At 38.0% G+C, this 247448-nt stretch overlaps 21 protein-coding genes, 6 long non-coding RNA genes and 4 pseudogenes across 34 annotated transcripts in view; 18 read left to right on the top strand and 13 right to left on the bottom strand.

Annotated features, from left to right (window-relative positions):
- The first annotated feature begins 3468 nt into the window (after positions 1-3468).
- On the top strand, positions 3469-17215 carry LOC113676068 (uncharacterized). The gene is made up of 17 exons (XM_089193421.1): positions 3469-3637; positions 5272-5461; positions 6082-6223; positions 6905-6981; positions 7598-8243; positions 9007-9238; positions 9791-10117; positions 10640-10828; positions 11523-11590; positions 12171-12314; positions 12737-12894; positions 13692-13880; positions 14467-14527; positions 14627-14684; positions 15489-15584; positions 16036-16171; positions 16789-17215. Exons 1-17 carry the CDS (start codon positions 3545-3547, stop codon positions 16848-16850), a joined length of 2868 nt encoding a protein of 955 aa, XP_089049547.1. The 5' UTR covers positions 3469-3544; the 3' UTR covers positions 16851-17215.
- Positions 17216-17968: 753 nt separating this feature from the next.
- LOC113676067 (E3 ubiquitin-protein ligase TRIM45) lies at positions 17969-20534 on the top strand. The gene has a single exon (XM_089193422.1). It carries the CDS (start codon positions 18111-18113, stop codon positions 20334-20336), a length of 2226 nt encoding a protein of 741 aa, XP_089049548.1. The 5' UTR covers positions 17969-18110; the 3' UTR covers positions 20337-20534.
- A 4601-nt stretch (positions 20535-25135) lies between these two features.
- Positions 25136-30483, top strand: LOC149034085 (E3 ubiquitin-protein ligase TRIM45-like). 2 transcript variants are annotated; one of them, XM_089193420.1, is made up of 2 exons: positions 25136-27543; positions 29563-30483. In XM_089193420.1, the coding sequence occupies exons 1-2, from the start codon at positions 25458-25460 to the stop codon at positions 29565-29567; spliced, it is 2091 nt and encodes a 696-aa protein (XP_089049546.1). In that variant the 5' UTR covers positions 25136-25457; the 3' UTR covers positions 29568-30483. The 2 variants fall into 2 exon arrangements, with proteins under 2 accessions (XP_089049546.1, XP_089049545.1); XM_089193419.1 differs by having other exon boundaries at positions 25136-28915.
- A 12394-nt stretch (positions 30484-42877) lies between these two features.
- Positions 42878-45982, top strand: LOC113685260 (extracellular calcium-sensing receptor-like). Its single transcript, XM_089192972.1, has one exon. The coding sequence runs from the start codon at positions 43085-43087 to the stop codon at positions 45686-45688; it is 2604 nt and encodes an 867-aa protein (XP_089049098.1). The 5' UTR covers positions 42878-43084; the 3' UTR covers positions 45689-45982.
- Positions 45983-49868: 3886 nt separating this feature from the next.
- On the top strand, positions 49869-52452 carry LOC149034084 (extracellular calcium-sensing receptor-like; annotated as a pseudogene).
- A 6987-nt stretch (positions 52453-59439) lies between these two features.
- Positions 59440-60083, bottom strand: LOC149034083 (uncharacterized). Its single transcript, XR_016182854.1, has 2 exons — positions 59964-60083; positions 59440-59795 (listed from the first exon to the last, which is right to left on the bottom strand). It is a non-coding gene; the product is annotated as an uncharacterized LOC149034083 (long non-coding RNA).
- Positions 60084-60755: 672 nt separating this feature from the next.
- LOC149034082 (E3 ubiquitin-protein ligase TRIM45-like) lies at positions 60756-64531 on the top strand. Its single transcript, XM_089193418.1, has one exon. It carries the CDS (start codon positions 61410-61412, stop codon positions 63657-63659), a length of 2250 nt encoding a protein of 749 aa, XP_089049544.1. The 5' UTR covers positions 60756-61409; the 3' UTR covers positions 63660-64531.
- Positions 64532-70239: 5708 nt separating this feature from the next.
- On the top strand, positions 70240-70525 carry LOC149034081 (uncharacterized). The gene is made up of 2 exons (XR_016182824.1): positions 70240-70372; positions 70476-70525. It is a non-coding gene; the product is annotated as an uncharacterized LOC149034081 (long non-coding RNA).
- Positions 70526-75991: 5466 nt separating this feature from the next.
- Positions 75992-77445, top strand: LOC149034080 (sterol 26-hydroxylase, mitochondrial-like; annotated as a pseudogene).
- Positions 77446-77965: 520 nt separating this feature from the next.
- LOC149034079 (uncharacterized) lies at positions 77966-85553 on the bottom strand. Its single transcript, XM_089193417.1, has 3 exons — positions 85469-85553; positions 82394-84364; positions 77966-82153 (listed from the first exon to the last, which is right to left on the bottom strand). Exons 2-3 carry the CDS (start codon positions 84349-84351, stop codon positions 78100-78102), a joined length of 6012 nt encoding a protein of 2003 aa, XP_089049543.1. The 5' UTR covers positions 84352-84364; positions 85469-85553; the 3' UTR covers positions 77966-78099.
- A 7465-nt stretch (positions 85554-93018) lies between these two features.
- Positions 93019-119658, bottom strand: LOC149034077 (uncharacterized). 3 transcript variants are annotated; one of them, XM_089194660.1, is made up of 7 exons: positions 115211-115369; positions 114873-114929; positions 99112-99203; positions 96320-96593; positions 96016-96134; positions 94510-94574; positions 93019-94274 (listed from the first exon to the last, which is right to left on the bottom strand). In XM_089194660.1, exons 1-7 carry the CDS (start codon positions 115275-115277, stop codon positions 94136-94138), a joined length of 813 nt encoding a protein of 270 aa, XP_089050786.1. In that variant the 5' UTR covers positions 115278-115369; the 3' UTR covers positions 93019-94135. The 3 variants fall into 3 exon arrangements, with proteins under 3 accessions (XP_089050786.1, XP_089050785.1, XP_089050787.1); XM_089194659.1 differs by lacking the exons at positions 114873-114929; positions 115211-115369 and adding an exon at positions 118453-119658; XM_089194661.1 differs by lacking the exons at positions 114873-114929; positions 115211-115369 and adding an exon at positions 109483-109731.
- Positions 102329-108919, top strand: LOC149034078 (uncharacterized). Its single transcript, XR_016183172.1, has 3 exons — positions 102329-105051; positions 105214-108356; positions 108644-108919. It is a non-coding gene; the product is annotated as an uncharacterized LOC149034078 (long non-coding RNA).
- LOC149034074 (uncharacterized) lies at positions 115396-139692 on the top strand. The gene is made up of 7 exons (XM_089194663.1): positions 115396-115975; positions 116257-116313; positions 132571-132665; positions 135174-135444; positions 135625-135743; positions 138137-138201; positions 138437-139692. The coding sequence occupies exons 1-7, from the start codon at positions 115909-115911 to the stop codon at positions 138573-138575; spliced, it is 813 nt and encodes a 270-aa protein (XP_089050789.1). The 5' UTR covers positions 115396-115908; the 3' UTR covers positions 138576-139692.
- On the bottom strand, positions 121956-128303 carry LOC149034076 (uncharacterized). The gene is made up of 3 exons (XR_016183171.1): positions 127480-128303; positions 127281-127306; positions 121956-122976 (listed from the first exon to the last, which is right to left on the bottom strand). It is a non-coding gene; the product is annotated as an uncharacterized LOC149034076 (long non-coding RNA).
- LOC149034075 (uncharacterized) lies at positions 135761-136967 on the bottom strand. The gene is made up of 2 exons (XM_089194664.1): positions 136177-136967; positions 135761-135996 (listed from the first exon to the last, which is right to left on the bottom strand). The coding sequence occupies exons 1-2, from the start codon at positions 136448-136450 to the stop codon at positions 135872-135874; spliced, it is 399 nt and encodes a 132-aa protein (XP_089050790.1). The 5' UTR covers positions 136451-136967; the 3' UTR covers positions 135761-135871.
- A 2667-nt stretch (positions 139693-142359) lies between the features above and the next one.
- On the top strand, positions 142360-143987 carry LOC149034073 (uncharacterized; annotated as a pseudogene).
- Positions 143988-146499: 2512 nt separating this feature from the next.
- LOC149034072 (uncharacterized) lies at positions 146500-149236 on the bottom strand (annotated as a pseudogene). Its single transcript, XR_016182820.1, has 2 exons — positions 149153-149236; positions 146500-147590 (listed from the first exon to the last, which is right to left on the bottom strand). The product of XR_016182820.1 is annotated as an uncharacterized LOC149034072 (transcript).
- LOC113666745 (uncharacterized) lies at positions 147750-149904 on the bottom strand. Its single transcript, XM_089193406.1, has 2 exons — positions 149787-149904; positions 147750-149430 (listed from the first exon to the last, which is right to left on the bottom strand). Exon 2 carries the CDS (start codon positions 149382-149384, stop codon positions 147843-147845), a length of 1542 nt encoding a protein of 513 aa, XP_089049532.1. The 5' UTR covers positions 149385-149430; positions 149787-149904; the 3' UTR covers positions 147750-147842.
- Positions 149905-154359: 4455 nt separating this feature from the next.
- On the bottom strand, positions 154360-160352 carry LOC113683444 (tubulin polyglutamylase complex subunit 1). Its single transcript, XM_027200685.2, has 10 exons — positions 160225-160352; positions 160007-160097; positions 159779-159909; positions 158765-158828; positions 157916-158031; positions 157598-157651; positions 157167-157248; positions 156658-156715; positions 155990-156073; positions 154360-155382 (listed from the first exon to the last, which is right to left on the bottom strand). Exons 1-10 carry the CDS (start codon positions 160310-160312, stop codon positions 155365-155367), a joined length of 786 nt encoding a protein of 261 aa, XP_027056486.2. The 5' UTR covers positions 160313-160352; the 3' UTR covers positions 154360-155364.
- A 26-nt stretch (positions 160353-160378) lies between these two features.
- Positions 160379-168417, top strand: LOC113683422 (angio-associated migratory cell protein). The gene is made up of 11 exons (XM_027200668.2): positions 160379-160563; positions 161645-161764; positions 162068-162187; positions 162833-162972; positions 163547-163691; positions 164147-164230; positions 165293-165408; positions 166291-166376; positions 166870-166960; positions 167143-167297; positions 168273-168417. Exons 1-11 carry the CDS (start codon positions 160458-160460, stop codon positions 168346-168348), a joined length of 1239 nt encoding a protein of 412 aa, XP_027056469.2. The 5' UTR covers positions 160379-160457; the 3' UTR covers positions 168349-168417.
- LOC149034071 (uncharacterized) lies at positions 168265-169852 on the bottom strand. The gene is made up of 2 exons (XR_016182821.1): positions 169443-169852; positions 168265-168946 (listed from the first exon to the last, which is right to left on the bottom strand). It is a non-coding gene; the product is annotated as an uncharacterized LOC149034071 (long non-coding RNA).
- An 81-nt stretch (positions 169853-169933) lies between these two features.
- LOC113683433 (uncharacterized) lies at positions 169934-175207 on the bottom strand. Its single transcript, XM_027200676.2, has 2 exons — positions 174217-175207; positions 169934-172101 (listed from the first exon to the last, which is right to left on the bottom strand). The coding sequence occupies exons 1-2, from the start codon at positions 175072-175074 to the stop codon at positions 171637-171639; spliced, it is 1323 nt and encodes a 440-aa protein (XP_027056477.2). The 5' UTR covers positions 175075-175207; the 3' UTR covers positions 169934-171636.
- Positions 175208-176489: 1282 nt separating this feature from the next.
- LOC113683485 (methylmalonate-semialdehyde/malonate-semialdehyde dehydrogenase [acylating], mitochondrial) lies at positions 176490-196057 on the bottom strand. The gene is made up of 18 exons (XM_027200734.2): positions 195918-196057; positions 194652-194696; positions 185561-185635; positions 184773-184934; positions 183585-183663; positions 183089-183212; positions 182638-182668; positions 181919-182066; positions 181296-181360; positions 180948-181004; positions 180282-180341; positions 179758-179887; positions 179320-179417; positions 178689-178772; positions 178155-178229; positions 177713-177817; positions 177350-177448; positions 176490-177009 (listed from the first exon to the last, which is right to left on the bottom strand). The coding sequence occupies exons 1-18, from the start codon at positions 195966-195968 to the stop codon at positions 176908-176910; spliced, it is 1590 nt and encodes a 529-aa protein (XP_027056535.2). The 5' UTR covers positions 195969-196057; the 3' UTR covers positions 176490-176907.
- Positions 189279-192155, top strand: LOC149034070 (uncharacterized). Its single transcript, XR_016182822.1, has 5 exons — positions 189279-189498; positions 189621-189805; positions 190847-190974; positions 191178-191233; positions 191517-192155. It is a non-coding gene; the product is annotated as an uncharacterized LOC149034070 (long non-coding RNA).
- On the top strand, positions 196050-200318 carry LOC113683538 (protein lin-52 homolog). The gene is made up of 6 exons (XM_027200791.2): positions 196050-196276; positions 196372-196449; positions 197457-197494; positions 198082-198154; positions 198480-198563; positions 198875-200318. Exons 1-6 carry the CDS (start codon positions 196258-196260, stop codon positions 198937-198939), a joined length of 357 nt encoding a protein of 118 aa, XP_027056592.1. The 5' UTR covers positions 196050-196257; the 3' UTR covers positions 198940-200318.
- Positions 200319-201633: 1315 nt separating this feature from the next.
- LOC113683548 (ciliary microtubule associated protein 1A) lies at positions 201634-205607 on the top strand. The gene is made up of 4 exons (XM_027200804.2): positions 201634-202148; positions 202891-203114; positions 203617-203757; positions 204323-205607. Exons 1-4 carry the CDS (start codon positions 201860-201862, stop codon positions 204413-204415), a joined length of 747 nt encoding a protein of 248 aa, XP_027056605.1. The 5' UTR covers positions 201634-201859; the 3' UTR covers positions 204416-205607.
- Positions 205608-206908: 1301 nt separating this feature from the next.
- On the top strand, positions 206909-230337 carry LOC113683494 (equilibrative nucleoside transporter 1). Of its 2 annotated transcripts, none has more exons than XM_089193407.1 (15): positions 206909-207264; positions 218886-218967; positions 219299-219420; positions 219787-219881; positions 220895-220945; positions 221357-221442; positions 221756-221804; positions 222602-222699; positions 223300-223348; positions 224022-224117; positions 224483-224580; positions 225359-225473; positions 226892-226977; positions 227624-227826; positions 228630-230337. In XM_089193407.1, the coding sequence occupies exons 1-15, from the start codon at positions 207182-207184 to the stop codon at positions 228739-228741; spliced, it is 1425 nt and encodes a 474-aa protein (XP_089049533.1). In that variant the 5' UTR covers positions 206909-207181; the 3' UTR covers positions 228742-230337. The 2 variants fall into 2 exon arrangements, with proteins under 2 accessions (XP_089049533.1, XP_027056545.2); XM_027200744.2 differs by lacking the exon at positions 206909-207264 and adding an exon at positions 213471-215613.
- Positions 230268-232000, bottom strand: LOC113683405 (uncharacterized). Its single transcript, XM_027200645.2, has one exon. The coding sequence runs from the start codon at positions 231973-231975 to the stop codon at positions 230740-230742; it is 1236 nt and encodes a 411-aa protein (XP_027056446.2). The 5' UTR covers positions 231976-232000; the 3' UTR covers positions 230268-230739.
- Positions 232001-232033: 33 nt separating this feature from the next.
- On the top strand, positions 232034-239974 carry LOC113683503 (mirror-image polydactyly gene 1 protein). Its single transcript, XM_027200757.2, has 10 exons — positions 232034-232311; positions 233628-233835; positions 234385-234490; positions 235288-235417; positions 236197-236245; positions 236887-237057; positions 237652-237753; positions 238140-238234; positions 238766-238996; positions 239560-239974. The coding sequence occupies exons 1-10, from the start codon at positions 232109-232111 to the stop codon at positions 239633-239635; spliced, it is 1371 nt and encodes a 456-aa protein (XP_027056558.2). The 5' UTR covers positions 232034-232108; the 3' UTR covers positions 239636-239974.
- LOC113683512 (uncharacterized) lies at positions 239827-244349 on the bottom strand. Of its 3 annotated transcripts, XM_089193411.1 has the most exons (5): positions 243756-243899; positions 242607-242683; positions 242307-242497; positions 241060-241382; positions 239827-240244 (listed from the first exon to the last, which is right to left on the bottom strand). In XM_089193411.1, exons 3-5 carry the CDS (start codon positions 242491-242493, stop codon positions 240035-240037), a joined length of 720 nt encoding a protein of 239 aa, XP_089049537.1. In that variant the 5' UTR covers positions 242494-242497; positions 242607-242683; positions 243756-243899; the 3' UTR covers positions 239827-240034. The 3 variants fall into 3 exon arrangements, with proteins under 3 accessions (XP_089049537.1, XP_089049536.1, XP_027056574.2); XM_089193410.1 differs by lacking the exons at positions 242607-242683; positions 243756-243899 and adding an exon at positions 244268-244349; XM_027200773.2 differs by lacking the exon at positions 242607-242683 and having other exon boundaries at positions 243756-243908.
- Positions 244350-247275: 2926 nt separating this feature from the next.
- LOC113683411 (uncharacterized) overlaps positions 247276-247448 on the top strand; it is a 5014-nt gene continuing 4841 nt past the window's right edge. Inside the window, 1 exon segment of the mRNA XM_027200658.2 lies at positions 247276-247448. This exon segment is cut by the window's right edge and continues 1359 nt beyond it. Within this exon segment, the coding sequence (XP_027056459.2) occupies positions 247276-247448 (173 nt within the window).

Here is a 247448-nt window from a genome sequence, read left to right as displayed (position 1 = left end):
GAAAAGATTTCTGATTTCTCAGTGTGAACAAACAAATTAGGATAAGCCTTTTGATTCCCAAATTTGCCTTTTTCTCCGCTGAGTAAAAACCTGCGTTCGACGACTGCAGCATAAAATGAAATATGGCTTGCACGCAAGGCGTATTTCATCATATGGGAAGGATTTTGTACATGGAACGAACACAATTTAGCTATCAAATTCTTAAAAATATAGAAGTAAATACAGTAGTCCTGTTTTCCTGGCGAGCTGAAACACTGTGAGAGTTGATTGCTTTATCTTATGAGTGTCAGAAAATCTCAATGACAAGTGCTTTCAACTGTTATTGTTGACTTAATTTTTCTATCTTTTACTTACAATTCGTTCACAACCATGTTTCTACCTACCATTACTTCCTATTACTTACGAGACACTCGGTAAAGTGAAATGCTGTCAAATGTTATTATTAGTACGATAGTTTTAATGCCGTTATTGCCAGTCGCGCCAAATCGTAGTAGATAGGCATCACACAATTGTGCAATTGTCGGGTATGGAACCAAACTAAATGCATTTTTAATCAGTGTGACGAGTCGAAACGCTAATCATAATTTTCCTTGACTCAAATGGTCAGGTTCTAATAACACAGCCCTATCGTCTCTGTTATTTGCATTAAATTAAGACTGTCATTTTTATAACTTAAGTTTAGCAGTTAGGTCTCTCCTAACAGCTGTTAAAACTAAATGAAAAAGCAACACGTTTTCTTAACGATACACATGTACACAACCCACATGGGCGGGGCGAGGTTTTCTGAGGGCCGGACGAAGTTGCTTAATAACATGCTAGGTTTTGCATACTGTCTAGACTTCATTAAAGCAATGGAAAAAAACAATTTCTCGTTGATTGTGATATAATTCTTCAAGTATAGGAATTATGGTAATATGCAATTTCTACAAAAGGTAAGGCCGTGACCTATAATTTTGCCTTGTTGCTACTAAACTTTCTAGGAAGATATTAGTTCGTTATCACAATGAAAGTAATTGCTGATGTTGATGATGGAGGCTATAATACGTTGATTTACACAGCCTGTTTGGAACTACTTACGAGATGAATTCATTTAGTTTCGCACCTGTCCAGATCATAATCCGCAAGTGACACTTGTGTAATTTACCCACAAAAAATAAATTGTTTTTCTATGGAATAAAGATAGCTTAAACTTTGAAATATCCCGACTTAAATGCTGATAATGTAATATCATCTTTATGTCATCCCATCTTTTACACCGACATATTTGTTTGAAATCAGGTCGTCCATCATTATTCACCGCTTCACGAGGTTTTCTATAAATAAACCAAAGAACATGATTGTATCACATCGCCCCCAACAATTTTATTATGTTAAAATTCCTCTGTTAGTGCGGCTTCTATTTTTTCTTTTATTGTTGTCATCAGCTGGCAAAGGCACATTGTTGTTTTTTCAATTAATCCTTCTTTAAAACTTTGTTTTTTTATTCCAGATCCCGTCGTGTTCAATATGGAATACGATCCGCCGGCGCGCGCCCCGTAAATCACTATCTGGTTTTACCAGTAACCTCGTTTTGTACTTGGTCAAAAATAGTCGCACCACCTTTAAGCAAATCACAAGCAAAACATTGACTTCTTTCTTGTTTTCCAAGTCAAATATATTCCCATACTTCGGGTTCTGATTGGCTCCTTGTGATATGTCCTTCCTTCTGATTGGCTCCTTGTGATACTACCTTCCTTCTGATTGGCCGTTGTGACTGCGTAGGTTTGGTATGACGACACTCAAACGAAAAGCGTGTTTTTGTCACTGTGACAGACCACAAAAATAGAAAATTTCAGTTTCTTAAGAAATTCACCCAAAAAGCTATCCTATGACCTCAGTAAAAGAGTTGACGATATGGCCTTTTTAAACATTTCTTTGTAAAGGAAAATACACATGAGATGGGAAATTAGTGTGGTTTTTAGTTACGGTTAAAAAGTAGTTACTTATTTGTGCTTAACCAATTCAAAACATCCAGGGATTTCGATGGCTTTTTCTAAAAGCGGCTGCCGATGATTCATAGGTAGTTGTGCCCTAAAGGGAGCCGAAGGCGAAACCAAACATGAGAGACTGCTCGCTGGCGAAACAGACGGCGGTAAGAGGTTCTTTAGGCGGCGGTGTAGTGGTAGACCTCTAATAATCGATTTTTACTGGCCCCCACGACATAGTTGTTTTAAAAGTTTGATTTATTTATTAAAAAAGAAATGAAATTCTAGACTTGTTCATTTCATCACTCGGTAACAAACACACAGTTCAAACAAAACCGAACGCTTTCGGGAAAGACGATATCTTCAGTTCGTTTCCTATGAAAAAGCTTGAAACAATTGTGTGGTAAGTACAATCGCTTCATTAAAGAACTGAAAGAAAGTAACTCATTAATTTGCGTGTCAGTGAAAAGGACGACACTTAGGGGCGTGCGGTGGCTGTTTTCAAGACGTCGTTGAAGTGACGCTGAAGTCAAAATCATTTTGATATAGGCAGTGAACTTTATAAATAACAGTGACACATTTTAAAGAGATCGTGCGGTCCAGTTCAGAAATCGGTTTCAATAAAGGAAAAAATATGAATTTTTTATGTCTTGTGGCATTGCTGGAACAATCAAGTTCTTGAAGGAAAATATGCAATATTATATCTGCCCTTATAATTAAGACTCTGGAACGAAATAAAAAAAATATTGTGAAGGGGATTTAGAAGAGGAGGTGTGCACGTAATTTTTTTAACTTGCTTCCTTTTAACCCGACCAATTATTTTCCATATATTTCAACAAATGACAAAATACATTTTGTCAAAAGTATAATCAGGCAGGATGCCTGTACCAACAAAATTGTGATAATGACTGGAAATCTCAGTTGTAATGGTTTTTTTACGAACAGGCGAGCCAGTTGAGCAAATATTTATAGTAGTTTTATTATCATAAAGACTGATAAACTGATCAAGAAAATTTTGGTCACCCATTTTGTTTGAATTTTTTCATATTTTAAGCTTTTGTGAGTTAGGCCAGTACCTTTGTCTTTTGGAGTAATGAAAATAATATTTTACTATCTAATTTGTCTATTGGTGATTTAATCGAAAAGAGTTATAGAGCATGTAGAAAAATGAAGTTTCCTTAAAATTTGCTCTTAATTTTTTTCTTTTTTTCATCCATTCCTTTAGTAAATTGATGGAACCACTGAGGCTGTTCACTGAACTAACTCTTGACAAATGCGATATTTTTTGTTTATTTGCGTTAATCTATTCAAACAAGCTCCTCATATCCTCTTTATCCGTCAGAAATTCTAATGGTAACCTTAACCTCATGTTTTCACCCGTGCAATGAATGTAAGAGTGAAAAATTAAAAAGTGATAACTTAATATCCCAGATTTTTTCCAAGTATCTTAAACACGAAATGGCTGATGTGACTGGAGGTAGACTGAAACTAGTGAAAGCGGTCTAAACTGCAGGCGCAGGTTAAATGTTCAATATGGCGGCTCAACCTGAAAATGAAATTGTTTTATTTTAAAGTCAAATATGTCGTTCTTTTCACGATCTAGAAAGGCGAAATCCTCACCTTCTCACAATAAAAAGTCTCAAGGTCCTAGAGATGTTTCTCAGGAAACTTCGGTGGGTAGTTTTGATTTTGCATGGTGTAAGTTATGAATTTACTTCCGTGTGAGATGCTGCAAGATGTTGTCCAATGCCTTTTATAGGGTGGTGTTTTTTATAAACATTGTGTCACTTAATAAGGTTTTCTGGTCCTCATAGCAATAAAATTCCTTCTTAATTCCTTTTTTCGTAATTTGAAACCAGGATGTTTATTTTTCATACACGAACAACATCGATTATCTATCGGATCTCCCACAGTTTGTAGTTCCCCAAGTAGATTTGAAGAGTTGATAAAGATGTATAGAGGTGGAACTGTCCAACACAAATTCAATTTGTAGAGTTGGCAAAGATGCATTACGATGAAGCTGTCCAACACAAATTCAATTTGTAGAGTTGATAAAGATGCATAACGGTGAAGCTGTCCAACATAAATTTAATTTGTAGAGGTGATAAAGATGCATTACGATGAAGCTGTCTAACACAAATTCAATTTGTAGAGTTAATAAAGATGCATAACGGTTAAGCTGTCCAACACAGATTCAGTTTTTAGAGGTGATAAAGATGCATTATGATGAAGCTGTGCAACATAAATTCAATGTCGCTTGTGATACACTTGTTCTTTTGCAACCTGCCACTGTTAGTTTGCTTAACTGATCATGAAGGTTTTTTGATTCAAGATTTAGTTTTAAAAACTGTTAAATTGGAGCCCATGGTAAATATTTAGTGCTGCAGTATGGTTATTAAACCCATACTTTGTGTAAGCTAATTATTAGTTGATCCAAAACCAAATTCTCTGTAGTTGTGTAGGTAGACAGTAAGCAAAATTTCAAATGAGATCTTAGGAATTATGAAGCAGTCACGGTCACCCTTCTCTGAGTCCCAACAGCCTGTTTATATTGTCTTTTGCCTGTATTCAACACTCACCTTAAGTGGAACCACTAAAATAGAACTACAAAAATCCATGTTTTTCTATGAAATCATTGTTAGTTGTATTTTTGAGAGAGTTTTTGTACATTAACCCTTTAACTCCCAGAAGTGATTAACATGAAACTTCTCCATACAATATCCATACATTCTTCAGCAAACAGGTAATGAGAACATTCAAACTTATCAGGTAGAAGCTGCTATCTTGATCTAGAGCCAAGTTCTCATAACTATTTCGCAAGGAAATGTGTAGCAGCTAAAGGGGAGAATATTATTAACAATCAGAACCAGTGTTGAGTGGTCAACCTGCTTTAACCCTTTAAACCCTAATAGTGACCATCCATTCCTTTAGTAGTGACCAGCATCCAAATTCTCCTTACAGTAATACTGCAGAATCACTCATATCATGAGAATAAAGAAAATGATCGCCAGCCTAAGATGCTTTGATTATAAAACAAATTCTCTTTGTCCAGATAAAAGGAATTGTTTAAAGAAGAGTGTGGAGAATATAGATAGTGATGTTAGGGTTAAGCGGTCACCCTGCCATTCCCTGTGGGTGACTGCTTATAAGTTTAACTGCAGTTAAAAACATTTTAGGAGAGCTTTGCCCATTGATTCCATAAGAGCTTGTTTCTTAGTCTATGTTTTTTAGCTGTCCTGCTCCTTGCCACCCCTACTCCCTGATTATTTCATTCATGAAACCATTTTATGTTAAATTTTAATCTTAGAGAGAAAAGAATGATGGTGACAGTGCTATTAGTGGGTCGTTGTTCAGTGGCATGACCCTAACAGCAGCTCCTGCTGAAAGGACAACCTCCTCTGATGAAGTCAATCTGATGGGTCATGGTGATGTTTCAATGCGAGATGAATTACCCAAAACAGATATTGAAAATCCACAAGATTTTGGTGCAGTTCTTGGTAAGAAAGAAAATTTGTGTTGCTCTGATTTTTCTTTGAGATGCAGAAATGGTCCACAAGGTGAGTGGACTAGTCCTGGCACACTTGGAAATCAAAACCATAAATTAGAAAGGTGTTCTTTTTTAAGTGATCAACATGCATGTAACTTCTTCCCATGATATCTTTACATTATCCAGCAAACAGGAAAGTAGAATACTCAAACTTATCAGGTAGAAGTTGTTATCTTGATTTAACACAAAATTCTTGTTACCAATATACAAGGAAATGTCTCGTAGCTTGAGGGGAGGATTAAAAATCAGATTGTGGGTCAAGATCTCATTAGTAATTCTCCTTACTGTCTCCCATACAGTTCTTGGGATGTTAGTTTGGAGAATTTGGTATTGGATCAACTTATAATCTCCTAACCGATATTTTGCTTAATTCTCATCACTTAATGTCTGCTTGATATTGTATTGATATTGCATTGATATTGTATTGATATTGTATTGATATTGTAAGGAGAATTTCTGTCTTGGTCACTCATGGGAGTAATAAAGGGTTCAGTGATGATCGCATAATCATTGAGAATTCAGATTACATCAACAAAAAAATTAATTGTGATTTCCTTCATTTTGCTACAGCAAGACCCATCGAAGCTGTGTTATTACCCAAGCCAATGCAGCCAAAAGTTGTTCCACAGCAGATGAGCCAATCAGCTACAAAGAAGAAAAGAGCTCGGCATGCTGTGAGACCTGGATATGCCAGACAACCTGACAGTAAAGGGTAAATTCAAGTTTAATTTTATGTTTTAATGTGCTGTTAGAAGTAGTAGTAGGAGGACTAGTATTAGAATGTTAGTGGTAATGGAAGTAGCAGTAGCACTGCCAGTGGTTTAGCAGTAGCAGTGTCACTGGCAGCAACAGTACCTAGTGCAGTAGTAATGTCAGTGGCAGCAACAGTACCTAGTGCAGTAGTAATGTCAGTAGCAGTAGCACCACCAACAGCAGAAGTAACAGCCACAGTAGCAGCAGAAGTAAAAGCAGAAGTAGCAGCAGATTGAAGTAGAAGCAGAAGTAGCAGCTTGAGTAGCAGCACTCATAGGAGCAGAGATAGCAGCTGATCAGAAGTAGTGGCAGAAGTAGCAGCAGAAGTTGCAGCTGAAGTTGAAGCAGAGGTAGCAGCAGAAGTAGCAGCAGAAGTAGCAGCAGAAGTAGAAGCAGAAGTAGCAGCAGAAAATGAAGCAAACGTAGCAGCAGATATAGCAGCAGAAGTAGTAGCCGAAGTAGCAGCCGAAGTAGCAGCAAAAGTTGCAGCAAGAGGTAGCAGCAAAAGTTGAAGTAGAAGTTTCAGCAGAAGTAGCAGCAGAAGTTGAGGCAGAAATAGTAGTAGTAGCAGTTATAGCTGTTGTGATAGATATAAGTATTAATTTTCACCTTAAAGTTATTGTTTATCCTATATTTTAAGGGAACCCAGTGAGCCAAGTGATATGATTGCTGAGGGGACAGTTGGTAAAACTGAACAAGAATCCAAGGTGGAAGAAGGTATTTTGTTTTAGCTCAGCTACAATGTTTGTTGAGTACTAGTTAATGAAATACATATCAAGGTGTTTGCAGATATTGTTAATGTTAAAATGTAGGCCTGGCGGTCTTGACATGATTTACACACTTATTTTACATTTGAATTTCATGTATTTTTTTTTGGGCAGTAAATTTACAACTTGAAAGATTATTTTGAATGTAAGGACAACTCATTCCACCAGTTGAAGTTTCTCTTACCCTCTCACTCCTATGAGCGACCAAGACAGAATTTCTCCTTACAATATCAATACAATATCAAGCAGACAAGGGATGAGAATAGAGAAAAATATCAATAGGGGAATTATTAGTTGATCCAATGCCAAATTCTCCAAACCAGTATCATGAAGATTGTATGGTAGACAGTAAGGAGAATTTCGAATGAGATCTAAGGAGTGAAAGTATTCAGTGTCCTTAACAGTTTTTTGAAATCATTGCAAAGTCTTAGGTAGAGAAAGGCACTTTGAGTATTCAGAATCAAAGTAAGTCAGCTCGCCCTTGAACACTTACTTATTGTACCACAGCCCAGCATTCAGGTTACCTTGCCTCCCCTTCCTTGATGGATATGCTTGTTGCTTATTAGATCAGACAAGGGCAACAGGAGGAGTCACAAAACTTGAAGAGGAGAGTGGTGAGCCTTCCATGCCCTTGTACTCCATTGGAACCCCATCATCTTCGGATGAAAATTTGTTTGAAGAGATGAAGATCAATACCACTGAAGGAAATGTTACAGAAACTCCCAGCAGAGAATCCTTAAAAGACTTAGACTTGAATAGATCAACTTCACCCCAGGGTGACAAAATTATTGTTGATGAATTTAATCCAATTGATGCTGTAAGTGACCACTCGGAAACTGTGTCTAAATCTTCTTGTATGGAGATACAAGACAAAACCTTAGAGGTGTCAAACAACACAAAGAGTTTAGAAGAAGATGAAAGTATTTTTGAAAGTGGGAAATATTTGGATTCAGATGAAGATCTTTCTAAGGCATCTGGCAGAAGAATAGATGAAGGCTTTGCTGGGGAAACCTCTCTTAACAGTGCTGTGGAAAGTGAAATACTAACTTCACATTTTACTCCTGGGTCAAATGAACAAGTTAAACAAAATGTGGAGGTAGAATTTAAAGAAGAAAGACTTGTTATGGATCAGAAAAAGAGTGATCTTGAAGAACCTTCGAAGAAGCTAAACAATGTGTTGATTCACTTGAAACTTCAACTTACAAGTCTAAGGTATTATGTGAAGTTCTGGGTTATAATGTATGGGTGGTATCTAGGTAGGATATGTGGAAACAGCTTAGTGTGAACCTGTGCAAGCAATGATGTTTGACCTGATCCTAGATGCACTGCTACCATTTGTATTATTAGCAAACTCAGAAAAAAATATGGGGTACTTTACTTTTGTCACTTATTCCAGAGTTATGAAAGAGCCACTGTATAGTTTTTAACCCGTTTCACCCCAACAGTAGTATGAATATTCTCCCTACTGTTCTCTATACATTTCCTAAGGTGCTGACAAGGAGAATTTGTTTAACAATCACAAGTTTTATTTTTTGGTTGTCAATTCCTTTATTCTCCAGACCTTAATGTGTGATTCAGGGCTGATATTGTGAGGAGAAATTAGAAACTGATCACTCTTTGTGGTCAAAGGGGTAATTACTTCTCATGAGTGACCAAGAAGTAATTTCTCCAAACAATATCAATACAATATCAAGCAGACTGGTGATGAGAATAGAGAAAAACATCAACTAGGAAATTATTAATTGATGTAAAACCAAATTCTCTGAACTAAAAACTGCAAGAAATTTGTAGAGAACAGCAAGGAGAATATAACTACAGAAAACTTGAAGATGAAAAGGTTTCATGGTACCATGAAAAATTGGATTAAATATTTATGAGGAGTTTTATCTTATGGAAAGATATACTCAGTGCAAGCTTTTGAGTAGGAGATTAGCGAGTCTAAAAAACCTCTCATATCCTTTTTTTTCGTGTTTAGTAAAGACAAACGGTGCCTAAAAAGCCTTGAGGAAGAGTTGTTACAGGTTTACACAGAGTTGTGCAATGTGGAGAATGAAAAAGAAGAAGAATTCAAAGGACTTCAGATGGAAGAAAGCCAGGCCTTAGCCTGTGACAATTATGACCTGGCAGAAGAGATCAGTAACAGAATGGAACAACTCAAGCAAGATTTGGAATTTGCAAGGTATAGGCTACCAGCTCAAGATGATAAGGTAGGGAAAAAAGGTTACTTCAAATACTTTGGCTTTTTCAATCCCTCCTCATTCAAACTTCCAGTAATTATGATATGGCAGACTTTGCTGTTTGCCAGAACCAGAAATCAGTTTCTGTAGCAGATTTGAAAGTGTTGTGTGAACCTTCCACTCTTCATTGTTCTCTGTCCCTCCTCTCTCTCCCTTCCCATCCTTTCCCTTACCCTCCCCTCCCTCCTTTTCATTGCTTCCTCCCTACCCCCTTCACTTGCTGTTCACTCCCCCTCCTGTCTTTTCCCCCACTCTCTCTTCCCTCCTTTTCATCACTTCCTCCCCACCCCTTCACCTTCCCTTCACTCCCCCATCCCATCTTTTTTCTCACCCTCCCATCCCTCCCTCTCATGACTTCTTCCCCACCCCCTCACCCAGCCTTCACTCCTCCTTCCATCTTTTCCCTTACCCTCCCTTCCTTCCTTTTTATTACCTCCTCCCCACCCCCTCCCCTTACATGTCCTTCCCCCACCACACTTGGCCTTCCTTCCATCTTTTTCAAATCTGCTTTTATTTTGAGAGGTTGAAAAAGCATTGAAGCTGAGAGCTGAAATAACAGAGAGAGAAGTTAAGATTTACAGACAAAATCAGACAACACTAGAAGAGGTGCGAGAAGAACAAAAGGAGTGTCTGGTCAGACACACAGATACTCAGGCTACCTGGAGTGCAAAGGAAAAACAGCATCTGAATTCTGATCGGCAGAGACTGGAAAGAACAATGGACCATCTGAGGCTTGACAAGGAGCATATGGAGGCAGAGGGTGTGGAACTAAGTAAAGAAATTCTACGAAAAACTGAGGAGTTCCAAGTAAAAAAGGAAGGTTTGCTTTTAGAGAGGGGAGCCTTGCAGGTCAGTTAAAAAAAAAGAAAAAGTATAGAAAAAAATTGTTTGTTATCTTGGGTTCCAAAACTTGTCAAATTTGAGCTTTTGAAGTTAATTTTGTAATAGAACATTCAGCATATTGTTTTGACCCACCATGCTCCATACATTAGATGAACATTTCTCCTGTTCTTCACTGTGAACAAGCTTCAATTTTTGTTTGTTTTCATTTGCACTATGAAAAAAAATTGACTACTCTAAGCTTCCCATAAATTCATTTTTGAAATGAGCTCAAGGGAGCAAAATTATTGGCAAACTATATATATATATATATATATATATATATATGAGTATGATCACAGAAATATTTGATATCGGTTACTGTCTAATTATCATTATGAACTTTGGTCCACAATTTTATAGCAAATATTTTTATAGCTCATAGGAACAATCAATCTTTGTTGTCTTCACCTGAGGATGATAAGATGATAGTTCTAACGTTAGCAAGTGAAAAAAGTTCATTGAAGCAAAGAATATCTCAATTTGTAATAGGCAGAAATCTCATCTCTGGAGGCTAAGCTGGCTAAGTTGAGAACCAAAGAATCAGAGTTAACAGCTTTCATTAAAGAGCAAGACAATGAAATAGACTCTGTCAAGTTGGAATTCAGTCCACAGCAACAAGCCCTTGATAAACAGCAACAGGAAATAGAAAGAAGAGAGAGGTCACTTCAGGAAGAATTTGTGAGTGAATCCTTTACACCCTAACATCAGTATCCACATTCTCCATACAGTTCTCTGTGCATTTCCTAAGGCGCTGACAAGGAGAATTTGTTTAGCTGTTGATCATTTCCTTTGTTCTCCTGACCCTAATGTTTGATTCAGGGGTGATATTGTAAGGAGAAATTAGAAGCATGTCACTCTTTGGGGTTAAACGGTTAAAACACATGGTGGGGGGGCAGAATACTCCCAAACATCTCATGCTTCAGTAAAAAGGATACGCTCTAGATGGATTACCACATTACCATTTTGGCTGTTGAGCAGACCTCCCTTTAATGTTCAATAAGAATAGTACGACCCTGTCTGTACACATGGCCATGCTGCACCATTCACGCTGTGTTTGATTAAATCAAAAAATAACCTTCCATTCCATTTTATGTCCATGCTGAAAAAAATCATGGAAGGTAGAAAAGCCGGCAGGGCAAGTGACAAAAAACCAGGGGGCCCCCCCACATGCTCAATGTCTGGATCCGTCACTGTCAAATTTCCTCTAAAAAATGAAAAAAGCAGTGACAGTAGGATTTTTCTTTAAGTTCCATTTTTGGATTTACATTGGTGCAGACAATAGATCTTTCTATAGAAGTGAAGTTACTGGTATGCTGCATATTTCTTTTTGCAACTGAAATCACTCTAAAACTCTCACACTGGAAATTCACAGAGGCTTTTGTCATCTAGTCAAGAAATATTTGATGCCAAAGTAGAGGAAAGTCAAAGAAAAGAACAAGAGTAAGTCCAAAGAATAGTTCAGTTTATATATAAATATATAAGTGAAAGAATCATAGAGGACGCATCAATTCTCTATTACTCTGAGTTTCACGCCTAAGTGCTCGTCAGACAGAACTTTCTGTTTCCGTCTGATGAGCGCTTAGGCGCAAAACTCAGAGTAACAGAGAATTGATGCGTCCTCTTTGATTCTTTCACTTATATATAGTCAGCTCTGCTACCACAGCATTGAGCACTTTATGCCAAGGTAGACTCAACCCCCACATTTATATATATATATATATATATATATATATATATATATATATATATATATATATATATATATACATATTTAGTGAGATCACTTGGAGTGGCTGTATGGCCTTACCTCCATCCTAGCATCAGCACTGCACTGATGAGACCCAGAAGGCTGAAACAGTACTGTCTGCAGTTAGTTATATACATATTTATATATACATATACATATTATATATACATTTGTTTTGGGGGTAGTGGAGGGGTGCGGGAGGAGGAATGTCATGCAATACTTCCTTCCTCTTCCACTAAACTAAGTTTTTATTTTCTAATATTTATTTCACAGGTTGACTGATGGTATAACTGAGGCTTCAGAAGAGCTGGAAAAATACGAAAAGTTAATCAAACAGCTGGAAGGGCAACAGGAGTCTGCTCGAGTATTTCTAAACATGAAACATTTTACTTTTTACACAGATCCCAAAGTAACAAGGTATGCAAGATATATATTTTTTTTGTATGACTTTTCCCCCTCCCCCTTTCTTTTTGGTACTTCGGGTCTGCGCATGTGCAGACGTTTTAATTGTGAGATGGTGTGCCTTGAGGCTGTCACAAGAGTTTTAAAGGACTTCGCAAAATAGCAAATCAACAGGATGTGGGGGAAGGAGGGGGTGTGGGAGGGGGGAGAAAGGTAACCCTGGAATTCCATCTCCCGGATTAGCTTCGAGTCACAGTAACCCAGGTGGGCTCCTGTGGTCTGGGGCTTTGGTGTGGTATTCCTGTGCAGTCTTCACCCATATTCACCAAGCATAATCAAGACGTTTTTGTCAACATTATGCTTAGTCTATTTGTCATAGGCATTTTTCAAGTTATTCTTTTATTATTGAGGTTGTTAATTCTTGTTATACATTTTAGTCTGGAAGCCAAACACAAAGAAGTGTCCCAGGAGGTAAAAACTTTTACCAACAAGATTCACATGGGGCAAAGACGCGTGGTTACCCTGAGGAAGACTGTGAATGAAATCGAGTCCCAGATCTCTGATCTGGACGCAGTCAAAAAAATAGCGATTGAAGGTAAAGGATATGAACGTGGGCGTAACGTTCTGTGTGCGTAACAGAACAGGAACCAAAGGAATCGCTATGGCCAATTAACCTTTTAACCCCTAAGAGTGACTGACATCTAAATTCTCCTGACAATATCACCCCTGAATCAAACATTCAGGTAATGAAAATAAAGGAAATAGTCATCAACTAGAGAAGCTCTGGATTATAAAAACAAATTCTCCTCATCAGCACCTAAGGGAATGTATAGGGAACAGTATGGAGAATATGCATACTGATGTTAGGGTGGAAAGTGTTAAGACCATAGGAAATATATCAAAGCACGATAAACTCAACGATAAATCAGGCCTTCTTGTTGATAGCGCGCGAAACGCCAGTAGCCAGGTCGCGTTTGGTAATACTTGCAGCTGATTGGTTGCAGGGAATCGGTGGTAAGAGTGAAATGAAATGTTGTTGGATGTGCTATATGTCTAACTCTTAAAGACACCAAAACGACCCAGCTAAGGTCACTTCTCGACTGAGTACCGCAATCTCAACAACATAGGAAGCCAATGAAAATTCAAATTAAAAACAAGAAAACTGTGTCAAGCGCAGGAAAACGCGGTTGCCCAAGACGTGATTGAGTTTCTGTCAACATCCGATTGGTCGAGAGGGTGGTGTGAGTTTTCTGAACCAATCACAAAGCGGAGTGACGCAATACCAATGCACCTCTGGATTTCTCAGTTTTGGCCGTGTTTAATACTTGCAGTGTAAAAGTTGCCACACAAGAACAACTTAAATTCCGTATTTGAATTACTTTCTTCGTTTAGAGAGAAATTTTAAGGAGGCTAAACGGCTGAAAGAAGAAAGTGAAACTTTGACGCAACAGGGAGTTGAAAGCCAAGAAAAACTCGAATCTTTGTTGAAGGAATTTGCAGAAGATGGAAAGTTGTTAGAGGAGGCGCAAAAACAGAACGCGGACCTGGAACTAGAGATCAATGAAAAAGAGCGTCTTAATGGTACAATTTTTGTTGTCTCTCGTTTTCTCTTCGTTTAACTCTTTCGAGCTTTGTTCAATTATCAGCCAATTAGGTGGGAGGGATTTTTCTCTCTTGTTTCTTATCCTCAACCAAACATTGAACCCACATTCGTCATTTAGTGTTGACTGGATTAGAGGGGATTGGATTCTAGTGTAACGAGGCGTGGAAGGGGAGGGGAGGGTGTCTTTTCAGTCACTTTTTCCTCCTTCCATTCTTCCAACCTTCTCCCGCCCAAAAACTCGGCTCGTTGTGGATCTCCACCATATCCGTTCTCCTCAATCTATAAGATTCTACTCTTCTCTCGCCCAAAAACTCATACCCTGGTACCTACTCGTTATGGATCTCCGAATATAACCGATCTCCGACTATAGCCGATCTCCGACTATAGCTGATCTCCGACTATAGCCGATCTCCGACTATAGCCGATACAAGGAAACAAAAAACTAATTTGTGACTACTTTTAACGGTTAGCCTAAAAATGACTCTGGCTTACAAAAAACGTCTTTTATATACTATTGATCTAAACCTTTTTTGTTTGGTTTTTTGTTTGTTTGTTTGTTTTTAGCTGTGGTTATTGTACAGGAAGCATCCGATATGATTCAAGTCCTTCAGGAACAAATTAAGAGGTAAACGCGTAGTTGGACTCAATGTTAAATGTCTCTAGTGATAATTTCATTTTGATAAAGCTGTTGATTTGACATCTTGGAAACGTCACTTCGTTACAGAGTCGGTGATGACAGTCTGATCAAGGCTTTGCTAGAGACCGAAGCTAAAACATGCGAAGTAAGTCTGCATAATGCACAGTTAAAATATAGTATTAAGCGACTAGCAATTTTGCTTATTCTTCTGTAAAAGGCTGGCAGAAACTTAGTCATCAAAGACTAGTAGCCGCCTCTGTTTTGATGCACAAAACTTTATATGGATTGACCCCTAAATATCTGCAATCTCTATTTGTATCTCGAAATGATATGACATCGTACAGACTGAGGAATTCTGAGAATAAATTGGCTCTTCCACAACCCCGCACCAACTACTTTACAGGAAGTTTTTCCTACAGAGGTGCTACGTTGTGGAATAGCCTTTCTCATGAACTCCAATCAACAGTTTCTTTAAGCGAATTTAGACAAAAACTGCGTCATTATGGCTTTGAATGAGATACGGCATCCTGTAAAAGTAACCTTATGTGATATGATAGGTTTTTATTCTTTAAATACTGTATTAGTTTATTAGTTAGCTTAGCTGGGCAGAATTAGACATTTTATTCTCTTAGAACGTGCTGAAAGATTTTACCGTGTATAAATAAAGTTATCTGTCTATTTGTCCACCCCATGGCAGGTTACCTCCCCGCTTTTCCCCCCCGTGTCACCACCTCCCCCATCCAAGCCACTGTGTCCGATACAGTGTACACTAAAGACGACTCGGAGTGGAGTCCAGGCCGCCGCGATTTATATTAATATGCACCAACAACGATGCCGACTAAGACTGCACGATGTAACCATAAAAACGAAGAGTCGAGACTTGCATGAGCAGCCAGTTTTCATTTGCGATCAAAACTGGAGGCTTGACCATAACCGTTGTCTTTTTTAGAATCTCATATCAGACTTGTGTGAAAAGCATGGCATTTCAATACCAGATGTGAATGACTCTGAGGACAAAGATCGACGGGAGGACACAACAGTGAAGGTATACTGCGCGGTATTTGACTCTTAGAGGGGCTTACTTTAGAAACACGCGGTCAATGTCCCAAATTATCACTCGATGGTAGCTGTATCCACGCTCTTCGTAGAAGAATGGCAATAAAAACAAACAAACTGCCTAAAGCGCGGGAAAACGCGGGCGACGAAGTCGTGATTGGTTTTAGTTCTGCATCTGATTGGTTGCGAGCGTCGTGCGAGTCTTTTGGACCAATCACAGAGCGAAGTAAAGCAAAACGAAAGCAATCTCTATTCACTTTCGACCGACTCAATCGCAAATTGCTCTGTAACAACAACTGAACTCGTTCAACACAAAATACTGCGATTAATTTTTTTTGTCTCACATATCCCGATATTGTGCGAAACTTCGTTCAGTGGTTGCTAATTGTTGTGAAAAGCTGTCCTGAAACTTGACTAGTACTTCACTTCCACGTTTTAAGGGGTCTGTTTCTGAGCCTACCAAGCCCTCAGAAGGAGAACACATCCAACGGCAGGATGACAACGATCTAGTGGACAAATTGAGTGAACTGGAGGGAAGACTGGAGGCTGTGGTAGAAATTGAAGATTTTGACGAGGCTGATATCCTTTTATAACCAAACTAATTTTACTTATCCAATAGCTTAATAGCTATGCCACGTACTCATCAGAACTTGAGGCTTAAATTTTGCAGCCGGCTACAAGTGCAGGAAATATATGCCGCACGCGGTAAAACTCGACAGCTACTTTTATGATGGCTAAGTATAAAATGTCGTGAAGCGTAGCTCTCACCAACCAGAGCAGAGTCTACAAGCTCGCTGTTAATGGTGGGGTACTTTTTTCTAAAAGTTTTGAATTGTTTGTGCTGAACATTTATTAGGTCCTTGTCATTCTTAAAGGCTCATTTATGTGACAAACTAACTTTCTCCAAAGTGTTGACGAATGTGACAGTTTGTTATTCAGTCCCAGTTCCCGACATGTTTCTGAGGTAATTAGACCGAGCGTAAGGGTGACTGGGACATACTTCTTGTCTCTGCGGTCTAGAAAGACAACTGCAAGAACACCAGAAAAAGAACTTGGCATTACTTAGCCAGGCATTAAATAGTTCCAGTCTAAATGCATTATGATATGAAATTTTCACAGAGAGAGGCGACTATGTCTTTTTCACACCTACCAATCTTGAAAGTAGACTTTTGTACGTTTCCTTAACATTTTACCAGACAGACTCCAGCAGGAAATAACAAAAATTAAAGACAAAATGGCGCGGGAAAATCCATAATCTAGAGAACGATGCGTAGGAAAAGCGCATCCCAACATCAGCATGATGGAGTCCAGGCGAAATTGAACTTAGAAAAGAAATGAGCTTTTAGCTTCTATGGTCCGTGCGACGACGCGCAATAAAGCAGCGGTTTCCTATGCAACAAGAAGGTTGCACATGCTTTGTGTTACCGTCTTTTTATAAGAACAGGGTAATTTGAACTCTTTACAGTGGCCAGTTTACGTTATCAACTCAGTTGATAATACTAAATTACCCTATTATACTCTCCCACCGACGCAGCACCACAGTTTCTTCAGAAACTTGTCCCCTTTATTTTTTATAAGAACAGCCATGATGGCAGATTAAAAAACTGTTTTTTTGGAAAATTGTTTTGGGGATAGTTACTCCTCGGTAATGTATTCTGTGAAACGTTATAAATAGTTTCGTGACGAAATTTTGTGTTGATGGCTTCCTGATGCTCAGAGTTCATGATCTTTTTTTTTTTTCCAGCGGGAGGTCCGTGTAAATATTTATGTAGCCCAGATCACCTGTTCATTATAGGAATCAAGAGTTGAAGCTATCATATTGAATAGGAGAGATCGCGGAAAGCCTGGAGCGAAGAAACCAATATCACCCCACTCTCCCACTCACACCTTTTTACTATCTCCAGGCTTCCCTCGATCTTACCAATAGAATATGGCGGCTTCGACGCCCGATCAGAATATGGAGCTCTTGCTTGTCAGCAAGAAAATAAGACTCCTATGCCGCCTTGCTAAAACTGTACGCGTTGCATTTAGTTTCGCTTCAAGGAATTTATCAATAGGTTCATTACTGGTAAATTTCCCGAACAGAAGCAAGTATTGATTCCTTCCTCCAGAAAAACCCCTGTATGCTCGTTATCTATTTCCAAAAATCCCAAATGACGCGGTCTCTCATGCTTATCTTTCGGTGCCTGTCTTTTCTCCCTTTGTGGGTGTGTTTGTGTCATGGACATGGTTCATTGTACGCAAAGAAACACAATTCTACTTTCATGAATAAATTACTCTAAATTTATTTTTCATCATAAATTACGCAAATTATTCTTGAGACTATGAATATATACTGGCCCTTGAAGACAAACAAATCAGAATGTTTTTCTTCGTTGTGATTGGTTTAACATTGTCATGACACGCTTTAGATTCCAAAAATAGCTAAAAGAGAGAGTCACAAGGCCTGATTGTTTCAAGTTGATTTCTTAGAAATCGTCTACCTTTGCTCGCTCGCTTTTGCCGGACGGATAACATGGACATTAAAACGTTGTTCCATAATCTTCGAGAAGAAGTGTCTTGTCCAGTGTGCACTAACATATACACGGATCCAAAACAACTCCCATGTCTCCACAGCTTTTGTCTGCATTGCTTGAATCAATGGCACAGAACTAGCCATGGCCGAGACACAATCAGATGCCCGAAGTGCCAAGCTCTTAGCAGAGTGCCTGAAAGTGGCGATTTGAAAGATCTTCCCACCAGTTTTTATCTGAACGGCTTGATTGATGTGCTGACAATTAGAGAATGTAAAACCAGCCAAGTGAAATGTGGAAATTGCGACAAGAGCAGCTCGGAAAGTTCCTATTGTTTCCATTGCTGTGCATTTTATTGCCAAGACTGCCTAATTGGGCACAACATCATGAAAACCTACAAAGATCACCGTGTCCTGGCGCTTAAAGAATTTCAAGACAAGGACTATGAGGATGTAATGAAACGACCTGACTTTTGTTCTAAGGAAGATCACAGCAAAGAAGAGCTGAAGTACTTTTGCAAGACTTGCGAAATGCCAGTTTGCCAAATTTGTGTCACATTGGACCACGGAGGCCATAATATGAAATTAATCAAGGAAGAGGCAGAAATACAGAAGAGTGAGATAAAGTCGTTGGTTGAAAAGCAGAGACGCATTTTGCAAGCAAAGATGAAAACCGTCAATCAACTTGATGAAGAGTTCGCCAGACTAATGCAACAAGGCGAAGACGTAAATAGAGATGTTCAAAGACTTGTTGACAATCTCGTGGCTGTTATTGAGGCGAAAAAGCAAAATATACTATCATCGTTAGAGAAAGAAACGAGCAGATCGCTTGATCTTGTAACGGAGCGAAAAACCGAAATTCAACGACAAATAAGGGCCATAGAATCTGCGCTGGAAAACGCTGATAAGGCTTTTACTCTTAGAGGTAACGCTGAAATCGTTCGACTAAGGAAATCATTAGCCGCCGTTTTTGAAGGAGTTCCTCAAATCGAGCCAATTGACCGTGACACCAAAAGCCTTCCGGCTGGTTTCGTTTTCGAGGAAAATCTAAAACTGTCGGAGACTGTCAGAAGTCATGAAATTGGAACTTTAAAAATCTTGCAACTCACCGAGGCAAGTCATTTCATTTGTGAAGGCAAAGGAATTAAAGAAGGAATTGTAAACCGTATAGCACAATCAAATTTGACCCCAAGAAACATTCGTGGAAAACAGCGTTACAATGAACGTGACCATGTTACGGTGGAAATCAGAGATGAACGAGCACGAGAATGCGCGACGGAAGTAGGAATAAATGACTGTGAAGATGGACTCCAAAAAGATCAAGGAAGGTGTAAAGTGAGTGTAAAGTTTGACGGGGAACATGTTCGTAGAAGTCCTTTTACCGCAGTCGTAAAACCATTTCAATTCAAACCTGTTTTAACTTTCGGTGAAAAAGGTTCGGCTTTAGCAATGTTTAACCACCCTTTTGGGGTAGCAGTAAATGCTAGGGATGAGATTGCCGTAGCTGATTTATCCAATTACAGAATTCAAATCTTTAACTGTGAAGGAGGTTACTTAAGATCTTTTGGTCGTCACGGTAGCAAAGCGGGAGAATTTAAAAGCCCTAGAGGAATAGCATTTCATAATAATGGGAATATTTTCGTCTCGAATTTTTGGCATCAAATTCAGATTTTCGATGGGAGGGATAAGTACATAGGAACTTTTGGTGGGATTGGTAGCCTTGATAAACACCTGAATGATCCTTGGGGTTTATCTGTAGACAGTGACAGTAATGTGATCGTTGCTGATAGAGGAAACAGCTTAATCAAAATCTTTTCTCCCGATGGAAAGTTCCTCATGAAAATAGGTGAGCGGGGCTATTTGAAATCTCCTATGCACTGTATTCAGTATGATAGATATCTCATAGTGTCAGACAACGGTGAACATTGTATCAAAGTATTTGACAGGAATGGAAACCCTCAGTACAAGTTCGGAAAGAAAGGTAGTGGGGACGGGGAGTTTCACAGTCTTTCTGGTATGGCAGTGAACAAATCAGGACACCTGATGGTCTGTGATGACTTTAATCATAGAGTACAAGTATTTGAACTGAATGGTAAGTTTATTGGCAAGTTTGGAAGAGAGGGGAGCAATTTAGGAGAGTTAAAAAATCCTGCGTCCCTTGCAATTTTGAGTAACGGCCGAATTGCTGTTAGTGAATGGAATAACCATCGTATTCAGTTATTTGAATAAGAGAAACATCAATATCGGGTAAGGTGCAATAAGGTCAAAAGTCAGACATGCGCAAGTGGAATGATTTTTGCCAGCTGCGCGCTAATTCCCCATTAGAGTAAAACAAAAGAAATAATCGGTTTCATGTGAAATGAAAGAAAAGAAGTTTGACACGTTCATAGAAATCTGTGAATAGAAACTTGAGTAAGGAAAGGTAGACTTAGGAAATCTGTTCAAGGAAACAAAAAAAGGGAAAACTCGTTTTTTTTTCTTACTCAAAGAGCACTAAATTATTAGTATTTTGTCAATGTACCGAAATGTTACCCGGCTTTAAAACACGGTGCCTTTTTTGCATGTACAAAAGGAACAGAAAAATCGTATTACGCTGTGTTCCTAACTTAGTGACTCTACAATTATAACTGGACTTGATCCTGCTGACTTACCAAAACCCTCTCCGCTCTCTGCTGCCACAGTGGTCAGCAAGCGAACCTATTCGGTCTTTTGGCGCGAGCCTTTTCAATTTTTACACGGTCTTCGTTTCGCGAATAGGATACCAATAGATATAGAATGAGACAAACGGTCAATCTGCAAATTCAAGTCGCCTGAAAGCGAGATGTTGGGCCGCAGTTTTATCCACTTCTTTGCCGTTTCAACGTTCACACAACATAAACGCAAGTTGGCCGGTTTATATAGCAGACTTCTTCTTATTCCATAGCTAACCCTTGCCAATCCTCTTTATAGCGCAGGCGGCCAACGCAAGCGTCGTGCCTTTTACCCCACCAATTCCCTCGCTGCGCGCTTTCTGAAGAAGACTGGGCATAAGTTAAATTATCTCTCGAAGTAGAAATGTCATTTATGTTTAGATATCAACTATGACGTTAATTCTGTCAGAGATGACACTTGATAAATTTCATGCTCACTGACCACGGGTGTGAGGTGGGGGGGGGGGGGGGTAATAAGAGGGTCCAAGCTTTGATTTGAATAAAACAAATTTTTTTTAGCACTTGAGCCTAAATAAACTAAGAAGTATTTTAAGATTAATATTTTTCAGACATTCAAGCCGAATAGTTCTATCCTGTTGTTGGAATAATTTTGGCTTCAGACTAGAAGTGAAAATACCCATAGGTCTAATGAAGTAGGGGGTGGGGGTCCAGACCCCTTGGGCCCTCCCCCCGTGTTTGCCACTGCTTTCTTATGATCAGGGTAAGAGAAACAAAGTTTCAAAAGTTGGCTTGTGATGATGAAGTACAGTCTCCTGGGGGTTGCGTCGAATTTATTCCAAAAATATTTTGCATTTAATTAAACGAAGAGCATCAGAGAGCTAGCCTTGCTGCAAATAAGGAAACCTTAAGTTTTACGTTCAGTACTTATAATTTTCCGAGATTATTTTTTAAATTTTTGTAGCAAAACTGGTGGTTAATAATAGTTATTTAGGACCACACGTATTTACATTCTGTATGTAAACAAGAGAAAAAAAACTGTCATTATTTTCTCTTGATGTAAACCATTACAATTTGATAAGTTGACACTTCAGAAGGAAGCTACTGATATCACGCGACACAGAACTTACGCATAAGTGTTATCTTTGTTTGACGCTAATGGGCTGTTGTGAAAATCTTGGTAATTAATTTGATATATGTTTGTTATAGGTGCTTCAGCACAAACTTGTAATCAAGCTCATCTGTACAAAATAAGAGTAGTATAATAACTATATATGGTATCTTGTTCAGTACTAAGTTCGCTGTACATGAAAGTAACCATAGACTAGTGCATTCTAGTGGATATAAGACCAATTTTCAATTCAGTGTCAAAAGTAACACAAAATTGTGTTGGTTTTGCTTTTCTTTGCAGTTTGATTTGTCCAGGAAACTCGTGCCACTCAACCAATCAGGTACTAAACTAAAACCAATCACGACTTGGTGGCCTCTTCGTGCCTCAGGCAGTTTGGTTGTTTTTACTTTGAGTTCTCATTGGCTCTCAAAGGTATTTTCCTTCCTTCTGATTGGACGTTTTAATTGCTTTGGTTTTGGTTTCACGACACTCAATTGAAAAGTGCTTAGGAAGTTGAGTTGGGAGACTCACTTCTGAAAATGACGTCATACTTTCAAAGTATTGATACTATTATATTGTACTTTTATACTATTAATTTTGATGAAAATACCATTGAGACTGTTTGAGGTTATTGTAGCTTTTTTAGAAGTAAGTCTCTGACAATTTTTCCATAAGGTCATCGAGCGCAGAGCGACCTTAATTCACAATATGCAGGTGAACCAGAAATATTTCAGTGAGGTATTGCTTTAACCTGGAAAAAAAAGGGAGACATTGATTACTTTACATTTGAGTGTCAATTGTTCTTAATTAAAAAAGAAAGACCTGTGGAACAGATTACGATTGCAATGGACAACAGCAATGGTGATGAGAGCAGCTTTTTACTGCTGACCAGTTCGATCATTGCCTGCATGACCTTCTTGTGTGGAGAGGGGAGGGGTAGAGACCAGTCTTAAGTTTGTAGACCAACAGTGCTCTTGAAAGGATCTCTGGCTGCCTGAATGGTTTGTTCTCAAACATTGGTGGTAGTCTGCTCTTTAAATGTTGGCGGTCTGTGGCACCTAAACTCTTCCAGAGCACAGTCTTGATTGTACAGTTCTGAGTATGAAGTGTATTCCCACACTTCTTTTTTTTAATTATAGTATCTTTCAGCTTTTGAATAAAGTAGTTAAAATGATCAAATGTATAACGATATTGCTTGATGTTAGCCTAGATCGATCAGTGCGGAAAAGTCCTATGGTTTCGTTTTTCTTTCTCTCTCTCTCGCAGTCTTCTCCTCCCCTCAAGCCCTAAACTGATTGCAGATTTTGCTCAATAGACATGCGCGAGGAATGGGGAGGGCTGCCTTTGAAAATGACAGCTGTAGTCTTAAGGTTTAAATTTATTTAAACAATTAAAAAAACCCAAGGTTTTCTGATCTAAAATCAACATGTATAGTGAGTCTGTTTTGAGGCTACTGTGCTTTCGTTAGATTAAGTGTCTGTCTTTAGTGACTCCAAAAGAGTATATGGGATGTACCCTCTAAACCTGGGCAGCTGCATTCATACTTAGCGACCCTATTAAAAGAACCAAACCAAAACAAAAAGCTCGTAAAATCTGAATATTTGCGCACATGTTCACAAAGAGTTTGCTTTCGCTAGTGTGTACCGTTGTCTGAATAGTCTCTGTGTTCATCTCTTTCGGGTGCATTATTTGCATCGATAACTTAAATGCTAGTTCGGTGAATCAAACCGTTACAAATGTTAAGTTTGTAAATTTGAGAATTAAGGTTCAGTTTTTTTTTTAAGATATATATTTTTTTTTATCGTGAAATACGGTGTGGCTTGAGAAATATAATCATTTGTTTTACGTAAATGACGTAAATGAACATCAGTGACACTTCTCTTTTTGTTCTTCATACATCTGTGTGTCGAATACTCATGAAATCAACATGTTTAGTTTTCTGATATTTCCATCGTTAAGTTTCAAAATTGTTCTGTAATATTTTGATCTTGAATGTTAACACGGCGGAAAAGAAATAACTCTCCAAGGCCAGTTTCCTTCGCAGCGCTAGCTGTCCCTGAGTATGTCAAGCAACACTCCTTCCCCACCCCTCCCCCACCCCACCTGCTTTACACCCTAACATCGGTGTGGAAATTCTCCATACTCTTCTTTACACAATTCCTATGGTGGAGACAAGAAGAATCCTTTCAATAATCAGTGCGTCATAGGTTGGATATCATTTCCTTTCTTCTCATGATCTTAATAAATGATTCAACAGTATCACTGAAAGGAGAAATTAGATGCTGGTCACTCTTTGGAATTACTCTGGGTACAATGGAAAGTTAGGAGTGGGTTTTACATTTAACTAAACGAAAATTTGAAAATGTCAATTTATCATCGTGACAGTTTGTACTGTTGTATATTAACTATCAAAAGCAGAGAATTCTTTCCTTTTCTTTCCAAGAGAGTCTTGTTTCCTGCTCGAGTATTAAAATCCTGACGTGACAATTTCGGATGTTCAAAAACGCACATTGTAAAATGATGATTGGAAACGTCGCGATAAGGAAACCATTTTGGCAAATACTTTCTTGAAGCGAATGAACGGTTTACGAGCATGTAGCATTGGCGCGATGGCTTTAAACATGTTCACATGACCATGGCGTGTTGAGGGTCCGTTGTGTTACCTTCTCGACGAACTTCTCAAGCCAAGGTTCAGCCCGTGACAATGATTTATCACCTGGAAGTTCATGCCGCTGATGCAGAGTGGGTGTCCTGTGCAACTGGGCTTTATCAGTTATGATGTACCTCGCGTTGGAGTTCACTACAGTGACACCTGCGTCACCTTAGGTCCAAAAATACGCCTTCTATGTCGTCTTGTTAAAACTGTACGCGTTGTGTCTAGTGTCGCTTCAAGGAATTTATCGTAGGGTTCATTATTGGTAAATTTCCCGAAGAAAAGCAAGTATGATTGCTTCCTCCGAAAAAAAAAAATCCTTTATACTTCTTATCTATTTCCGAAAAAATCCCAAATGACGCGGACTCTCATGCTTATCTTTCGGTGCCTGTCTTTGCTCCCTTTGTGTGTGTGTCTGTCATGGACAGGGTTCATTGTAAGCAAAGAAACACATCTAATATCATGAATAAATTACTATAAATTATTTTTCAGCATAAAAGTACCCAGATTATTCTTGAGATTATAAATAGATGCTGGCCTGTGAATCGCCACCCTCATCCCCCACCCCCAAACGAATAGAAAAAGAAATAGATATCATGATTTGATTATGCTTAAGGGACGGTTAGACACAGGCTAAAAAAATACGTCAGCGACTTTAAGAAATATATACCTTCATGAATTCTTGTTTCTGTTTCATTAAGATGTAAGTGATGTGTCAACCAGCGTGTGTCAATTTCTCATTCCTGGGAATTAAGAACCCGAGACGAACAAATTAGAATGTTTTTCTTTACTGTGATAGGTTTACAACCAAAATGTCATCATAACAAGCTTTTGTTTCCAAAAATAGCTAAAAGATAAGATCACAAGACTTGATTGTTTTAAGTTGATTTCTTAGAAATCGTCTAGCTTTGCTCGCAAGCTTTTGCCGAACGAATAACATGGACATTAAAACGTTGTTCCGTAATCTTCGAGGAGAAGTATCTTGTCTAGTGTGTACTGACATATACACGGATCCAAAACAACTCCCATGTCTCCACAGCTTTTGTCTGCATTGCTTGAATCAGTGGCACAGAGAAAGCCGTGACCGAGACACAATCAGATGCCCGAAGTGCCAAGCTCTCAGCAGAGTGCCTGATAGTGGCGATTTCAAAGACCTTCCCACCAGTTTTTATCTGAACGGCTTGGTTGATGTGCTGACAATTAGAGAATGCAAAACCAGCCAAGTGAAATGTGGAAATTGCGACAAGAGCAGCTCGGAAAGTTCCTATTGTTTCCAGTGCTGTATGTTTTACTGTCAAGAGTGCGTAATCGGACACAACATCATGAAAATTTACAAAGATCATCGCGTCCTGGCGCTCAAAGACTTTCAAGTCAAGGACTATGAAGATGTAATGAAACGACCTGTCTTTTGTTCTAAGGAAGATCACAACAAAGAAGAGCTGAAGTACTTTTGTAAGACTTGCGAAATGCCAGTTTGCCAAGTTTGTGTCACATTGGACCACGGAGGCCATAATATGAAATTAATCAAGGAAGAGGCAGAAATACAGAAGAGTGCGATGAGGTCGTTGCTTGAAAAGCAGAGATGCAATTTGCAAGCGAAGATGAAAACCGTCAATCAACTTGATGAAGAGTTCGCCGAATTGATGCAACAAGGCGAAGACGTGAAGAGAGATGTTCAAAGACTTGTTGACAATCTCGTGGCTGCTATTGAGGCCAAAAAGCAAAATATACTATCATCGTTGGAGAAAGAAACGAGCAGATCGCTTGATCTTGTAACGGAGCGAAAAACCGAAATTCAACGGCAAATTACGGCCATAGAATCTTCGCTGGAAAATGCTGATAAGCTTTTAACTCGTAGCAGTAATGCTGAAATCGTTCAACTCAAGAAATCATTAGACGCCATTTTTGAAGGAGTTTCTCAAACCGAGCCAATTAACCGTAACACCAAAAGCCTTCCGGCTGGTTTCATTTTCGAGGAAAATCCAAAACTGTTGGAGACTGTGAAAACTGATGACATTGGAACTTTGCAAATCTTGCAACTCACTAAGGCAAATCATGTAATTTGCGAAGGCAAAGGAATTGAAGAAGGAATGGTAAACCGTGAGGCACAATTCACTTTGACCTCAAGGAACATTCGTGGAAAACAGTATTACAATGAACGTGACCATGTCACGGTGGAGATCAGAGATAAACGAGGACGGGAATGCGCGACCGAGGTTGGAATAAATGACTGTGGAGATGGACTCTACCAGATCAAGTATACTCCAAAAGATCAAGGAAGGTGTAAAGTGAGTGTAAAAATAAATGGGGAACGTATTAATAGAAGTCCTTTTACCGTATTCGTAAAACCATTTCAATTCAAACCTGTTTTATCTTTCGGTAAGAAAGGTTCGTCTTTAGCAATGTTTAACGATCCTATTGGATTAGCAGTAAATGCTAGGAATGAGATAGCTGTAGCTGATAATCTCAACCACAGAATTCAAATCTTTGACAGTGACGGAAATTACATAAGATCCTTTGGTCGTCAGGGTGGCAAAGCGGGAGAGTTTCAAGGTCCTAGCGGAATAGCATTTGATAACAATGGGAATATTTTCGTCGCGGATAGATCGAGTCGGATTCAGATTTTCGATGGGAGGGGTGAGTACGTACGAAGCTTTGGAGGGCTTAAGAATCCTTGGAGTTTATCTGTAGACAGTGACGGGAATGTGATCGTTGCTGATAAAGGAAACAGCTTAATTAAAATCTTTTCTCACGATGGAAAGTTCCTTATGAAAATAGGTGGACAGGGCTCTTTGAAATCTCCTATGCATTGTATTCAGTATGATAGATATCTCATAGTGTCAGACAGTGGTGAACATTGTATCAAAGTTTTTGACAGGAATGGAAACTTTCAGCACAAGTTCGGAAGGATAGGTTGTGGGGACGGGGAGTTTGATGGTCCTTCTTGTATGGCAGTGAACAAATCAGGGCACCTGATGGTCTGTGATGAATTTAATCACAGAGTACAAGTATTTGAACTGAATGGTAAGTTTATTGGCGAGTATGGAATGAAAGGCAGCAATTTAGGAGAGTTTGAAAATCCTGTGTCCCTTGCAGTTTTAGGTAATGGCCGAATTGCTGTAAGTGAATTCAAGAACAATCGTATTCAGTTATTTGAATGAAAGAAACATCAATATCAGGTCAGGAGCAATAAACATATGGTGACAGAAAACTGTTTGCATGCCGGTTTAAATCGTCGGTCAGAAGTCAGACATGCGCAAGTGGATTGATTTTTGCCAGCTGCGCGCTAATTCCCCGTCAGAATAAGACAATGAAAACAGAAGAAATATTCGATTTCATGTTAAATGCAAAAAAAAGAAGTTTGACACGTTTGAAACTTGAGTGAGGAAAAGTAGACTTAGGAAATCTGCTAAAGGAAACAGAAAGGAAAAACTTGGGTTTTTTTTTCTTACTCAAAGATTACTCAATTATTAGTATTTTGTCAATGTACCGAAATTTTACACGGCTTTAAAACACGGTGCCTTTTTTGCATGTACAAAAGAAACAGAAGAATCGTATCACGCTGTGTTCCTAACTTAACTGACTCTACTATTATAACTGGACTCAATTCTGCTGATTTACCAAAACCCTCTCCGCTCTCTGCTGCCACAGTGGTCAGCAAGCGAACTTATTCGGTCTTTTGGCGCGAGCCCTTTCAATTTTTACACGGTCTTCGTTTCGCAAATAGGATACCAATAGATGTAGATTAAGACAAACGGTCAATCTGAAAAATCAAGTCGCCTGAAAGCGAGATGTTGGGCCGCAATTTTATCCGTTTCTTTGCCGTTTCAACGTTCACAAACACATAGACGCGAGTTGGCCGGTTTACATAGCGGACTTCCTCTTATCCTATAGCTTAGCCCTCCCAATCCTCTTCATAACGCAGGCGGCCAACGTGGGCGTCGTGCCTTTTACCCCACTGATTCCCTCGCTGCACGCTTTATGAAGAAGACTGGGCACAAGTTAAATTATCTATAGTTAACTGGCGAAGCAGAAATGTCATTTATGTTTAGATATCAACTATGACGTTAATTCTGTCAGAGATGACACTTGATAAATTTCATGCTCACTGACCACGGGTGTGGGGCGGGGGGGGGGGATAATAAGAGGGTCCAAGCTTTGATTTGAATTAAACAAATTTTCTTTTAGCACTTGAGCCTAATTAAGCTAAGAAGTATTTCAAGATTAATATTTTTCAGACATTCAAGCCGAATAGTTCTATGCGATCCTGTTGTTGGAATAATTTTGGCTTCAGACTAGAAGTGAAAATACCCATAGGTCTAATGAAGTAGGGGGGTAGGGGTCCAGACCCCCTGGGCCCTCCCCCCGTGTTCGCCACTGCTTTCTTATGATCTGGGTAAGAGAAACAAAGTTTCAAAAGTTGGCTTGTGATGTTGAATTACAGTCTCTTGGGGGTTGCGTCGAATTTATTCCAAAAATATTTTGCATCTCATTAAACGAAGAGCATCAGAGAGCTAGCCTTGCTGCAAATAAGGAAACCTTAAGTTTTACGTTCAGTACTTATAATTTTCCGAGATTATTTTTTAAATTTTTGTAGCAAAACTGGTGGTCAATAATAGTTATTTAGGACCACACGTATTAACATTCTGTATGTAAACAAGAGAAAAAAACTGTCATTATTTTCTCTTGATGTAAACCATTACAATTTGATAAGTTGACACTTCAGAAGGAAGCTACTGATATCACGCGACACAGAACTTACGCATAAGTGTTATCTTTGTTTGACGCTAATGGGCTGTTGTGAAAATCTTGGTAATTAATTTGATATATGTTTGTTATAGGTGCTTCAGCACAAACTTGTAATCAAGCTCATCTGTACATAATAAGAGTAGTATAATAACTATATATGGTATCTTGTTCAGTACTAAGTTCACTGTACATGAAAGTAACCATAGACTGGTGCATTCTAGTGGATATAAGACCAATTTTCAATTCAGTGTCAAAAGTAACACAAAATTGTGTTGGTTTTGCTTTTCTTTGCAGTTTGATTTGTCCAGGAAACTCGTGCCACTCAACCAATCAGGTACTAAACTAAAACCAATCACGACTTGGTGGCCTCTTCGTGCCTCAGGCAGTTTGGTTGTTTTTACTTTGAGTTCTCATTGGCTCTCAAAGGTATTTTCCTTCCTTCTGATTGGACGTTTTAATTGCTTTGGTTTTGGTTTCACGACACTCAATTGAAAAGTGCTTAGGAAGTTGAGTTGGGAGACTCACTTCTGAAAATGACGTCATACTTTCAAAGTATTGATACTATTATATTGTACTTTTATACTATTAATTTTGATGAAAATACCATTGAGACTGTTTGAGGTTATTGTAGCTTTTTTAGAAGTAAGTCTCTGACAATTTTTCAATAACCCGTAAGTACCGGCCCCACCCCACCCTCACTACACAATGAGGTCATCGAGAGCAGAGCGACTTTAATTCACAATATGCAGGTGAACCAGAAATATTTCAGTGAGGTATTGCTTTAACCTGGAAAAAAAAGGGAGACATTTATTACTTCACATTTAAGTGTCAATTGTTCTTAATTAAAAAAGAAAGACCTGTGGAACAGATTACGATTGCAATGGACAACAGCAATGATAATGAGAGCAGCTTTTTACTGCTGACCAGTTCGATCATTGCCTGCATGACCTTCTTGTGTGGAGGGGGGAGGGGTGAGGATTAGTCTAAAGTTTGTAGACCAACAGTGCTCTTGTAAGGATCTCTGGTTGCCTGAATGCTTTGTTCTCAAACATTGGTGGTAGTCTGCTCCTTGAAATGTTGGTGGCCTGTGGCACTTAGACTCTTTCAGAGCACAGCCTTGATTGTACAGCTCTGTTATGAAGTGTATATTCCCACATTTCTTCTTTTAATTATAGTATCTTTCAGCTTTTGAATAAAGCAGTTAAAATGATCAAATGTTTAACGATATTGCTTGATGTTAGCCGAGATCGATCAGTGCGGAAAAGTCCTATGGTTTCGTTTTTCTTTCTCTCTCTCTCTCCCAGTCTTCTCTCCTCAAGCCCTAAACTGATTGAAGATTTTTCCTAAAAGACATGCGCGAGGAATGGGAAGGGCTGTCTTTGAAAATGACAGTTGTAGTCTTAAGGTTTAAATTTATTTAAACAATTAAAAAAAACCCCAAGGTTTACTGATCTAAAATCATCGTGTATAGTGAGTCTGTTTTGAGGCTATTGTGCTTTCGGTGGATTAAGTGTTTCTCTCTAGCGACTCCAAAGGAGTATATGGGATGTACCCTCTAAACCGGAACAGCTGCGTTCATATTTAGCGACCCTCTGTGTTCATCTCTTTCGGGTGCATTATTTGCATCGATAACTTTATGCTGTTTTTTAAGTTCGGTGAATCAAACCGTAGCGAATGTTAAGTTTGTAAATTTGAGAAGTAAGGTTCAGGTTTTTAATATATATATATTTGTTAAGGACACTAGCTAGAAGGCTCATTTTTATTTAGTTGATTATTGATTAGTTTAATAATTTCTATTATCCTAGGTACGAAGATACTTACAATGTTTATCTGTTTGTTTATATTTTTATTGTTTTTGTAATCGGACCTTTCAGCGTCACCACGCGCTTATAAAAGTGAGTTTAGCGTCCCTATAATCAGTTCTTCGCAAGTTTTTTATCAGTTTTAGTGAACTTTCGTCTTTTCGTTGTAAACCTTTGGCACAAGTAGGACCGATATCCAGATCGATCGTTCGTTCGATTGATTGATTGATTGCAAGATTTAAAATTCGTGTAAACCGTCAACTTTGGTCAATTTCAATATCGATTTTTAAAATAGCCCTCAAACACCTCGATAAGCGCGTCTTGGAGTGACACCGCTTGAAATCCTATGAATTAAATTTTTGGTCGCTGCAAGCGCTACGATATTTTTTATCGTCAAAAAGGGTGTGGCTTGTCATTGTGGTAAATAACACTTTCACAAGAGAAATATAATCATTTGTCTAACGTAAATGGCGTAAATGAACATCAGTGACACTTCTTTTTTGTTCTTAATACATCTGTGAGTCGCATACTCATGAAATCAATATGTTAAGTTTTCTAATATTTCCATCGTTAAGTTTCAAAATTGTTCTGTAATATTTTGATCTTGAATGTTAACACGGCGGAAAAGAAACAACTTTCCAAGACCAGTTTCCTTCGCAGCGTTAGCTGTCCCTGAGTATGTCAAGCAACACTCCTCCCCCACCCAACCCGCTTTACACCCTAACATCGGTGTGGAAATTCTCCATACTCTTCTTTACACATTTCCTATGGTAGAGACAAGAAGAATTCTTTCAACAATCAGAGCGTCGTAGGTTGAATATCATTTCCTTTTTTCTCATGATCTTAATAAATGATTCAACAGTATTATTGTAAGGAGAAATTAGATACTGGTCACTCTTTAGAATTGCTCGGGTACAATGAAAAGTTAGGGGTAGGTTTTACAGTTAGCTAAACGAACATTTTAAAATGTCAATCTCTCATCTTGACAGTTTGTACTGTTGTATATTAACAATCAAAGGCAGAGAATTCTTTCCTTTACTTTTCACAAGAGTCTTGTTTCCTGTTCGAGTATAAAAACCCTGATGTGACAATTGCGGATTGTAAAATGATGATTGGAAACCATTTTTGGCAAATACGTTCTTGAAGCGAATGAACAGTTTACGAGCATGTAGCATTGGCGCGATGGCTTTAAACATGGTCACATGACCATGGCGTGTTAAGAATCCGTTGCGTTACCTACCAATCTCTTCGACGAACGTCTTAAGCTAATGTTCAGCCCGTGACAATGATTTGTCACCTGAAAGTTCATTCCGCTTATGCAGAGTGGGTGTCCTGTGCCACTGTGCTTGAGTTACGGTGTACCTTGTGTTGGAGTTCACTACAGTGACACCAGCGTCATCCGTGGTTCGAAAATACGCCTCTTATGCCATCTTGTTAAAAGTGTAGGCGTTGTCTCTAGTGTCGCTTCAAGGAATTTATCGTAGGGTTCATTATTGGTCATTTTCCCGAAGAGAAGCAAGTACGATTGCTTCTTCTGAAAAAAAAGAACCCTGTATACTCCTTATCTATTCCCAAAAGTCCCAAATGACGCGGCCTCTCATACTTATCTTTCGGTGCCTGTCTTTGCTAATTGCTCCCTTTATGTGTGTGTGTGCATGTGTGTTTGTCAGAGAATTGTGAATAAACTAAAGTCAACCTATTATTGAGGAAGATTCATTCTTCAAACGGACACTACATTGCAAGTATATTTATAGCTAAACCGTTGAAATCCTTGAGTAGGAATAGAGGTCTTAAAACACTGTCGTGATAATCTTGTAAGCGTATCGAGTGACACTATTTTATAATTCAGTAATTAAGCTAAGGGTTTGATGTCAGTTGGATTACTGAAGAATCAGGTGTATAATTGAGCGTAGCACGGTAATGGCAGACTTGTAGAAAGAATGTTCGTGATAGAGAAAATCAATGATGGTCTGAAATAATTAGATAAGGAATTGCTTAGGGAAATTGTGCGTGCACGTTTGCGTTAAACATCCTGTGACATTGCGTGATGTGTCATTCGTGCAGCAAACAGTGCGTGCGTGCGGTTGTAAATTACAGAAGTTTTGATCGGCGTATGATGGGAAACAGCTGTTAAAATCAAGTTGACAGGAAATAGCTTGGGAGTTTAGTAAAACACGAATAAATAATGTCAGTAGCAGTCTTGTAGCAGAAAACTTGAGAATTGAGATCGTTTGAAAGTAGAAAGTTTGGATATTTCGGGGTTGGAAGCTAAATAATGGACCTCGATTATTCATCATTCTTCGGGTTTTTTTCTAATTATTCACTATTGTTGTTTAAATTTTGTTTGGTATTCATTCTTCCCTATTCCTTGAACGTTAGCAAGATTTTTCCTTGATAGACTCGATTTCAGGTTTAATTCATGATTATACATTTGATTATGAGTATCACACGGTCGCACCATACTACACACTACTGCTACACCGTGCTACACAAGGCGATCTTTTTGTCAAACTAAGCTGGTATTGTATTTTTCGGTGCTATGGTTATTATCATCACAATGTATTTTTCGCTTTAACGGCAACTAGTCTTTTCCGCAGGCAACTTCATCGTCGCACATACCTCTCTTACTTCAGCTATCGGTGACAAATCTATCAAACATAACCTGAATGTTAAAGGAAAACTGTTGATTGCAAGATGTCAACTAAATTTTCTCTTTCTGATACTCCTGATGAAACTGTGTAGCTCCAAATGCAATGTCGATGGCTGTTTTGCAAACTTAGGTTGAGCCCAAACTAGCAAGCACGTATATTGCAAAATCTATCAAAAAACGACAAAAAATAACTATGATGCCTATCTTGAAAGGTAAAATTGGCTAAGTCACGCAATTCGTAGTAATGTAACAATCACGAGCAGGTCACAAAATAAACTAAAACATTTCAACAACAGCTCAAAACGTCACAAGAACGTCAGAAAAAAGGTAAAAGCCGGAAAAAAAAGACACAGGTGTTAAAAATAGGAGGAGATCAAAGCGGACTATTATCGAAGATAAACTTAACAAACACTAAACCAATGTTAGTCACGTTGGTATCAATTGGTACAATCGTGAAAATTACAAAGCTTTAAATCTACTTGTTTATTAAGTTCCCGTGATTTCGGTAATGTCATTGCTACATTTTCAGTTGAATTTTAAGAGTTCATAATTACTGATAAAAAATACGCGACCCCAGCCCGTTTATCCGGTCTACCCATTTTGAGCTAGCAAAGAGTATCCTCAACATGTCTAGTAATAAATCAAAACAGTTGTAAGTGTATTGCTGAACGCCACGACCTGGTGCTGACAAACACACGTTTAAGAGGTTCATCAGACGAATCCTCATCGGACTATTTTTCATGTTCGACGAGTTCGTCGCCAGAGTCAATGTCACTGTTATCGCCACCTCTCAACAGTCGTTCGATTCTATCCACTTCCTCTTGAGGGAGCATGTAAGATCTCAATCCGGAAGCATCAGTAATGATCTCGTCAATACGCACACGGTCTATAATGGTGTACGGTGAGTTCGTATCGTCTCCGTAAGCCTCAGAGAAAACGAACTTGTCGTCAGTGTCACTGTTGTCATGTCGAGCCACAAAATGTGCATGACGTTGTCAGTAAACATTAGTTCATTTACCCTTCTCTCCTTGGCGAGGAGATCCTCTAAAAGCAGGGCGAGCAAAAACCCCTGCTGTTCTCTACCACGGTTGTGCTTTACAGCGATCACTTCCTCTGACTTCAAATAGACCTCACATTGCAGTAACGATGGATTAAAAGGCAGCTCTCGTTCTTGCTGTTGTGCGTCATTTTGGCCCTCCGTCAAAGCGGTTGTTTCAACATTGGAAGAACGCTCACGTTCTTGTAAGGAAAACGATATGGCATAAGGAAGATGGCCAGTGTCTTCTTTACCCTTGTCCCTGACAGAATGTTGTCTAACACTTCTCCCTGGAGATCTTGCAAAGTCCCCCCTCTCTTTTGTTTCTCCAAGGGTCATTCTCGCCATTCCTTCTTCAATCAAAGTTACAGGTGGCTCGGGAGGAGGAGAAGAATCCATGACTTTGTTCGGGTAATAGCTCTTAGGGCCGGTGAAGTAATGGAAATGACCTCAATACATTCTCTTCTCAAGTTCTCGGACACAAGATGCGCGTACGAGTGGAACATGGTGAACATATTTAACTGCTGCGTACCTTTTCTTATCACAAAACTTGATCATCAAAGCAAGTCATTTTTTGGAGACATAAAATGGTGATCGCGATCCTGATCGATGCCGAGAATCGTTATGAGACAAGAACACAGACAGTGGCTCTCAGAGTGGAGTGGTTGTATTATATTATCGTAATCCTCTCTTCATGAGGCGGACCCCACTTGAGATACAAAAACTTGATTTTGTCTTTGTTTTTTCAAGCTGATCTGACCTGTTAATAGCTTACAACATTTTCATTACCATTGCCGAGGTTAATCATTTCAGTGCAAAAATAACGACGGCAACTTTTGCGCGTACATTATTTTTTGTAAAAACGAGCATGCTATCTTTATCGCACTCAGCTCTGTTAAAACCTTAGCCTAAGTAACGGTCTTTTTTCCTTTTAGCAAAGCGTAAACGAGCCTAACATAGGAGCCTTTTTTCGCGCTTTCAGGCGGCTCACCTTTCGCTAGCACGCCAATCCTAAGAAAACAGAAAGAGTAAGTGACGTTCACAGCGTGAAGTAAATTTGGATTAAGTGATGTACGCTGCCGCACCGGCGGCTATCGACTTATTATTGACAGGAAAAAAAGCGATCTTGAAATCATGAAGCTTGGAAACTTAGTGCCACACTTTGACTCAACAAGTGGAGATTTAGTTGTTATTAAGAACAGGACATCTAATCGATATGATAAAGCACAGGCGAAAGGTTAAGTCGGTTGGCTGTTTATTACCAGCAGGGATGTGCGAGATTTTGGAAAGGACAACACAAAATTAAAGTCGTCTCCAAATAAGTTACTCTAAACTTTTGGTATTAATTTAAGAAACAACATCCTTCAAAATCAATTTCTCCAAATTTCTTTTACTAATACTCGATCATAATCGATCTACAGGCGAATTGCTTCGCAGCGTTTGTAATTGTTAACTTGATCTGGACGTAGTAGTTTCCCAATGGCGATGCGCGCCACTTTATGATCATGATGCGAGGAAATGTATTACTGGGATTCTCCGATTATTTCGTCGAAATACGCATATAGCATAGAAATCCGTACCTCGATTTATTCTACCGGCGTCTTTTCGGTGATCGCGACCTGGGATCAATATTTGTTTCTGGGCAACCAAGCTCGAAATAGGTGAGAAAGGATAGGAAGAAAGAAAAAAAGATGAAAAGTCAAAAAAATTTTGTACTCATGTCATGAAAAAGTTTATTTGAAGTTTGGAATTTAAAGAAAGCGACAACACTTTTGAGTTTGTAAGACATGTTTCGACAGCTCATTTAATTGAGAAGATTATAAACCGTTACATCACTGGGACCCAAAACAATCATCATCCCCGGGATTCCCTTCCTACCACTTCACCTACGTTCTACTTTAAGCTACCCTACATAGGCCACTTCTCTGCTATCCCTCAAAAAGAGAGCCGCCAATCTGATTGTCGCGCTTTGTGTTCTACAGATAACTTCCACGTTTTAGATCACGCCTCCACCAGCTTTCAGCTTAAGATAAAAGAGGCTATTTATACTCAAAGAGAACAACCATCTTTGAATCAGCAATTACACCATGTAAATCTAAAACCATCTTTTTAATTCTCACACTTTCATGCTTTACCTCTTTTCTTGTTTTCACTATTCATCTTAATTAGCATTGTTCTACTTACTATATAATTCAACTTTCAAGGCTTTGTACAGTAATTAACTGAAGATGAATGTAATTTGTGATAATCGGTATTGACATAAATTAATATTTTGCCGACACGGAACAGAGAACTGGGTGCGAGCGTAGTACGCGGAGGCTCATGGGTAGTATGTTTGTAAGAAGAGGTCGTTGAGAAACTTGTGGCATTCTACGGTCAGCCTTGCCACTAGCACTTTCCCATAAGGTTTATTTCTTGTCTTCATCACTTTTCCTTGCCTAGTTATGGACGAAGCAGGCGTCAGATGTCAGAGATTAAAAGGTTGAAACGCGATTCCGTTCCTCACTTCAACAAAAAGAGCAACGAGGAGCAGTACAAAGCTAACAAAGCTATTAAAGATGCTGTTGAAGACGCCCAGATTGCCCTCGAAAGGAACGACGTCGAGAAGATCAAACAAGCCTTGGATAAAGGTATGGAGCTGCTTCAAGAGCGTCAAAAATTAATTTTACTGGCTGATAAATCACAGTACGGGTGGAAGACGGTCCTCGAATACAAGCACCATGATCTCGCAGACGACGAAGAAGATGAGAAAAAGATATACAGGGCCGAATCCAGAGCAGCTAGGTCCACGAAGCGTTTCACATCTCGCTCGACCCGGCAATGAAGTAATGTTACATCGACTTCAACAACTCCGCAGTTTTCCGCCTCACAGCTACCCAATTTGTTTTCGCGTGTAAACCCGCAGCTTTCGTCCCAGAGTTCGTCTTCTGGTTTGTGCTTTGCTTGTGGCAAACCCGGGCATTGGAGGGTTTTCTGCCCTAATTTGCGGTTTGATGTTCTTTCTAATACCGGTCAGAATCCCAAATGACTCACTTCGGACGTCGATTTGGAACAAGGCCTTGTTCTTGAGGATAGCGATGAATTAATTTTTCTTCGTGTCAATGGAAATTCTTTCGAGGTTAAATCCGGCGATGATTACTCGTCCGTTAAAGGACGGCTACGTGGAGTCCTCGCATTCTGGAACGACATTCACGCCCCTCAATTTATCCTGGATGTTATTAATTATGGCTATAAATTACCGCTTCTCCAAATTCCTCCGCCCTTCACAGCTAAAAATAACAGTTCGGCTTTTGAGCAGGCACCTTTTGTCGAAAGTGCCATTCACGATCTCTTTATCAACGGTTGCGTCACTGAAGTGTTTGAAGCTCCTGTTATCATCAATCCTTTGTCCGTATCTGTTCAAAAATCAGGCCAAAAGCGTCTAATTTTAGACCTTCGCCACGTTAATCAGTTCCTTTACAAATGCCGATTCAGGTGTGAGGATTTGTCTATTGAAACCAAATGCGTTTGGGAGCCCACTCAGGTTATTACTTGGCTCGGAGCCGTTCTCAATACTTCCACTTCTGAAGTTTCTGCCACTGCTAAGCGAATTACCAGTTTACAAGAAGATTTAGCGACTCTTTTGGCCATTCCCTCGTCTTGTCATCCAGTTCGGAAGCTTGCCTCTGTTTGCGGAAAAATAATATCTCTTGGCCCCTGCGTTGGTAATGTCTCTAGGCTCATGTCTAGAAATTTGTTCGCAGTCATCAATACCGCGCAAACCTGGAACTCTTACGCTCGTCTTTCGTCTGAAGCTCTGGCTGAGCTGGTTTTCTGGAAGTCTAATGCGGCAAGTCTTAACGGCATACCTATTTGGCCTGTCAGGCACAAGCCTTCGAAGATCGTCTATTCCGATGCTTCTGGCTCAGCTTGCGGCAGTTTCATCGAGTTCGAGGGGAAGATGTTTCATCAAAACTGGGCAGATTTTGAGAAAGCTCAAAGTTCTACATTCAGAGAGTTGTTAGCCGTGTCTTTATCAGTGAAAGCCTTCGTGGAGTCATTGAGAGCCCAAACAGTCACGTGGTTTACGGATAATCAGAACGTTGTCCGGGTCGTTAATTCAGGGTCTAAGACTCCAGCATTACAAGAGCTTGCAATGGATATCCATCGTAGTTGTTTGCTTAGTGCTATTAACATCGATATGCAATGCATCCTAAGAGACCTAAATAGTGCGGCGGACGATATAAGCAATTTCATTGATTATGACGACTACACGATCAACGATACGGTCTTCAGTGTTCTTGACGACTTATGGGGTCCACATACCTGCGATAGGTTCGCTTGTTCCTACAATGCCAAAGTCCAATGCTTTAATTCAAGGTTTTACCAGCCTGGTTCGAGTGGCGTTAATGCGTTTTCTCAGGATTGGTCTCATCATAATAACTGGCTGTGTCCCCCTGTGTATTTAACGTGTAAAGTTATTAAGCATATGGAGCTGTGCTGTGCTCAAGGAACTCTGATCGCTCCCCTTTGGAAGTCAGCCCACTTCTGGCCCATCCTGTGTTCGGATGGTTTCCATTGGAGTACATTTATCCATGACTGGGTTATCCTGCCTAACTCTCCTAAGTTGTTCATTAGAGGAAAAGCTAAGAACTCTATTTTTGGTAGCAAGCCATTGGCTTTCGTTTCGTTAGCTCTACGTCTTGTCTTTAGCATCATTCCCTGATTAGCTTCCGAGTTATCTCGTAAAAGTTTTCTAGTTCCTTGTGCTTGATTCCCTTCGGGCTAGAGTTCGCTGCTGTCTCCACTATGTACCGATAAGGCGTATTATATTTGCGCGAAGTACTTATTATTTGTTGATAATCATTTTCTAAGTTAAACGTGTTAGGCCTTAGAGAGGCTTCCAGGAGAGGCCCTAGAGGGGCGATTTGTCATATGTATTTTCATTTTGTACCCTAGAGGGGTATTTTCTGTTGGCATTGTGCAAACGCCCTAGAGGGGTACGTTCACTAGAATAGCATGGTTTTTTCTCTTGTATCGTTTTACGCAGAAGTGTATTGCCTGATCGGCAAAGTGGTCTTCCTGAGTGATGACAATATCTTCACTTCCGTTTTCTGGTCTTCAGAGGCCCAAAATTCCCCGAGAGTGGATCAGCTAATGGAGAATCTCAAATCTACCGTGCTTGCTTCCAGAGCATCTGGGACATTCGCAAATTACTTGAGGGCGTTTAACAAGTGGAGACCCTTTGCTAGTGATGTCTTGGGTACCTCGGAGTTTCCAGTCAGTCCAATCGATTGTGCCCTCTACTTGCAACACCTCTTCGGGTCGTCCAAGTCCGTCGCTTCCATCAACTGCGCCTTTTACGCGTTCAAGTGGGTACATCTTCTTGCAGGCGTAGACTCTCCAACATTACACCCTACTGTTATTGCCGTAAAGGAAGGAGCTGTTCGCCTTGCCAGTCAGCCAATAGTCAATAGAAAGGAGCCCCTGGACGCCCACCACCTCAAGGTCCTTGCTGCAGAGACTAATCTAGAAGACCTTTTACAATTACGAAATTTAGTTATGTTCATTCTCGCATTTTCCGGTTTTCTTAGAAGTTCCGAGTTACGCTTTATGCGTAGCAGAGATGTTCAGTTTAACGAGGGTTACATTACAATCAGCATAGAGAAAAGCAAGACGGACCAACTGAGGGAGGGCAGGTCGGTCGTTATTGCTGAGTCCTCATCTATCACGTGTCCCTGTTCTTTACTTAAGCTGTATATGCATAAGGCCCAGATTCCTGAAAATTCAGACGAGTATCTTTTTAGGGCCATTTCAGCTTCGGGCAATCACAAGCGCCTTATCTCTGTAAACAAGCCGATTTGTTATTCTACCTATAGGCAGTCCTTTTAAGAAGTCTTTCGCGAATATTGTACCATATATCTCTAAGTATAGCACTCATTCAGCTAGGTCAGGTGTAGCTACTTTAGCTGTCAGCTCTGGCATTTCGGAGAGGAATCTTCAGCGCCATGGTCGCTGGGCCTCAGTCACAGCAAAGAACATTTATGTTAAGGATTCTCTTTCCAGTAGGCTAGAAGTTTCCAAGGCTCTGTTTCTCTGAGCTCAAGCCCTACCTTTAGCTTTCTATCTTGGGCCTGGCTGACCAACGCGCCCATGCCTCAACCTTTGAGTGTGTTCGGTTGTGTAGTGAAGGCAAAATATGTAATTTGTGATAATCGGTATTGACATAAATTAATATTTTGCCGACACGGAACAGAGAACTGGGTGCGAGCGTAGTACGCGGAGGCTCATGGGTAGTATGTTTGTAAGAAGAGGTCGTTGAGAAACTTGTGGCATTCTACGGTCAGCCTTGCCACTAGCACTTTCCCATAAGGTTTATTTTTATTGTGTAATTAGCCTGATATGATTTGTTTTCTTCATTCTCTTCATTGTTTATAGATCAACCTTAAAACCCCAAAGGTGGCGCCACTGCAGTTGGTCGGGGGTACACGGTCCCTATTTTCCTAACAAGAGGTTTTTAGGGTTTACGTGTCCGGCTTTGGCGCATGTAGGACGTTACTTGATGTATCTCTTGTCCACTTTGTTGTAAATTCATTGTCACAATTAAAATCTATCTTGGGCCTGGCTGACCAACGCGCCCATGCCTCAACCTTTGAGTGTGTTCGGTTGTGTAGTGAAGGCAAAATCAGAAGTTTCTGTCGAAACATGTCTTACAAACTCAAAAGTGTTGTCGCTTTTTTTAAATTCTTGGCTTGCCTGCTGATATCAAGACCATTTGAAGTTTCTGATTCACTATTCATTATCGTCATCATCGTATCACAAATCGATCTCAAAATCTGTTTGATACTGATCTGCTGGTTGACCGCCTTGAACGACACCGTCTTTTAGGTGATCAGGAACGTTTGCTGAGGGAAAGATGTATACCATATCCAAAGCATAAAAAAAGATAGTTTCGAATAGACTTGAAATCGGCGCATGTTTGAAACAAACAAAAATAGATATAAAAATTGCATTACTGTTGACTGTGACTTCCTTTTTTCTCGTTCTTGCTTTTACCCATTATTACCCTGGCGAAAACCGATCAGACACGACCTCGACAAAGATAATCACTAAGCAACTTCCACGCAAATCAAACAGAAAACCTGTCAGGCTGTCGAGCTGTGAAGTTGTCTTACAACTCGAAACACTTCCGGCCGGAAATTTCGCCGGGAGACTTTTTGCGTCTCTTGTAGTTTTACTTTGCACATTATAAATTTCACTTAAATAAGCTTCTGAAGATATATCAGAAAATACATAACCAAGGCAATTGAATAAGAAAGTGGTATTTATTTTTCCATTGGCGCGACTACGTTATTCATTATTCCGAGGTTTCCAAACCCAACAATTCATTATTTACTTTTAACTTAAACCCGTTATTCATTATTCATTATTCAGCTTCCACCCCCGAGGATATCGTATGGATCGTAAAATAAACGCAAGAAATAGGAAAGATATAATCCCATTGATTGTCGAACCAGCGCTCCACAGAGATGTTCCTTAACGCAGTTGAGAACTCTGCAACAAACACTAGATAGAGCTACGAATTGTTTTTTGTTATGTGTCTGGGAAGGTTTGATCAGCGGAGGGTCTAGCTAGCTTCTCCGATGGCAATATAAGAAAACAGAGCTTCGAAAAACATATGGTCACATCTGGGCAGAGTGATGTTCTATTTAACTTCCTGTCTTATAATTTAGTGAAATATTTAATTATTTTATTGGAAGTTATTTTTACACTGTTGGTAAGAAGGTACGTTTGAAGTAATATGCAAATTATTGACGAATTCAGAAAAATAAGTCCTACTTAGTTGGAGTGGTATTCGCGTTTGAAAATTTTTAATGCGTGTTAATATGTAAAAAATTGCTTTGTAATTGAAGAAGTAAGTTCTATACCGATATATTATTGTTTTTTCTCTTTATTGGCCACGCAACAGCTCCATTTAACAACTGCGTCAAACTGTTAGGTTAGTTTTCAATTATAAAAGCAAACAAAGGCATGGTTCTGTCTTTTTTCGCCATTTCCATTATATATGGTAGCTTGTTTAAAAAACTGAGAGGGAGAGAGAAAAAAAACAAGAGAAAATGAAAACTTAAGAGCGATGGTTTTAATTTGTTTTGAGCTAAAGTTAGCATTACAATGTCCAAGATCGTTTTAAATTCATACACGCCTAACATATGGTCACCATTAATTAATAATTTATAAATTAAACCAGCGAGCTAGATGTTCACAAGTCATAATAATTGGCTGTTTTTTGTGGAGTAAAATTTGGTTTCTGAATTGAAATTAACATAAAAAGTTACTAATCACTACCATATGTACACCCATGTACAAATAACTAATGTACAAATAACTAATGTCTATGCGCACCAACAAGTAAACGGAGAAAAGACGAGTATTGCTATGAGTTCGTTGCACTACCAATTGTTTCTTTTCTTCTGCTTCTATGTTGCTGTTCAGGCTCCATACAGAGAAGGCGATGTCATGTTGGGCGGACTCTTCAGCGTGCACAAGCCGCCAGACAACCCAGGGAGCCAATGTGGAGAGATAAATTTGCGAGAACTTAGTCGCATGCAGGCCATGATCTTCGCAATCGAACGAATAAACAACGACGCAAGTCTTCTTTCTAACATTTCCCTTGGATATGACGTAAGGGATTACTGTAGAAACCTTTCAAAAGCTGCAAGACTTGTTTACAAACTTTTAACTTTTGATACTTATGTAAATTTAAGCCAAAATGCCACAAGAAAGAAAGCCATCATTTCTTTAATAGGCCCAAGCGAATCGAGCACTGCGCTATTTATTGCTGGATTTCTCCGGATGCTCAATGTTTCGAGCATAAGTGGATCGACTACTAGTACTGAACTTAGCTCCCTTACCTATGACCATTTATTTCGAACACTGCCCTCGGATACTTTTCTTGCAAAGGCGATGGTTGACTTGGTTACACACTTCAATTGGAGTTATGTTGCTGTCGTTGGACTAGATGATTCGTATGGACGAAATGGAGTATGGGCATTCGTTAGCGAAAGTACGTCAAGAAAAAGCTCGTTCTGCATTGCTTTGACGGAGTTTGTGCGCCACGAAAGTTTGAATCTGAGTATTTCGAACACAGTTAGAAAGCTTAAACAGATGGACAATATCAAAGTGGTGATCTTATGGTTATACGAAAATTACCAATCGAAGTTTTTGGCAGAGGTTAAGAGGCAAAATCTAACTGGACGTGTGTGGATTTTGAGCGATGTTTATTTAACTTCCACACTGCCAATAGAAGGTATTCTTGAGAGCTCTCTAGGATTCGCACTCCATGCATTCAGCGATTCTGGCTTCAAGGAATATTTAAATGATATATTGGTCAAGGAGAGAGACAGTAGAAGTTATCCTGAATGGAACTACAGTAGAAGTGAAATAAGGAAGTTCTTTAACAGCAAGAAGTGTGTTCATCGCCAAATTGAGCGATGCTCTAACGACTTGATCTACAACGGCTATGTTCCGTACTTCATCGACGCCGTATATGCCGTGGCACATGCACTAGATATTTTCTATCGAAATTTTAGCAGTAACGAGACCAAAGATCGGAGGAAATTGCAGATAATCCATAGTTCTGACGTGCAGAAGATTCTTGGCAGAGTCAGTTTTGACGGACTAACTGGAAAAATCGAGTTCGATCGATTTGGTGACAGGGGTTCGGCGTATTATGACATTTTAAGCTTTGAAAAAGTACCTAATGGAGATGTCGAGAGCGTAAAAATGGTGCGAATAGGAGAATGGAACAATTCAAAGAGGAACGAAACTCCCCTGATATTTCATGAAGCCCCGCATTGGACAACTACATCTGGTCGCCCTCCGAAATCTGAATGCTCAGAACAGTGTCCTCCTGGAACAAGGAAATCTTTTACCTCTCCTTGTTGTTGGCAGTGCCTTCCGTGTCTTGGTGAAACCATCAGTCCATCTGCTGGTTCTGAAAGCTGCAGTGAATGCCCCATCGGAACAATGTCCAACCAGGCTAAAACAGAGTGTGACACTTTACCCTCCGCCAACATAAGTTATGGTAGTGCGAGTGGAATTTTAATTCTTACCTTTGCAACGATCGGTGTAGTTGTTGCATTGCTTTGTCTGGCTGCCCTCTATAAATTCTGGAATAGTCCCATTGTCAAGGCTTCCAATCGAGAACTAAACCTTGTTCTTTTACTTGCGACTCTGTCCTTATTGTCTTTAGCATTCATAAATGTCTTTATATCCACGAATGTAATTTGTAAGATCATTTACCCGTTACGTTATCTGACCTATAACTTCTGTCTCTCCATCTTATTGGTTAAGGTGTTGCTTATTTCCAGTGCTTTTCAGGTTCCCATTTTTACCAGTTTGGAATTCACATCTCTTACAAACAAAGCACAAGTTGGGATCGTTATAGCATCTCTAACTCCACTGTTGTCGGTGTTGCTGCCGTGGATGCTATTGGATCCACCTTTTAAAAAGGAATACATCCATCCTAAACTTTACATCTTTAACGAATGCAAGGCATACTCCGGTTCACTTGGAAAATCTCTCTTCTTAGCAACATGTTTTTATATTTTCTTCCAAATGCTTCTGTCGTCGTTCTGTGCCTTTAAGATTAGGAACGTTCCTGAAAATTTCAGCGAGGCCAAACGAATCGCTTTTTCCACCTACATATTTTTGTTCTCGTTGCTTTGTTATCACCCGGTAGAATTGTCCTTGGATGGATGGTATGTAACCGTTGTGGACTGTGTAACAACTCTGTTGAGCGCGTATGGCTTCCTTTGTTGTCTTTTTTTGCCCAAAATGTATATTCTGTTCTTCAGGCAGGAGATCAACGATGCGAATGGCATCAGAAAAGAAATCACTCAATTCTCGTTTGGTTGTGCACGCGCAAATCCTGCTTTTGATAGTTCTTCTTAGCGAGCTAAATCGTACAATAAGCTTTCTTAATATCAGTAATTTTGTTCCAGAGTGCCATAGACTTCTTAGTAAATGAAATGTGAATCCATTATTGAAGAAAATTTAAGCTTTTAATTAGCACTGCATTACAGATATAGGCTTAAAGTTGCCATGGATTTTTTCTTTTTATGTTTTCAGGATGGCTTAGTTATCGGGAATTTTAAATTTGCTTCCCTGATGGCAAGCAAGGAAACATTGTTTCAGAAAACAAATGGCTATGAAAGCGCGGAATAATAAACTGACATTTTGCATTTATCATTTGCATTTTTCATCTTCTCTTATGATTGAATATTTCATTAGCATCTGTGCTTGGATTCGACTTTTAGCCTATTCTTTATTATCCCTATTTATGGACGTCTTTCCTCATGTTAGCCCTGCCCTCACACAAGGTAAGAGTCCTTTTATATCCTCGTCCATCCATTTCCTTTCCTATTTCGGGACTGAAAGCAAAAAGCATTTATGACCCGAGCCAAAAGCCTTTTCATGTTTCTTAGCAGCAAAACTTATTTCAGCAACATATGCTTCTTGCATGACTAATTAGGAAACACTTTGCTTCCGCAATGATGTTTCCGAGTTCAGCCAGGCCTTTGGGCAGATGCTTAGATAATTAAACTGCTTGAGGATGAGAGTGATCTTCGCTGCTATGAACACTAGCCACTTAAACAGTAAGGAAAATAAAGTCTGAAAGAATGAAAAAAAAGGAAGAAGACTTTTTGCGCATGAATTGTGAAGAAGATGAACGATGTGAATAGCATCAGACAAGAAGTCACTCAGTTATCGTTTAGTTCATTCAAGTTGTGTACGCGTAAACCCTGCTTTTGATAGCTCTAGTTAGGAAGCTGAATCGTACAATTAGCTTTCTTAAAATCATTTTGTTATTTTGAGTCGTGTCAAAGACTTCTACATGTGCGTAAATAAAAAATGGAATCTATGACGGAGGAGAATTCATTTTATTAACTGATTCTGTATTGTAAATATATTTAGTACTTGACTTTTGATAAAACTCACCAGGAAATACTAGTATGGATCGTTCCTTGTTATGTTCGCAGGATGGCTTATTTGATTGGAGGTTTTGCTTCCCCGATGGCTAAAAAAGGAAGCATTGCGGTTGCGGAATACAAATGGCCACGTGCGCGCTGAGTAATGGAATGACTCTTTGCATTTTTAATCTTCCGTCATGACAACATACCAGGAAGTCTTCAGAAACTGCATTAGACAAACTTTCCTTCCTTCATACAAGCTAAGAAGTAACTATCTCCTCGTTCAATAAAGGTCAGCTAGCTTCTCTGATGGCAAAATTTGAAACATTGTTTCAAAAAACATAAGGTCACATCTGAGCAGAATGATGTTCTTATTAACTTCCTGTTTTACAATTATGTGAAATATTTATATATTTTATTGGAAGATATTTATACACTGTTGGTACAGGGTCTCAGTGGGGTGATGGCTTTTACGGCTAACGGTTAAAATTTTTGCCAATTTATGGTTAACGTTTAACACCTTTCCATTGTTTCCACCATACAAATTTTTTACGGTTAACTTTTTTTACGACTAACGGTTAAAATTTGCCAATTTTTACGGTTAATTTTTTTGGCCGTTTTACGGTTAATTGTTAACCCAATGGAGACCCTCTTGGTAAGAAGGTACGTTTGAATTAATATGCAAATTATTGTCAAGTTCAGAAAAATAATTTCTACTTAATTGGAGTGGTATTTACATTTGAAAATTTTTAATGCGTGATAATCTGTAAAAAGTTGCGTTGTAATGGTCTAGTTTCGAATTGTTTGTGCAAAATAGTCTGGTAACTAATTATCAGCACCAAGCCGAGGCTGAGGGGAATACGTACTTATTTTGAAAGCAAGATCGGAGTGACTCTAAGTCGAATATGAAGTTTTGTGCCATCTTTGTGTGCAAAAATAACACTAAAAAGGGCCGGCCCTCAACTTTTTCTAGTTTTCAGGCGAAGAGAGACTAAGAAAGAAATGGAGTGCCTTCGGTCGTCGCGCTGATACGGTGTTCACGTCTATAAAGAACTTGCATGTATGCTCCGAACACTACGAGATTGAACAAATCGTGAAGACACTTTCTGGAATTAAAAGGCTAGCATATGGCACGGTCCAACAATAATTCTGCATGCAGTTCGAAGAAGTCCAAATTAACGCGATGAAAGGTCGAATGAGGGGAGAGAACAAGACGCTAGCGATGACAGCATAGACGAACTTCCCGCCAAAATTTTCCGCGTTTCCACTGATATTTCTCTGAAAGACCACCACTACGTCCCTAAGGAAAAAAAAGTTCATAAAGAGGAAGCTTTCAAAGAAAAGGAGTAGGTCACTGTTTCTTGCCAAATAGACATCGACCTTCAACAAGTGGATGATATGAAAAAAAATTTTATCGACGTTGAGAGCTGATAACAAAACAATTCCGGCGATGAAAAAGTCATTCGCTGACAAGCTCTGCTGACAAAACTCATTTAGTCAGTTTAGGCGGAAGACCAGAGACTGGAGCCATTCGTGTATTTAACCTTCGGCAGGAATGGCTTCAACTCATGCGTATATTAATTTTTTTTCGTTCTGGTTAGATAATTTATACACTGAGATGAAAACTGAAAGAGCGATTTATTAAGTTCTTCTTATGTTGAAGTCCACAGTGCTTGCAAATGAAGCCTTCTTTTATCAGTACAGGGCCATGTAGGTTCTAAGTCTTAAAATAATGCAGCAACTGCATGTCACGTTTTGAAAATCACCTAATGTTGCGTGACGCTGCGATCGATGTTTTTAATTTACAGTATGCTCTGGAAGAGAAATATGGCCTGGCCGCAATCGAGGGAATTTTTTTCGTGGAAAACTGATTTTTTAGGTCATTGTTCACATGAAGGACAAATCCATTCATCGGGCTCTTCATCTGTTTTTGCACAACATATAAAGGAAGAAAGTCGCGGGTCGATTTTGCTTGGTAATTTCTAACAACTCCACTAGACCTAAAAAGGGAAAAAAACAAAACAAACCAAAAAAACGTCTGACCAATCAAGCCAGTGGCAGTAGCTCTCGCACTGAATCGTGTCGAAGTACCTTGACGGTTTTCAGTGATGACGAAACGTGTCAGAGAATAAAGAAGTTTTACAATTGCTGTTCGCACAGCGCTGCTCACCAGTTTAGTTTTAAATTTTTTTAAAAATTTTTTTTGAAAAAATTGTTTAAAAAATTATTAAAACGTTTGAGTCGGAGCTATTCCTGTCAGCGGTGAAATACACGAATGGCTCCAGTCTCTGGTCGTCCGCCTGAACTGACTAAATGAGTTTAGTCAGCAGAGCTAGTCAGCAGATGACTTTTTCATCGCCGGAATATCGCTGGACGACTTTGCTGAACAAGAAAGGCTGCCTTTCCTTCGCTAAGTAAGTAACCATTTCTTGTTTGACACATTGGTGTTTTCACTCGCATTGATCAGTTTCATTGTTCCGCTTTGATACACGCGGTTAACAATACTCACGAGCAAAGAGTTTAAATATAACTTATTAACTTTAATTATTTTTATCATCCAATCACAGGTCGGAGCCATTCCTGTATTTAGTCGCTTGTGAAGGCACCATTTGGTGCCATGTTGAGACGACTCCTATTCCCCTCAGCCTCGACTTGATGCTGAAACTAGTTACCAGACTTTCTCGCACAAACAGTTCGAAACTACCCTATTGAAGAAGTACGTACTATAGAGATATATTACTTTTTTTCCTCTTTCTTCGCCACACAACAGCTCCATTTAACAACTGCGTCAAACTGTTAAGCTAGTTTTTAATTAGAAAAGCAAACAAAGCCATGGTTCTGTTTTCCTTTCGTTCTTTTCTATATGTGACTTGTTAAAAAAAATTGAGGGGGAAAGGAAGAAAAGGACACAAGAAAATGGTTCTAATTTGTTTTGCATAAAGCTAGCATCACAGTGTCCGAGATCGTTTTAAATTCAAACACTCCCAACATATGGTCACCATTAATTTAAAGTTTATGATTTAAACCAGCAAGCCAGAGGCTCACAAATGATAATAATTGGCTATTGTTTTTAGAGTAAAATTTGATTTTGAATTGAAATTAACATGAAAAGTTACTGATCACTACCATATGTGCAAATTACACCCATGTACAAATAACTAATGTCTATCCGCTGGATTCACTAACAAGTAAACGGAGAAAAGACGTGTATTGCTATGAGTTCGTTGCACTATCAGTTGTTTCTTTTCTTCTGCTTCTGTGCTGCTGTTCAGGCTCTATACAGAAAAGGCGATATCATGTTGGGTGGACTTTTCAGCGTGCACCAGCCGCCAGACCAGCCCGGGAGCCGATGTGGAGAGATATATTTGAGAGGAATTGGTCGCATGCAGGCTATGATCTTCGCAATCGAACGAATAAACAACGGCACAAGTCTTCTTTCGTACATTTTCCTAGGATATGACATAAGGGATAAGTGTGAAAACCTCTCAAAAGCTGCAGGACTCGTTTAAAAAACTTCTGACCGTTGTTTCTTGTGTCAACTTAAGCCAAAATGCCCCAAGAAAAAAAGCCATCATTTATTTAATAGCCCCAGACGAATATAGCACAGCGCTATTCATCGGTGGATTCTTCGGATGCTCAATGTTTCGAGCATAAGTGGAAAAACAACCAGTACAGAGCTCAGCTCTTTTACCTATAAACATTTATGTCGAACGGTGCCATCGGACAAGTTTCTTGCAAAAGGCATGGTTGACTTGATTACACACTTCAATTGGGGCTATGTTGCTGTCGTTGGACTAGATGATTCGTATGGAAGAAGTGGAGCATGGGCAGTCGCTAGCGAAAGTACGTCAAAAAAAGGCACGTTCTGTATTGCTTTGACGGAGTTTATACGCCTCGAAAGTCCGCATCTGAGTATTCCAAACATAGTTAGAAAGCTTAAACAGATCGACAATGTCAAAGTTGTGATCTTATGGTTATACAAAAATTACCAAACGAAGTTTTTCGCAGAGGTTCAGAGGCAAAACCTAACTGGACGTATGTGGATTTTGAGCGAGGCTGATTTAATTTCCACACTGCCAGTGAAAGGCATTCTCGAGAGCTCTTTAAGATTTCAATTGTATGAATTCAGCGACCCTGACTTCAACGAATATCTAAAAGATATATCGGTCAGGGAGAGAAACAATGGTACTTTTCCTGAATGGAACTACAGTGCAAGCGAAATATGGAAGCTTTTGAAGAACAAGAAATGCGTTCATCACCGAATTGAGCAGTGCTCTAACGACTTTATTAAAGATATCTATAGTTCCTTTATTTCATACACTCTCGACGCCGTATATGCACTGGCACATGCAACAGATATGTCAACTGGAAATTTTACCTCAAGAAATACAAGTAATCGGGACAAATCGCCTTTCGCAAATAGATTGGGGATGCAGACGCACCCTTAGAGAGTCAGTTTTGACGGACTAACAGGAAAGATCAAGTTCGATCAATTTGGTGACAGAGGCTCGGCGCATTATGACATTTTCAGCTTTAAAGAAGGACCTGTGGGAGATATTAAGAGCGTTGAAAAGGTGCTGGTAGGAGAGTGGGTAATTTCAAATGAAAGTAAAATAAAGTTAGATTTTCATGGAGACCTTCATTGGACGACTCCATCTGGTCGCCCTCCGAAATCTGAATGCTCGGAATAGTGTCCTCCTGGAACAAGGAGATCTTCTACCTCACCTTGTTGTTGGCAGTGCCTTTCGTGTCTTGGTGGCCCATCAGCTCATCTGCTGGTTCTGAAAGGTGCAGTGAATCCCCATCGGAACAATGTCTAACCTAGCGAATACAGAGTGTGTCGTCTTACCCTCTGCCAACATAAGCTATGCGAATGTGACCGGAATTGTGATTCTAACGTTTTGCACGTTCGGAGTAGCTGTTACATTGCTTTGTCTGGCTACCCTTTGCAACTTCTGGAATGATCCCATCGTCAAGGCATCTAACAGGGTGCTTAGCTTTTCTCTTTTACTTACAATTCTTGCATCATTCTCTCTGGTATATATTGATGTCTTTAAAACCACAGATGTAATTTGCATGATCATATACCCGTTACGTTATCTGAATTATGAATTCTGTCTCTCCGTCTTATTGGTTAAGGTGTTGCTTATTTCCAGTGCTTTTCAGGTTCCAATTATGACCAGTTTGGAATTCACTTCTCTTCCAAACAAAGCACAAGTTATGATTTTTATAGCCTCTCTAGCTCCACTGTTGTCGGTGTTGATGCCATGGTTGCTTTTGGATCCACCCTTTAACATGCAATATATCTATCCAAAACATTTCACCTTTAACAAATGCAAGGTAAACTCCAGCTCGGTTGGAAAATCTCTCTTCTTAGCAACATGCTTTTATATTTTCTTGCAAATGCTTGTGTCCTCGGTCTGTGCTTTTAAGATTAGGAACATTCCTGAAAATTTCAGCGAGGCCAAACCAATCGCCTTTTCCACCTACATATTTTTGTTCTCGTTGCTTTGTTATCACCCGGTAGAATTATCCTTGGATGGATGGTATGTAACTATTGTGGACTGTGTAACAACTCTGTTGAGCGCGTATGGCTTCCTTTGTAGTCTTTTTTGTTCCAAAATGTATATTCTGTTCTTTAAGCAGGAGATAAACGATGTGAATGGCATCAGACATGAAGTCGCTAAGTTCTCGTTTAGTTCAAGGTGTGTACGCGTAAACCGTGCTTTTGATAGTTCTAATTAGGAAGCTGAATCGTACAATAAGTTTCTTAAGTTCAGTAATTTTGTTCAAGTGTGCCATAGACCTCTAAGTAAATGAAATGTGAATCCATTATTAAAGAAAATTTAGGCTTTTAATCAGCACTGCATTACAAATAAAGGCTTCAAGGCATAAAAACACAATAATGTCATCGATTGTTTCTTTTTATGTCTCCACGATGACTTAATTCTCTTCTACTGACTTCCCCATCAACCATTGTTGAGCCTTCGCCGTTGAAATACGACACATTATTGATTAATAACGCTGGAAACTAGCCTACATTACTTTCATTTTGGCTAAACCGGGTAAAATTTTATTCGAAAGCATTATTTGCGAAGGCAAAGGAATTGAATAAGGAATTGTAAACTGTGAGGCACAATTTAGTTTGATTACAGGAACGGTCGTGGAAAACAGCGTTACAATGAACGTGACCATGTCACGGTGGAGATCAGAGATGAACGAGGAAGAGAATGCGGGACGGAAGTAGGAATAAATGACTGTAGAGGTGGACACTACCAGATCAAGTATACTCCAAAAGATCAAGGAAGGTGGAAAGTGAGTGTTAAGGTAAATAGAGAACATGTTGATAAAAGTCCTTTTACCGTTGCCGTAAAACCATTTCCATTCCATCGTGTTTCATCTTTCAGAGGGTTCAAAGGACCAAGGGTCGTCTTTGGTAATGTTTAATCGTCCTTTTGGGCTGGCAGTAAATGCAGGTTATGTGACTGTCACTGGCAACTCTATCATCCTTTAAAATGCAGAACATCACTTTTTCAACGTAGTTATTTCCACAGAACGGTTAAATTGTGGGATTCCTTGTCTTCGTCATTAAGAACCTTACCTAGCGTTAATACTTTTAAAGCAGCTTTAGTTAAATATTATAAAAAAGCACTTATTGAAAAGTTTGATCAGAATAATGTTTATACCTGGAAATCATTGTGTCCTAAGTACTTTTCCATTAGGAATTTAAGCAGCTTTCGTAAGTGTTATTTTTAGTAGATATTAATAATTATTAATCTTTAAACAAGAATTGATATATATTTTTTACATGTAAATTCTTATATTATATACATATATTTTGATATTTTAGTGAATTATCTATTTTATTCGTATTTTGCTTAAATTCTCCTCTACCATTATTTTTATTGGGCTTTCACCTAGTTGGATCTTGCTCTGTCGTGACTGTCCCTCACCGAGTTTTTCTCTTCACTATTCATTCATTATTTTCGGTTTTTTTTTCTTCTTCTTCTTTTACCAATTTACATTAACTGTCATCTAACTGTTTTTTATCATATTTATATGTTATGTACTCAGTGAAAGTCGAATAAATAAATAAAGGAGTATATGGAATGTCCCTTCTAAAATTTAGCAGCCGCATTCATATTTAGCGACCCTATAAAAAACCCAACCAATACAAAATGCTCGTAAAATCTGAATATTTGCGCACATCTTCACAAGGAGTTTGCTTTCGCTAGTGAGTCCTATTGCCTGAATAGGCTCTGTGTTCATCTCTTTTGGGTGCATTACATGCATTTATGCTAGAGACGTTAAAGTTGTCTCGAGACGACTTTAACGCCAAGTATAAAAACGGTAAATTTTTATACTTGACGTTAAAGTCGTCTCGAGACGGCTTTAACGTCTTAGACAACTTTAACGTCTCTAGCATAAAAACGGCCATTATTTGCATCGATAACTTCATGCTGTTTTCAGCTCGGTGAATCAAACCGTTGCAAATGTCAAGTTTGTAAATTTGAGAATCAAGGTTCAGATTTTTTTTTTCAATCTAAATTTTTTTATCGTGAAATAGGTTGTGGCTTGTCATCGTGGTACAGAACACTTTCACAAGAGAAATGTAATAATTTTGCTCATGTAAATGGCGTAAATAAACATCAGTGACACTGTTTTTCTTGTCCTTACTACATCTGTGAATCAAATACTGAACGCACGACAAAATGAAATCAATGTGTTTAGTTTTCTAATATTTTCATCACTAAGTTTCAAAAGAGTTCTGTAATATTTTGATCTTGAATGTTAACACAGCGGAAAAGGAAAAACTTTCCAACACCAGTTTCCACCCAGTCTCCTTCGTAGCACTAGCTGTCCCTGAGTATGTCACGCAATCCTTTCCCCCTTCCCTCCTCCCCCCCCCCCCCCGCTTTACACCCTAACATCGGTATGGAAGTCCTCTATACTCTTCTCTACATATTTCCTAAGATAAAGACATTGGGAATTCTTTTAACAATCAGAGCGTCGTAGGTTGGATATCATTTCCTTTCTCCTCATGATCTTAATAGATGATTCAACAGTATTATTGTAAAGAGAAATTAGAAGCTGGTCACTCTCTGGAATTACTCTGGGTACAATGAAAAGTTAGAAGTGGGTTTTCTGTTTAACTAAACGAACATTTTAAAATGTCAACCTATCATCTCGACAGCTTGTACTGTTTTATAATAACTATCAAAGGCAGAGAATTCTTTCCTTTACTTTCCAAGAGTCTTGTTTCCTATTCGAGTATTGAAACCCTGACGCGACAATTCAGGATGTTAATAAACGCACATTGTAGAACGATGATTGGAATCGCCGTGATAGGGGATCCATTTTGGCAGCGTTTGCGCAATCGTTTTAAGCATGGTCACATGACTATAGCGTGTTGAGGATCCTTTGTGTTACCTAGCAACCTCCTTGAAGAACATTGATAGATAAGGTTTAGCCTGTGACAATAATCTTATCACCTGAAAGTTCATCCCCCTGATGTTGAGTGGGTGTCCTGTGTCACTGTGCTTGATTAAGGTGTAGTGTCATCTTACGTCCGCTATCTGAAAAAACGAACTCTTTTGCCGCCTTGTTAAAACTGTACGCGTTGTCTTTAGCGTCGCCTCAAGGAATTTACCGCACTCTTCATTACTAGTAAATTTCCCGGACAGAAGCCAATTTTTTAATTGCTTCCCTCAGAAAAAAAATAGGTCCGCAATGCGTACTTGTGTGGGATTTTATTGACAAAGTGTTTGGAAGGGGTTTTTGAGCGGAAGCAAACCTGTCGCTCACTGTGAGTCAACTGTACTACAGGGGTGATATTAGGCCTGGAATCAACAGTCTGAATAGTAATTTTTGTGTGGGAATTATTTGAACAAATACAGATTCACAGGAGGGATCTGGGGTATTAACTTTTCCTTTTATCAAGCAATATGCCTTTCCTTCCCTCCCTGGAAGCTTTTTGGCGTGTTTTTGAACGTTTGGTAATCGTCTTCAACAAATAAATTACCTCTTGGTGGCTTAGGCTATTTATTTGTTTATACGGCAATACTGGAAATACTTGGAGCAGTAAATATTTTCGTAACAGTCATTGAAAAAAAATTGAAAAATTTCTGCTACTACTTTTTAACTCGTGGATACACGATAGCGTAGAAACGAGTTCTTGTGGGCGCTCTGCGATATGCAAATTAGCGTGGACTCTTCGTAATTAGTCGGCTTCGAACTCGAGATCTATCCTTCCGTAGAAGTAAGTCCAAAGTCGTGGCGCTATTATGATTGCACTGATCGTTGCGATATTTATTGTCTTTACACGCCTGTTTCGACATTTACTATATTGAAATGGACTTCAAATGTTTCAGATTAGTGCTATGATCAACTTAAAAACCAAATTTGAAGCGTCTTCGAATCGTCCATGCGCTGAACATAACGAGGACCAGCGAGAATCACGAAGAATTTGTGAGTGACAGCAAGCTGTTGACACAGAAATTCCCACGGAAACATGTACACATGACATAAAAAAAATGGTTATTTGCAGCATTATTTCTTTCTACGCCAATTTGGGTCTTTCCGTTGTAATCGTTTCGTTTTGTTATTCTTCTATGCAAGCGTGACTGTTTTGATGGTAAGAATGAAAGATGATCGCTATCCACAAGTCGTTGCCGAGCACGTGACTATAATCTGGCCGGTGTTGTTTTGATCACTTGACAATCTTTTTCGCTGAAAATACAGGACGACTTCCTATTTCAAGGAATGTTTTTCCAATTAATTTCTATCGCATCGGTGTAAAAAAGTACAGGTATATGGGTGTTCTGAAAAACAAAAGGGAAATTCAAAACTACGAGAAATTGCGAGTAATCGGCCTCTTGTACTACACGCGGGTTTTTTTGGTGTAATATGCGTGTGTTTCCCGTAAGTTACAAGCACTTTACGCACGTGGGAATGCTGCAATCACGAATTTTATATTACGTGAAAGTCACGCATGTGGTTGTTTGCTCACTTCACTAATATGTTTGTTTGCTTGTTGTTGTTTTTTTGGTATCCTGGAGTATTTCAGGAGGGGTTGCAGACTTAACTGTGGAATAATTGTTTAATGCAGGGTTGTCAATAAAGGTTGCAGTTAGAAATTAGCCAAGATGCTAAAAGAGCTGCCTTGAAATTTCAGGACTGTGTGTTATGTAGTTTATTTTTGTCTTTTGTAAATGGTTGTTAAACTGGACAACTCTTAGAAAGATGACTTCAAACTTAATTTTAAAAGGCCTGTTCTGGTACCAAATGAATAAGCAGTATTTCCTTATTAATAGTTTTGCAAGTTTCTCATTACAAATTCCTCTGAAAAAAGAGAAACAACTCTTTTCATAACTATATACTGCTTTCTTTTGTTGCTCTCTTAACTTAAAAACAATGTACATCATGATAAAGTAATTTGTTATAGGACACCGTGAAATGAGGCCCAAACAGCTTTATGATCTGTGAAATGTGTTTCTAAAACATCTGCTTGTATATCAATGTTAGATATATTTGTATATATATGATCAATTACTGTGTTGTTGTCAGTTGTATAAGTTGATATGAACTGTTTGTAGTGGTTATCCCTCACTAGTAAATTATACAAAGGTCTTCTGTCTGTTTCAACAAGCCAATTTATATCAAAGTCTCTAGTAATGATATTGTTGTCTGGTGAAATGTTATTTAATACCTCAGTTATTGCTTCATAAAGTTGTCTTACAGGCACGTTTGGGGAGTGATATATCCCTATGATTGTCCAATCCTCAAACCTTGCTAACTTAATTACTGTTATTTCAACACCATGTATATTGTGACAATAGGGGTATCCAGGTAAGTATGGGATTTTACTGTACACAGCTGTACCACCATAAGACCTTGATCCATTGCTGGAATTAAGGTTATCATTACGGAAGAGAACATAACCAGCAATGTCATACATGTCATTATTATCTTGAGAATTAAATCTTGTTTCTGTGAAAATATTGATATCAGCACTTAAATAAATTAAGTCTTTACGTATATCTTCTATGTGTTTGTGAAGAGACCTTACATTAAGATAACACAGTTTAAGAAGGGAAAATGTTATGTCATGGAGAGGGAGATGCAAAGCTTAAGTTTTGCAGTTGTTCTTAATCTCTCCATCTGGATTAACAGCAATCTTGCTTTCACACAAATCAGAAATATATAGGCCTTCTATAGCAGTCACTCTACTGAGTCCCATATAATGTATTTCTGGTACTAAAATCCACAACAATTCTACTGTCAGTATCACCTTGTGACCTGTGAATTGTTTTTACTGCTGCGTGACGCAGTGGAAATTGTTTTCTAACAACTTGTGCTGTTCTGTTTCTACCTACCGCAAACTGTGTAGTCACAGGGGGGCCATGTGTGTTCAATTCATTGTACATACAAATGTCTTTTTTCATTCCTTGTTTTCTGACCTACATCTGAGTGGTCAAATTGTACCCATACAATACCAGATGGTTTGGTTTGTTGATGTAACTGAACTAGTTTAACAACATTTCCAGCACCATTTGTCATGCCATCTTCGGTTCGTACATTCATGACAAGGTGTGTTCTTTCACCCTCAGCAAGACAAAGGGTTGAGGCTAACTGTTTTGTTTTTCTTGGATCATTGGGTATTTGTCTTAGTATTTTGTTTTCTTAGCTCTGGAGAGATAGCTCCAATAACACTATCTTGAGCATTTATTGTGAATTTGTTTCCTGTGGCTGCATTATGGGCCCTTTGTTTAAATTCATCTACTTTAGCATTCTGTATAAATAGGTGAGCTGCATCTATTGGGTTGTTGATGTCTTCTTGTATAGCTCTCTTTAAGTTTTGCAATGTCAGCTACTGTGTGTTTACCTTTACACAACCTATTAAGTAATTCTACAAACAATTTGCTGTCTCTTTGACCCATGATTTCATTAAGTTCAAACATTTTAAAGTGTTTATGCCATAAACTGGGAGAAAGAACAGCATAAATCTAAATTTTTGAGGTCTTTGAAAATATAAGCATCCATAACAGATTCTAATTAGAATAAGTCACCAATAGCAATTATGCTCACACCTCCAAAATCCTCTCTACAGCCTTTTATATCTTTAAGCCTATTGTTTAGCTGTATTGCAAACATACCATTTCCTACCATTGAGATTTCATCAACAAAAATCAATTGACTTCTCAAAGTGTTTAGTCTACTTGAATCAAGCTGTTTGTAATTTCTCAGTGATTGATTGGCAGGAATGGCTAGAGTGCTATGAAGAGTGTCACCCTTAAGCTTTACCAGTTGGAGCTAATAGTATAACTATGATCTGATGAAAATCATCACCAGCTCTAGTGTTATAATACTTAAGCACTGCCTGATACAAAGCTTTTGTTAAATGCGATTTGCCAACACCAGCCCCTCCACTGAGGAAGCAGTAGAAAGGGGTTTCTGAGGTTTAAATCTGATGTAAAATGTGTTAAAAAAATTCTTTTTGCTCTTTATCGGGTGTCTGGACCATTTGACGAAAATCAAAATCAGGCAATTCATTCAATATCAGTGGTTCATTATTCAGCGATGTTGATAAAATGTTGAGATCATCAAAGAGGTCATAGTTTTCATTAAAATCAGGATGTAAATCTTCATGAGATCCAATCCTTGAACGGAATTGGTCAATGGAGATCCCCATATTTACTTGTGTGCTTGAGCGAGCAACAACAACAATCCAACTAACTAGAAACTCAGTTTATTAAAATAGATAACACTCTTGACAGTTCAAGGCAAACAATAGTTTCTTTCAGTTTGTGACACTTTGAGACACTCGTGAGACATTTTGAGACACTAGTGAGACACTTTGAGACACCCTGAGACTCTTTGAAGCGCAACCCGCACAAATACATTCAAGCCGACAAATGTTGGCTTGCGAGAGTACAATGACTCCTTTCAATCTGACACAACCCGCACCGAAGGTCCAAGCCGATAAATGTTGGCTTGTGAAAGCGTAAAAGCTCCTGTGCAACCTGCACTGAACACAAGCCGCGTTTCAGCGTGTTGACTTACATGAAAAAATCTTTTGTTATAGACACCTGAAGAAATAACGAAACAAACGCCTCAGATTATGAAAGAAAGAACACAAACCAGGTGTACAAACGTAATCGCCTTTCGTGAGAGCTTAATCGTGAAGCTCCCACAACAAAATTGAAAAGTTAAAGCACGCAAAGAACCCGTGAAAATATGAAATGACTTATCCTTACCTTGGAAACAAAAATCCACAAGAAACAAACATGAAATTCCGAATAAGTTCTCCAAAACCCAACGACTGAGAAGAGAAATGGCCGCCGTACAATACAGTGAAAAAACGCCGACTGGAATCCAGTCTTCACGGCTCACTGAACGCAAATAGAAACCACGTGACAAGCACTTCTCTCTCGTGGACAAATAAATAAAGAAATAAATTTCGCGGGCGTTGACTAAGTGTGGGAAATCCCGCACAAAAACCTTTATACTCCTCATTTATTTCCAAAAATCTCAAATGACGCGGCATCTCATGCTTATCTTTCGGTGCCTGTCTTTGCTCCCTTTGTGCGGTGTGTGTGTCATGGACATGGTTCATTGTAAGTAAAGAAACACACACCTACTATCATTAATTAATTACTCTAAATTCTTCTTCAGCATAAATTACGCAAATAATTATTGAACCATGAACATATATTGGCGTGTGCACACTCGTTCTCTATTCCAATTGCCATCCCAACCCCCCTTAAACAAAAATGAAAGAGAAATAGATTTGATAATTTGATTATAGGCTTAAACATATTTCAGCGACTGTTAAGAAATATATATCTTGGTGAACTGTCGTAACCGGCGTTTCTATTTCAATAAGATGTAAGTGATGTGTCAACCAGCGTGTGTCATTTTCACATTCCTGGGAATCAGGAATTCAAGACAGACGAATTAAAACGTTCTTCTTTACTGTGATTGGTTCACAACGAAAGCATTATCATAACAAGCTTTTGATTCCAAGAATTGCCGGTTTTCACGTGACGTCACTAAATTTCAGACTTCAGAACTATTGATCCTCCTGAGATTTTACTTTCATGATGTATTAGAGCAGCTAAAAACTAATATTCAGACAAATTTTCACTCCAAATGGGTTCTTGGTTTAGTGATAGACTACTCTTGAATTTCTAAGCTTTTGCGTGACGTGGCCTTTACATGACGAGCGAGAGAGCTGTTATGTTGGTTTAAAAGGTGACTTATTTAGGGAAATTCAGCTATCTGAACAGTTCTTGTATTAGAATAAAGTATTATTGTTACGTTTATGAGTTCTTAGAGAGATAAATTCACGCTTTTGTAGCAAAACTCAGTGACAGATGTTTCTGCTGGTTTCCGGCCGCCATGTTGGTGCCCATCTAGGTGGGCACCAGCATGGCGGCTCCATACAAATCTCTATAAATTTGGGAAAAACGTTTCTCCTCATATCTTCCGTAAGAAAAATTGCTGTGACCTGAATCTTGGCGAGAGTCTTTACATATCTAGCTTCTTTCTATTTCCAGATTCTAGACTAAATCGATTGAACGGTTTTTATTTTTTATTTTGATCTATTTTGAATGGCGTGACACTGAAAACCAGCAATAGAGAGAAGTCGATTTCTTAGAAATCGTCTAGCTTTGCTCGCTCGCCTTTGCCGGACGGCTAACATGGACATCAAAACGTTGTTCCATAATCTTCGAGAAGAAGTATCTTGTCCAGTGTGTACCAGCATATTCACGGATCCAAAACAACTCCCATGTCTCCACGGCTTTTGTCTACATTGCTTGAATCAGAGGCACAGAACAAGCCGTGGCCGAGACACAATCAGATGCCCGAAGTGCCAAGCACTTAGCAGAGTGCCTGAAAGTGGCGATTTAAAAGATCTTCCAACCGGTTTTTATCTTAACGGCCTCATTGATGTGTTGGCAATAAAAGAATGTAAAACCAACCAAGTAAAATGCGGAAATTGCGACAAGAACAGCTCGGAAAGTTCCTATTGTTTCCATTGTTGTGCATTTTATTGCCAAAAGTGCGTAATTGCGCACAACATCATGAAAAACTACAAAGATCACCGTGTCCTGGCGCTCCATGACTTTAAAGACAAGGATTATAAGGATGTAATGAAACGACCGGCCCATTGTCCTAAGGAAGATCACAACAGAGAAGAACTGAAGTACTTTTGCAAGACTTGCGAAATACCAGTTTGCCAAATTTGTGTCATATTGGACCACGGTGGCCATAATATGAAATTAATCAAGGAAGAGGCAGAAATACAGAAGAGTGCGATAAAGTCGTTGGTTGAAAAGCAGAGACGTAATTTGCAAGCAAAGATGAATACCGTCAATCAACTTGATGAAGAGTTCGCTAAACTGATGCAACAAGGCGAAGACGTGAAGAGAGATGTTCAAAGACTTGTTGACAATCTCGTGGCCGTTATTGAGGCGAAAAAGCAGAATATACTTTCATCGTTGGAGAAAGAAACGAGCAGATCGCTTGATCTTGTAACGGAGCGAAAAACCAAAATTCAGCGACAAATAAGGGCCATAGAATCTGCGCTGGAAAACGCTGATGAGCTTTTAACTCGTAGAAGTAACGCTGAAATCGTTCAACTTAAGAAATCATTAGACGGCATTTTTGATGGGGTTCCTCAAATCGAGCCAATTAACCGTGACACCAAAAGCTTCCCGGCTGGTTTCGTTTTCGAGGAAAATCCAAAACTGTCGGAGACTGTTGAAAGTGTTGAAATTGGAACTTTACAAACCTTGCAACTCACCAAGCTTAAGGCACGTCATTTTTTTTGCGAAGGCAAAGGAATTGAAGAAGGAATTGTAAACCGCGAAGCACAATTTATTTTGACCTCAAGGAACGGTAGTGGAAAACAGTGTTACAATGAACGTGATCATGTCACGGTGGAGATCAGAGATGAACGAGGACAAAAATGTGCGACGGAAGTAGGAATAAATAGCTGTGGAGATGGACTCTACCAGCTCAAGTATACTCCAAAAGATCAAGGAAGGTGTAAAGTGAGTGTTAAGGTTAATGGGAAACATATTGATAGAAGTCCTTTTACTGTACTCGTAAAACCATTTCAATTCAAACCTGTCTTAACATTCGGTGAAGAAGGTTCGGCTTTAGCAATGTTTGACCATCCTTTTGGGGTGGCAGCAAATGCTAGGGATGAGGTAGCCGTAGCTGATTTATCCAATCACAGAATTCAAATCTTTAACAGTGACGGAAATTACATAAGATCATTTGGTCGTCACGGTAGCAAAGCGGGAGAATTTCAAAGTCCGAAAGGAATAGCATTTAATAATGATGGAAATATTTTCGTCTCGGATTTTTGGCATCGAGTTCAGATTTTCGATGGGAGGGATAAGTACATGGGAAGCTTTGGTGGGATTGGTAGCCTTGATAAACACCTGAATGATCCTTGGGGTCTATCTGTAGACAGTGACGGTAATGTGATTGTTGCTGATAGGGGAAACAGCTTAATCAAAATCTTTTCTCCCGATGGAAATTTCCTTATGAAAATAGGTGGGCAGGGCTCTTTGAAATCTCCTAAGCACTGTATTCAGTATGATAGATATCTCATAGTGTCAGACAGTAGTGAACATTGTATCAAAGTGTTTGACAGGAATGGAAACTTTCAATACATGTTTGGAAAGAAGGGTGGAGGGGATGGGGAGTTTGATGCTCCATCTTGTATAGCAGTGAATAAATCAGGACACCTGATGGTCTGTGATGAATTTAATCATAGAGTACAAGTATTTGAACTAAATGGTAAGTTTATTGGCAAGTTTGGAACAAAGGGGAGCAATTTAGGAAAGTTAAAAAATCCTGCGTCCCTTGCAATTTTAAGGAATGGCCGAATTGCTGTATGTGAATGGAATAACCATGGTATTCAGTTATTTGAATGAGAGAAACATCAATATCAGGTCAGGAGCAATAAGCCTATAGTGACAGAAAACTGTTTGCATGCCAGTTTAAATTGCCGGTCAAAAGTCAGACATGTGCAAGTGGACTAATTTTTGCCAGCTGCACACTAATTCCCCGTTAGATGAAAACAGAAGAAATGATGGAATTCATGTTAAATGAAAAAAAGAAGTTTGATACAGTTAAAGAAATCTGCCAATAGAAACTTGAGTAAGGAAAAGTAGACTTAGGAAATGTGTTAAAGGAAACAAAATGGGAAAACTTGGGTTTTTCTTTCTTTCTCAAAGAGTATTCAATTATTAGTACTTTGTCAATGTACCAAAATGTTACAAAGCTTTAATATATGGTGGTTTTTTTTGTATGTACAAAATGAACAGAAAAATTGTATTATCCTGCATTCCTAACCTAATTGACTCTACAATTATAACTGGACTTGATCCTGTTGACTGACCAATAAGTCTTAATACATCCTATTGCATCTGTTGCAATCCTCTCCACTCTCTGCTGCCACAATGGTCAGCAAGCAAACCTATTGGGTCTTTTTGAGCGAGAATTTTCAATTTTTACACTGTCCTTATTTCACAAATAGGATAACAATAACTGTAGAATGAGACAAATGGTCAGTCTGCAAAATCAAGTCGCCTGAAAGCGAAATGTTGGGCCGCAATTTTATCTGCTTCTTTGCCGTTTCAATGTTCACAGACATGTAGACATTTGTTTACTGAGTTGGCCGGTTTACATTGCAGACTTTCTCTAATCATATAGCTTACCCCTCCAATCCTCTTCATAACACATGCAGCCAACATATGCGTCGTGCCTTTTCCCAACTGGTTCCCTTGCTACACACATTATGAAGAAGACTAGGCACAAGTAAAATTATCTATAGTTGACTGGCGACAGATATCAACTATGACACCAATTCTGTCAGAGATGACACTTAATAAATCTCATGCCCACTGACCACGGGTCTGAGGGAGGGGGAGTAATAAGGGGGTCTAAAAAATAGAGTCTAAATAAGCCAGGAAGTATTTCAAGATATACATTTTTCATACATTCAAGCCAAGTAGTTCTATGCGATCCCAATGTTGGAATAATTTTGGTTTCAGACAAGTATTGAAAATACTGATAGGTCTGATGAACTTGGAGGCGGGGGTTCAGACCTCTTGGGCCCTCCCCCAGTGTTTGTTACTGCTTTCTTATGATTGGGGTAAGAAAAACAAAGTTTCAAAAGATTTCTTGTGACATTGAAGAGCAGTCTTTTAAGGGTTGCGTCAAATTTACTCCAAAAATATTTTGCATTTAATTAGATGAAGGGCATCATAGAGCTAGACTTTGATGCAGATAAGGAAACCTTAAGTTCTATGTTCAGTACTTACAAAACTGGTGGTTGATAATAGTTATTTAGGGAAAAATTTGTCCTTATTTTCTCTTGAAGTTAACCAGTACAATTTGATAAGTTGCTAGTTCAGAAGAAAGCTACTGATGTCAAGTGAAACAGAACTTATGCAGAAGTGTTATCTTTGTTCTATGCTAATTATATGTAAATCTTGGTAATTGATATGGTATATTTGTTTGTTATAGGTGCTTCAGCACAAACTTGAAATCAAGCTCATCTGTACATGATTAGATTAGTCTAATAGCAACATATATCTTGTTTAACACTAAATTCACTGTACTTGAAATCAGCCATAGATTTCTATATTTTCATAGATATTAGAACAATTTAAATTCATTGTCAGAAGTAACACTAGATTGTGTTGTTTCTGCTTTACCTCTCATTGTGATTGTTCTAGGAAAATCATGCCACTCAACCAATCAGTTGCTAAACTAAAACAAGTCACAACTTGGTTGCCTGTGCTTTCCTGCACCTTAGGTAGTTTGGTTGTTTTTACTTTGAGTTCTCATTGGCTCTCAAAGGTATTTTCCTGTCTTCTGATTGGCTGTTTTAATTACTTTGGTTTTTGTTTCATGACACTCAACTAAAAAGTGCTTAGGTAGTTGAGTTGGGAGACTAACATTTGAAAATGACGTCATACTTAATAAGTAGTAATAATATTATATTGTACTTTCATACCATTAATTTTGATTACAATACCATTGAGGCTGTTCTCAGGTTATTGTAGCTTTTTTAAAGTCTCTGAAAATTGTTCCATAACCAGTGAGTGTCCACCCCAGCCTCACTGCACAATGAGGTCATTGAGCACAGAGCAACCTCAATTGGCAGGTGAACTAGAAATATTTCAGTGAGGTATTGCTTTAGCATGGAAAAAAAGGGAGAAATCCGTTAATCTACATTTAAGAGTTGGTTGTTCTTATTTAAAAAGGAAAGACCTGTGGAACAGATTACTGTTGCAATAGACAACAGAAATGGTGATGGGGTTAGCTTTTTACTGCTTACTAATTTTAGTCATTGCCTGTATAACCTTGTGCAGAGGGGGGAGGGGAAAGGACCAGTCTTAAGTTTGATTGACCAAAAGTGTTCTTGGAAGGTCACCTCTTGCTGCCTGAATGGTTTCATCTCAAAACTTGGTGGTAGCCTGCTCCCTAAAAAGTTGGTAGCCTGAGGCATCAATAATCTCCAGTGCACAGCCTTGTTTGTATAGCTCTATTGTTAAGTGTACTCCCATACAATATGCAGGTGAACTAGAGATATTTCAGTGAGGTATTGCTTTAGCACGAAAAAGAAGGGAGAAATTGATTTATTTACATTTAAGAGTCAACTGTTCTTAATTAAAAAGGATAGACCTGTGGAAGAGATTATGGTTGCAATGGGCAACAGCATTGGTGATAAGGGCAGCTTTTTACTGCTCACCAGTTTCAGTCATTGCCTGTATGACCTTCTTGTGTGGAGTGGGAAGGGGTAAGGACCAGTCTTAAGTTTTGTAGACCAAAAGTGCTCTTGGAAGGATCTCTGGTTGCCTAAATGGTTTGATCTCAAAACTTGGTGGTAGCTAGCCTACTCCTTAAAGGGTTGTTGGCCTGTGGCAGCTGAACTCTTCCAAAGCACAGCTTTGATTGTGCAGTACTATTGTAAAGTGTATCTCCATACATCTAATTTAATCAAAGTATCTTTCAGCTTTTGAATAAAGTAGTTGAAATGATCAAATGTGCATCATTTAGTTTATAACAATATTGCTTGATGTTAAGTTTTGATTGATCAGTGCAGAAAAGTCCTATTGTTTCCTTTTTCTTTCTTTCCCTCCCAGTCTTCTTATCCTCTCCTTGAACCCTAAACTAATCGCAGTTTTTCCCAAATGGATATGTGTGAGGAATGGGGAGGACTTGCCTTTGAAAATGACAGCTGTAGTCTTCATATTTATTTACTCAATTAAAAAAAACCTAAGGTTTTCTAATCTAAAATCAACTTCTGTGCAAATATTCAGATTTTACAAGCGTTTTGTTGCGTTGCTAAGTATGAATGCAGCTGTTCAGGTCCAGAGGGTACATCCCATATACTCCTTTTGGAGTCACTAGAAAAGCACAGTGTATATGGGATGTACCCTCTAGACCTGAACAGTTGCATTAAATGATGCAACCAAAATAAAACGCTCGTAAAATGTAAATATTTGCACACATATTCACCAGGAGTTTGCATTTGCTTGTGTGTACCATCTTCAGAATAGGCTCTGTGTTCATCTCTCTCAGGTGCATTGATAACTTTAATGCTGATTTAAGTTTGGTGAATTAAACCATTGCAAATGTTAAGTTTGTAAATCTGAGAAATAAGGTTCAGATTTGTTTACAATATACCCTTATTTTTATTCTGAAATAGGGTGTGGCTTGTCATCATGGTAAATAACACTTTCACAAGAGAAATAGTTATCTCGTGTAAATGAACATCAGTGAAATTTGTTCTTACTACATCTGAATCAAGCACTGAATGCATGACAACATAAAATCAATGTGTTAAGTTTTCTAATATTTTCATTGCCAAGTTTCAAAATTGTTCTGTAGTATTTTGATCTTGAATGTTAACACAGTGGAAAAGAAACAACTTTTCAAGACCAGTTTCCACCCAGTCTCCTTCACAGTGCAAACACCCCCCACCCAAACATATGCATGGTCACTTGACCATGGCATGTTGATGATCCATCGTGTTACCTAGTAATCTCTTTGATGAACGTCGTGAGCTAGGGTTCAGCCCGTGATAATAATCTTATTGCCTTGAAGTTCATCCCTCTGATGTAGAGTGGGTGTCCTGTGCCACTGTGCTTGATAAAGGGTGTCCCTTTTGTTGTAGTTGACCACAGTGACACCAGCATCATCTCAGGTCTGGTATTTGACAAAAAAATATGATACACACACAAAATAGGTTTAATCACAAAACTGAGAAAAAAGGCTGGACAAATAAGACTAGTTATTTACACAGTACTTGACTTAAAGGTATGAAACAATTGATGAGTCTCAAGGTTTCTTTGTGTGAGGGTTGTATGAACAAAGTAATTTTTTTCAGTGCTGAAATCATTTGACTATAAAGCAGAGATGTTTTTTGTCTCTCTACAAGCGTGATACAAAGAAAAAAGTCTCATTCCCCTTAAGGAATCAAACCTCTGACCCTCAGATTGGTTTAGAGGGCAGATTTGTTAACAGTTGCTCTAATAATGGTTGCTCCACTCTTCAGTAATGCCTGATAAAATGCAGAAAGTGATATCGGTCAAAAAGTAGCTTTCAATCCCAAGATCTGATTGTTTATTCTCCCCTCTAGCTGCCAGACATTTCCTTGTAAATTAGTTATGAGAACTTGGGACTAGAATCAAGATAGCAGCTCCTACCTGATAAGTTTGAATAATGAATAATGTATGGATATTATAGGGAGAAGTTTCATGCTAATCACCTCTAGGAGTTAAAGGGTTAAGTGTTTTCAAGTGTCTGTTCTGTTTTCATCTCGAACAAAACAAACCAAATTTTTGTACCCAATTAGTGTTATGTTATTATTTGTTATGCTCAAACAAAACTATCCACAATGGCCAGATAAAAATAGAATAACAGCATTATAAGCCAATGGGAATTCACAGGAAAAACAACTAAACTGCTGAAAGGGTAGGAAAAGTAAATGACCAAGTTTGGTTTACATCTGAGTGGCTAAGAGGGTGGAACAAATTTTCTAGATCAATCACAGGGCAAAATGCAACTTGGATAACTAAAATGATACTCAATTGAAAACTTGCTAACTAACCTCAGCCATTACTTTATTGAGTCGCTGAGAGCTCAACATGGAGCCTGTGTGAATGTTACTGCAAGTTGAGACAAACTCATTAACATGTATCAAGATTGATATATGAAAGGAGAACCTTCTTGATTAAAAAAAATAATAATAATGAAAGGTCAAGGCTTGTAGCAACCATGCACACAATTTTGTGAGAACACATATCCCACCTCCCTCACCCTCCAGTAGGTGGGTTGGGAAGTGTTTAACCACAAAGTGGTCGCACAAGGTATGTGTGGTGCCTGCAAACTGTAGGGTTTGATATGAAAATGAGTCAGAGCCACTCTAGAATGCTCCAAATCTAGAATGAGCACCAGCAGTTCTATCTATAGAAGACAACTATTGGAAATTTTAATGATCACCCAGGTAGCTTTTATCATTGTCCACCATAGTGCATTTTAAAAAGAGGTTTTGATTTTTTGATCTAATGGGATCAGCTGTCTGTTGTCTTGATGACTGCCTGGCATAGTTCATTTAAAGTTACTTCACAGAGATTTTTATCAGCTTTACCAGCAAAAAAATATGAAAATTTTCAGCTCGACAGTTCACCTGCCTGGTTGACAAGGTTCTGATAATGTAAAAAGAAATTTGTTGGTCACCCTTAAGAGAAAAGGATAACCAGAGAAGTGAATCATATGCACCTCTTCCTTTTAAGTTCAACTCACTGTACAGTGATTCCACTTGTTTCAAAAAGTCTACAGAGAAATCAATTGAGAGTAAAACATTATTAAAACTGGACATATACTCAGAACAAAAAACACACAGTATAGAAGTAGCATTCAGTCAATTTGAGAAGAAAGAAATCCTGAAGACATGATCAACTTGCACAGAAACTAGGTCAGATCTAGGTACTGTAGCACGAAGTTTTCGAGTGAAAAGTGTCCAAAACAAAAGACGTCTTTCATTACAGTTTGTCATTAATAGAAATCAAGCATCCACAGGTGACATTACTACTCTTACCTTGATATATAAAAAACTCCAAGTTTAAAAACTGGAAAGTGAATTACCTCATAGCCAAAGCACATGATTCGCTTTTGGAGAGGTTCAGATTCTGCCCCGGTCAAGTCTCTGGAACAGACAACTGACTCAGTATAAAGTAGTTTCCAAGTTACTCCTAAAATATTTTCTACCAGTCAAATTAATTGATATAACTTTGTTTGCTTGTGACGAACGTTCAGCAAGCGAACTGAACTGAAATGAACTGAACTGTTTTGTTTTGTGTGATTATTTACTATCGTTTAAATTCTATTATCGTTTCATTGTTCATTCTTTTAATCATTTATCAGAGCGTATTTGATCGTGTTATTAGCCGCCTATCACGTTTAAAGCCTGTTGCTTACATAATCTCGGTAGTATCACATATCGGAGCGTCGGAGTAAGTTGTCGGAGTATATCCATCTAGAGTTTTCTATCGGAGTTATTGGAGTTTTCGGAGTAACTGGAGTCACTTTCCCACGGAGTTTCTTTTACCCTTTTTACGCAGGATCAAACGTGAGTTTCCTTTGTACATTTAATCGCCTTTTTTTTATCGTTACATTCATTTGTAATTTCCATAGAATCATTTCTGATTACGCAATCATAAATTTCCTTTTAGTTTTCACCGCATTGTAACACGTCGTACTCAATAAAAACTGGAATGAGACGGATGTGTATATGTGGTTGACACTCAACGTAATCCCAACACTTGGGTACGCGACATTGCTGTTTAAGAGTACAAGGGTGTTCTAGGAATTCTGTCATCCTCTGGCCATCAGCGTGTTTTCTTTTGAGATTTAGTGTTCTCTTCTCACAATACTGTTAGGTTTTTTTTCAAAATTTTTCTCATTTTCCCTGAGACTAATATCATAAGTTGACAAGCCTGAGCCTGCATAAGATGAAAGTTTTTACGAAAGCAGATGTGAAACTCAGAGTATGCTCTTTTTGAATGTGGTGTTCTCTTTAAAAATAATAGAGAACTTAAGCAGAGATATTTCTGAGATGTGGACAGCAACTGAAAGAAGAATAAAACCCCTGGAGCCCTTAGACATCAATGTATCGGCTACAAGTGAATAAAGTGGGTAAGTTTCTAAAGAAACTGTGGTGCTGCATCAGTAGGAGAGTATAGCAGGTAATTTAGTGTTAACAATTGAGTTGAGAACGTAAATTGGCCACTGTAAAGGCTAAAAAAGCTGACGTTTCGAGTGTTAGCCCTTTATCAGAGCAGAATTTTTACCCTTCACAGTGGCCAATTTATATTCTCAACTCAGTTGTTAACATTAAATTACCTGCTACTGGCTGCAAGGTTGTTGTTGCATCTTTGACGTCAGTTGTAATACCAGTGCGCGCTGCAAAATAATTTTATGAATCTTGATTGAAATCAATGTTTCCAAGGTTTAATTTTGACCTGACCTCAGTTACGATCGAAAAATAAATAAATAATGACCCTAATTTCATCCCTTAAATTATTCTTACTTACAGAGAAAGTTAAGAGGACTCTCCGTTTTCTCTGGTTTAGAATCTCGATCATCAAACAAATTTGTTTTGGAGAGCTTTTTGTCCGCTATTTTACTTTTACTGTAAAGTCGAGAAATACCGGAATTTAAGTTACACTTCATGTTACTGTACATGAATAAGAAATTGAGTTTGCCATCTTTTTCGGTGAAAAGAACTGGGCCCACAGCTGGGCGATGGTTGGCCGACTGTCGGCTGACAGTTCTTCAACAGTCGGCTTACTGTTGGCCGACTGTGGATGTGGGGAGCTGTTCCTCACAATTACAAACATTTCTAAGTTGCTTTATTGCCTGATATGAAATGTTCACCATAACATGGCAGCGACTTTTACTTCAGTTGGACGATCAATAAGCATAATATTTTCGATAGAATTCTAGTTCTTCGGTGAAAAATCGCTGACAAGTGTGCTAAACGTAAGCACTAAAACATGGAACTATCTAAAACCACCTACAACCACCTACAACCATCTACAACCACCTCAAAAATTTCAACAACCACCTACAACTACCTAGGTGGTTTTAGATGGTTTTAGGTCGTTCCATGTTTTAGTACTTACGGTGTGCTAAAAGTTCCGGCTTCCACCGGTAGCCGGCTGTTATTTTGAGCCCTGTCATTAGTTATGCATCACTTTGTGACACTTACTAGATTAATCAATATTTTTATTAACCCTAACTATGCTGGAAACATCTTAATTATTTGTACAGCTGTATACTTATATAGCCAAAGCCATAACAAATAAGCGCAATTAAGGAAGGCCAAAAGGCTATTGCACGTGTGATGCTATGAAATGATTTGTATTGCACAAATGTCTGAACAGTCAATAATCCTATACCAGACAGTGCCATGCCTGTGATGCAAGTGAAATTTTACATGAATCAGCTATCCTTCTCATTGAAACTACTAGCATAAATTAAACAGAACTCCTTAATTTTGCCATTTTGCAAGATTCATTCTTTGTAAACATTTAATTCCTATCACTTTACTCTGCTGCTGGCTTTAATCACTGGCTTCCCTCAAAGACCAGTTCTAGAACTTTCAATTGTTAAGCAAAAACCAATCATAAGAAACATAGTACAAAACTTGATTTGCTTCACTGTCACCTCCAGTTTTGGATCCTTAAGTAGGGAATGTACAAGTCTTGTTAATTCAGTGGGTAAGTAGCCAACTTTTTCATAGTCTGAGGAAGACATTACATGTACTGCGATTGCATTTTTGTCAAAGGGATTGTCAGGTTCAGCCTTAAGATTAGCAAAGGTGTGTTTATTGTGTTCATCATAACACTCGTAGGCTTCCTGTAATGCTCTCTGGTATTATTCAGAATAGCGAGTTCTCATAACTTTAAAAGGGTTAGACAACGTGTGATGTCTTCCATTGATTCATCCAGATCTGAGTTGGAATCCTCGCTACAATTTAAGTCATCCTAAGTGCATTATAATGAGCTACTACTCAACAATTTGTCATGTATCCATTATTTCATTTTGTCTTAAGTGTTAAACACTTAGGCAAAATGAAATAATGGATACATGACAAATTGTTGAGTGGTGGCTCATTATAATGCACTTATGAAGACATAAATTGTAGCTTATTTGACCATAAAGGAATTTTCCAGCTGAAATGAGTTGCCAAAAGATCTTGGCAATGCACTTGCATGCCTCCTTGTATGTAATTTAGTACCAAATAAAGAGTGATTGCAATAAGCCCAACAGAGCAGCCAACCAAGATAATGGGTATTTTAGCCCTTTAACTCCCAAAATCTGATTTCAGTGAAGGAAATCATGTCGGCCAATCAGGGGAAAGGAAAATACCCTGAAGAGTCAATGAGAACTCAAAGTAAAACGAACAAAATTGCCCAATGTGTAGGAAAATGCAAGAGAGTGCATCTGATTGGTTGAGAGAGTGGCACACATTTTCTGGACCAATCACAGAGCAAAGTAAAGCTAAAACAGAACAATCCCAGATTTCAGTACTTTTGATGCTTAATAAAAATTTGCTCTTCTAACACTACTGTTGAGGAACCAGTTTAATTTGTTATGGAGTACTGTGGAGAAGTCATGAACTACAAAGATTTCCAGGAGAGAGCAGAGCACTATGACAGAGAAAACAGAAGTCACTACAGTTAATATTTCATGACATTGAGAGCCAATGAGGTAAGGAGTGGAAATCTTAACCTTTTCTAAGTTCTCTCCCAAATAAGTGTCCATTCCAGTAGGCCATAATTGCCCATCTTAAAAGAAGTGCCTTCCCCCTCCTCCCTTACTTTCCTAAATAATAGGGATACAAGGAAAACCTGTTTCTATGCCACTTTATTTACAACTTTTTAAGTTGCAACCATAGCGGAATCAGTACATGAGGATAGTAAGCACCCTCTAAAAACAGTGCCCTTCCTTTTAGCTGAAATGTTATATATTTTATTGAAGTATGAAACATGGAGGTAGACAAATCATAATATTATATGATTTTGTCACTTAATGAGTTATAGCTTTTTAAAATTCTTCTTTGTGTAGTTAATTGATGCCACCTACAAGGGGAACTTAATTGTCTTAGTCTATCAACTACAGCTGTGACTCAGACTGTGAAACTCAAAAGGTAATGTAACTGTTCAGTCCATTTTACCATTTTATATTATGGTTCATAAAGCCAGCTTTTCACTTCTTTTCCTGAAGTAATCTACTGTAGATATATTGACAGGAAACTGAAAGAAAACACATCAACAGCCATACTTAAATCCTTTAACCCCTAAGAGTGACCAGCATTTACTTTCTCCTTAAAATATCACCCCTGAATTATGCATTAACCTTTAACTCCCAGAAGTAATGAACATAGAACTTCTCTCTTTAATATCGTTACATTATCCAGTAAAGCAATAATGAGAAAACTCGAACTTATCAGGTTTAAGTTTTTATCTTGATCTAGCATCAAATTCTTGTAACTAATTTTACAAGGAAATGTTTAGCAGCTAGGGAGGAGAATTAACAATCAGATCTTGGGAGTTGAAGGGTTAATGTCATGAGAATAAAAGAAATGATTATCAATGGAAGAAGCTCTTGATTGTTAAACAAATTCTCCTAATCAGCACCTTAGGAATGTTTAGAGAACAGTGGGGAGAATATGCAAACTGATGTTAGACTGTAAAGGGTTAAGGTCACATGTTTTTTTTTTCGTAATTCAGGCTTTTCTGTTTTTTCTCAATTTAAGCAACCCCACTTATCACAAGCTCCCCAAGGAGGAGACGTGAAAAGCAAACACGGAACCTGTCAAATGGAAACTCCCTTTGGCCTAAAAATGTGTCACCTCTTTTGTCAAATTTGAGGCAGGTTTAGAAAACGTGATCTAACAAAAGGATAGAAGAAATCCAATATTATTTCACAAACCAGACTGAAAATTGATGTCTATGATATAAATTTGCAACTGAAATTTGCGGCAACTTTTTCGCTGTTTTATAAAACTATTATTACAATTTATTTTTTAACCCAAAATATATTATTCTCTAATTTTGATTCAAGTTGGAAGATGAGGTTGAGAAACTTCTGGGTGAACACAGAGGGTTAGTGCACAGTGACCAGGCATTCAGGCTGTCCAGATTGATGGTGTGGGCGGAGACTATAGAGCAGAGGATAACGCTTCTGAAAATCCTTCAGGTATTTAATCCGGTATTTAATCAGGTATTTAATAGGAATTTAATAGGAATTTAATGTTCGAAATGACTCAGCTTTCAAATATTCGCTGCAGCGTACACAGTTTTAGATAACCAACGAATTGTTTCACTTTGACCCACTTTCCCGCCGACGACGCACAACAGTTTCTCAAAACCACTGATGAATAACCTCGCTCACAAACTTATTAGTCTCTTCTCAGCTAGCGGCAGCTGGTTACTGAAAAATACAAACAGCGTTCACAAAGTTAGGTGACCACCTTAAAAAAAAAATTGGGGTGAGAACAACGATAAAGGGGCAAAGTTTCCAGTGAAACTATTATCTACCTCAACGCTAAATGAGTTATAGGTTTATCCATAGATAACAAAGAAACCATAAGAAGTGGGCTGTCTAAAAAGACCCATTTCAGGTTTATGCAAGTTTTCGAAAATGTGTGGACAATTTCAAGTTAAAATTTCCCTGTCTTGTGCCTTTCAGTTATGTTGATTTATACGCACAAGATGTGTAGCTCAAGTTTGCTGAAACTTTAGCTTAACTGATGTTGTCGCTATTGAAGTACTCCACTGTATTGGTGAACCTTGGATGGAATTGTTGAGTTGGCCCGTTGTGTTACCCCGCTGTGGAGTGCGTAGCCATTCTCTAGTTATCAAAATCTTATTGATCTTCGCTACGTCAAATCCAGGTTCCATACTTGTGCGAATGATTCCTTTCATCTACGGAGCTATGATAGCTGAAGTTCTTTGAGATAGCCTTTATTGTTAGAACGAAAAGTAATCCCTCTCTCGTTGTCTCATTTTGTTCATGCTCAAACAAAACCATGGTCTCCGTGGTTTTCTGCCGTCGACATCAATGTGTTCTCTTTTGTCCATTTCAGTCGAAGATGCACCAAATACAGAATCTTTTTCAGAAATCCAGGTCCGCTCCGTCTTCCAGTTTTCGTAACAGCTTGAACGTTCTTCGTGGGAACGAAAGGTCTGCCCGTTGGAAAGCGATTTTATGAAATCCAAGCAGAAAATGTCAAGAAATATGTGAAAGTATTCTGCAACAAACTACCAGGCGTCGACATTATTAAGTTTCCGTCTCTAAATTTCTACCGGGAGAAAAGGAAGAAAAAATTTTTGTTTTTGTTTTTTTGGCCGATGGTGGAGAATGGTACAAGCTACGAAGCGTCCTGAGCAAAAGAATGCTTCGACCGAAAGAAGTAGCCGACTATACTCCGGTTTTCAATAAAATTATCGGCGATTTTACTCACCGATTACAATCATCAGTTCGAGAGCCTAGTGGGTCAGAGAAAGAAAACGAAGTTTGTGAACTCGATAATTAACTTTTGAAATGGTCGTTTGAGTCTGTGGCGGAGATGTTGTTTGACAAAAGGTTTGGTTGTCTTGAAGAGGAAATAATCAAAGAGGAACAGACCTTCATAAAAGCCGTCGGATTATATCTGGTGAATGCGTTCGAGGTCGGTTTTTGCCTACTTGGTTTTACAAGATCTACGAGACCCAGAAATTTAAAAAGTTTTTCAATAATTTTGACACGATGTACGACTACGCCGAACTATTTATCGGGAGAAGAATCAAGGAACTGGAGGAGAAGTCATGCAAGCCATCAAAGGAAACAGAGCGTAACCGAGCTGGCTCTGGCTAGCGGAAAGCTGACGAAGGATGACCTGGTAGGAAATTCTACCTTTGCAACGTCGGAAACGCCCTCTCGTAGGCCATACCCGAGGGCCTAGTTACGAGAGACCCTCTGCCTATATCCTGTTCTCTCTGCTATCCCTCGAAGACCGAAAGAAGACATAATATTAGGGGGCTACCATATCCCTGGGGGCACTGCTCAAGTTGAGTTCCTTGTTCATCGAATGGGGCGAGATGAGAGTATATTTGAAGATGCCGAAACGTTTAAACCGGAGAGATGGTTGCGAAACAAAGATACCGCTTGAATCAAATCAGCAAAAGCTTTCGCTTCTCTTCCATTTGGATTCGGAACACGTATGTGCCTCGGTCGACGTATTTCCGAGTTAGAGCTCCATTTGCTGATGGCCAGAATCGTGCAGCAGTTTGACATCTCTTACTCACCGGAGGCAGAGAATGTGGAACCGTTCATGAGAGGGGTAACCATTTGTGACAGACCTGTTACAGTGCAGTTTGTTGGTCAACAAAGTGCAATCCCCTACATAAATTTTCTTTTGGTAATAAATGAACCTTTTCGAGACGTTCACTTGATGAAACGGAGCGAAACAGTGGCAGCAGAGGGAAAGTGAAGGATAATGAGGATACAAAAGTATCTATAAGCATACAAGAGTCTGTGTTAGGATACAACGGTATCTACGCATAGGGGTATCGATGAATCCTTTACACCCTAACATCAGTATGCATATTCTCCATACCGTTTTCTAGACATTTCCAAGGGTGCTGACAAGGAGATTTTGCCTAATAATCAAGAGCTCCTGTACTTGTGGATCATTCTATTACTCTCATGACCTTAATGTTTGATTCAGGATTTGATTCTAGGATTTGATTCTAGTCACTCTTAGGGGTTAAAGGGTTAAATTGATAGAATTACAGAGGTATCTATGAGAATGCAAGGGTTTTCATTATAATACATGTGTATCTATTTTTTCTTTTCTTTAAATGTCTTTATTTTGGCATGTTAAACCACAATATTTCTCGACAAAAGGTTTGCAAGAAATTTCCAAAAATTTAAGCCTAGAAAAAACTTATTTTCCAAGTCACACATGTGTTTAAAAGTCTCTTGAACTGAGTAGCTAATCACCTTTGAAAAACGATGAAAATTTTTCTTTCCTTGACGAACTAATTGTGTTCGAAACCTAAAAATTGTCATACTTTGCTTGGCGAAATGAGCGACTCAAAAAAAAAATTGGAGTTTTTTTAACTTCGGAATTCTTATAAAGAGAGAGATCTGAGGAGCATTTTACAGAAATGCTTTCCTTCGTGTATCGGTCCGAGTTGTCCTTCGCAGATGGCGTCCTCTTTCTACAGGCTAGTAATTAAATAGTTCCGAGCTTTACTAAGTTCAGTTCATTCTGCTACAGAGGTGTTATCAAAGTCATGGCTCTTAAGGTGCGCTAGGCACCGGCCAATTTCCAAAATCAAATGTCACGTTGTCGCCCATGATCATAAATGGCGCCCATTGAGAAACTTTGTCAAAGCCGTTATTTCTCATCCACTTCCTGGCCTTGTGGAGAGATTCACTGGCGCTTACACCGCGGAACAAATGTTTGTAGAAACAAGTCATGAACTGCTCTGTGGCTGTGTCATCCAGAGCCCATCGTGCCGCTAACACTGAACGAGCTCCGGATCCTAAGAACGCTCGGGCAATTCCAATAACTCCCTCGGTTCTAATCTGTCCACGAGCACTGTGACAACAACTAAGCACCACTAGTTTAGCTCGCAACTGAGTTTTTGAAATATCTGCCATCGTCAAAAGATAATCTTCTTCTCGAGGAAAAGGTGGGAGTGGGGAAGGGTGCTCAGGAGAAAGAGCAATCTCCCCTCTTTCTGCATCACCATGGGCAGCAATGTGTATCAGGCTCACTGACTTCATCGATTGGAGTACAGAATGCTTTTTCGCGGAGTCTCCTATCAAAGGCGTTACCCCAAGAAGTCTTCCAATCATCTCTGCTTCCTTTCTTGCACACGACAATGGTGCTATATTTCTGAGCCTTCCCTTGTGAATCACCTTTCCAACCACAGGGTCACCCACTATCAGTGCCCCGGTCTGACTGTGATAGTCTGGAGGACTGTCTTGAACAAACTTGAGAGTCGTGAGAGAGGGAATCAGCCGAATCCTGCATGTCTCTGATAAATACTTGCCTCCTTCGTCAGCCAAGGCTACAAATGGCACTTGGTACACACAGGAATCAGGGACAATTATGATCTCGGGCTGCTTCAGTAAACTGGCCACAGGAGCGATGATTATCTTGTAACACAAGTGAAGACTTGTTTTGAAATCTTCGGCATCATAGTCACGCAGGACTGAGCGGTTGTCGTAGTGAAGTGACATCAGTTCGGTGTCATCTAAAGATCGATCTTCGCATTTCTGTGCTGGTAAAATGGCGTAACTGCGGAAGGCTTCTTTAAAATACTCATCTAAATCAGGGACTATTCCGGTCACCTGGTTTTGGTCCAGGTTCACTTTCTTTTCTGAAAAATGAATAGCTCCCGTTGCTTTAATGATCCAAAACCGTACCTCATTTTTACCAACCGAAATGTAAAGGCATGCATAGTCTGCTTCTTTTGTGATGATCCCTTGAATGCTACACCAAGATTGTGGATCGCTTGAGATCTGCTCTTGAACAGAGTACTGAGTTGCCATCAAGTCGGCCAGGCCTTTTGCCCTTCTCAGCTCTTCGACGTAAAGGGCATCTTGCGGCTTTCCAGTGGAAGAAAGCAACCTACTTAACAAGTTGTAGGAAAAGGAGCCGTGCTCTTCTAAAAGAAATATTTGAAACTGATCGCTTTCTTTAAGAAAACCTCTCAAAGTTTCGAACTTTTGGATGCCTTGAAAAAGATACGAAGAAGCCTCTTCAAGATGACCTTGTGACACCTTTAACACCGATAGATGACAAAGACAGTGAAACTCGTTCAAGTTGTCTCCAATATCCTTACTTAATAGGAGACTCTGCTTAATGTATTCTTCGGCCATGTCATATTTATCAAGCGATTGGAAACAAAAACCTAAATAGTTGTAGTTGAGTACTACTCCTTCTCTCTCACCGATTTCCATGTCAATTGTAAGGGCTTTCTCAAAGTATTCCTGAGTCTTGTCATATTCACCACGCTTAAGAGAGATTAGACCAAGGTGTCTGTAATCTTCTGCTTCTCCGCTTCTATCAGCAATACACTTTCTAACTGCCATTGCCTTCTTAAGATAGTCGTCGGCCTTTGCATACTTGCTAAGTGAGATAAACAAACTTGTGAGTTTTCCATAGATTGTTGCTTCTCCCTTCCTGTCACCAATTTCTATTGTGATAGCGAGTGCTTTCTCTTGATATTCTCGGGCCTTGTCATATTGACCGAGAGACTGGAACAAATTTCCTAGGTTTCCGTAGCTTGCGGCTTCTCCGTTCCTGTCACCAATTTCTATTCTGATAGCGAGTGCTTTCTCTTGATATTCTCGGGCCTTGTCATATTGACCGAGTGATTGGAAGCAAGTTCCTAGGTTTCCGTAGCTTGTTGCTTCTCCATACCTGTCACCAATTTCTCTACTGATAGCGAGTGCTTTCTCCTGATATTCTCGGGCCTTGTCATATGGACCGAGTGATTGGAACAAAGTTCCGAGGTTTCCGTAGCTTCTTGCTTCTCCATTCTTGTCACCAAATTCTATTCTGATAGCGAGTGCTTTCTCTTGATATTCTCGGGCCTTGTCATATTGACCGAATGATTGGAAGCAAGTTCCTAGGTTTCCGTAGCTTGTTGCTTCTCCCTTCCTGTCACCAATTTCTATTGTGATAGCGAGTGCTTTCTCTTGATATTCTCGGGCCTTGTCATATTGACCGAGAGATCGGAACAAAGTTCCTAGGTTTCCGTAGTTTGTTGCTTCTCCATCCCTGTCACCAATTTCTATTCTGATAGCGAGTGCTTTCTCCTGATATTTTCGGGCCTTGTCATATTGACCGAGTAATTGGAACAAAGTTCCTAGGTTTCCATACCTCGTTGCTTCTCCATTCCTGTCACCAATTTCTCTACTGATAGCGAGTGCTTTCTCCTGATATTTTCGGGCCTTGTCATATTGACCGAGTGATCCGAACAAAGTTCCTAGGTTTCCATACCTTGTTGCTTCTCCATTCCTGTCACCAATTTCTATACTGATAGCGAGTGCTTTCTCTTGATATTCTCGGGCCTTGTCATATTGACCGAGTGATTTGAACAAAGTTCCTAGTTCTCCGTAGCTTGTGGCTTCTCCGTTCCTGTCACCAATTTCTATTCTGATAGCGAGTGCTTTCTCTTGATATTCTCGGGCCTTGTCATATTGACCGAGTGATCCGAACAAAGTTCCTAGGTTTCCGTAGCCTGATGCTTTTCCATTCTTGTCACCAAGTTCTATTCTGATAGCGAGTACTTTCTCATGATATTTTCGGGCCTTGTCATATTGACCGAGTGATTGGAACAAATTTCCTAGGTTTCCGTAGCTTGTGGCTTCTCCGTTCCTGTCACCAATTACTATTCTGATAGCGAGTGCTTTCTCTTGATGTTCTCGGGCGTTGTCAAGTTGACCGGATGATCGGAGCAAAAATCCTAGGATTCCGTAGCTTGTGGCTTCTCCATTCCTGTCACCAATTTCTATATAGGTAGCGAGCGCTTTCTCCTGATATTTTCGGGCCTTGTCATATTGACCTAGTGCTTGGAACAAAGCTCCTAGTTCTCCGTAGCTTGTGGCTTCTCCATTCCTGTCACCAATTTCTATTCTGATAGCGAGTGCTTTCTTCTGATATTCTCGGGCCTTGTCATATTGACCAGATGATCGGAACAAAGTTCCGAGGTTTCCGTAGCTTGTTGCTTCTCCATACCTGTCACCAATTTCTATTTTGATAGCGAGCGCTTTCTCCTCATATTTTCGGGCCTCGTCATATTGACGGAGTGATTGGAACAAAGTTCCAAGGTTTCCGTAGCTTGTTGCTTCTCCATACCTGTCACCAATTTCTATTTCGATAGCGAGTGCTTTCTCCAGATATTCTCGGGCCTTTTCATATTGACCGAGAGATTGGAACAAAGTTCCTAGGTTTCCGTAGCCTGATGCTTTTCCATTCCTGTCACCAAGTTCTATTTTGAAAGCGAGTGCTTTCTCCTGATATTTTCGGGCCTTGTCATATTGACCGAGTGATTGGAACAAAGTTCCTAGGTTTCTGTAGCTTGTTGCTTCTCCATTCCTGTCACCAATTTCTATTGTGATAGCGAGTGCTTTCTCTTGATATTCTCGGGCCTTGTCATATTGACCTAGTAATTGGAGCAAAGTTCCTAGGTTTCCGTAGCTTGTGGCTTCTCCATGCCTGTCACCAATTTCTATTCTGATAGCGAGTGCTTTCTCATGATATTTTCGGGCCTTGTCATATTGACCCAGTGACTTGAACAAAGTTCCTAGGTTTCCGTAGCTTGTGGCTTCTCCGTTCCTGTCACCGATTTCTATTCTGATAGCGATTGCTTTCTCTAAATATTCTCGGGCGTTGTCAAGTTGACCGGATGATCGGAACAAAAATCCTAGGTTTCCGTAGCTTGTGGCTTCTCTATTCCTGTCACCAATTTCTATTCTGATAGCGAGCCCTTTCTCCTGATATTTTCGGGCCTTGTCATATTGACCGAGTGATTGGAACAAAGTTCCAAGGTTTGCGTAGCTTGTTGCTTCTCCATACCTGTCACCAATTTCTATTTCGATGGCGAGTGCTTTCCCCAGATATTCTCGGGCCTTGTCATATTGACCGAGTGATTGGAACAAAGTTCCGAGGTTTGCGTAGCTTGTTGCTTCTCCATACCTGTCACCAATTTCTATTTCGATAGCGAGTGCTTTCTCCAGATATTCTCGGGCCTTGTCATATTGACCGAGTGATTGGAACAAAGTTCCTAGGTTTCCGTAGCTTGTTGCTTCTCCATTCCTGTCACCAATTTCTATTTTGATAGCGAGTGCTTTCTCTTGATATTCTCGGGCCTTGTCATATTGACCTAGTAATTGGAGCAAAGTTCCTAGGTTTCTGTAGCTTGTGGCTTCTCCATGCCTGTCACCAATTTCTATTCTGATAGCGAGTGCTTTCTCATGATATTTTCGGGCCTTGTCATATTGACCCAGTGACTGGAACAAAGTTCCTAGGTTTGCGTAGCTTGTTGCTTCTCCATCCCTGTCACCAATTTCTATTCTGACAGCGAGTGCTTTCTCTTGATATTCTCGGGCCTTGTCATATTGACGGAGTGATTTGAACAAAGTTCCGAGGTTTCCGTAGCTTGTTGCTTCTCCATCCCTGTCACCAATTTCTATTCTGATAGCGAGTGCTTTCTCTTGATATTCTCGGGCCTTGTCATATTGACGGAGTGATTTGAACAAAGTTCCGAGGTTTCCGTAGCTTGTTGCTTCTCCATCCCTGTCACCAATTTCTATTCTGATAGCGAGTGCTTTCTCTTGATATTCCCGGGCCTTGTCATATTGACGGAGTGATTTGAACAAAGTTCTGAGGTTTCCGTAGCTTGTTGCTTCTCCATTCCTGTTACCAATTTCTATTCTGATAGCGAGCGCTTTCTCCTGATATTTTCGGGCCTCGTCATATTGACGGAGTGATTTGAACAAAGTTCCGAGGTTTCCGTAGCTTGTTGCTTCCCCATCCCTGTCACCAATTTCTATTCTGATAGCGAGCGCTTTCTCCTGATATTTTCGGGCCTCGTCATATTGACCGAGTGATTGGAACAAAGTTCCGAGGTTTCCGTAGTTTTTTGCTTCTCCATTCCTGTCACCAATTTCTATTTTGAAAGCGAGTGCTTTCTCCTGATATTCTCGGGCCTTGTTGTATTGACCGAGTGACTGGAACAAAGTTCCTAGGTTTCCGTACCTTGTTGCTTCTCCATCCCTGTCACCAATTTCTATATTGATAGCGAGCGCTTTTTCTTGATATTCTCGGGCCTTGTCATATTGACGGAGTGATTGGAACAAAGTTCCTAGGTTTCCGTAGCTTGTTGCTTGTCCATATCTGTCACCAATATCTATTGTGATAGCGAGTGCTTTCTCTTGATATTCTCGGGCCTTGTCATATTGACCTAGTAATTGGAAGGAAGTTCCTAGGTTTCCGTAGCTTCTTGCTTCTCCTTCCCTGTCACCAATTTCTATTTTGATAGCGAGTGCTTTCTCATGACATTCTCGGGCCTTGTCATATTGACTATACGATTGCAACATTACTCCGAGCTTTGCATAACATAGTGCCTGGCCATGTATGTTTCCCATCGTTTCCATTATTTTGGTTGCTGATTCGTAAAATTTCCAGGACTCCATTACTTTATTTTGTACCTGAAGTATTTCTGCAAGGTTTAAATGTAGCCATCCTTTTTCAGCGGTGTCATTAAAGTCCAAGTATAGGAGGAGTTCCTTGATGTATTTTTCTGTACTTGGGTAATCCTTTATATAAAGGTAAGCACGGATTATTTTCCTGTAGATGGCTCGGAATATTAAGTTGTCCAATGAACTATCGATAGCCCGCGCCTGACTGTGTAATATAATCAAACATTCCTTGTATACCTCGATGGCTTGCAACACGCGACCAGTTTTGCGAAGGAACTCGGCGACCACTACAGCTATGTAGATAGCTGATAAAGCTTCTTTTATGCTGTCCATCTTTACCCTGTTTCTTTTCAGTTTGGAAAAAAAGAAGAAATTAGTGAAAACTTAAACACGGATTGTTTGTAGAAAATCTTTTCAAATTTCAATTTTTATCTTCCTCTCGCCGCCTTGTAATCTTTTTGCATTCACGCGTGGCGCACGTGATTTCACAATTAGCAAATCACGTCAAAGAACTCTAACCTTGACACTGGACAACTGACGTGGACATTTTTCGCGTAATTTTGTTGCTTGTCTTAACGGAGTTGAGTTAATTGTTTTTGAGCTTTCGTTCTCTTACCCTTTGTTATGACTTTTAAGAAGTTTCGGAGTTTTTATCTTAGCCAAATGTTGTGGTTCATCTGACAAGTTTAATACATATTTTCTACGGAGTTTGGACTATAGCCTCTCTTTTCGCAGATGGATTTTTATTACATCGTCCATCAAAGAGGAACACGCCTTTGCCGTCTGTTCTACTGGGGTGTTCGTTACACTGTCACGCGAATCACGCAGATCAGAGATCAACTGGGAAATTCAACTACCTATCAGAATACAACAAGTTTCATTTGATCTGCTGATTCATATTTAGTTTACAGTAATTAAATTCAATTATGTAAGAAGGAGCAATGCTCTCAACAATTGCGATTTATTGGGCTCTCAAGGGAGCTCGTGTTACATCGTACTGCTTACTGCTAATTCTAAACTGCCCAGCCCATATCTTAATAATAATCGCATTTCCTTGCAACAAGTTAGCGTTCCTAGAAATTTAATCAGTAAGTAGGTTTTCTTTGATCTTTTTCCTAACTATGTATTATGACTCACAGGTTTTGCATGAGTTCGGAGAATGGTCGATATTAGCTACCTCTGTGTAAAGGTCCTGCACTCTATGGAGTGGTTATTATAATTGTCTGTACATAATCGATATGCACTTCATTTGATGATCTTGGATTTTGATTGTGTAAATCCTTGTAAAAGACGCATTATTTGTCGATGTTTTTTTTCAAAGAGGGGGGTGACAGTTAGATTTCTATATGCTGCTAATGTTGTTATTCCTACGATAATTTTCTTTTGAAGCTTTCATAACGATACTATTGATGTTTGAATTTCTAAAACAGTCAGCATTGATGCAAATTACCTTTTGAAGTTAGAAACGTTCCTTATTCATTTTGATGAAGGTAAAGGGACTTTTATGAGATCTTTCGAAGGAGGTCAGCTTTTTCCTGGAAAAAAGAAGAAAAAAATCCATGGTGAAATGTTAGAATAGAAATTGGCGACAGGGATGGAGAAGCAACAAGCTACGGAAACCGTAAGAACTTTATTCCATTCACTCGGTCAATATGACAAGGCCCGAGAATATTAGGAGAAATAGAATTTTTAACTTTTGATAATTCGTGTGATCGCTCGGTGCACTACTTTTCAAGTTTAAATCGTTTGCCCGAATAAAGAGAATATGTAAACTCAAATAGATGACCGATGTTGCACATTCTTACGAAAATTCCCTTTCCCTCCCCTCCCTAAAAGAGGTATTATTTCTCACTTACAGAAAGCGAAATCCTCTCGATCGTGACATCACGTGATTGTTACAATATTTCCGTCTCATTTAGATGAACACCCTTAAGAGATAAACGAAGACAGCAATGTGTTGTCTATTAAGGGTACAACACTTTTCAACCCAGCCGTTCCTCTTATTTACCAACTTTGTCCTCGATGACTCAAATTACACTTACTGGAAAATGAACAGCTTATGAAGAGACAGACATCGAACACAAATAGCTTACCGTTTCAAGACAGAAGCTCCAATTCAGCAATGTAACAAGTCTTGTAATTTTGAGTAAATCAAACGGTTCAGTGTATACGCAGACCGGATGTTACCTGCAACCAAAGTGAATTGTTTCATTTTTGCATGCTCACATCTGTCATCGGTAAAAAAGTTTGACGTACAAAACTGAAATATATTTTCATCAGATGGCACCGCTTCAAAAGTAGGATAACAATTATCCGTCTCTCCTCGTCTTTCCTTCATTGGAAGAAACAAAATGAATTTCATTTAAGCTTCTGTAACGGAAAATCGGAATTAATATTTTTCACATAACGCTTGGAATTCTGCTCGAGGCTGGAGCGTTAGTAGATAGCCCTTCGGCTAACTCGGAGGATGTCGGAATTTAATCTTCAGAGAAAATAGCTTGAAAGAAATCTTTATATCCAGTGTCGGTTAAAATACCTGTTAATTCGTCGAATGTAGTCAATGTTTGGTGGGTCTAGATGGGGAACGTTAAACCGACTTTGCTGCTTATTAATTTCTTTCAATTTCTATCGCACATATCAGAATTATCTTCCGCCAAGTCATTTATCATATCATTCATAACTGAACGAGGTTTGAAGCAGTTCTTAAAACCGATGCTCCAAGCCAAAATGTTTTTCTTAGTCTATGTCAAGGCAAATTAATGGAAGTGAATTAGTTGTTTTCGTAGACAGTACTTACCACAACCTGTAGCCTTAAGTGCCCTGCTAAGGAAATAATTTTAGCCATCTCTTTTCGTCGTTTGAGTTTTTGCAACATACGTCATACGTCAGTCATATCAGGCAGCCAATAAAATGTGGTTGTCTATTTCTGTTCGACTGTCGGTTCCGTAGTCATTCTCTTCCCCAGGCCCGCTGAGCGGCCAAACGTAAGCGCCAGTAGGAAAGGTCCTTTAAGTGTTATCAATTACCTATTAATTTTGTCCGCTTGTCGTTGGCCGATTTACGTAGGATTTCTATTACACCAAGTGCAGGACAATCTTTTATTTGTGGAGCGTTATTCTAATGTATGCACCAACAACTGGAGAAGAAGCAAGGAGGTAAATGAATTTATTTGCTCTCATGTTAATTGTCCTGCAGTAATTCGTTAAGGAAGGAAGCTTTCTCTTCTCTTCTCCTATAGACCGTCTATCAGCCTCCAGGACTTTTCGATGTAAGCGGAGACAAGCCTGGAGCGAGCTAGAGGAAGCACGTTAGGGTGCCGAGCCTCAGATCGATACTTTTGGACGATTCTTTAAGATTTCTGATGGGATTGCTAGGTTTTCATGACAAGGGAATTTATAGGTATTCAATAGCTTTTTATGTAGATATTTGTGTTTTTAGCTCTTTCAACCCTGGGAGTGACCAACATCTAATTTCGCCTTACAATAATACTCCTGAGTCATTCATTAAGATAACGAGAACAAGGCAAATGATCACCATCTTAAGAACCTTTGATTATTGAACAAATTCTCCTTGTCAGTACCAGAGGAATTGTACAGAGAAAAATATGGAGAATATAGATACTGATGTGTAGTGTGAGGTGTAGAGAGGTTTAAGTTTCAGATAATGCAAAATGATCAAATTCCTTCTGGCATTAATAACAAATCAGAAAGCACATCTCGCACACCAGTTTTTTCTGTTTGAAAAGACTTGGTTTGGAAAGGGTCCTGAGACTGAAGGAGTATGTACATACTCACAAATTATGGTATGTTTTTATTTTCTGTTGTTTCTATCCTCAGGATGAAAAGACAGTGACATGGTGTACACTCAAATAAAACAAATTTAGCAAAATCTGGGTAGGAAATAATACATTTACCCTTTCATTCCCAATATCTCGGTGGTAATTTTCCCGACTGTCTGTTATACAATTCTTATGATGTTAGTTTAGAGAGTTTTGTATTTGATCAACTAATAATCCCTGAATGAAATTTTTCTTTATTATCATCACTTGTCTGCTTGATATTGTATTGATGCGGTTGGGAAAAGTTTTGTCTTGGTCATTTACAATGAATGAGAGTTGAAGGTTTACAATGACATGAAATATGATAATTCTCGATAAATTGTTCACATTAACAAAAACAAACAAACCAATGCTAGTAAAAAGTGTTTCTTTTTTATTGCTCATATTTTCCAAGTTACTGGCTAGTGTTAAAATTATTTCCATGGCTATCCTAAACATGTGAAGTAACAGAAACCACCGAAGAACTGATACTATCTACTCAACATTTCACCTATCAACATCAGGCACACAACCAAACATTAATCTTTAAAAGAAAGTTCTGATTTTGAGGTTAATAATATACTTGAAAAAATTACTTAATTCCGATTGGTTAAGATAAATGCAGTTTTCAGGTAATTCAGTGCAGAAGAGGGTTAATTCAGTGCAAAGAAAGTAACAAATCAGACATTTTGATTGGTCAATAATCAAAGAAGAAGAAGCTGTTTCAGAAAGACACTGATATTCTGATGCTGGTCACCTTGTAGCTGTATCACCTCCCCATATTCTGGGTTTTCAACAACTGTTCCACTCCAGTCGAATTCCCGCAAAAGCGAAAAAAAGAAAAATGGCCCTCGTTGTTCCGAGGGTAGTTACCGCTCCCTACTACACTTTCATACTACAGCTTACTTGCATTCAGAACATGGCAGTTTCAGTACACGCCAATAAAACAGGACATTTTCCTGTTTAACACCAAGATAGATATATTGATAATGACTCTCCCTGTGACACATGAAGGGTTAAAGAAACAAGCCACATAAGAATTAATCCTAATAACATCAACAGAGATAACAGAATTGAAATTCCTTACGCGTGGATGCCTACTATCAAAAAACATTATGATGATCAGTAACAGAGCAAACTTATAAAGGAATGAAATCCAATACTCAGAATAATAATGAGGATTTAAATACACCAACTTACAGCGAGCCATAAACCACCAATAACATCAAACCAAAGTGCTACAAATAAGGACTTAAAAACTTTCAACCTCATTGCCTGGTGACTCTTCCATCTTGAGACAAATGATAAAATTTCAATTCTCAATAAAAAAAATTTAACAAATCTCACAGTAATACTTAATAATGGTAATTGAACTGAGTGGAGTGCAATTTGGGCTGAAATCACAAGTATGATTTCAGACCAAAATTGCATGACACGAGGTTCAATTACCACTTTATTACATCCATTTTGAAATCACTTAAATACAGGACTTCAAATATTTTGTTACTACAATACTGAGCCAGTTTCAAATTAAAGTAATTCATTTTTTGGGAGGAAAAAATAAGAGTTTTGGAAACAAAATTTGCAAAATTTGCCACATAACACTTCATGTCTTTCATCTTCCTGCAATTTGATCGGTTACTTTAAACAAGCCTTGAAGTCTGATTGGCTGTTTTGTTTTTAGTGTAGCCTCCTCATAAAGCAAAAAATGGTGCAATTTGTGAATAAATCGCACCAATTAGAGCCAATCACTACGAAGCGAGGATATATTTTACAGAAAAGACTTGAATCGTTTTATTTAGCGTAGTCGAGGTTTCCAAGTACTTATCGTAAAGTGAAATGTGAAATTATAAGGAAGAAGCTAAGCTAAATCTAATATACGAATCAACAGTCCAATCATTCCGATATAAAAGCAAGATCCAAAAAGACTAGCTAAAACTCTAAAACAAACTCACAAAGAGACTATCTTAAAAGGATTAACAAAACTAATAACCGAGGGGGAAAAACGAGCAGCTTTCTAACAAAGCGTGAACAACGTAAGCTACGTGTTACAAGGTTGCGAAAACAAGCAATAAAGAAACTAGTGTAAAAATTAGGCGAAACTACCGAAAGACTGGATGTTTAGACAAGCACAAAGAAAAGGAACGTAAGTACTTATATAACAGTCCCGCCTGTAAGAGTTTGACCAAAACGAACTTCATCCATCTGATTCCAGAACTGTTCCCGTTTCACAGGGATTCTCTACCTGTAGTGAAGACACTGAGATCTCGCAAGACTCTTCGAGCACTACACCTCCGTCAAAAACTGGCGACATCCGTGCTTTGGAATTTGGAGGAGATGTGGATATCCGAGCGGGTTCAACTCCCGATAAAAAAAGAAGGAACCCATACAAGTTTACGGGTGTCGGATTCTGTTGAAGTTACTCAGAAACAACTGACATTCGAAATCACAGAACATGATGCACATATTCGGTCATCAACAGCGCGTGAGCGTCAGTGTGTACCATGGGATTAGCTTTTTCCAACATAAGTCCGGCCGCAGCAAAAAGAAAAAGAAAAAATGGAATCAATTGCAGAACTTTTTTCAGCAACAGGGAAGAAATCCTCAAGGATTGGTAGATAAAAACGGTGGGAACTTAAACGTGAATCTTCAAACAAAGTTGAGACCTCAGCAAGGTACGGCAACCCAGTGGAGAGGACAGTCGCAAAACCCCTCCGCGACTTTCGAAGTTGGAAACCAATTCTTGTGCAGCAGATGACCAGCATTTGGACAAGATCAAGGACCACGACTACAAAATAAAGTTTCAGGACGTTTTGTGGGAAATTTTTCCCAACAGCCTCTACCATTACCAAACTTTAAAATGCCTCCCCCTAATATGCCACCTATGGAATTTTTTCGCAAAGTGCTACCACCCAATATCCTTCCGCAGACTCACCCAATGATTCCTCAGCAGCTACAGCCAAATCCTCCTATACCGCCACCCAAGCAAGTACCTCCGCCACCCCTGCGGAGTAGTCAATCACAGTTCTTTCCACCCAGTCAACCAACACCCCCTCCCCCCCACTGAATGATCATTTTTATAATTCTCTTGAACTACTAAATAACTCTACTGGGAAAAACTACATATTGGCTATCACCTTTAACTGAAGTTTCATTTTTTTTCCTCCACTCTCTACCATCCAGCACCAAAGTAGAGAAAGCCTCTGATACCTTAGGAACCCTTTTAAACATGACTGGTCTGTGGTGTACTATAAAAACAAAACCAAAAAAGAATCAAACAAACTTGTAGACAAACAGCACGAATTTTATGTAATTAAACACCACCTTTGTAAGCTACAAAATGTTATACCTGTAACTCTTCATCTACGAGGTTAAAGGTTTCCCTTCTTTTTCTGAATGAAATGAAAGATGTGCAGCAGTCGATTGAAAAAGGGTTTTCCGATTTAGCGAAGTTCGCTATATCTTCCTCGCTGTGTTCACATATTCAATCAATGTTTTTTTTTCGTGGTTGTTTTGCCATTTAACTCGGTCACTTTGGATTTTGTTTGGTAAAGATTTCAAGGGATTTGGGATTAGTTACATGAATAGACTCAACAAACAAAACATTTAATGATCCAATTCGACTTGCACACAATTAGTGTCATAATTAAATGGGCCTAAACAGTTTCTTTGAATCACGGAAGTCAACAATGAATAAGTCTTGCTGGAGAACATGCATGTTGCCTTCAATATAAGATAGATAGGAGGATTCATTTCTCTACATTCTCCGTGAAAATCCGCAATCCAAATCAGAGTTCTTAAGCTACTAATGATCAACGTTCTCCTTTTTGATAAAAGGCCACACGTACATACAGCAAATGGTAGAAAACATTGCCTATGCCATAGAGTGGCCAGATGCATACACTTTGTGGAATCGGATAGAGTGTTTTATTTCCATTCAGTAGAGAGTATGGGCGATCGCGAACCTAATTGGCTAAATGGAATATTTTTAGTGACCTTCCTCTCACATGGGAAAATTAAAATCAGACATATATTTCTCCAAAATTTAATCTGGGTATCCCATATTCGCATTTTGAAACTCTGTACGTTTTTATTGATAGTGAAGCATGACGAAGGCGCAACGCTTGTCCTCTTGCGAATCCTTTCTTTAGGTCTGGTTGATGTCACCAATAAAAGTTCATGCATTGAAAGGTCTCCGTCTCTTTGAAATGCGTTTGCACGTCGAGGGTCGATTCCCTGTGAAATTTTTAGCCTTTGTGCACATGTGTGTCCAAGAAGAGAATCTTCGTTTCTGGCCCCGGTTATTCAAAGGGTGGATAACGCTATCCACCAGATAAATCTCTATCCGGTGGATAGCGCAATACGTTTTGTTAAATCGCTATCCGCTGGATAGCGATTTATCCGTTGGGTAGCATTATCCGTCCTTTGAACAACTGGGCCTTAATCGATATTTTAGCCATTAATTTAATTGTATCGTGGCAGCTGTTTGTCTGTCTTGCAAATTCTTCTATTTTGTCTAAATTGTGTTCCTCAAACAGAAAAGTTGCGCCGTAAAATCAGAGTTAATACATACAACTGACCTAAAGCACCGTAAACGTCAGGATTTCTTTTAGCTTCTACCTGATTGGCGCAAAGGCTGGCACGACGGGTTGTCGGGACCAATCACAAAACGAAGCGAGGGATTCTGGTATGCGTCAGGAGTTCCGTTGTCGCCTTTCAGACGATAAGTGTTAAAACTCGCAAGATCGAAGTCTTAATTTTCTCTTCCTATAACTCCATTCCTTGCGATTTTGGAGTTATGACAAGGTAACACGTTGTTAATAGGTTTTTTCAATGACATTACCTGTTTACTGAATAAAGTTCGTACCCGAGCTGGCACCTTGTCAGTGTTCTTGCCTGAAGTGCTAAATTTAAACTGTTTAACAAGGGATACCCAACTCGAGATGGTTGAGGCTAGAGCAAGCAAAAGGAAGAAACTTATTACACTGGTTACCGCAATTGACGTTTTCTGTGATCTAGTACTGAACGTTGAGCATACTTGTTTTATGTGAAAAAAAGCAGATATTTTGAGATACCATCTAGGTATACTCCAATAGATCACAAGTAACAACAGGCCAATATGCGTGTGGGATCCAGTTCATCAAATAAATGCTTGTAGATGGGTATCATTGACGCATTACATCTTTTGAATGCTCCTTGTCTTGCTTTATTTAAACTGCAGCATAATCAGTTAACATAGTTTCGACACTACTTACTTAAACCTAAAAACCAAGTTTAGTAAAATGTTCCTTGCAATAAAACTGCCTATAAAAAAACATTAACACACTCCAAAAACATTCATTAGCTTGAGATCTAGAAATGCTTTGGAAAAAGTTACAAATCTCATTAAGAGTTTAAATGTATCTATATAAGAACCGAGACTAGTCAAAAATTATTTTAGATTAAACATACTGGCATAGCAACAACTAGTAAAAATCCAGTCTGTAGAGACGTTCGTCGCAAGGAAAAAAGGTAAACAAAGAAGAAGCAAATACAATAAACGAATGAGCACGAATCTTAGGAGCAGAGGGAAGAAACAAAAAAATTGATTTAAACATACTTTGGAAAAAATTACTTTTTTGCGCTCCTCTTTGAGGAAAAAAATCCATTTGTTAATTTATTACTTTTATCTGCACTGGAATGTTCCGGTGTCAAAGAAAACAAAAGCTGACTAAGAAATAAACCAACATAAACAAAAATCGAAGCCTTAACTTCGAAAATTTGACTTGAAATAATTCTAAACAAGAAAAACACGTTGTTGCTTCGCTTAAAACCACTCTCCTGTTAAAGATGATATAATTCAAAACTAATTTGATTTCAATCTGTACTCTAAGCAAGACCTTAACTAAAGTAGTGCAATGGAAATAATTCGTTCCTTCTCCTTGTTTGATTGTTTTTGTTTTGTTTCACGCGTATTTTGCTCTTTTTGCATTTGTGTCTATGAGGATAGTCGCGCCAAGAATGTAGGGAAGACGCAATTTTTTTTTTTGGTTAGGGGTAGTACAGTTTACTCCGATGAAACCTTTCATGCACCACTTCCAGCAAGAAAAAAAATTCCATCTCTTTTACATTATTGGTGCAACTATTTTGATATATACAGTTACAAAAAGAACCAAAAAGGGGAGAAAACAAAACAAACACAATAGAACTCAGTTATTTGCATCTCACCACTTTAAATCTAATCAAACTATTTGTAGGAAATGGTCGTCAACATTTTAATCTGAGGGATATCATGACATAATGACTCTCCCCACTCCCTTTCTACTTGCATCCACATTCAGTGATGATGTGCATCTCCTTCTCTTTGTGATCACCCGTTTGAACATATTCTGTGGTGTAGTTGGTGGCGATACAAGCCCTCTCGCGAAAAACCAAGCAGTGCTGGCTACAATACTTGTTCCTGTATTGAAACAGATAAATAATATATAAGTTGATACGTTATTGGTGACGTCATCTACGAGCTTGTCCTATAATAGATCATGATTAGGAACCAACCAAAATGCCTGTATTACTCAGCTTATCATAATAATTGCTGATTCTGCTTTCAAATGGTTTACGACCGCTGCCACAGTCTCTGTCAACGAAATGCATAAAATTGCCTCAAAAGATAAATTATATGAAATGGAGCGACTCACCCAAAGAAACAGCGAACACAACTCCTGGGGCAACCAGTACCGACGCACGTTCCAACATCTTTTTCCTGAAAATAATCTCAACATTGCAAGAAGGAACAAACTTGTCGATCTTTACATGCCAATGTATTTACAAGTATGCTTAAAATTCTCTAATCGTCTTTCATTATTTTTTATGTCCTTCAGTATTTTTTTTACTTTTCGTTTACTGATGGTTTTTCATTTAAGAATGGTGTACTTTTTTGGAACAGCTTCTTAACCATTAAGCTCTTAAGACCGAGATGCCTATTGTCATCATTTTTTTTCTTTAAGATATATCAATACGTTATAGGAAGTTACGTGTTCATTCCACCTTGTCTTTATTTCGTGTTATTCATTAATTATTTCACTTTTTTTAGCTCAGTGTACTTCTTAACTGTCGTCACTGCTTGGTTTATCACCTTCTTGTCGCATGAAAGACTTTGGAAGACTTTGCTTGACTCTTGCTGGAGTGAATTTTTTCAACCTTTTAAGGCACTGGTTTACTGAGTCAATGGAGTGCAATTTGGTCTGAAATCATACGCCTGATTTCAAAATCCAACGAGCACTCAGCTCATGTTTGATTTGAAATCACAAGTATGATTTCAGACCAAAATTGCACAACATGAACTTCAATTACCACTTTTTCACATTTATTTCGAAATCGCAACATTCAGTCGCTCGAGTACAGGTTTTTTATTATTGATATGTGCAAATGTTTTATTAATCCAGTATTTAGCTGGTTTGTAAAAAGTTGCAAAAGTTGTCTTTTATTTTCCTGCAATTTGATTGATTTCTTCGAGCAAGCCTTTAAATCTTACTGATTGTCTTAGTAAAGCTCTCTCATTGGTTAGGAAAAAGAGGCGATTTAGAGCATAAAATGGTGCGACTCGTGAATAAATGGCACCAATTAGAGCCAATCAGATTGCAAGGATTATCAGTGATTTCAAAATGGATTTAATGAAAACAAAACTATTTCCGGCAACCTTTTTAAATAATTAGGTGAGTGAACTTAAGTACGGTCCTAAATTTTGTTTTAGCAATCGTTTCTCTAAGTACACACCAGTGACCACTAGTGACCACGGGTGACCACAAATGGCCACGAGTGACCACGAGTGACCACGAGTGACCACGAGTGACCACGAGTGACCACGAGTGACCACGACTGACCACGAATGGCCACGAGTGACCACGAGTGACCACGAATGGCCACGAGTGACCACGAATGGCCACGTGATCTTGATACCAGACAAATATTTTAATTACTTTTTAATTGTAGTCTCTTATAGTCACTCGTGGTCACTCGTGTGTACTCTTAGACACGACCATCGTTTTAAAAGTATATTTGACACGGTACCAAATATAATGTAAATTCAACGTCGCACAAGAAACAAATTTGTTTCTCTCATACTGATTGTGATTGTCATCAGCGATATTTAAATTATGATTTCTTTTACCGATCACTTTCTTGTTACAGTCTTCATTACACACCTCTTGGATCCACGCGTTGCCCGACTTCCTCTTGAAAACTTCACGAAAAGCAACGCGGTGGCAAATTGGGTTCACGTAACCACACTTCTTAATAACGCGATGAGTTAGCTCACCTTCTCCTAATTAGAAACAAGTGGTCAATTTAAGTATATTTGGATGACCTAGAGCTATATATTTTCCAGTCTAACCCACCCACTTAGTTAACCATCACTTGTTTCTATCAAAGGGAAGGCATCACCTGCTGCACCTTTGCAACAACACCTCTTAAGAATATTCAATCTTTACATCTAGATCAATATCCTACCATTTGGCCCTTTTATGGCTATCATTAGGCTGTCAATGGCTTTGCACGCATGTCCACTGCTTCCACAAGAACCATGGCAGACGCCCATATCATGACGAAGACTGTACGATGTTCCGTTAAAGAAGGTTTTGAACAAAGCTTGGCGACTGCAGTCGCCAGAGGTATTTTGATAGCCACACATAGCAATAGCGGTCCTGTACTTTGAGCCACCAATGAGGGGATAACTTCTGCTGGTCACCTCAGTGGGGTTGCATGAAGAGGATCCATCGGACATCTATGATCAAATCAGATTTTTCGAAAGGTTTATTGAATCAGGTTAACTCCACTTTTAGAACGAGGAGGGCCTTTGTGTCACTCTGTAACTTGAGGACTGGGACTTTTCTAAAGCGTGTAAAGATATGCTGAAAGAGCTTGGATACTTCTCGTGTCTAAAAATCCTTTGAAATTCATATCAAGTACTATTTAGAAAAAGATAAGTGATTTAACCGGATCCATAGAGATTTGTCACGGAGAACCCATCAACACAGACCATATGCAGCTCCTGGCGATATCTCAGAAAGATGGTTGAACATTAGGAGGGTGGAAAGGGGGGGAAGGTATTAGGGAGCTCATGTTCTCTTAAATTACCGTATACGTATTGACAAGCCTTCCAGTTAGGAATTTAAGTCCCGCAAAATTTAAGTGTCGAGGAAATTTCATTAACAAGGTTTTCGTGTTTCAAAGACTGTGTTAGTTTTAATCTGAACAAGTTTCTTTTAACGTACTCTGATTGGCTGGAACAGCGAACTTGATTAGAGTACAGACGCACGCAGTAACGATGTCACGCCGTCGACCATTTTGGACAATGGCCGACTATTTCCAGAGTTTTATCCCTTTTTTTAACTTTTTTACGACTCACTAGTCTTGCATAACCTGTAAAGCGAATATATATGAGAACGAGCTCGTGGCTTCAAACAGAACTCAGTTGGTAGAGCGCTGCACCGGTATCGCAAAGGTCTTGGGTTCAAATCCTATACAGGCATGAATTTTTTTCGAGCCCTCTTTTCACTGCTGCTTAAGTAGTGTTCATTACTGCGAAAATCGCTTCTACATTCACTTCTTTATCCGGAGTTCACATATGTGATTTTCATAAACTTAGAGTCAGAACTAACTCAGTTTGTGAACTTTGATGGTTTGACATTTTGAGAGCTTTTTATCTTTTTCAACCAATCAAACTATTTGAACCATTTTAACGAGGATTCTGATTGGTTTATCGTAACATGCTCTATGAGAGTACAGATGCACGCGGCGCCACCCCTGTTCGTTTAGAAAATAAATTTTGTTTTAAAAAGTTTTCGAATGCGTGGTGAAATTAATGTTTTCTTTATTATAAAACAAATAAAGAAGCCTCGAGTGTGCTCTATTCTCTCGTGAAGCACTCAGGAAGCAGCAAGAGCAGTAAAGGTTTCGAGAGAAACGCTCGACTACGTCTCGTGTTTCCCCTTCACTTCTTTGGTGCTGTAGCCGCTTCCTGTGTGCTTTTCACCAGAGCAAAGCAAAGTCAAGCTTGGGTTTTCAATGGTATAGCGTGTTCATAAAATCTGGGCGACCATTCACAAGGAATGATAATGGATTACATTTTGGCCAAAGGAAAGGTTTTTGAAGCCCTACCCTTAGTCCTTTCCTCTAAGAAGCCCCCTGAGTGGAAGCTTACGAAATTCTTTAGCACCTTGAGGCTATTTTTTTAAATAGACATTTGAGGAAAATTTTGATTGCAATCATTGCAATCAAAATTTTCCTTGAAAAGTTTTTTAAATATTTCAAGTCTATATATACTCTTAAAGCAGTGTCTATGAATAAGTTCTGAAATATGAAGATATGCAGTCATAGAGAAAGAAATCGAGTTTTAAGTTTTTTAGTCTTATGCGACTTTTATAGTTGTTTCAATATGAAGGAAATCACAAAATGTCGGTCTAAAAACACAAGAAAACGGAAAAGTGGAAAGAGTGAAATAATGGTAACATGTGTGATCAAGAAATTACACGGATTGCAAACGATGAGCTTCTATTATTTTGAAAATGCAACGGCAAATTTGAGTCATAAGAAACGTCAAAAAGGATAGTGACGACACGTTCAACATTGAGTCGATTGGGGAATTCAACCAATCAAGACTTAATGAAATACAGGGTCTGGATGAACTCGGAACACATTGTTGCCGCCTGGATCCATTCTCTGCAACAATACTCTATTCCTCCCACTCATCTTGTTACCCAGAATTTTTCCGTGAAGAAGATTTGGGCTCCTCTTTAATGTTTGTGAGGGACAACTCAGAGTTATTCAAGCAGGTCCGAAATTATTTGAAAATTCGAGTTTGGATTGGCTAAAGTGAAGTATGGATTCGGAACTGTCTTAGATTTAGCACCTATGCAGACAATAACATAGCTTAAATAGCACGTCTTGTGTGGCCTGCGAGTGTAGTCTCACATTTGTGCACGGGCGACAGGCCCGCGGGATTCGAGTCGAGTCGAGTTTCGTGAGCCTTCCCGCTCCCTCCCCATTGCTAATGATGATGAAAGCCTGGTCGAATGCTGCGCGTTGTGCTTTCGCCAGGGCCTGCGAACATGCAGGGTCTCTTAGGCATTGCGACACGCGCAGCGAAGCCCGCGGGTTTCGAAGCGGCGTGCGATGCGAGCATGAGAGAGGTCTGCGAGGGTTCCTCGAAGTTACTCGACGCGTGCTTATTTCGCGGGCTCTTCGTCGCTTGTGTCACAACGCTTATGTAATAAGAGCATGCTCGTAGGATCCATTCTCACCTCAGGAGTAGCTTTGATGGTGACTGTGTCAGTGGCGTGGCAAGTTTCTACACATCGCCCCATATCTGCTTTATGCAACCTGTGACGAACGTCTAAAAGCAAGAAAATGTAAAAAAATATCTCAACCTAGTTCACTGCGAATAAAATACCTTTTAATAGAGTACATTTTTTGGTTTGTATCTAGAATGAAATATTTTCCACCCAGTCTGCAATTTCCAACCTAGAGGTTCATCAGAAGTTGACTTCACCGTCATTAATATTAGGTTTCAAGTGATTGTACCATAGAGTTTTCTCTGAATGCGTTACTTAGGCTGCGAAATTATTACTTTAAAAATAATGAAGGGCTCACATTCAGATCCACACTTCAAAATGGCGTTCCGAGATGTAACAACAATTTTATTTGTGACCTACATTAATTAACATGATACAAAATAAAATGGACTTAAACTTTTTTTTTTAACACGTTTGAGAGGGAGAAGCTTTGTGTCATCACTTATATCATTCCAAGATGTCAGAAACCTCTTTTTCAAAAGGAGGCTAGGTGCTTACTGTCACGCAAATAAAGTTTATTTGAAGATAAAAGTTGGCACGTATTCTTAAAACTCGGAAATGGCTTATTAAAATCGTCCACCGTCCAATGGTCTATAAAATTTTTCATTGTCAAGCAATACAGTTCAATAGATGTTGTCAATAGATAGGTATGCTACAGAATTCCGCCATCGTGTAGCCACAAAAGGCGGGGGAGTGGGTGCCTACATGAAAGAAAACGTTGCTTATAGACGGCGCTTTGACATTGAAAAAACTCAACCGGACCTGGAGCACTTATGGCTGGAGCTCCCAAGGAGAAACAAACACAGTAAACTGTTGCTTTGAGTTATTTACAGGTCACATTTACTGATGACGGCTTCCTACTGGCTCTAGTGTTTCGAGGACTTGCTTAGTCATATCACATCCACGTGGGATGGCATGATAGCTCTAACAGGCGATATTAACTTTGATCTTATCATTCACCCTGACTCTCTCCTTACGCGTTACAGCAATACCTTAGACATGTTTGCGCTCGAGCAAATTGTTACGAAGCCGGGTAGAGTCACTAGGACCTCTCGAACACTGATTGATCATATTATTACTAACTACCCAATGCGCATTTCTGCCACTGATGTCGTTGCTACCAGTATTGTAACCGACCACGATGCTCTGTTAGCCTGTATAAATGTGCGCGTCAATCAGTATTGACCGCGCTACAAACAACAGGAATGTGAAAACTTTCGACGAGCAAGAATTTATTATTGATTTTGATACGCTGCCTCTGAACATTGTATACTCATCTGATTAGAATATTTTAACGGTATGCTTAAGACGTGTCTCGAGAGGTATGCCCCTCTTCGGAGGGTGCGAGTTACGAGACCGCCAGCACCTTGGATGGATGACAGCCAAATACAACAGCTGCGGGATAAATTCAGGAAGGAAGCCCACCAGACTGGCTCTCAGGAGTACTGGGAAATGTTTCGGGATGTCAGAAACAAGTTGAAGGCAGCTATTCGTCGGGCTCGCGAGACCCTCACAAGGCAGGCGTTATCCTCTAATGAACCGAAGGAGGTGTGGCGCGTTATCCACCGCATACTGAAACCTAACCAGCAACCCTTGCGGCAGGATTTGGTAAGTTGAACTCATTCGTTGCTTATACTGCCGAGAGAACTTTACCTCTTAGCGGTGACTTAACTTCCTGTCTTGAAGAACTAACTGAATCTCTACCTAATGATAGCCCTGCTAATTTCAAGCTCCGAGAAGTGTCCCACGGCGAGGTCCTACGCATGCTGAAATTGTTAAGATCTGATACGTTTACTAGCTCCGACGGTATCCCCGTAAAATTCGTCAAAATGGTGGCTGAATCCATTGCTGACCCCCTCACAACTATTATTAACAACTGTATCAGGAAGTACAACTTTCCTAAGTCGTGGAAAAATGCGAGGATCAGTCCAATTCCTAAAGTCGATTAAACGAAGTCTGAGGAACACTTTCGTCCCATTTCAACTCTCCCCACACTATCGAAAGTCTAAGAAAAACTTGTCGCGTTGCAGATGACCACACTTTGTCAATCTGAATAAGTACACCGCGATACAATATATATATTTCTAGCTTTAGTAAAGGACACTCGACCAATGCAGTGCTAATGGGTATGCGCGACGATTTGGTGTGATGTCTGTACAGATTTTACCAACGTAATAAAAGTAGATGACGTGAATAACAGTGATGGTAAAGCAAGCTTAAAACTGCAGAAATCGCCAGAAACTACAACGGATACACAGGGTATGAGTAAGTTTTATTGATTTTACGAGAAAAATGTTCATATTTCAAAATATTTGTCGTTGTAAATCGACCATATTTCGTTCCCTATACTATTCCTTATAACGTGTTCAAATTTTCAACGGTTCCTCTCGTAACTTAACATCGAGTCACACAACGCGTGACCCGTTCATGAATTAATCGTTGGCTTTTTCTCGAGGCGTGAGCTTGGGCCGCCTGTGACAAGACAGTTGCGTAAACAATACTTAACATAATAACATTATACACAAAAAACACAGGATTTTGGATCATGTATTTATTAAAAAAGAATATCCATACAACTACAATGAAAACAAACGTAAGATTCCCCTTTCTGATGGTGAAATTAATACCACTCGCACTAATTTCGTAGCTACGTTTCCTGGCATCAAGTGAATCCAACATGGCGTCTTTTTTCACAAGCAGTTTGCATCCATTAAAGTTTGTTGTTCAGTCTCACGGTAGTAGTGTTGTTCAATAGATTGCATAGAGTATATGCAGTTTGGTTTCAGATTTCAGACTTTGCTTTTTACAACAAGTGTACGTTTTTCAACTAAGACATGGCATACTTGGCATACAAGGCATTCAAGGCTTTCATGGCTTTCAAGCGTTCGCGACTCAATCCGTTCCAAAATTACCGCTCAATAACATCTTTTAGTGTGGATTGGCCGCGAACAATACGACTTGTGTATGCGTCTGTAAGTATTTTGAGCGTTTGCGCCATAATGCTCCAGGTGATCGTAATCCAAACACGTTGAAATAAAAACGACTGACAAAAGAGTTTCATAAGCAAAAATCTCGTGGTTCGTCATGTGAGCTGGCCCTGTCCGTGCATGACAACGTCAATCATCTTCAAGATAACACGCGTGATCAGCATGGGCTCATTGGATTGCAGTTAATTGTCATGGTGTTGAGGGCCCAATGACCACTGGGTACTATTGTGCAGTTTTTCCGTTTTGTGGCGGAGGAAAAAAAAAAGACGACAAAAAAACAAAGGCGTTTTATGACTGGGTTATCACAGGTATCCCAGTAAAAAAATTTAAAAAATAACATCTTTGCTAGCGTGCAGAGAGTGGTATGTTGCTCGCACCAATCAGATCGTTTAGGGTATGTATCTCGCACCAATCAGAGCGTCGGTTTTGTTCTTCGGTTTGAGAGTTGTTCAAATTTTAACGAAGTAATGAGGGACTCGGAGAGAGCGGTTCGTAATAAGGAATCATCTTTTAGATGAGAAATGTTGGCGTTTCTGTGTTTTTAACGTGTAATTTACCGCGCTTTATGAGAAATGCGATATTACAGGACAGACGAAAGATGTCAGATTACCTATAGTAAACATGTTACTCATGCTGTGAAAATGGTGGATAGTGTTCAAAAGAAAATAGAGTTCTGTGCACTGTAGCGCGATCATGGTTATTGTTCCTTCACGACGAGAGTGAGAGGAAAAATTTTGAATCAAATATTGCTTGAGGTTGGTGAATTGCACCAAACATTTTGATTTGAGCAGTTCTTTAACGCAGGCTGTGTTACAAGATTCATGATTTGTTGATTGTGCCGATTATATTATTCTGGATTGGATTGCTCGGTGCTATCTTTAGATGAACGTCTGATTAAAATTAACTATGGACGATTTTGTGTACGTTCTCGGTGCCTGGAGAAAGTGATCTTGTGGAGTCGTTTGCGTTTGGCCAAGGACGAATTCAGATACCATCGTTACCATGTTTATTTGATTTTGTGGTAAAATTTCCGCACAGCCCCATACTATTATAGACCTATTGTAAAACAAATCTGTTTTCCCATTGGCAAGGTATTGTTTTTGTTATTGCTTTCTCTATCCAAGAACTAAATGCATAATGTAGTATGGGGCTGTGCGGAAATTTTACCAATCGAAGGAACAGTTTTGGTCTGGGTCCGCATTTTTGTCAACAAAATAAACACATACTGCTTAAGAAGATGATAATACGGACCACGTGCAAAGCTGTCAATTGTTTCTCGAATGTTGTACGTGTTAAACATTCAATAGTGACATTTCATTTACATCCACATCTGCGTCTACTTTTATTACGTTGGTAAAATCTGTACAGACATCACACCAACCAACTCGCGCGCAAAGTGAGAAGACCGTATGAAGGCTTGAAATTATATTAAGATCGATTTTGATCGAGAAATGGGCCAGGAATATTCCACAATAGTGCAAATAATTGTGAACGCTGATCGCGGAAAAGCGATTGCGTGACGTTCGGTAAGATGACATCTTATCACATACCAGGCGCAAAAAACCCTTCAGATTCTTAGTCTGCATTTTGTACCCACTCCGCAGTCTGCATTCTACATTTTGTACCTAGTCTACATTTTGTACCTAGTCTACATTTTGTATCCGGTCTGCAGTCTGCAGTCTGCATTTTGTACTAACAGGTATCCGTGGCACCAATACAGTTTATTTTTGGTTACAGTTATCCGCACAACACACACAATCTACCACAAAATACTTGTGTGTGAGTAAATTCGACATTTTCGTTCTTTTCCCCGTTAGTACCCTTCTTTCCTTTTGTAAAAATGTAGACATCACTTACAATGTTTCAAGTAATCCACCCATCCCCAAAAAATTAACTCTTGCATGCGTAGCAGCCTATGTTTTACATTGTAGTTTTTAACAGGTGAAGAGCCACTAGGTGGATACACTGTTAATAAACTATTATTATTATTATTATTATTATTATTATTATTACATTATACAGTTCATCAGGAAAAGTATCTATGCAGTTACTCACGTTTGCGAAAACAATACACTTCGTTAGGATGGCGTTAAAAAAAAAATATAGTTCATTGACACGTTTAGCGAATTCACGTGGCCGGTGGTAAGCGTGGACATCGCTGTCTTTCAAGTCACGATTCTTTTTATCAAGGCTTATTTCAGTCGCAATTTGTATAGAGTAGAGTAAAAGGTTAAAACTTCAGCCATAAACCTCCCAAGCAGTGATTGGCGTGCGAAGAGAAATAACGTGACATTTAGTCATGTCGACGTGTACGCCGGCGTTAGAAGAAGAAAGAGAATTTCGTCCTGTCACGAGCGTGGGATAAAAAAAAAATATATATATACATATGCAAAGAATCTAACCCCAGACCCTTGGATTCCGCGCTCCAGTGCTCTACCACTGAGCCACAGAGACTCTGTGGTGAGAGAGCGTGGTGTGAAATGATAGGGTATTAAAGATGGTAAAGTTTGGGCTCCATGAACAAATAAAGAAGCTGTTATTTGGTTTAGTAACGAACGTGGAATAAGGAAACGGAACCTGAGTCCCCACGAGGAATAAACGTAAACACGTTTTCTGCGACACTCACGTGGCATGTCACACTTGTGTTTGTAAAGGTCCTCTACGTTGACTCGCGCAGTTTAAGTCACGTTTTGTGTTTACATCCATCCAGTTTGGAGTAAAACTTTAGTTAAAGGTTTACCTCCAGTTTGCATTACATGTCGCTAGGCTCTTATCTGCACAGTCCTTAGATACGATTTTATCAGAGAAAATGAATGTCGGTTGGTTAAATGGTTACTTTTCGATCACCACATCCGAAGAAGATCGACGCACGTTCGTGGTCACACACTTAAATCAAGCACAGGTTTGTAAAGGTCCCCAAGTCACGACGTGAATTTGAGAGGGCCCAATTACATATACGTGAAACTTGTCAGTCTGTACAAAGTAGACTAACGAATTTTCAGTGCACAGAAACAAGGCGGAAAGCAGTTTATCTCTGCTGATAATTTTTTAATTATTCTTTCAGGTATCGATGATGATGATGTCTTGAATCTTTGGGTATGTCTTTTATTTTATTGCTACTTTTATCCTCATTCTTAACAAGCACTAAGGCACTCTTGTATATAAAAAAAAAATTCTGAATCACAGCAGTTACGAAGCCCTTCCGTACGCTGATTCTTTAAAGAGTGTAAGTTTTTCTCGGCACAAATCCTATCCAGAGTGTATGAGAATGTAAACCCAAAAAAGCAATTTTAGTTTTTGTTGTTCGACGTTTCCGGAAACAAACTAACCTCTGAATTTGGCAAGCCTATTCGGATATTCGTACTCTGTTCTCTGTTTATAATACTTTTGTTATTTACGATATATGTGAGGTGTAATGTTCTAGGTCAGTGTCAGAAATTTTGTGAGAATTTCGTAATCAATTTAAAGCTCAAAATTCTTTTCTACAAACTTCGATGGCATTAAAAATGTTTCGGCTTTCAACTGTTTGCGAATTTTCCTCCATTCGTAGAAATGGGTTCCAACAAATTCAAAACTCGCGAAATACGTCGCCGCTAAAAAGTCAATTGAAAATATCTGCAGGCGAATCAATTGTCAAAACGTATCATTTGTCTATAGTCATATTATGAAGTATCCATCTATCCAGTGAGGTTGAAAATCTATAAATATTCTCAACCTTTGGCATGTGAAGTAATGTTTTACACTTCTGCTATTAAATCTTAAGGCAGCCGGAGTAAAAAATATCGAGGCAAATGTATGCGATATCTGGACTAATTCATTGTAGCACTGTACGATAATTTGTTGCGTGATTTTTCGTTCGCAACGCACAGACATGATCTTGACGGTAATCACGACATCTTTGAGAACGAGGGATAATACAAGAGTCAGTGGTGTGATTCACTTAAATGTAAATACATAATCGGCCCTGCACTCTTAAGTCTTGCCACAGTCCTCTATTTTTCCGATAAAAAAAATACAATTAGTCACGAAATAATTGGTCTCAATTGCAGAAGATGAAATCGCTCCTGATATTTATGGCAGGTCGATCTAAAGAAGGTAACACCATGTGGTTAAAGCAAATAGTAGAATTAAGACATTCTTTTGTAAAAGGCAAACTTTAGGAACCTTAACATTAAATTGCAACATGTCTTAAAGAAGGAAATATAAAGATTGAACTCGCTTCAAACGCACGATTGAACTAGCTTCAATCGAGCCTTTCTTTGCCTGCGGTGTTATTTTGAAGTCAATTCATACAGATTTAGTTTGTTTTTAATTCCTTCACTTTTTCATAGATACATCTCTTCTCAACGAAGGGGGCTCCGTAAGTCACAAGAAGGCAAATTATGACATCAGTTAAGCGGCGGATACTGTTTCGTTGTAGTAAGATTCACTAGCACTTAAATTGAAGTATTAGCGTGCGGCTCAGCTTGAACAAGTTATAAGCGCTTGAAAATCTCGGAGCAAGTACAGAATGCTGCAAAGAGTCATTGAAAGTCTTAATAATCAGCCTTCGGAACAATTAATGACGTAGACGAAGGATGCTCCTAAAGCGATCAGCGAGAGGAAAAACCTCAAAATAAAATGAAATTACGCACCGTACCTCATAACACATGCTGCTCACCAGAAAAACAAATGACTCAAATTGTTGTACTACTAAAGGTTGGTTTTTAGTTCATTTGCTTTTTCGCATACAGTATATATCTTTTACTTTAAAAGGGGGACTCAGTAAATCACAAGAGAGTAAATTTTGACATCGGTATATTGGAACTGTTTCGCTGTGGCTGAATTACGATCAATAGCACCTAAACAGCGGTATTAGAGCGTGATTCAGCTTGAACTAGTTATAAGTGCATGAAAATCTCAGATAGACTACTAAATTGAGTAGATGGCCACCGAGGTCCATTTCATCTTCCCTCTTTGAGAACAAGGAATGGCAAAGCATTTTTCGGAAACAAACTAACCTCTGAATTTGGCAAGCCTATTCCGATATTCATAACTTCACACTAATGGTTCGAGCGGGACTCTGCTCTTTTCTCTGTTTGTAATACTTTTGTTATTTACGTTTTGGCTTTCAAGTTTTTGCGAATTTTCCTCCATCCGTAGAAATGAGTTCCGACTAATTCAAAACTCTCGAACTAAAACGCCGCTAAAAAGTAAATTGAAAATATCTGCAGGCGAATCAATTGTCAATACGTATCATTTGTCTATAGTCATATTATGAAGTATCCATCTATCCAGTGAGGGGGAAAATCTATAATTATTCTCAACCTGTGGCATGTGAAGTAATGTTTTACACTTCTGCTGTTAAATCTTAAGGCAGCTGGAGTAAAAAATATCGAGGCCAATGTATGTGATATCTGGACTAATTCATTGTAGCACTGTATGATAATTTGTTGCGGGACTGCTTAATACTTTCGTTCGCAACACACAGACATGATCTTGACGGTAATCACGACATCTTTGAGAGCGAGGAATGATACAAGAGTCAGTGATGTGATTCACTTAAATGTAAATACATAATCGGCCCTGCACTCTAAAGTCTTGCCACAGTCCTCTATTTTTCCGATAAAAGAATACAATTAGTCAAGAAATAAGTGGTCTCAATTGCCGAAGATAAAATCGCTCCTGATATTTATGGCAGGTCGATCTAAAGAAGGTTACACCATGTGCTTAAAGCAAATAGTAGAATTAAGACATTCTTTTGTAAAGAGCAAACTTTAGGAACCTTAACAATAAATTTCAACATCTCTTGTCGCGTAACCCTCTTTAGATCGACCTGCCATAAATACATTGTGTTGCTAGGTTGACAAAATCTCTATATTTTAAAAAGGTTCGATGTACATAGAACGGGAAACATGATGCATCGTCACAATGTTTGGTTTTGGTAAAGAACGAAGACCTCAATCTCGTGCATGGATAGAGAGAGAGAAGGTAACGTGAGAAGAAGGAAATATAAAGATTGAACTCGCTTCAAACGCACGATTGAATTCGCTTCAATCGAGCCTTTTTTCCCTGCGGTGTGATTTTGAAGTCAATTCATACAGATTTAGTTTGTTTTTAGTTATTTCCCTTTTTCATAGATACATCTCTTCTCAACGAAGGGGGCTCCGTAAGTCAGAAGAGGGCAAATTATGACATCGGTTAAGTGGCGGGTACTGTTTCGTTGTGGTAAGATTCACTAGCACTTAAATTGAAGTATTAGCGTATGACTCAGCTCGAATTAGTTATAAGCGCTTGAAAATCTCGGAGCAAGTGCAGAATGCTGCAAAGAGTCATTGAAAGTCTTAATAATCATCCTTTGGAACAATTAATGACGCAGATGAAGGATGCTCCTAAAGCGACCCGCGAGAAGAAAAGGCTCAGAATAAAATGAAATTACGCACCGTACCTCATAACATATGCTGCTCACCAGAAAAACAAATGACTCAAATTATTTTATCTTGATCTGTTTTTAGGATTTTGGAGAAGAAAGGTGCTGTGAATCATTGACTCCTGAGCTTCTCTCATGAGCTTGCTTTTAACAAGGATTTATTTAAGTTTGAGATAATGGTCGCTTGTGAAAGCGAATGCCCCATTGTTAGCGTCTGAGCGCAAATCAGTTTGGGTGATGTTGTAATCAGTGTTAATTATGGCCAAGGAAAGCGTAATCCAGGATTCGTAAGATTTAATCAGAACGCATCTGTACGCGTTAGAGAAAATGGTAAGTTTTCGAGTCGGTTTTTTCTTGAAAAGACATACATGAGAAGCCTATGAGTGAGGATCAATCGCCAAAAAATATTATAAACTCGACCTCTAGCACGAGGAGAGGTAGAGAAAGTACCGTTAAGAGAAGTAATTATCATGATTCTACTACAGGCTCAGAATTTACCGCCTGCATATAAAGACCTTTTCTCTTAAACCGACCATCGGCTGAGTGCATTAAGTACTTGCAGCACAAGAATAACACAGAATTATGCCCTCACCTTGATGGAAGTTAATAATCATTTAGTAGCCATTGCATAGGAGTTATATTGGGGCGTATTTTCAATTAAATTCATCGCACAATTTTGCTCTTTGTCAGTATACACGAGTTCAATCTGAGTGCAGACAGACATGGGAACAATTAGGAGAGAAAGAACCTTTAGTCAAAGAGTACCTCACTGACGCATTTCAGGTCGTGTTAGTGCGGATATAACACTTTTTGGCTGTAATGACTGATTCTCGCGAAGCGATCAGTAAGCTCAAAACGTTACATGACCAGTAAAGAAGTTTGCACACAACACGTGCCAAAACATTGCGCATTAGGTTAACTTACCACTTAAGTGATTTGTATTGATCTATTTTAGGATTCGAGAGAAGGGAGGTGTTGTGAATCATTGCCTCCTGAGCTCCTTCAATGAGCTTGCTTTCAACGGGGGCTTATTTACGTTTGAAATAATAGTTATTGTTGAAGTGCATGTATCTTCCTTGGTGTCCGACTGAAAATAAGTTTGGGAGATGTTGCAATGTTAATTTTGGCCAAGGCTAGCGTAATCCAGGATGCGTAAGCTTGCATCAAAACGCATTTGTGTGCATGTTCGGGCTTGTGGTATTTTTTCGGCTCTGCTTTGCCTAGCATAGTTCCAAAGTGCACGAGCAAATAGAGAATAGAATTGGTGTCTGCTAGAAAATTAGGATTTCGTGCATGGGTAGATAAGAAATTGGAGGAAGTAAACGTTATTGTTCGATCGACTAAGGGTAAGCTTTCACCGAGAAATTACAGACTCTTTCCCTAATCTTACCTTGTCTCAGTGGAGTATTTGTCTTGCCTCTGGTCGTGTTTTTAGGTTGATTGGTTGCAATTAAGTTGGTTTTTAGTTCATTTGCTTTTCCGCATACAGTATAAATCTTTTCCCCTGAAAGGGGGGCTCAGTAAATCACAAGAGAGTAAATTTTGACATCTGTATATTGGAACTCTTTCGCTGTGGCTGAATTACGATCAATAGCACCTAAACAGCGGTATTAGAGCGTGATTCAGCTTGAACTAGTTATAAGTGCATAAAAATCTCAGATAGACTACTAAATTGAGTAGATGGCCACCGAGGTCCATTTCATCTTCCCTCTTTGAGAACAAGGAATGGCAAAGCATTTTTCGGAAACAAAATAACCTCTGAATTTGGCAAGCCTATTCAGATATTCAAAACTTCGCACTAATGGTTCGAGCGGGACTCTGCTCTTTTCTCTGTTTGTAATACTTTTGTTTTTTACGATTTATGTGAGGTGTAATGTTCTAGGTCAGTGTCAGAAATTTTGTAAGAATTTCGTAATCTGTTTAAAGCTCAAAATTCTTTTCTACAAACTTCGATGGCATTAAAAATGTTTCGGCTTTCAACTTTTTGCAAATTTTCCTCCACCCGTAGAAGTGAGTTCCGACTAATTCAAAACTCTCGAAATAAAACGCCGCTAAAAAGTAGATTGAAAATATCTGCAGGCGAATCAATTGTCAATACGTATCATTTGTCTATAGTCATATTATGAAGTATCCATCTATCCAGTGAGGGGGAAAATCTATAATTATTCTCAACCTGTGGCATGTGAAGTAATGTTTTACACTTCTGCTGTTAAATCTTAAGGCAGCTGGAGTACAAAATATTGAGGCGAATGTATGTGATATCTGGACTAATTCATTGTAGCACTGTATGATAATTTGTTGCGGGACTGCTTAATACTTTCGTTTGCAACACACAGACATGATCTTGACGGTAATCACGACATCTTTGAGAGCGAAGAATGATACAAGAGTCAGTGATGTGATTCACTTAAATGTAAATACATAATCGGCCCTGCACTCTAAAGTCTTGCCACAGTCCTCTATTTTTCCGATAAAAGAATATAATTAGTCAAGAAATAAGTGGTCTCAATTGCCGAAAAAAAAATCACTCCTGATATTTATTGCAGGTCGATCTAAAGAAGGTTACACCATGTGGTTAAAGCAAATAGTAGACTTAAGACATTCTTTTGTAAAGGGCAAACTTTAGGAACCTTAACAATAAATTGCAACATCTCTTGTCGCGTAACCCTCTTTAGATCGACCTGCCATAAATACACTGTGTTGCTAGGTAGACAAAATCTCTATATTTTAAAAAGGTTCGATGTACATAGAAAGGAAAAAACATGATGCATCGTCACAATGTTTAGTTTTGATAAAGAACTAAGACCTCAATCTCGTGCATGGATAGAGAGAGAGAAGGTAACGTGAGAAGAAGGAAATATAAAGATTGAACTCGGCCAAGGAAAGCGTAATGCAGGATTCGTAAGATTTAATCAGAACGCATCTGTGCGCGTTAGAGAAAATGGTAAGTTTTCGAGTCGGTTTTGTCTTGAAAAGACATACATGAGAAGCCTATGAGTGAGGTTCAATCGCCAAAAAATATTATAAACTCGACCTCTAGCACGAGGAGAGGTAGAGAAAGTACCGTTAAGAGAAGTAATTATCATGATTCTACTACAGGCTCAGAATTTACCGCCTGGATATAAAGACCTTTTCTCTTAAACCGACCATCGGCTGAGTGCATTAAGTACTTGCAGCACAAGAATAACACAGAATTATGCCCTCACCTTGATGGAAGTTAATAATCATTTAGTAGTCATTGCATAGGAGTTATATTGGGGCGTATTTTCAATTAAATTCATCGCACAATTTTGCTCTTTGTCAGTATACACGAGTTCAATCTGGGTGCAGACAGACATGGGAACAATTGGGAGAGATAGAACCTTTAGTCAGAGAGTACCACACCGACGCATTTCAGGTCATGTTAGTCCGGATATAACACTTTTTGGCTGTAATGACTGATTCTCGCGAAGCGATCAGTAAGCTCAAAACGTTACATGACCAGTAAAGAAGTTTACACACAACACGTGCCAAAACATTGCGCATTAGGTTAACTTACTACTTAAGTGATTTCTATTGATCTATTTCAGGATTCGAGAGAAGGGAGGTGTTGTGAATCATTGCCTCCTGAGCTTCTTCAATGAGCTTGCTTTTAACGGGGGCTTATTTACGTTTGAAATAATAGTTATTGTTGAAGTGCATGTATCTTCCTTGGTGTCCGACTGAAAATAAGTTTGGGAGATGTTGCAATGTTAATTTTGGCCAAGGCTAGCGTAATCCAGGATGCGTAAGCTTGCATCAAAACGCATTTGTGTGCGTGTTCGGGCTTGTGGTATTTTTTCGGCTCTGCTTTGCCTAGCATAGTTCCAAAGTGCACGAGCAAATAGAGAATAGAATTGGTGTCTGCTAGAAAATTAGGATTTCGTGCATGGGTAGATAAGAAATTGGAGGAAGTAAACGTTATTGTTCGATCGACTAAGGGTTAGCTTTCACCGAAAAATTACAGACTCTTTCCCTAATCTTACCTTGTCTCAGTGGAGTATTTGTCTTGCCTCTGGTCGTGTTTTTAGGTTGATTGGTTGCAATTAAGTTGGTTTTTAGTTCATTTGCTTTTTCGCATACAGTATAAATCTTTTCCCCTGAAAGGGGGGCTCAGTAAATCACAAGAGAGTAAATTTTGACATCTGTATATTGGAACTCTTTCGCTGTAACTGAATTAGGATCAATAGAAGCTAAACAGCGGTATTAGAGCGTGATTCAGCTTGAACTAGTTATAGGTGCATGAAAATCTCAGATAGACTACTAAATTGAGTAGATGGCCACCGAGGTCCATTTCATCTTCCCTCTTTGAGAACAAGGAATGGCAAAGCATTTTTTGGAAACAAACTAACCTCTGAATTTGGCAAGCCTATTCAGATATTCAAAACTTCGCACTAATGGTTCGAGCGGGACTCTACTCTTTTCTCTGCTTATAATACTTTTGTTTTTTACGATTTATGTGAGATGTAATGTTCTAGGTCAGTGTCAGAAATTTTGTAAGAATTTCGTAATCTGTAGAGAGAGAGAGAAGTTAACTTAAGAAGAAGCAAATATAAAGATTGAACTCGGCCAAGGAAAGCGTAATCCAGGACGCGTAAGATTTAATCAGAACGCATCTGTGCGCGTTAGAGAAAATGGTAAGTTTTCGAGTTGGTTTTGTCTTGAAAAGACATACATGAGAAGCCTAGGAGTGAGGATCAATCGCCAAAAAATATTATAAACTCGACCTCTAGCACGAGGAGAGGTAGAGAAAGTACCGTTAAGAGAAGTAATTATCATGATTCTACTACAAGCTCAGAATTGACCGCCTGGATATAAAGACCTTTTCTCTTAAATCGACCATCGGCTGAGTGCATTAAGTACTTGCAGCGCACGAATAACACAGAATTATGCCCTCATCTTGATAGAAGTTAATGATCATTTAGTAGTCATTGCATAGGAGTTATATTAAAGTGTATTTTCAATTAAATTCATCACACAATTTTGCTCCTTGTCAGTATACATGAGTTCAATCTGAGTGCAGACAGACATGGGAACAATTGGGAGAGATAGAACCTATAGTCAGAGAGTACGACACCGACGCATTTCAGGTTATGTTAGTCCGCATAAAACACTTCCTGGCTGTAATGACTGATTCTCGCGAAGCGATCAGTAAGCTGAAAACGTTATATGACCAGTAAAGAAGTTTGCACACAACACGTAACAAAACATTGCGCATTAGGTTAACAAACCGTTCGAGTGATTTGTATTGCTCTATTCCAGGATTTGAGAGGAAGGAAGTGTTGCGAATCATTGCCTCCTGGGCTTCTTCAATGAGCTTACTTTCAACGAGAGCTTATTTACGTTTGAAATAATAGTTACTTGTTGAAGTGCATGTATCTTCCTTGGTGTCCGACTGAAAATAAGTTTGGGAGATGTTGCAATGTTAATTTTGGCCAAGGCTAGTGTAATCCAGGATGCGTAAGCTTGCATCAAAACGCATTTGTGTGCGTGCTCGGGCTTGTGGTATTTTTTGGAGTCTGCTTTGCCTTGCAAAGTTTCAAAGTGCACAAGCAAATAGAGAATAAAATTGGTCTTTACTGGAAAATTAGGATTTCGTGCATGGGTAGATAAGAAATTGGAGGAAGTAAACGTTAATGTTTGATCGACTAAGGGTTAGCTTTCACCGAAAAATTACAGACTCTTTCCCTAATCTTACCTCGTCTCAGTCGAGTATTTGTCTTGCCTCTGGTCTTGTTTTTAAGTTGATTGGTTGCAATTTAGTTGGTTTTTAGTTCTCTTCCTTTTTGCATACAGTATATATCTTTTCCCCGAAAAGGGGAGCTCTGTTAATCACAAGAGAGTAAATTTTGACATCGGTATAAGAAAATCCCTATATTTTAAAAAGGTTCGCTGTACATATAAAAGGAAACACGATGCATCGTCACAATGCGCCATTTTTGTTTTTAGAGTCTGTGTCATTTTAACAATGTTGTCCGATAGTGAGCCATATTTCTTTACAATTCCCTTCAAAGCGAGGAAATATGGAATTAAGGAATATGTACAAGAATTCATGATCCACCTTGATAAATGTCAAAGAATATTAAGTTAAATGCCCTCATATTTGACTAAATAAGTTCATCCATGTTGAAGTCAGGACATCTTGTTTAAACAAGTATTAGCATGCGCGTCATAGCGGGGTATGGAGCTCGCTAAAATTACTTTTTTTTCTATAAATAAGTCAAATATAAACTTTTCATATAGCCAAAACACACTTGTATGAATTCTGTCTGATAGTAAGAATAAAAGACATTTACCAATTCCGATCGTAGTTGTGTTGGGTAAGCGGTAGCAGCTGCAACCTTTCTTTCTCGCTATTCAAAAGAGAACGGGAAGCAAAAAATAATTATTTGGTCGTTGGAGCGTTTATGTCAGTTCTTAGCTGCAAAAGTCCATTGATTCTAAAGGATTTTCACGAGGGGGAAGCATATAGAAAGCAAGGTTTCATATCACGTAAAAGTATCTGTACATCGTACTTTTCCCATTACGTTTGGCGTCACTTTAATAATCAGAGCCACGGATCCTACTTTCAGAATGCTTGTTATTCATTACTCACTAATTATAATCAATTCAAGTTTCAATTTCTATCATTTACCAAAAACTGCTGTTTGAATGGTACCAGTTACCAGGACAAGAAGAATCAGAGGTTTCAGGATGTCCATGTCTTCTTAGTGGATTGGTGTTCGAAATGACAAAAGCGGTCAGGAAAGCAAGGCATCTATAGGCGAGCAGTAATTTTATAGCCTCCTTTCTCCGCCCAAGTGTCACGTAAGCAGCAGCTGACCTTAAGACCAGCTGTGTATTTGCTGATTTATTTGACATCCTTGTATTTTTGGTGGTGACGGCCGCCCATATAGAGAGCACAAAACCCTATTTGCTTGCCTCCTTCTGGGATTTCGCACAATCCGCCCAGAGGCTATGAGTGGGACCCTCGCCAGGTAGCGCTCGTCAGCCAGCAGATAAGCCCAGACAAATGGCTTAGCCTGCCATGTCCAATACGCGGAATGGCCTGGTAGCATTGGCCGTCATTCATGTGGCTTGGAAAGCCATACAGTCAATTTTTAGCATATAAACGCGCACTTCACGAAATTGGAAATTATTTACAATAAAATGCCGAAGCCGAAGTTCGTACACGGGTAGTTGACTCAATGTCAGAACTTTCGCGGCTTGTTTACACCGAAAATCACGTGACACTTGGGCGGAGAAAGGAGGCTATAAAATTACTGCTCGCCTATAGATGCCTTGCTTTCCTGACCGCTTTGGTCATTTCGAACACGAATCCACTAAGAAGACATGGACATCCTAAAAACTCTGATTCTTCTTGTCCTGGTAACTGGTACCATTCAAACAGCAGTTTTTGGTAAATGATAGAAATTGAAACTTGAATTGATTATAATTAGTGAGTAATGAATAACAAGCATTCTGAAGGTAGGATCCGTGGCTCTGATTATCAAAGTGACGCCAAACGTAATGGGAAAAGTACGATGTACAGATACTTTTACGTGATATGAAACCTTGCTTTCTATATACTTCCCCCTCGTGAAAATCCTTTAGAATCAATGGACTTTTGCAGCTAAGAACTGACATAAACGCTCCAACGACCAAATAATTATTTTTTGCTTCCCGTTCTCTTTTGAATAGCGAGAAAGAAAGGTTGCAGCTGCTACCGCTTACCCAACACAACTACGATCGGGATTGGTAAATGTCTTTTATCATTACTATCAGACAGAATTCATACAAGTGTGTTTTGGCTATATGAAAAGTTTGTGTTTGACTTATTTATAGAAAAAAAAGTAATTTTAGCGAGCTCCATACCCCGCTATGACGCGCATGCTAATACTTGTTTAAACAAGATGTCCTGACTTCAACATGGATGAACTTATTTAGTCAAATATGAGGGCATTTAACTTAATATTCTTTGACATTTATCAGGGTGGATCATGAATTCTTGTACATATTCCTTAATTCCATATTTCCTCGCTTTGAAGGGAATTGTAAAGAAATATGGCTCACTATCGGACAACATTGTTAAAATGACACAGACTCTAAAAACAAAAATGGCGCATTGTGACGATGCATCATGTTTCCTTTTCTATGTACAGCGAACCTTTTTAAAATATAGATTTTCTTATACCGATGTCAAAATTTACTCTCTTGTGATTAACAGAGCTCCCCTTTTCGGGGAAAAGATATATACTGTATGCAAAAAGGAAGAGAACTAAAAACCAACTAAATTGCAACCAATCAACTTAAAAACAAGACCAGAGGCAAGACAAATACTCGACTGAGACGAGGTAAGATTAGGGAAAGAGTCTGTAATTTTTCGGTGAAAGCTAACCCTTAGTCGATCAAACATTAACGTTTACTTCCTCCAATTTCTTATCTACCCATGCACGAAATCCTAATTTTCTAGTAAAGACCAATTTTATTCTCTATTTGCTTGTGCACTTTGAAACTTTGCAAGGCAAAGCAGACTCCAAAAAATACCACAAGCCCGAGCACGCACACAAATGCGTTTTGATGCAAGCTTACGCATCCTGGATTACACTAGCCTTGGCCAAAATTAACATTGCAACATCCCCCAAACTTATTTGCAGTCGGACACCAAGGAAGATACATGCACTTCAACAAGTAACTATTATTTCAAACGTAAATAAGCTCTCGTTGAAAGCAAGCTCATTGAAGAAGCCCAGGAGGCAATGATTCGCAACACTTCCTTCCTCTCAAATCCTGGAATAATGCAATACAAATCACTCGAGTGGTTTGTTAAGCTAATGCGCAATGTTTTGTTACGTGTTGTGTGCAAACTTCTTTACTGGTCATATAACGTTTTCAGCTTACTGATCGCTTCGCGAGAATCAGTCATTACAGCCAGGTAGTGTTATATGCGGACTAACATGACCTGAAATGCGTCGGTGTTGTACTCTCTGACTAAAGGTTCTATCTCTCCCAATTGTTCCCATGTCTGTCTGCACTCAGATTGAACTTGTGTATACTGACAAAGAGCAAAATTGTGTGATGAATTTAATTGAAAATAAGCCCCAATATAACTCCTATGCAATGACTACTAAATGATTATTAACTTCTATCAAGATGATGGCATAATTCTGTGTAATTCGTGTGCTGGAAGTACTAAATGCACTCAGCCGATGGTCGGTTTAAGAGAAAAGGTCTTTATATCCAGGCGGTAAATTCTAAGCCTGTAGCAGAATCATGATAATTACTTCTCTTAACGGTACTTTCTCTACCTCTCCTCGTGCTAGAGGTCGAGTTTATAATATTTTTTGGCGATTGATCCTCACTCATAGGCTTCTCATGTATGTCTTTTCAAGACAAAACCGACTCGAAAACTTACCTTTTTCTCTAACGCGCACAGATGCGTTCTGATTAAGTCTTACGCGTCCTGGATTACGCTTTCCTTGGCCATAATTAAAATTGATTACAACATCACCCAAACTGATTTGCGCTCAAACACTAACGAAGGTGCATTCGCTTTCACAAGCGACCATTATCTCAAACTTAAATAAATCCTTGTTAAAAGCAAGCTCATTAGAGATGCTCAGGAATCAATGATTCACAGCACAATTTGAGTCATTTGTTTTTCTGGTGAGCAGCATGTATGTGTTAGGGACCGGTCATTATTTATCGCCTGGGGGGGGTCGGAGTATTTTTGTTGTCACATCGGAGCATTTACCTGATCCCCCCGTAGAGTATCTAGTTTTTTAGAGATCCCCCCTTATCGGTAGTGGAAAGTTTCATGATCCTCCCCCCTTTTCTCCCAGCCACCGCCAAATAACTTTTTGAATATGCAAGTGATATTTTAATAGTGGTACTTACGTCTCATGGACCTTGAACCAACGGTAAATATTTGCTCGTCAGATACGAACGGAATTGTCGAGGAAGTGCCAATCTCAGGCTGTTCATCCAAATCCACGAAAACATAGTCATCGTCGCTCTCTGCCTCTCCACTTTCGGATTCTTCATCCTCGGATTCCACGTCATCTTCATCACTCGACAGTTCTTCTGTTATCACAGTTTCTTTATTCTGTCGGTAATAGTGACATCGAATGGCCTTCACTTTGTCAAGTTTCCGACCCACAGTCGTCAAACCATGCTTGTTGAGATACAGGTCTAGTTCTCTTACCCGCAACTTTTCAACTTTGCCACCCTCGATGAGGTTATCCCATTGAAAGTCCTTGTACGTTCGTTCGGCCTCTTGCCTTCTTCGCTCCTGAGCTGCTCTTGTTCTGATGTCCTTTCGGATCTCAATATCCTTCAAATGATTAACATATGCAATGACGTGCTTCTCTTCCACATTATATTTTGAGCAGAAGCTCTTCATGGTATCCTGATCGTTTCTGATACTGTCAGAATGTTCCTCGTACAGATCTTTAATACGTTTTCTTGGAAGGTAATCATCTGGTGTCCTGCCCGTCGATTCCGTCTGATAGATATCCATGAAATGTCCAGGATTGTTTGAATCTGGTACAGGTTGCGGAATTCTTTCCGTTTCTGGACCGACCCATCTATTGTTAGAACACCAGGAACAGAGATTGGAACTTTCTTCTTTTGACTCTTTACAGGCATCACGACAGAATTCCATAAAAAGTTCTCCACGAATATAGTGGTCTTCCATAAACGATTCGATCTTTCGGAAGTATGCTGCACCGGGCGCTTGCTCTTTGTTTCGTTCTGATGCACCCCGATAGTTGTCGAGGTAAACAGAATTGAAAAAGAATAATTCATTAGGGGACTCGCTTACTTAAGGGCAGTGGTGATGTCGCGAAGTGTGAGTCCTCCTTGACCACTGTCAATGAGGCCTTTAATTCAGCATCCGATTTGCTCTCATTTATCGACAACAGACGAAAGAACCTTTATACAGAAGAGCATACCTTAAGGTCGTTTGCAAGTGATGAGCTCAAATATTTCCAGGAAGCTCAAGAGCGAGTGAAGGCCATACACCAAGAGCTGCAGAAAGCCTCCAATGCGCTCACGACCACCCTCATGAGCTTGAAGAGAAAGTTCCCATCTCCCATGGGGAACAACGGCTAATCCCGAAGAAAAAAAGAAAACAAGAGAAAAGTGAAAAAAATCAAGGAGAAAAGGTTGCATCAGCGAGCAGCAATTCTCCTAGAAAAACTTACCTCAAAAGAGGTAGCTAAAGAGGTTTTCGATTCACTCGAAAAGAATACTTACAAATGTGTCTCAAGTATTAATGCAGGATTCACTGCGAGATTTGTCAAGCGTCTCCACCTGGATCCTCTGCTATGGCTTTTGGAAAGAGGCTTGTTTGAAACAGAGCTGGCACGCAATTTGAAAGTGGTAGTGGCCAGAATGAACGAAGAGAATAGCAGTAATGGTGCTGAAAAAGGGTCAAGTTCGGGCGAGGATTCAGATGAATCTGACGAGGAGACTGTGCAAGAGCCGGTGGAGAGGGCTGCCGAAGATTCTGACACGGAAGCGGAACAAGATACAGCCTCACCAAAATAAACACTTTTTTGTTTGTTGTTTTCATTCGGCCGCGTATTAAAATAATGAAGGTTCATGATTTTAGATTACGATTCTCTATAAAACAAACTGAAACGTTATGAAACAATTTTGAGCAATTGTAAGTATTCCATTCTCAAAATCTTGATTACCTTTCTAATTTAGATCGTGCCTGAATAAAAACGTGTATGTTAGACTACGATAGTGATTCTTTTTTACAAAATGGAGGGTCTGTAAAAGGGTTTGGGTTTTGTGTCTGGGCTAGAATAGAGTTTATATAATACAAAATACAACTGAACGTGGTCTTGAATATATGGTTGGGGGTTTAGAGTCCCAGCGGCAAATCCTACCCAAGTTTTTTTAAATGCAATCACCCGGGGTCCCGGCGCGACCTAAAATTCCTTTTTTTTTGGTCTGATCCCCCCCATTATGTTTGTCAATTACGGCTGATCCCCCCTAAAGGTCTTCAAAAAACCATGTGATCCCCCCTAAATACTCCGACCCCCCCCAGGCGATAAATAATGACCGGTCCCTTATGAGGTACGGTGCGTAATTTCATTTTATTCTGAGGTTTTTCTTCTCGCGGGTCGCTTCAGGAGCATCCTTCAACTGCGTCATTAATTGTTCCAAAGGATGATTATTAAGACTTTCAATGACTCTTTGCAGCATTCTGTACTTGCTCCGAGATTTTCAAGCGCTTATAACTAGTTCAAGCTGAGTCGCACGCTAATACTTCAATTTAAGTGCTAGTGAATCTTACTACAACGAAACAGTGTCCGCCGCTTAACCGATGTCATAATTTGCCCTCTTGTGACTTACGGAGCCCCCTTCGTTGAGAAAAGATGTATCTATGAAAGAGGGAAGGAATTAAAAACAAACTAAATCTGTATGAATTGACTTCAAATCACACCGCAGGCAAAGAAAGGCTCGATTGAAGCGAGTTCAATCGTGTGTTTGAAGCGAGTTCAATCTTTATATTTCCTTCTTCTTACGTTACCTTCTCTCTCTCTATCCATGCACGAGATTGAGGTCTTAGTTCTTTACCAAAACTAAACATTGTGACGATGCATCATATTTCCCTTTCTATGTACATCGCACTTTTTTAAAATATAGAGATTTTGTCAACCTAGCAACACAGTGTATTTATGGCAGGTCGATCTAAAGAGAGTTACGCGACAAGAGATGTTGAAATTTATTGTTAAGGTTCCTAAAGTTTGCCCTTTACAAAAGAATGTCTTCATTCTACTATTTGCTTTAAGCACATGGTGTAACTTTCTTTACATCGACCTGCCATAAATATCAGGAGCGATTTTATCTTCGGCAATTGAGACCACTTATTTCTCAACTAATTGAATTCTTTTATCGGAAAAAAAGAGGACTGTGGCAAGACTTTAGAGTGCAGGGCCGATTATGTATTTACATTTAAGTGAATAACATCACTGACTCTTGTATCACTCCTCGTTCTCAAAGATGTCGTGATTATCGTCAAGATCATGTCTGTGTGTTGCGAACGAAAGTATTAAGCAGTCCCGCAACAAATTATCATACAGTGCTACAATGAATTAGTCCAGATATCACATACATTCGCCTCGATATTTTGTTCTCCAGCTGCCTTAAGATTTAACAACAGAAGTGTAAAACATTACTTCACATACCAAAGGTTGAGAATATTTATAGATTTTCCCCCTCACTGGATAGATGGATACTTCATAATATGACTATAAACAAATGATACGTATTGACAACTGATTCGCCTGCAGATATTTTCAATTGACTTTTTAGCGATGACTTATTTCGAGGGTTTTGAATTAGTCGGAACTCATTTCTACGGATGGAGGAAAATTCGCAAAAAGTTGAAAGCCGAAACATTTTTAATGCCATCAAAGTTTGTAGAAAAGAATTTTGAGCTTTAAACAGATTACGAAATACTCACAAAATATCTGACACTGACCTAGAACATTACACCTCACATAAATCGTAAATGACAAAAGTATTATAAGCAGAGAAAAGAGCAGAGTCCCGCTCGAACCATTAGTGCGAAGTTATGAATATCTGAATAGGCTTGCCAAATTCAGAAGTTTGTTTCCGAAAAATGCTTGCCATTCCTTGTTCTCAAAGAGGGAAGATGAAATGGACCTCGGTAGCCATTTACTAAATTTAATAGTCTATCTGAGATTTTCATGCACTTATAACTAGTTCAAGCTCAATCACGCTCTAATACCGCTGTTTAGATGCTATTGATCCTAATTGAGTTACAGCGAAAGAGTTCCAATATACCGATGTCAAAATTTACTCTCTTGTGATTTACTGAGCCCCCATTTTAGGGGAAAAGATATATACTGTATCCGAAAAAGCAACTGAACTAAAAACCAACTTAGTTGCAACCAATCAACTTAAAAACAAGACCAGAGGCAAGACAAATACTCGACTGAGGTGCGATAAGATTAGGGAAAGAGTCTGTAATTTTTCGGTGAAAGCTAACCCTTAGTCCATCGAACAATAACGTTTACTTCCTCCGATTTCTTATATACCCATGCACGAAATCTTAATTTTCTAGCAGAGACCAATTCTATTCTGTATTTGCTCGTGCACTTTGAAACTATGCAAGGTAAAGCAGACTCGAAAAAATACCACAAGCCCGAACACGCACACAAATGAGTTTTGATGCGAGCTTACGCATCCTGGATTACGCTAGCCTTGGCCAAAATTAATATTGCAACATCTCCCAAACTTATTTGCAGTCGGACACCAAGGAAGATACACGCACTTCAACAAGTAACTATTCGTTCAAACGTAAATAAGTCCCCGTTGAAACCAAGCTCATTGAAGAAGCTCAGGAGGCCATGATTCACAACACCTCCCTTCTCTCGAATCCTGAAACAGATCAATACAAATCACTTAAGTGGTTAGTTAAACTAATGCGCAATGTTTTGTCAGGTGTTGTGTGCAAACTTCTTTACTGGTCATATAACGTTTTGAGCTTACTGATCGCTTCGCGAGAATCAGTCATTACAGCCAAAAAGTGTTATATCCGCACTAACATGACCTGACATGCGTCGGTGTTGTACTCTCTGACTAAAGGTTCTATCTCTCCCAATTGTTCCCATGTCTGTCTGCACTCAGATTGAACTCGTGTATACTGACAAAGAGCAAAATTATGCGATGAATTTAATTGAAAATACGCCCCAATATAACTCCCATGCAATGACTACTAAATGATTATTAACTTTTATCAAGATGATGGCATAATTCTGTGTTATTCGTGTGCTGCAAGTACTTAATGCACTCAGCCGATGGTCGTCTTAAGAGAAAAGGTCTTTATATCCAGGCGGTAAATTCTAAGCCTGTGGTAGAATCATGATAATTACTTCTCTTAACGGTACTTTCTCTACCTCTCCTCGTGCTAGAGGTCGAGTTTATAATATTTTTTGGCGATTGAACCTCACTCATAGGCTTCTCGTGTATGTCTTTTCAAGACAAAACCGACTCGAAAACTTACCATTTTCTCTAACGCGCACAGATGCGTTCTGATTAAGTCTTACGAATCCTGGATTACGCTTTCCTTGGCCATAATTAACATTGATTACAACATCACCCAAACTGATTTGCGCTCAGACACTAAAAAAGGTGCATTCGCTTTCATAAGCGACCATTATCTCAAACTTAAATAAATCCTTGTTAAAAGCAAGCTCATTAGAGAAGCTCAGAAGTCGATGATTCACAGCACCTTTCTTCTCCAAAATCCTAAAATAGATCGAGATACAACAATTTGAGTCATTTGTTTTTCTGGTGAGCAGCATGTGTTATGAGGTACGGTGCGTAATTTCATTTTATTCTGAGGTTTTTCTTCTCGCAGGTCGCTTCAGGAGCATCCTTCATCTGCGTCATTAATTGTTCCAAAGGATGATTATTAAGACTTTCAATGACTCTTTACAGCATTCTGTACTTGCTCCGAGATTTTCAAGCGCTTATAACTAGTTCAAGCTGAGTCGCACGCTAATACTGCAGTTTAAGTGCTAGTGAATCTTACTACAACGAAACAGTGTCCGCCGCTTAACCGATGTCATAATTTGCCCTCTTGTGACTTACGGAGCCCCCTTCGTTGAGAAAAGATGTATCTATGAGAGAGGGAAGGAATTAAAAATAAACTAAATCTGTATGAATTGACTTCAAATCACACCACAGGCAAAGAAAGGCTCGATTGAAGCGAGTTCAATCGTGTGTTTGAAGCGAGTTCAATCTTCATATTTCCTTCTTCTCACGTTACCTTCTCTCCCTCTACCCATGCACGAGATTGAGGCCTTAGTTCTTTACCAAAACTAAACATTGTGACGATGCATCATGTTTCCCTTTCTATGTACATCGAACCTTTTTAAAATATAGAGATTTTGTCAACCTAGCAACACAATGTATTTATTGTTGGCTTGATAGCTCAGTTGGTTAGAGCGCTGCACCGGTATCGCAGAGGTCATGGGTTCGATTCCCGTTCAGGCCTGAATTTTTTTTTTTCAGGCCTTATTTCTCAACTGCTTAAGTTGAGTATATACTGCGATGATCTTCATTTGCTTAAAATGTGTTTTCCGCAGTACAAATATATGACTTTCATGTATTCTTATCACACCTTCTCCATCTACGGGTATATAACGAACTCACAATTGACCAGCTCCCAGTTGGCTTGATAGCTCAGTTGGTTAGAGCGCTGCACCGGTATCGCAGAGGTCATGGGTTCGATTCCCGTTCAGGCCTGAATTTTTTTTTCAGGCCTTATTTCTCAACTGCTTAAGTTGAGTATATACTGCGATGATCTTCATTTGCTTAAAACAATGTATTTATGTCAGGTCGATCTAATGAGAGTTACGCGACAAGAGATGTTGCAATTTATTGTTAAGGTTCCTAAAGTTTGCCCTTTACAAAAGAATGTCTTAATTCAACAACTATTTGCAACATTTTGTACTTGCTCCGAGATTTTCAAGTACTTATAACTAGTTCAAGCTGAGTCGCACGCTAATACTGCAATTTAAGTGCTAGTGAATCTTACTACAACGAAACAGTGTCCGCCGCTTAACCGATGTCATAATTTGCCCTCTTGTGACTTACGGAGCCCCTTCGTTGAGAATAGATGTATCTATGAAAAAGGGAAGAAACTAAAAACAAACTAAATCTGTATGAATTGACTTCAAATCACACCGCAGGCAAATAAAGGCTCGATTGAAGCGAGTTCAATCGTGTGTTTGAAGCGAGTTCAATCTTCATATTTCCTTCTTCTCACGTTACCTTCTCTCCCTCTACCCATGCACGAGATTGAGGCCTTAGTTCTTTACCAAAACTAAGCATTGTGACGATGCATCATGTTTCCCTTTCTATGTACATCGAACCTTTTTAAAATATAGAGATTTTGTCAACTTAGCAACACAGTGTATTTATGTCAGGTCGATCTAATGAGAGTTACGCGACAAGAGATGTTGCAATTTATTGTTAAAGTTCCTAAAGTTTGCCCTTTACAAAAGAATGTCTTAATTCAATAACTATTTGCAACATTCTGTACTTGCTCCGAGATTTTCAAGCGCTTATAACTAGTTCAAGCTGAGTCGCACGCTAATACTGCAATTTAAGTGCTAGTGAATCTTACTACAACGAAACAGTATCCGCCGCTTAACCGATGTCATAATTTGCCTTCTTGTGACTTACGGAAACCCCTTCGTTGAGAATAGATGTATCTATGAAAAAGGGAAGAAACTAAAAACAAACTAAATCTATATGAATTGACTTCAAAATCACACCGCAGGCAAAGAGAGGCTCGATTGAAGTGAGTTCAATCGTGCGTTTGAAGCGAGTTCAATCTTTATATTTCCTTCTTCTCACGTTACCTTCTCTCTCTCTATCCATGCACGAGATTGAGGTCTTAGTTCTTTACCAAAACTAAACATTGTGACGATGCATCATGTTTCCCTTTCTATGTACATCGAAACTTTTTAAAATATAGAGATTTCGTCAACCTAGCAACACAGTGTATTTATGGCAGGTCGATCTAAAGAGAGTTACGTGACAAGACATGTTGCAATTTATTGTTAAGGTTCCTAAAGTTTGCCCTTTACAAAAGAATGTCTTCATTCTACTATTTGCTTTCACCACATGGTGTAACCTTCTTTAGATCGACCTGCCATAAATCTTAGGAGTGATTTTATCTTCGGCATTTGAGACCACTTATTTCTTGACTAATTGTATTCTTTTATCGGAAAAATAGAGGACTGTGGCAAGACTTTAGAGTACAGGGCCGATTATGTATTTTCATTTAAGTGAATCACATCACTGACTCTTGTATCATTTCTCGTTCTCAAAGATGTCGTGATTACTGTCAAGATCATGTCTATGTGTTGCGAATGAAAGTATTAAGCAATCCCGCAACAAATTATCATACAGTGCTACAATAAATTAGTCCAGATATCACATACATTCGCCTCGATATTCTTTTACTCCGGCTGCCTTAAGATTTAACAGCAGAAGTGTAAAACATTACTTCACATGCCACAGGTTGAGAATAGTTATAGATTTTCCTCCTCACTGGATAGATGGATACTTCATAATATGACTATAGACAAATGATACATATTGACAATTGATTCGCCTACAGATATTTTCAATTGACCTTTTAGCGGCGACTTATTTCGAGAGTTTTGAATTAGTCGGAACTCATTTCTACGGATGGAGGAAAATTCGCAAAAACTTGAAAGCCGAAACATTTTTAATGCCATCGAAGTTTGTAGAAAAGAATTTTGAGCTTTAAACAGATTACGAAATTCTCACAAAATATCTGACACTGACCTAGAACATTACACCTCACATATATCGTAAATAACAAAAGTATTATAAACAGAGAACAGAGTATAGTCCCGCTCGAACCATTAGTGCGAAGTTATGAATATCTGAATAGGCTTGCCAAATTCAGAGGTTAGTTTGTTTTCGGAAACGTCGAACAACAAAAACTTAAATTGCTTTTTTGGGTTTACATTCTCATACACTCTGGATAGGATTTGTGCCGAGAAAAACTAATACTCTTTAAAGAATCAGCGTACGGAAGGGCTTCGTAACTGGTGTGATTCAGAATTTTTTTATATACAAGAGTGCGTTAGTGCTTGTTAAGAATGAGGATAAAAGTAGCAATAAAATAAAAGACATACCCAAAGATTCAAGACATCATCGATACCTGAAAGAATAATTAAAAAATAATCAGCAGAGATAAACTGCTTTCCGCCTTGTTTCTGTGCACTGAAAATTCGTTAGTCTACTTTGTACAGACTGACAAGTTTCACGTCTATGTATTTTAAATCAGTATAGGCCCTCTCAAATTCACGTCGTGACTTGGGGACCTTTACAAACCTGTGCTTGATTTAAGTGTGTGACCACGAACGTGCGTCGATCTTCTTCGGATGTGGTGATCGAAAAGTAACCATTTAACCAACCGACATTCATTTTCTCTGATAGAATCGTATCTAAGGACTGTGCAGATAAGAGCCTAGCGACATGTAATGCAAACTGGAGGTAAACCTTTAACTTAAGTTTTACTCCAAACTGGATGGATGTAAACATAAAACGTGACTTAAACTGCGCGAGTCAACGTAGAGGACCTTTACAAACACAAGTGTGACATGCCACGTGAGTTTCGCAAAAAACGTGTTTACGTTTATTCCTCGTGGGGACTCAGGTTCCGTTTCCTTATTCCACGCTCGTGACTAAACTAAATAACAGCTTCTTTATTTGTTTATTGAGCCCAAACTTTACCATCTTTAATACCCTATCATTTCACACCACCCTCTCTCACCATAGAGTCTCTATGGCTCAGTGGTAGAGCACTGGAGCGTGGAATCCAAAGGTCTGGGGTTAGATTCTTTGCATATTTTTTTTTTTTTTATCCCACGCTCGTGACAGGACGAAATTCTCTTTCTTCTTCTAACGCCGGCGTACACGTCGACATGACTAAATGTCACGTTATTTCTCTTCGCACGCCAATCACTGCTTGGGAGGTTTATGGCTGAAGTTTTAACCTTTTACTCTACTCTATACAAAATGCGACTGAAATAAGCCTTGATAAAAAGAATCGTGACTTGAAAGACAGCGATGTCCACGCTTACCACCGGCCACGTGAATTCGCTAAACGTGTCAATGAACTATATTTTTTTTTCAACGCCATCCTAACAATGTGAATTGTTTTCGCAAACGTGAGTAACTGCATAGATACTTTTCCTGATGAATTGTATAATTTAATAATAATAATAATAATAATAATAATGGTTTATTAACAGTGTATCCACCTAGTGGCTCTTCACCTGTTAAAAACTACAATGTTAAACATAGGCTGCTACGCATGCAAGAGTTTATTTTATGGGGATGGGTGGATTACTTGAAACATTGTAAGTGATGTCTACATTTTTACAAAAGGAAAGAAGGGTACTAACGGGGAAAAGAACGAAAATGTCGAATTTACTGACACACAAGTGTTTTGTGGTAGATTGTGTGTGTTGTGCGGATAACTGTAACCAAAAATAAACTGTATTGGTGCCACGGATACCTGTTAGTACAAAATGCAGACTGCAGACTGCAGACCGGATACAAAATGTAGACTAGGTACAAAATGTAGACTAGTTACAAAATGTAGACTAGGTACAAAATGAAGACTAGGTACAAAATGTAGACTAGGTACAAAATGTAGATTGCTGACTGCGGAGTGGGTACAAAATGCAGACTGAGAATCTGAAGAGTTTTTTCGCCCGGTACGTGATAACATGTCATCTTACCGAGCATCACGCAATCGCTTTTCCGCGATCAGCGTACACAATTATTTGCACTATTGTGGAATAGTCGTGGCTCATTTCTTGATCAAAATCGATCTTAATATAATTTCAAGCCTTCATACAGTCTTCTCACTTTGCGCGCGAGTTGGTTGGTGTGATGTCTGTACAGATTTTACCAACGTAATAAAAGTAGACGCAGATGTAGATGTAAATGAATGTCACTATTGAATGTTTAACACGTACAACATTCGAGAAACAATTGACAGCTTTGCACGTGGTCCGTATTATCATCTTTTTAAGCGGTATATGTTTATTTTGTTGACAAAAATGCGGACCCAGACCAAAACTGTTCCTTCGATTGGTAAAATTTCCGCACAGCCCCATACTACATTATGCATTTAGTTCTTGGATAGAGGAGGCAATAACAAAAACAATACCTTGCAATTGGGAAAACAGATTTGTTTTACAATAGGTCTACAATAGTATGGGGCTGTGCGGAAATTTTACCACAAAATCAAATAAACATGGTAACGATGGTATCTGAATTCGTCCTTGGCCAAACACAAACGACTCCACAAGATCACTTTCTCCAGGCACCGAAAACATACACAAAATCGTCCATAGTTAATTTTAATCAGACATTCATCTAGAGATAGCACCGAGCAATCCAATCCAGAATAATATAATCGGCACAATCAACAAATCATGAATTTTGTAACACAGCCTGCCGTTAAAGAATTGCTCAAATCAAAATGTTTGGTGCAATTCACCAACACCTCAAGCAATATTTGATTCAAAATTTTTCCTCTCACTCTCGTCGTGAAGGAACAATAACCATGATCGCGCTACAGTGCACAGAACTCTATTTTCTTTGGAACAACTATCCACCATTTTCACAGCATGAGTAACATGTTTACTATAGGTAATCTGATATCTTTCATCTGTCCTGTAATATCGTATTTCTCATAAAGCGCGGTAAAATACACGTTAAAAACACAGAAACGTCAACATTTCTCATCTAAAAGATGATTCCATATTACGAACCGCTCTCTCCGAATCCCCCATTACTTCGTTGAAATTTGAACAACTCTCAAACCGAAGAACAAAACCGACGCTCTGATTGGTGCGAGATACATACCCTAAACGATCTGATTGGTGCGAGCAACATACCACTCTCTGCACTCTAGCAAAGATGTTATTTTTTAAATTTTTTTACTGGGATACCTGTGATAGCCCAGTCATAAAACGCCTTTGTTTTTTTGTCGTCTTTTTTTTTTCCTCCGCCACAAAATGGAAAAACTGCGCAATAGTACCCAGTGGTCATTGGGCCCTCAACACTATGACAATTAACTGCGATCCAATGAGGCCCATGCTGATCACGCGTGTTATCTTGAAGATGATTGACGTTGTCATGCACGGACAGGGCCGGGTCACATGACGAACCACGAGATTTTTGCTTATGAAACTCTTTTGTCAGTCGTTTTTATTTCAACGTGTTTGGATTACGATCACCTGGAGCATTATGGCGCAAACGCTCAAAATACTTACAGACGCATACACAAGTCGTATTGTTCGCGGCCAATCCACACTAAAAGATGTTATTGAGCGGTAATTTTGGAACGGAGTGAGTCGCGAACGCTTGAAAGCCATGAAAACCTTGAATGCCTTGTATGCCAAGTATGCCAATGTCTCAGTTGAAAAACGTACACTTGTTGTAAAAAGCAAAGTCTGAAATCTGAAACCAAACTGCATATACTCTATGCAATCTATTGAACAACACTACTACCGTGTTATTCACGTCATCTACTTTTATTACGTTGGTAAAATCTGTACAGACATCACACCAAATCGTCGCGCATACCCATTAGCACTGCATTGGTCGAGTGTCCTTTACTAAAGCTAGAAATATATATATTGTATCGCGGAGTACTGCTTCAGATTCACAAAGTGTGGTCATCTGCAGCGCGACAAGTTTTTCAAAGACTTTTGATATTGTGGGGAGAGTTGAAATTGGACGAAAGTGTTCCTCAGACTTCGGTTAATCGACTTTAGGAATTGGACCGGTCCTCGCATTTTTCCACGACTTAGGAAAGTTGTACTTCCTGATACAGTTGTTAATAATAGTTGTGAGGGGGTCAGCAATGGATTCAGCCACCATTTTGACGAATTTTACAGGGATACCGTCGGAGCCAGTAAACGTATCAGATCTTAACAATTTCAGCATGCACAGGACCTCGCCGTGGGACACTTCTCGGAGCTTGAAATTAGCAGGGCTATCATTAGGTAGAGATTCAGTGAGTTCTTCAAGACAGGAAGTTAAGTCACCGCTAACAGGTAAAGTTCTCTCGGCAGTACAAGCAACGAATGAGTTCAACTTACCAAATCCTCCCGCAAGGATTGCTGGTTAGGTTTCAGTATGCGGTGGATAATGCGCCACATCTCCTTCGGTTTATTAGAGGATAACGCCTGCCTTGTGAGGGTCTCGCGAGCCCGACGAATAGCTTCCTTCAACTTGTTTCTGACATCCCGAAACATTTCCCAGTACTCCTGAGAGCCAGTCTGGTGGGCTTCCTTCCTGAATTTATCCCGCAGCTGTTGTATTTGGCTGTCATCCATCCAAGGTGCTGGCGGTCTCGTAACTCGCACCCTCCGAAGAGGGGCATGCCTCTCGAGACACGTCTTAAGCATACTGTTAAAGTATTCTAATCAGATGAGTATACAATGTTCACAGGCAGCGTATCAAAATCAATAATAAATTCTTGCTCGTCGAAAGTTTTCACATTCCTGTTATGTTTGTAGCGCGGTTGATACTGATTGACGCTCACATTTATACAGGCTAACAGAGTATCGTGGTCGGTTACTTAATACTGGTAGCAACGACATCGGTGGCAGAAATGCGCATTGGGTAGTTAGTAATAATATGATCAATCAGTGTTCGAGAGGTCCTAGTGACTCTAGTCGGCTTCGTAACAATTTGCTCGAGCGCAAACATGTCTAAGGTATTGCTGTAACGCGCAAGGAGAGAGTCAGGGTGAATGATAAGATCAAAGTTAATATCGCCTGTTAGAGCTATCATGCCATCCCACGTGGATGTGATATGACTAAGCAAGTCCTCGAAACACTAAAGCCAGTAGGAAGCCGTCATCAGTAAATGTGACCTGTAAATAACTCAAAGCAACAGTTTACTGTGTTTGTTTCTCCTTGGGTTTGTTTCTCCTTATTTGCGTGAGAGTAAGCACCTAGCCTCCTTTTGAAAAAGAGGTTTCTGGCATCTTGGAATGATTTAAGTGATGACACAAAGCTTCTCCCTCTAAAACGTGTTAAAAAAAAAGTTTAAGCCCATTTTATTTTGTATCATGTAAATTAATGTAGGTTACAAATAAAATTGTTGTTACATCTCGGAGCGCCATTTTGAAGTGTGGATCTGAATGTGAGCCCTTCATTATTTTTAAAGTAATAATTTCGCAGCCTAAGTAACGCATTCAGAGAAAACTCAATTACTTGAAACCTAATATTAATGACGGTGAAGTCAACTTCTGATGAACCTCTGGGTTGGAAATTGCAGACTGGGTGGAAAATATTTCATTCTAGATACAAACCAAAAAATGTACTCTATTAAAAGGTATTTTATTCGCAGTGAACTAAGTTGAGATATTTTTTTACATTTTCTTACTTTTAGACGTTTGTCACAGGTTTCATGAAGCAGATATGGAGCGATGTGTAGAAACTTGCCACGCCACTGACACAGTCACCATCAAAGCTACTCCTGAGATGAGAATGGATCCTACGAGCATGCTCTTATTACATAAGTGTTGTGACACAAGCGGCGAAGAGCCCTCGAAATAAGCACGCGTCGAGTAACTTCGAGGAACCCTCGCAGACCTCTCTCATGCTCGCATCGCACGCCGCTTCGAAACCCGCGGGTTTCGCTGCGCGTGTCGCAATGCCTAAGAGACCCTGCATGTTCGCAGGCCCTGGCGAAAGCACAATGCGCAGCATTCGACCAGGCTTTCATCATCATTAGCAATGGGGCGGGAGCGGGAACGCTCACGAAACTCGACTCGACTCGAACCCCGCGGGCCTGTCACCGGTGCACAAATGTGAGACTACACTCGCAGGCCACACAAGACGTGCTATTTAAGCTATGTTATTAACTGCATAGGTGCTAAATCTAAGACAGTTCCGAATCCATACTTCACTTTAGCCAATCCAAATTCGAATTTTCAAATAATTTCGGACCTGCTTGAATAACTCTGAGTTGTCCCTCACAAACATTAAAGAGGAGCCCAAATCTTCTTCACGGAAAAATTCTGGGTAACAAGATGAGTGGGAGGAATAGAGTTTTGTTGCAGAGAATGGATCCAGGCGGCAACAATGTGTTCCGAGTTCATCCAGACCCTGTATTTCATTAAGTCTTGATTGGTTGAATTCCCCAATCGACTCAATGTTGAACGTGTCGTCACTATCCTTTTTGACGTTTCTTATGACTCAAATTTGCCGTTGCATTTTCTAAATAATAGAAGCTCATCGTTTGCAATCCGTGTAATTTCTTAGTCACACATGTTACCATTATTTCACTCTTTCCACTTTTCCGTTTTCTTTTGTTTCTAGACTGACATTTTGTGATTTCCTTCATATTAAAACAACTATAAAAGTCGCATAAGACGAAAAAGTTAAAACTCGATTTCTTTCTTTATGACTGCATATCTACATATTTCAGAACTTATTCATGGACACTGCTTTAAGAGTATATATAGACTTGAAATATTTTAAAAAACTTTTCAAGGAAAATTTTGATTGCAATGATTGCAATCAAAATTTTCCTTAAATGTTTATTTTAAAGAATAGCCTCAAGGTGCTAAAGAATTTCGTAAGCTTCCACTCAGAGGAAGGGACTAAGGGTAGGGCTTCAAAAACCTTACCTTTGGCCAAAATGTAATCCATTATCATTCCTTGTGAATTGTCGCCCAGATTTTATGAACACGCTATACCATTGAAAACCCAAGCTTGACTTTGCTCTGGTGAAAAGCACACAGCAAGCAGCTACAGCACCAAAGAAGTGAAGGGGAAACACGAGACGTAGTCGAACGTTTCTCTCGAAACCTTTACTGCTCTTGCTGCTTACTGAGTGCTTCACGAGAGAATAGAGCACACTCGAGGCTTCTTTATTTGTTTTACAATAAAGAAAACATTAATTTCACCACGCATTCGAAAACTTTTTAAAACAAAATTTATTTTCTAAACGAACAGGGGTGGCGCCGCGTGCATCTGTACTCTCATAGAGCATGTTACAATAAACCAATCAGAATCCTCGTTAAAATGGTTCAAATAATTTGATTGGTTGAAAAAGATAAAAAGCTCTCAAAATGTCAAACCATCAAAGTTCACAAACTGAGTTAGTTCTGATTCTAAGTTTATAAAAATCACATATGTGAACTGCGGATAAAGAAGTGAATGTAGAAGCGATCTTCGCAGTAATGAACACTACTTAAGCAGCAGTGAAAATAGGGCTCGAAAAAAATTCATGCCTGTACAGGATTTGAACCCATGACCTCTGCGATACCGGTGCAGCGCTCTACCAACTGAGTTCTGTTTGAAGCCACGAGCTCGTTCTCATATATATTCGCTTTACAGGTTATGCAAGACTAGTGAGTCGAAAAAAAGTTAAAAAAAGGGATAAAACTCTGGAAATAGTCGGCTATTGTCCAAAATAGTCGACGGCGTGACATCGTTACTGCGTGCATCTGTAATCTAATCAAGTTCGCTGTTCCTGCCAATCAGAGTACACGTTAAAAGAAACTTGTTCAGATTAAAACTAACACAGTCTTTGAAACACGAGAACCTAGTTAATGAAATTTCCTCGACACTTAAATTTTGCGGGACTTAAAAATTCCTAACTGGAAGGCTTGTCAATACGTATACGGTAATTTAAGAGAACATGAGCTCCGTAATACCTTCCCCCCCCCCCTCCACCCTCCTAATGTTCAACCATCTTTCTGAGATATCGCCAGGAGCTGCATATGGTCTGTGTTGATGGGTCCTCCGTGACAAATCTCTGGAGATCCGGTTAAATCACTTATCTTTTTCTAAATAGTACTAGATATAAATTTCAAAGGATTTTTAGACACGAGAAGTATCCAAGCTCTTTCAGCATATCTTTACACGCTTTAGAAAAGTCCCATTCCTCAAGTTACAGAGTGGCACAAAAGGCCCTCCTTGTTCTAAAAGTGGAGTTAACCTGATTCAATAAACCTTTCGAAAAATCTGATTTAATCATAGATGTCCAATGGATCCTCTTCATGCAACCCCACTGAGGTGACCAGCAGAAGTTATCCCCTCATTGGTGGCTCAAAGTACAGAACCGCTATTGCTATGTGTGGCTATCAAAATACCTCTGGCGACTGCAGTCGCCAAGCTTTGTTCAAAACTTTCTTTAATGGAACATCGTACAGTATTTGTCATGATATAGGCGTCTGCCGTGGTTCTTTTGGAAGCAGTGGACATGCGTGCAAAGCCATTGACAGCCTAATGATAGCCATAAAAGGGCCAAATGGTAGGATATTGATCTAGATGTAAAGATTGAATATTCTTAAGAAGTGTTGTGGGTGCAGCAGGTGATGCCTTCCCTTTGATAGAAACAAGGGATGGTTAACCAAGTGGGTGGGCTAGACTGGAAAATATATAGCTCTAGGTCATCCAAATATACTTAAATTGACCACTTGTTTCTAAATAGGAGAAGGTGAGCTGACTCATCGCGTTATTAAGAAGTGTGGTTGCGTGAACCCAATTTGCCACCGCGTTGCTTTTCGTGAAGTTTTCAAGAGGAAGTCGGGCAACGCGTGGATCCAAGAGGTGTGAAATGAAGACTGTAACAAGAAAGTGATCGGTAAAAGAAATCATAAATCATGATTGTGATTGTCATCAGCGATATTTAAATTATGATTTCTTTTACCGATCACTTTCTTGTTACAGTCTTCATTTCACACCTCTTGGATCCACGCGTTGCCCGACTTCCTCTTGAAAACTTCACGAAAAGCAACGCGGTGGCAAATTGGGTTCACGCAACCACACTTCTTAATAACGCGATGAGTCAGCTCACCTTCTCCTATTTAGAAACAAGTGGTCAATTTAAGTATATTTGGATGACCTAGAGCTATATATTTTCCAGTCTAGCCCACCCACTTGGTTAACCATCCCTTGTTTCTATCAAAGGGAAGGCATCACCTGCTGCACCCACAACACTTCTTAAGAATATTCAATCTTTACATCTAGATCAATATCCTACCATTTGGCCCTTTTATGGCTATCATTAGGCTGTCAATGGCTTTGCACGCATGTCCACTGCTTCCAAAAGAACCACGGCAGACGCCTATATCATGACAAATACTGTACGATGTTCCATTAAAGAAAGTTTTGAACAAAGCTTGGCGACTGCAGTCGCCAGAGGTATTTTGATAGCCACACATAGCAATAGCGGTTCTGTACTTTGAGCCACCAATGAGGGGATAACTTCTGCTGGTCACCTCAGTGGGGTTGCATGAAGAGGATCCATTGGACATCTATGATTAAATCAGATTTTTCGAAAGGTTTATTGAATCAGGTTAACTCCACTTTTAGAACAAGGAGGGCCTTTTGTGCCACTCTGTAACTTGAGGAATGGGACTTTTCTAAAGCGTGTAAAGATATGCTGAAAGAGCTTGGATACTTCTCGTGTCTAAAAATCCTTTGAAATTTATATCTAGTACTATTTAGAAAAAGATAAGTGATTTAACCGGATCTCCAGAGATTTGTCACGGAGGACCCATCAACACAGACCATATGCAGCTCCTGGCGATATCTCAGAAAGATGGTTGAACATTAGGAGGGTGGAGGGGGGGGGGAAGGTATTAGGGAGCTCATGTTCTCTTAAATTACCGTATACGTATTGACAAGCCTTCCAGTTAGGAATTTAAGTCCCGCAAAATTTAAGTGTCGAGGAAATTTCATTAACAAGGTTCTCGTGTTTCAAAGACTGTGTTAGTTTTAATCTGAACAAGTTTCTTTTAACGTGTACTCTGATTGGCTGGAACAGCGAACTTGATTAGATTACTCGTGGTCACTCGCGGTCACTCGCGGTCACTCGCGGTCACTCGCGGTCACTCGCGGTCACTCGCGGTCACTCGCGGTCACTCGTGGTCACTCGTGGTCACTCGTGGCCATTTGTGGTCACCCGTGGTCACTCGTGGTCACTGGTGTGTACTTAGAGAAACGATTGCTAAAACAAAATTTAAGACCGTACGTTAGTTCACTTACCTAATTATTTAAATAGGTTGCCTGAAATATTTTTGTTTTCATTAAATCCATTTTGAAATCAGTAATAATCCTTGGAATCTGATTGGCTCTCATTGGTGTCATTTATTCACGAGTCGCACCATTTTATGCTCTAAATTGCCTCTTTTTCCTAGCCAATGAGAGAGCTTTACTAAGACAATCAGTAAGATTTAAAGGCTTGCTCGAAGAAATCAATCAAATTGCAGGAAAATAAAAGACAACTTTTGCAACTTTTTACAAACCAGTTCAATACTGGATTAATAAAACATTTGTACATATCAATAATAAAAAACCTGTACTCGAGCGACTGAATGTTGCGATTTCGAAATAGATGTGAAAAAGTGGTAATTGAAGTTCATGTTGTGCAATTTTGGTCTGAAATCATACTTGTGATTTCAAATCAAACATGAGCTGAGTGCTCGTTGGATTTTGAAATCAGGCGTATGATTTCAGACCAAATTGCACTCCATTGACTCAGTAAACCAGTGCCTTAAAAGGTTGAAAAAATTCACTCCAGCAAGAGTCAAGCAAAGTCTTCCAAAGTCTTTCATGCGACGAGAAGGTGATAAACCAAGCAGTGACGACAGTTAAGAAGTACACTGAGCTAAAAAAAGTGAAATAATTAATGAATAAGACGAAATAAAGACAAGGTGGAATGAACACGTAACTTCCTATAACGCATCGATACATCTTAAAGGAAAAAAAATGATGACAATAGGCATCTCGGTCTTAAGAGCTTAATGGTTAAGAAGCTGTTCCAAAAAAGTACACCCTTCTCAAATGAAAAACCATTAGTAAACGAAAAGTAAAAATAATACTGAAGGACATAAACAATAATGAAAGACGATTAGAGAATTTTAAGCATACTTGTAAACACATTGGCATGTAAAGATCGACAAGTTTGTTCCTTCTTGCAATGTTGAGATTATTTTCAGGAAAAAAATGTTGGAACGTGCGTCGGTACTGGTTGCCCCAGGAGTTGTGTTCGCTGTTTCTTTGGGTGAGTCACTCCATTCCATATAATTTATCTTTTGAGGCAATTTTATGCATTTCGTTGACAGAGACTGTGGCAGCGGTCGTAAACCATTTGAAAGCAGAATCAGCAATTATTATGATAAGCTGAGTAATACAGGCATTTTGGTTGGTTCCTAATCATGATCTATTATAGGACAAGCTCGTAGATGACGTCACCAATAACGTATCAACTTATATATTATTTATCTGTTTCAATACAGGAACAAGTATTGTAGCCAGCACTGCTTGGTTTTTCGCGAGAGGGCTTGTATCGCCACAAACTACACCAAAGAATATGTTCAAACGGGTGATCACAAAGAGAAGGAGATGCACATCATCACTGAATGTGGATGCAAGTAGAAAGGGAGTGGGGAGAGTCATTATGTCATGATATCCCTCAGATTAAAATGTTGACGACCATTTCCTACAAATAGTTTGATTAGATTTAAAGTGGTGAGATGCAAATAACTGAGTTCTATTGTGTTTGTTTTGTTCTCTCCCCTTTTTGGTTCTTTTTGTACCTGTTTTATGTCAAAATAGTTGCGCCAATAATGTAAAAGAGACGGAATTTTTTTCTTGCTGGAAGTGGTGCATGAAAGGTTTCATTGGAGTAAACTGTACTACTCCTAACCAAAAAAAAATTGCCTATCTCCTACATTCTCGGCGCGACTATCCTCATAGACACAAATTCAAAAAGAGCAAAATAGGCGAGAAACAAAACAAAAATAATCAAACAAGGAGAAGGAACGAATTATTTGCATTGCACTACTTTAGTGAAGGTCTTGCTTAGAGTACAGATTGAAATCAAATTAGTTTTGAATTATATCACCTTTAACAGGAGAGTGGTTTTAAGCGAAGCAACAACGTGTTTTTCTTGTTTAGAATTATTTCAAGTCAACTTTTCGAAGTTAAGGCTTCGATTTTTGTTTATGTTGGTTTATTTCTTTGTCAGCGTTTGTTTTCTTTGACATTGGTACATTCCAGTGCAGATAAAAGTAATAAATTAACAAATGGATTTTTTTTCCTTAAAGAGGAGCGCAAAAAAGTAATTTTTTCCAAAGTATGTTTAAATCAATTTTTTTTGTTTCTACCCTCTGCTCCTAAGATTCGTGCTCATTCATTTATTGTATTTGCTTCTTCTTTGTTTACCTTTTTTTCTTGTGACGAACGTCTCTACAGACTGGATTTTTACTAGTTGTTGCTATGCCAGTATGTTTAATCTAAAATAATTTTTGACTAGTGTCGGTTCTTACATAGATACATTTAAACTCTTTATGAGATTTGTAACTTTTTCCAAAGCATTTCTAGATCTCAAGCTAATGAATGTTTTTGAAGTGTGTTAATGTTTTTTTATAGGCAGCTTTATTGCAAGGAACATTTTACTAAACTTGGTTTGTAGGTTTAAGTAAGTAGTGTCGAAACTATGTTAACTGATTATGCTGCAGTTTAAATAAAGCAAGACAAGGAGCATTCAAAAGATGTAATGCGTCAATGATACCCATCTACAAACATTTATTTGATGAGCTGGATCCCACACGCATATTGGCCTGTTGTTACTTGTGATCTATTGGAGTATGCCTAGATGGTATCTCAAAATATCTGCTTCTTTTTCACATAAAGCAAGTATGTTCAACGTTCAGTACTAGATCACAGAAAATGTCAATTGCGGTAACCAGTGTAATAAGTTTCTTCCTTTTGCTTGCTCTAGCCTCAACCATCTCGAGTTGGGTATCCCTTGTTAAACAGTTTAAATTTAGCGCTTCAGGCAAGAACTCTGACAAGGTGCCAGCCCGGGTACGAACTTTATTCAGTAAACAGGTGATGTCATTGAAAAAACCTATTAACAAGGTGTTACCTTGTCATAACTCCAAAATCGCAAGGAATGAAGTTATAGGAAGAGAAAATTAAGACTTCGATCTTGCGAGTTTTAACACTTATCGTCCGAAAGGCGACAACGGAACTCCTGACGCATACCAGAATCCTTCGCCTCGCTTTGTGATTGGTCCCGACAACCCGTCGTGCCAGCCTTTGCACCAATCAGGTAGAAGCTAAAAGAAATCGTGATGTTTACGGTGCTTTAGGTCAGTTGTATGTATTAACTCTGATTTTACGGCGCAACTTTTCTGTCTGAGGAACACTATTTAGACAAAATAGAAGAATTTGCAAGACAGACAAACAGCTGCCACGATACAATTAAATTAATGGCTAAAATATCGATTAAGGCCCAGTTGTTCAAAGGACGGATAATGCTACCCAACAGATATATCGCTTTCGAGCGGATAGCGATTTAACAAAACGTATTGCGCTATCCACCGGATAGAGATTTATCTGGTGGATAGCGTTATCCACCCTTTGAATAACCGGGGCCAGACACGAAGATTCTCTTCTTGGACACACATGTGCACAAAGGCTAAAAATTTCACAGGGAATCGACCCTCGACGTGCAAACGCATTTCAAAGAGACGGAGACCTTTCAATGCATGAACTTTTATTGGTGTCATCAACCAGACCTAAAGAAAGGATTCGCAAGAGGACAAGCGTTGCGCCTTCGTCATGCTTCACTATCAATAAAAACGTACAGAGTTTCAAAATGCGAATATGGGATACCTGGATTAAATTTTGGAGAAATATATGTCTGATTTTAATTTTCCCACGTGAGAGGAGGGTCACTAAAAATATTTCATTTAACCAATTAGGTTCGCGATCGCCCATACTCTCTACTGAATGGAAATAAAACACTCTATCGGATTCCACAAGGTGTATGCATCTGGCCACTCTATGGCATAGGCAATGTTTTCTACCATTTGCTGTATGTACGTGTGGCCTTTTATCAAAAAGGAGAACGTTGATCATTAGTAGCTTAAGAACTCTGATTTGGATTGCGGATTTTCACGGAGAATGTAGAGAAATGAATCCTCCTGTCTATCTTATATTGAAGGCAACATGCGTGTTCTCCAGCAAGACTTATTCATTGTTCACTTCCGTGATTCAAAGAAACTGTTTAGGCCCATTTAATTATGACACTAATTGTGTGCAAGTCGAATTGGATCATTAAATGTTTTGTTTGTTGAGTCTATTCATGTAACTAATCCCAAATCCCTTGAAATCTTTACCAAACAAAATCCAAACTGACCGAGTTAAATGGCAAAACAACCACGAAAAAAAACATTGATTGAATATGTGAACACAGCGAGGAAGATATAGCGAACTTCGCTAAATCGGAAAACCCTTTTTCAATCGACTGCTGCACATCTTTCATTTCATTCAGAAAAAGAAGGGAAACCCTTAACCTCCACTGAGATCCACTGTTTCGAAAATTTTTGGAAAACTCACATCTCTCCATTTTTAGCGTACTTGCCTAAAAGCGCTATGGATGTGTTGCCAAGTCTCTGAGACTCTGAATTTATGATAAATTATCAAATACGCAGTTCGAGTTCGACATCAGAATACCATAGTATTCAGTATCAAAGAAGAAATCGAGAAGCCTAAATATGTAAGGAAATCGCGAAGAGAAGGGTTCCGTTCTTAAAAAAACAGATATGAGGTGTGTCGCCATCCAAAGCCCTTCTCAAGCCACAGTTTCACTATCTGTGTAGCGGCCGACACAAGTGAAGCAAATTTTCAACGACAACTATGAGTTTCGCAAATGAAGACACACTATGAAGCGAGGATATATTTTACGGAAAAGACTTGAATCGTTTTATTTAGCGTAGTCGAGGTTTCCAAGTACTTATCGTAAAGTGAAATGTGAAATTATAAGGAAGAAGCTAAGCTAAATCTAATATACGAATCAACAGTCCAATCATTCCGATATAAACATGGAACAGTTCGAGAGCAGAGCTCTGGACACCGCCCCCACCCCTCCAACTATGTGGTATCGATATGTTGATGACACAATGGCTTAGCTCCGAGTTTGGAAAAAAATTTTTAACTTTTATTTAACTTTCAAGTTTTTAGGTCGACTCAGATCTAACTAAGAACATTGTTTGTGGTAAACTTAAGTACCGATTCTGTTTACCTTAAAATCAGAACTTTCTTTTTAAGATTTATGTTTGGCTGTTTGCCAGATGTTGATAGATGGAATTTTGAGTAGATAGTATCAGTTCTTTAGTGGCTTCTATTAGTTCGTATGTTCAAGACAGCCATGGAAATAGTTTTAACGCTAGCCAGTACGTTGGAAAACGTGAGCAATAAAAGAAAGAAAAATTTCTTACTAGCATTGGTTCGTTTGTTTTTGTTTATGTGGACAAGTCATAGAAATGGTTCATTGTAAGCAAAGAAACACACATCCACTATCATTAATAAATTACTCCAAATTATTCTTCAGCACAAAGTACGCAAATTATTCTTGAGATTATAAATATATACTGGCTTGTAAATCGCCACTCTCTCTTCCCTACCCTACCCCCTCAAACAAAAAGAAAGGGAAATAGATTTGATGATTTGATTATGGTTAAGGGAAGGCTAGACACAGGCTCAAAAATATGTTGGCGACCAATACGAAAGCGATCCTCGCAGTTTTGAACAAAATTTAAATAGTGGTGAAAATAAGGCCTGAAAAATGAGGAAAATCCAAAACTGTTGGAGACTGTCAAAACTGATGACATTGGAACTTTGCAAATCTTGTAGCTCACTAAGGCAAGTCATTTTATTTGCGAAGGCAAAGGAATTGAAGAGGGATTAGTAAACCGTGAAGCACAATTTACTTTGACCTCAAGAAACGGTCGTGGAAAACAGTGATACAATGAACGAGACCATGTCACGGTGGGGATCAGAGATGAACGAGGACGAGAATGCGCTACGGAAGTAGAAATAAATGACCATGAAGATGGACTCTACCAGATCAAGTATACTCCAAAAGATGAAGGAAGGTGTAAAGTGAGTGTAAAGGTAAATGGGGAACATATCGATAGAAGTCCTTTTACCGTACTCGTAAAACCATTTCAATTTAAACCTGTTTTAACATTCGGTGAGAAAGGGTCGGCTTTAGAAATGTTCGACTGTCCTTTTGGGCTGGCAGTAAATGCTGGGGGTGAGATAGCTGTAACTGATTTTGACAACCATAGAATTAAAATCTTTAACAGTGACGGAAATTACATAAGATCCTTTGAACGTCAGGGTAACAAAGCGGGAGAATTTTATTGTCCTAAAGGAATAGCATTTCATAATAACGGGAATATTTTCGTCGCAGACAGTTCGAATCGAGTTCAGATTTTCGATGGGAGGGGTGAGTACGTAGGAAGCTTTGGTGGCCGCGGAAACCTTGATAAACACACAAATGATCCTTGGGGTTTATCTTTAGACATTGACGGTAATGTGATCGTTGTTGACAAAGGAAACAGCGTTATTAAAATCTTTGCTCCCGATGGAAAGTTCCTTATGAAAATAGGTGGGAAGGGCTCTTTGAAATCTCCCAGGCACTGTATTTAGTATGATAGCTATCTCATAGTGTCAGACAGTGGTGAACATTGTATCAAAGTTTTTGACAGGAATGGAAACTTTCAGTACAAGTTCGGGAGGAAAGGTAGTGGGGACGGGGAGTTTGATACTCCTTGTTGTATGGCAGTGAACAAATCAGGACACCTGATGGTCTGTGATGAATGTAATCACAGAGTACAAGTGTTTGAGCCGAGTAGCAAGTTTATTGGCAAGTTTGGAGCAAAGGAGAGCAATGAAGGAGAGTTTAAAAATCCTCTGTCCCTTGCAATTTTAAGTAACGACCAAATTGTTGTAAGTGTTTTCAATAACCATCGTATTCAGTTATTTGTATGAGAGAAACATAAATATCAGGTGAGGTGCAATAAGCATACAGTGACAGAAAACTGTTTGCATGCCTGTTTAAATCGCCGGTCAAAAGTCAGACATGCGCAAGTGGATTAATTTTCCCCAGCTGCGCGCTAATTCCCCATAACAGGAAAACAAAAGAAATAATCGGTTTCATATAAAATGAAAAAGGAAAGAAAAGTTTGACACGTTTATAGAAATCTGTGAATAGAAATATGAGTAAGGAAAAGTAGCATTAGGAAATCTGTTAAAGAAAACGAAAAGGGAAAACTTAGGTCTTTTTAACTCAAAAGAGTAATCAATTATGAGTATTTTGTCAATTTACCAAAGCGTTACACAGTTTTAAAACACCTTGCCTTTTTCGCATGTACAAAAGAAACAGAAGAATCTTATAATGCTGTGTTCCCAACTAAATTCACTTAAAATTATAACTCGACTTGATCCTGCTGACTGACCAATAATTCTTAATACATCCTATCGCTTGATGCGTCTGTTGAAATCTTCTCCGCTCTCTGCTGCCACAATGGTCAGCAAGCGATCATATTCGGTATTTTCATGCAAGACTTTTTAACTTTTTCTCTGTCTTTGTTTTGCAAATAGAATACCAATAAATATAGAATGAGACAAACGGTCACATTTCAAAATCAAGTCGCCCTGAAAGAGAGATGTTGGGCCGCAATTTTATCCTCTTTGCCGTTTCAAAGTTCACAGACACGTAGACATTTGTTTACTGAGTTGGCCGGTTTACACAGCAAACTTTCTCTAATCCTATAGTTTAGCCGTCCCAATCTTCTTCATAACGCAGGCAGCCAACGCAAGCGTCGTGCCTTTTACCCTAGCGACTCCCGCGCTGCACGCCTTATGAAGAAGAATGGAGAAAAGTTAAATTATCTATAGTTAGTTGGCGATTGATATCAACTATGAGGTCAGTTCTGTCGGGGATGACACTTAATAAATTTTATGCCCACTTACCACGGGTGTGGGGGAGGGGGAGTCTTAAGGGGGTCCAAACTTTGATTAAAAAAGAAAAAAAAAATTATTACATTAGAGCGTAAATAAGCTAAGAAGTATTTGAAGATAGATATTTTTCAGATTTTCAAGCCGAATAATTCTATGCGATCCTTTCGTTGGAATAATTTTGGTCTCAGACTAGTAGTGGAAATACCCATAGGTCTTATGAAGTTGGGGGGGATGGGGGTCCGGACCCCTTAGGCCCTCCCCCTGTGTTTGCCACTGCTTTCTTATTATCAGAGTAAGAGAAACAAAGTTTCAAAAGTTGGCTTGTGACGTTGAAGTGCAGGCTCTAAGGGGTTGCATCGAATTTATTCCGAAAATATTTTGCATTTAATTAGATGAAGAGCATCAGAGAGCTTGCCTTTGATGCATTAAGGAAACCTTAAGTTCTACGTTCAGTACTTATAACTTTCTGAGATCAATTTTTAAATTTTTGTAGCAAAACTGGTAGTCGATAATAATTATTTAAGACCACATGTATTTATTTCCTGTGTGTAAACAAGAGAAAATAAGTTGTCATTATTTTCTATTGATGTTAACCATTACAATTTGATAAGTTGATAGTTTAGAAGGAGGCTACTGATATCAAGTGACACAGAACTTATGCAGAAGTGTTATCTTTGTTCGACGCTAATGGCTTATATGAAAATCTTGGTAATCAATTAGATATACTTGTTTGTTATAGTTGCTTCAGCACAAACTTGTGATCAAGCTCATCTGTACATAATAAGACTAGTATAATAGCTACATATGGTATCTTGTTCAATACTAAATTCACTGTACATGAAAGTAACCATAGATTGGTGTATTCAAGTGGATATTAGAACAATTTTCAATGCAGTGTAAAAAAAAAGACAAACAAACAAACAAACAAAAAAAAAAAACACGAGATTGTTTGGTTTTGCTTTACTTCGCACTTTGATTGGTCCAGGAAACTCGTGTCACTCAACCAATCAGTTGCTAAACTAAAACCAATCACGACTTGGTCGCCCGCGTTTAGCTGCGCCTCAGGCAGTTTGGTTGTTCTTAATTAAGTTCTGATTGGCTCTTAAAAGTATTTTACTTTCCTTTCTTCTGATTGGCTATTCTAATTTCTTTGGTTTTTGTTTCACAACACTCAATTGAAAAGTGCTCTATGCAACGATAGAGTAATTTATTACTCGAATTTTACATTACGTTCTAATTCGCTTCGCTCAAACGAACGTAAATTATTTTACCCTTAAATTCCCGTCATAAATAAATCAGACAAGCAGTATGGTAGGATGCGTAAGCGGATCCAAAACACAGTTTATTACATCTAGATTAAATCATAATACAAAAATTATTACTCTTTTTTTTTTTTTTTTTTCAATTCATTTGTAGAAGTCTTTATTGTTTACGCTAATATAAAGAATAAAGGAACGTGTGAAATATATAAATGCTCAATGATATTACATTAATTACATTAAGTACATTAAATCATAATACAAAAATTATTCTTTTTTTTTTTTTTTTTACAATTCATTAGTAGAACGCTTTATTGTTTACGCTAATATAAAGAATAAAGGAACGTGTGAAATATAAATGCTCAATGATATTACAAGCGTAAATACTTAGTTACTTGTAATTTATTCTCAAGGCTCTCTTCAATGTACATGTCCTTGGCAGAGTCAGACTTCCATCTACCATGTATTTTAAGTAGTCTTTCTGAAATCGAATGACCACTATTACGCACTACAGATGTAATGCTACCGGATCTTAAGCTATGAAGACCGAAATTATTAGGATTATAACCTAGCTTACTCAGGCAATCTCTAAGAATTTCCCTGCATCTAGTATAAGAAATCTTACCACTTCTCAGGGCATAGCTAGAATTACTAGGGTGAAAAGTTAGAGGTCTAAATAAAGGAAGATTACTATTGCTGTCAATCCCAGAAAGGTTCAAATACCTTCTTAAGACACCGACAGGACAGTACTTAGATGTGAAAGCGCTAATATAGACATAATTCCCTTCCCTATAAATATCGGTTTTGCTTCGAGTCAAGAAAATCCTTATATAATCATTATGAAACTCAATATGCTTCGGAACGATATTACATAAATCGTCATACCGAAGAAAACCTGCGAAAGCTAATGAGCATAATGCGGCAATACGAAGATCCTTCAGATTAGAATCTTCCTTGTTATGAACGTCTAATATGTTCCTAATGATTTCTGTGGTAATGGGTTTCTTTTTCACAATCGGTTGTGACCTCTGGCGTTTGGCAGATTCGATAATATTTCTGCAAAAATCGCTATCCAATGGGTTACAATCAAGACTAGGAACAAATGAATGTAGCCATTTAAGGGCGGCGTGGGTCAAAATTACAGAAGAACTGGAACTAAAAGACTGTTGGACTTCGAACCGACACCTGAAGGAAAAGGTAGCTCAAAGCTTATTTGCTTGCTTTTACACCAATCCAAAAACTTCTTAATAACTCGCATATAGGATTTTGCTGTAGCATCTGCTCTGGATTTCAACATCACGTCTAAAACCTGATTGGCATTCAATGACGAAAGAACTGGGGAACCTTTCCATGACTTGCTTGAAGAAATTATCTGAAAAAACAAGAACACAACATACAAACTAAAAGGAACAAAACGCACGCCCTTAGTGTAGTGACAATAAGATGGGAATCCCAAAGTGCCCAATGGATCATTGTTGGGCCGGAGTCTGGGCCAGTGCCCTTAAAACAAGACATCATTCAGGCCAGTGCCACAAGATGCAAATCATTGTTTCGGCCAGTGCCTCATGAAATAAAACCATTGCTTAGGCCAGTGCCAACACACTTGATGAACGAGTCCAAATTGTTACTCAGTAAATTCCATTCTTAAGGCGATAATATAGCCTGTGAATTGGTGAGACCCTAACAGCGAATAATGATTTCTTCCATGAATAAGAACCTCCCTCCCTGCACGAATAACGTGGGCCACAAGAGAATCACCATATCTGTGCATAATTAATGACCAGTAATGAGCTAAAGGCCAGAAGGGTACAACAAGTGTACCAACGGCATACTGACACTTCATATAATGCAAAACACGCGGAACAATACCCACGGGTGGAACCACTAGACAATTTTCCCCGCCAAGAGGCTGAAAGAAGAAATCGACACCTGCAGTATTGGGATTCCAGAATCTTGAAAAGAATTTGGGGAGTTTGTGATTGTAATAATTGGCGAAACAATCAACAGTATGGGGCCCCCAACGTTCATTAAGAAATAGAAAAAATTCGTCGGTAATTTGCCAATCATCGGTATCAATTAATCGACTTATATAGTCAGCTTGCTGATTCAAAGTACGTGGAATCCACTGGACCTCTAAATGAATCCCCGACTGGATACAAATACTGAAAATGCTCCGCGCGATCCTGTGTAGATCAAGTTTCATGCTGCCCACTTCAACAATCTTGGCAGCGGCTTGGCTGTCAGTATACCACTTAACGTGCGATCCTTTAAGTACAGGGGCAAATGATTTCAATGAAAATTCAATAACAGATAACTCTCTCCATGTTGAGCTTCGCAAACTTTCGTTCTCCGTCCACAATTTGTGACACACAAAGTCATTGTTAAAGTCAATGAATGCACCGCCTCCAGTGGCGCTAGCATCTGAGTAAACAAAATAACTAGGATCTTTACTTACAAAGCAATCTCTGCTGTTGAGGTTAATCAAATTATCTTTCCAAAAATATAATTCCTCTCTGCAATAATCATCAAGAAAAAATACTGAATCCCAATTATCTATACACAAGGTAGACATAACGCAATGTCTAGTCATTATCCTACCAATGTTTCCAACCACAGGCGCAGTAGAGATAATTTGACCCGTGAAAGAAGCCAGCTCTCTAGCAGAAAGTTTAAAATCGGCCTCAATAATACGATCTATTGTGTTGGTAATCTTAGTAATTCTTCCCTCTACAATTCTTAGAGTACCCAATAAAGAATTCCAGGTTATACCTAACCAGTCCAAAATTTGAGTAGGTTCCCATACCGATTTCTCTTCATTCACTACAAAACCCGCACCATACAAGTCCTGCCTTACGGTTTGGGCCTTAAGAAGACAACCTTCTTTGTCCTGAACTATCGCCCAACCATCATCTAAGAAAATATCTATGCAAGTACCTTGTATTCTCCAATGTTTCTCTAAAGGTTTAAGAAGCTTTGTGAAAATATAGGGAGCTGTAGACCAACCAAACGGAAGAACGGTGAAAACGTAAAATACTTCGTTATTGGAATCTGGAGCACGCCAACAAAACCCCAAAAACGTTTGGTGATCCTGCGAAATTTCAATATGGTGATAGCCACTTTTCAAGTCAAAAGAAAACATGTACGAATCCTTGGCAAAATAAGCCATAGCAATTTTCCAATCCTCGTATTTGATTCTTTGTTTAATTAGGGACCTGTTAACGTGACGTAAATCAAGAATTAATCTCTTTTTGCCACATGGCTGAATAGATACTGATAAGGGGTTGACAATAAAAGGTTGCTTATCAACCCTACAAACCCGACCTGAATTAACTAACTCTAGAACAGCTTGGTCAACGAAATTAGCATGAAGTCGAGCAGACTTATTATTCTTTAGCCTTAGAGCTAATGGAAAGCTAGCAAATGGTAATTTGTAGCCCTTTTCAATAATAGTCAGAATGAAATTTGGAGCACCAATAGATCTCCAAAACCCTAGATTTTTCTTCAAATTACACTTAACGGTTAAAGACTGTCCGCCTTCAAGTTCGTATTTCTGTACGATTTCTTCTACCTGTGCCAAGTCCTCTTCACTGCTTTGATTGGTATTGAGATGAATGGCTTCCGGCTGGCTTGTTGTAGGAGAGTCCAGGGTAAGTAATGTAGTTGGGAAACTGGTAACTTCCTGGCCAGAACATGGATCTGCAGTCTTTAGCCCAGTGCCCAAGTTTTCCACACTTGTAGCAACGTGAGTAGTCGCAAGAAGCGCCTCTACGGCCTGAATAAAAGTAGTAAAAGAAAACGTAGCAAGCAGAGGGGAGGGGGGGGGGGGGAAACACTCGCGAAAAGATGTAAAACTGTGAAGTAGGAAACCGCAAACGTGAATGGTGTACAGTGAACAGTAGAGAGTATAAGTACTAGAAGCCGACCAATAACAGCGTAGAAGGCACAATAAAGGGAGTGGCAGGTGTCAAAGCGAAACAAGTACGCCTAATTACTTCGAATACCAGCGGAAAATACATTTTTCCTTCGCTTTAGAATAACGCTGAAAGTGACGTCATACTTTCTAAGTATTGATACTCTTATACTGTACTTTGAAACTATTAATTTTGAGGACCATACCACTGGGGCTGTTCTGAGGTTATTGTAACTTTTTTGAATTAAGTCTGTGACAATTGTTCCATTATCAGTGAGTACCCGCCCCACCCCACTCTCACTACACAACGAGGTCATTAAGCGCAGAGCAACCTTAATTCACAATACGCAGCTGAACTAAAGATATTTCAGTGAGGTATTGCTCTAGCTGGAAAAAAAGGGAGAAATCGATTACTTTAGGAGGCGAGCGTGGCCTAGTGGTTAGGGCGCTGCACTTGTAAGCCGGAGGTCCCGGGTTCAAGTCCTCCTCCCTGCCACTGGATGGATTTGTCTTCGGTGGCCCCGAATTCAACTCCTGCACGCTTTGTAAATAGCCAACTGGTCTGCCTCCTACCAGTTGGGGTTTTTAACGAGTTTCTGTTCATTTACGACATTTGTTTCCTTATTTACAGTGTCCCCAATTAGCACAGCAGTGCTAAAATACACTGACACTCAAATAAAGTTATTATTATTATTATTTATTACTTTACATTTAAGAATCAATTGGTCATATTAAAAGAGGAAAGACCTGTGGAACATATTACGGTTGCAATGCAACAGCAATGGTAATGAGGGCAGCTTTTTACTGCTTACCAGTTTCGATCATTGCCTGCATGACTTTCCTGTGGAAGGTGTCAAGTGAGTGTACAGGTAAACGGGGAACATAATCACCAGAGTCCTTTTCTCGTATTTGTAAAACCATTTCAATTCAAACCTGTTTTACATTTCGGTGAGGAAGGTTCGTCTTTAGATATGCTTAACAATCCTTTTGGGCTGGCTGTAAATGCCAGGGATGAGATAGCTGTTTCTGATAATTTCAATCACACAATTAAAATCTTTAACAATAATGGAAATTATTTAGGATCCTTTGGTCGTTGGGGTAGCGAAGCAGGAGAACTTGAATATCCTAGAGGAATAGTTTTTCATAATAATGGGAATATTTTTGTCGCGGAAAATTCGAGTCGAATTCAGATTTTCAATGGGAGGGGTGAGTTCGTAAGAAGCTTTGGTGGCCGTGGACATCTTGATAACCAACTCAATGATCCTTTGGGTTTATCTGTAGACAGTGACGGTAATGTGATCGTTGCTGATAGAGGAAACAGCTTAATCAAAATCTTTTCTCCCGATGGAAAGTTCCTTATGAAAATAGGTGGGCAGGGCTTTTTTAAATCGCCTTTCCATTGTATTCAGTATGATAGATATTTCATAGTGTCAGACAACGATGAAGATTGTATCAACGTTTTTGACAGGAGTGGAAACTTTCAATACGCGTTTGGAAAGGAAGGTAGAGGGGACGGGGAATTTCGTGGTCCTTGCTTTATAGCAGTGAACAAATCAGGAAACCTGATGATCTGTGATGGAAGTAACGACAGAGTACAAGTGTTTGAGCCCAATGGTAAGTTTACTGGCAAGTTTGGAACAGAGGGTAGCAGTTTAGGAGAGTTTAAATTTCCTACGTCCCTGGCAATTTTAAGTAACGACCGAATTGCTGTATGTGATCACGATAACCATCGTATTCAGATCTTTGAATGAAATAAACATCAACATTAGGTCAGGAGTTATAAGCATATAGTGAAAGAAAAATGTTTTCATGCCGGTTTAGCTCAACGGTCTTCAGTCGGATACGCGGATCAATTTTTACCAGCTGCGCGCTAATTCTCCCTTAAAGGTAATCATGAAAAATAATCGGTGTCATGTAAAATGCACGAAAAAATTTGACACGTTCATAAAAATCTTTAAATAGAAACATAATTAGGGAAAAGGAGAACTAGAAGGAAAACTTGGGGCTTTTTTGACTCAAAGCTTATTCAGTCAGGGGTATTTTTGCTGAATTCCCAAAAACATTATTACTCTTTTAAGCTTTTCTTGCTGGAACACAAGGACCGGAGGAATCTCTCTTGGCTGTATCCCTAACTTAACTCACACTACAATTGCAACTCGTCTCGATCTTGTTGACTGACCGTTGATACACTTTAAGCGAACCATTCCAGGCGAACCTTACACGGCCTTCGTTTAGCAGATAGGTCTTTAACAGATGCAGAGTGAGACAAACGGTCAATCCGCAAGACTAAGTCAAGTGGCAGTTATAAGGTAGCTGTAACTGAAAATACTGTTAAATACAACCACTCTTCTCCCTTTCGCTTGAGAGGCTGTTTTAATCAACTTTGTGTGTACTAACATATACACGATCTCAACTTTGCCATAAAAAACCCTGCAATTGAGATGTAGGGCCATTTTCGCCGCTTCCAGCATTGCCCTCTCAACGTACACGCTTACGCAGATGTTGACCGCCGAGTTTTTTCACTCTACATAGGAGACTTCCTTCATTTCTGTAGGTTACTCTTCCCAGTCCTCTTCCTAATATTGAAAACTCACACAGCGTGCGTTATGAAGAAGACTGGGAACAAATTAATTCCTTTGCAAGACATTTGTGGGGTAGCTTTGTTATATTATGTTGGCTGTCTTATGATCAGCGTAGGAGAGAACAAAGTTTATAAGTTGGCTTGTGACGTTGATCAATAGTCCTTAAAGAGTTGCGTCAAACTTATTCCAAAAATGTTTTACATCTAATGAGATGAAGAGCATCAGCGGTCGAGCCTTTGATGCAGATAAGGAAACATTAGATTCTACGTTCGGTACATGTAAATTTCTGTTTTCAATTATGATTTGATTATGATTATGAACTGGTAGTCAAGGATTACTGTTTAAGGATTTTTATATGATCTATGAAGGCTATTGAAATCTGATAAGTGAGGCTTCTGATAGCACATTACACAGAACTTCTGCATAATCTTTGTCTAACTTCCACGCCACTTAATTGTATTTAATTTGATGTATTTGTTGTTTCATATTGTTGCTTCTTGAGCAAAAAACGTTTAATCAAGCTCATTTGTACATATTGAGATTAAAAATTATAATTAGGGATGGTATCTAATTCAGTCAGTACTTAAGCCTTTAATTCCTCAAAGTAACTAGGATCTTATTTTTCCTTACAATGTCACCCCTGAAACAAGCCATAGGGTCAGGAGAATAAAGCAATTGATCACCAACCAAAGATACTCATGACAGCTAAACAAATTCTCCTTATCAGCACCTTAGGGAATGTATAGAGAACAGTAGGGAGAATATACATACTGATGTTAGGGTGTAAAGGATTAATACACTTTACTTTAGGAAATTAACCCTGTAACTCCCAGATGTCCAGCAAAAAGGTAATTAGAATACTCAAACTTATCATGAAGAAGTTTTTATTCTGATCTAACACCAAATTCTTGTAACTAATTTGCAATGAAGTGTGTAGCAGCTAGAGAGGAGAGTTAACAATCAGATCTTGGGAGTTAAAGGGTTAACTTTAGATTGGTGTATTCTCTAGGATATCATGCAACAATGATGTAATTTATGGCTTAAAAGTTAATTTTAACCTTGCTTTTAGAGCAGCACTTTTTATGTTTGGTTATTCAAGGTAGCAAATCGTAGTTTTTTCAAAATGGATGGGCAAGCAGCTGAGTCAGGAGGACTCACTCCTGATAGTGACAGTGCTCTTTCAAAGGATGAGAATTATTGATTTGATGAAAACATGCAGGTTTTCAAATCTTAAATGATCACCGTTGAGACTTTCCTCAGGCTATTGAAGCTTTCTTAGAATCAAGTCTCCCCACCCCACCCTCACTGCACAATGAGGTCAATGAGTGAAATAAATTATTTTACATAAAAGAATTGATTGTTCTTAAATAAAAAGGAAAAGACTCGTGCAAAAGATTATGGTTGCAATGGATAACAGCAATGGTGAAGAGGGCAGCTTTTTACTCCTTACTAGTTTCGGTCATGGCCTGCATGACCTTCTTGTGAAGAGGGGGGAGGGGTGAGGACCAGTTTTTAGGTTTGTAGACCAACCGTGCTCTTGGAAGGATCTCTTATTGCCTAAATGGTTTGATCTCAAAAATTGGTGGTAGCCTGCCCCATGAAAAGTTGGTGGCCTGTGGCACTTAGACTCTTCCGGAGCACTGCCTTGATTGTACAGCCCTATAATGAAGTGTCTTTCCATAATTCCTGTTTAATCTAAGTATCTTTCAGCTTTTGAATAAAGTAGTTAAAATGATCAAATGTGGTTCATTCAGTGTCTAACAGTATTGCTTGATGATTAGCTTTGATTTATCAATGCAAAAGTCTTATCATTTCTTTCTCTCCCAATTTTAATTTTTTGTCTTCTCATTGTAACCTAAATAGAGTGCAGATTTTGCTTAAAGGATATGTGTGAGGAATGGGGAGGACTTGCCTTTGAAAGTGACAGCCGTTGTATTGAAATTTATCCAATCCCCCACTCCTCCCCCCTGCTCACACCCTAACATCACTATGGAAGTTCTCCGTACCCTTTTTAACACATTTCCTATGGTAGAGACAAGAAGAATTCTTTTAACAATCAAAGTGTTATAGGTTGAATATCATTTCCTTTCTTCTCATAATCTCAATAAATGATTCAACAGTATCATCGTAAGGAGAAATTAGATGCTGGTCACTCTTTAGAATTACTCTGGGTACAATGGAAAGTTAGAAGTGGGTTTTACGTGTAACTAAACAAACATTTTCAAATGTCAATCTATCATCTTGACAGTTTGTACTGTTGTATAATAACAATCAAAGGCAGAGAATTCTTTCCTTTACTTTCGAAGAGAGTCTTGTTTCCTGTTTGAGACTATCAAAACCCTAACGTGACAAATCAGGATGTTGGAAAAACACACATTGACTGCAAAATGATGATTGAAATGCTGCGATAGGGGTGGCAAATATTTTCTTGAATGAACAGTTTACAAGCAAGTTGCATTAGTGCGATGACCATGGTGTGTTGAGAATCCGTCACTTAGCAAACTCTTTGATAAACATCGTGAGCTTAGGTTTAGCCTGTGGCAATAATCTTATCACCTGGAAGTTCATCCCACTGATCTAGAGTGGTTGTCCTATGCCACTTTGCCTGATTAAGGGTGTATCTTTTGTTGTAATTCACCACAGTGTCACCAGGGTCATCTTAAGTCTGGTATCTGATGATGAAAAAAACAAATGATGCACACATTAAGTAAGTTTACTCACAAAACTAATAAAAGGCTACACAAATAAAACTAGTGATTTAAACAATATCTGACTTGAAGGTTTGAAACATTGGACGAGTCTTGAGGTTTCTTCATGCAAGGGTTGTATGAAAAAAGTAATCTTTTTCATAGTGTTAGCTTAGCCATCTATAAAGCAGAGATGTTTTCTGTCGCTTCACAAGCATGGAACATAGAATAACGTCTCATTTCCCATAAGAATCAAACCTCTGACCTTCAAATTTTTTAACAGTGACTTGACTTTTTAGAGTGCTTTTCAACTGAATGCTGAAAAACCAAGACCAAAGTATTCACAGCAACCAATCAGAAGAAAGAAAAATACCCTGAACAGCCAATGAGAAATCAAAGTGAAAAGAAGCAAACTAAGGTGCAGGAAAAGGTGCAGAAAAACACAGGCGATCAAGTCATGATTGGTATGAGTTTTGCATCATCTTGCTTGAGAGGATGGCGTGAGTTTTCTGGACCAATCACAGAGCAAAGTTAAATCAAAGAAATCCTGGATTTTTTGCTATTGATGGATATGCTTTAAAACTGGTCAAACCTGTTCAAGCAGGATTTCTGCTGCGCTTACAATGAATTCGTCAGTGCCCATTAACTGACTGGTTGCTCCACTCTTCAGTAATGCCTAATAAAATGTAAAAAGTGATACTGGTCAAACACTGGCTTTAACTCCCAAGATCTGATTGTTAATTCTCCCCTGTAGCTGCTACACATTTCCATATAAATTAGTTAAGAACTTGATGCTAGATCAAGATAGCAGCCCCTACCTGATAAGTTTAAATTAATATTCTCATTACCTGTTTGCTGAATAATGTAGGGATATTATAGGGAGAAGTTTGATGTTATTCACTTCTGGAAGTTAAAGGATTAAGAATTTTCAAGTGTCCATTTTCATCTCAAACAAAAAAAAACCATCTCTTTTTTTTAAAAATTAGTGTTATGTGATTATTCATTATGCTCAAACAAAACTAACCAAAATGGCCAAATTAAAAAAAAAAAAAGAAGTTGAATGACAGCATTATAAACTAATGGGAGTTCAAAAGAAAAATAACCAAACTGCTCAAACGCAGGAAAAGCAATTGACTAAGTTTGGTTTTACTTTTGCATCTGATTGGCTGAAAGGATGGAACAAATTTTCTAGACCAATCACAGGGCAAAATGCAACTTGGATTACTTTAACAATACTCAAATGAAAATTTGCCAACTAACCTCAGCCATTACTTTATTGAGTCGTTGAGAACTCAACATGGAGCCAGTGTGAATGATACTGCAAGTTAAGATGAACTCATTAACATGTATCAAGCTTGATATATGAAAGAAGAACCCTCTTGATAAAAAAAAAAAATGATACATGAAAGGGTACAGCTTGTAGCATCCATGCACACATCTTTATGATAACACATTCCACCTCCCACTTCCCCCACCCTCTGGTGGGTGGGTGGGGAATTGTTTAACCACAAAGTGGTCACACAGGGTAAGGGTGGTGCATGCATAGTCTAGGGTTTGATATGAAAATACATCAGAGCTGATCACAGTGTTCTAGAATGCTCCAAATCTAGAATGAGCAGCACCCGGGCTACCCTCCTGTCACACTCTTTCAATCAAAGAAGACTAATATTGGAAATTTTTCATAATCATCCATGCTGCTTTTATGTAGAAGTGTATTGGTGTCCACCATAGAGCATTTTAGATGTAAAAAAAGTTTTTGTTTTACTGACCTGATGGGATCAGCTGTTGTCTTGACAACTGCCTGTCGTAGTTCATTTAAAATCGCTTCACAGAGATTTTTATCAGCTTTGCCTACAAAACAATTATGAAAATTTTCAGCTCTACAGTTCACCTGCCTGTGTGACAAGGTTCTGATGATGGTTCTGATGATGTAAAAAGAAATTTGTTAGTCACTCTTGACCCTTTAACACCTATGATTTGATTGTCAATTCTCCCCTCCAGCTGCTACATATTTCCCTTTAAATCATTTACAACAATTTGGCGTTAGATCAAGATGACAACTTCTATTGGATAAGTTTGGGTATTCTCATTATCTTTTTGCTGGATAATGATGGATATTATAGGGAGAGGTTAGTTGTTAATTATTTCTGGGAGGTAAAGGGTTAAGAGAAAAAAGTAACCAGAAGTGAATCATGTGCACCTCTTCCTGTTAAGTCCAACTCACTGTACAGTGATTCCGCTTGTTTCAAAAAGTCTACAGAGAAATCAATTGTGAGCAAAACATTATTAGAACTGGACATCTACTCAGAACAAAAGACGAACAGTATGGAAGTAGCATTCAGTCAATTTGAGAAGAAAGAAATCCTAGAGACATGATTAACTTGCACAGAAACTAGTTCAGATCTAGGAACTGTAGCACAAAGCTTTCAAGATAAAAGTACCCAAAACGAAAGACACCTTTCATTACAGTTTGTCATTGATAGTAATCAAACATCCACAGGTGAATTACTGCTCTTACCTTGATATATAAATGTGGATAAAACTCCAAGTTTAAAAACTGGAAAGCGAATCACCTCATGGCTAAAGCACATAATTCGCTTTTGGAGAGGTTCAGATTCTGCTCCGGTCAAGTCTCTGGAAGAGAGCACTGACTCAGTATAAAGTAATTTCCAAGTTACTCCTAAAATATTTTCTGCCAGTCAAGTTAGTTGATATAATTTTGTTTGCTGTTTAAGAGTAAAAGGATGCTGTAGGAATTCTGTCATCCTCTGGCCATCAGCGTGTTTTCTTTCGAGATTTAGTGTTCTCTTCTCACAATACTCTAAGATTATTTTTAAAATTTTCTTATTTTCCCTGAGACTAATATCATAGGTTGACAAGCCTGAGCCTGCATGAAATGAAAGTTTTCACTAAAGCAGATGTGAAACTGAGTATACTCTTTTTGAATGTGGTGTTCTTTTTACAAACAATAGAAAACTTGAGCAGAGACATTTTTTTAGATGTGGACAGCAACTGAAAGAAGAATAAAACTCCTGGAGCCCTTAGACACCAATGTATCGGCTGCAAGGTTGTTGTTGAGACATTTTAAACCAAACTGTGCTGCCCAAAAAGGTGTAACGAGCAGCAAGAATTAGAACTTTTAACTTCTGGCTGCCATCTCAAAAACCTTTGTACTTAAGCTCCCTTTAGCTAATTAAAGAGCCTATGAGACCCCTATGTAATGGCTGAAACTTACCAGTTCCACAAAAATAAGAAATTTTAAATATCAATGATAGTGAATTAATAGTTAGGATGATGGACAAATGGCATTCTGATAAATATTTAAAACCAGTTAACACTGATTTAAGTAATAACTTGATCTCCTTACTTGCATAACAGAGTCAATAAATCATTGTATGTTTTTCCAGTAAGTCCTCGTAGACCATTACTATCTAACAGAAACAAGAAACGATTTTTTAATTAGTCTATTTTAACTTAAAATCTGACTAAGTCTGTCCCATGATGCACAGGTTAACACTTTACACCCTGACATCAGTATCTAGATTCTCCAAACTCTTCTCTATACATTTCCCATGGTACTTGGAGGGAGAATTTGTTTAACAATTGAAATTTATTAGGCAATTTATTTGGCAATCATTCCCTATATTCCCATGATCTTGACCCTCTAAGACCCACTAGTGACCAAGACAGAATTTCTCCTTACACTACATGTACAATATCAAGCAGACAAGTAATGAGAAATGAGAAAAATATTCAATTCACATTTAATTCCAAATTCTCCAAACTAAGTAAGAAGAATTACTAATGAGATCTTGGGAGTTAAAGGGTTAATGAATGATTCAGCAGTATTATTGTAAGGTGAAATTAGATGTTTGTCAGTCTCTCAAGGTTTAACCCTTCAACCTCTTCCTGATTAGTTTGAGTATTCTCATAACCTGTTTGTTGGATAGTGTATGGATATTGTAGGGAGAAGTTACATGTAAATCACTTCTGGGGGTTTAAGGGTTTAGAGCTTTTACAACTGTTCAAGTCATATACTTGTAAAATATATAAATAAAGGGGGTAAGTTTCTAAAGAAATTGTGGTGCTACGTTGGGAGTATAACAGGGTAATTAAGTATTATCAACTGTGTTGATAATACTTAAATTGGCCACTGTAAAGAGTTTAAAAGCTGACGTTTTGAGGATTAGTCCTTCATCAGAGCGATTGGAGGAACTATGGGTTTTGTTTGTGTTTATATGCAGAAAATGGAGCTACACTGTTGGTGAGAATATGGCGATGACCAATAGTGTAGCTTCATTTTCTGCATATCAACACACACACACAACCCAACGTCTGCTTTTAAACTCTTTACGGTGGCCAATTTACGTTATCAACTCACTCTTCTGTTGTTTCAAGATGTTATAGGCTGCTGCCAGGTTGATTTGGAAAGATGGTCTTGAATGATGTGCCAGCAGCAGTTTTTGATGGGCCTTCACAAGCGCCGTGGTTGTGATCGCGCGGCTGTCAAAACTTAAGTCAACCATTCAAAAAAATGTTGTTAATGGACACATAAAATTTTCAATTTTTGTAGACTCGTAAATCACTGCTGGCGGATCGAGATACTCACAACTCAGCCATAAAAGCGATTGGATCCTCAGGCCTGTTTTCAATGATAAGAGTTATTACATCTTTGATGTCACTTGTAATACCAGTGCGCGCTGCAAAATAATTTGTTGATAAATGTTGATTAAAATCATTGTTTCTAAGGTTAGCTTAAAATTCTTTTAATCTTGCTTCAGCTTCGAAAAAAAAATGACCCTACTTTCATCACTTGAAATTACTTACAGAGAAAGTCAAGAGGACTCTCCGTTTTCTCTGGTTTAGAATCTCGATCATCAAACAAATTTGTTTTGGAAGGCTTTTTATCCGCCATTTTAGTTTTTCTGTAAAGTCGAGAAAGACTGGAATTGAAGTTACGCATCAGTTCAGTGTACATGAATAGCAAAATAAGTGTTCTCTTTGGGGGAAAAAACAGAGTAGCACACGAGTACTTGTGGCGAAGTAAGGATATTTCAGAGATGGACGCAGAAAATAATCTAGAGAGTCCAGAGCAAGAGATCGAGCTCTTGGAAGACGATTTTGTAGAAGTGGTAGATTTAGATGGTGACGATGAAGCAGAGGAAGGTACGACTGTTATATCGACGAAGACTTTGCAGTCTCTTGAATCTCTGCCACACGTGTTTTGCTAGCATGTCAGTATAAATTCCCGATTTGTAGTAACTAAGTCTAGCATCATAAATAGAAAGTTGTGAACTCAAACGGCAACCTTATATATTACAAGCGAAAGGTAAAAACTCTCAAGACCCCTGCTCATTTGCTCGTAATTATTGCCAAGATAAGAACGTCTGGTAATGCATTTAAGTGGAGTTCGTAAGCTGATAAGTTTGTATTTTCTCCTTACCTTGTTTCTCTACTAGACAATTTCTTTGATTTTTTGGGAGAAATCATTTGTTAATCACTTCTGGCTCTGGCACTGGAAGGGTTTAAGTACCTTAAGGTGGTTTTCTTGTTCAATTAAATACCCCTCCTGTTTTTCCAACCCCCCCCGCCCCCTCCCTCCCTCAGCAGCGGTTTATGCAGATTATGTTAGCTGCCTTGTCGTTTAAGTATAGAAATTTCAACTGAGTGTTGTAGATAATCTTGAATCTCCAATCATTTTTGTTGTTGTTTCCTGGACTCCCTGGTTACACAAGAAAACTTGCACCAGCATCTTAATCAACCACATGCAAAACTAAAACTAACTGTGATGTGATCAAGTATTTTTTCACCCCTCAGGTGATTCAACTATGTTTACACTTACTCCTGGTTAGTTCCTTGTGATATTTTTCTTCATTCTGGAGGGCTGTTGTGATTAGTTTGACATTTGGCCTTATTCAGCCAAAATGTGGGCTGATCAATTCCCTGCCTGCAGTATAACTCAGAGTATAACGTCTCAAAACAACCGATGTTTTAGTCAACTGGCTTCAAATACCTCTCTAATCCTTTACACCCTAACATCAGTATGCAAACTTTCTATACTATGCTTGATAACTTTCCTGAGGTGCTGTCACATGGAGAATTTGTTTAACAATCAAGAGCTTCTTTAGTTGGTGATCATTTCCTTTATTCTCATAACCTAAATGTGTGATTTGGGGATGATATTGTAAGGAGAAACTAGGTGTTAATCAATCTCAGGGGTTAAAGGGTTAACAAATTATACTTCCAGATGGACTTGCAGTTGGAATGGAGGATGTTGGTTTCACAGACAACATGAATGATCAAGATGGTGAAAGTGTTGGCATGGCTGAAAAAGATGATGCAGACTTGAGCTTCCAAAAGCATACCGGTGATTATTACAGTTATGATGTTAAGCAAATTTTATCAGCCACTATATCTTGCCATCAGGAAAATGTAAGGGCTGCAATCATGTCTTTACATCACCAAAAGTTGCTTTAATTGTTGTTGTTTTTTTCGCCAAAGGAGTTTTGAACTGATTTTTACAAATGCCTTGGGATGAACTAGCATTCCATCCAAAGGGGAGCAGTGATACTCCTGGTAGCTTAATTCATTTTAAGGAAACTGGGATAAAATCCAGCAGGGTGAGCCAATCGACTCCAGTTCAGACTTAGGTTTACTTTTTCTTCATCAGCTTCTATCTTCTCAGTGGCAATTGAACCAGTGAATAGTTCAGTGGCAGTTTCTGGTGGAGAAGATGACAAGGCTTACATTTGGCAAATAAAAGATGGACAGACACTTTTGGAGTGCCATGGTAAATAGAAACTTGTGATTCAGTGGAACTGAACATAATGGATTACTTGTTAATTTTTTCATTAAATGTAATTATGATGTTATTAGGCACCTTCAGACTTTCTTTCACAAAGTTACAACATTTTCATAGTTCCAAACTAAGGTAAATCTCAATTTGTAATTTAATGATACACTAACTAACCCTTATGCATTTGTTATAAATCTTTTGCCTTACTTTTAACTATAATTATGAATCTAACACTAATTTGGTAATAAAGTTATTCTTAGACTATAATTTTAAACTTAGTCTCATTAATTTATCTGTCTTTTTTTTGGGAAAGGTGTTGGCATGCTCCTCTATAAATTACTAACTCAGTATATACCTCTAACACTTGTCTAAAGTAAAGTTTACCCAAAGCAACCTTTAGAAATGAAGTTAGTTTTGTATCCTATATTCTGGACTAGACCTAAAAAAGACCAAAGATACTTGTGGCTTCATTCACATTGCTTGTTTGAGCAAAGACATAATTTCTTGTTAATGATTTCATGTTGTTAGAGTGCTTAACAGTGATTTAAAGACAGTTTTATTACCCTAATTAATTGGATTTTTAAATTTACTTAGTGTATAGCATTATGATATCTTTTTTCTTAATTTTATTTTCACAAGGTCATAAAGATTCTGTGACATGCACAGCTTTCAGTCACGATGGGAAATTTGTTGCCACTGGTGATATGAGTGGCTTCATTATTGTCTGGGATGTTGCTACAAAAAAGGAAGTTTGGAGCTTTGAGGCAACAGACCTAGAGGTGAGAGATATATGATGTTATAATTGACTAAACTTTTTAGAACAAGCTACCATTAATGCTACTTATTTTTTAAATAAAAAAAAGTGATTGGAAAAATTGCTTTTAATAGTAACTAAACTAAAATGTTGAAGTGTTGATGTCAGGTTGTCAAAAATTTGTTTGTTGTTGAAGTTCATTTTTACCTATGGCCACCTTGTGAAAAACTGTCCAAACTTTTCTTAACAGTGCAAACTCCCAATAACTTATGAATCAGGGCAAGCTGGCATTTTTGTAAACATCCAGTCAGTCAGTCTGTCTGTCTGTCCCCTGTCCATCTGTCTGTTAGCCAGTCAGTTAGTCAGCCAGGCTGTCTGTCTCTGTCTGTTTGTACTTCTGTCAGTTTCCTTTCAATCCATGCATCAGTCTGTCTGTCTGTTCATCTGTCCATCCTTCTATATATCTACTCACCTACCCATCTGCCCATCCTTCCTTGCATTGATCAACTGATTCATCCACATTTTTTGTGTCATTTCAACCACTGTGAGAATTCCTTTGAAGTTGTTTTTCCAGTAATTGTCTTGATGTAAATTTTCAGTGGCTAGAATGGCACAATGAGGCAAATGTGCTCCTAGCCGGGACAGCAGATGGTAATGTGTGGATGTGGAAAATTCCAAGCTCAGATTGCAAGACATTCCAAGGTCATGGATGCCGATCAACATGTGGGATGTTCATGAAAGATGGTAAAGAAAATTAACCAGAGCAATTATTCCAGTTTAGCATTGGTCAGCAGTAATCTGGGATTGCTTTGGTTTTCCTTTAAATTGCCTTTTTGTTTACTGATTAGATTCAGAACTTAAAACAAGATTTACTTTTTCACTCATCTCTCCACACCTTGAGCAGTTTGTTCTTTTAATTAGCTCTTTTTCTGTTGAAATGTGCTGTGTTTGACATGTCTGGTGGCCAATAACTAAGCTCTTTTTTTGTCAACCTTTGGACCTCAAGAACAATTTAACTTTCTCCTGATGAAACACTATAGATTAAACCATTCACAAGGTATTTCAAAAGAACAGAATTGTGATTTCCAAGAATCAAAAATTCTGCTCTAGTGTTCAAACTTTTTGAGATAATCATCATTTGGCTTTTTCAACAATGAAATAATTGTAATGCTTCAAGTCTTGTTGGAAATTTGTAATAGGTAAGAGAGCAAGTGTTGGATATGAGGATGGAACTTTGAAACTCTGGGACTTACGACAAGGAATGCATACTTTTCATTTATCAGGTAAAAATCCGAGGTACTTGTTTCAGGGACATTTTTCATTGATGCACAGGTTGATCTAGAAGGTCCTAGCTTAGAGAGACACAGATAAAAACTTCTATGTGCTTATTGCTGTCTACTTTACCCTAACTTAATACCTTAACTTCAGGACGCATATTTTCCATACATATTCTCTCTACATTTCCTAATTGGTATTACAATCAAAAGCTTCTTTAGTCAGTGATCATTCCCTTCATTCTCACAACCATGATGTTTAATTCAGGGGTGAGAGGGTGAGGAGAAACTAGTTTCTAGTCACTCTTAAGGGGCAATTGGCCAAACCCTGTCACTGTATGGAATGACCAAGAAGGAATTTTTCCACACAATGTCATTATATTTTCAAGCACAAAGGTGATGAGGAGAAAGAAAAGCATCAATTACAGGGGATAGTGTTTGATCCAAAACCAAATTCTCAGACCTAAAATTATCATAAATGTATGGCAGAAAGTGAGGAGAATTGATATTTAGATCTCAGGAGTGAAATGTTTATAATAGAGATTGGTGGCCTGGATTATATGTTGGAAAAGGCTTTACTTGTGGACACAAGAGTTATTTTTATGGAATTTAAGACTAATCAAGTATTGTGATATGAAACATTGATTGACAATATTTTGCTTCAGATCTATTGTGAGTTTTAGATTGTAAATTTGGTGCAACTGATGTATAGTATGTTTATTGTAATTCATTTAACCATTTGAAATTGTAGATTTATTAAAGTAAGGTCAATATGGATGGGATAAATAGAAATATTTTGCAGTCATACAAAAAAGTATAGATTGTGATTTGCAATAGTCTAAGTTAAATGTTTCACTCTGACAAAGGGCTAACACTCAAAATGTCAGCTTTTAAACTCTTTGCAGTGGCCAATTTACTTATTAACTCAGTTGATAATACTAAATTACTCTGTTATACTCTCCCACTGACGCAGCACCACAGTTACTTACCCCCTTTATTCTTAAGTTAAAGCCTTTTTAATTTGAATAATAAGTTTAGCAGGCAAACAACTTGTTCAGTTTCTTGTTATAGATGGCACAGCTCACCAGGGCTCTGTAACATGTATAGATGGACATAGAGATAATGTTCTTGTGGCAACAGGATCAGAAGACTCCACTGTCAAAATAGTCAACACAAACAGTGGGAAGGTAAAAAAGTCTTGAGTGTTTTTTCTTTTTCTGTATATTACATAAGACATAGTTAAAAGGCTCAAGGGTTTAACACAGTTTCTTGCTCCTTGTTTTAACCCTTTACCTCCCATAAGTGACTAAAAGAGAAGTTCTCCTTACAATATCAATACGATATCAAGCATAGGAGTGATGAGAATAAAGTAAAATGTAAATTAAGGGATTATTAGTAGATCCAATACCAAATTCTCCAAATGGACATCATAAGAATTGTATGGCAGACAGTAAGGAGAATTACTAAATGAGATCTTGGGAGTTATAGGGTTTACATAGCTGTTGATGAGTAATCCTTCAAATGGTTTTAAATATTTTTAGGATTGCTTAAAAATACCCTGGAAGAAATTTTGTACAATGGCCATTTCCTAGTTATGAATGGAATTGAATGCATAAATTACAAGTAATTGGTAAAGATGTGTGGATTGATTCCATTCAACATTTTCTTGAAGGTTTATGCAAGGTTTGTATAATACCTGTGGTATTTGAACTGAATAGTGTCCAGTTTTGCATGTAATCTAGTGAAACAACATGGTATCTATACTAACCTGGCTCTCTTAAAATTGTAATTTGCCTTCCTCTTTTATATTCATTACATACATACTGCATGTCATGTATACTCATTGACAGCCCTGGAAGCACCATGAGAGGTTAAGATCTTGTTAAGAACACAGCTTTTTGACTTTGGCTACAGACTTTTCAGTAAGATACCAGTAAGCAGCCTTTAATTGCTTATAGGTGACTGTATGCCTTGCTGCTAAGAGTAGCCTGCAAAATGGGGCTGTTTTTGTTTGCCTTGTTGTTTTTCTTTGATCTAATTATTTCGTCAATCTGCTTTTTTTTCCTCAGGTACTGAGTACTTTGGCTGCAGGTTTTCAATCCGAGAATGACAGTGACCCACCACCATCTATTGAAGCTGTTGGATTCTCTCCTCAGTAAGAATTTGAATTATCAAAAGTATGAATTCATTTCTTGGAAGTATTGATTCGAAATTTGACAAAAGCAACCACTTGAACCTCAAAATATGTTATTGAGGGACTGGATTGACTGTTGCTGTCACTGTGGTGATTGAGGTGGTCTTTGTCAAAGTTGTCATCATCATTTCTATTATAACCTTTTTTAAGGCAATTCAAAATTTATTCATAACTTTATAGAGAGTAGCTGAGTAGAGTTGGGGGGGGGGGGGGAGTCTTAATCCCATTTCTCACACAAATTTACAAAAACCAATGCATCACATTATACTTCGACTCACAGTATTTCATGTTACGAATTTAAAAGGGACAGTTTCTTTAAAATTCACTTGACATTAATTTTGGTCTTAATCATGTGCATGTATAACTCTTTGCCACCTCCATGTCAGAGAAGGCATTGATTACTGCAAGTTGTTTTTCAGTGCTTTATTTTGTGTTTATCATGACTTGTCCACAGGCAACCCATGCTAGCAACAGCATCATTAAGTGGGGTCCTTGGGGTGTGGGATCTGTCATCATACAGGCTTCGTCAGGAGTGTAAACATCCGGTGAGTTAAAAGAATTTTTATCCTTTTACTCCAAAACTCCAATCAGTAATTCTCCCAACTGACAGCCATACATTTCGTTGTAAATGAGACAGGAAAATTTGGTATTTTCTTGAGATAAAAGCCTAAAGTGGATGAGCTTGTCTTTATTTGAAAAACATATTAAGCTTTATTTGCACCTTTAGGGAGGGATAGTGCGATTGAAGTGGGATGCTGCAACACCTCTAATATATACTGGATGTCTGGATGGTGTGGTGCGTCTATGGGACAGTCGATCAGGAAATTGTGAACGAGAGTGGTATGGTCACAATGGGGAAATACTGGATCTTGCTGTGGCCAAGTAATACAATCTCTTTGTTTTACACATCATGTTTCTGTACACCCTTCCTTAACATCTATGTCTCATAGTCAATAATGTGAGATTATTTTGACAGATTTGCAAACTTTGCTCTTGGGTTATAACTTATATGGACGTAGTTGAAATCAGTTCACCCCAAAAAGTTACATCTTTATACCCTAACAACGTGTGCATTTTCGCCATACTGTTTTCTGTACACTTCCCAAGGTGCTGACATGGAGAATTTGTTTAACAGTCAAATCAGAGCATCTTTAATTGGTGATCATTTCCTTTATTCTTGGTTAGAACATCTGACTGCTATAGAACAGAAAATTGACTTTTAGCTGAAATCTGAAGGTTTTTTTTCCTTTTTCCTGGACAATTAATACTGCAGCTCTTTAGAATAGAAAATATCTTAACTCTTTAACTCCCAGAATTTTATTAGTAATTCTCCTCATTTTCTGCCATTATTTTCTTGTAATGCTAGTGTAGAGAATTTGGTATTTGACCAACTAATGATACCCTAATTCATGTTTTTCTCTATTTACATCACTTGTCTGCTTGGTATTGAATTGATAAATACCATTTTGGTCACTCTTAACCCTTTAACTCCCATGAGTGATCAAGACAGAATTTCTCCTTACAATATCAATACAATATCAACCAGATAACTGATGAGAATAAAGAAGAATATCAATTTAGGGATAATTGGTTGATCCAATACTAAATTCTCTGAACTAACATTATAAGAATTCTATCGTTGATAGTAAGGAGAATTAGAAATTTGATCTGGGAGTTAAAGGGTTAAGAGTTAAAGAGATAAGTGGTAAAAAAGGCTCACTAACCCCTAACACTTTTCATGTTGAAAAATTATGAATGAAGTGCTTGATTGAGTTCATAAGGATTGAAATGTTGGACGTGTAAGTCTGTGATGCTTTCAAAAATTGATGACATATAATTTAACTCTCTATTTTGCAGAGATGGGAGCTTTTTATTAACAGGATCAGGGGATAGTACAGCAAGAGTGTTCACAGTACAAACACCTGGAAGATGACAAAAGTTAGCTTCATCCCAGAGGAGTTGTAAAATTAAATTGTCACCAATAAAAACATATTAATTATCACCTCTTTGTCCTAAGGTTTGTTACTGCAAGGTAAAAATCACAAACTAATACGAAAAAGACACCCTCAATTGGTTGGTAAAGACTAAAAACTACTGAAGAGAGAAATTAAAGATTTTGACACAAGGATTTAAATATCAGGTAGAAGCTGTTAACTTGATCTAACACCAAATTCTCTTTACTAATTTACAAGAAAATGTGTAGCAGCTAAAGGGGAGAATTAACAATCTGATCTTGAGAGTTATAAGGTTAAGTCTCTTTATTCTGCTGTAATGGACAGAGTGAAGTGATGACTTTGACTTGGAAAGGCCCATGAAGAGGGCTTTTGCTGGTATCATTCCAATTTTTTTCCACTCTGTGTTTCTTTGGCATTAAACTGCTATCTCTTCCCACTTCTCACTCTCCTTTGGATTCCTTGGGTGCTTCTAGCATTCTTTCCCTTTGTTTTGCTTTGATTAGTTCAAGTCTCTTCCTGTCTACATGTCTCTTGAGGAAAATAAAGGACGAGATTCCACTCGTGACTATCACCACCCTTAAAAAATTAACAATAGAAAAACGTCAAACATGTTGATCAACTAAAATTCTCCTTAATTTCTCTGAAAGTACATCGTTTAGTTGACTCTGTATGTCCTAACTTCAAAATACATATTCTTTATAGATTTCCTATAGAATTGACAAGGAGAATTTGTTTCACGATCAAAAACTTAATTGGTTGGTAATTGTTTTCTTTATTCTCATGACCTTAATGCTTCATTCAGCGGTGATATTAGGAGGAAAAATTAAATGCTTGTCACTATTGGGGTGTAAATTCTATAGCAGGGTCCCCTAAGCTCAAAATGGGGTTGGGACGTGGACTACTTTACACCCTAGCACTAAATTTTGAGAAACTTTGTTTCCGAATGAAATTATCAGTAAAACAACACTGCGAATTTAAGATATTCGATTCAAAAACAGACCTTAAGGGAGTGAAGAGAAAATGGATCATACGATCGTTAGCTGAGATATACCGACACATTACAATTCCTTACCATCCAATAGCGACCATTCGCATTCCCGATTCATACATTGGAGCCATTTTTCAATCTGTGTTACTGCAACGCAGAATCACTTTCACTCGCTGCTTGGGTATATCCGCCGCTCGCGCGTTACGTCTCCTCCGCCATATTGAAAGATGAAAGAGCCTGGTAAAGAAAAAGTGAAGCTTCGCAATTACTCCTGGCCCCATCCCCCTGAGGAGTCTTGAGAAGGCTCACTTGCCAGCGATTATTGAAGTTTGAACAGTACAAAACGCGTCTAACAAACGCTGCGGTATTTCTAATGGATTTCATCTTCATTATATTGCTTCATCAACTTCTTGGTGAAGGATTTTGAGAGGTCGTGGGTCGTGAGCTCAGCACAGCAGGGGTGGGTAGGAGGCACTCCTCCATCATTACCCCCCCCCCCCCCTTCCCCACCAAGAGATCCTTCTGTAGAAGCCAGGGAGAAGTAAACTGAAAATGTTAATGAGACAACAAGTGCATAATTTAACAAATTTCATTTAATAATTTATACTAACCCTTTGGGATAACACAATCTAACAAATGTATATAGCTAATATGCTAAAAATAACTAACCGTGAGGAATCTCCGATATGCTTGTCAAAGGTGCCAGTGATAAGTTTATGGCAAAATTGACTCATTCCTGCATCTCTGCACTTTTCTAAATAATGCGCAGTAGTATTTTTTGCTTCTTTTAAGTTTGAATGACTTCAAAATTTAAATCCCAAATATCAATTGAGATCAACAGCCATGTCTCATTGCCTGAGAATCAAGTCCACAGAGGAAACCTCTACTCTTCCACCTCTTTGTTCACTCAAAAATAAATGACTAACATAAATATTTGCACTTCAGAATATAGTAAGTGGACTGAAAATCAGCCATAAAGAGAAAAATAATTGCAACTAAAAATAAATACAGTTTTTGCTAGATAAAGCCCCAAAAGGGAAATTGCAAACATCACAACAAAAAGCTTTTGAGCAGTTCTTCCACAGGGAAGTTTTCCCCATAAGCATTCCAAAGAACAGTTTTTGATAAGTTTTGTGTGTGTCTTCCCAATAGAGAGGACAATGGTAAGTCCTGTAGCAGTCATCTCAATGTGAAACACCAAGGTTTTGAACTGCAAATTTTAAGTTACACCCACTGTTTACAACATATTCTACAATAGCACTTCTAGAAAGTACAGCTCAATAGCTAAATTGTCTGATTTTAGACTCAAAGTAATCATTAGGATTAAGGAGTGTAAATACGGCAAATATGTAAAGCATGTAAAAAAAATCTAAGTGCTACATGACCAAAAACATTAACAAATTCTCTCAAAACATTTTAAAGTTCATAGTTTAACATACACTTTGCTATATTTTCAACTAAATTGTAAATTGTTTTGTAAATGAAATATTGTTGTCCAAATATTCATAGACACAAAACAGGGATAATTAAGCTCTTGAATTTTACCAGAGCAATTTTTTTTTTCAAATCATTCATGTCATAAGCTGGATTAGATTTATTTTTAACAATTATCTTTAAAATAGAGTATAAATTCATATGTACCTGACACTTATCATATAATTTTTTTTTGATTGATTCAATATTTAACCAAAAGATCTATGAGAATCATCAACTCCCTCCAAGCAGCACTCAAAAGAATTCCCAGGAAATGATAGAACAGTAAAAACAAAAACTAGCTTTGCCCAAGAAAAAGTAACTCTGATCAAAGATAGTGTGTCACACAAATATCATTAGTATTATTTCCTCAATTCCATGAAAAATTCATGATGGATATGATAAAATAAGAAAATATGGTTTAAAAAATTTGAGCTCAGAGAATAATGTCCTCATGTTATTACCACCAGAATTCCATTGATTCTACATTAAAATTCTAGATTTGACCGGTTTAACCAACAAAAGCATGTTAAAGAGTATGGTTAAATGAAAATTTCCTTACTGGTAGTCTTTGCTGCTAATTTATTCTGATTTTTTTTCAATCCAACAGAACCCTTTAACCTCAAAGAGTGATAGGCATCTATTTTCTCACAAGAACTTCACTGCTGAATTGAATGCTAAAGTCATTAGGGAAAAGATCTTATGTGTTAAACAAATTCTCCTGGTCAGTACCAAATGAAATGTGTAAAGAACAGTATGGAGAATATGCAAACTGATGTTAGGGACTTAAGGATTAAGTTAGAACCTAGTCTCTATGGAATGAGAAGCTAAATCTCTTTCTTGGTGCCAGTGTCTGGGTACTTTTCTCCTCAGTCCTCTTCACTGGAACTTTGTAATGAAACTCTCTCAAGAAAATCTGAAGGGTGTTTGGCAAAGGAAGATCACTGACTCCTTGAAATGTTGTGTGGCTGCAAATCACTGCACGGCACAGATCTTGCAGTGAAACTGGATTCCTCCTATGCAATGGCTTTAGCAAAAGAGGTTCATAGTACATGCACTGCTCAGCTCGAGAGTAATGCTGTAACAGCTGGCAAACACTTGTGGAGTGAAAGGAGTAATCACTAGGTTTATCAAAGCTGTAGCGATGTTTCCACTGTTCAATCCGTGCATGATAAGTACGAGAGTATCGACGGAAACTCACAGAGAACAGGTAGTGATATTGTGCACTATCACGCAGCAGAAAAGTTCCATCTGGAAGGCCTTCCAACACCTGAAGCAAAAATTTGAGAATCTGGATTAAACCCTTTTACCTCCATGGGCAACCTAGAGCTAGTTTCTCCTTCCTATGTCACAAAAATAACACATTGACAAGTGATGAGAATAAAGAAAAATATCAACTAAGGAATACAATTTGATTTGCCAGCAACACTAAATTCGCAGAACTACCATGGGAGGAAATGAAAGGCCGATAGTAAGGAGAATTTTTGTACTGAAGCCTATACCTCCACTTACTGCTGTCTGTTAGCTTGTAAACAGGCTCTCATGTTTAGGTGTTTTCACAAGCACAGCCACCTATTAAATCAGCAACAGCCCCTTGTGGAAAAAGTTATTGAAATCCTTGCGTGATGAGATAAAGAGGTTCTTGTATCTTTCCCATAATCCCTTGTCTTCTTTGTTCATTGATAACTAAATATTATACCTTGTGTATGTATACCTTGTGTAGTGTCCAAGGGAATAATTTTTAATTTTTTAGTTACTACTTCAATCTTGTCAGGTTTCCGTGACAGTTTGCATGAAGTCATAAATGCAGACTGGTAACAAGAATTAACCCTTTAAATCCTAAGAGTGACTAGCATGTAAATTCTTATTACAGCATTCCTGTTGAATCAAGCATTAATGTCAGGAGAATAAAGGAGATGACAGAAAAGTAGAGATGGTAAGTTTTGAGCTCAGTGAAAAAAACTAAGAAAGATGTTTTTTGTCTTGTCACGAGCATGGGACAAAGAAAAATTCTGAGTCTTCATGAGGAATCAAACCTCAAACCTTCAGATTTGCGCTCCAATACTCTACCACTGAACGACAAAGACTCTTCGGTGAGCGGGGTCTATTACGAAGTTCACATGACACACGTCCCGCATACTGCTAGGATCAACAATGTCGATAGTGTACTGTTTTTGACAAAACTACTTTTCTTGTCCCACACTTGTTACAAGATGAAAAAACATCTTTCTTAATAAAGGAGATGATTCCTAATAATAGAAGCCCTAATTGAAATACAAGTTCTCCTTGTCATAACCACAGGAAATGTATAGAGAACACTTTGGAGAATACACAGCTTGAAACTCGATACGAATAATAAGGTATATTAATGGAGTGGCACAGAGCCAAGCTTTACTGACAAAAATAATCGGATGACCAAAATCAACCCACACATGACATCTATGAGAAGTAGTTCCCAGTAACATCTATTGCAAAGCACCCACTCGAGTTGTTTTTTTGCAGTTTTTGTAGTTTTAATCAATGCGTATCAGCACTTTAATTACCATGAGGAACATTTTGAGGAAATAGCTAATGTGATGATGAAAAAAATTATGTTTGCTCTGCTGTAAAACCCAATATATTAAAACATTTAGTTCCCATTAACAAATATCTGATATAAATAAAGTGCCTTAGGCTCTTTCTATCTACACCAGCCTCTGAATTCCTTTTTATGGCAGAATAACAGATGCATTCTTATGCAGAACAAAGGTATTTTACCATAAAAGGCTTAAATTTCAATATCCTTTGACACTCTCAAGAAACTATCTCATTTTTTTCCAGACTCAAGGATAAACCCTTTTAAAGTTCATGACATTATGAAATTTAAGAGGCACATTATGAACGCATCCTGTTTTTAAAATACTTTGTACAAATTTAGATTAGACTCTCAAGAATTGACAGGTGCCATATTCACATCTTTAACTGAGGCAAAAGGATAAATTGCAGCTAGATCAGAGACATCTTATTAATACCTTAATTAGGGAAACCTTTTCCGCACTTTGGGGTAAATATTTTACTCGAGTTTTTTTTTTTTCTAACGCGTCGTAAAACTGTACCTTAATACGCTTTCATTGGCCGAGTCAAAACAGTGCTCTATTCCAAAAGATGAGAGTAAGTAACAAGATTAAGTAGCAAGAAAACGAAATCTACCTGAAAACCTTTTACTTTCTCATATCAAGCAATAATTTTACAAGCGTTTTCAAATGAAAGTCGCCCCTAACAAAATAACTATTTTCAAAAAATCCCCTATGTTGGATATTTCTCCGTCGACATTATTACTTGGCATAAGTCCTCATAACATCGTACCAATATACACCATTATCTAGCTAATTAAATTGAAGCTCACCTTTTCAGCCTCAAATCTATTAATTTTTCCCCAGTACCACGGGCAATTCGTGATAGATGCGATATCGTTTATAAGGAAATACTCCAATTTATGCTGGGCTGCTTTCATTCGAGCCTTTTCCTTTCGCCTTCGTTCAAATTCTTCAAGGCTAATAGCATTGGATTGATTGCAGTCTTGATTTGCCTCACGAGGAAGTGAAGGGGATCGGAGGGTTTGAACTGCTGCATTATAGCCATCTCCCACAACTTCTGTATTTGAATCTTCCCTTCGAAACCCCCACGAAAGCGAGAATCTTCTTCTCCTCGCACTTTGAAACCCGCCATCGCCATCTTTCCCAGCTGATCGTGAACCCAGTAAACTAAGTGGTCTCCGGCGTCGCACTTGAGGATTTGTTCTCCGTTGCAAAGCTTCCAACTCAGCTTTCTCTCTCACCCGTTTCGCTTCTTGCAGACAACGAGCGTGATAGCTTAGACCATTTTCATCACGGTCACTTTTACGATTCTTATCAGCGGAAGTTTTTGCAGATTCTTTTGAACTTCTACGTCGAGAAACTTTTTTCGCTAACCATCGTAAGCTACGAGAATTCGAAGGCAGCTCTGGGTCAAGATCGATCAAATTTGGACAACTTTTCTCACTGGATGAATTGCAGCTGGAATGTTCCTCTTGAAAATCTGAAGTACAACTGCAAGCAACGGACGAAGTGCTTTTGACGTCCTCAGGGACAAAATCTTCTGAGTCGCTTAGAACAACTCTCAACAAGTCGCGATCCAAATCGTCGCCGTCTTTCGCTTCTCTATCGTTACGTTCTCGATGACTTCGACGACGAGAGGACCACGGCCAACCTCCTCCTTCGGCCATAATTCGCTTCTAACCTAACAGTTCCTTGTCCATGAGCAGATGCTGCTATTTCCCGTTTTATTTTTAGCCAAGAAGGACGCTTCAGGCGCTTACGTCCGTTCACGAGCAACTCGATGGTTATTTGTTTGCCATCTGATTTTTAGTTCCCAGGCTTTCCGCTAGGACCTCAATCTGAAAAACCGAAAGATTCCGAGTCTCTGCGAGTATCTTCAATATTTTGCCGAACATTTGCGAAGAATGGAAGGGGGCATCGCAGGGGAAGTCTCTCTTTCTTTCAATTTCTTCTCTGACAAAAATAATTGTTCGAGAAGAAAATTATAGACACAAGTCTGCAACCTTGGAAACGAACCACCCACATGAGACAGCACCAGCAGTTATTGTTAATTTTAGAGGCGTTTAGGAAAGGAGGCGTTTCTCATGTTTTTAACTTAGTTGCAAGACTAAAATACGAAGATTAGTCCTAAGCTTGTTAACAATTCATTTAATTCCTTAGGCGTTTAAACTGTGACTGAAATTAAATAAGATTAAGATGACAAGATGTTCAATTTATATGTCATAACTTATGATTTGATCTCAGGTAATAATCAGCTTAGAACCTTTTCCACGTCAGTTTAACCATAAGAGGACTTTCAATTTCCCGTGTTTACGTAGCCTCATATTAACACTCAGGATGTTTGAAGAATCTGGGCGTAGTCAAGAGTCTGCATAACTTTGGATTATTTCTCTAATCATCAAATGTTAAATTGAGCTAAGGAATCTCGGAAAAGTCATACTGTTTTCATGAAATATTTCTCAAATTTACGCGCGAATGCAAACCGCCAGAGCCGCACATCTACCGAACCATTTAACTCCCAAAGGTGACAAAAATGTAACTTCTCTTCTCCCTCGGTTAAAATATCTTGATCTGATACCAGATTCTCGTCAGTAATTTATAATTACAAGGGATAAAGTGGTAGCTGAAGGGGAGAATTAACTATTAGATCTTGGAAGTTTAAGGGTTACTGAATAGATTCCACGTTGCCGTGTGTCTGTTCAATAATAGATCACAGATGACGTCAAAATGTGGCAAGAACAAAAGCGAAGCTCACGAGGCACACCCACATGTGTCATCAATGTTCTACCCACCTTTTGCCGTCTTCTGTGATCTATCACTGAACAGAGCCACGGAAACATGGAATCTATTTGATTTAAATAATGAAGAAGAATAAAATTTGTGAAAGGTGAGCGTCTATCCTTCATCAATCCAAATGCGTGTGTAATTCAGCATAACATATGGTGTCTAAGGCAAGCGCACGTGATCTCTCATTTAATAATTTCGTATGTCTCATCGAAACAGTGAAGTCACTCGCGCGAAGTTCGATATTTTAATCATTTTGAGAGGGCTTTTTTCTTCATTCTACCACACTGCTGAAGAATTGACATGTTAGGTAACTGCTTTATTTACGGACAGTCCACAGAGTAGCAATATACTGATGTACGGTCAACAGTCTGCAAGAATTGAAGAGTACATTAGAAATACTGAGTCATAATATTCAGCCGCCATTAAAAATCTTCTCTCCTTGGGTTTCTAACTTTCCTTCCATCGCTAAACACTCACAGTATCGTTGTGAAACATGAACGGTTGAATTTTTCCTCTACATTTCTTTCGTTTATGCCACCCACACAAAAGCCATTTTTTTATTCATTAAAATCTCAATCTCTGGTCCGTAGGCGGAGTGCTAGTCTTATACCCAGATCTCCCGTGACCAGTCACACAAGAAAAATCTGGGTACTAAATGAGATCTACGCTTCATATATGGCAAGAATTCCGTGCTGATTTTTTGCTTCCTTGATTTACTTCATAGTGGGGAACGCTGTTGGTGCTTTGAGGGCTTCTGCATCTTCGTCTCTCCAGAGACTTGTGATGGTCTTTACTTCCAGGTAGAAGTTGATGCCCTGAACACAATTTCAAAAGAAAAGTCGATGTTTAGTAAGCCAGTAAAACAAAGCTCTTAGATAGTAAATGGGACCCAGTAGAAGTGAAAAGTGAAAATATGGGCGGCTGGCTCCCAATTCCGCTCCAGCTAGTATCATTCGCCAAACGTAAGGCTCTTTCATAAAGGGCTGAAATCACAATCCGAATAAGTCAAGCACACAGAAGATGAGAGGAATCCTACTCCTCACTTTCAATGACAATTTTGTTTTGAGCAAAGTAGCGAAATGAAAGGATTTTGTCTTGTACAGGATCAACAGTTACCCCCCCCCCCCGACACACGTTTGAGACATCTGTACCAACCTGTTTTCCGTAGAAGTGCGCATCTCCTAAGAAAGAACCACGTGATCCAGTGAAAGAGAACATGGGAAGGGGGACTGGGATGGGAACGTTGACACCGATCTGCGATGAAAGAAAAAAATCAAATAATCTTACCAACTGATCCAGGATGGCTTTGGTTTTGCTTTACTTCGATATGTGATTGGTTCAGAAAACAGCTCGCGCCACCTTCTCAACCAATAAGATCGCAAACCGCGACTTGGTCACCCGCGTTTTCCCGCGTTTCAAGCAGTTTCCTTGTCTTTTACTTAAACTTCTTCGGGTTTTTTCCTTTGTTCTGATTTTGTAACACAGTAGAAATACACTTTAACGCTTTTTGTTACTCACTTGTCCAACATCCACTTTGTGCTGGTATTTTCGTGCTATTGATCCAGAGTTTGTGAAGATAGCAGTTCCATTACCGTACGGGTTACTGTTCACAATGTCAATAGCCTTAAATGAAACGAACAAACCTCTGTTTAACCCACAAAATTGATTCTTTAACCCTTGAGAGTCAAAAAGGAATTTCTCCTTGTAATGTTAATGCATTTTCACGCAGAAAAGTAATGAGAAGAAAGAAAATAATTAACTAAGAAATGTTTCTTGATTTTACATCAAGTTCTTGAAGCTAAGATTACGAGAAATGTAAAGACAGACGGTACGAATAATCCAGAATCAGATTTTGGTAATTAAAGGGACCCAGACCCTCTGATCTGTAGCGCGCCAACTGCTGTGCTACCGCGTCCCCTGGTGAAAGTGAAATTTTAAAGTAATGAAAATTGAACATTACATCATCCAGAGTGTCCACATTCATAGTGATAAGAACAGGTCCAAAGATCTCCTCCTTGTAACACGTCATTTCCGGCTGGAGTAACGAAAGAAACAAAAGGCAATCGTGAGCAGTATAGGATGTTTCGTACCACCCTCGTTCCCAGGCTCTTTCTTCTTTTCACCTCCTAGAATAAGGGGGAGGGGAGAGGGGGGAAGAGGAGAGATCCTGGGAACTAGGTTGGTATTAAGAATAATACTGTTACGCTTGCGAAAGATGAGACTAGAATGTAGGGTTGAAAAATACGGAAGCGCGGGAAAAAGATGCAAAACAGAACCACGTACTGAGGAGTATGCCTCTGATGAAAAACTCAGCAAATTTTCGAACACGTGCAAAGCGCTTCTAAAATGTCACACCAACGAGCGTGCTTACTCTGATTGACTAAAACACAATAAGCCACTCATTTTCCCCTTTTTTCCCCCCCTCTTTCTTTTTTTTTTTGAGCAGTTACAGGATAAATAAGCGTAAAACTATAGAAAATAAAGTGTTACTTACTGTGACATTGGACACGATGGTTGGAGCAATAAAATTTCCTTTTTCGAAACCTTTCACTACAATGTCACGGCCATCAAGTTCAACCTGTCAAAAGATTAAATCTTCAGTTGAATTTGAATGAATCCTAATTAAAGAGAGAATTCCTCTGAAATCCATTCTATAAATTCTATGTGGTAAATTTAACCCTGTAACTCCCAGATCAAATTTGTAATTCTCCTTACTGTCAACCATACAATTCTTGTAATGTTAGTTCAGAGAATTGAGTATTGAATTAACTAATTATCCCCAAATTGATATTTTTCTTTATTATCATCACTTATCTGGTTGATGTTGTATTGATATCGTTAGGAGAAATTCTGTTTTGGTCACTCATGGGAGTTAAAGGGTTATCAAATAAATTCCATATTGCTGTGCGTCTGTTCAGTGATAGATCAAAGATGACGTCAAATTGTGGTAAGAACAAAAAAGTGGCGTACAAGGCACAGTTGAGTGTGTCACTAATGTTCCGCGAAGGGGAAACCGACCCAACTTCCTGCAGAAAATACATGATCGGCTGGTACTCTCCAGCGCAAAATCCAACATTTCTTTATTCTGGCGAGAAGGCATGTCTCCGCTAGAGAGAAATTCCTACCTTTGCTCCTTCCTCAATACCAGATTGCACCAGATTACAGATTCGTTCTTTCGATGCTGGTGAAATGACAGGTCCGAGATCTGTACCTGGCTGATGACCTAACGAGATGAAAGAGAAAAAACATGACGTTGAGGTGCAACATAGAGAGATGTACGGTAACGCAAGAACGCGTAACGCACCAAAACGTCACGTAACGTAACGTAAAGTTTAGTGCGACACAGAGTAACATCACGTAACACATAACATACATTACGTCAACTGAAGATGCTACAGAAATACAAACGAGGTAACATCACGATATAAAAAAAACGCAGGACGCACAGCATAAAATGCAACGAAAGAACCCTTAAGATTAACAATAGAAATGTGCTTTGTACAAGGCCGAAAGGTACATATTTCGAAATATTTTTAAAACAAGGTTCTTTTTGGACATATTACCTTCGTTCACCTGAAGTTGCTTGGCTTTGGCTACAAGATCAGGGATCCATTCTTTACTTTCTCCAACAAAAATCGCAGTTGTTAGAGCCATGCACCTCTGACCTGCGGCACCAAATGCTGCTCCAACCAGCTAAAACATCATCAAAATATAGTATTGGTTATACCCCACTAAAACATTTTCATTTGTAGTTCTGTCGCAAGATGATTTTAATGAAAAGCCGAGTTGGAACAGTTTTCAACTAAGCGTCGTTAGTGATCTGGAATTTCTCTGGTTTTCTATTTCGTTACTGTGTGATTGGTTGATAATTCGCACGCCCTATTTTTTTAACCAATCAGAGGCAAAGCTAACACGAGTCACAATTTCACCGCTCGCGTTTTCCCGCGCTTCGGGTAGTTTGCTTATTTCCACCATGAGTTCTCATCGGCTCACTGCGTTATCTCCCCTGTTCTGATTGGTTTTTGCGATTACTTTAGTTTTGGTTCTACAAATCAGTCGAAAAGCGCTCTTAAAAAACGCCACAAACCTGGTTGATTGTGTTCTCCTTATTAGCATCAGGCATGATCACACCATGGTTCTTTGCTCCCTTTAAAAAAAAACACACGATAAACAGTCATTTCGGGAGGGGGGGGGGGAGGAGGTCAGAGCATGGTTTCAGTGAAAACGTATTCTGTTTATGAGATTCTTTCTTTGGAGAAGGGAGGGGGAGCTTTGAATTTCCTTCACCCTTCCTGGCTCTCTCTTGCCAGTCACTGTTAAGGATTTATCAGCATGACATGTTCACAAAGTAAACCTCCACCTAACAACAATGAAAACTTCAATTACTGTATTCTATGTAAACAGAAACAAAGTTACACTGAAATGCTTTGGGATAAGTTTTTTAACACAATAAGGCAAATAGCTGGATGGTGGAAAACAGTGCTTTTGTCCGTGAAAGAGTCGATAGGAAATCTTTTTTTTTTCCATCAGAGGGCAAGAAGAAATAAAACACATTTGACACTTAAGAGTGACAAAATTGTAGCATCTAATTTCTCCTTATATAAAGGTCATGATAATAAAGGACAAGATAAGCAACTAAAGAAATTCTCCTGGTCAGCACCTTATGAAATGTATAGAGAACAGTAGGGAGAATATGCATACTGATATTAACTAGGGTGAAAAGGTTTTATACATCAGCATTCTTTAATTTTACCATATTTGATTGTACTCTCTTTCCATACTTGGAGCCAGTCTCATAGATGTATTTACCCTGACAAGAAATGAAAATTCAGTGAGAGACAAGGTTACATCTTTAACCCTTTAACTCCCATGAGTGACCAAGACAGAATTTCTCCTTACAATATCTATACAAAATCAAGAAGACAAGAGATGAGAACCAAGAAAAGTATCAATTGGGGAATTATTAGTTGATTCAACACCAAATTCTCAGAAGTAATATGAGAAGAAATGTATAGCAGACAGTAAGGAGAATTACTAATGAGATCTTGGGAGTTAAAGAGTTAAGAGAGAACTTAAGAGTTGATTATTTAAATGTACTTACAGCTGTGTCAGATCCAACAAAGGAAATTGCTCGAATGTCTGGGTGCTCACAGATGAACCTCACAGCTACAGAAAAACCAAACAATGAAATGTCAAATGATTAAATTAGCATGGTTTTCCAGGCAGAAATCTTCCTTTTCATTAGTACTGCTTGGGTGTGTGCTAAACACCTACTACTTATCCTGAAACTAGCAAATCTCAGAAATAATTGACATGTAATTTCTCTGTACAATATCAATACAGTATCTACCTTGGAAGCGATGAGAAAAGACAAAATTACCAGCTAGAGGGAGTCATTGATGTAAAACCAATCTCCTTTAACCCTTTAACTCCCAAGATCTGATTGTTAATTCTTCCCTCTAGCTGCTACAAATTTCTTTGTAAGATGGTTACAAGAATTTGGTTTTAGATCAAGGCAACAACTTCTCCCTGATAAGTTTGAGTATTCTCATTACCTGTTTGCTAGATAATGTAAGGATATTATAGGGAGAAATAACATGTTCATCACTTCTGAGAGTTAAAGGGTTAATAAATTTACAAGGAAATGTACAACAGCTACACTTGGAAACAAGCAAAAAAAAGAACATGCAGCAGTGTATTAATTAAAAAAGGAAATGTCATTACGATCAACAGTTCCATGTATGACATTAACACAGCCTTCAGGAACACCAGCCTCTTGTGCCAACTTCATTATGAACATAGTTGAGCCAGGATTCCTCTCTGATGGTTTGAGAATCATAGTGTTGCCACAAACCAGTGCCATAGGGAACATCTACAAACAAATTATTGGAAAACATCATCATAACTTGACAGTCCATGTACTTGTGGGTCCATATAAAAATAGGGCTCTAAGCTGCAAACTTTTCTGTAGCTCTTAACACTATTGTTAAACCACTTTTTAAAGAAAGTTCAGACATTCATCAACAGCTGCCCAAGAAGAATTCTATAGGTCTGCTGGCCAGACATCATCAGCAATACAGACCTCTGGAGAGAGGCTAACCAAATACCAGCAGCAGATGAAATCAGAAGGTGAAGATGGACATGGATATGGTACACTCTTCCCAAACCAACATCAAGTGTCACAAGACAGGCCCTTTACTGGAATCCCCAGGGTTAGAGAAAGGGAGGACAACCAAGGAACACCTGATGTCATGACCTTAAGGCTGACATCAAAGAGACCTGCCACTCATGGAGCCAATTAGAAAGGATGACCCAGAACAGAGGTCTCTAGTGGACTGTCGTTTGCATGCCCCAGGAGGAGTGATGGGCTTTGATAGATAGATGGACTTTTTTTGAGGGTATAAGAAATGAAAACTACTCTCAAAAACAAGAATTCAACTTACCCATAATGGCACCATAGCTGGAAAGTTAAACCTGAAAAAAAAAAAAAAAAAAATGAGAGAGAGAGTATAGGCTTTGACTAGCTCTTTGATTGACCATCATGTAGTGTTTAAAACAAAATGAAGGAAAAGTAAAGATAAATTGGATTTTAGCAGTAACACTGCCACTAGCTTGTTGTCTGTTCTCTGTTTCCTGGTTGAGGTTGCAATTTAGACAACTGGTTTTAGTTGAGGTAGGAAGACTGGAGACCTTGTCATGAAATAAATAACAGAAACCAAAACATAAAAAGGGGTAATGACTTGTAATCAGGCAGGCTGTGGCTTGAGTGTGTTTATTTCTATCAAAAGGAAGAAAGACTGGAAAGTAGTGGATGGAAAGAAATCACAATAAACTGCCACATACACACTATTCATTAATAATAATAACAATGACAATAATAAAGTTTCCACATACGGTGTGATTCCTGCACAGACTCCCAGCGGAACACGATAAGAATATGTATCCATATCCTTGGTGATCTGGGACACAGTTTCTCCCATCTGCAAAGTGGTAACTGAGCATGCATGTTCAACAACCTCTGAATGAAATGAAAAAAAAAAAGAAAAATAATTATAACCAATTGATGTATCTAACTTCATTGCACTTTGTTATACATTAGGCTGCCACATCATCCTCTCCATCTTTTCTTACCTTATGCACTAACTTCACCTCCTCTCACATGTTTTTTTTTTACAGACCGTGATCTACAGCCTTCTTTTAAGAGCTGTGAAGCAGTGGTGCCCCCTGGCAAATAAGACACATGCCATTTCCACCTCCTCTTTCACTTATTGACCCTAACACTCAGGGAAACAGACCCAACACTCTCATGAGCTGAACACAATGATTGAAGACCCATTTCAAGTTTAAGGGAGAAAAGCTATAGGAGACGACAAAACAATCACAAACTCACGTAATCCTCTTTGCACGCTGCCTAAAGCATCTGCTGTAGTTTTCCCAGTGTCCATGGTGATGATGTCAGCAATCTCTCCCTGTCAAAAAAAAAAATACAAGTTGTCTATCTATAATAACCATTTAAAGATATCATTGAGCTACATCAATCCCTCCAACATATTCCAACATTGGTGGTATTATTTCATGGTTAATCCTTTGGCCACTAAGAGTGACTAGCATCTAATTTCTCCTCACAGTATCGCCAATGAATCAATCATTACAGTTGGGAGAAGAAAGGAAATGATCACCAAATAAAAAAAGCTCCTCATTAACAGAACTTCATTGTCTGCATCATTGGGAGGATATAGAGATTACAATAATGAGAATATTGATACTGGCCAAGAGAACCAAAGCCTACAGAAGTTATCCCAAAAGTGATCAAGACAGAATTTCTCCTTACAATATCAATACAATATCTACCAGATAAGTGATGAGAATAAAGGAAAATATCAATTTAGGGATAATTTCTTGATCCAATACTAAATTCTCTGAACTAACATTATAAGAATTGTACGGTTGACAGTAAGGAGAATTACAAATTTGATCTGAGAGTTTAAGGGTTGAAGTATATCTACTTTGAATTCACTGGATGGTAATAAATAAAATGAAATTTAGCAGAGGACATTCTACTGGGAGGCTCTTCTTGTCCACTGCTACCAGGTAAAACTGGAATTCAGAATGTTGGTTTTTGTAGAGGGACAAAAACTGGATGAGCTGGAGAAAAATGCCTGGAGTAAGGACAAGGACCAACAACCAACTCAACCACAAGTCCATTTCAGGAAGCCCCTTATTGAGCATTTTGTCGGGCTTCCTTGATAGTTCACTACTACCAAATTATACTCCTGGGTGGAGACAAGCACCATGAGGGTAAAGTGTCTTGCCCAAGAACATGACACAATGACTAGGCCAAAACCTAAACTCAGATCCCCTAGTCTCCTATGGCACAAAGAGAGTATGTCTACGTTGAATTCACCAGTACAAAAATTATACCCCTTGGCAGGGGCAGGCACTATGAGAGCTAATATTTAAGTGTCTTACCCAAGAACACAACACAATGACCCTGCCAAAACCTGAACTCTGACTTCTAGTGCCAGGTTAAGCACACTTAACTATGCTGCCACATTTCCTTATCAGTATTGTTTCCTACCATGTGCTTTTTCACCAGATGCTGAAGGTTGAACATGACCTGTTGGCGTGACAGGATAGACTGCTCTGCCCAGGCTGGGAAAGCTGCCTTTGCCGCAGCCACAGCAGACTCCATTTCATCTATTGTTGTCTCTGGAGCTCGGGAGATCACATCATTTGTAGCCTTGGGAAAAACAAAAACATTCTCTCAAGACTAAAAGTTAAGAGAGCTGTGTCATGAAATTTTCTGTGACATGCAAAATTTGTTGTTAAAGTTATAGAGAAAAGGCTTTATTAAGACTTTATCATTGTCATCTTTATTTTTGCCATTTTTTTAAGCCAGACAAACAACAACATTAATAAAGGGGGTACAATTCTGAAAAAAAATTTGGTACTGCATTGGTAAGAGAGTGTAACAGGGTAATTTAGTATTATCAACTGAGTTGATGATGTAAATTGGCCACCACAAAGATTTACAAAGCTAATGATTCAAGTGTTAGCCCTTCCTTTGTTTAATTTTTTCCAATGTTTCATTCCTGAGGTATTTTTAGTCTACACAAATATATGTGACACAAAGAAGACTTAAAGATAGTAAGTCAAACATAGATCTTTTTTAAAAACCTTAGCCTTCAAGACCTTTGAAAAAACTTATGGGTTTCATGCAACCAAGGTAAACTTGTTATGATCCTTGAGAAATAATAAGCATTCTGGGTCCAAAGACTCCTTTTGCTTTCAAAAGGATAAAAGTATTGCTCTAAATATAAGGGAATGATTAGTAAGTTTTCCCAAAGTCTGTGAATATGCACTTACTGGATTGTGAATGTCAATCCATCTGTCAGTCTTTGACTCCACAAACTCACCATTGATAAAAAGCTTTGTGTTTGACTGTGAAAAAAGCATACAAAACCTTCAATTCCTGATTCAGTAACTACAAGAAAGTATAATCTGGAATTACAGCATTTGACAAACAACTCTTCACTTGACTCTGATGATGACTGTTGCTCAGGTTTTTGAAATGTCAGTCACCACTTTTGAAAACAGTGCTTCTCAGGATTACACTCACTCAGATGATAAGTCTACACTATCACATGTTACCCCTGCATTCAAACCATTTACTGTATACAATACAATCACTTGCCCATAAGGCCCAAGTGGTTCAAAGGCCACACAAAACTTTTAACCCTTAAAGAGCATGTAAACCCAAAAAACGTTCATTTTCTTTTCACATAGATGTTTAGTAAATATATCAAGTACACCAAAGGTACCATTCGTTTATTCTCAAAAGTCCATTTTCACTTTGTAAAAGCTCTTCCAAATTCGAAACATTTGCCATCTTTCCTGTGACGTCACGGGTGGACCCTTAAAGTCTCGTTTTATAATCGCGTGAGGCACGAAGGAGTCTTTTTTACAGCCGTTGTTTGCTGGTCTCGTCATGATTTTTTTACTTACAGTTTGCTTCAATATAATCAATTTTTCGTAATGGTGAAGCATTGTGCCGTCCAGTTTTGTACTGATTCAAACAAAACTGGGCATACAATGCAAATATTTCCAAATGACACAAATTTGGAAATGACGCAAAATGAAGCGACAATTTGTGAAATTGTGAAAAGTGAAAATAGCCGATTTCGTCGAGCCGTTCGAACGTTCTGTTGTTTGTAGCAGTCATTTTTCTTCCTGGTGCTGTGCCGACGATTCAGGCCTCACCAGAAGCAAATTATTCGGAAGACGAAAAACAACCCATACAGTCGGCAGACGACGAGGATTCGGAAGTGGCTGACCAAACTTAGAAAGAAGTTGAGCTCTTCAAAAGTTAGAGGTCAACAGAGAAAGTACAAAATCGATTTACATGAGAACGTTTCGTTAATTAAACAACAATAGCTTTATTGGTTCTCTAAAAACATCTTTTTTCTCATCTAATGAAAGATTATGGGGAAGCCAGTTGTTTGGGAGCCAGCGCTTAGCCCGTAAAAGACACTGACATGTCTGAACCTTTGCCTGAATTCGAAACACGTATCAAAGAAAGAGAATTCAATTCGTTGATATCAGTGTGTAATAACGTGATCTGGAATTTTGTCGGTTCTATACAAAGAATTCTATACAGGATCCCATAATCAACCCTTATGTTCTATAAGAAAATCCAAGCCAGTCCCACTTAGTGCTTCCTTTGAGAAACCCTGCAGAGAAACAGCAGAAGAATTTGTGTCACGGTTTTCACAGCAGTGAAAATACATTCAAAGGTCAGTAGGACAATATTCATCATTTTGAGTACAACTTAAAAGATCCTGATTTCAGCTTGCAAAACTATCTTTTCAATATTTCAAATCGAAGCAAACACAAACAGGGTTGGATAATTATGAAGGGCACACAAGGAAATGTACATAATACAACTTTTTTATCGATGGAAATGCTTCTGAGATGAAGGATATTGTTTACCGCACAAGATAGCACAGCGACCCTAAAGTGTTTGCCGAGATATCCCCAACACCAACGAACAAGCTATCTGTAGGCAATTTAGCGAAATTTCCTGCCAGGAAAGAAGCGAAAAACAACTAGCTCAACAACTTTAGTATTATTAAATCAATGGCAGAAACAACTCAAGTAAATCGATCTCAAAACGTAACAGAAAATATTTAGCTCAGTCGTTTCGGGTGTGATTATCTGTGCTTTGCTTCTGCCTGTAAGCGTACTTGGCCGTCTCCAGCACCCAGAAATCGAGGCAAATTGACTGAAAACCTGGATGCTCAGTGATACAACTTATCTGGGTTTCAGGCCATTTTGCCACAATTGCCCGATTTCCGTACAACAAACACTTTCATGAGTTGTCGGCATTGGTTCCCAGGTGGAAATCTTATTAAGATCTTGGAAGATCTTGTAAGATCTTGGAAGATCTTGTAAGAATCTTATAAGATGGCAATTAAGATGAAGATCTTACTAAGATCTTATTAAGAATTAATAATCTTAATAAGATCTTGCCAAATTCTTGAACAAATCTTAACCAGGTTTGAGCATTGTAAGATCTTAAAAGATCTTATTAAGTTTATACAAGAATCTTGTAAGAATCTTGACAAAATTTTACAACACATGGGGATTAAGATCTTGGAAGGTTCTTAACAAGATCTTACTAAGTTTATTTAAGAATCTTGTAAGAATCCTCACAAAATTTTACAAGAAATGGGGGTTAAGATCTTGAAAGGTTCTCAACAAGATCTTATTAAGTTTATTTAAGAATCTTTTAAGAATCCTAAAAAAAATTTTTACAACACATGGGCATTAAGATCTTGAAAGTTCTTAACAACATCATATAAAGTTCACTTAAGAATCTCAGTTGTAAGAATCCTAATCTTTAAGAAAAGGAAGATCTAACAAGCTTCTTGACAAGATCTTGGTAAGTTTGTTTAAGAATCTTAATAATGAAGTAAGATCTGTAAATGTAACATCATTAAGATTCTAGACAGGATTTCATCTAAAGTTCATCTAAGAGTTTTGTAAGAATCAAAATTTTAAGATCAGTAGGAATTTAAATGTTCTTGACAAGATTTTATCAAGTTTATTCCAGTACATTCTTGAGTAACTTGAAATGCTTATCCTGTTCTGTTCATAAAAGAGCATGGGGATGCATAAGGCTTAAAACCTCTCACACATGATGTGAAAAATGCCATGTCCAAAAGGGGATCACATAACGTCAAGTAAGCTTCTATGGTATGGTGTGCAAATTTCAGACCTGAGAACACAATATACATGCAGCTGCTTTCTAAAGAGGTAATTGTTCCACTGGAATTATGGTATCAGCAGATTAAATTTGGACAGTCATTTCAGATTACATTTGATGATTGATTATGAAATATACTGAACAGCTAGTTTAAATAATCACTAATCATGTTCATAGGGAGTGTCTAGAAAGGGATTAAACCTTCCCATCTTTCCCTTGAACATAAAGACACCCATAGATAATGTCACCACATTCCACAAGCAAGAGACTTTCGCTGATATGGTTCAGAAAAAAAAATATGGCAGTATGCAGACCAGCCAGATGGCAGAGTGAAAAGATGTATTTAAAAAAAAATTCATAGCTAGCTGCTTGTAAAAATATTTTTCAAGAAAGTTGCATGAAATTTGTACTTTCACCAAGGCATTCCACGCCACTGCGCATACGCAGAATTGCAAATTGTACACTTGATCGTTGTTGTTAACTGTTTTTGCATCATATCGTTTCGGACAAAGTTTGACAGAAATTCTACATTGGTCGAGTGTTATCTGCCTGGTTGCGAAATTTAACTGTGCCTTACAGCCCTAAAGAAGAAGAATGATTTTGAAAATTAGGATTTTACCGACCAAATTCTTTACAAAATAATAACAAATAAACATCGGAAATTTGCAGACCGGTCAGATGGCAGAAATTAAAAGTATTTTAAAAAAGTTTATAGGTAGTTACTTACAAAATACTTGCGAGAGTTGCGTGACATTTTGTACTTTCACTAAGGTTTTCCCCAGTCTCCCGCTACGGCCGGCGCAAAATTACAAATTGTTCACTCGACCGTTGTTGTCAACCGTTCTCGCGCCATTTCGTTTCGGCAAAGTTTTACAGAAATTTTACTTTGGTTGAGTGTTATCTACCTCGTTGTGAAATTTAATTGTGTCTAAAGCCCTGAAGAAGAATAATGATCTCGAGAATTAGGATTTTACAAGCCAAGTTCTTTACAAAATAACTAATGTTACTGTCGCTTAAAATACAGAAAATGACGCAGTCGGTAAGTAACATGAGTTTACAGCACACCAGAGGAGATAAATCGCGTTTTTCTTTTCTTGTGAAAGAACACTACGATTACACATTCAAGTTTGCGATATCCTTGTTTTATTCTGTCACGTGAAGGGGCCTCAGGTGAATAGTTTACACATCTAAGCACATAGAAAGCACACGTATGATTGTGCACGACACTCGCTTTATAACTCAAGGAACACATTGGTCTTGGTAGTTTAAGTATCTTGAGAAGATTTCTAAAAAAACCACTAGTGCACGACTGGTAATGAAGCAAATGAAGGCAAATCATCCCGAAGGTAAGTGCTACTGACTTTTATTCATTAAGTTCACGTTATCAACATTACACATCTGGAAGGTGATGCGATAGACTTATTTCTCGCACTTTTTAGATTCTTTCAGCATGGACGAAAAAAGTGACGATAAGTTTATGTAATTGCAAGGCCACGGTATTTTTATACAAGGCAAATCATAAAATCTCGTTAGGGTTCGATTTCGTCAGGAAGCGTTTTTGTTTAGAATTGAGTGGAAACTGACACGAGATGTAACGCTATCATCATCAAAACCACGTAACGGCGGCTGCTAACCTTACTGCACTTGTAGCAATTCTCTCAAGTCAGTTTTAATCCAGATTGTTCTGGATTTAAGTGTTGTAGGCAGAATCATCGTATCTTCCAGTCGTCTCGCATGGAAATGGTTCACAATAAACAATTAATTTGTCTTCGGCTTTACTAATAACCACTAGAAGTTAAACTAGAAGGGTGCAATAACAACGCGAAATCGATTATGGAATTCCTTTATTCCCAAATAATTATAAATTGCCACGTTCTACTTAAAAGTTTCCACTGGTGAGGATGATGATGAAAGCCAAACTGGGTTTGATTATCACGGCCGTGTCCACAGTAGTGGAAATCTTCCCAAAGCAAACAAAAATTACCAAAAAATGGGAAGTTCTTCTGATGATGTAAGAACTCTAAATACTCAATGTTGGTGCATGATAGTTCATTTCCCCCCCCCCCCCCCCCCTTCAAGACTTTATTGACTTAGATGGCTTAAGGCAGAATTTTGGCACTGTTATCCTCTTAATTTTACTCTAATACATTCAATACCTGTATTAATTCCATGCAACATTTTTTGTATTTTGTTTGGTTCTGTTTAGTTTTTATTTGTTTTGTTTTGTGAATGTGTGTGTATTTTTTTTTCTGGTTTTCATTTAATGCTGAGTTATGATTCCTTGCTTCCCTTTCTCACAATTTTCTTTGTTCTAAAGGTTAATGAAACTTAATTCAGTGGAGGGATTGCTCAACAAATGTAAACATTTTTTCAATTCATATTCACAGGAGAACTGGAGAGATAGGATCACATGTAAAAATGATTGTATCCTGAATAAAGTAGACTTTGAGTCCCATCTTAATGCTACAAGCACAGACTGGGATAGAAGGGTGGCAACTCCTCTGATTGTAAAAAGGTAATTTTTCATTTATCAACTTTTTGTGGGAATTGGGAATAGCTGTTTCAGCAGTGCAAAGCGTAAACAAAGTTTGTTGGATTGGAGTTGGGCAGTGCAAATTGCCAAGATTCATAACTGGGAACTTGTAGATAAAAATTTTGCTCTTAAAGATGATAAATTCTTGTTAAAGATAGTCACTACCTCCTTTTCTTTGCATACAGATGAGGCATGATGGTGATCAAGGAGAACCATTGAGAAGCTCCTCCCCTCTATCTTAGTAAGTACTCCTCACAAGTCAGGCTACTGAAAGATGGAATTGAAGTCAGAGCAACAATTCTACTGCAGACAATAGATTATGATACTTAATTATTTAAACACTGAGGGTTTTTTTTCCAATCTTGATTCTTGTCTCCTAACATGTTACATTTCATTTTAGATGTACAATGAAACCAAACTCCTATTACTCCTCTCTGGCAGGGATTTTAAAAAATACGCTCTCAAGGTTTTAGTATATTTTGTACCTGTATACAAATTACTATTTTCTTTTTTTCTTCCCACAGGAGCCATAAAACAGAAATTTGGTGATGCCCAAATGAATAAGAGGTGGTCTCAAATAAGGCTCTACTTGAATAAAAAATTGCTTGGATTCCAAGAGAAAAGTTCAAAATGTAGAGGGCAATGTTGACAAGTCCGTAGACTGAATGAACTAAGGCTTGGTTGATATTTGTAAAAAATTGAAACATATGCAAATTTACTTGTCAAGTAGCTGTCAAATTGACTAAAATGCCAACTTAGATGAGTGATAGTGAGCTTTAATTCTTTGAACACGTTTGCTGCAATACAAAATTTTGTTGTTTTTTTTTTTGTTTTCATGCTTAAATTACTCTAAAAAAAGAAAAACTATTTCAGTTTGAATCAAACGAAGAACAATTTAAAACTGGGACATGCCTTTAGTTATTATGGCTTTTTTGTGAAAGGATAACTATGGTAGTTCAAGTCAAACTGTCAAATGACTCCAACAATTAAAACAATTGTTTTTTTAGATTTTTAAAACACACCGAAGGGAAGAACAAGAACTCTTCTTGTACAATTGTCATTTAAATCGTGCATGTTTACCAGTTAATGTTTCTTATCAAGATCTTTTTTAGTAATTAATTTCACAGTGTTGAGAATTTGAAATAAATTTTGCTTAAATGTTGGATGAAGAAATTCTTTCTTAGTTGTGATCTCCATTCCTCGATCATCCAGTTACTGCATATTGCATAAACCATCAGTTACCTACTATGGTCTGAAAAAAATGTGATATTTAAGAATTTTTAAAGATTCTGCAAAAATTCTTGTAAGTTGTTTGAAAATCTCACAAGTTCTTGTAAGTTCTTTTAGAGATCATTAAGACATTGTTTAGAATCTTAACAAGTTCTTTTGAAAACTTGTGAAGGTACTTAATTAAGATTCTTGTCACAGGAATCCTACCAGATCTTGTAAGATTCTTGTAAGTTTCTTACTAAGATACTTATCAAGACTCTTAGTTAAGAATCTTATAGGATCTGGTAAGATCTTGTCACAAGATTCTTACAGGAATCTTGTAAGATCTTACAAGATCAGGTAAGATCTTGTCACAAGATTCTTACAAGAATCTTGTAAGATCTTGTCACAAGATTCTTACAAGAATCTTGCAAGATCTGGCAAGATCTTACCACAAGATTCTTACAAGATCTTGTAAGATCTTACAAGATTCTTACAAGATCTTGTAAGATCTTACAAGATTCTTACAAGATCTTGTAAGATCTTACAAGATTCTTGTAAGAATCTTGTGACAAGATCTTACAAGATCTTGTAAGGTCTTACAAGATTCTTGATTAAGAATCTTAATAAGAATCTTAGTAAGAAACTTACAAGAATCTTAGTAAGATCTTAATAAGATTTCCACCTGGGTTGACAAGTTCCACACTCGCACCTTTGATAATTTTATATAAAACACTCTCAGAAGCTCAAGTTTAAAAAATTTTGTTGCATTCCTTTAGATTGTACCCTCGCTTTATTGCATTTTCATGTTAAATACAAATAAATCACAAAGTAAATTAAATACCAGTCTGAGTTTCCGAGACGGTCGCATCGCTGTCGACATGTTCTGTACTGTCTTCGTGCGGATCGCTTCGGTGAACCCTACGCAGCTCATATTGTTAAGGACGTGGCCCAGACTCTCCTGAAGATTCTGGATTATCCCCAGCGCTGTCATGTACTAAGCTTAAGGCATTCGAGTCGCTATCTTCTGAAAAAACATCTTCCGAACTACCGCTACTTACACGAACTCCCACACCAGTTCTACTGGGGAATATGTGTTGCGCAATATTTTGGTTCCACTGCTTACGTCACGACTTCTCGCTATTGTTTTTACCGGAAATGGAATTTCAGTTGAAAATGCCGATTTTCTCCTAAAATAAGTCGAATTGGACAAAACTAATTTCAAATTCGTTTTCTACACCACTTTTTACATAGTATAAGAAAAACATGTATTTTTGGGTTTACATGCCCTTTAAACTCCTCAGAGTGACTAACATCTAATTTCTCCTTAAACCAGGTCATGAGAAGGTAAAGTAAATAACCAATTAGATCATACAACACAGTGGTTTTAGTAAAAGCCAGTTAACAGTGGCCTAGCACTGCCTGTGCAACCTTCTACTGCTGTCTGGTAACCCTTTACACCCTAACATCAGTATACACATTCTCCATACTGGTATCTATACATTTCTTGAGGTGCTGACAAGGAGAATTTGTTGTTGGATTGTAACAATCCTCTTTGGTATTTCCGATAATATCCCTGGGAATTGTTTGTTAAATCACATAATCATTCTTGGAAAATATACCATTTATTCATGTCGTTGTAAAAATATCAAGCCGTCTGTATCCTTACTGAAGGCTAAAACATCTGAAACTCGGAAATTTGAATTTTTGATTGCAAAAAAGAATAAAAAAGAATCTATTCATTATAAAAAATGGGAAAACATGTTATTGTAACTCAATAGATGAGTATCAGGTATTAACAGTTATAGACGCAGTTGTATATACAGTCGTTCTACCAAAAAAGGAATTTGATGTAGAAGTATTTGTACAAATTAGGTTTATATTATTATATAACCACAACATAAATTAAATCTAGCCGACTGTGAATGTAATGTAACGCAGTATTTCGTAATTAGTGTTAGTGAGTAGCGTAAGCGTTAGTGTAATTAACTTTGTATTTGTTTGTATTATTCTAGTATTTGTGCTTTAAGTGAAAATAAAAAAAATAAATTTAAAAAAAAAAAAAAAAAAAAGGAGAATTTGTTTAACAATCAAGAGCTTCTTAAGTTGGTGATCATTTGCTTTACTTTCATGACCTTAATGTGTGATCTAGGGGTGATACTATGAGGTGAAATTACATTTTTGTCACTCTTAGGAGTTAAATGGTTTAGCCTGTGAACAGGTTGCCATGTTTGGATTTTGCATTTAAGGCACAGCTGTCAATTACTCCATCAGGAGCTGCATATGGAAAAAGTTATTGAACCATTGTATCATCCACTTTTTTAAGAAACTGTTCACAAAGACAACTGAAGGAAATACCACAAGGAGCTGCTTTATTTATGAAAAGGATTGAACAGTATAATTAAATAAAATGGTCTCAAAATATTGACGCAAAAGATCTGAGTACTTACACCATCTCCATAAAACCTCTTGCATGCTGCTGCCAAAGGAGCTGTCTGTGAAATCAAAAGAAGAATTTTAAAAAGAAATTAAGCATATTGCAATAAATTCACCTAGTGCTGGTAGGAAGGCAAGCTTAAAATTCATTTGGAATTCCTAGGTACAAGACACCAACTTAGGTAGTTATAAGAATATCTCTGGCAATTCTTGATAGTCCTCACACAATTTTATTTTTAATTTCTTGTGGATGACATAACAACTTTGGAATTTGTAGAGTGACCATCTCTTTCAGCCATGTACCAGAGGTAGTAACAGCCATGCTAACCAGCCTCCCTTTCCTCTCCTCCTTACTTGCCCCTGTCACTCAATACAATATCAAGCTGACCAGAAATGAGAATGAAGGGGTATGTTGTTAGTATATGGCACACAAGTGAATAGCTCTTTTCATGCATCCTTGTTGACTACGTCAGATGTGAATAGCAAGAACTATTCACCTTGGAGCAGCCAATGAGACAAAATCGCATGTCAAGAGTTTAATTTCCAACCATTTTTAGGTATATAGGGGGAAATAAACCAGTGTGGTATATGCTAAAGCAATTATTCACTTTAGTGTCAGTGGAAGTGGTGGATATTTACTTAATGGCTCAGTAAATGTCTACATCCACCTTGGTGAATAATTGTTAATTATTACAACATAGGGGGTTATTATTTGATCAAACATCAAATTATCCCAACTATCATCATAAGAGATAGATGACAGACAGTAAAGAGAATTACTAATGAGATCTTACATCACAAAAAGGTTAAAAAAAGAATCCAGAAACCATCTTTACTGTGGTTTTAGGGAGAAAGTTTGTGAATTTGTCCCAGGAAAAACATTTTTATTGCCCAGTACTACCGTAACATCATAGTTTCATTTTCAAACAAATGCCACCAGATCCAAGATAAAACTATGTCTAAACGTTTACCCCACGAGCAATGTTCTGTAAACGTCATTGGTGGTGTCCCAGAGGGGCAAATCACCAGAGATCATCATCTCTTCTTGATATGTGTGAACTAGTAGTAAATTCTTCATAACCAGTGCTAGAGCGAAAAAATATGCGCTCTTGGGGTTAAGTGATTCCCTCCATAACAAAGCATATTTAGTTTGGCTCTGATAGGTTTCGCACCACTAGAGACATTTCGTAATTTACAACAGTATCAATTTATTACACTGGCCAATGCCATCAAAATATCTCTTAAGACGGTACTTTAGAGAAGAAGTAGTTAATCCTTACCTTTTCACCTCTACAAAGTAAGCGCGAGAAAGACGACGCGGATCGAAGCATTTTCGACGACAGTACTTGTGAAATGTCGTCTCGGGTCAGATGGAACGTTCAGGCGGTCTTGGAAGGAGGGTCTGGGGGCAGCAACTAAAAAACACGTGAAGGCTCCCAGAGGACCCTTCACCATATTTGGAAAATATTGCGAAAGGTGTAAGTACTGGGGATGACTGTGTCTCCTCAGGGCGGAGAAGTTGAATTTTCTTTCGTCTTTGTCAGTTGTTTGGCTAGTGTTTTTGTCTGTTTATTTGATTAACCTGCATCATTTTGCAGTTTAATTGTAAGCAATAGTAAAATGGAATCACCAAGTCCAGGTTTGTGGCGTTGTTATGTTCATTTTTGCCGATTAAGACTAGTTTTTATGTAACTCGCCTACAAGGGGCAATCGCATTCTCTCTCTCTCTTGCAGAGCTTGATCAAAGTCTACAAGGTCTGCTAAGTTTTGAACGTTTGGACAGAGCTTCACCGGATTTGTGGCCCGAACAGAGTAAGTTTAAATTCTAGGACTAATGTAGCTTATCACTTGACATACTCTTAAATATTTGGTGTGAGTATGATAAATTTGTTTTGGTTCAAATTTTTCATTGGTGTAGGAAAAGCTTTAAAGCAGTTTTATTTTTCTTTTCCTTGATATGAGATCATGGTAACTTAATTTAAAACAAACAAATGAAAAATTCAAGCTGGTTAAACACTTTAACATAAAAAAATCAAAATTTAACATATAGAATTGGCCATGAGCATTTATGGTGCTTTCATAATAGAAATATTTTATAGGATTTGTCCATTTGTATTTTCATTATTTTAACCTTAACCCTTTAACTCCGAAGATCTGATCATCACTTCTCCCCTCTAGCTACCACACATTTCTTTGTAAAATTTATTAGGAGAATTTGGTGTTCAATCAAGGTAATAAGTTGTACCTGATAAGTTTGAGTATTCTCACTACCTGTTTGCTGTATCATGTATGGATGCTATAGGGAGAAGTTACTTGGCAATCACCTTTGGAAGTTAAAGGGTTAACAAATATGCATGTATGTGTGTATGTTATTGGTTTATCCTATAACTCCCTTGATTGACCAAGATAAAATTTCTCCTTATAATTTCAATACTATATCAAGCAAACAAGTGGTAAGAATAACAAAAAATATCATATATTAAAGTTCAAAATTCTTAGTAGATTCAAAACCAAATTCTCATAACTAATATCACAAAAATGTTATAGCAGACCGTAGGAAGAATTACTAATGAGAATTTGGGAGTGATAGGGTTGATTAAATATATCCTGACTTTCCCATGGAAAAGACTGCTTAAAAATAATTGACATCTTTATCTGATATCCTTCTCCTGGGGAATTTCCAAGTGTTCTCTAAGGTAATAGTGTGTATAAGGGGTAAGAGAATTCTAGTATCCATAGAAACTGAGATTAATATTTTTGTCTCATTAGTCTTCTTTTTCAAACTAAAAAACTTAAAGTTTTGTATTCTCTATCAACAGTTCCTGGTGTATCTGACTTTGCTTCTCTTACTGTTAGTGTAAGTAATAGTTTGCTTTTATTATTGAAAATATGTTAATCCTTTAATTCCTCAGAGTGACTTGTCAGATCTAATTTCTCCTTACAACATCATTCTTAATCAAACTTTGAGGACACGAGAATAAAGAACTGATCAACAACATATAAAGAAGAAGCTCTTGATTGTCAAATAAATCCTCCTTGTTAGCATTACAGGAAATGTTTATGCAGTAGTCAAGAGATTGCACATACTGATGTTTAAGGATGTGAAGAGTGGATCTATGTTTATAGCAGGATATCACCCTACTACTGATCTTGATCCACAGAAAGAATTCCAGGAAACTAGATTTGAACCTTTATGATACAAAAGCTGAAAACTGAACATACATATGAATATATTGTATAATTCACTGTAATACCCAAAGGTGACATCTTTGCACAAGAGTGTGAATTTACTTTAAAAAGTGATTTTTTTGTATAAATCATTTTATGCTAGCAAGTAGACACCAGACTTGGTGTTATGCTGGCCAGTTATCACTAAATAACAAGTGTTTTTCAATGCTTGTGACCATTCAATGCAGTATTTAATCCTTTTTAATGGGTGTGTAGCCGTTTTCATTATCAAGTACTCCACCAAAGTGGTTGGCTGAACTGGAGAAGGATGACATGGACATGTTACAAGGTAAAGTTATCTCTGACAGTCAGTTTAAAGATCTGATTCATACCCTTCCTCCATCAACCATACATTTTCAAACTTATAGATTCAAAGTTGTCAGTAAAAGACAGTATTCAGCCAGAGCCACCAGCTAGTCTGCCATCTTTAACTGGCAACTTTCACTTTACTTTACCTTAACTGGTGATGAAAAATTAATATATATTAATTATGGAAATAAATTTGTACAGCAGCCATTTCCAGTTTTGAGTGAAATTAAATGTTTGATTTACTTGTAGCAGGTTTATACATATGAATTGATTTCGTGTTCAGATCTTTTTGTTTTATATCATAGAATTTGGAAGTCTCACTACCTCTCAACTGATGGAGAAAGTGCGGGGACTCCAAAACCTAGCTTTTCAACTTGGTCTGGATGAAGGTGAGGGCTTTCATTGGATTATTTTGATAATTCTGATTTACTTCTTCCAATAATTAATCAATTATTTTTTTAACTGCTTTGTAGAAGCCAGGCTCCATGAAATAAAGTGTCCATGAAATATGTGAATTTTGTCTTGGAAATTGTGTCTGATGCATAGAAAAACATTTCAAAGTTTTTCTTTGTAGGACAAGCATTGAATTTTTAATTTTTATCAAGAAAATAATTTTTGATGTCAAACATTATTTGAGGTTCTGTTATAATGACTCTTTATAAAATTCAGTTAGAATGGGCTTTTTATTTGTTTCTTTCAGCCAGAGAAATGACAAGAGGAAAGTTTTTGAACATTCTGGAAAAAGTCAACTCAGGGAGAAGATAGGCATACATAGCTGGCTTAACAATCTTTTTTCTTTTTTTAAAAATTAGGCTGAATGACTTCTGCCTAGACAGATGTAGACAATAGAATTAAAGTCAATGAAATATCTTATCATTATCATCTTTGTCATGAACCACTCTGTAATGTAAGAGCAGCTCTTAAGGTTCAATTATTATTGGTGACAACATGATTTCTCATGCAATTTGGTGTTAATAAGCACAAGTAAATTTTTCAAAGGCAACAAAATTGCACATGCTGGGAGGGCGAGTGCAATTTATAGTCTCTGAAAAAATTTACAAGAGCTTATTTACGCCAAATTGCACAAGAATTCATGTTGTTACTTGTCAATAATTTACACAAAATTCATGATGGAAAAAAATTGGCAGCATGCTGTCGCTATTTGTAATTTTCAGTTGTGTTACAACTTTGCACTCTTGTTACAACTTTGCACCAGTATTACATAAAAATGCTCTCATTTTTAGCCAGTCAGTCACATGAAATTTTTTCATGTATGATAATAAGAGAATCAAAACTTTTATGATGATGGATGTTTTTGCTAGAAATCCATAATGCTATCCAATAATGCTATAATAATAATGCTATAATGCTATCCATAATGTTTTGACCATTCCAGTGGAAAGTTTTGTGAAAATGATAACTATTAAGTATTTGGCTTTTCTAGTGTTTACAGTGACATTCTCACTGACTGTGTAATTTTCATTTGCTGCTCCTCTGTAATTTTTTTTGGAATATTTAAGCAAAAGACTAGGCATTGAGGTCTGTTGCCCCTTATAAAATATTAGACTACATCTTCCTGTTCTAAAATTGACTAGTTAAATCACCATAGCATAAGTTAGATGTATACTATCATGACATGAGTACCTTGGAAAGATGTTTGTCAGAAAAAAAGCAAGAGCTATTAGCTTTGCTGCATAATCTTCACCAACAAAACATTATATCTTTGAGTTGCCAATCGTATACTGTATTTCCTCAAAAGGCGCCTCACTCTAACTGAGCGCTTTCCCCTAAATAAATGCCAACCCCCTTGGCCAATATATGAAGCAAGTGCCCCCTTCCTCTTTTACTTTCTTAAATAGTAGGAAGACAAGGAAAACCTGCCTCTACTGCCACTTTATTTATAACTTTTTCAGTTTTAACTACAGTGGATTCAATACAGCTTAATAGTTTCTTGATAAGGGCTCCCCATGATTAAGCACCCATCTTCCGATAAGCGTCTCTCTTTTGAGCAAAATAGTTGAATAGGTGCAAGGGTGCTTAATTTGCAAGGAAATCAATTATCCAAGTGGTTTGACATAGTCATGAGTTATATTGTAAATATTTGCTGTTGCTTAGAAAGAATAAAAGCAATAAGCGTTCTTCAACTGACTGTTCAATCCTCTGTTTTTCATGTTTTACAAATGTGCAGGAAATGTTTTGGGAGAGGTTAGAACTGTGTTGAGAAAGGGAATGAAGAGGGTGATTTTCCATTCTGACATTGGATTAAATCCATTATTGTTAAAATTGTAAAAATGTAGATAAGTACTGGTACCTCTAGTTTTTAACTTAGTGAGCCTCCCAGAAGAGATAAACTTTTAACTTCTCCGTATAATATACATACACTATCCAGCAAAGAGGTAACTCTAGTTTTTAACATAGTGAACCGCCCAGAAGTGATAAACTTTTAAGTTCTCCACATAATATACATATATTATCCTGCAAAGAGGTTATGAGAATACGCAAACTTATTGGAGAGAAGTTGTTATTTTGATCTAACACCAAATTCTTGTTACTAATCCACAAGGAAATGTGTAGCAGCTGAAGGGGAGAATTAACAACCAGATCTTGGGAGTTGAAGGGTTATTAATAACATGGTGATTAAAATCTTCATTTTCTCCTAAACTAATTGATGTTTATTCTTGTGCTTGGTGAAAATGATATTTTGCAAAGCTCACAGTTTGTTGGAACAAAAAAAGCATTTATTTTGCAATGGTGCATTTTATTAAAAAAGCTCTGTCCACAAAAAAAGCAGGTGAAGTGTTTGAAATTTTAAATGCCTTTTTCTGATTGCTTTTATCACTCTTGTTCAAGAGCAGTTTTAAATAGGTTGAAATGCAAAGGATTTAACCATGTGATAAAAGTTTATCAAGGAAGACTTATACCTCTTTCAAGGATATGCGAATTGTGTTATGTCTATGTGGAAATGTCTGAGTGATAGAAGAAAGTGGCAGGTTTTAATAATTTTTATTTGAATACATACTGCCTTGTGTTTGTCTAACAGGTAAACATTGATGTTTAAGAGAGCACTTTGATTACAGTACAGTATCTTTTCAATCTTCTCTACTGTAAACCAATTTCCTCAAGAAAATTATAAATCGTTGTCAAATTAGTCAAAAAAGTTGAGGAAAAATTATAATTTTGTTTCCAAAAAGGCATGAAGTCTGTAAGAATCTTGAGAGAGCAACATTGGGTGAAGACACAAAGTAGGGTTTATAGTTGTCAAACAAGTTTTTGACGTTTTGTCTTTTGAAACAAAGTGCCTGTCCCAATGGATTTTCCCTTTGTGGGTGAGAGAGAGTAAGCCGCGTGAAAGCGATTGGTTCAAATTCTTGGAATGAATAATTAATCCTCTTAACATCTGACTGATTCGCCCGTGCGTGACAGGAAAAGAAAGATTATTTAACAGTGTCATATTTCATTAGGCAATGCTAATCTTCTGCGTTCCATTCCTTAGAGATAGGGTAGGGTGCTTGTGTTTACGGTAAGATTTTTGGTAGTTCGTTGTCGTTTAATTCATTTCCCAGCTCAACTGTAGAAAAACTAGATAGAAGTATAAGAAAAGTGGTTTTCTGTAACGTTTAAGAGTAGGAAAGCTGAGCATTAATTACTCATTTTTGGGTGAAAAGTTCGGCAAACTTTGGTCGTCATGGCGGACACGGAGAGAAGACGTCCTATGATCGGAGCTATGTTCCGTGGCCCGGGACCCGCTGCTTATGTTTTACCAGGATCTACAGGTTACATTGGACATGATTGTACGAAATACAAGAAACCAGCCTTCAGTTTTGGCGCAAGAACGTGGAAAAATCAACAGTTGACAGGACCTGGTCCTAAATACAAAATAGAAGATGTTACGCGATTCGGAATGGAAGGGACACCGAAGTATACTCTCCATTCGCGAACAAACTTGCAAGGGAAATTTCAAACTCCGGCGCCATGTGAGTTCAGTTTGTTCTCTTAGCTCCATTTATTGTAGAGTTTGTTTATCCTGTAGTGTTGTGAAAGAAAACAATGGAACGCGGAGTTAATTTCTTGTTCTACAACCGGCGCGTCCTTGGAGACGCCATAAGAACAAAGTATGTATGCACACATGTCTGGTAAACTGTCGCGCTCAATAGGCTCAAGATCTACCTAAATCTAAACAAATATCTACAATAAGCGCAGACTTTAAACTCCCTCCCGAATAATTTACTGGTATCTTCTCTTGTGGTGGAATCCTCTTAAAGGTGATATCTCATTAGGTGAAATTATTAGAATTTCGATTATTTGTTCCCTCCTCTCTCTTTATTTTTCCGGAAAAACCTCCAAAATACTAAATCTAAGCCTTTCAGCCCACAGACGACACTTTTAACTCCTCTGAATGTCCAGTATCTATTTTTTCCTCACAGTAATACTTCTAAGTCATTCATTTAGATTATGAGAATGAAGAAAATGATCACCTACCTAAGAAGCTTTGATTGTTTAACAAATTCTCCCTTTCAGTATTCAAGGAAATGTACAGAGAAGAGTATGGGGAATATGGATACTGATGTTAGGGAATGAAAGGTTCATAATACCTAGGTATTGGCTAAAATAATTAGAGAAACATGCTTACTGTGAGAGCATTGGCAGTTAAATTATTAGTTTTTAACAGGATATCTAATTTATTGTGACTTTCACTTTGTGGTAATTTTCTCCAAGGGGATTACAAGGCAGAGAAGAAGCCAGTATTTAAACATGCCTTTCCCCCGCAATATTCCTTTGGTTTGCGCACTCCATACGGAAAGCAGGACAACAACCCAGCCCCGAATAATTACAACATGCCATCAATAATTGGTCCTAAGGCCGTAGGAAAGAAGTCTTCAGCTGCTTTCTCTATGACAAGTAGATCAAAGATTGGAAGTTTTCATGAGGATTTGCAGAAGGTTGGTGTTTGTAGATTGTATGAGGTAGAGTTTTACTGATTCAAAATGTTGATAGTACTCATGTTGTGCATGTTAGGACAGTTTGCCTCCAGTGTCTTAGCTTTTAACTCTTTTGGTACCTCTCTCCCAACCCATGCCAGGAAAACCTGATGAAATTGAAATGCCGAGGAGGAGGAAATTAAATGTTATCTAATGGTATAATGGAAACTATCATCACCTCTACCAGGCAAATAATCATGGGGGACCCCCCCCCCCATTCTACATCCTTGATTCCTTGATAAAGCTCCAAAACAAATAATATACTACAATGTGCTATGAAGTATGAGCATCCTGATCAGACAGATGCGCAAAATTGTATAGTATCATGGTTTTAATTGCTTTTAGGTGTATAAATACATTTAAGAAAGGATTCTAATATACAGTTTGTCTTACTTTTCCTCGGGAATAAATACTATTGTTACTCTCTCTCATCTTTCTATATTTTCACCATCTTTGTATGCAGACTCCTGGACCAGGCACATATAAAGTGACTGATCCAAATATCTACAGGAACAGGAAGCCCATATTTTCCATGACGGCTCGTAACAATGCCCCTGGTGACCGAACCCTAAAACCAGGACCTGGAGCCCACAGACCAGAACTGGTGAGAAAAGATCTTAGTGGGCATTTTAATTTAGTGTAACCAAAATGCAGAACCAAAGAAAGAAATCACAACAGTCAATCAGAACTAAGTTTTAGAATATATCAAGGAGGTTAATACAAATGTGGTTCAACAAGAATCTATGGAAATATTTTTGTGACCCCTGATGTCAAGATTTTTCTCAAGTTTTGTTTCTGAAACACTGAGAGGAGAATGGCAATAGTTTCCTCGACCAATCACTGCATGAGCTTAGTATTAACCCCTGACACTCTATCATCAGTATGCATATTCTCCGTACTGTTCTCCATACATTTTCTTGAGATACTGACAAGGAGAATTTGTTAAATGATCAAGAGCCTCTTAAGTAATGGTAATCATTTTCAAATTGAGATGGATGACAGAAAGTGAAATTTTTAGTGTATAATAAATAAACATGTAAATGGAAAATTTTAAAATATCACTGCTTGGGCATCTATGGTCAGTTTTATTTATCAATAGTCATAGAAATGTGTGGCATATTTTTTTTTATTAATTGAAATCTGATTGAATTTATTTTCTTCTCTTTCAGTGCTATGCTACATTCAAAAGACAACCCTCTTTTCACTTTGGCCAGAGGTGGTCTGAGTATGTTGCACCACTGATTGTGGATCCTATTGATTAATGGAGATTTTTAGCTGGTAGCAGCCATATTGTTTGTGCCTGCCAACTCTGAGTCAAGCAGATCAGAAAATTTTCATTTCATGTCAGCTCAATGGCCTTCCTGATTAATAGCTCATAGATGTCACAAACATTTATGTTATTCTGTAAATGGTTTGAACCTTGGGGTAAATCTTTATTTTGTGATTATCGTCTAGGTAAGGGCAGTCCTGAGAAGGACTGTTGTCAGTAGTAGGGAATGAGATTTTGACAACCAGAGTGGAAGTAATCATGATTTTGTTATTACAGTCTTGATTGTAAAATGATCATACTTCACCCAAAACCTCTGGTGTTAGAAGGGAGAAAACTGGAGATTCTGTAAAGGCTGCTGCTGCATTCAATATCCCTGGAAGTGTGTTGTTATCTTGCCTTTTTCTTCTGTGTCCCACACAAAATAATTATCGACTAAAAAAGGTTAGCAGGTATAAAGAATTATTTTTTTGTATTTCCAGAAAGTATAACCATTGATCTTGAATTACAATTTACAAAATTTAGGAACAAAGGGATGACATACTTGAACTCTAAAATAAGGGTTTGAGGAAACTTTCCTAGTTCATTTGTTTAGTCCATGTATTTCAAAAAGTAGTGTTAAGCATTTCCTCAAGCAGTGTCTAGTGGTTTCCTTTCTCTATAGTTTATTGTTACTGCTTGAGATTAAGCATCAGCATGTACATAAACAGATTCTTATCTAATGTTTTAAAACAGTTTACAGAACAAGATTGGAAGCCAGGAAATGTGGTATTTTGATGAGATTCCTTTTTTTCTTTTAGTGCTGCAATTACAGTATTATGAGTAGACAAACTGTGGCTTGCATTTATTGAAAGTGGATTCGCTTTTTTCAGTAGTTGTTTTTTTTTTTATATATATATATATATTTTATGAAGATTTAAGAAAGAAATAAATTCAAAGAGTTTGTCTCAGCAGAACAAAACTTAATATATGTACACAAGGCTTATATCAAAATGATAATAAGCTCTGTTGCTCTTTGAGTTTTTTCTTTGCTTTCAACTTACTCTCCATTTGAAAACACAGTTAGATTGGTGTGAAGCTTACTTACAGTTGCAAAGCCCAGAGAGTAATACTAAGCTAATAGCATTGTGCTAATAGCTTATAGCTAATAGCATTAAATGCAATTGTGCTGTATATTAATTTGGAAACAAGTCAGAAAGATTGTTTCAAGTTTGTCAAGTCACTGTCAGTAGTAATCAAGAATGTAGACCATTACTTGTCCATCGGGGGGAGGGGGGTCTTGGGGTGTTTCTGACCCTTCTTCTCTGAAAGGGAAGGGTCAAAATAATTAATAGTCTGGATTTGACCCTTGATGTGACACAGCTAAGCTCCTGATGCCTGCAAGAAAATTGCACAAGTACAATTTTTTTGGACTGTCTATTGGATTGTATCGTTGATTTTCAATGAAAGTATTTACTCATGTTTATAGTTTATTTATTTTACTGTTTACAAGTGACCCTACCTGAAGGAAAGTAAAACAAGAGTGCAAGTACGGTTGAACCTATATTAAGCGGCACCGTATTAAGCGGTCACCCTTCACAAAGCGGTTGGTGGTCAAAGTCCTAAATCACTGCAATTTTCACCTTTCTTAAGCAGTCGCGGCCACCTTCGAGTGAGTCCTAATGACCTGTTTGAAATTTCTTCCACCAGTATTGAACGGTTATTAAAAGAGGAGCCACTCATTAAAACTGATAATTATCTTTTTATCAGTTCATGTTCTCTCCCAAAATCAATGTTGGTATAATTTTTTAGCGAGTTTTTGTGCAGTGAGTGATCGATTGTGCCATAAATAGCGTTTTTTATCTTTTTTTTTTATTCTACCCCTAATCTGTGGAACCTATTTTTAGCCGTGAACTTGTGTTACACGGTCACCCCACATTTCCCGTGGGTGATCGCTTAAACAGGTTTGACTGTAATTAGATAAGATATAGGATTTTAACATTTGCAGTTATAGACACCTAGCTTCGCTGAGGACAAGGGTTTATCAGTCTTTCAAGTTATGTCATCACCATCTTTCTGTCCTAATAGTTCTTTCAACATTTTCCTACATCTACATGGAGATTGGAATTAAAAAACCTAAAAACACAATGGATTCATCTAGCTTTCTTATCTTACCAAGCAGCAAGAACAAAATATTTTGCGCCAACTGAAAACCATCTACAATTTAACAACAAAAAGATATTAGGTTATTTTGCAAGAGCCTCAAATAGATGTGCACTGCGGGTGTATGCTCTCAGCGTGTCCCGTGTGTTAGCCAATCGGAGATTGCGGATATGTAACACGACTTGTCCTCTAACAAGGAATTAGGCACGGAATGCATTTGATAAATACTGAAACGCACAAATAAGATTGCAGAGATCATCTTCAATGTAAAAGTATGCCATGGCACACGCACTGTTTTGTTAGGGCGAACTGTAATTGGCTAGAATTTTACCGCGTCTACGCGGCAATATGGCGCATGCGTTACGTTACCATTTGTAACCTTTACAAATAGTGTGCATTGTTGTTTATTTTAAATGATACGTATTTCTGTGTTATTTTTTTTCTCATGTCCATTAGCGTTACAAATCACGTGAATGAAAACGGACACTCCGGACTCAAAAATTGTGTTTTACCTAAAACATTTCTATGAGGAATCATTCCTCTCCTGGTGGTTGAGGAGGCTTTAATGATAAGTGAATTGTCGTGGGTTTACAGAAGAACTTGATGTGGCCTAAAGCAAATGGGGGGGAAAAAGGAAGTTGATCGTGATGCGAAAGAAAGGTTATTGGGAGATGAGACCCCAGAGTTTGAACCGGTAGACAGGTAAGTGCAATCTATATCGTACAAACTCGCTCCACAAAATGAAATTATTTGCCAGTTTGAAAGCTTACCAATGTTTTCTGGAAAAAACAAATTTTATTGCTGCAATGTTATGAAGTTCGTTTGGTCTTCACTCTTTTGATGGTTAAAATTGCGAAGAATTGATAATTTATGATGCAAATATGAGGAAGCTAGAAGATCTTTTATTGTAACCCTATACAATGTCAATATTGCAGCCACCGTTTGAGGCGAAGTTTGGAACGGTGCGAACTTCCTGTGCATACAAAGGTTCGCACCGTTTGTAATGTGAACCATAAATCATTTTGAACAGTGTAGTCAGCCTAACATAACGAGCCATTACGCATTTGTAAAGTATTCAGAAAGACTTCAAACTTGCTTATCTGTTTAAACATCGTCACAATTAATTTGTGGATTATCTTTGAGTTATCTGATTGTTCGAACTGAGGATATGTTTTGTGCACTAAACCCCGTGCATATCATTGGAGGGTGCTTAAAAAATTTTGGTATCGTTGATTGGAATTGATGACGTTGAGATGATATTTGCAATAGTTAAAACATTTTGTTATGTTTAGCCTTAAGCTATATTCAATAATACATCTGAACATATTTTTACGTTACAAGATTTCATAGCCGTCCAGCCCTGCGTTTGCATGGTTTGTTTGCATTTTATTTTATGGGTTGGATTAGGGCACTAAATGCAATTGATGTTTTTATTTTTATGATAGTAAAAAAGTGTTGATTTATAAATGAAGCCTCTCAAGGGGTCATGGCAACAAGTGACATTGCTTAAAAATGTGGCAGCAATCGTTTTCCAATGCACTGACAGTGGACAAAAATTGACAGAAAATGAGCAACATTTTGAAATAGCGACAATCCATTTTTAATTTGGATAAAGCGACATTTATCACTTTGATTTTCTTAACAGAGACATCATAATCAGGACAGTGTGAATTTTTTATGATCTTACCAGCCTTACTTTGCCAATAAACCATCAACAAGTTAATAAACCATTTAATGTGATTGATAATCGCCCTTAACCCTTTAATTCTTTTTTAATTCTCTTAACAGTCTGCCAAATGATTTCTCATTACGCTAGTTTGGAGAATTTGCTATTGGATCAATTAGTAATCCCATAATTGGTATTTTTCTTTATTCTCATTACTTGTCCGCATGACATCGTATAGCTGTAGTAAGGAGAAATTTCTGTTTTGGTCACTCACAGGAGTCAAAGGGTCATGTGAGTGTTTGCTTGCCAAATACCAATTATTGTTGGGCCTGGTGACTCTTGTATTATCTTTGTAATTGGAATGAAATGGAGAAAGATAAGAAGAAATCCCACAGCATTCTGAAGAAGTGTAAAAAAGGATAAAATGAGTCACTTAAGGCAAGATGAAAAAGGTAATTGGGCAATAATTGCAGATAATTCTTAGAGTGCTTTATATGATGGCCTTTACTTTAACAAAGTTTTGTTAAGATTTAGCAGTGTCAGTCAATAATCCCATCCATGACCATTCATTGTATGGACAGACTTTAACAACATTAAGATTATGGGCTGGGGGCTAGCCAGCTTACAGCATGCACAAATGCTAACATGAAATGAATACATGATATGCAGGACACTATATTAAAGAACCCTAGGTTATTGCAGTAGCAAGATTAGCCAAGAGTCACTCCCTGCTTGATAGGAAGAGTAGAAAAAATCTAGATCTTATGTTATAATGCAAATGTATAGTAGTATAATATTCAAAGCCATCTCTATTATCACATTGCAAGAGAAAGTCATTAAAAGATATCCTGGTCAGAACTAAACTGTGAAGCTGAGAAGATTTAAATTCACATGCAAATGGTGAGGCCTGTCAACGCTCTCTGACAAGATAAAGCAGACCCAATAGGGAGATGGTTTGACAGGTGCTACATACACCCCCCCCCCCCTCCTCCATGGGAAAGTCTGTTTATTAGATAACAGGGATTTAATAGAAAGCAAGATACAAAAAAGGTCTTCAAAAACTGGCCCTCAATACACAACCTAATAGTTTAATATTTCCTGGGGGAGCATGCCTCTGGACCTCCCTAAAATCTTGCGCTTCTGGTACCTATCAGCTTACAGGTTAGGCCCTTATACAAAACCCCTTGTCTAGGGGCTTGCAAAGATATTTGGGTCAGAGTCACTGATTGGAAGTGGAAGATTCAAAATCACTTGCAAATGGCAGTGTTCGTGAAGGCCTGTCAACACCTTTCAACATCTTTTTAAGCTACAATGTTTTTAACTAATCTCTATAACACTGATGGAGAAATGGCTCCTTAATGAGCAATATGTAAGGAAAGTATTTAAAAGAAATTCTGTCAGAACTATTAAAATTTTGAAGAAAGTAGATTTCAAATTGCTCGTGAATGGTAGGAGTTGTGTGGACCTGTCGACACTATCAGTTGAGTGCCATACAACAATGACAGGATGTTTGAATTGGCCCTTGTTTGACTTCCTTATCAAATCAATGATTTGACATTTATCCAAAGGGAATTGTTTTCTTCATGACTATGTGTAAAGATGAGTACATGAGTGAGGAAGCTATTAGAGAGCTAAGCCACCAATCAAAATTGAAACACAAATATGAGGCCTTGAAGTGATCACTGTAATTTTTAATTCTATTTAAGCCAACAGAAATTTATGTATGGTTGATCTTATGTTTAAAAGAAAACACTTCCAGGTGCTAGCACAAGTCAAAAATTACTGTAGTGCCAAATTCAGTATGACAGCAACATTTTTATTCAAGGGAAAAAGTGACAGCAACATTTGTCCCTAAGCAAGTAGGTGATGGTAAATGAGCCACATAGCAACATCAAAAGCCCCCTTGGAAGGCCTTGTAAATTAACATTTCAACAAAAATATCACTTTACTGTTCTTTAATAAAGAGCAAATGACCCGTCTGAAGTACCAGTAATTTAGACAAAAGGTGTTTTGTAATCTATTATCTCATTTTTCTTTGTGGTTATGAGCAAAAATAAACTGCATCAGTGCCATGCTTACTTCTGTTCCTCTGTCATTCACAAAATCAAAATTGTTCCATCACAGACCATGCAATATCATACTGCAAAGCAAACTGGAAACTCAATTTATTATCTCCACTAAACCCCAACCAAAGACATCCAGTAGTTTCTGCTCTCTGAAGTAATTCAAATGTATTGAACAAAGAGACAAGGATCATTTTTCTGTGTCATCTTGGTTTGGAATTTGCCTCTGTGATAAGCTGATAACAGGCAAGGTTGTATACAAGAAGTGGTGTGGCAAAGTCCCAGGCAGCTAAGGGCAAATTTGTTTGGTTGAAAATGGCAAGGTGCAAAGAATGTCTAGAAAATTTGCTAACAACAGCATTATTGTGCGTGAGAAATTTATCAGTAAGGAAAGATTGAATAGAAATTTCATGTCTAAACAAAAGTTACAAGTTATGACAAAGCTGTATTGCTTAAATGCAATTTAAAACATCGAAAACTTCTAAAAACAAACAATCAGATATACATGGAAGCACAAATTATGTAAACATACTGTACCAGTCCTTGTCACTGTGGAATTAAATTAGTAAAACAGAAATACCTATCTCTGCTACTGATGCTGTGGTAGTACTGTAATCCTCAAGTACAACGGTAACCAGTCAACTCGCCGACGGACCAACTTGCCGACGCCAACTCGCCGACGTATAAAATCGAGTAGAGACGTCGGCAAGTTGGTCGTCAATCCAATACAACTTATCAATACAACTTATACCAAGTTTTCTTAAAAAATCTGACTGATTGTCATGATGAGTCTTTACAGTGTTGTTGTCACACAATAACTCGTTCGCGTCTGAAGCTGTTTGAGTCATTGGTGATGTTTACTTCGCTTTATTCGCCTTGAGGTCCTTATAAACTTTGTTGCAAATAAAAAGAATTGCTTTTTACTAAAGATCTCGTCTAGAAAGCCAAGTTTTCGTTAAAAAATCTGAGCGATTGACATGATGAGTCTTTACGGTGTTGTTGTCGCACAATAACTCGTTCGCGTCTTAAGCTGTTATAGTCATTGGTGATGTTCACCAATGTTTAAGCTTCTGTTAGATGTTCACCAATGTTTACCAGTGTTTTTTTACTAAATATCGTTTAATTTTCTGTATGTTTAACTTCTAATAAGTTGTATTGGATTGACAACCAACTTGCCGACGTCTCTACTTGATTTTATACGTCGGCGAGTGGGCATCGGCGAGTTGGGCCGTCGGCGAGTTGACCGTAATTCAGTACAACAGGTATTATGCAGCATCTTGATATCATACAGCACAGAAAAAGTTGCCTTTGAACATCAAAAGTAATTATTTTGCATGTGACTATGCAAAATGAAACAAATCCCAGTAACACTGTCTGAATGATGAAATCTTTAGATCTGGTGTAATTTGATTGGTGCCAGCAACATTCCTGGCCCAATCCTATTGAAGTCAGTAACATACCTGGTGATCTGATTAGTGCAATTGATGTACCAAACATAGCCCTATTTAGTGTAAGCAGCATATTTTTTTGAAGAAAAATGTCTTTTATTTAAAAAAAAAAAAAAAAGAAAAGAAAAGAAAAATAGCAAAAAAAAGATGAGATGGGAAAAGTTTTCATAGAACCTTTTATGCACATGTGCAGTGGATGTGCTTCTTAGATATGTAATTTATTCTTATCCTGGTTCAAACATAATTTTAAATTTGTAAGACTAGTAAGTAATCATTTGGTAAAACAGAGGCTAGATAGGGAAATATTTGGCTCTCAATCATGATGCTTGGACCTGAAGACAAATGTTTACCATCTAGCCCTCCCACTCAGTTACTAAGTTTAGCCTGCAGTGCAGGCATCTCATTAGGACGAGTTTCAGTTAAGAGGCTTGCAATCATTATTCAACAGGCTATGTTTGATTTGGAGTTCTCCTTACTTTGGACCATTGCTCACCCCCTTGGCAAATATTGCACTAATATTTGTATATAGTATGTTCTTCTAGAAGGCAAAGATCATGGCTTAATGTTTTGTGGCAAAATACCTCCCCTCTTCCATGTACTGAGTGCTGAGTATTGAGGCACAAATAGTCCCTCTCTGCCCATCAGATTTTGCTAATAGGGTTCAAACTATGTCACAGCCTTTAACTACTTCATGCCTTCTCTGTAATATCAATTGTTCTCTTAGTTTTTTTGTTGTGACATGCAAAACCATTTGTCAAATTACATGGGAAACCTGTTTTCTCTCAGTTTTTAGTCTTGTGCCAAATCACATAGCTATCATATCAATTTGAAAACCTGTTTTCTCCCAATGTTTTTGTCGTGTGCAAAACTGTTTGTCTGTCACATCAAAAACTTGTCCATATACAAATTATTTCTCAAATGTTATCTACCAGTACATGTTAAAGCTATTCTGCTTTTTTCCTATTCCCAACAACTCAAATGTGGTGGTGTCTTGCAGTTTTTGTTTATGAAGAAAAAGTCCTTCAACTCTTAAGATCTAGTTGTTAATTCTCCTCTCTAGCTGCTATTCATTTCCTTGTATATTTGTTACAAGACTTTGCTGTTAGATCAAGATAACAGCTTCTACCTGATAAGTTTGAGTGTTCTCTTTACCTGTGTACTGGATAATATAGGGAGAATTTTAATTTTTAAAAATAACATGTTAATTATTTCTGGGAATTAAAGGGCTATTCTCTATTTGAATTTTATGGAAAAGGAGTCTCAGCATGTACCAAGTCTTAACCATTTTTACTTATGTTTGATAGTCTTCAGCCTTTTCAACCCTGATTTATGCTCTTGCATCAGCGTAAGCATCCTCCATACTGTTCTCTTTACATTTCTTATGATACTGACAAAGAGATCACAAGATCTGATTGTTAATTCTCTCCTCTGGCTGCTTCACATTTCTTTATGAATTGGTTACAAGAATTTGGTTTTCAATTGAGATTAAATCTTGTACCTGATAAGTATGAATAATCTCACTACCTGTTTGCTGGACAATGTATGAATACTATAGGGAGAAGTTACATGTTAATCACTTCTAGGAGTTAAAGGGTTATTATAAGTAGTTCTTTTATTGGCAACCATTTCCTTTATTCTCATAACCTTCATGTCTGATTTGTCATTGAAACTGTGAGGAGAAATATGATGCCTGCAGTCACTTTCCAGGCTAATGGGTACAGTTGATGAAGTGATAAGAGTTATTTATTTTGCACACACTGCTAGGGAATTGTGAAAAAGTGAGACACTGCAAAAGAAGCTGTATGAAATTACTAGTACTGCACAATGTTTAATTGTCATTTTTTTAGTTTAAGACATTAGTATAGATAAAAGAAATTACATATACATCAATCAAATGTAACTGAAAATTTAACATGTGGCAAGGAGACCCACAGAGAAACCTAGAGGCTTAAGTGAGCTATGGGCTCCTCATATTTTACTAAGTGAGACATCAGCTATATTTTGGGTACAAAACATTTTTAATTAGGTTAAAAAGAAACAAGAGAAAAAGGTGAAAGCATGCACTCACAGAAAACAATGACAATAATAACAGGCATGCAAACAAACATTTATTTAGGCAGCTTGAGAAAAGTAAGAGAAAAAAAGCACAAAGGGAGTCAATTTAGGAGAAATGTTCGTAATTTAGACTGAAATAGGAAAAGAGTGCCAACATTTTGGATTTATATTTTCAGTTAATTAAAAAATTTAGGCCCTTGGAAACATGATGCAAGCAAAGTGTCTAATATTTGTTCCGTAGGGGCCGGTAAGCCAGGTGTAATAGCAATGAATGCTACCTCACAACAGGAATAATCTTTCAACTCTTTACACCCTAACATCAGTATGCATATTCTCCATACTTTTCTCTATATATTTCTTCTGATGTTGAGAAGGAGAATTTGTTTAACAATCTGGAGCTTCTTTAATTGGTGATCATTTCCTGTATTGTCATGACCTTTACATTTGATTCAAGGGTGATACTGAACGGAAAAATTGAATGTCTGAGATGGTTGGATATCAATTGCACAGGAATTTTCAAGCTTGAACATGCCTTTCTAATTTTAGCTTTGGTCTTAACCCTACCTCACCTCTCAAAGCTCCCTATGGGACAGGGCGTTCAGGAGGTACTTACCAGGGGTTCCCCAGATAAATCGGAAGACTTTCCTACTTGTTCTTCCTCACGTTTGTTATGGTTTTTGTTTGATGGATTGAAGTGTTGTCTTCCATTAAAAAAAAATAAATAAAAAGAGAGACATCGTAGGACGTGAGCAAACGCATTTTTTTATGAGACTGAATCACGAAAGGTCGCATAAAATATCTCGGTTCATTTGACCGGAAATGATCACACACGCATCTTCTCTTCACTCAAATCGTTCTTAAGCTGTTCCTTTTGTAGCTGTTCTTTTCAATATGCACCTCTCTTTTTTGTTGTTTTCTTTTAGTTTGAAGATACGTGAAATGAGATCAATAAAGGCATGTTTTGCAATGGACGAACGTTATTCCTGCAGAGTGTTTTTCTTTTTTTTTTGCTCTTGCCGCCACTTCCGGTCGCAAATAGTCAAAGCAAAGATGCATATCGAGTTTCTCTGCAATTTACCGCACACGATAAAATTGGGTCAAAATCCTAGTGATACTCTTAATGTAACACTAGTTTACTTAAAGAAAATGAAAAGATTTACATCAGCAAAAAATGAAAATGACGAAAATCTATCTCACATCAGCAGAGCTACATGCAAGATGTGTGACCTGCACGTGATAGCGGGGACGGAATGTTCACTCTTGCATGGGAGGATAGATTAGCACTTTTTTTAAGGCAAAGTTAGAGATAGCAATGCACAATTTGAGTTAAAATATGAGTAAAAAATTGATTTCCTGGATTTAGAGTTAGACTACGTTCAAACTAGAGGATATTGGACTCACAAAGGCAGTGTAGATCAATAAACTGTGAAAGTTTGGAAGCGTCCCTCCCCACCCTGCCAAGTGCTTTTGAACCGCCCTCAGGTTTTCAAAAGCCCTGCGCCAAATTTGGCAACACACATAACGCGTTCAGATTTCGTTCAGATTGGGATTGCAGATTTTTTTTTGCTCTCAGAGCATCGCAAACCCTCAGAAATCTTCGCCCAACTCCTACGCATCGATTTGTCTTATATCTTATATTAGTTACTGTGGATACACTGTTAGAATATTTAGCAGCTTTATAGCAGATCTGCTGGAAATTTCTTTTCGATATGGGTGCCGGTGGCGAAGAAGTCAAAGTCGAGACGAAAGCGTTTCTCGAGAAGAGAGAGAGAAGTACAGCTAAGAAAACCCTCATCGTATCAATGGAGCCTAAAGATAGGTATGCTAGTCGTAGATAGTTAGAAAAAGATAGAACTGTAGAATTTGAGCTTGACTTAGTCGGCATCGAGAGAAGAAAGTGCTTTTCCGTTGCATTATCGCTTATAAGACTTTTAGCTCACTTATTGTTCTCCGGAACAGGTTGTGTTAGGTTTTAGTCATCCTGTAGTCCAGAATGAGAGCCAATCTTTGCAGATAAGTTGCCTGCTTTGAGAAAACTTCCAGGAGAACCGATAAATGCTATATTTACAGTTTACGTACAACTTAATTTATTTTTAGGGTCAGTGGTTTATTGTCGAACAATGTAAGCTTCTAAGTTTGAAACTCAATTTCGCGAGCGTTTATGGTTGTTAGATGGGGGAAGCTTTGTCCGTTCGATTGCTTGAGCTACCTGGAAGAGACAAAGTTGATACATGTCGCTGGCAGCAGCCAAGGACTTGTTAAGCTCGCTAAAACAAAATTAATTGTCAGCAGAGTCGTTATGTTAATTCATCTCCCACTCTCTTGTGCGATAACTTGTATTTCCTTGGAGCTTCCTTCCCGAGCTTTTCCAACATCTCTTTTGGGGGTAATCTCTAATCATTTGAAATAGTGGGCCGATCAGATGTTTGAACCAACGTAGAAAATTGACAGACATAACCTCAGTGTTAAATACGAATGACTATGTAGAAAAGAAATACAAAGGCAGGTGGTTAATCAAAGGTATTTTGAAAAAAAAAAAAAGAAAAAAAATTGGAAAGAAAATATGACGTCCGCACTTTAGTGGTTTTGACTTTGTCGCAAAGATGCGAACGTGAGAGATTTACGTATTCCTCACGGAAATTCAATAGGCGGACATTCTGCAGCGGATATTCAATTATTGTGAAAACCCCTTGCCGAAACCTGGATTTTACTTTAGTGCGAACATCCACTGTGGTAGCTAAATCGTAATCACAGGTTACGTGAGTTCATTTTTTTCGTGCATGCATGAAGTTAGAAGTCAAACGACGATGAAAATTTCTAAAAAAAGAGAACAGCAACAAGTTGCAAAGTTGCTGACATCGTAACTTGAGAACAAATTACAATGTTGGCTGAAAATAATCCGATTACATAATAAGATATTTTTTATGAGCAACCTTTTTTTTGAAATTTTTCAAGTTTCCTGCTCAAAGCATGCTCATGAAACATGTCGTTCCTTAGCTATATGTACCTTGTTTAATGTTAACGAAAGAGTTACGTTTACGCGAAAAGATAAAGAATTAATTTGAGTGATGAATTGGCAACGTTGGTGGTCGATGAGAGTTCAATTTTTTTTTTCTTCTGACGTTCTCCAGGAGATGACCTTTAATACTTTTATGATTAAAATTAGCGATGGGATCTTACAGTCAAAATTAGATGTGGGATCTTGTCTTAACATGTTTTTAGAGCAAGGATGCTTTTCTTTTAGTGATCATGACGTGATATTTAATTTATCACTGCCAATAGCTGGCATTAGATACTGTGCTATCGGCAACAAGGAATTATTCCCTTTATGAATTAAAAATTCTGAATTATGATGTTATTGTGCCTTGTATTTCTCTCACAGATTGAGATAAGAAGATTACAATTATTAAAGAGCATAGTTCAGTAGAATTACTAGAAACAAAGATTAAGTTCAGTGGAAGTAAGAACAAGTTATAAATGGATTTAAATATTGACCAAGAGTTGATGTTCTGATTAGGCAGCATTGAAAGTTAACCTTATAAACCGTAAGAGTGATAGCATCAAATTTCTCCCCATAATATCACTCCTGAATTGCACATTATGGTCATAAGAATAAATGAAATGATCACCAACAAAAGATGCTTTTGATTTGTAAACAAATTCTCCTTATCAGCACCTTAGGAAATGTGTAAAGAGTAGTATAGAGAATAGGCATACTGATTTTAGGATATAAAGGGTTAAGGAAGCATCAAGTGTAGTTCAGTTCTTAAAAGATAAAGAAGGAGAAATAGATAATCCAGTAAAAGGATTGGTTGTAGTAGTAAAGGATAATTATAAATTGTAGTTTGATTGTCATGGTGAAGTTCGTGTTGACAAGGAATGTTGATGGCAAGTTTGGTTAATATATGAGCACCTCACCAGCAGCTATTATGAGAGTCAAGGGAAGAGTTAGTTGTGTTAGATCACAGGTAGATCACATTATCTGTTCATGGTAAATAATTATTGCCATGAGGGGAACAAAATCTCTGAGGGTTAAGAATGAAGCTCTGAAAATTGCATATCTTAATTACATCTCAATTACGTCAAACTTAGCGAGCCAAAGAATTTGAAGTGTGCAGTTTATTTCAAATTTACCAATCAGTGTATAACTTGGTTTTGAACGGCAGTGGGCTGCCACAGGAAGTTGCTGTGCTGTATGGTAAATTTGAAAAAGCCTTCCTGCCTTGCATTTCTTTGGTTGCTGAGTTTGGAACCAATCATATTGAGAAAGGGTTACTCATCAATTCAGGATTGATATTCTTGGAAATTGTTGGAGGGATGAAGCTCAAATTCGGCAAATAGATAAAGCAACATCTCATTGATCAACAACGACATTGATCTTAATGGCCTCTGGCTGAAAGTAATTTCATACAAAAAGGCTTCAAATGGCCCATGAGGGCTAAAAAATATCACATGCATCAATTGACATTCCATTTAACCCTATTGAGATATTCAGAAAGAGATGTAAATTTGATATGTCATTTCCATAGCTTTCTTCTTAACCCTCATAGATTTTTTTTTTGTCTCAGGTCAACAATTATTAACCGTGAACACATAGTGTGATCTGCCTGTGGTTAGATTTATTGAAGTTAGTGGATACTGAGGAAATGCAGATCTAACTATTGGCTGTAATTTTTCACTGTCACTTACCTCATCAAAAAACACAGAAAATATTGGTCTCTTAAATGATGTTGATTTGATGATACTTGGTAGAAGTATTTCCTTCATTACTTTATAAGCATTGTCATGAGCTTATTTTGCTCTTTTTCTTAAACCCTTTTTTAAATTAGTGCGGTCAGCAGATAGTGTTGAAACCCAGACCAAAATATCTTCTGTCACTGTCACTTACCACATCATCACAAAACCCAATAAATCCCCAACCCCTTAAGTGTAACTTATTTAGCAGGACTTAGCAGAAACATTCCCTCACTTCATAAAGATTGTGACACAAGCACTGAGCAAGTTTCTTTTGTTTTTTCCTTTAACACTTTTAAATCCTTTTAAAGTATTCTATGGTTATGTTTATGAAACAGTAACAATGTCTTTATGCAGGTTCAATGTGGTCTACTTTATCATGCTTATTCAAGGAGTGGGCACCCTGTTGCCCTGGAACATGTTCATCACTGCACATGCAGTAAGTATAATGATTGTATGCATGAAATGAAACAATCATCTCTGTTAAATCAGTTATTTTATCTTCTAGAAAAGAAGCCTGAGGTGTTAAGGTCTTCCTAAGGCCCTGGATTTCTTTAGGTTTCTCTCTCCATTGGTTTTGTTGACAATACTCCCTTACATTCAAAACACATCTCTTTTTGTAGCAATTAGATTTGTTGTTGTTATTTTGTTTTATTTTTGTAGGGTAAATGTGATTTCTTGTGAGATACGATTGTTTGCTTTAGGATATGGCAAATTTTATTTTCATGTTCACCAGATTACTCACACTTATTCTTTATTGTTTTTAACAGTATTTCCAAGAAAAATTAAAGGCACATGAAGATCTGAAGCATAGCTTTGAGAACTATTTTTCAGTAGCAGCCATGGTGCCCAATGTTCTAATGTTCTTACTCAACACCCTTTTTAAGCACAAGTAAGAATGTTTTTTTTTCCCTTCAAAATAGTACCTTTGACAGTCTAGACTTAAACTTTGAAACTTTTGAGAATGGAGTGTTGAGGATTAATTTCAAGGTTCTCAATTCACAGAATTGAAGAAAACAATGTGATTCTCGCATGCAAAAATAAAGCACTTGATGTCTTCTATTTTGACACATGGGCTGTTTGCACCTACTGTATACAATTTTTTTCATATATTCTGTTACACAAGACTCAAGCTTTGGCCAAATCCTGTTTTAGTGTTAATAATATTGAGCCAAGCATGCAAAAATTGAACTGTTTTAAATACTTGATTGTTCAAATTATCCTCACAAAATTAGCTATTGACACACTTTTCTTTCAGGGTTCCACTGCAAGTCAGAATGATTACATCAGTGTGTATTATGACATTGTGTTTTGTTTTGACAACAGTCTTGGTAGTGATTGACACCAAAAAATGTGAGTATCTATCTTTATTATAGTTGTATTATAGTTAGTGACCATATTTAAATAATTATACAGCCTGTTAAATTAGAGTTTGGTGGGATTTGAAATTATACCCCTCTATTTGAACCCACAGATACAAGATATGAAATATCTTACTGTTCTTGTTTTCTTGGTCTATACTGCAAGTTTCAGAACTTTGTTATTTTGCTAAATCAATAAATCTTGAGTGGAAAAGGCTCAGTATGAGCCTTAAACTCAGTTATTGAGAAGTATATAGTAATAATTGCAGCATCAGGGCATGAAATTGCGCCTAATACAGGCGCCAATGCGACTAACTTTTTCACTTTGGTGACCAAATCCTGGAAATTAGTCTCCAAATTGGCAACTAGAATGTTTCATCATAACCTTACCAAGAGATATAGTGAATTAAAAAGATTTGCAAAGATAAATCCTTTGCAAACTTCCTCGTTATGTTTGTTTTCAAAACGCAACAGATGCATCTCGATTGATAACTAGACGTTATTTTGGAATTAAGTGAGCTTTAACGTTGTATATCGTCCATCCTAGTGTCCACTTTGTAGCACGTTAAAGATCTTTTCCCAAACTTAGTTTTGGAGGGGCTGTCTAGAATGCTGACAGCTTAAAAGAAGGTTTTGTTTGTCTTTGAAAATGGCGACCAACTTTTTTTCACTTGGCTACCACTTTGAAGAATTTAGGAGCCAAGTGGCTATCAGAAAAAAAATTAATTTCATGCCCTGAGCATAGTTGTTTACTCCATGATATCTCTTATGTTGTGTCTGTTTTTGTTCATGCAACTGCAATGTTGCACTAAGTACAAGCAAGGAAGCTCAATGCTTTCTTATTCTTCCATTCTTGAATCCTCCTACTCTCACAAGTGACAATAATAAGAATCCTCCTTTCAAATTTCTGGAAATTTTCAAACTGACAGGTATTGGAAATTTAGCAGATTTAGCTATACTCAAATGAAGTGATTATAATTTTGGATATTTTTATTTAATCCACAGGGACAACAGATTTCTTTTACATCACAATTGGAACTATCATCCTTATTAACAGTAAGTGATAACTGATCTGATAACTGATCTTGTAAAGATGGTTTTGTTATCTTTTTTCTACAAACTTATTTTACAAACAAATTGATATCTCAGATCACCTGAAAAAATATGAAGTAATTTTCTGAACATGAGCATTGTCCATGTACAAGTATAGATATTGGAAAGAAGGGAGTTGACAACAAAAGCCACTAAATTCACTCTCTTTGAAGGCAGCTTTACCTTGAATGTTGTGGACAAGCTCATATTTTATGCTTGTTATTGATGAATGGTTTATGGGTGGGTCCTCCATTCTGGTGCATATTTCAAATTGAATTGCATGTTGAACACTGGTGCTGCCACAGGTGTGCAGAGACATGGAGCCTTTGTGTACAAAGACATTTTAAGTTAATCCTGAGTTTCTGTCCTCTACAGTGAGCAGTGCAATTTATCAAGGAGGACTCTTTGGTGTCTGTGGAATGATGCCTCCAAAATACACTGGAGCTGTTATGACTGGTCAGGTAAAGTACTTAATGTTTATGGTCTCTAATAGATATTAAAATGATGTTAGTAATAGTGCAGATTTGACTCTGTGACCAGTAGAAGGTACAATATATTATGCTGGTTTTCTTCAGCATAGTGAAGATAAACAGAATTTTTGATAAGAGAAATCAAATAGAAGGAAACGGTCTACAGGTTTTCTACTAGATTTTCTTTTTCCTCATTTGTAAACCCTCTTAATCAGATAATTCAAAACCTGTCTCTATCCTCACTTCTAAGCAATGTTTTTGTTGTCATTCAACTCAACTTTTTTAACATCCTCTCTCTGGGCAGGGTGTTGGAGGCACATTTGCTGCTTTAGCTAGTATATTCTCACTGCTAGGTAAGTAACATGTATCATCTTATAGTTTGGCTTTATAAGCTGAGTTGACATTGTGGATTGGCCACCATAAAGAGTTTCTGAAGCTGATATTTTGAGTGTTAGCTGATTGTAATTTTGAGCATCTGACAGAAGGCTAATACTAAACATCAGCTTTAGAAACTAAGTGGTGTCCAATTTACATCATTAACTCATTTGTTAAAACCAAATTATATTGTAACAACCTCCCCCCCTTGACCCATCATCACAGTTTCTTTAGGAACTTATGCCCTTTATTTATCTACAATCTGATAGTCTGAGAGAGTTTTGTCATTGGATGCTGAAAGAAATATGAGTTTGCTCTGAATATTGGTGAGAATTCTGGTCACAAGGTCTGAAATACATGTATGGCAAACCAAGTTTGCTTAAGAATTTCGCCATCTTTATTGGTAAAGTAGACTCCTTATTTTCCTACTAGTACATGCTTGTTTGGTCACACAAAAAAAAGTGGTTTAAATTAGCAAGTTATTTGTAGTTCCTATCTTGAGTTTGCACTGGATTTGCCCTAATATACCATTTAATTTTTCTATGAAAATCACACTGCAATCATGAATGTTTTTCTGCTCATAATATTTTTTGGGTTATTTTCTATAGGCTCGCAGAATAATAGAAATAATACACAAATCTGTGTTGTTTTCCATTGTTTTCTCTTTAGTTCAGTCATGTTCCATCAAAATGCTCTTTCAGAAAAACTTTTTCTTCTTGTAATGTACAGTTTGCATCACTTTTCTTAAAGTGTTTACTTGGTTTTTTTCCTCTAGGAGGAAAGGATGCTGTAAGCAGTGGCTTCGGGTACTTCATGTCAGCAGCAGTAGTGCTCACTCTATGTCTTATCACATACATGATGTTAAATAGACTGGTAAGAAGGTTGGAGTGTTAGGCTTTTTCAGTTATAGAAAAAGGGGTGCAGTTTTCAAAGGCAAGGCTTGCTGGTAAACTTCTCTGTAGATGAAAACACACTAAAAACAAATTGTCTTTGGTCAAGGGTTTAACTTAATTAAGTAGGTAACACCACTTAGCAATTTTATTCACCAATCATAGTAAATTTGATTGCTAGTAGCCTGTCAGATAGCAGCTGTTTTTTTTTTCAAATCACCATCACTACAATAGGGCACACCTTGTGATTTTTGCCAATCACTGTGATTGGCAAAAATCACAAGGTGTGTCACCAGCTTTAATTTGGCTTTTTTCTTTGTACTTAGTTACCTGAAGTCTTTGTAGGGTTTTTAATTAACAACTTAATGTGTGATTCAATTTTCCCTTATTGTGGTTAGTATCTGTAGACCTGTGCACTCTTTTATAATCTTAAGGTTTTACCTATTTTTCATTAAAATATTCCAAAATGCTAACAGCACTTTGCTATAGTGCATCATAGATGCATTAGTGGTTGCTAAAGGTAGAGTCGTTTAGAATGAAACAAAACATAGTCTCCACTCAAAATTGTTTTTTTTTTCTATAGAAATTTGCTAGACATTATATAGCACCAAATAGCAGAAGAACTGAAATCAGTAAGTATAGATTATGTTCTATTTGCTTGTTTGTATAGTGCCTGTGATTAATATGAAGTGAATCCTGTGTTCTGATTGGCTAGCAAGCGGGCAAGATGTGCCCATCTTACCTGTTAGGAATCACTTGCTTTGATCCCCTACAAGTTAAAAAAAAAATACTTGGAGCAGACTTACAAGGCTCAATATTTGAACAATTTAGTGATAGAGTTCAGTGCTTTCAGTAAGATATGAAGGAGGTGGCTAGATCAGTAAAGCACAATTTCCCACTCAATAGCCCATCAGGTCCATTCAGAATAAACTGTGTGACAAGTAATTGTTGCTCTGGCCAATGTGTTTTGCTTACTATGTCAATTACAGTTTGTGTTTGATCCCATGACTCACAAGGTCTTACAGTAAATCCCCCCCCCCTCCCCCTAGTGCTACACATTTCCTCATAAATTAGTTTTGAGAATTTGGTGTTAGATCAAGATAATTTCTACCTGATAAGTTTGAGTGTTCTCGTGAGCTGTTTGCTAGATTATTTATGGATATTACAAAGAGAAGTTACATGTTAATCACCTTTGGGACTTTAAGGGTTAATTCATTGTTTCTTGCCTATCTATCACTGAGGACATCTGCTGGGCTTAGGTCCATTATTTATTTATCAATGGTTTTCTTGTTGCTTTCTTCACAGAGAGCCCATATAGTCAAAGCGAACAGATTGAAAGACTGGCAAACTGGCAGATACCAGCTGTAAAACGATCAGGGATCATTCAAAACTCAAACTTAAGTAAGAGCAAAGTTTTTATCCTGATCTCGTAAGTGGCAGCATTTAGGATTTGGACCCTTTAGTTATTCCATAATAATTTTCTATCTTGGATGTTTGCACCCTAGATGTGGACTTGTTTTTCTTGAGATCACTGTAAATTTATCATGGTTGTCTGTGACCCTCAGTTTCCCAAACTGATATTACTAGTCATCAAGAAGTTTGAAGTAATGAAATTCTTCTTTTTTTGGGAGTAGTCTAGTTCTATCTAAGTTCTAGAATATCTCACATGTTTATTTTTTGTTTTACTTCTTTTTTATCATGGAAGAGGCAAATCAATAATTTCTTTTTGGTCTCACACTTATTTCTTTGAGTGGTCTGTTTTTAAGGTTTGGATAATGAGGCACTTCTGTCAGTTAAGTTTCATCCAAAAGAAGCAGAAGCTTTTGGGAATGAAAGGCCACCATTTTTTGTAATTTTTAGACAGGTATGGTACGATTGTGTAGGCTTGTCATCCACTTCTTTGTGATGACAATAGCATCACTCGCATCTATGGGTAAACCCATGATGCCAAAACTTTAATTATTATATAGCTGAAAGCACCTTTGAGGAATATGAAGCAAATAATGTACCCCGAGTGGGCAAGATGGGCCCATATTGCCTGCTTGGGATTGTCTGCTTTGATCTCATGCAAGGAAAAAAAGTGCATGGAGCAGACTTTCAAAGTTTGTCATTTTTGGACAATTTTGGTAATGGAGTTGCAAAAAGTGGCAGAAGGCATTCAAAACAAAAAGAGCATAAACAACTCTAGTGGGTTTATTGTGCAACTGATGCAGATTGCTTTTCTTTCCAGGCTTTTGAAATAAACAAGTCACTCTTGATTATTAAAGCAAAATGTTTTTGATATCTAATAAATCCTTTATTGTTCAAGCTTGTATGGTCAATAAGGCTGGATATTGGCTGAGTTCTTTTTTCGCATTTTAATAGACCAAGACGAAGTCAAGGTCCCCAAAAAAGCAATTTAAAAAACAAGGCTAATATCCGGCCATCTTGACCTCATGCTTGGTCAGTTAAGCACATTATTTAATGACAATCTTTCTAATGGTAACACCCAGTCAGATCATGTTTTGATATCACATGTTCATGCTCAGATGCAAACAACAGTACTTGGGAGGGAAGGGAACTTTTCATGTATGGGCTATTTTCAAGGATATTTATAAATGAGTGTCTTTCATTATTATTATTTTCTTTCTCTTTTCTTGCAGATCTTCAAGTTAGGTTCATCTGTTGCATTTGTATTCTTTGTGACATTAGCAGCTTTTCCTTCATTGACATCCAGAATACGATCAAAGCATGAAGAGGATGGCTCAGAGTGGACAAGTAAGAAAATAACTGTAATAAAAAATTGTGACTGGTATATTTTTAAAGAGCAACATAAGATAATTGATTCTTAAAAGTGATGCAAGAGTGCATTGGTTTTCTTTACTTCATGCAGTGATTATTTTAGAGAACCTGTGTCATTGGAATTACGGTCAACTCGCCGACGGACCAACTCGCCGACGCCAACTCACCGACGTATAAAATCGACTAGAGACGTCGGCGAGTTGGTCATCAAACCAATACAACTTATTAGAAGTTAAACATACAGAAAATTAAACGATATTTAGTAAAAAAAACACTGGTGAACATTGGTGAACATCTAACAGAAGCTTAAACATTGGTGAACATCACCAATGACTATAACAGCTTAAGATGCGGACGAGTTATTGTGCGACAACAACGCCGTAAAGACTCATCATGTCAATCGCTCAGATTTTTTAACGAAAACTTGGCTTTCTAGATGAGATCTTTAGTAAAAAGCATTTTTTTTAATTTGCAACAAAGTTTATAAGGATCTTAAGGCGAATAAAGCGAAGTAAACATCACCAATGACTCACACAACTCATTGGCGTCTACAGCCAATTTTGTTCATTTGCGATGTTAACGTCGCTGTTATTATGTTTAAGCTTCTGTTAGATGTTCACAAATGTTCACCAGTGTTTTTTTACTAAATATCGTTCAATTTTCTGTATGTTTAACTTCTAATAAGTTGTATTGGATTGACGACCAACTCGCCGACATCTCTACTCGATTTTATACGTCGGCGAGTTGGCGTCAGCGAGTTGGTCCGTCGGCGAGTTGACTGGTTACCTGTCATTGTCCCAACCAACCAGAAAGGAACAAAGCAAAACTAAATTTCACCAGGAGCCCATTTCTTGAAAGTCCCAATAGCATATGGTGATTCCTCAGTATTGCACTGCACACCCAGTACTGTGCTTTATAATCACATAAATAGGCAAATTCATGTTTGTGCATTCCAAGAACATGCTATTTTTTGAACAATGGGCCAGGTAAAGAGGTACAATGGTTTTAAGCTTTTGAATGAGTACAGTGGCCTCTTTTTTTTATTACATATTTTTTATTTGTGTACAAACCCCCTTTAAATTGGAGAAATTTTAAAAAAAAATCATTAAAATGAAAAAAAGATATATCTAAAGGCATGCACAAAGCCTCCAGGATGCAAATTATGACCTTGAAAGCAACAATTTGAGGCTTGTTTTGAGTCAATGTTGTTTAGAATTGCATGACTTTACCTGGTATTGTCTCTGAGCTGTCAATATCCTAGTCTTGGATGTGAATACACCAACTAAAAAATCCTAACAGAAGAGTTCCATATAACTTTCAGTACCACACATACATCTTTTGGGCAATTATTAATTTGTAAAGTTACTTACTTGACATTGTTTGTTTGTTTGTAGAAATCTATTTTGTTCCTGTAACATGCTTCCTTTTGTTCAATGTTGGAGACTTCTGTGGCCGACTAGCAGCTTCTTTTACACAGTGGGTGAGTATTTTCGATAAGAGCATTTTAAATTGTTCTTGGAGGAGTTAACCAGCACAGTTTGTATTCAAAAGTTTATAGCAAACAACCAGTTATTGTAGAAGTAGCCCTTCACACCCTAACATCAGTATTCATATTCTCTATACTGTTCTCTATATATTTCCTAAGGTGCTGACCAGGAGCATTTTTTTAAAAACAACCAGGAGCCTCTTTAGTTGGTGATCATCTCCTTTATTTTCACGATCTCTCAATGTGTGAATTAGAGGTGAAATTATAAGGAGAAATTAGATGCTAGTCATTTAGGGGTTGAAGGGTTAACTAAATAATGATAAAATCCATACAAAATGCTTAGTTGAGTATAGTAACAATATTTTGTTAGGTGTAAATCTTTAGGGCAAGTTCTTACTATTGATTCCCTGCAGAGCACTATGAAAAAAAATCACCTTGTAGTTTTAGTCAGCTGTAGAGATTTCTGACTGTTTGAGATTTCCTTAGCTTTGTCCCTTTACTACTGTTGCTGTGCAAGTTTGATGTGTACAGCTCCATTTACTTTTGAAAAATATCTTAAATGCAGCCATTTATCAAAGAATACAACTTGGTCATTCATGAGTGTTTGTTTTACTGATTACTTCATCCAACTTTCTTTCAGCCTGGCAAAAATGGTTATCTTCTGCCTATTCTCTGTTTCTCGAGAGTGGTATTCCTTCCTTTGTTTGCATTATGTAATGCATTGCCGAGACCACATGGCACTCCAATATTTTTCCATGAGGATTACTTCCCAATAATATTCATGGTGTTATTTGCCATCTCAAATGGCTATCTTGGAAGCTTGTGCATGATGTATGGACCATCGTAAGTTAAACAGTAATTTATTTATTTATTTACTGATATATTACTAATTAATCTGTAGTTGCATTGTGGTGATGGTGATGATGATTAAAATGGTAATGATAAAGACAAAAACTACACTCAAATTACCTCATTTAGTTTTCATGAGTAAATTGTTTTGAAAAATATTTAGCAATCACACTTGGTTGAACTTGTATTTTTTGTCAGGATCGTTTTCAAGTAAAGAAATAATTTCACACTTTGTTGCATGTTACTTAAATAAATCGTTGGTGGTGATCTTTTAAATAAAAGCTAGGGGTTATTACTTTCATCAGATGTGCTGTGTAAGGTTTAGCCCTTAAACTCCCAGAATTGCAACTTTTTTTTACAATGACTTTTTTTACAATGTCCTTACATTAATCAGCAAACAGGTGATAAGAATACTCAAATTGTTATTGATCTAACACCAAGTTCTCATAACAAATTTACAAGGAAATGTCTAACAGTTAGATGGGAGAATTAAGAATTGGTTCTTGGGAATTAAAGAGTAAAGTTAAGTGGTGGAAACTTTGGTGTCTATTGAAGTGTAGGGCTTTTATTATAATCAATATTCTGTGATAAGTGGTTCTTACTTGTTTATCTTTTTTTGTTGTTTTTGATATGTGATTATTCATTAAGTCTGTGGGTTCAGAATATGCAAATGACTTCCTAATAATTTTGGGTTATAGTTAAGATATTATGGATTTGGTATTTCTAATAACAGAACAAGGAGATTAGATGCTAAAGGTTAATTTTCACTCTTTTTTTTCCTTTTCATTTTATCACAGCATGGTGGAGCCAGAACATGCAGAAACAGCAGGAACTATGATGGCTTTCATGCTTATCATTGGTTTGGGTGTTGGAGCAGGATTTTCATTTGTGATCACCATGTTTCTCTGAAACAGTTATACCAAGCTGCTTACAGATCACGTGTTCTGAAGCCTTAAACCTGTCTCTTTAAAAATTAACATTCTGAATGTAGTGCTAGTGCACAAGTCAGTGCACTACATTTGAGGTTCAAGGGCTGTGTTTATTTAAAGGATTTCACAGTGTGGTTGTGTTTGATTCCAGTAGAGGACTTATTCCATGGAAATTGTTCCTATCAACGAATTTGTCATATTTGCTAAATCTGGTATGATTGGTAGGTTGGCAAGTTGAAGACCAACTTCTCCGTGGATTGTATTAAAAAAATTGTCTGTAGTGAATGGAAACCGGTGTTGTTAATATTTAAAAGAAGAGATCCAGCAAATATAGGAGCAGACAAATCACAGCATGAATCCCGAAAAAACTAACTTTATTATTATTGTTTGTGTCTGAAACATTGTTATTTTCATACTGTATCACATGGCTTGATGAGGTACTGGTATAATTGAAACAGAGAACATTGTAGTGTACTGGCAATAGCTGCAGTTGTGTGAGAAAGGGGTATTGAAGATAATCATGTAATGGTGAATGGCATTTGGCACTTTCCAATGCCACAAGTGCCCATTTGTGTGTAAACTTCTATTGCTGAATCATTGCTTGTAAGTGAAAGACAAATTATTTTATGTGGATCTGAGGTTGTTTCTAATGAATTAAACTCCAGTTTTCAATAGTGTGGCAACCTTAATCCCATTTTCAACTTGCTGCAACCCACATGATGCAGCTATTAGGTTTAAATTTTCACTCCTTTTATTAAGTTGGTCTCTTTCATGTGGAGGGAAAGTCAATTTATTTATTCTTGTCATATATTTTAGAGCAGTTTAGTTGACTTACAGTAAGATTTGATCATGTAACTACACAACAGTGTGAAGATCTTGGAAAATCTACTGCAAATTTTTTAATTCCCTCATATGCCCTTCAAAAAAATTCACTATTTCCATCTATTAGATGGAAATTTTTTTTCTAGTGAAATTCGAAGTATTGTGAGGGAGAGCTTCTTAATTACTAAAAAAAGTTATGGAACTCTTATCATTTTGTCTTAACTAGATTTCTGCAGTTGCCCATCTATCCTTGACAGTGATTTCAATTTTTACATGTATACCTTGATATTATTTGAACAACAAGTGTCACAAAATTACTTTTCACAATTCTTTTCCACTGGTTTAGGAGGCAATTAGAGTGAGTTCCAACAACTTTGAAAAAATTAACATTTTCATTATTTTTGAGAATATGAATGCATAATATATTTTTAGGCTGAAATTTGCAAACTATCCATTTTTAACTTTTCTTACAATTGCCTGTATGCTACTACCCAATCGTAGGTTATTATTCTGCCATGTATATGTGGAATTCCCTGAAATACTCTATGGACACAGTATAATTTCAGATCAAGGAGGTGTGTGCTCGTGGTCATGGTAGCTGGGCAGCCTCAATTCACATGAACATGGTTTGCTTGCAAAACATTCTTACATTGATACACTTCATATTGAAGAAATGCAAGTGAATGTAGCCATATCATACCTTTATTTCTGATTTACTTAAAAACAATAAAAAGGAAGGTGAACATTTTACAAAGTGTGCATCACTTTTCTCATGACCAAGTAAAAATCAAACAGCATTGGTTAATGAGTGATCAAAATAATAGTTATGGTAGAGAGGAAAAATTAATATTTCCACTTTATGGAGTACTCCCCACGGGCACAATGAGCAAGACAGTCTTCCCTCTGCCATCAAATCAAGACAACCACATTCACCAAAAAACAAAACTTTCTTTCTCTTTAAGTTTCTTAGCTGCAAAAAATTTCAATGCCCAGTGAAACTCTCTGTTACCTTTTTTTCCACTGAATAATCTCTCCTGCATTATATTACCTGAAAACTTCATCTCCCCCAGCCAATCAGAATGAAACTTTTGAACATATTTTGTAAAATTCAGAAACAAACTTTGTGTCCACCTAATTTAATGACAAGTTAGAGCTCTCAAGCACTCCATCCAAACCTTTTAACGATAAACTGTCTTGCACCAATAGAATGTTCAGCTTTGGCCATAATTTTGTTCACTGTATATTTTTTCTTAAAAGTAACAAATGCACTTTGAAAATTTTCTTTTCCTCCCCACCTCTTCATGCTGAGGTGGATAACATCATCGTCAAATCCTTCAAAATACTGTGTCAGTTCTTCCTTCTTTACACAACCTGGAATCTTGTCCACAAAGATTTGTACGTTACGCTCCTTGTTCCCATCCTGAGACCTGGCGCGCCTTACCATCACCTCTTCTCCTTTAATTATGTGCAGGTAATTTTTTTCTAACACTTGGACAGGCTCGTCATTGAAATAGGCCAAAATTGCCATGTCTCTTTTCAGCTTGTGATTACGCATGAAAATCATATCGATGAATGCTAACCTTCCAAACTGTGCAAAGTAATCTTTCAAATGTTCCAATGTTAGCCCTTCTGGAACTTCATGTATACAGACTCTCCTTTTCACATGGATCTTTTTCGCGTTTTCAATGCTCTTCTTCACAACTACCTCGCTCTCACCAATTTTATGGATGGGACTTTCAAGAGCTTTTAGCACCGCATCTGCGGTTGTAAACTCAATAAAGCAATAGCGAGGATTAACCAGAAGGACCACCTTCACGTCTTGGATTTCCCCATAATGTGAAAAATGCGCCTTTAACTCTGATGTTGTCATTTCCTGTGGAACATTGCAGACGCAAATCTTGTTTTGAGAGTTTTTCATATAAGCTGCATCCACTTGCACGTATCTCATGTGAATCAAATGCCTTTGAGAGAGAACCTTTTCCATGCTAGAGACATCTTTGAACTGCACGTATGCATATGGCCACATTTGTTTAAACTTCTTGGGATTTTTCAAAAAAACTTCTTCCACCTCTCCAAACTGAGCGAAGTAAACCTTGATTGAATTTTCTGTTGCTATGGGATTTAGTTTCCCCACAAATATCGTTCGTTTGTCAGGGTGGACGAAAGAAGAATTTGTACTAACACTGACCACATTTTCACTACAATTTGTGCCATTCGCCTCAAAAATCGCCTCACTTTGACCGACCGCTTTTCTGGAGAATTTGGCCTTTCCGTGAATTCTGGTCAGTAAATTGAACGACAACGTGCTTCTGAAGAGTTTTTGAGAAGAACTAAGCCGCCAAAAAGACTTCATTAGGAGTCTGCGGGAGAAAGCACAGTAGAAGGCTGCCATGTTTCCTGTTCGATACTGCGTGTATGCGCTCTGAGGCGTCAAGACTTTGTCTCACTGCTGATTGGTTAGAACGCAGCCAACATTGAATATGTCTAAACACTAATTTATATACTGGAATATTCTTGCGTCCAGTATGGAGTCAATTCACGAAGGGCTAGAATACCTTGACAACTCAGCAGATGATTCCTTCACCAGAGGCCACAGTGGCCTAGTAAATGGCTACTCGGAGCATAAATCCGATCTGGAAAATCCAGGTGAAATACGACAGAATTTGAGGGCGGCAATGAAAGGTGCCCGCCAGCGAATCACAAACCTTCGATTGGACCTGGAGGAAAAGTAGGTTGAATATAGCTATCATTAAGCTTGATATCCATGCAGCTCCATATCAGTTGAATTCATCACCAAATAGATTATGGTTTGTTTGAAATATTGAGTTAAAATATGCTTAAAATATTGGCTCTTTTGATGGTCTACGGATATCAGTTCGTTTCTGAACTTGTGTAGCAACGCAACTTTGCATGGACGCCATCGAGCTTCGAGCGTTGATTACAAGTCTTGATCGTGTGTTTATTTATTTGTTAGAATTAAATACTAGCACAAGAAACTAAGAGAGGAAGTTTTGATGACTCGGTTGAATAGTTTAGAGCGCTAAACTCCCGCAAAGTTGAACGACAGTACGACCATGACAGTATGAGGTTATGGATTATTCGTAGAATTCCTTAATGCGCGTACGGGTCTCGAGGGCTTTTGAAAGTATTTTTAACATTTTAATTGCAGTGTGTATTTAATTTTCTTTTGTTTGACTATTGTATCGTTTCATCGTTTTAAAATGTGGTCCTGAGGTGTCTTGTTTCCATCAACCTGCTGTTTGCGATAAACAAACATGTCTGACTCTCCACAACTTTGCTGGTGCTGAGTTTTAAAAAATGATTTAGAAGTTTTTATCGATCGATGTAAACTCTGTGATGACTTATTTCCGCTGTTTCATTGTGTGGCATTTTCTGCTTTAATTGCTGGTCTCAAAGTCGGAGTTTTTATACAAAATTCGTCGAACAAAATTAATGTACGATGTAATTGCAAAGCTGTGAAGTCTTCTTTTCCAAAACATTATGGCAACCGGCCAATTTAGCTTCAACACCTTGGACAGATTTTATGGTAAGTTTGCATACATATACGAAGTATCAACTTTGTAAATAAGTACTGTGATCCTGAATAACGAATAGACAAAGATTAAAACAACCAATGATATGAATTTTTTTTATCTTTCAAAGTGTTCTTAAATGCAAATTTAGTAATAAAATTATCCACTGAAGTACGTCAGATTTAATTTTTATGACAAAAAACACTTGACAAGGTACGAACCGTTCTCAGTCCTTGAAATATGACAAAAACGTTTGGTAGTCTTCTTCCTATTAAACTTAATAGTGCACATATAAGATTTATGAGAATCACTTACAATTGTTGGTAAAAATAGTTGATGTTATCTGTAGACATGTTATTAATACAACAACATCATACCCTTTGTATAATACTACCAATAATCACTGTTGATGAATAATACAACTTGCAAAAATTGCAGATATTGGAACCAAGAGAAATTTAGACAAATGTATTTTAAGTACTTTTGATAAACAATGTAAATTGTAATTTAGGGATAAACTTCTGGATGCAGAAAAGTCATTAAGAAAAACCTTGGAGGCAGAATTAGCAGAGAAAACTGAAGAATTATACAAGGAGAAAACTATGAGCTTATGTGCAGAGAATGAAGGATATTCACTCATGAATACGACAAGCAGTTTTGGAGAGGATACTTCCTCATTTAGGGAAGAATTATCCCTTGCACAGCGCTTGAATCTACAGGTAATTCAGTTGCAATTTTTAAGGGTTTGCTTAAAAAATGAGTAATTTTCATGTAACTTTTTAACCAATATAGTGGTAAACAGCACAATATAATTGGCAGCTATATGTAAGATATTTTGACAAACACAGAAAACAATATATTTATTTAAACCCTTTTATTACCAAGATCTGACTGTTTAATTCTCCCCTCTAACTGCTAAACATTTCCTTGTAAATTAGTTATGAGAATTTGGTGTTAGATCAAGATAACAACTTCTACCTGATAAGTTGGAGTATTCTCATTACTTGTTTGTGGGAAAATGTATTGATATTCTAGGGAGAAATTGCATGTTAATCACTTCTGGGAGTTGAAGGGTTTATAGTGATTTATTGTATCTAAAGTTTATGAATATTACATTGTAATGTTTTTATGTCCAAATAAAACAGAGTAAAAAATACATGTGAAAACTTTTTCTGAAAACAAAAGAAAAATTATATCCTCATAAATAATCCTCACTTGACCTACCACTGAATTTAACATTTTTGTTTTACCTGCGGTGTTTTGTATAGCTAACAGAGAAGTTATCCAGAGCAGAAGCTGAAATCGAAGCATCCAGAGTAAGCCGTGGTGAACTCTTGGCTCAAACTGAGTCAAAAATTGCTGCTCGTGGGGCAGGTAAGGAAGGAAAACAAAGCTGAAGAGTGAAACAGGAAATGATTGACCTGTCAAGACTGGCAATCTTATACTATAGTCCTTAAATAAACCATGGTCTCTATTTCAATTGAAAATATGCTTGGATGTATGTTCCAGGAATTGAACAATTTTCCTTCAGCTATGCTGTTGGAAAACTGTGAGCAGCATGGTACAGTTGATTTTGAAGGACAAATAGACCAGCATAAAGATCTTAAATGAAGACTTGGGGACATAAGGTTTAAAAATTGAGGAATATCTTTTAGAGAGCATCACCAGATGTTCCCCAGTTTTAGCTGGGTCATCTTTGATCATGTGATACCTCTACGCCAATCAAACATGAGCAAAAATAATTGATGGATTATAATTTGCATGAATACTCCTCTTCCTCTTATGGACAGCAGTAGAAATGGTGATCTCCCTGGATTTGATAGCATCGTGGAAATTGCGATAACTTCTAAATAGGAACTTCTCAAACAGCACTACATGCAGCTTTTTTGTCAAATACTTTTTAAGAACAGAAATATTTTCTTTGAGGTTATCAAATGGCTGAAAATTTAATTTTGTTTATAGCAAAACTCACCACATGGCATGTTTTGTGAACCAGAAAATTAAAATGAAGGATCTCCTCTTGTAAAATGATATTTGGAATGTGAAGTTACTATGTGTTAAAAACAGCTGGAGATGCAAAGTAAAAATACTAAATTAATTTTATTACACTGAAGGATAAAATGAGGAAAAAAATTGAATATAATAGAAATGTTGTTTTTCAACCATTACAGCTCTTGTGGAAAAAATCTACCAAGCCCAGAAGGAGCGAGATGCTGCTATGAATGCCAGACTGCATATGGCAAACTCTGAACGAGAGGAGCTAATTGACAAACTTAGAAGAGCTGAAAGAGAACATACTGGGTAATACTATTAAGAAAATTGCTGCCAACCACACTATTGGTTAAGTTGTTGTTAAAACCTTTCACCCCCATGATCTCATCAGTAATTCTTCTTACTGTCTACCACAATTCTTACAATCTGAGTTTGGAGAAGTTGTATTGGATCAACTTATTATCCCCTAATTGATATTTTTCTTTATTCTCATCACTTGTTCACTTGATATTGTATTGATATTCCAAGGAGAAATTCTGTCTTGGTCACTCATGGGAGTGAAAGGGTTAAATTTTCATTAAAATCAGATCACAAGAAAACTTTTTTTATGCAGTTATCATAAGGCTTTGATGAAGATAGAATGGAAGTTCCCACAGAAAATTCCTCTCAGACTCCCCCACCCCCACCCCTCTCCTTATTTTTGACCATCAACTGCCCCCTTGATACAAATTTCTTTCTCTCCCCAGCCTTCCACTGCTATTGAAATCAAATATGACAGCCATAATTTTCATAAGAAATTACTGAGTACTTGCTCACCAAAATTATGTCTCCTCTGCAGGCTTACCACCCAGCTAAGGGTTGAATTCTTTTGGCATCTCAGTTTTTTATCCTCTTCTGTCCCAAAGCTCATGATCAAATTCTTTTTTACTTTTTAAAAGATACCTTATCTTTAAATCTGATCAGCTAGATTTTGGTTAAAAAAGATTTTATTTGATGATTAGATGACAGATAAAGCAAAAGGTGATGTTTGAATGAGTTAAGTACTATAATTAGTAGTCATTATTCTTGTGGTTTTTTTTGATTGACAGATTTGACTCAGGTGTTGACAGTGTGTACGAGGACGAAGAAACTGAGCCAGTATGTGTAATTATTAGATATCATAAGAAGATATTGATATTACTTTTTAACAATAATATTATGTTTTTGAAAAATAAATTTCAGACCAGTTAAGCTGCTTTGAAGAAATACTGCTCAAACTCTCATCTCTGTACTAATATTTTGTTGCAAGAAAGGATCTCTTAATCCTCTAACTCTTAGATCAAATTTGTAGTTCTCCATACTTTAAACCATTAATACAATTCTTATAATGTTCAGAGAATTTAGTGTTGGATCAACTAATTATCCTCAAATTCATATTTTTCTTTGTTCTCATCACTTATCTGGTTGATATTGCATTGATATTGTATGGAGAACTTCTGTCTTGATCACTATGGGAGTTAAAGGGTTAAAAATTTTGAAAACATAATATGTTCCATTTCTGTTTATTCTATGAACAATATACCTTGGTGAAGTTCTTAATTCTTTCACTCTTAAGAGCTCTTTTTGATAGGAATTCTCCTGACTGTATGCCATTCAATTTTTATATGTTAGTTTGGAGAATTTGGTATTGGATCAACTAAGAATCCCTCAGTTGATGATTTTCTTTATTCTTGTCTCTTGTCTGATGGAGATTGTATTTGTATTTATTAAGCTCTCATCACTATTATTTTATCCATCAGACCATGAGGTCCTTACTTGGCAGATTAACAGCATCAGAAACTCCTGAATTAATTGATAAAAATGGTCATCTAATGGCAACCAAGATAAGAACAGTACAGAAGAACAGAAAGAAAATGGTGACTGAAGAACTCAAGGCTGTTATAGCTGAAAGAGATACAGCTGTAGAAAAGGTGAATACTGCCTTTCTTCTTGCTTTTTTTCTTAGCCTGCATGCAGGCTACAGTTAATAGCCAAGTGGCACAAGCATTTCTTCACACGCAAGAAAGTTTGATACAAGCAAAGTTCTGTGAACACACTGTATTTGGAAAAACAATAATGTCCACATAAGTCCTTATTTTTTGGTGTCCTGGACCTTTGCTCAAAGCCTTAACCCCCTAACTCCCAAGATCTGATTGTTAATTCTCCCCTCTAGCTGCTACATATCTCCTTATAAATTGGCTACAAGAGTTTGGTGTTTGATCAAGGTAATATTGTGTATCTGATGAATTTAAGTATTCTCATTACCTATTTGCCAGATAATGTATGGATATAATAGGGAGAAGTTGCATGTTAATCACTTCTGTGAGTTAAAGGGTTGAACTTCCTTTCTTATTCATTTTACATGCAAGCATTTGGCATGGATACAAAGGCTTTAAGGTTTAGATCTTACCAAACTGTGATTTAAATTCTTCAGTGTAATCATCAATCCAGTGATTCATTGATTGTCAGCAAGTAAATTTGACATGCTTTTTCAAAGTGTCACTCTGCTTCTCTCCCATACCTAGGCCAAAGCCCTTGAGGCAGAGGTTGTCAACCTACGTAAAGAAATCGAACTGATGAAAAATCAGCACAAGTTGATGGACAAACAAAGGGTCAAAGCTATTCAGGTATGATGTTGAAAGTTGGTGTTGCTGATATAGTTTAACTACTCTTTCCTCTTTCCTTGCCCTTCTCCTCTTCATGACCCCCCCCCCCTTCCCTTCCCTTCAGTACCTCCTAGAATTTCATCCCTCTGCTTTCTTTGTTACAAATAAATAAGGGGGGTAAGTTTCTAAAGAAACTGTGGTGCTTCATTGGTAGGAGAGTATAAAAGGGTAATTTAGTGTTATCAACTGAGTTGATAACATAACTTGGCCACCATAAAGAGTTTAAAGGCTGACATTTTGTGTGTTAGCCATTTGTTAGAGTGATTGATGAAGGGCTGATGCTCTGACGAGGGGCTAATACTCAAAACATCAGGTGTAAACTCTATTACCCTGTTTCTTCTTTACAGTCACAGTCAATTCAAGCTCAACAGGAAAGAGATCTAGCTTTGAAGAAGTCAAAAAGACTGGAGGAAGAAATGGAAACAATAAGAGTCTATTACAGGTAAAGTGACATTACCAGTGGTAGATCCAGACCTTGAACTAAGGGGGGGAGGGTAGTTTTTTTTTCTTGCCCTGTCAGCTTTTCTTCCTTCTTCTGTTCTTTTTTTTTTTTTTTTTTTTTTTTTTAAACTGAACTAAGAAGGGGACCCAGGCCCCCTGGGCCCCTCTCCAAGATCCCCCAGTGACTACTGGAACCTGAGTGCATTGTATTGTGTGAACATATTATGCAAAGTGTTGCACAAATGTGAAGAGTGTTACTAACAGTGTATTTTTTGTTTTGATGTTGTTTAGAGAGGAAATCATGGTCGTGACATTTGGAGCTTGTGACATTCTGATAACATTCTAATAACAATAATAGTACCTCCTGCTGTTCTATGTTAGCTATTCAAAAGTGTATCTTTCTTAAATAAAAACAAACTCAGGTTACATGTTTTGAGGATACAGGAGGATACAGTTTATGTTGAAATTATTTTATAACCCCTCTACTGACTACACTGCTCATTAAATTTTTATTTCCTTCCCTCTCTTTCAGTTTACACCGCTCATTGTCTCAAGAACAATCCCTGCGAGATCAGTTTAATCAGACAATGGATAGTTTTGAAACTCGCCTTAGAGCAAGAGATGCAGATATTCAACAGGCTCAGCGCAGTTACGATGAAGTGGTCGAAAAACTCAAAGTTGTTTCACAAGAGAGAACAACTCTAGCAAAACAGCTGGAAGAGGCTTCAAAAAACAGACGACGTGAAAAGGAACGGGCTGATAAGTAAGTTACCTGTATTCAGTAAATGGTTTGCGGCCAGGTTCAATAGTCAATCATGCAGTGTGATCATCAATAGACTACCCATTTAACTCCCATAACAGGCACTGCCTGCTGGAAGATTTGAGCTCAGACAGGAAGAGGATTGGGGGAGGTCTGGCACTGAAAATGAGCTGCGAAACCCCTCAAAGACCTTTCCCTGGCTTTGTTGCTCATGACCTCATATTTTCCTGCAGGTGAAGAAATGGAGAGCAATAACAACAAGTTGAATGAGTCCTTTTTAGTGTGACAAGCCTTTTGTCTCTGAAGCCTCCTCAGAGAACTTTTTTTTAAGTTTGTCAACAAGGTTTCTACAGCTAGCTAACATGCAGCATTTCTTGATCAGGGCCCAGTTGCAAAAAGGGCAGGCAATAAAATCCAATGGATAACTCGCTATCTAGCTTGTAACTGTTAACAAAAGTTGTAGCACTATCCACTGGACAGGAATTTTATTTAGCAGATAGCAACCTATCCACCTTTTAAACAATGGGGACTAGGTGCATAATTTGCCCTCTCTTTGATTTCCATAGGTTAGAGAGACTTGTTGGAGTTCTTCGCAAGCGCATTTCAGAAACTGGCGGAACAAGTGTAGCTACCATAAACTAGAGGGGAGGGGTGGGTCAGAATGAACTATAGGGCACAGATTAGCAAAGATAATCTGAAGGGGGTGGAGGGTTGTCACATTTACCTCCTACTGTATATATCATATATATGAAATGTCGTTTCTTTGCAAAGATTACATTTCACACAATCTTTTGTAGAGATGGAGATAGTTTGGATCAAGAAAAAACTAAATATTCACTTATGAAATAATTTATTTGCAGTGGACTCAATCACAGAGATACTACATGCTTTTTATATCAGTGCTTTTTTCTGCTTTGTAGATAGCACTCAATTCATACATTCATATAGCTCAACAAAAAATAAACTATTATGCTAAGGTTATTGCCGTGTTTTGATAATGACTGCTGGCTTTTGGGTGAAGAATACAGAGTTTTAACTGAATCATGTCGGATGGTATTCGATGGCCATCCAGATACAATCAGTATCAGAGTAGTACTGGTGCCAACCATAGAAGATGTCACCGTTGTCCTTGACACCAGCAAAAGGGTCATGGGTAAATCCAGGTGCCATGAGCACATCTTCATAAATGCTTTTGAAGTCTTTGGAAAGGAATTTCTGCATTCTACCTGTGCCATATATCTGGGTGTGGACCTACAATGACAAAAAAGATCATTTAATAATCCATTGCATGTCGTTGAGCTAAGAAGTCATTCAGAACATTCATGAAATTAGGAAAACTGTCAAGCAATGAAAATAAAAGATTAAATAAGTTACTTCAAACAATTATTTCTTACTAACCGAGCATTAGGGCTGCTCTGGGGTATATTGGCCCCTGGCTGTGACAGAATAGACCAGGCGCAGCAAGGTCTGTACAAATATGACAGAGGGCCAATATTCCCTCTTACAGCTCAGGCAAACAGGGTTAGTAAGTAACGTATAATATGGCTCTTGGACCTAACTTGTTTAGTTGTAATTTGCTGGCTTAAACAACAAAAGCACATGGCTCACGACTGTTCCTGTGGAAATGGTCCATTTGGGGAAATACAGACCAAGTAAGAACCAATTAGGATGCAGAAATTTACCTCAGGACTACCTCGCAATATAATAAATACAGTTATTAATAATGAAGATGGTTATTTACACAATACTTGAAGAAAAATACTCGTGTACAAAATTGATCAAACACTTCTACCCTACCTTCTTTTTTAGACATATTTTATATTTCAGCAATTTTGTGTGAAAGAGTTCTGCATCAAATTAAGTGTAAACTAAGACTAACTCGACCAATCTCTTACGTTGTAATGCCGATGTTTACAAAAGTACCCAAAGACTGGTTTATCGGAATATTTGTGTTTACGCGTGAGCAACGTGCATCCCACCCAAACTGTGCCACACGCATCAACCGGAGATGGGTTGGGGGGAGGGGGGAGGGGGGAGTATACATTGTTCTGTGGCAAGAAATCTACCTCTAACATCTCCGGTTTAGTGTGTACATTATGAATCCCGCAGTTGGTTTTAGCCGGGCAGAACCACACATTCACTTTAATGTTGAACTTCTTCACACCACCGTCAGAGAAGCTTGGCCTTTCGGTTCCCGTTACTGTGCAAGGGTCAAATTCAACACACCCGACGTCAAACTGTGGGGACTTGTACAACGGGACATCCCACGGGTAAGTTGGGTCCTGTGCTGTCAGCTGACACCAGCCGTCCTCCAGAACACAGCCACCGATGTTGATTTCGTCCGAGATTTTAATGAGCACGAGAGACTCGGCACTTATAACACTTACACCTGAATGAGAAAATGAAAGAGTAGTTCTCGGTGTAAGTGTAACCATGTGGTTTTAAAGTCACGCATAGATGAAATTTGCGGACAATATTTTCCTCTTACCGACACTAGAATTGTTCTAAAACTTACCTTTTCGGGAACCTAGTAAGTCCACAGCATCGATTAATTTAATTAAACACGAAGATGAAGAAAATGGTGTTTTCCTTACGACCCCGTACTGCTCTAAAACCTGGCTTTAAAACAAAGCCGCACTCTCAAAAGCATCATACTGTATTCGACATTGTTTTCTGCTATCCAACAACGGCATGCATAATTAAGAATGGAGTTATACGGAAATCTTACCGAACGCGATTACCAGCTCTGAATCTAGCATACTTGATTCTCAAACGCAATTCGAACATGTGATCTAACATGCTAACGATTCTTCGCTCGCAGTAGTTAGGTTACCTGGCGCAACTTAGCCTTTTAACTCTTTTACGGTGGCCAATTTACGTTTTCAACTCAGTTGTTGACACCAAATTACCTGCTATTTTGTAACAGAGCCCAATTTAATCGAAGGCAAGATTTCCATATGCTTAATTATGTTACAGAGCCCATTTGAATCAACCATAGGTTGTATTAAGCCAACTTTCTCCATATATCGTTCAATCTTGTCGATTTTCATGTCTCAATGTAGATCAAGTGCTCACACTCTTGAGAACTGATTCTTTCTGGTCTTATTCACTTACGTATGCGCGGATTTTACGTATAAAACGAAAAAGACAAAAGGGGATTCCTTCGGTGGAAAACAAAACGTAGAAGCTGAAGATCAGTCTATTTCTAGGGAAGAATTTAAATTCACATTGGAAAATTATTGAAGGTGCACAAGATATTTGCGCATGACCTTTCAAATTAAATCCTCAAAGTCTGAAACAACTGAAACGTTACCTGCTAAAATCGTGGACTTTCTCGGCTGCAAAACTTTGCGAGGTTCCGGCCCCGAGATGACAGCATCCTTGTTGGAAATGTTGACCACAATTGTTCTTTTCCTTAATTCATAATCTTTCACATCAGTCAGCCACTTGGACTTCAAACACTTCGTAAAATTCAAACGTTTTTTCGTCTTAAACACCATATTTCTGAGAGGGTAACGAAAGAGTGTAAGGACACCTTATGGTCAGTCTAGAAAGAGGTGGCCATAAAGAGAACCAGCAATATTGTCATTCAAATTAGATATAAACAAGTTACCCTGCATTCTTCCGTGTTCAGCTCAATCGCGTGCTTAGGTGAGCTTATTAATCGACATCCGGTCCCATTGTGAGATTCTGTCACGCAATACATACAATATGTATAGGTCACCAAGTGTTCGGTCATGCTGGTTAGGATTTGAGCTTGCAGTTCTTGGCTCTCTGTTTTATTTTATTTCCATTTTTGGAAAGATTTACATATAACATGTGCTATTCTTAGGCAAAGCTGTAGTCACAAAGTTAATCTTTTCTTTTCACAATTGTTTAGTTTATCCAAGAGCAGTGTGCATAATGTGTATGGGGCTGACGGAAATCTTTCCCTTCTTTAGGGACACAGACGAACTTTGCATTAACCCTCGAAACGTCAGTCTTTACACTCTTTACGGCGGCCAATTTATGTTTTCAACTCCATTGTTAACATTAAATTACCTCCATTAGCTTTAACTGGGAAGTAGTCTCCAGGGTGATGGGACAATCTTAGTGCAATGTAGCACAGGGTAATATAGTACAGTCAATTAAATTGATAACGTAAATTGGCCACCGTAAAGAGTTTCTCCAGCGCTTGCGGCGACCAAAATTCTAATTCTTAAGATTCCAAGCAGTGTCGCTCCAAGACGTGATTACCGAGGTGTTAGGGGGTTATTTTACAGATCGAGATTGAAGAATAACAGACCAAGGTTGACCATTAACACGAATGTTTAATCTTGCAAGTAGTCGACCACGAATCACAATCAGCGATTAATCTCACAATCAATCAATCAATCGACTGATCGAAAACTGAAACAATAACACAACGAAGTTCTATCAATCTGAGGAAATGTTGCGAAATACATAATAAAAAATCGCGTGTAAAAAGCTGGGCCTTAACGCCGACAACGAGATTAAAATGACAATGAACATTACAAATAAACCAATAAAAACTACGTTAAAGTACAAAAGTTTAGGTACAAAAATTACAAGAAATTTTGTGGCTGGTTAACAGCCCATCGTCCTTTTCTAAATGGTGGGCGTTCATTTGCATCTGATACAATTTTGGCCTTTAAATCTCGAATCAATTGGAAAACACGGCAATACAACGAAGCATCTGTTTGTATACTTTCGCCTAATGCTGGAAAACTAAATTAGAAAACAAAGTTACAAAATTACTCACATATCGATCCCGCTTGTGCCAAAGGTTTAAGAAACGAAAAGACGAAAGTTCACCAAGAGTACTCAAAAAACTTGCGAAGAACTGATTACAGGGACGCTAAACTCGCTTCTATATGCGCGTGGTGACGCTGAAATGTCCGATTACAAAACCAATAGAAATATAAACAAACAGATGACATTGTAAGTATGTTCGTATCTAGGATCATTCTGAAATTGGGCTCCTGATTAAACTAATCAACACTCAGTTAAATGAAAGTGAGCCTTCTGGCTAGTGTCCTTAACAGTTTCAAAGCTGACGTTTCGAGTGTTAGCCTTTTGTCAGAGTGAATGACCAAGGGCTAACGCTCTAACAAAGGGCTAACGCTCTGACAAAGGGCTAACGCTCTGACAAAGGGCTAACAATCGAAACGTCAGCTTCTTGGCCAATTTACGTTATCAACTTAGTTGATAATACTTAGTTACCCTGTTATACTCTTCCACCAACGCACTACCATAGCTTCTTTGGAAACTTACCCCCGTAATATATGGCATAGTTTACCCTTCATGCCAGGCTGTGAAATTGTACAGAATGCTTCACTGTTTTTACAGATTGTTGGGCCTATTTTATTATTGGATAAGTCAACTGTCACGTTTTAACTAATGTATACTTGTAACTTATGGGTATGTTTCATCTCTAAAAATTTGTTCCAGTTTGATTAATTGATGACTGGAGTTTTTTTCATTCATAACTGCCTGTAATAGACTACGAGAAATCCTTCCTTTTCGGAGAAATTAGTTGCGCTAGTAAAAAAAAAATCAGTGAAAAAAACGTTGTTAGCGCGCTGTGTGGAACTCTGGGAGTGGGGCGCGCTTCACTCCCAGAGTTCCACGCCAAAAGGGAGTTCGACTTCGCCGAAAAGGAAAGACTACTCAATGCGCTTGCAGTCGTCTGATTTTGTTTTGAAATCACCCGCATGAATCAAGACCAAATTGGACTCCATTTGGTTCTTAAACCCTTTACACCCCAACATCAGTATGCATTTTCTCCTTGCTGTCATCTATACGTTTCCTAAGGTGCTGACAAGGAGAATTTGGTTAGCAATGTAGAACTTCTTTAGTTCGTGATCATTTCCTTTATTCTCATGACCTTTAATGTTTGATTCAGGGGTGATATTGTAAGGAGAAATTAGATGCTGGTCACTCTTAGGAGTTAAAGAGTTAAGCATTATTAATTGACAGAGAACTCTTGAACGTCAGTCAACTGTCATGTTTGATCTCCTGAGAGACTCCTCTGAAAAGGTAGCTTTTCGAAATTATTGTGAAAAGTGCCAATTATCATGTGAAAGGCGCACGGGAAGTGTCGAGAAAAGCCTGGAAATGGTGTTTGACTTAAAACACACTTTTGTGAGTCACTTTCAGTCAATATCAGTTTATTAGTAAACTAATAAAAGAGAGAGGTAACTGTGCACCGAAAATAGCATAGCTAATCTAGGCGGTGTAGAGTAGATATATATATACAACATAAGATAATAAAAATGGGAAAACATGTATATTTATCTGCAATCTTATATCAGAAATATTTTATTGTAAAAATTGTCAAGATATTCTAAAGATTTATTTCCAGAAGTTAGGGAAAGATTTCCAAATAACATCACACTATTCTATAACAAATCTATAGTCCCAGAGGCAGTGTGTTGTTTTCAACATTGTTTCCTTCATGCAAGAACTGAATGGATAATGAAGCATGGGGTCCTACGAAAATATGGCAGAAAGTATATATATGCAGCCTCCTTGCATAAAAAGCTTCCCTTGAGAATCATTGTATAGCATTCTGTAGTCAATTACGCCCACTCCTTTCAGCCCCGGAATTTTCCAGATTTAACTGCACCTTCCATTAGAGGTCCGTCCAGCGAATTTGATTGCAAGAATATTTAGTCTTATACTCAAGGTAAACAAAATGATCAGGTAGTTCTCTTTCAGCAAATACGCTGTCTTTCAGCAAATACGCTGTCTTTCAGCAAATACGCTGTCTTTCAGCAAATACGCTGTCTTTCAGTAAAAATGCAGAATATGGGGGTAATCTCGTGGTGTTTTGCTCAAGTGGCCTTGCGACTCGGCGGCAAAATTGTAGCAGTCGTACATGGCGATTCCTTTAGCCTTGTTAAGTTAAATTACGGAAATATTTGTATCAAGGGCTAATTCTGATCGTATGCCGTTAATTATTGGACTAGGCTAATCATGCTGGGGTAGTTTTCAGTTACTATGGGGTCATTTTGTTCGTGTGCATTACTAATAAAGCTCTTACCTTTGTTCTTTTACTGGTAGTTTATAGAAAGGGTCAATTACTGAAATTTGTTCTTTAAGCTAAGGGTATTATGCAATAACTGTTGGGTTATTTTGTTTGCATGCATTTCGGCTTAAGTTGGTTTGTACAATTACAGACCTGAATGCTACAGCTGGTCATAAGCCAAAGTTATTTTGCCTCGTTTGTGAACAAACTTTTCGATGAAGACCAGGTTTAAACAGAGACACGAAGAGCCGTTTTATTGAGACTCAATTGAACAGAATTTGAATTGGAAATTGTGGAAGTACATTCCAGTTTCTATACTAATTTTGAAGAGTAAGTGTAAATGCACAATGGTTCAAAACCAGAGGAAATTTGCATTTCATACCAAAGCAATCTTTAATTGACAAATATTGTCAAAGTGATTCAGTCGAGCTTGACACCGTTATGTAGACAGTACAGTGTGGAGAATCCTTTTTTTGTACCTTAAACAGCTAAGTGCCCTTACCTCATAGCTAAAGAAAATCAAATGTGTGTGTTACGTGAAAAACATTTATTCCCTGTTCCATCCGCCCTGGAGCGCAAAATATTAGAAAAGGTGATAATACTACCCATAGTGCCATAATTAGGGTCAGATAAATCATGCTCGAAATTTGAGCTTTCACCCCTGATAACATGGCATTAAGCCGAAAGAATTATGCCAAAATTGTTCGTAATCATCAGTTCATAATTTGAACTAATTTGAACTAGCTTTTAAAGGCAAAACACAACATTTTATTATATCCCTAAAGTACAAATTAGAAAGGCAGGCTCACTAGTACTCAAGCAACAGAATTTTTCGCTCGGTAAACCGTAACATCGAGGGAATTTTTAAGGATTTTGTCGGGATCATGCTTGATGCGCGGGTGATAGCTTTATGCCCAAAGTTAAGCCAGCATAGTTTATCTGGCCAAAGTACCACAATTCCACACAATGCAGCCCTTGAATGTCTAAGGAGCGAGAGAAAGAGGCGGAATGACGAGTAGGTACCGCAAATTTAACATGTCTCGATGTGAAACTTAGTTCACGACTGTTTTGCTGTACCAGTCATTTGTCACCTTTTTTAATCACCAGTATATAAATTCATATTCTATGCCGTTAATTATTTTAACAAAAGTGACGATTTTCTGCTTCAGATAAATAACTTGACCGAAAAAATTTCATATTCTCTTGCTTACCTTACTTGCGCTTCCTGCAGACCAGTATTCCAACCCCTAAGATGACTGCATACCGCTACGTTCCTGCGGACGAGTTTACTCCAGAGTCCAGAATTAACTGGATCCCTTTAGGCAGAGTAACGAAGTGGATTCGAGAAGGAGAAGAACGATTGGAAGATAAATTTACCCTCTTCCTTGAAGGCGATCTTAAACTTTGCATCTATTTCCTTTGCCA

Source organism: Pocillopora damicornis, chromosome 14 (genome assembly GCF_964200805.1).
Source record: "Pocillopora damicornis chromosome 14, jaPocDami1.2, whole genome shotgun sequence".
Classification (NCBI taxonomy): Eukaryota; Metazoa; Cnidaria; class Anthozoa; order Scleractinia; family Pocilloporidae; genus Pocillopora; species Pocillopora damicornis.
The sequence above is the reverse complement of the archived record's forward strand: the minus strand, read 5'-3'. Positions and strand labels throughout refer to the sequence as shown.

Coding starts and splice junctions, on each gene's coding strand:
- LOC113676068 (XM_089193421.1), top strand. CDS start 3,545: ATGTCGTTCTTTTCACGATCTAGAAAGGCGAAATCCTCACCTTCTCAC. Junction 8,244..9,006: donor CTTCAACTTACAAGTCTAAG/GTATTATGTGAA, acceptor TTTCGTGTTTAG/TAAAGACAAACGGTGCCTAA. Junction 15,585..16,035: donor GGGAGGACACAACAGTGAAG/GTATACTGCGCG, acceptor CCACGTTTTAAG/GGGTCTGTTTCTGAGCCTAC.
- LOC113676067 (XM_089193422.1), top strand. CDS start 18,111: ATGGACATTAAAACGTTGTTCCATAATCTTCGAGAAGAAGTGTCTTGT.
- LOC149034085 (XM_089193419.1), top strand. CDS start 25,458: ATGGACATTAAAACGTTGTTCCGTAATCTTCGAGGAGAAGTATCTTGT.
- LOC113685260 (XM_089192972.1), top strand. CDS start 43,085: ATGTACACCCATGTACAAATAACTAATGTACAAATAACTAATGTCTAT.
- LOC149034082 (XM_089193418.1), top strand. CDS start 61,410: ATGGACATCAAAACGTTGTTCCATAATCTTCGAGAAGAAGTATCTTGT.
- LOC149034079 (XM_089193417.1), bottom strand. CDS start 84,351: ATGGACAGCATAAAAGAAGCTTTATCAGCTATCTACATAGCTGTAGTG. Junction 82,154..82,393: donor GAAATAGAAATTGGTGACAG/GTATGGAGAAGC, acceptor AATCGGTGACAG/GAACGGAGAAGCCACAAGCT.
- LOC149034074 (XM_089194663.1), top strand. CDS start 115,909: ATGGACATCCTAAAAACTCTGATTCTTCTTGTCCTGGTAACTGGTACC. Junction 132,666..135,173: donor TCAAAGCTACTCCTGAGATG/AGAATGGATCCT, acceptor TAATCATAGATG/TCCAATGGATCCTCTTCATG. Junction 138,202..138,436: donor TGTGTTCGCTGTTTCTTTGG/GTGAGTCACTCC, acceptor GTTTCAATACAG/GAACAAGTATTGTAGCCAGC.
- LOC149034077 (XM_089194659.1), bottom strand. CDS start 119,251: ATGGAAGACCACTATATTCGTGGAGAACTTTTTATGGAATTCTGTCGT. Junction 96,594..99,111: donor CCATCAAAGCTACTCCTGAG/GTGAGAATGGAT, acceptor ATTTGATCATAG/ATGTCCGATGGATCCTCTTC. Junction 96,135..96,319: donor AGCCATAAAAGGGCCAAATG/GTAGGATATTGA, acceptor GTTTCTAATTAG/GAGAAGGTGAGCTAACTCAT.
- LOC149034075 (XM_089194664.1), bottom strand. CDS start 136,450: ATGTCCAATGGATCCTCTTCATGCAACCCCACTGAGGTGACCAGCAGA. Junction 135,997..136,176: donor AGCCATAAAAGGGCCAAATG/GTAGGATATTGA, acceptor GTTTCTAAATAG/GAGAAGGTGAGCTGACTCAT.
- LOC113666745 (XM_089193406.1), bottom strand. CDS start 149,384: ATGGCTTATTTTGCCAAGGATTCGTACATGTTTTCTTTTGACTTGAAA.
- LOC113683444 (XM_027200685.2), bottom strand. CDS start 160,312: ATGGCGGATAAAAAGCCTTCCAAAACAAATTTGTTTGATGATCGAGAT. Junction 157,652..157,915: donor ATCCACATTTATATATCAAG/GTAAGAGCAGTA, acceptor ATTTCTCTGTAG/ACTTTTTGAAACAAGCGGAA. Junction 156,716..157,166: donor ACAACAGCTGATCCCATCAG/GTCAGTAAAACA, acceptor CTTAACTTGCAG/TATCATTCACACTGGCTCCA.
- LOC113683422 (XM_027200668.2), top strand. CDS start 160,458: ATGGACGCAGAAAATAATCTAGAGAGTCCAGAGCAAGAGATCGAGCTC. Junction 166,961..167,142: donor GTCAGGAGTGTAAACATCCG/GTGAGTTAAAAG, acceptor TTGCACCTTTAG/GGAGGGATAGTGCGATTGAA. Junction 167,298..168,272: donor CTGGATCTTGCTGTGGCCAA/GTAATACAATCT, acceptor TCTATTTTGCAG/AGATGGGAGCTTTTTATTAA.
- LOC113683433 (XM_027200676.2), bottom strand. CDS start 175,074: ATGGCCGAAGGAGGAGGTTGGCCGTGGTCCTCTCGTCGTCGAAGTCAT. Junction 172,102..174,216: donor ATAGATTTGAGGCTGAAAAG/GTGAGCTTCAAT, acceptor TTTTTGCTTCAG/GTGTTGGAAGGCCTTCCAGA.
- LOC113683485 (XM_027200734.2), bottom strand. CDS start 195,968: ATGCTTCGATCCGCGTCGTCTTTCTCGCGCTTACTTTGTAGAGGTGAA. Junction 178,230..178,688: donor CCATCGTGTCCAATGTCACA/GTAAGTAACACT, acceptor TCGTTACTCCAG/CCGGAAATGACGTGTTACAA. Junction 177,449..177,712: donor ACAAAGTGGATGTTGGACAA/GTGAGTAACAAA, acceptor CTTTCATCGCAG/ATCGGTGTCAACGTTCCCAT.
- LOC113683538 (XM_027200791.2), top strand. Junction 196,450..197,456: donor GGATTTGTGGCCCGAACAGA/GTAAGTTTAAAT, acceptor CTCTATCAACAG/TTCCTGGTGTATCTGACTTT. Junction 198,564..198,874: donor TCAACTTGGTCTGGATGAAG/GTGAGGGCTTTC, acceptor TGTTTCTTTCAG/CCAGAGAAATGACAAGAGGA.
- LOC113683548 (XM_027200804.2), top strand. CDS start 201,860: ATGGCGGACACGGAGAGAAGACGTCCTATGATCGGAGCTATGTTCCGT. Junction 203,115..203,616: donor TTCATGAGGATTTGCAGAAG/GTTGGTGTTTGT, acceptor CTTTGTATGCAG/ACTCCTGGACCAGGCACATA. Junction 203,758..204,322: donor GAGCCCACAGACCAGAACTG/GTGAGAAAAGAT, acceptor CTTCTCTTTCAG/TGCTATGCTACATTCAAAAG.
- LOC113683494 (XM_027200744.2), top strand. CDS start 215,504: ATGGGTGCCGGTGGCGAAGAAGTCAAAGTCGAGACGAAAGCGTTTCTC. Junction 219,421..219,786: donor AACACCCTTTTTAAGCACAA/GTAAGAATGTTT, acceptor CTTTTCTTTCAG/GGTTCCACTGCAAGTCAGAA. Junction 221,805..222,601: donor TAGTATATTCTCACTGCTAG/GTAAGTAACATG, acceptor TTTTTCCTCTAG/GAGGAAAGGATGCTGTAAGC.
- LOC113683405 (XM_027200645.2), bottom strand. CDS start 231,975: ATGGCAGCCTTCTACTGTGCTTTCTCCCGCAGACTCCTAATGAAGTCT.
- LOC113683503 (XM_027200757.2), top strand. CDS start 232,109: ATGGAGTCAATTCACGAAGGGCTAGAATACCTTGACAACTCAGCAGAT. Junction 236,246..236,886: donor AGGACGAAGAAACTGAGCCA/GTATGTGTAATT, acceptor TTTATCCATCAG/ACCATGAGGTCCTTACTTGG. Junction 238,235..238,765: donor ACAATAAGAGTCTATTACAG/GTAAAGTGACAT, acceptor CCTCTCTTTCAG/TTTACACCGCTCATTGTCTC.
- LOC113683512 (XM_089193410.1), bottom strand. CDS start 244,299: ATGAAGGGTAAACTATGCCATATATTACGGGG. Junction 242,498..244,267: donor CTATGCCATATATTACGGGG/GTAAGTTTCCAA, acceptor TTACCCTCTCAG/AAATATGGTGTTTAAGACGA. Junction 240,245..241,059: donor CTAAACCGGAGATGTTAGAG/GTAGATTTCTTG, acceptor TTGTCATTGTAG/GTCCACACCCAGATATATGG.